The 274276-nt window shown below is 54.3% G+C and overlaps 61 protein-coding genes across 61 annotated transcripts; 36 read left to right on the plus strand and 25 right to left on the minus strand.

Moving 5' to 3' along the window:
- Positions 1 to 799: 799 nt before the first annotated feature.
- CGCA056_v012093 (1-phosphatidylinositol 4,5-bisphosphate phosphodiesterase 1) lies at positions 800 to 3857 on the minus strand (the record flags this gene model as incomplete). Its single annotated transcript, XM_037327337.1, has 4 exons — positions 800 to 971; positions 1527 to 2995; positions 3051 to 3689; positions 3846 to 3857. 4 exons carry the CDS (start codon positions 3855 to 3857, stop codon positions 800 to 802), a joined length of 2292 nt encoding a protein of 763 aa, XP_037174031.1.
- A 2179-nt stretch (positions 3858 to 6036) lies between these two features.
- Positions 6037 to 7110, plus strand: CGCA056_v012094 (uncharacterized protein; the record flags this gene model as incomplete). Its single annotated transcript, XM_037327338.1, has 1 exon — positions 6037 to 7110. The coding sequence occupies one exon, from the start codon at positions 6037 to 6039 to the stop codon at positions 7108 to 7110; it is 1074 nt and encodes a 357-aa protein (XP_037174041.1).
- Positions 7111 to 7311: 201 nt separating this feature from the next.
- Positions 7312 to 9486, minus strand: CGCA056_v012095 (Signal recognition particle receptor subunit alpha-like protein; the record flags this gene model as incomplete). The annotated part of the gene is made up of 4 exons (XM_037327339.1): positions 7312 to 7557; positions 7615 to 8849; positions 8915 to 9200; positions 9262 to 9486. 4 exons carry the CDS (start codon positions 9484 to 9486, stop codon positions 7312 to 7314), a joined length of 1992 nt encoding a protein of 663 aa, XP_037174796.1.
- Positions 9487 to 10034: 548 nt separating this feature from the next.
- hrf1 (Protein transport protein yif1) lies at positions 10035 to 11142 on the plus strand (the record flags this gene model as incomplete). Its single annotated transcript, XM_037327340.1, has 3 exons — positions 10035 to 10307; positions 10397 to 10924; positions 10978 to 11142. 3 exons carry the CDS (start codon positions 10035 to 10037, stop codon positions 11140 to 11142), a joined length of 966 nt encoding a protein of 321 aa, XP_037173987.1.
- Positions 11143 to 12119: 977 nt separating this feature from the next.
- On the plus strand, positions 12120 to 12967 carry CGCA056_v012097 (PXMP2/4 family protein 3; the record flags this gene model as incomplete). The annotated part of the gene is made up of 3 exons (XM_037327341.1): positions 12120 to 12218; positions 12322 to 12401; positions 12457 to 12967. 3 exons carry the CDS (start codon positions 12120 to 12122, stop codon positions 12965 to 12967), a joined length of 690 nt encoding a protein of 229 aa, XP_037173979.1.
- A 7644-nt stretch (positions 12968 to 20611) lies between these two features.
- Positions 20612 to 21769, plus strand: dhkK-1 (Hybrid signal transduction histidine kinase K; the record flags this gene model as incomplete). Its single annotated transcript, XM_037327342.1, has 1 exon — positions 20612 to 21769. The coding sequence occupies one exon, from the start codon at positions 20612 to 20614 to the stop codon at positions 21767 to 21769; it is 1158 nt and encodes a 385-aa protein (XP_037173754.1).
- Positions 21770 to 24065: 2296 nt separating this feature from the next.
- On the plus strand, positions 24066 to 24581 carry CGCA056_v012099 (uncharacterized protein; the record flags this gene model as incomplete). Its single annotated transcript, XM_037327343.1, has 2 exons — positions 24066 to 24170; positions 24351 to 24581. The coding sequence occupies 2 exons, from the start codon at positions 24066 to 24068 to the stop codon at positions 24579 to 24581; spliced, it is 336 nt and encodes a 111-aa protein (XP_037174055.1).
- Positions 24582 to 24919: 338 nt separating this feature from the next.
- CGCA056_v012100 (uncharacterized protein) lies at positions 24920 to 25771 on the minus strand (the record flags this gene model as incomplete). The annotated part of the gene is made up of 1 exon (XM_037327344.1): positions 24920 to 25771. The coding sequence occupies one exon, from the start codon at positions 25769 to 25771 to the stop codon at positions 24920 to 24922; it is 852 nt and encodes a 283-aa protein (XP_037174641.1).
- Positions 25772 to 27170: 1399 nt separating this feature from the next.
- Positions 27171 to 30729, minus strand: smc5 (Structural maintenance of chromosomes protein 5; the record flags this gene model as incomplete). Its single annotated transcript, XM_037327345.1, has 5 exons — positions 27171 to 27540; positions 27591 to 28326; positions 28380 to 28452; positions 28502 to 29392; positions 29452 to 30729. 5 exons carry the CDS (start codon positions 30727 to 30729, stop codon positions 27171 to 27173), a joined length of 3348 nt encoding a protein of 1115 aa, XP_037174785.1.
- A 1474-nt stretch (positions 30730 to 32203) lies between these two features.
- HSL1 (putative serine/threonine-protein kinase HSL1) lies at positions 32204 to 36057 on the plus strand (the record flags this gene model as incomplete). Its single annotated transcript, XM_037327346.1, has 5 exons — positions 32204 to 32835; positions 32888 to 33607; positions 33660 to 35425; positions 35479 to 35787; positions 35837 to 36057. 5 exons carry the CDS (start codon positions 32204 to 32206, stop codon positions 36055 to 36057), a joined length of 3648 nt encoding a protein of 1215 aa, XP_037174501.1.
- A 2181-nt stretch (positions 36058 to 38238) lies between these two features.
- Positions 38239 to 40252, plus strand: acu-9 (Malate synthase, glyoxysomal; the record flags this gene model as incomplete). Its single annotated transcript, XM_037327347.1, has 6 exons — positions 38239 to 38599; positions 38668 to 39245; positions 39300 to 39457; positions 39517 to 39759; positions 39821 to 40051; positions 40195 to 40252. The coding sequence occupies 6 exons, from the start codon at positions 38239 to 38241 to the stop codon at positions 40250 to 40252; spliced, it is 1629 nt and encodes a 542-aa protein (XP_037174638.1).
- Positions 40253 to 53263: 13011 nt separating this feature from the next.
- On the plus strand, positions 53264 to 53794 carry CGCA056_v012104 (uncharacterized protein; the record flags this gene model as incomplete). The annotated part of the gene is made up of 3 exons (XM_037327348.1): positions 53264 to 53424; positions 53508 to 53634; positions 53690 to 53794. 3 exons carry the CDS (start codon positions 53264 to 53266, stop codon positions 53792 to 53794), a joined length of 393 nt encoding a protein of 130 aa, XP_037174504.1.
- A 1646-nt stretch (positions 53795 to 55440) lies between these two features.
- On the plus strand, positions 55441 to 56825 carry ZNF808 (Zinc finger protein 808; the record flags this gene model as incomplete). Its single annotated transcript, XM_037327349.1, has 3 exons — positions 55441 to 55537; positions 55703 to 56634; positions 56700 to 56825. 3 exons carry the CDS (start codon positions 55441 to 55443, stop codon positions 56823 to 56825), a joined length of 1155 nt encoding a protein of 384 aa, XP_037174502.1.
- Positions 56826 to 60912: 4087 nt separating this feature from the next.
- Positions 60913 to 61247, plus strand: CGCA056_v012106 (uncharacterized protein; the record flags this gene model as incomplete). Its single annotated transcript, XM_037327350.1, has 2 exons — positions 60913 to 60948; positions 61107 to 61247. 2 exons carry the CDS (start codon positions 60913 to 60915, stop codon positions 61245 to 61247), a joined length of 177 nt encoding a protein of 58 aa, XP_037174640.1.
- Positions 61248 to 64607: 3360 nt separating this feature from the next.
- CGCA056_v012107 (uncharacterized protein) lies at positions 64608 to 65312 on the plus strand (the record flags this gene model as incomplete). Its single annotated transcript, XM_037327351.1, has 2 exons — positions 64608 to 65149; positions 65204 to 65312. The coding sequence occupies 2 exons, from the start codon at positions 64608 to 64610 to the stop codon at positions 65310 to 65312; spliced, it is 651 nt and encodes a 216-aa protein (XP_037174786.1).
- Positions 65313 to 67004: 1692 nt separating this feature from the next.
- On the plus strand, positions 67005 to 67368 carry CGCA056_v012108 (uncharacterized protein; the record flags this gene model as incomplete). Its single annotated transcript, XM_037327352.1, has 2 exons — positions 67005 to 67232; positions 67288 to 67368. The coding sequence occupies 2 exons, from the start codon at positions 67005 to 67007 to the stop codon at positions 67366 to 67368; spliced, it is 309 nt and encodes a 102-aa protein (XP_037174507.1).
- A 2891-nt stretch (positions 67369 to 70259) lies between these two features.
- MCM1 (Transcription factor of morphogenesis MCM1) lies at positions 70260 to 71099 on the minus strand (the record flags this gene model as incomplete). Its single annotated transcript, XM_037327353.1, has 3 exons — positions 70260 to 70541; positions 70603 to 70682; positions 70868 to 71099. 3 exons carry the CDS (start codon positions 71097 to 71099, stop codon positions 70260 to 70262), a joined length of 594 nt encoding a protein of 197 aa, XP_037174352.1.
- A 3557-nt stretch (positions 71100 to 74656) lies between these two features.
- Positions 74657 to 74782, minus strand: CGCA056_v012110 (uncharacterized protein; the record flags this gene model as incomplete). The annotated part of the gene is made up of 1 exon (XM_037327354.1): positions 74657 to 74782. One exon carries the CDS (start codon positions 74780 to 74782, stop codon positions 74657 to 74659), a length of 126 nt encoding a protein of 41 aa, XP_037174227.1.
- A 2849-nt stretch (positions 74783 to 77631) lies between these two features.
- CGCA056_v012111 (uncharacterized protein) lies at positions 77632 to 78179 on the minus strand (the record flags this gene model as incomplete). Its single annotated transcript, XM_037327355.1, has 2 exons — positions 77632 to 77836; positions 77956 to 78179. The coding sequence occupies 2 exons, from the start codon at positions 78177 to 78179 to the stop codon at positions 77632 to 77634; spliced, it is 429 nt and encodes a 142-aa protein (XP_037174764.1).
- A 2223-nt stretch (positions 78180 to 80402) lies between these two features.
- Positions 80403 to 80732, plus strand: CGCA056_v012112 (uncharacterized protein; the record flags this gene model as incomplete). Its single annotated transcript, XM_037327356.1, has 2 exons — positions 80403 to 80419; positions 80510 to 80732. 2 exons carry the CDS (start codon positions 80403 to 80405, stop codon positions 80730 to 80732), a joined length of 240 nt encoding a protein of 79 aa, XP_037174226.1.
- Positions 80733 to 83924: 3192 nt separating this feature from the next.
- On the minus strand, positions 83925 to 85989 carry CGCA056_v012113 (putative transporter; the record flags this gene model as incomplete). The annotated part of the gene is made up of 8 exons (XM_037327357.1): positions 83925 to 84444; positions 84493 to 84503; positions 84571 to 85044; positions 85171 to 85236; positions 85302 to 85314; positions 85370 to 85591; positions 85645 to 85844; positions 85903 to 85989. The coding sequence occupies 8 exons, from the start codon at positions 85987 to 85989 to the stop codon at positions 83925 to 83927; spliced, it is 1593 nt and encodes a 530-aa protein (XP_037174763.1).
- Positions 85990 to 87019: 1030 nt separating this feature from the next.
- On the plus strand, positions 87020 to 89742 carry ctnR-2 (Citrinin biosynthesis transcriptional activator ctnR; the record flags this gene model as incomplete). Its single annotated transcript, XM_037327358.1, has 6 exons — positions 87020 to 87101; positions 87332 to 87412; positions 87479 to 88086; positions 88142 to 88171; positions 88217 to 88743; positions 88794 to 89742. The coding sequence occupies 6 exons, from the start codon at positions 87020 to 87022 to the stop codon at positions 89740 to 89742; spliced, it is 2277 nt and encodes a 758-aa protein (XP_037174224.1).
- A 123-nt stretch (positions 89743 to 89865) lies between these two features.
- CGCA056_v012115 (Unsaturated chondroitin disaccharide hydrolase) lies at positions 89866 to 91570 on the minus strand (the record flags this gene model as incomplete). Its single annotated transcript, XM_037327359.1, has 5 exons — positions 89866 to 90645; positions 90701 to 90965; positions 91018 to 91214; positions 91275 to 91436; positions 91490 to 91570. 5 exons carry the CDS (start codon positions 91568 to 91570, stop codon positions 89866 to 89868), a joined length of 1485 nt encoding a protein of 494 aa, XP_037174225.1.
- Positions 91571 to 92562: 992 nt separating this feature from the next.
- Positions 92563 to 93914, minus strand: mel1 (Alpha-galactosidase mel1; the record flags this gene model as incomplete). The annotated part of the gene is made up of 3 exons (XM_037327360.1): positions 92563 to 93472; positions 93531 to 93777; positions 93830 to 93914. The coding sequence occupies 3 exons, from the start codon at positions 93912 to 93914 to the stop codon at positions 92563 to 92565; spliced, it is 1242 nt and encodes a 413-aa protein (XP_037174223.1).
- Positions 93915 to 94309: 395 nt separating this feature from the next.
- Positions 94310 to 95067, plus strand: CGCA056_v012117 (Uncharacterized protein; the record flags this gene model as incomplete). The annotated part of the gene is made up of 3 exons (XM_037327361.1): positions 94310 to 94514; positions 94575 to 94888; positions 94942 to 95067. The coding sequence occupies 3 exons, from the start codon at positions 94310 to 94312 to the stop codon at positions 95065 to 95067; spliced, it is 645 nt and encodes a 214-aa protein (XP_037174762.1).
- Positions 95068 to 98320: 3253 nt separating this feature from the next.
- Positions 98321 to 99123, plus strand: CGCA056_v012118 (uncharacterized protein; the record flags this gene model as incomplete). The annotated part of the gene is made up of 3 exons (XM_037327362.1): positions 98321 to 98489; positions 98565 to 98797; positions 98851 to 99123. The coding sequence occupies 3 exons, from the start codon at positions 98321 to 98323 to the stop codon at positions 99121 to 99123; spliced, it is 675 nt and encodes a 224-aa protein (XP_037174222.1).
- A 3288-nt stretch (positions 99124 to 102411) lies between these two features.
- On the minus strand, positions 102412 to 104190 carry CGCA056_v012119 (putative magnesium transporter NIPA8; the record flags this gene model as incomplete). Its single annotated transcript, XM_037327363.1, has 2 exons — positions 102412 to 104073; positions 104149 to 104190. 2 exons carry the CDS (start codon positions 104188 to 104190, stop codon positions 102412 to 102414), a joined length of 1704 nt encoding a protein of 567 aa, XP_037174761.1.
- Positions 104191 to 105652: 1462 nt separating this feature from the next.
- Positions 105653 to 106512, plus strand: vma-4 (V-type proton ATPase subunit E; the record flags this gene model as incomplete). The annotated part of the gene is made up of 3 exons (XM_037327364.1): positions 105653 to 105682; positions 105787 to 106295; positions 106362 to 106512. 3 exons carry the CDS (start codon positions 105653 to 105655, stop codon positions 106510 to 106512), a joined length of 690 nt encoding a protein of 229 aa, XP_037174387.1.
- Positions 106513 to 106710: 198 nt separating this feature from the next.
- Positions 106711 to 109251, minus strand: CGCA056_v012121 (uncharacterized protein; the record flags this gene model as incomplete). The annotated part of the gene is made up of 2 exons (XM_037327365.1): positions 106711 to 107361; positions 107410 to 109251. 2 exons carry the CDS (start codon positions 109249 to 109251, stop codon positions 106711 to 106713), a joined length of 2493 nt encoding a protein of 830 aa, XP_037174753.1.
- Positions 109252 to 116784: 7533 nt separating this feature from the next.
- On the plus strand, positions 116785 to 121443 carry DNF1 (Phospholipid-transporting ATPase DNF1; the record flags this gene model as incomplete). Its single annotated transcript, XM_037327366.1, has 3 exons — positions 116785 to 117210; positions 117274 to 120449; positions 120501 to 121443. 3 exons carry the CDS (start codon positions 116785 to 116787, stop codon positions 121441 to 121443), a joined length of 4545 nt encoding a protein of 1514 aa, XP_037174752.1.
- A 3732-nt stretch (positions 121444 to 125175) lies between these two features.
- DED1 (ATP-dependent RNA helicase DED1) lies at positions 125176 to 127155 on the minus strand (the record flags this gene model as incomplete). Its single annotated transcript, XM_037327367.1, has 5 exons — positions 125176 to 125540; positions 125593 to 126087; positions 126141 to 126578; positions 126632 to 126825; positions 126872 to 127155. 5 exons carry the CDS (start codon positions 127153 to 127155, stop codon positions 125176 to 125178), a joined length of 1776 nt encoding a protein of 591 aa, XP_037174751.1.
- Positions 127156 to 128799: 1644 nt separating this feature from the next.
- IPI1 (Pre-rRNA-processing protein IPI1) lies at positions 128800 to 129908 on the minus strand (the record flags this gene model as incomplete). Its single annotated transcript, XM_037327368.1, has 2 exons — positions 128800 to 129780; positions 129861 to 129908. 2 exons carry the CDS (start codon positions 129906 to 129908, stop codon positions 128800 to 128802), a joined length of 1029 nt encoding a protein of 342 aa, XP_037174750.1.
- A 451-nt stretch (positions 129909 to 130359) lies between these two features.
- Positions 130360 to 130942, plus strand: DYNLRB1 (Dynein light chain roadblock-type 1; the record flags this gene model as incomplete). Its single annotated transcript, XM_037327369.1, has 3 exons — positions 130360 to 130377; positions 130457 to 130756; positions 130838 to 130942. The coding sequence occupies 3 exons, from the start codon at positions 130360 to 130362 to the stop codon at positions 130940 to 130942; spliced, it is 423 nt and encodes a 140-aa protein (XP_037174749.1).
- Positions 130943 to 137832: 6890 nt separating this feature from the next.
- On the plus strand, positions 137833 to 140591 carry CGCA056_v012126 (uncharacterized protein; the record flags this gene model as incomplete). Its single annotated transcript, XM_037327370.1, has 3 exons — positions 137833 to 139552; positions 139605 to 140099; positions 140152 to 140591. 3 exons carry the CDS (start codon positions 137833 to 137835, stop codon positions 140589 to 140591), a joined length of 2655 nt encoding a protein of 884 aa, XP_037174381.1.
- A 643-nt stretch (positions 140592 to 141234) lies between these two features.
- Positions 141235 to 142059, minus strand: CGCA056_v012127 (uncharacterized protein; the record flags this gene model as incomplete). The annotated part of the gene is made up of 1 exon (XM_037327371.1): positions 141235 to 142059. One exon carries the CDS (start codon positions 142057 to 142059, stop codon positions 141235 to 141237), a length of 825 nt encoding a protein of 274 aa, XP_037174780.1.
- Positions 142060 to 143702: 1643 nt separating this feature from the next.
- On the plus strand, positions 143703 to 145366 carry CGCA056_v012128 (uncharacterized protein; the record flags this gene model as incomplete). The annotated part of the gene is made up of 2 exons (XM_037327372.1): positions 143703 to 144447; positions 144498 to 145366. The coding sequence occupies 2 exons, from the start codon at positions 143703 to 143705 to the stop codon at positions 145364 to 145366; spliced, it is 1614 nt and encodes a 537-aa protein (XP_037174388.1).
- Positions 145367 to 148188: 2822 nt separating this feature from the next.
- Positions 148189 to 149129, plus strand: CGCA056_v012129 (uncharacterized protein; the record flags this gene model as incomplete). Its single annotated transcript, XM_037327373.1, has 2 exons — positions 148189 to 148469; positions 148541 to 149129. 2 exons carry the CDS (start codon positions 148189 to 148191, stop codon positions 149127 to 149129), a joined length of 870 nt encoding a protein of 289 aa, XP_037174756.1.
- A 6073-nt stretch (positions 149130 to 155202) lies between these two features.
- AREA (Nitrogen regulatory protein areA) lies at positions 155203 to 158347 on the minus strand (the record flags this gene model as incomplete). Its single annotated transcript, XM_037327374.1, has 3 exons — positions 155203 to 157230; positions 157419 to 157803; positions 157944 to 158347. 3 exons carry the CDS (start codon positions 158345 to 158347, stop codon positions 155203 to 155205), a joined length of 2817 nt encoding a protein of 938 aa, XP_037174184.1.
- Positions 158348 to 171019: 12672 nt separating this feature from the next.
- Positions 171020 to 171988, minus strand: CGCA056_v012131 (uncharacterized protein; the record flags this gene model as incomplete). Its single annotated transcript, XM_037327375.1, has 3 exons — positions 171020 to 171261; positions 171317 to 171638; positions 171812 to 171988. 3 exons carry the CDS (start codon positions 171986 to 171988, stop codon positions 171020 to 171022), a joined length of 741 nt encoding a protein of 246 aa, XP_037174554.1.
- Positions 171989 to 174093: 2105 nt separating this feature from the next.
- On the minus strand, positions 174094 to 176160 carry sid2 (Serine/threonine-protein kinase sid2; the record flags this gene model as incomplete). The annotated part of the gene is made up of 3 exons (XM_037327376.1): positions 174094 to 174457; positions 174509 to 175547; positions 175596 to 176160. 3 exons carry the CDS (start codon positions 176158 to 176160, stop codon positions 174094 to 174096), a joined length of 1968 nt encoding a protein of 655 aa, XP_037173914.1.
- Positions 176161 to 176718: 558 nt separating this feature from the next.
- saf1 lies at positions 176719 to 177584 on the plus strand (the record flags this gene model as incomplete). The annotated part of the gene is made up of 2 exons (XM_037327377.1): positions 176719 to 176791; positions 176857 to 177584. The coding sequence occupies 2 exons, from the start codon at positions 176719 to 176721 to the stop codon at positions 177582 to 177584; spliced, it is 801 nt and encodes a 266-aa protein (XP_037173916.1).
- Positions 177585 to 179450: 1866 nt separating this feature from the next.
- CGCA056_v012134 (uncharacterized protein) lies at positions 179451 to 180730 on the plus strand (the record flags this gene model as incomplete). Its single annotated transcript, XM_037327378.1, has 2 exons — positions 179451 to 180293; positions 180344 to 180730. 2 exons carry the CDS (start codon positions 179451 to 179453, stop codon positions 180728 to 180730), a joined length of 1230 nt encoding a protein of 409 aa, XP_037174180.1.
- Positions 180731 to 181136: 406 nt separating this feature from the next.
- CGCA056_v012135 (uncharacterized protein) lies at positions 181137 to 181610 on the plus strand (the record flags this gene model as incomplete). The annotated part of the gene is made up of 1 exon (XM_037327379.1): positions 181137 to 181610. One exon carries the CDS (start codon positions 181137 to 181139, stop codon positions 181608 to 181610), a length of 474 nt encoding a protein of 157 aa, XP_037174181.1.
- Positions 181611 to 182017: 407 nt separating this feature from the next.
- CGCA056_v012136 (putative pyrophosphatase/phosphodiesterase) lies at positions 182018 to 184340 on the minus strand (the record flags this gene model as incomplete). Its single annotated transcript, XM_037327380.1, has 2 exons — positions 182018 to 182451; positions 182501 to 184340. The coding sequence occupies 2 exons, from the start codon at positions 184338 to 184340 to the stop codon at positions 182018 to 182020; spliced, it is 2274 nt and encodes a 757-aa protein (XP_037174182.1).
- A 1378-nt stretch (positions 184341 to 185718) lies between these two features.
- Positions 185719 to 188338, plus strand: CGCA056_v012137 (uncharacterized protein; the record flags this gene model as incomplete). The annotated part of the gene is made up of 6 exons (XM_037327381.1): positions 185719 to 185903; positions 186072 to 186345; positions 186395 to 186590; positions 186640 to 186744; positions 186803 to 186846; positions 186893 to 188338. 6 exons carry the CDS (start codon positions 185719 to 185721, stop codon positions 188336 to 188338), a joined length of 2250 nt encoding a protein of 749 aa, XP_037174183.1.
- Positions 188339 to 189150: 812 nt separating this feature from the next.
- CGCA056_v012138 (Lysine acetyltransferase) lies at positions 189151 to 190218 on the plus strand (the record flags this gene model as incomplete). Its single annotated transcript, XM_037327382.1, has 1 exon — positions 189151 to 190218. One exon carries the CDS (start codon positions 189151 to 189153, stop codon positions 190216 to 190218), a length of 1068 nt encoding a protein of 355 aa, XP_037173922.1.
- Positions 190219 to 196027: 5809 nt separating this feature from the next.
- TEF (translation elongation factor EF-1 alpha) lies at positions 196028 to 197697 on the plus strand (the record flags this gene model as incomplete). The annotated part of the gene is made up of 5 exons (XM_037327383.1): positions 196028 to 196176; positions 196234 to 196260; positions 196314 to 196411; positions 196528 to 197600; positions 197662 to 197697. The coding sequence occupies 5 exons, from the start codon at positions 196028 to 196030 to the stop codon at positions 197695 to 197697; spliced, it is 1383 nt and encodes a 460-aa protein (XP_037174556.1).
- A 634-nt stretch (positions 197698 to 198331) lies between these two features.
- CGCA056_v012140 (uncharacterized protein) lies at positions 198332 to 200970 on the minus strand (the record flags this gene model as incomplete). The annotated part of the gene is made up of 3 exons (XM_037327384.1): positions 198332 to 199633; positions 199686 to 199954; positions 200010 to 200970. 3 exons carry the CDS (start codon positions 200968 to 200970, stop codon positions 198332 to 198334), a joined length of 2532 nt encoding a protein of 843 aa, XP_037173693.1.
- A 325-nt stretch (positions 200971 to 201295) lies between these two features.
- Positions 201296 to 202383, plus strand: CGCA056_v012141 (uncharacterized protein; the record flags this gene model as incomplete). The annotated part of the gene is made up of 4 exons (XM_037327385.1): positions 201296 to 201325; positions 201381 to 201588; positions 201644 to 201775; positions 201857 to 202383. The coding sequence occupies 4 exons, from the start codon at positions 201296 to 201298 to the stop codon at positions 202381 to 202383; spliced, it is 897 nt and encodes a 298-aa protein (XP_037173692.1).
- Positions 202384 to 202604: 221 nt separating this feature from the next.
- Positions 202605 to 202980, minus strand: CGCA056_v012142 (Uncharacterized protein; the record flags this gene model as incomplete). Its single annotated transcript, XM_037327386.1, has 3 exons — positions 202605 to 202649; positions 202716 to 202922; positions 202978 to 202980. 3 exons carry the CDS (start codon positions 202978 to 202980, stop codon positions 202605 to 202607), a joined length of 255 nt encoding a protein of 84 aa, XP_037173695.1.
- A 366-nt stretch (positions 202981 to 203346) lies between these two features.
- CGCA056_v012143 (uncharacterized protein) lies at positions 203347 to 204727 on the plus strand (the record flags this gene model as incomplete). The annotated part of the gene is made up of 2 exons (XM_037327387.1): positions 203347 to 204294; positions 204347 to 204727. 2 exons carry the CDS (start codon positions 203347 to 203349, stop codon positions 204725 to 204727), a joined length of 1329 nt encoding a protein of 442 aa, XP_037173694.1.
- A 1235-nt stretch (positions 204728 to 205962) lies between these two features.
- CGCA056_v012144 (uncharacterized protein) lies at positions 205963 to 208076 on the plus strand (the record flags this gene model as incomplete). The annotated part of the gene is made up of 4 exons (XM_037327388.1): positions 205963 to 206013; positions 206120 to 206670; positions 206720 to 207231; positions 207280 to 208076. The coding sequence occupies 4 exons, from the start codon at positions 205963 to 205965 to the stop codon at positions 208074 to 208076; spliced, it is 1911 nt and encodes a 636-aa protein (XP_037173689.1).
- Positions 208077 to 208907: 831 nt separating this feature from the next.
- On the plus strand, positions 208908 to 209218 carry CGCA056_v012145 (uncharacterized protein; the record flags this gene model as incomplete). Its single annotated transcript, XM_037327389.1, has 2 exons — positions 208908 to 209070; positions 209169 to 209218. 2 exons carry the CDS (start codon positions 208908 to 208910, stop codon positions 209216 to 209218), a joined length of 213 nt encoding a protein of 70 aa, XP_037173688.1.
- A 4302-nt stretch (positions 209219 to 213520) lies between these two features.
- LAE1-9 (Secondary metabolism regulator LAE1) lies at positions 213521 to 214961 on the minus strand (the record flags this gene model as incomplete). Its single annotated transcript, XM_037327390.1, has 9 exons — positions 213521 to 213557; positions 213607 to 214026; positions 214090 to 214227; positions 214281 to 214318; positions 214377 to 214531; positions 214584 to 214625; positions 214683 to 214770; positions 214828 to 214863; positions 214926 to 214961. The coding sequence occupies 9 exons, from the start codon at positions 214959 to 214961 to the stop codon at positions 213521 to 213523; spliced, it is 990 nt and encodes a 329-aa protein (XP_037173691.1).
- A 3605-nt stretch (positions 214962 to 218566) lies between these two features.
- Positions 218567 to 220123, minus strand: scw1 (Cell wall integrity protein scw1; the record flags this gene model as incomplete). Its single annotated transcript, XM_037327391.1, has 1 exon — positions 218567 to 220123. One exon carries the CDS (start codon positions 220121 to 220123, stop codon positions 218567 to 218569), a length of 1557 nt encoding a protein of 518 aa, XP_037173690.1.
- An 11151-nt stretch (positions 220124 to 231274) lies between these two features.
- On the plus strand, positions 231275 to 232330 carry aflH (5'-hydroxyaverantin dehydrogenase; the record flags this gene model as incomplete). The annotated part of the gene is made up of 1 exon (XM_037327392.1): positions 231275 to 232330. The coding sequence occupies one exon, from the start codon at positions 231275 to 231277 to the stop codon at positions 232328 to 232330; it is 1056 nt and encodes a 351-aa protein (XP_037173697.1).
- Positions 232331 to 236129: 3799 nt separating this feature from the next.
- CGCA056_v012149 (uncharacterized protein) lies at positions 236130 to 236627 on the plus strand (the record flags this gene model as incomplete). The annotated part of the gene is made up of 1 exon (XM_037327393.1): positions 236130 to 236627. The coding sequence occupies one exon, from the start codon at positions 236130 to 236132 to the stop codon at positions 236625 to 236627; it is 498 nt and encodes a 165-aa protein (XP_037173696.1).
- Positions 236628 to 245471: 8844 nt separating this feature from the next.
- Positions 245472 to 246529, plus strand: Rap1 (Ras-related protein Rap1; the record flags this gene model as incomplete). Its single annotated transcript, XM_037327394.1, has 8 exons — positions 245472 to 245503; positions 245568 to 245599; positions 245658 to 245684; positions 245746 to 245825; positions 245880 to 245902; positions 245953 to 245981; positions 246031 to 246288; positions 246342 to 246529. 8 exons carry the CDS (start codon positions 245472 to 245474, stop codon positions 246527 to 246529), a joined length of 669 nt encoding a protein of 222 aa, XP_037174309.1.
- Positions 246530 to 254788: 8259 nt separating this feature from the next.
- On the minus strand, positions 254789 to 255760 carry CGCA056_v012151 (uncharacterized protein; the record flags this gene model as incomplete). Its single annotated transcript, XM_037327395.1, has 1 exon — positions 254789 to 255760. The coding sequence occupies one exon, from the start codon at positions 255758 to 255760 to the stop codon at positions 254789 to 254791; it is 972 nt and encodes a 323-aa protein (XP_037174310.1).
- A 3454-nt stretch (positions 255761 to 259214) lies between these two features.
- Positions 259215 to 262177, minus strand: CGCA056_v012152 (uncharacterized protein; the record flags this gene model as incomplete). The annotated part of the gene is made up of 2 exons (XM_037327396.1): positions 259215 to 260668; positions 260722 to 262177. 2 exons carry the CDS (start codon positions 262175 to 262177, stop codon positions 259215 to 259217), a joined length of 2910 nt encoding a protein of 969 aa, XP_037174308.1.
- A 9912-nt stretch (positions 262178 to 272089) lies between these two features.
- CGCA056_v012153 (uncharacterized protein) lies at positions 272090 to 273307 on the plus strand (the record flags this gene model as incomplete). Its single annotated transcript, XM_037327397.1, has 2 exons — positions 272090 to 272988; positions 273082 to 273307. The coding sequence occupies 2 exons, from the start codon at positions 272090 to 272092 to the stop codon at positions 273305 to 273307; spliced, it is 1125 nt and encodes a 374-aa protein (XP_037174071.1).
- Between the last annotated feature and the right edge of the window lie 969 nt (positions 273308 to 274276).

A 274276-nucleotide genomic window follows, 5' to 3' on the forward strand; every position in this document is an offset into this window, starting at 1 on the left:
ATTTCTGTTTCAAACGCCCTCCGCCTCCTCGTTGATGTGTCCTGTTGTTCCTTTGCAGCCATGATGTTTCTGTCTCTTCCCGGACCCCATCTCCAGTTCCTTCTCCAGCAAGCCACCGGCCCCCAAACGATGTTTTCCATGATTCCATCTGAAGCGTCTCTGTGTCTCGTCCCGCCAATACCCCTGGTCCATCCAAAACATGATTAAAGGGGAAGGGATAAAAAAAATAAAAAAAAAGGTATAATGAGGCCATCTGCCTGTCAATCTCGCTCGCTAAGCGTCATGCCATATCCAGAGTAAAGGAAAAAGATGTGGACTAAGAAATAATCCCCGAGAGCCCCATGTACAAGGTAAGTCTCACAAAAGGAATGGGAAAAAAACAAAAAGAAGAAACGAGTTCCTGGCCCCCATGAGGAAATGCGCTGAACAAGGACGGTGTCAGACACCAAAAGAAAAGGTCTAGGGGTTGCGGTAAACAGGTATCGACCAGAAACAAAAACGCCCCCACAAACGCCCATGCCCCCGAGAACTTTTTTCTCTGTGCCCCAGGTATCGAATAAAAAAATAAAAATAAAAGGTAGACCAAGGAAAAGAAGAGGCGAGATGAGACAAAAGAAACGTTCCCCCATGACCTTTTCGTCTCCTGAAAAGGAAGTTGCTCTGCTGCAAGATGGGCTCATCTGATCGGATCTCAGACCTGCCAACTTCTGAGACACTGCACTCATGATTGCTGACAAAAACATGAGCCGAGGACGGGTCTTATTGCAAATCATGAAGAAGGGAGCTCTTGTTGATTTGCTCATCGCACGTCCTTGTCGATCCTGACCAGGAGCTTGCCGCCTTCAATCGGGCGGCCCTTGGTATCCATGAGCTTGATGAAACGGTACCCAGGTTGAAGACGGTCGAGTCGGATACACGCCCATGACAGCAATTCGTCGCCGCCGAGGAGTGGATCGTTCTCGATCTTGAATCTGTGATTGGGAACCGAGGTCAGCCAGGAAACTTTGTTCACAACTCGAATACGAAAGAACGGAAAGACGGATCCCGTCGGATGTCAGATGTCATGAACATGTGTCATGCCGTCAACGGTGCGGTGTGCAGCGGCCCGACCTGTCAACACGGGCCGCCACAGCTGCTTGACGCTTCCTTGGCGAGCGAGTATTGGCGGCTGGCGGCTCGCGACGGGAGCTTGACGGTCGCGGTGACACGACGCAGGAAAAGAGGCTCGGCAACTGCGGTCGCACGGCATCTTCCACCTTTGCGTGTGCTTATGACGCGAGCGCGACGGGCCACTGCATCTCGTCCGAGGATGGATCAGACCATCAGGTCTGTGTTCATCGTCTCTCAGAGGGTACACCATCCGCAAGAGCACACCACCTGACGGTCGGACACACTGCAGGTGCGGAAGGATAGGCGCGGAGCCGCGCGACAGAGACTCTCCTCGGGTCGTGTATCGTGAAGAGTGGGTGTGACAACGACGTGGCGGTGAAGGGAAAGTGAAAGTGACTAAAGAAAGAGAATCTTACCTGACGAAACTGAGCTCCTGCACGACTCTCGAGACCTTCGGGAACTTCAGTCGCGCTCCACCTTCCCACTCAGGGTGGTCCGTCTTCTTCGAACTGGTCTTGAGTTTGAAGTCGTCTTCATCGGCTGCTTTTCCATTGACTGCCCCAATCTCGACGTGGAGTTCGCACTTGACAAAAGGGCGTAGGTTCTTGCCGTTGCGGCTACTGTCGCTGTCCGATGAGCTAGGCACCCAGATATGCTGACCCGCGATGATTGTGACGACGAGATCTAGGTCACCCTGCGGCGCGGCATCGACCTCGGTCTCAGTGCTCTTGTCAGTGCTGCGGTATCCGACGGGCTTGAGAACCCAGCCCAGCTCGTCTGCGAACATGCCCTCATTCAGCATCATGCCTTCGTCCAGGTACTGCCAGTTGAGGGCGACCATCTGCACACCCTTCCGCCAGAATGGGCTGGGGTCGGGATTTGAGCTGTCAACGCGGGTGCCGTTGGGGAAAGCTCGCATGAAGAAGTTTTTGTTGTGAGCGAACATCTCGCGGGCTTTGGTCGTGTGAAGCTCGAGAATCTTGCTCTCACTTATCGAGAAGATGTGTCCAGGCTTCTTAGCGGCAGGCGTCTCAAAACTCTTAAAGTGCTCACTATGCGTGTAGATCGCCAAGTTGCTCAGTGCCGTGGCGATGTCGGACTTGGGGTTATGTTGGACCGGGGCCGCCGCCGGTGCGATGGTCCGTTCGTCTTCAGAGCTTGAGGCATCCTCATCATTGGCGTGGACCATTGATAAAGCCGTAGTGCTGGGAGGCACCTCGATCTTGTGAGGTGCCTTCTTGACCTTGATCATGATCTTCCTCTTCATCTCCTCAAGTTTTGGAAGACGGAAGCGTGGGTCGATGCCTTCGCACGACTTGTCGACTAGCATCTCACCCCACTCTTCCTTCATGATCTTGACCATGACATTCTGTTGCTCAATATCCGCGTGAACCTCGAGACTAATAATAAGTGGTAGTTCATTGGTCTCAAATGCGGACTCGCGGACGGCCTGGCAGACTTCCCGGAACCCACAAGGAGTTGTCAAGGTCCAACCATGGGTGACGATGGGTTCATCTTTCGGGTACGGTGGGCGATATTTGCTTGGCGTGGGTGATGTAGGTCGCAGAGTTTCATTCAGAGATTCGACCGAGGCACTCGGGCCAAGAACAGTGGTGCTGTCGGATGGTCCCAAGGACCTGCTGGCAGTGGCTGCGCTGGCTGCACTGGCATTCCTCCTGTGACTATGCTCGTGTATGCTTCGCTCGCTGCCGATCAGCTCTTCGACATGCTCCTTCAGGCTAGCTGCAACATTGGGGAACGATGAGCCAGAAAGGTTTCGGGAATGCTCAGGCTTGGGCGACCGGCTTCGCTCCTGACCCGTCGTGATCGGAGTGTCTCCATTCCACACATCAATCTCGATACATCGGCAACCTTTGCGGAGGACCTTGAATCAAATGTGAGCATGGTCAACTTTTGCATCAATGCCAAGCAGTACATACTGTTTTGTAAGCCTCTGGGTCGCTCGTGGAAGCTAATTGGTTTCCGACCAGGTAAGTATTGTGACTGCTGCTGATGAAATAGTTCGATAGCGGTCGGCTGATGTCTTTGTCGTCCGGATTCAACGGTCGGGTAGCTTCCAGGCCGTACTTCTTCCACCAAAACTCGAAGAACTCGGGCCATGTGTATCTCTCCTTATCTTCGGGCAGGACATCGTCGGCATCGGTTTCGCCCTGCACAGAATCGAGGAATGCGACGAATTGCTCGCGAGTGACGAAGGGCGAGCGTGATATCGAGGAGCGGCGGGATCGGATGTCGTCGAAGACCTTCTTGAGGCGGTTCTGGATGGCAAGACTGCCGTCGAACGCGGGAGGGTCCGAGGAAGTGGTGTGGAGGTCTTTGGGGTCGACGGAGGAGAATGAGGGCTCGGTAGCACCGTCGACATTGGTAATGTTGATTCGGGGTGTTTGCGGCGTCATTCGGAAGTGGGAGCCCTTGTCTGTAGGTGCAAGCAAAGTTGTGAAGCCGACCATCTTCCTAAGGGCGCCTTCTGAGGCCTTGTTGGTGTTGTTGAAGAGGGGCATCGTGAAGGTGCGCTTCTTGGGCGCCCTTTCGTCACCAGGAGCCTTTCGGCGTCGGAGCTGCAAGAGGCGTCAGTTGGAATTTGCACTTCGTGCATTGAAGAAGTGTAGGTTGGCAAAGTCCCAAGCCACTGGGGAAAGGGTGCGATTGAAGGCAGGGTCTGGGCGGGAGCCTCGAAACAGGGCGCGGAACATCAGACGGAGTGGCAGACGTACGTAGAGACACATGATGAACTAGCTTCGGCGGCTATACAGCACACCCCTCGCTTTGTGATCTTTCTCTGGTGTTTTTGCTTTTCGAAGGATCGGGTTATTCGCGTGTCAATTGGCGAAGGAGGGGCGTTTTTAGGGTCCTGCTCGGCAGCCTTCTCTGGTGCTAGAGGCAGAGGTTGTGGCTTCGCAGTCGTGAGTAGGGAGGTCAAGCCATTGGAGAGTTAACGGGAGCCCATTAGGAGGAGGTAAAGACGCAGGAATAAGCTGAAGCTGAGATAAAACTGCAGTTTCTAGGTAAGAGAAGTTCGAGGATTGAAAGTAAAGGCAAAGTGAGGTAAGGCATGGTGGAGGAACAGCGGGAGCAATTTGAACGGGGAGAGTGGAAGCGTGGTTATGCATGTCAGCAACAGCTGAAGACATGGGGAGGGGGGACAGCCTCGTCCGGTGGTGTAGCCAGTGGCCAATGGGATCCAGCCAGCACTGCCCCGATGGTCTGGATCCCTGCCGAGGGTGGTCCCCTCTGCCCTGCCAGTGGTCCCAGTGATCCCAGCGCTGCTGTTTAGCGTCGCGCTCCCTACCTCTCCAGTGAGACCGTGACTCTCGGTTACGCACATAGGGCAGTCCAAGGCAAGCAATTTTGGGCGGGCCATGACGGAACCACCCCATTTCTCCCCTGAATCCATAAGTTCTGTTTCGTTCTCCATGTTTTCCTTATGCTGGAGCCTGGTGCGCTGTTGTTGACCTTCCTGTGCAGACACGGCAGAGTCGAGTCCTCTGAATTGTGTGAGGAATTTCGCCTGCTTCATCAACGCGTGCCGTCGCATATTTCTGCCATTGGGAGCTGATGCTGCCGTTGTCAGACGAGTGTGCCACCGAGAATGCCCTGTCGCTGCACGAGGCATCATTGGCCAGCGACCTGAAATGTTTACTGTTTGTGTCCTGCATGCACAGTGACAAGGCAGCGCTGTTTTGGGGGCGGAGTCTGCTGTGATGTCCATCGCGACGTGGAGCGTCACACTCGATGCCTAGAATCGAAGGGAGACCAAGACAGCCGAACCTCCACAGCAGAGGAGGCAGGGCTTGGGTTTAGACCCCAAATCGCAGCTTGCTCTGTTCTGTCATGCCAGAGCCCTGTTCCCGCGTCATTGGGTGTTGGGACCAAGCTGTCCGTAACTCACGGAGCCCGAGAGGGCGGCCGGCGGCGAGCGTTAGCCTCACGGATTGGCCGAGGACCCGCGAAAGTCATTTCCAAACTAGTGGTCTTGCCGTCCTAAATTTGTCGTCTTGGGGGTGGCCAGGCAGGCATAACGGTTCGGCCCCACCATCCATACGAGGTTACATAACTTACTTATGAACCGTTCACTTGTTTGAGCTTCTGTGTTGACTACCTTATGCACGGTAGCCAAGTGCCGATCAATATACTGGCAGAAAGGGGCCTCGTCAAAGGCGCAAACCCTCGCCAAAACTCCTCATGAAAAGCAGCCGGGTGGTAAACGCTCTGTAGCAACCTACACGAAGCATCCTGTAGCTTCTGTGTTCAGCCGTGCTTGGTCTTCAATAGACCACGACGCTAGGTTGCTCCGCCCGGTCCGGGCCGCTGCTCGGCTCCGGCGTTCGTCCGGTGGTTCGGCGCCAAGCGACTGTGGGTCAACGGTCTAGTCGCGGTCCGGGATACCTGCAGTAGCGCTCCGGACCCCACGAGCTTCTTCGACGTCTCATATCCACGCATAGATGTAACGGACAATGGTGTCACTACGCAGTATGGTAACTAAGGAATTAAGGTAGATGACACCCGAGAGCTGTTCGGGGAATTTTGACACTATCAAATTAAGACATTGTTGCTCTCCAGCTATATTGTACGGAGAAAACTATCCGTGGCTCCGCTGTCTGCGGAGCCAAATTTCCTGTACAATTGACTATAAGAACGACTCGAAGAGAAACCAAAAAAGAGACGATGCAAAACATCTCATCGTGTATCACGAAGGCCTATTAGCTCGGGGCACTTTTTTTCACGCTGGACACCTTTACGGCTCAAGCCCTCCAAAAGTTTGTACACACCTTCGTGTCCCGAATACACTCTGAGATTTCTCAAAGTCATCTTTCTCTTTCTTATTTCATGTTTGCATATCCATATCCCGTGCTTGACCCTGTTGAAAGTAGCAACACATACGAGTTTCACTCGGCGTACATAGACATGTCGACACAATCATTCCCTCTATTCCCCAAACTCCCCCAGGAGCTTCGAGACCAGATCTGGAGCGACGCCGTCCGCCCCATCAACCCAGGCCACGGCGGCGTTCACTTCTTCACCGTCTTCAACCCCACACATGCCGACGAAAAGTTCAGGAAACATCTCGTCGTCCAGCAGACGGGTTACGATTCGTATCGCGGCGAGTTCGCCCCTATACTTGGCGCACCGACATCGCAAGACAACAGATCGCTGCCGTCGTGGACCATTGGCAACTCGTCGACATACGCAACCGACTTTGGCCTCTGGACCGCCTGTAGAGACTCCTACAAGGCTATCTACAGGGGATACGACCGGCCCGGACGGGACTTGATTCAGAGAATCAGCCCCCTTGGAGGCTTTTATAGCTGGATCTCACAGGGAGAAGACGCCAAGGACTTGCCTGTGACATTCTCTGCGGCAAATGGTGACAGCAGCCCTGTGCACCTGACGGTGCTCCCGTTGCGCGACCTCTTTGTGCTCCGACGTTTCGAGGACGTAGGCAGTATTTCCTACACTCTGCGGAATGCGCCCTTCGCCTCCCCGGTATTTGGATACGACGGGGTCACTCACGTTGCGGTCGAGTTCGATCCACAGTGGAGTGTGGAAGGAGTTACACAGTACAGGAACAACGCCGAAATTACGAACGTGAGATACTGGGCGTATCAGGCACTCTCCCAGGCCATCTGGAGCCAAATAAGGTGGTTCCAGTACCTGTGGGTGGTGGACTACAGGTTACGCTTGAAGGCTGGTGTTTTTGACCCGGAGAAGCGAGCCGCACTTTGGGAGTCGGATTTCGAAGAGCAATTCGTCTTCGAGGGCCAAGGGTGCAGGTATTACGCTGTGCCGAGGGAAAATCCCCAAGACTTTTGTGAATATCGCGACGGCCTTGAACCGTCAAACCCCGTGTGGCGAGTCAATGGTGCATTGGACGGGTCAGCTATCATGTCCGGTGTTTGTCTTCGTTATCCACATCTATACGGCGAAAGATCTCTGCGGCCTCACGAGACGATCGGGACGTTGGTTTGCGAATATAACTGATGACAACTGGGGTTAAGTTTAGAGTTAGCGCATGTATTTTTGGTGACCTCACTGCGGGATTTCACAAATGCATAAATCGCAAGACGCAAAGGCTCAGTTGTTCGGGGTATCATTAGGTCTCCGCCAGAAGAACCCGTGTTGGTCTTATTGAATTCGTATTAGAAAGACGTAAAAAATTATATCTCATTACCACTTCTTGAATCAAGAGCTGCTTAAGAGCTTCTCGACAGCCCATTTCACAGAGAAATTCCTCAAGTCGGAGTAGTGCTGACCAACGCCGACAAATAGGACAGGGACGTTAGTTGCGTGAACAAGACTGACCAGCGTGCCAACCATGTTGCCCACGGTATCGCACTTTGAGATGATGAATCCATCGAGAGAGCGAACGGCGCCAAAGGCGGCGTTGAAGTTGCGCGCTTGCGCTACGGAGTCGGTTCCGACAAGGGCCTTTTCACATTGTCAGTTATACGATTGCAAGTATTTCTAGTGGCAAAGAGCTCTCACCTCTCCAACCATGAGAATCTTATCGGGTTGAGCGAATTTGGCAAACTTCTCCAGAGAAGACATAAGACGCTGGTCATTGTGTCTGCGTCCAGCGGTATCGATGAGGACGACATCGAAACCTTCCTGACCTGCAAAAGAGACAGCGTCGCGAGCGACAGTGGCGGCGTCCTTGCCGTAACCCTTCTGGTACAGCTCAACGCGGCCTCCCTCACGGGAAGTGAGCTCCTTCAGGTTGCGGACGTGGACTGCCAGTTGCTCGACGGCGCCAGAACGGAAGGTATCTCCAGCAGCAATGAGGACCTTGTACTTATTCTGGAGGAGGAAGAAACAGATCTTCGACAGGTTGGTGGACTTTCCAACACCGTTGACGCCAACGATAGAGATGACATAGGGGCGAGCCTTGCGCAGGGTGGTCGCGGGCGGGGCGGTGATGGCATCAATCTCGCGGAGCAGGTCGAGAGAAGAAGTAGGGGTGAGCATCTTGGTCAAGGAAGCCTCCATTGCGGACTGGATCTTGGTGTTAATGCTCTCGAAGCTGCCTGTCTTCACACCAAGGAGTTCCTTTTCGACGCCCTCACACAGGCGGATTGCGGCCTCGCGCGCAACATTCTTCTTGAGAAGGTGCTCCTCCATGCCCTTCATTGCCTTGTCGAGGTCGGCCTTCGTAAGGGTCTTGCCTCCCACAACATTGCGGAACAGGCCTCCAATCGTGCTGAGTCCGGACCCGATAAGTCCGCTCGAAGCTTCGGTCGAAGAGTCCGTCTTGGACTGCGCGGATGCGAGAATATTGTGGACTTCGTCGTCGAGGTCCTTAAGGATGAACTGGCCCTTGGAAGTCTTGTTGCCCCATGTCGAGGCGTCGACACGCTCAAGAGCGGAGGAGCGCGCGGCGGGCCCTTCGGCCTCGGAGTCACTGGTTGCCGATCTCGGAGCAGCCGAGTAGTCAAGCTGGACATCGTCTTCCTCATCCGCCAAACCATCAGCATCCCACTTGCGGCCTTTCTTCGTCGAAGACCGAGTCGCTGGCCGGGGCCTCCTGCCAGAGGATTCGTCACCGGAGGAAGCAGCGACAGCTCCTGGGTTTTGCGCCTTGCGGGCACGGCGGGACATTTTTGCGGCAGGGCCAGGCTTGCCGACGACGACGCCAGGAGTCGAGGGTCGGGACGTGTTCGGCGTAATAATCGGGGTCGATTCGTTCGTGGAAGCGCCGCCGTTTGCGCCGTTGATACCACGTCCTAGAGTATGTAATTAGCTTTGTGTTGCCCCGCGGGAAATAGGGGTATGTAGGCCAGTTGCTTACCCCTGTAATGAAGACCAGAGGGAAGTGGAGGCTCATCGCCGAGGTTTCCAGACAGTGTCTCGTCCTCCTTAGCAAAGTCGGCGTCCGAGATGTTGGAGTCACCCTTGGGGCCTGTCGTTTCCAGCTCGCGCATCTGCTGGTCGAAGTATTCGTCGAACTTATTACACTCCACTAGTGTTGTGTGAGGCTTCGTCAGTTGTTCGCCGTAAAGATCCACGAAAATCGTCTTGATGTTGTCGACCAGCTTGTCAATCCACGACAGGTGAAGTAGAGATCTGTAGACGGCCTGCCCGCGCGCGGTTCTGTCAGCATGTCGTTCGTCGCCTGGGGACATCAAGAGTTCTGACCACAAAGATGACACCTAGTTCCTTGACGAAGGTATACCGAAGGGTGTGCTGGTCGCGCTTGTACGGTGGGTTGCTGGCAGCAGACTGGCTCGACGCAGCGCCGGCCTTTTCCTCGATGAAGACATCGGAAATGAAGTTGTTGATGACGGATGGGTTGACCGGCGCATATGTCCTTGACCAAAGGACCACACCTGATGTGGTCAGGATTTCGAAAGTGTCCAACATGATGGTTCGCAAACTTCTGTTCCTGAGATCGCGGCGTAATCTGGCAATTGGGCGACTGGCGACAGGTAGAGGGAGAGGGGGAAGCTGAGTTGGAGGCGAACTTCCTAGACGATCCAGAAAGTTGGCCTGTGGCGCAGACGGGGACCGATAAGACGGGTCGGCCGATAGCTTTCGCAATTGATGGACCCCCAAGGTATCGATAAGCCATCGGATGTTGGGATAATCCGCAACAAGCTTCTGGCACTGTACAGAAGATGAAAACTGCCATGTCAGGACAGTACGAATGACACAGCTTTCAAACGGACCCACGCCGATGACATGCGCTGAAGTAAACACATTTCCATAAGGTACCGCTGCAGCTGCATCCACAACCTTGCCTGCGCCCCCCCCATCACAGACGACTTCCAAAAGGGAGGAATCCCACTTGCAAGCCCGCGACAACGCAACTGCTCGACTCGAATCCGCGGTCCTCACCCCCAAAAGTCGAACGAGTTCTCGCCCGTACACCGAGCATATTATTGCATCGATTGTCCAACAGCTAGCCCATCATGCAGCGCCCTCAAACATACGGCCAGTCGCCTCCTCTGCACCACCCGGTACCCCAGCATGTCTCGACCGTTCCCCAGCTGCGCTCGCCGCCTCCTCCAGTGTCGCAAACGCAATCGCAGCAAAGCTACGGCAGCCCGTACCAGCAGCAGGGTGGCTCAAGCGGAAACGTCTTTGGCGCATACGGACAGTTCATGAATGACCCTACGGCGCAAGTTGCAGCACAATTCGGGCAGACGGCCTTCAAGCATGGCCAGGAATACATGGAACAGAACGTACGCTGAACCTCAACCCTCGGCATCGAGAGTACACGTCGCGAAGCCTCGTGACAGTTGCAACAGACCCCAGAGCTAACCGCTACTAGTTTAACCGATACGTCAACGTAAATGCCCTGAAGCACTACTTCAACGTCTCCAACTCCTATGTCATCAACAAGCTATTCCTCGTCCTCTTCCCCTGGAGGCACAAGCCATGGTCGCGCAAGCAGTCCGTGGGACCCAGCGGCCAGGAGGGGTGGTACCTGCCGCCGCGCGACGACATCAACAGCCCCGACATGTACATCCCCGTCATGGCGGTTGTGACATACATCCTCCTGTCCACCCTCATCGCCGGTCTCCGTGGACAGTTCCAGCCGGAGCTCCTTGGATACACGGCGTCAACGGCTCTTGTCATTGTGGTGGCTGAGATTTTGGGCCTCAAGCTGGGTTGCTATCTGTTGGGCATTTCGAACGATTCGCAGCTCTACGACCTGATCGCGTACTCTGGCTACAAGTTTGTCGGCATTATTGTGACCGTTGCTGTGGCGGAGATCTTTAACGGGGGCCAGGGTACCGGCGGCTGGGTCGGGTGGTCGGTGTTCATTTACACCTTCCTGGCCAACTCCCTGTTCCTGGTGCGTAAACCAAGCTCTCTACTGATGGACATGAGGACTAACAACACCTTCAGATGCGCTCTTTGAAATACGTCCTGCTTCCTGAGAACTCGGCGAATGGCGCCGGTCCTATGCAGACTGGCGATTCCCGGGCGAAGCGAAACCAGAGGACACAGTTTCTGTTTTTCTACTCATACATCGTTCAGCTGCTCTTTATGTGGATCCTGTCTAGACCTTAAATCCACGTCACGCCGTTCTTCCGAAACTCAAAAAGACCGCGTCAAAAAGGTGTCATGGAAAGGAGTCAAGGTGGAAAAGAGGACACATAGAGGAAGGGATTTGCCGGCCACAGGAGGCGCATGGCTGTGGCCGATGCGACCCGACATACCAGGCTGAGCTGTACGATTATGCGACACGTCACTTTGTTGAGCGCGCAGGTGTTTGTTGGGTGTTCTCATAGATGTTCGTCGCGTCGGGGAAGGCCTTGTGCCACGCTGAGGGATGACCAAGAGCTCATTCCCTGCAGCATAAGGGTCGTCATGACCAGGAACATGCCGCGACACAGGTACTTAAAAACAATACTATTCAAAGCCGAAATCTACGTCCAATGCAAGTCTTGGTGATCTGCAGCGCAGGGTCGCATTGTATATCGTGGCCCGAAGGTCATGCAAGTGCCCTGGACAATGGCGTACACCCGACAGGCAGCCGCGCGGTAGGCCAAAGGCGTAGCTTGACACGTCAAGCTTATTCTTCAAGCTGTTTGTTTGCAAGCTTGACTCGGATAGCTGTCACAATCGCCCCGCAATTGGGCGTAGCTCATGCCCCCCATTCGCCAGCCCGAACTTCGGCCGGCCAACTCCACAAACCGGGGCACGTTGTCCTCCCTCACCCCGCCAAATGCTCGACTTCCGGTCCTAGATCCCGTCTTCCCTGTGGTTGGTCCTGCTCGCGCGAGTACATAGACTTCCCACGGGAACCTCTTGACCACAATCTGTCCAACTTCGCCTCGCTTTTTGCTCTTTAAAAACGACTGCCTCACAAGCATTTCGGGTTTACACACTTCTTGTGTCTCGACGCTTATCAACGACGTCATCAGAAACCGAGAAACGTGAACCGGGCCGGCTGCATATTGACACCGGTTCTTATCAACTTCAACCATTCACCAAGAAAGACCACTCTCACAGCCTCGGAATAGCTGCACACTCGCGTCGCGACCATGGCTCTTCCTCCAATTGTGAATGCGACGCTGCAGTCCGCAGTCCTCGCCGGTACCTCAAATTTGTTGGCGCAGGCACTGACGGCCTATCGTACCGATGTATGAAATCCGCATTGGGACTCACCCGCATCGTGCCGCGATGCGAAGCTATCACTTCAAGGGCGTCTGAGCCTGCATTTTCAGTGCTGATTAATGTGACCAGAGCCAACTCGTCATCGACTGGGTTCCCGTCTTCCAGTTCATCATGAACGCGGTGGTGTGCACGCCGCCGAACTTCATGTGGTGAGTTTTCCCATACTACCCACCCCCCCTTCTCAGACTTCTGACAATGTCACAGGCAAGATCTCCTCGAGCAGAGCTTCCCAGCCTACCACGTCTCCCCCACCAAGGACGCCATCGCCTCCGCGGCCGCCAACGACGAGAAGGAACTCGACCGCGAGGCCCGCGACAACAAGCTCGTCGAGCCCAAGCTCAACATCCGCAACACCGTCGTCAAGCTCCTCCTAGACCAGACCGTCGGCGCCGCCCTCAACACCCTGGCCTTCAGCATGTTCGTCGGCAGCATCCAGGCCGCCATGGCGCGCCCGGAGCACCTCGCCCACGCGTCCGCCTCGGCCAAGTTTCTCGTCTCGCGCGGCGCCGTCGACTACAGCAAGGTCGACTGGCACTCCGTCGTGGCCAGGGCCAAGGACGACTTCTGGCCCATCTTCGTTGCCGGGCTGAAGCTTTGGCCGATGGTCAGCTTTATCAACTTTGTGTTTATTAAGAGCATTGAGGGGAGAAACTTGGTTGGTGCGCTGGCTGGTGTCGTGTGGGGTATCTACATGAGTTTGGTGGCGGCGCAATGAAGGGGGTTGAATTCCGGGGAGAGAACACGCACATCCTCTTATCGGAGCTCAAGTTTGTCAGCTCAGCACGCCTGTAACGGCAGCATGTAGCGTCGAGAAGGTACTCGTGTCATTCTAGAGCGTTGCCAGGGTAGGATGAGGCGTTTAAGGGGACGGGGACCGAAACCTGCGATTATACTTGTTTTACGGATATGCTGGGGGATTGAGACGTTGGGAAGTGCAAGATGTAGAACAGCCTTCTATACCTTGGTTCTTAGATGATAGACCGAAGACATGCTCGAGCTGAGCTCACACCCAAACGCCTCACAGTGAGTCAGTTGCGGGCGATGGCTTGCGTTTCAGGTCGGAGCTATACCCGTGACCTGGTGTATCTCATTACAGACGCGAGACAGTCGTACGTGAAACCAACGAAAACTTCCCTTCGAAGGCCTGAGATATGCTCGAGGCTTGGTCATGCGAGGTCTCCCGAGGCTGTCTTGTGACTAAGAAGGCTGCGATTGTAACTATAGCAACAACGTAAGACTTGGAAACTCAGTAGGTCACGAGATGGACAATTTATAATATGGGGTGGCATACAGTGAACCCGAGTGTGAAGAACACAGATACATGCGTCTCATTTTGGATGAAAAATCGATTCATCTCGGATAAACGGGATAAATCAACTCACATATTGAGTACCAGGCACCGAATAAACATCACATCTTGCAGACAATCTCTGGGTTGTGATAATGAACGACTTCAGCGACGAAGACATCGTGCGATATAATCCATGGTACCGGAGCCGGGCCCCAAATCCGATGGTTCTCGATGCTGCCATTTTTTGGGTGAGACACTCTGGTACGATACGCACTACAAACCGGGACGGTTCTGATGTGCAGGTGAGACTTGAAAATTCTGGCGACGAGAAAAACCCACGCCAGCATCTGTCTCATTTATGTAGACGCGAATTCCCATCCCCCGAGTCATGATGCTTTCAATCTGCATGTGGTCGCATCCAGGTTTATGAAAATGCCGATACACTGGGGGAAAGAAGCACATGGTCAAAATGCTGTCCTGAGAAGCCATGTGGCTGGCTGAAGGGGGCTTGGTCATCTCTTGAAATGAGACTCATTATTCCTCGTCAGGCCCTTTGTGAGACGTCAAGTGGTTCCCCGGCTTGGATGACGTTCAATGCCTTGCAGAAGTAAGACATCCCAACTGGCATTCTGTGTAACGTCATTTTGGGGACACGGTATTTCACAGCTTGTGATTGGGCCGTTGAACGAAATAGTCAGGATATGGTGCCCTCCTCACACCTGCGACATTTCGGTTGAAATGTTCCTGACATGGAGAACTCGAGTCGTGTTCATATCGCGGGAAACACACCATCAACGGGCCACATGAGATGGATAGTGGAGATGGGAAGGGTGTTTCTTGGCCGACTGGGCGGATTCTGCCGATCGATTCGATGCTAGTTTCATATGATTTAGATGGATGGGGAGTGTGTGGTCCCTTTTGCGGCCAAGTTTTGCGAGGGGAGCAAAACCAACAATAACAAGTCGGTTGGGCGGTCGTAGGATGTTAGCGTCGAGTGCGATCTTTGACCTTCCGGAGCTTGCTCCCGGCCGGTGTGCGATTGGCCATGGAAGTCGTGTCGGTGAGCAGCCGGGCTCGAGGCTCCGATTGGCTAAAGAGACGAATGCAGCCGGCACCTCAACTCTGTTTTTTTCCTTTCCGCTCTGCTTCCACGTTGGGAAACAGGGGGGATGCTGTTTAGGGGGAGGTGACGTCACGAGCGCAGAGGCCACTTGGGGCTTACATCACACGCATTTCGGGAGCGGGAGGCAGATGTGACGACAACGTCCGACCGCATCCCATCAGTGTCTCTCCTATGTTTTCAGCCGCGTGAGGCTGAGGCACAATTACGGACAAGATGAAAATATTGGATGAGGCTTGTTAGTGGTGGAGGAGACGGGAACCGAGCTTAGCCTGGCCCTGGTTTGCCGTAATGAGTTGAGGAGAAGAGGAAGAGAAAAAAAAGACAGGTCGCGGGGACCGGGGAGTGGTGGGAAAAGGTTGGACAAGGGGGGATAACGGAGGACTTATTGCGACTCCACGTGTGAAGTCGGGATGACGTGGGGCAATAACGTCACTGGCAAATGAACGGCGCCGGTGCTACCTAGCTGATGTCCTACTAGAGAACGCTACAGCTTTGTGAAGAGAGATATTGAATAGAAGTAAAGAGAGGGAATGGTCAGAAGAGTCGCGAAGCGATCTATTGAACCCCGCCGGATTCACCCAAAAAGCTCTTTACGGCGCATGGCGTCTTGGTTGATTCCAATGGTGCGCTGGACCCCTCTCATCGAAGCTTTTAGAGACATCCATGATCCAGGGGGTGGACGCCACGATACCACGCTGGGGGAGCATGATTGGCTGCACGATGCGAATTCCTTGCTCGCGGCGGGTGGGACAAGTGCGCTTTTCCCCGTCCACTTTTTTGCCTGCCCCCGTGCCGGGTTGCGGTGCGCACTACATTGCCTAGGTAGCCTCTGGGTCTGCAGTCTGCGGTTCCATTTTCCTGGCAGAGACGCCGGGACACTGGACACATTGGACCAATTTGGAACATTCCCAAACCTCGGGTACCACGCCGAATCCCACATCATCTCACCATTAATGTGCGTTGCGGGGATGCGATGTTGGCAGCGAGCAGACTTGCAGCAGGCAGAAAAAGCAGCAAAAATAGATGGGTACGATGGAGAGAGAGAGACACAGAGACCTGACAGAGTCTGCCTTGCTCACCGAGTCCCGATCCTGGGATTCCGGGAGCCATGTCCCCGTACCGTGTGGGTGTGCCTGCCTACATGGTATTTGTGTGTTGGTGTGTGTGCCCGGCCTGTGTGATATGCGCTTTGTGCTGCGTGGCTTTGGTCCGCTCGATCACCATCTCTCACCTCTTTGCCTGCCTATCACGCTGCCGTCACCGCCGTCCCTGCCATTGGCCCTTAGCATTACCTTAGCAGAGGCAGAGGGAGAGAGAAACGCTGCTGCCGTCGACGAGGGCTGAGACGCGCCATCGAAAAGGGGAAAGCGACGGAAGCACTACAGCAATAGGCCGTTCAAAACCACCTACTACCACCGCAGCCCCTCGCTTATTCAAGTCAAGTCTTGATCGACTAGAGACGTTTCCAGTGCGTTTCCCGAGGCTTTGCGTCCTCTTTTGTAGCTACCTACCTAGGTCGATTACCTTAGCTAAAGCTCCATCTGGTCAGTCACGATAGCAGAGACATGCCTCCCGTTCAGTCTGTTCCTGTCTGTCACTTCCCGTTGTCGTCACCGGTGATCGCTGCGGTCTGCTTCCCGCCCAGCCCGACCACCTCAGTTTCTTCAACCCCAGTCCCATGCCCACCCAACAACCCCGGCTTCCACCTGCCCTAGGACCAGACTCCGTAAGCTACGGCCATCTCTCTGCTTTTTTTATCACCTCCATTGTCACCTTGAGCTTCCAATCTCCCCCGACCCCCGACATCCAACGGAGGTGACCACCGCACAAGTGCGTAGGTACGGTGCCACCAGAAATAAGGTCTGCCCTGGCCGCTCTTGGACGACAAAGCAAAGGGATCGACACGGGGGAGTCAGAGTCACGGTCGCCGTCGTCCCGAAAAAGACCAGAAAACACAAAGATCACCAACCAAAAGGTCGAAATTTATTTTGGACAAGACCGCCATCTGCGTAACAAGCCACATTGCGACGCCGTTCCTTCAGCCCCCAAACCGACCCCGAGAACGGTCGTCCTCCTCCGTCCTGGCCTGTCCGCTCCTCGACCGTCTCCCACGTCTTACCTCTCCCGCTCCCGCCTGGTTGTCATCTCGTCTTTTCTCCCACATACGAGACGGGACGCTTGCATCCTTGGTTATTCCATCATTCCACGCGCAAGCCTTCCCAGACAGAAGGGGGGGAAAAGTTCCCTTCTCGCATTCTTCTTGTCCCCTCCTCTCCATCCTTCTCCGGATTCACTCTGTCGCAACCCAAGGCGACGTCGGCCAAGGTCCGATATCCACATCCAGCACTGCAGATTTCCACAACCACAACAACCACAACTCCAAAAAGACAACAACGCATCTCACGGCGAACATCCCGCGCGTCCAGTTGATCCGACAAGGTTGGCCGGGGATCCTGCAGCCTGCTCAGTACTTTACCTAGTCCTGACCCGCCCTACATTTACCGGCTTTGAAGCTCAACGTCAACCCCCGGCCAGGAAACAACAGGCTGGGTGTGCCGCGGTGCGCGCCCATCTCCACCCGGCAAAGCAGAATCGCAGCTTCCGGACCGACCACATTGGCACCCTCGTCTGCCTCATCCACTTTGCGCCACTTTGCGCACACCACCCCGGCTCGCTTCTGGCGCTTTTTCTCTCGTCCACCTGCCTTGCGCGTCTCCCGCATCTCCTCTCTTGCATCGAGAAACAAAATTCCCCCCAAGGCCGTGACTCGCCCTGCTCGCACATCGCGCCTGCCGACTCGAACTTTACTTACCTTCACCGGCGGGACCGACACCGACTTAGGAGCCAAGCAAAGAAGCACAAGAAACACCCCCAAGAGTGTTATTGGTCTGAGTCCAGGACCCGATCCAAAGACGCCCATTGGTTGAGAATGAGAGAAAACGCAGATACTGACAACAACACTTGCCGATCCCTTGGCTGAGCGGACGACTCACATCCTGCCCGCCGTCATGCATCCTCCCCCGCTCCTCGGTGTGGGCGTTGTTGACCTGCTCGAGTCCGACCCCCGACCGAGCTTTGTTGTTGCCCTTGCTGCTTCGTTCAAGGATCCCTCTCGCGCCGAGGTCGTCTACAACAACCCAGCTTTGACAGGCAAGCCCGCCCTTCTCGAGGTGTTACAGTCCATATCGAGCCTCGACCACACGAGATTTTGGGACTGGATCACCGCACAGGACGTAAACCCACCGCAGTCCTTCTTGTATAACAACCACTTCTGGACTCGCATTGTTGTACAATCCAAATGGGTCGTGGTGAGCTCCAACGACTTCCCGCCCATGACAGAGCCGCCTAGGAAGATACGCCTCGACGGATCGCGAGGACGAGAATCCAGCAGCGGGATCCTGCACCCGCACACCTCTACTGTTCCGTCCATGTCTTCACCAGACTCATCTGAAGAGGATCTCCCGCATCCTCGTATCGTTCGAGCAACTACCGAGCCTCCGTTGGTTTTGCCCGACTTCATGCCGGATCAGGAGCCATTCCTCGATATGGTTGACAGCGTCAACTGGAGCGCAACTCCATTAGGACCCATGGACCGATGGCCTTCCATGCTGCATCAGTCTTACAGCCAGATTTTGTGCAACTCCCAGCCCACGGCCATGTACTGGGGACCCAAGTTTACCACCGTCTACAACGAGGCATACGGAGAGATGATCGGCTCGCGGCACCCCAATCTGCTTGGCCGTCCTGTGACGGAAGCTTTTCCAGAAATCACGGATCAGTTGAGAGGCATGATGGAGAATCCAGGACAGAGTCGCCGGGCAAGCAGCGAGGAGGAGTTCTGCTTTTTCGTCGAACAACGAGACGGCCCTCCTCTGGAAACCTACCTGAAATGGTCCCTCGTCCCCGTCATCCACAACAGCGAATGCCTCGGATTCATCCATCTGATATCCGACACAACCATGTACCACCTTTTCCGCAGGCGAATCCAGATGCTGGTCGACATGGGCGAGGAACTGGTGACCGCCAAGGACGTCAAGTCGTACTGGAGCAAGCTCATCGAAGAGCTTTCAGAATGCGACCCGGCGTACGACATCCCGCTCGCTATGCTGTATTCGATTGAGCGCGAGGGTTCGTCGGAATCTGGCAGCGAGTCGCGACACAACTTCGACTACATCTGCCGTTTGGAGGGGGCTCTCGGCGTTCCAGCCCACCACCCGATCATGCCTGAGTACCTGCGTCTAAGGGCAACAGACGCGGGTCTGGCCCCACAGTACCGTGCAGCGTTGCGCAGCCATGGACCACTGATCATCAGCACCTCCGACGGCAGCTTGCCGAAGGAGCTGCTGACGGGCTTGCAGTGGCGTGGTTTTGGTGACCCGTGCGAAGCAGCCATCGTCTTGCCCATCCGACCGACGAAGGAGGAAGAAGTCATGGGGCTGCTCGTGCTTGGGCTGAATCCTCGACGGCCATATGACGATGCCTACACACTGTATATCCAGCTTCTCGCCCAAAAGCTAACCACATCATTAGCATGCACTGTCCTGTTGGAGGAAGAAAGGCGAAGGGGACGAAATGCAGCTGAACAGGCCGCCTATGACCAGGCTATGCTGAAAGAAAAGCTTGCTTACCAAACAAAGGAGGCCATTGAGTATACAAGGCTGTTCCAAACCGTATCCGACTTCATCCCCAATGGGTTCTCTATCGGAGACCACCAAGGGAACATCACATTCGCCAATGGCCTTTGGTATCGCATCACAGGCTACCCCGACAGCCAGGCTGAGGATGGGGGCGCATTCTCTTATGTTCTTGAAGGAGATCGAGAAAAGATACGCGAGGCATACAAAGAGCTGCGGACAAAAGACGAGGTTGAGTTTGAGTTCCGCGTACGAGGAACTGAGCACACCAACGGACTCCTCTCGCGCCGCTCACCATTTAAGGCCGATTTGTGCAGCGACCTCGATGATGAAATGGAGCGGTATGTCATGGCCCAAGCAAAGGCGGAACGCTCCATGGATGGAACCATTATTCGAACTTTCACCTGCCTGACGGACGTCACAGCACACAAGAGAACGGCTGACGAAGCAACCAGGAGGACTCAGCAGGCAGAGAACCTGAAGAGAATGGCGGAGCTGGCAACAGTGGGAATGTTTGACATGGATACCGCAGGACGTTTGGTTGGTGCAAACAATGCTTTCTTCGAGCTGTGTGGCATCGAGAAGGTTGATCCAATGCAACGCGAAGTGAGGCCGTGGCAAGTGTCTGTGGTCCAGGAGGACCTCCCGATCCTGACCGAGAGCTTAAACCGCCTCATATCCGTGAAGAAGCCGCAGACCGCTGAAATCCGATTGAAAACCACTTGGACAGCTGACGATGCCGGAGGAAACCAGATCACGGCACCGCGATGGGTAAATGCCACCTTCATGCCAGTCGGCAACTCGGATGGCATCGTCCAATCGTTTACTGGCTGCATCAGCGATGTTTCCCTGCAAAAATGGCAGCTTGAGCTGGAAACGCAACGTACCGAAGAAGCCATCGACTCGAAGCGGCAGCAGGACAACTTCATCGACATGACATCTCACGAAATGCGCAACCCTCTCAGTGCCATTGTCCACTGTTCTGACGCCATCATTGCTTCCCTCGCGAGATGCGAAGAGCTTGTTGGACGCCCGCGTACCCCCGTGACAAAATACAAGCCATCAACGGAGGAGAATGGAGACAGGCACTTAGACGTGAAGCAGCTGCTTTCCGACAGCATTGAAAACGCCGAGACGATTGTTGCCTGTGCTCAGCACCAGAAGCGGATTGTGGACGACATTCTGACTATGTCGAAGCTGGACTCGAAGCTGCTGGCTGTCACGCCCTGCACGGTCGACCCGGTACAAATTGGAGAGGAAGCTATTAAGATGTTTGATGTGGAAGCACGTCGCGTGGATATCGACCTCAATATGAAGGTTGATAAGTCTTACCGAGAGCTCGGCTACAACTTTCTCGACCTCGACCCGTCTCGCGTCAAGCAAGTTCTCATCAATCTACTCACCAACGCCCTCAAGTTTACCAAGTCAGGCTCCATTCGGAATGTATCAGTCAGCATCAAAGCCTCCCGAACACGGCCCACGGACGAAGATTCTGCGGTCACTTTCATCCCGCGGTCATGCAAAGAGGAATCGGAATATGAACAGCCCGCCCTTGACGACCGCAAGGACCCGGTGTATCTCATATTTGAGGTGAAGGATACCGGCCAGGGTCTCTCGGAAGATGAGAAGGCGAACCTCTTCAACAGGTTTGTGCAGGCAAGCTCGCGTACACATGTGAAATACGGCGGTTCCGGTCTGGGCTTGTTCATATCAAGGCGCCTGACGGAGCTGCAAAGGGGCGCGATTGGCGTATCAAGCCTGCCAGGTGTTGGATCGACGTTTGCCTTCTTCATCGAGGCGTACGTCCCGTCGGAAGCATCGAGGAGAGAGGCCGAGTCTGTGGCCGCGGCTGTAAGAATGACAACAGCGGCCACTGCAACCAGCACTCCACTCTCGGCACCGAGGACCAAATCCAACGCAAACGACCAGAGGACACATGGCTCACGACCAAAGCCAAACATCCCCGATCCTCGCCTCGATGGCATTCTGGTTGTGGAGGATAACCTAATCAATCAGCAGATCACCAGGAGAGGCCTCTGCGACCGAGGCTTCCAGGTTGATGTGGCCAATCACGGCGTCGAAGCTTTGGAAAGGCTCATGCAGTCCACGTCGCTGCAGCATCAGGAGGAACAGGAGTACTTTAGCCGCAGCGTCTCGAGCATTCAGGGCCCCCCTGTGCCTATCAACATGATCCTGATGGACATAGAGATGCCAATCCAGGACGGCTTGACATGCACAAGACGCATTCGAGAGCTGGAAGGCGAAGGGCAGGTGTTCTGCGCCAGTGGCGGCCGAATTCCCATCATCGCCGTCAGCGCCAACGCCAGGCCGGAGCAGATGCAACAAGCCAAGAGCGCGGGGTGTGACGACGTGCTCGTCAAGCCCTATCGGATGCCGGAGCTGATTGAGAAGATGCAGGTGGTCGTCCGTCGGATGGGGGGACTGTCTCCAGCGTCGCCCGTACTATAATGGCTGGTCAAGGATGATGTAGACAAAGGGGGGGGGGTAATGGCGGGATTGATCACATGGACCACCAAGAGCTGGCGGTCTATGCAAAGACGGATATGGCGTTTTGGGGAATTTCAAGGGGGGCCGCAGCAGGACTGGGCTCGGGAACTTGGGAGTGCTTCCGGATACTGATACGGTTGCACCTTTTTCATGTCATGCGGTGACCGTTGGTGGGAAGAACGAAAGATACCAGGCTTGGCCGCCAAACAGGGGTGACTTGTAGCATTTGGATGCCACACGCGAGAGCTTGGCCAGGAACCTTGGCATTGACGATTTGGTTCAATCTGGCCACGTCTATAGGTGTTAGGGCAGTTGGCGTAGATGAGAGATGATGTTCTCCCGGGAATGCTTTCAGGGAAAGGCGCATTTGAGCGTTCTCTATGAGCATATGGGCATCAACGGCCTAGATGATGAGACGGAATAATACCACGGCCTAATAAGAAATGCCCGCAATTAGAAGATGTGAACCACACAACGCACGGGATTTTGCGTCCCCTACCCCAGGGACGATGTATGAGTCTCGTGGCTTGGCCGAGGCTTTTCAGGGGTCGTCGGGTCCGCCGCAGTGTCCCTTTGGCGGGTTGCAAGCCGCACTCTGGGAAGGCTTGTCTGCTTCTTGTGAGGAGGCGTTGGGAAATTTTCCCGTCTCGTCACGGGTGTGCCTGCTTGGCAAATGATGTTTGTCCAGTCCAGTCCACAAACCAAGACAATCCATTACATACAAGCGCATCAGGTGAGGTTCGTGTAAGTCAGCTGTAAGTCAGTGTAGTGTAAGTGGATGAGGTGAAGTCGTCTGGCGTAGGAGGGAAGGAAGGAGGTCGAGGAGAGAGAGTGTGAGACGAGACGGAGAAATTCGTGATTGGTTGGCGGGAAGGGGGTTTCTTCTTCCTGAGTCTTGGCTTTGAAGGAGGGGAGGGGTGAGGGGGACTGCAGCTGCACCTTACAGTACAAGTGCGGGTGCGGGTGCAGGTGCAGATTGCAGATTGCAACGAAGAAGCTACCGGCCCCACCACCGCGGACGTTCGCGGGGCTTGGGTGCGGGGGCCAGAGCCGATGTAAGCCCCGATGGTGGTTTTTCTTATTGAGACATGTGGACCTTCAAGATGCGTTGAAGCTCTGAGGTCATGGTAGGATGAAGGTGATGTTTTGAGCGAGCGTATGCTGTCAATGGTTCCGCCCTACCTACACGGGGAAACCTGGGGACGGGCAGGAAGACACGGGTGATGTGGGCTGTCTGATAGGGAGTGGAGTCTGTAGGTGAGAGGGAAATGCAGCCCTCGGCACTGCTGATGGGACGATCTGAAGTCGACAGAAAGGCACCGCCGATAACCACCTCAGTCCAATCTTAGCGCCAAGGCATGCTGAGGTAGGGACCTTAGGTAGGTGTATGGCAGTATGTAATGGAAGTGTCGGCCTGTGGGTTGAAGCTTCGTGGGGCGGTCCGGGTATCCGCATCTGAAGCTTCAACCCACCCGTAGGATTGGGGTCTTCTGCTGACACAAACACACAGTACCTATTTCACATGAATAAGAATCTGAAGAGGACTTGGCTTTCACTTATGTAAACTGCCGGCGAAGATGTCCTAGGTATCCTGCGAAGCGACAGGCACAGGTGGAGCAGAGGTACCCTGTCCCCAAACATAAGCAAGGTCCCACGATAGGTACACAGGTAGCTCGGGGAGCTTAGCTTCTGCATGGACCACCCTCAATGCACACTCACTGCACCTCTTCCACCCGACTCCGTCCCAGCGCGCCGCCGCGCCTTCTTCAACCGACAAACCCGCACGCACGCATCCATCCATCCATCCATCCATCCTCATTGCTGTGTGAGCCGGCCGCCGCCACGCCCCCTGCCGCCCGTACCTTACGCAGTAGCAATTGGGGATGATCCGAGAGCCTCTTTCTGCTGCACACTCCCCTCCTCCCCGCTAGAGACCTCTTCCGCCGCCTCTTTCCGTCTCCTTAGACTCTCTTTTTTTAAAAGGAAAGCCATGCCCCCCGTCTCCCCGGCCTTCACCTTCCGCCATACCTGTATCCATCGGCTTCGGAACATCAACGGAACCCCGCTACGAACCTCCGCTTCCGGCTTCGGCTACCACCACTTCTCGACGACAACGACGACCAGGACAGAGACAGGTCCCTTCAAAACACAAAAGACATCTTCTTTCGTACCGCCTGCCTTTCGACGGATAGGAGCGCCCTTGAGGAGTCCGAAGACCTTTTCTACACTCAGACAGCTTGACGGAGAGACGATCAAAATGGCGGACCGGGTTCATCGCGTCACCATGTTCAAGATTGCCGACGAGGGGCAGAAGAAGCAGTTGATTGAGCAGTACAAGAAGCTCGGAGACTCCCAGAAGAAGGTAGCTTGACTTGCATCCTGACGCCCTTCCATTGGCTTTTCTCAGACAACCTGTCTCTCTCGGAGCAAGATATTGGGCAAGGGCATCATTAGAATTCAAGCAAATTATGAGAGATGGTGACCAAAGCAGACGAGCGAGGCAATTAGAACCTGAGTCACTAAGCTAACAAATAACACCCAGGACGGCAAGCCGTACATCCTCTCCATGGTCGTCGGCCCCGCCGTCGACGACCCCCGCGCCCAGGGCTTCACCATCGTCGCCAAGACCGAGTTCGCCTCGCTCGAAGACATGAAGTACTACGACGACGAGTGCGCCGCCCACGGCGCCCTCAAGTCTTTCGTCAAGGAGAACCTCACCGTCGGCGGCGTCATGTCGGTTTACTTCAAGCCCGAGGCTGTTGCGTCGTTGTAGATGGGGACCAACCAGTGCATCGTGGAGGTGTAGGTCATGGAGACGGATTTCTTTCACTGCGACAATGCCGGCCTCCCCGAGGGCATAAATAGGAAAGTGGCTCATAACACACCTGTAACCCCTTGTTCATACATGTCAAAAGAACTCCTTGTTGCCGGTTATGGACAGGTATCAAGCTACTAGCATACATATAAACACGCACCTTCAGATCCGACTCTCAACTCTCCTCCAACAGGTATAATTTCTGTCCACCCCATTTTCGTATGTGCGAGCCGTCAAAATTCTCAAAGCAAAGCCAGTCGCAACATGGTCTCCCAAAGATCAAGGGTCACCACGCTTCACGAGGCAGCGGTAGCAGCGGCCGCGGCAGCAGAAGCGGGGGCAGCTGCGGCATCAGTCGCGCCATCAGTGTTGTTGGCGGCCGCCACGTTCCCCCCGGCCTCGACGAACCGCTTCAGCCCGTCCATCCACGCGGCGAAGGCAGACTCGAGCTGCCCGACCATGGTGAGCTTGACGACGTGCGCCAGCGGGCCGAAGAAGGTCTCGTACTGGCGGTACTCGGTGCCGGTGCCGTCCTCGCTCTCGAGGAACTCGTGCACGCGCTCCGCCTTGAACAGGAACGTCGGCGGCGTGTACCCCGTCGTCTTCCACACCACGCGGTACCCCTTGCGGCCCTTGTGCTCCTCGCCGGCCGACGAGGTCGTCACCTTGTGGAAGTCCTCGATCTTTGTGATGATGCACGGCGAGTTGGACGTCACGCGAGCCGGGTCCAGCGTCAGGTGCACCTCGAACGCGACCTGGGCGCCCTGGAGCATGAGGTCGGCCGGGTTGTGCTTGGCGACGGTGGACTCGGCGAGCAGGGGCGGGACGGGCCCGGTGGCGGGCTTGGTGACGGTGACCTTGGGGAACATGGGGTTCCAGGAGGGGTAGGTGGACGGGTCGATGAAGGTGGCGAGGACGGCCAGGGGCGGTTTGGCGATCGGGGTCGCGTAGGCGATTGTGAAGACGGCGCCCTCGTGGCCGATGCTGGGCGTGGGCAGCGTCGGGGACACGACGGTGGGCGCGAGCGAGGCGGGGATGGACTCCGCGCCGTTCTCGAGGTGCGTGGGCGGCTTTGGCTTGAAGGTTGAGGGGAGCTGCTTGATGTTTTCCGGGATCTGGGCCTGGATCTTTGAGCGGAGGGCTTCCATGGCGGCGGTGGTGGTTCAACTGAACGTAATGGTGGTTGATTATGAACTGGTATTTGATGAGGGGGTATCACTGAGTTGATGTTGGATGAAAGAAACAATCGAGACAGGAAGTAAGAGCTATTGGGGTTTGTAGAAGGATGGGAGGAAGTAGTGTAATAGAGACTGATTCAGGGATTTGTAGCAGATGGACGGAATCGGGGTGCGGGCAGGTCAGTTAGAGATGGGATGTTACAGCCTTTTCCGCCATAACAGATTGTCCAATAGCACGGCCGTCTTGTCAAGAATACACTTCTCACGTCAGCTCATTTATTCTACATCAGGCAACATGAGCCGTTCCGGGACTTTGGTCTAGCGGCCGATGTTCAAACCAGCCCCACAGCGTCAGATTTGCTGAAGGATTCCGAGCAGGCAAATTGGCGACGTATTTCGACTGACAGGAGATATTTCTTGAGTGACCTCGAGGCCGTCTCACTAGAAAGGCGTCCCACACTCTGGAAGCCCGGATCACCGACACGATCTGGGTTTTGGCGGAGAATCTGTGACGAAAGCAGGTCGTTGGGCTTTAGACTTTGGGGTCTCGTGAGGAGATGGTGAGGGGATTGAGCGTCATGGGATGGAGAAGCTGAGGTACGGGGTTGGCCCGGGCCCTCGAGAGGGCCAGACGGCGAGGCGGACGAGATGAGGAGGCGATGTAAGAAGAAGAGTGCCGCGGTCCGGGCTGAGTGGCCGGGACCTTTAGAATACACTCCTTGTCCCGGCATTTGTGTCATCGTAGACGTCGGCCGAGAAGACCATGACCGTCCCCACTCGCCGCTCGCCTCAAGACAAGCGAGTTTCTTCCGGCATCGAATCATCCATGTCCACGAAGCGACGTCTTGCGCAATGCCCTCGTGTCTAGCGCCTTCGCTAGTCTGTGGGCTCTTGAAACCCCCCGGCAAATGAGTTGTAGAACATAGGTATCGATCTCGACGGGAGAGCCAAGCATGCTTCGCCGATATGCTGCTTGGGTTATCCCTGTTGCCAAAAACGCTCCGAAGCGAATCGCCGTCCAGGTGGATGTGTAGACGCGACAAAGGCGGGAGTTTGACAAAGGCGGGAAAACTCTTAGATGTCTTCATGTAAGCCCTGAAGGCTTCTCCCTTTAGCATTGTTCCTCTACATGCAGCACTGTCGCTCTAAAAGATGGAATGATACACCAGCATGAGTGATGCAAAGATCACCACCAAGCCCCAGCATCATGAACGAGCTTGAACCCTCTGCTCTTCCTGTGCCGTCTAAAACCTACCGGACGCAACCCAGGGTATCGTGACCTCTTGACACTTGCCCTCACCAACGCCCAAAAACTCCGGCCAAATGACTATAATTCGATAGGTCCCCACAGAGCCGAGCTCCGCCGAGATTAGGCGCTGGCTGTCACCTGCTTGTGGATCTGCAAGCAGCGGCCAAAGTCCAGCTTTTTACCGTCCTCAGGCATATGCGTTCCGCTTACGATGCAGAGAACACGCATACGTGGGTCGTAGCGCAATCCTGTGAGAAGCTTGGGTGTGATGAGGAAGTATTGTGATGTGTGCTCGCGACACGCAATCTCGACCATGCGCTCGTGTACCATGCGCTCGTTGCGAGGGTCCATACCCTGGTTGATTTCATCCACAACACGGAACGGAGACTGCGCCATGGACTGGAGGGCCATGAGGTAGAAAATAGTAGACACGGCACGCTCTCCTCCGGATTGACGATGCTGGTTGAGCTGTTGGAGTGTCTCGTTTTCTCTGCTTGCTGTCAGCTGATCCGTTATATTTCAACGCGGGTTAAAACATACCTGAACTTGACCATGATATCCAAGGCCCACTGATCAAAGTCCTCATCTTTATGAACACGAACCTCGCCGGCGCAGTTGATTTGCTCAAAGTTGTAGCTGAACGCGTCGTTGATCTTGCTGATAAGTTCGTCAAGCTTTGGCTCCCACTTGTCGCGGATCCGCGATATCCTGAGGTTCAGCTCATCCAGCTTGTTCGTCGAGCTCTCCATTCTCTGGCGCAGCTTCTCAATTTCTCGAGCGCGCTTCTCAAATTCGCGCAGGGCGCCGGGGTTGGTGACATGTATGAGCTCGAGTTTGCCTTCTTCAGCGGCGATCTCGTTGTCGACGTCCTCGACAGTTTTTTCCTTGGCCAGCTCTTCAAGGAGCTCTCTCCTGCTTGGGTCGTCATGGAATAAGTCAGCCACTTTGCTTCTGGCTGCTTCAGCGCGGGCTCTGCATCGCGCAGATTCTTCCGCGATGGCACCGATATGTCGCTTCTCATCTTCAAGCTGCTGCATCAGGTCGGTGTTCCTAGCCTTGAGACCCGTGACATCAGACTTGGCCTCGATCTCACGAATCTGAGCCTCAAGCACTTCCTCCTGGGCATCCCGAATCGCGGCGATTGCCGCATGATGGCGGAGGACAGCTTTGAGCTTTTTCACTGTAGCATTGTCTCTGTCGACATCCAGCTTGGAACTGGCTGATCTCGCCTCTTCGACCTCTGCCCTCTTCTGTTCCAGTGACTTCTTTTCAGACTCTGCAAAGATGCGTCAGTGGTGGAAACTACTTAGTACCATGTAGGCTCCTTACCAAGTTTGATGGGAATAGCTTGGTAGGCATTGTGTGCTTTCTGCAGTTCGTTCTTTCGATCTCTGAGTAATTTCTGGCGCCTTGTTAACTTTTGCTCCGTAGATCTCCTTCATCAGACTTACGAGATCTTCCTGTGTCTCCTTCTTCCTCCCGTTTATCGCGGTAAGCTGTTCCTTGAGTTCCGTGTTCTGCGTCTTCAACTCCCCGAACTCCGCCTCGACTTCCCTCAGGCGGCGCAGGATGTCATTCTTCTCTGCCTCATCAATAGGTTGATCCGTCCAGAACACGCCTTTGGAGATGCCTCGGGTCATTGTGGAGACCGCCTGGGGGCCAAGATCCCTGCGCCGAGACACTCTGTATAGATGCCGGCCAGCTGACCAACTGTTGATAACAGCATCTTGAACCAGACGCTCGTACTGAGCATCGCTGATTTCTCCCGCTGCAATGCCAGATACGTCCAACTTCTTTTCATTACAAAGCATCGCAAGAACTGGCTCCGGACCCGACAGCATCTCGATTGCGAAACCATCGAAACCGAAAGATCTGACTTGTTCCCGTGACATCCTAGGTTTAAAATCATCCAGGGGCTTCAAGATGGAGCGTGTGTTGACGGAGAGACTGAGTTGCTTGTAGAAGACATCACTCAGCTTCTTGTGGTCCTCTCTGGTTTGCGCGGTGAAACAAAGGAAGTCGTCCATGTGCAGCAGTGCCTGGACCTGGTCCGAATACCGCTCATCTTTGACGGAGCAGCACAAAGCAGGTGGTCCAAAGACTTCTTTTTCAAACTGATCGCCGTTCTCTTGCAGCCAGGCCCAGCCCTTGGCAACATCGGGGAACTTCTTCTGCAGAAAGTTGAGAAGCTGCCCCTGCTGGGAATCGAGATTCTCGAGATCTTGTTTGAGCTTGGTTCTGATGTGGCTCTTTGCTTGGCCCTGTTCTTTGATATCTCTCAGTTTTCCGTCGATTTGACGCGTCTCGGCCTCCATTTCGCGAAGCTGATGCTCTTTTTCCCGCTACGTTCAAGTTAGCTTCAGCCTCCAGGATCATGATTCAGGACCAGGATTGAACGTACAATTTGGGTGTTGTGTTCTTGAGGGTTGAACTCCGCGGGCTTGTTCTTCTGCTGGTTTTCCAGTACACCAATCCTGTTGCGAATCTTGCCCAGTTCCTGCCTCTTGGCATCATACCCACGCTTGTTGGTCTCCAGATTGGCGGTAATTGATCTTATTTGCTCATCGGCGTCCTCGACCCGATTGAGCAATGTGTCTGCCTCAGCTTCTGCACGCCGTACCAGACCCTTGCGGGAATGAACGGCTGCGGAGACCTTCTCGAGGTAAACCTGCTTCTGATTCACAGCTTGCAGAGACGGAGCTGCCTCGTCTTCCAACCTTCTCAAATTCCTCTTCGCCTCCTTTTCCTCGGCTTTCTTCGTTTGGTAAAGTGACCTTGCCTCGAGGTAGTCGGCAACATGCCGGGCGTCTTTCAGGTCGGCAATGCGCTGTTGGGCCTCCTGCTGCTCGCGGAGCTTGTCAACATCGTTTTGCATATCATGCTGTCTGTCCTCGAGACTTTTGAGGTGCTCAGCGTAATTTGCCGAGCCGCGCTGGATTTCCTTGTGTTCTTTGTGCAGCCCCTGCAGTTGTTTCTGCCAGTCGAGCATTTCCTCTGGCGCCGCCGCGCGCAGAGTCTCGTGTAGCAAGTCAACGGGGGTGGCAGATGCGAATTCGACAACGCGATCCTGAGGAAGAAACTGGCAGAGGTTGTCGACCTGGATCTTAAGGTCCCTCATAAGATGCTGGATGGTCTTATGTGTGGCTTCTTTGCCATTCAGCCACCACTTCTGGCTGTTCCTCTCGCGATCGATCTGAACTTTGATAACAGGGTTTCGTCTATCCTCCGGTCGACCTTGTAGCTCGATCTCTATGGTGGCCGACGGCTTTCCGTGCTTGACAAACTCCTTGACGTTGCCAGCTCTGCCAAGATGTTTTGGACTGAATCCCAGACCCAAGCAGATGGCGCAGACGAGCGAGCTCTTTCCCGTTCCGTTCGGTCCAATGACCATGTTGAGATTCGGGCCAGGGAAAAACTCCGCCATCTCGTACGTCACGAAGTTCTTGACTGTAACGCGGCGAATAGCGCCAGCCTGAAATCCATCCAAGTCATGCTGGACCTTGACACCGTTGACGCCGTTCGTTCTGGATCTTCTCTGCACATCTCCATCGTCATCGTCGGAATCGTCAGCACGCCGGCTGAGGCGGGGGCGTTTGGGTGCATCGGAGGCATCGGACGCAGAGTCGCTCTCGTCTTCCGGTTCGCGACGGCGGCGACGACTCGCCGGGAAGGACGACATCACGACGGGGTCGATTGTAACTTCGAGGTCACAGCCAGTTTTTCGCGTGGTTCAGATCGGAGTGGTGACAGATGTGGAAGGCGTGGTCGATTTGGGCGTAATTTTGGCAGGTGGCGCGCAATGAGGCAGTTGGTGAAGTTGAGTGCGACGCGAGACCTAATTTAGACGCGTCTCTGTCCACCCCGCGTGCCCCTTGCAAGCCTCAAGGGTGCGCCAAGTTTGATGGAGGGTATCCCGGCGGATTATGTAAGTGAGATCGGATCAGTGCGGCGTGCAGATGCTGAGTTGAGATGCAGCTGTGCGTCAACCGAAGTGGGGGCTGCTACGGAGCTCTGGTGGGGCCAATGCCGCACGGATTTTGGTCGGATGTGCCTTGGGGAAGGCAGTTTGGCCCAACTGCAACTGCGACTTCATCCCTCGCGAGTCGACCGTTGATCTGTCATCCGATGTGTTTGACTTTGCCCTGTCCCTCGATCTCTACCAAGAGCGCCCTTGTGATGTCTCTGCCTCGTAGTCTTGCTGACCAAGTGGCTCATCATGTCTTTCTCGGACTTTATTTTAAGGTAACTCAGCCCTTGACAGGCGAAGAAAGAGCTGCCCACCGTCTCAATGAGAAAGGAAGGCTGAGTCGACGATGGCTGCCAGGAATTCACTAATCAACACAGTCTGCCCCTCTTTCTACTTCCTTCTTTCTCCATCTATCGTAGAAAAGATATCTTCAGGGACCGCGCTATCCGCGCTCGGGCAGGCAAGATAAGGTCAGAAGCAGCCGCAGTGACGTCGAGGTCGTCCTCCACCTCATGCCTGGGGAATTTTGGACCAAGGTCACGCATCACCCGACTGGCTCCCTCTTTCCACCAGGTGAGAAGTCAGCCCGGATCAGGCTGTCGGCTGCATTCTAGAGCTTGGACCTCATTCCAGACGGTCTTGCCTGTCGAGTCGTGAAACCCGGTGAGACCTCTGCCGTTAGCTGTACTTGTGCTTTCAACGGGGTCGCTAGTGGGAAGGGGGCAACGTTCGTCCATCAACCTCCCTTCGAACCTTCTATTTCCGCCGGCCGATTGCTTCAACTTCCTCGCTTGCCCCGGCACCAAGGCGGTCCACCTGCATTCCAATCTACACAATACTGGACTCGCCTCAGCTTGTCTCTGCGCGTCCCAGTCGTCACTCGTCCCCGAGACTTCGCGCTGCCTCTCCTTTTTCCATCTTCACTACCAAAATCCCAACTCATCCACACCCTCACTGTATCGTCTGGCTTTTTTTGGCAACCAGTCTATCAAATCCATCCATTCGTTCAGGTCTCTGGTCTTCCTCTCCTTCCTCTCCCTCACTCGTTTTACTTGACCGAGACTTTTTTTATCTTCCAATCTCTCTACCCTCCCTTGTTCAACACCTTACAACCAGAAGGGGGAAAAAAAAGACCAATTGGGGCCGCGAACCGACCATGTTCTGATCGCAAAACAAATTCGCCATCATGTCGGAGACTGGCCGCGGAAGGGCTTCCAATGCCCGGCCGCCTCTCGCAGATGCTACCCAGCGCGTCAACAACACTTCATCCAAAGTCCCCGTCGTCAAATCATCAAAGTCACGCGATAAATCTTCGAGCAGAGCCCATCACAACATCACATCCGAAGAGCTCCCCATAACCCATGCGCGAGCAGCAGCTTCCGCCGCCAGCTCTCGTAACCCTGTGGCAAGAGCGAGAGCGTCGCAAGACACCGACCCAACGAAGCGACACTCGCAGGTATCGCAGGCCTCTACCGCTGCTTCTAGCAAACGAAGCAGCGGCTACTCTTACAAGACACACATCGGACCATGGCTACTCGGCAAGACCCTTGGAAAGGGTTCTTCGGCTCGTGTTAGGCTTTGCAAGCACCGCATTTCTGGCGAATTGGCCGCCGTCAAGATTGTTCCCAAGAAAACCGCCTACCTGATTCAGGCCGGTAGCCTCGCAGAGCTACACGACTATGACGACAGTCTGCCTGAGAGAATCAATGGCGAGATGCGCGTGCCCTTGTCCATCGAGCGCGAAGTGGCCATCTTGAAGCTGGTCGACCACCCCAACGTTATGAAGGTGTATGATATCTGGGAGAATCGCTCAGAAATGTTTGTCTTCCATGTTCTTGTCGCTCAATGTGTAAGACTAATGATATTTTAGTTATCTGGTACTCGAGTATGTCGAACAGGGTGACTTATTCGACTACATCAATACCCATGGTCGCTTCTCGGAGGAAGGCGCCATGTTCGTTTTTCGGCAGATGATGAGCGCACTGCAATACTGTCATTCCTTCAACATTTGTCATCGTGACCTCAAGCCCGAGAACATCCTCTTGACGGCCGACAACAAGGTTAAGATTGCCGACTTTGGCATGGCTGCCCTGCATCAATCCGCGGATCATCGCCTGGTTACTGCCTGTGGAAGTCCTCACTATGCTGCCCCGGAACTTCTGAAGCACAAGCATTATCGAGGAGACAAGGCCGACATTTGGTCCTTGGGGATCATTCTATATGCCTTGCTGGCTGCATGTCTTCCATTCGACGACCCGGACATCGGAGCTCTGTTACAGAAAACCAAGAGGGGAACATACGAGATTCCAGAGTTCTTGAGTCCGGAGGCCAAGGATCTCATTCGGCGTATGCTCATCGCCAATCCTGACACAAGAATCTCCATCAAGGACATGTGGCAGCATCCTCTGATCCGTAAATATGACTACCTCGACAACCTCAGCACCAACGGACAATCAACGGACCTCCGGAAGAGCTTCCACTACACCCCGTTGAAGCCCCACGAAGTTGACCCCCACCTGGTCAGACAACTTCGGTCCATGTGGCACATGCTCACAGAACACCAGATCAAGTTGAAGCTTATGGATTCCGCGTATGCCATCCCATCACTCATCTCGTCTGAACATTGAACTGACTTCCTTTAGGAAAAACGACCAAAAGCTTTTCTATTGGCTCCTGTATGATTATCGGAAGAAGCAACTGGAGAACTTTCTTCCAGAACTCACTCAATCTCCGAGCGATTACCATCATCTTCATGAGCCTGTCTGGAAGAAGAGGGTGTCGACGGTCGAGTTCAATCAGCCTCGTGCAGACGGCACTGGCAGAAGTGTTTCTCGTTTCACCGTCATCTCTCATGTCGCAGAGACAGATGACGGAACGGTTCAAAGCTACGATCCCTACAACTCTAGCAAACCGATGCGTGGCCACTCTCAGGCCAGTCATGCCAAGATTGTAGTACACCGCACTCGTCGTGGATCCATGAAACGAGAGAACACCCACACAAGCCAGCTGTCGCGCATTAAAACTGGCTCAACGGTTCGTCATTCTCGCGTCAACTCTCAGCGTACGGTTGCCTCCCGCTTCCAATCTCCTCGCAACTCCATGAATTCCCTGCACAGCAGCAGACAGGGAACGCCTTACGCACGGCCAGCTTCTCGCCACAAGCGCGGTATCGACTTTTCTCACATAAGAAGAAAGTCCAACGAGCACGGCGAAAAGCGGCGTCGGGGAACTCCCCTCACGATTCCCACCGAGGGCGAGGTGAGGGCCAAGTCTCCAACTAGTCCTACGAGTCCCGTCAGTCCCGTCAGTCCCGTAAGCCCCCCGAAGCAGGTTTCGGTCATGGACAGGCCCAGACCAAAGCTCAAGATTATTAAACCTCGGGATCCTGTTCACGTGGTCAACGAAGAAGTGCGAAACTTCAGTCACAGCATTGCCAAAGACTGCGACGAAATCTTCGGGAACTCGATGATCGCCGACGAACCTAGCGAGTTGGGTACGGACGATGGTTCAGATGGAAAGCGAGACTCCAGACTTTCGTTCACCATTCCGACTCCAACCTCCGCGCAAGCGAATACTCCCTTCCATCCGTGGGATACGCGCCCTCTGCCCCCTCTGCCTCCCAAGAAGCAAGCTCCGTCTATACCTGTGACGGCGAAGACCGAAAAGGTTAATGATAAGACGAGAGATGGACATCAGACTGGCCGAGTCGGAAAGTTTGTCGATCAAGTCAACCGCCTGGGCTTTCCCTCTTTGATGGCCAAGCAGGACCGGCGTACTGTTTCTGCACCTCCACCCAGTCAAAACGGCATGACATCTGCCCGTCTTCCAGCAATCAATGAGAATGGCCGAGAGTCGGAGTCTTCATACTATCCAGGGGACAATGACAGAAACCGCATCGTCTCTGCCCCGCCTAAGACCCCAAGTGGCCGGGCCAACGCAGATGGGTTGGAGTATCTTGTCGGACGAGGCGACACGATACGGGTGGTCAACTCTCCTAGTGCGACGAGCCCCGTTCCCAAGCCGCTCAACGTGCGGAAGAAGACGGCCGACCGCCCAGCTCAAGGTGACCCAGTTGACGAGCGATATGTATACATGCACGGAGCTTCCGGCACAGACGAGCCGCCAACGCCATCGACGGGAACTTACAGCAGCGGGCCCGGCAAGCAGAAGAAGTCATTGTGGTTCAAGCGATCCTCGAAGGACAGCACCTCCCAAGAGGGCAGTATCCATACTGTTGCGACCCAAGAGACACAGGCGTACAGCATGACAAGCCAGTCCACCGACCCTGCTCGATCAGAGATCCAGCCTCATGTTGTACCCCCACCGGTGCCGGCAAAGAAGAAAGGTTTTGGTCTTCTGTTTTGGAAGAGCAACAAGGGTAAATCAGAGAACACGATGGCTATTGCAGGTAATGTTTTTGCTCCAGTTGACTTTGTTTTACTGACACAGCTGTTTTTGTAGGCCCGGAATATGACGATTCTCACTCTCCTGAGCCCACCCGAAGTATTGGACAAAAGCCGAGCCGAAATTCCGCTAGAAGCTGGAATGGCTCTGAGAGCGGGGTGCGCAACATTGAGGTGCAGCAGAATTGGCTGGCTCGGCTTTTTGGTGTGAAGCCCGCCACGAGCTACGTGTGCCTGGCCATATCGCGGAAGCGAGCTCGCCAAGAAATTGCGATTCTCCTTAAAGACTGGCGACGTTATGGTATGAGAGATATCCAAGTCGACAAGGAGAGAAACATTGTGTTCGCCCGCGTAGGGGCTAAGAATTGTAAGTCCAACAGTCGACCCGAGACGCTATCATGGCTGACAAGGAGTAGACTTAAGCATCAAGGAGGTTGCATTTGCCGCGGAGATTATGACAGTGATTGAGCATGGAAAGAAAGGACACCTATGCATTGTACGATTTACGCAAGAGCGTGGAGCGGCCAGCAGTTTCCACCGAGTGGTGGACACGGTCCGAACGGTTTTCGGATCGCGATCGCTGCTTGTTGCCGACAAACGCAAGGAGAAGATGATGATCAAGACGCTCAATTCCTGAGAGTGGACGACATTGCATTTTGGCGTCAGAGAAACGGAAGCGCCATTCTTTCATGGCCGGTTTGGGCGGGTTGCTTGATTATCGGGCAGCGATGATGCCCGGAGTTTCTACTTTTCTTTCATTTTCACGTTGGGACATACGTCCAGATCCAGGAATGGCCAGGACTTCATATGGGCGGCAAGGGCTTGATTCACCAGAGCATGAGGATTGCGGCTCGACAGAGATTTCAGGTTGGTTTGGCAGGAGGAAGGTAATGGTGTTGGATGACTTGCCCAGTGGTATATAGCTGTGGCTTGTATACACAGAAGTTTGGAGGATTGGGTGATTGGAGACCGCCTTGCCAAGGGCGGTAATGGTTACTCAGCTTCCTTGTACGGTTGGCAGACCACAGTCCATAGATTCGAGCTGCACATTAAAAGTTGATTGTTACGATAGAAGCCTTGGACTCAAAGCACAGTGATATGTTCAGGAGTCGAGTCAGCAGGATGAAGCTACAAAACGCACTTACAATCGATGTCGGAAAGGCCCGGAAACAGTCGGCTTTGGTGGGGAAGCTGATTGGGCCTAGGAGAAGCTGGGGTAACGAGAGCAAACCTCGGCATCTCGGTGAATCGGATCGACATAGCTCTGTGGCAGAGCTCGGATGTTCTTGACTCTGCGTCACGAGCATACAGATGGTGGGGAAGTTGGAATGGACTCGTGGTTCAGTGGTGGTGTGGAATATGGTAATTATCATAGCATCGCGGTTGATGCTGAGTTGACGGCCAAGGTAGGAATTCCACAGCTGCACCCCAGCAGAAGAGCTTCAATTGCGGGCCTTGGCCGTGGCTCCAATTTGGGCGCCGGCGGCGACATGTGCCTGTTCTTATCGCGGCGGATCCGACTTCGGCCCTGACCTGGAGCAAAAAAGTCTCCAGGACCCTGGATTTACATGAAGACGCAAGCCTCGACCGGAAAATATTTTTCAGAGTTGCTCGATAGGATCGAGTAACAGAATTGAAGCAGCCAAAGATGCTCGAGTCAGGACGTCAGTGCACACTCACGATGCATGCTCCCAAATCAAAGACGGAATTATTAATGAAGGGTTTCTTTCACAGAAGGTCTTATCGGTGTTTGACCCCACCCCTCCGTCTGCCCGTCCAGTGGAGGTGTCAGAAGAAGGATGAGGTCACTGTTGCTCGGCCAGTGGTCAATCCCTGCCCAGTTCTGATTTTGGTTTTGCCATTTCGCTGCAGCGGAATGCACCGACGCTTTGGAGAAGAAGGCAGAGCACCTCCGCAGGAGGAAGGATGGGATGAGGTACATTCCAGCGGGCGAGGCGGGCAAGCACATGCAAAGTCACAGACTGGCATCTTGTCTGCAGTTCGGCTCTGCGGTTTCACACCTTTCCCTTTTCCCCACACTTTCACAAGCGTCACTCGAGGCGCGTCTTTGATGAACCCTCCGTGCTTCATGGATGGCTGTCCAACACCACAAGGCGCATGGACGTCTCCTCCTCTTCTCCCCGCGGTCCGGCTCTGAAGCTCTCCATCCACCCGAACCAGCCCGATCACTGCCGACCAAGGTTGGATGCTGGCTGCTCGTCCCTAGGCACTCTACCGTCGAGCAGGGCGGACGCTATTGGACGGGTACCTTGAATGGAAGGTCATGATACATCCCCCGCCGGCGTCCATGGGGTCCGTTTGCGTGTACCTCAAGTGGAGCCGGTGAGGTTCCTGGGGTCTTTGCGTCTTGCCTCTTCTGCTCCTCGCATGCATCATTCCCCAGGCCGGGGGGCATGTCATGGATGGGAGATGGGCGCCGGCCAACCCCTCGCTCGAGGCGACTGTGCCGAGCTTGCGACAGCGGCACTCGTTCCTCGAACCAGACCCGTCCAAAAGCTCTCGACTACCACAATTACATACCATTTTCCCGTCATCTGTAGCCGGCAAACTTCCGTTCTGTCGCCTACTTCTTCCAGAACGTCAACCCTTTTCTTCCTGTCCCAAACCTTTTGTGATCAATTGCTCTTCAACTTCGACCTCTAAAGATACCCCTCCATACAAACGCTTACCACAACTGTCGTCCTGTCTCACAACTTAGCTGCGCATTCTTCTAACACGTGAAACCCGTACCTACGAGCCAGCCATCCGACCACAACCGACGACGACACAGTAAACACCATCACCAAACATCGCAAACATGGCGACTACCGAAACGATTCTCCAGGGCGTCAATGTGTTGGGTTCCATTCAGGAATCCCAGCGCAAGATTTTGACCCCCGATGCCCTCGCTTTCCTCGCCCTGCTGCACCGCTCCTTCAATGCCACTCGCAAGCAGCTGCTTGAGCGCCGCAAGCTCCGTCAGGCCGAGCTTGACCGCGGCGCCCTGCCCGACTTCCTCCCCGAGACCAGGCACATCAGAGAGAACTCCACATGGAAGGGCGCCCCTCCGGCTCCCGGTCTGGTCGACCGTAGAGTCGAGATCACCGGCCCGACCGACCGCAAGATGGTCGTCAACGCCCTGAACTCAGATGTCTGGACTTACATGGCCGATTTTGAGGGTGAGTCTCCAAACGTCGTGATCCGGTGTGACTGTCCCCTTCAAGAGCTGACGGATTTCCTTGCGTAGACTCCAGCGCGCCCACATGGGAGAACATGGTCAACGGCCAGGTCAACCTCTACGACGCCAACCGCCGCCAGGTCGACTTCAAGCAGGGCTCCAAGGAATACAAGCTGCGCACCGACCGCACCCTTCCCACGCTCATCGTCCGCCCCCGCGGCTGGCACCTCGAAGAGAAGCACGTCACTGTCGACGGCGAGCCCATCTCCGGCTCCCTCTTCGACTTTGGCCTCTACTTCTACCACAATGCCCACCAGACCCAAAAGATTGGCATCGGCCCATACTTCTACCTCCCCAAGATGGAGTCTCACCTCGAGGCCCGTCTGTGGAACGACGCCTTTAACCTCGCCCAGGACTACGTCGGCGTCCCCCGCGGCACCATTCGCGGTACCGTCCTGATCGAGACCATTCTCGCTGCTTTTGAGATGGACGAGATTATCTACGAGCTAAGAGATCACTCCTCCGGCCTCAACTGCGGTCGCTGGGATTACATCTTCAGCACCATCAAGAAGTTCAGAAACAACTCCAACTTTGTTCTGCCCGACCGCAGCGCCGTCACTATGACCGTTCCATTCATGGACGCATACGTCAGTGGATTGTCCCTTTACGATTGATACGCAGGATACTTACTTTGCAAACAGGTCAAGCTCCTCATCCAGACGTGCCACAAGAGAGGCGTCCACGCCATGGGTGGCATGGCGGCTCAGATCCCCATCAAGGATGACAAGGCCGCCAACGACAAGGCCATGGAGGGTGTGCGCGCCGACAAGCTGCGCGAAGCGCGTGCCGGCCACGATGGGTTCGTTCTTACTACTGCCTCAACTCGCCGTCGAGTCAGCCACTAACACGGAGTTGCAGAACTTGGGTTGCTCACCCTGCCCTGGCCGCCATTGCTTCTGAGATCTTCAACAAGCACATGCCCACGCCGAACCAGCTCTTCATCCGCCGTGAGGATGTTAAGATTGGCCAGAACGACCTGCTCAACATGAACGTCCCCGGCAGCATCACTGAGGAGGGCATCAAAAAGAACCTCAACATCGGCCTCGGTTACATGGAGGCTTGGATCCGTGGGGTCGGCTGCGTTCCCATCAACTACCTCATGTAAGTGAATACCCGCTCAACTACAGATCATGAGAGGAACCGAGGAACTCACAAGACGCAGGGAGGACGCCGCCACCGCCGAGGTTTCCCGCTCCCAGCTCTGGCAGTGGGTGAAGCACGGCGTCTCGACCGACAAGGGCAAGAAGGTCGATAAGGCCTACGCCCTCAAGCTCCTCGAGGAGTCTGCCGACGAGCTCGCCAGGAAGGCGCCCAAGGGCAACAAGTACCACCTCGCGGCGCAGTATTTTGCCGGACAGGTCACAGGCGAGGATTACGCCGACTTTCTCACCACGTACGTTTTACCCCCCCTTTGCTACACCCACCGTTTCTCGATCATCGCCCCAAAGTTCTGAGTTTTCTTCCCTGTCGGCGATGACTCTTCATTGTGGCTTCCGGTGATTACATCTACTATCGCATGTACTAACGACATGGCAGGTTGCTCTACGACGAGATCACGGCTGTGGGCAGCGCGCGCCCCGCTTCCAAGTTGTAATTGCCTCGACACCCATCGCTTGATCGATGTCTGATTTGAAACGGGGGAGGCGAGAATGTACGCGTGATGGATTTTGAAATGATCTGATAGCTGAGAACCACCCGACTCCGGAAAGGCAATTGGATAGTCGGGGCAAAGGATGTCTCTCGGTTGAACGGAAAGGTCTCGGGGTGAAAGCTTCGTTGGAGAATACTGGGAAAAGCTATTGAAATGGGAATTTGGGGAGAAGCTACTTTTGGTTGTATTGGTTCACGATTGTAAGAATGAATGAGATTGCCAGAAACCGTTTCTTTTCTTTGGCAACATGCCGTTCCTATCTGGTGGACGTAAGCCACCGCCCTCCATCGCCTACGCGGGCCAAGGTTTCCCGTCTCGAAGTTGCTCATCACCGGAATGGTCGGGGCACACCATAATTTTGGGTCGCGGTTGGATATGGCACTTCACCGGTTGTCTTGCTTCTCAAAGAGTTTCCGGGCTCAAAGGCCTGTGAGGCGTAGATGTGGCCATCGTGGCGGAGGACGATGAGCCCGAGGGACTGGTGGGCGTTGCGGCACGGTGGTTCAAAAAAAAAACCCGGCGGAACAAGAAACGAACACACGATGAAAGACACACCCCCGAGCCGATATGTTTGCTTGGCCGGTGATGAAACCCCTATCTATACACATGTGCGTTTGTGTGCGTCCTCAGACATACTGTCGGCGTCGACGCTCGTCTCGGCGTTGACTCCGGCCGGAGGGGTAGAGTGGTGACGTCTTGGACTCTTTCGGGGGCCGCTTGAGATGGGAACCCCCTCTCAAAAGATGAGGTTCAGAAAAATCGTGGTTCGATGGCTATGCAGGAGGACGGTCTCACGATACGTCGCCCACCCACAGAGAAGCGCGGGCCGCCGCCCGCATGTGCGACATACATAAGGGGTGGTGGTGGTGGTGGTGGTGGTGGTGGCTGTCGTTCACGCACGCGTGATGGGTTTGGTAAGAGACGAAGTGAAAGCGACAGCTATTGGTCGGGAATCACATCGTCATGGTTTCTGCTTAATTGACCTGTCACAATTCTTGCGTTCCAGAGACTCTGCAAAGTTCAGGTTCCAAGGCCAGAGAGAGTAAGACCCTCGAGCGCGGAGGAGGGTGTCGAGGGTTCATGTCGTCGGGAAAAGGTTGGAGGCCCCGTGACCAGGACGGAGCGGGCCGTCGGCAGTGAACGATGGAAGGTGGGATTGGATCGGTTTGGCCTCCGGTAGACAAATAGATGCACGACACCGAAGCCATCACCGAAGGCTGAGTTGGAGAGGGGGAGGGGAGTGGACTCGCCACCGCCGGAACGACTGGAGCGTTTTCTTTTTCCCAACGCCCACGATTGCCTCATGTACGTTACTATCGCCATTGGTTCAAAGACGGAGATGATCTTTGCAATCCCCATCGGACTGGGCAGGTGATAGGTGGGGGGGGGGGGGGGGCATGGGTTGCCATATCTTGGATCGTTGTTTTGACCACTTTGGGATTGGCAAGTGTCCCCTCCGTACGGGGTCAAACTGTTGATCGGGTGACTTTGGTTCTTTCTTTCTCGGTGTTCAGTTTCTCCTACATTCACTGGCTTTGCCGCAAGTCATAGCAATGTGATGCGTCATATTGAGCGAAAGTGAGGGCAAAGGGAGTGTTTCCAGATGTCTGTGTCAAGATTCAAAATATGTTAAACATGGTTCAACTATAACTCGTCACTCTACGACGGCAACAAACGTTTCTTTTCGATTGCCTCGCTTATTAGTCTGATCAGATATGATAGAAGTGATAAGCCCCCCCCCCCCCAAAAGAGGGCGCGAGACGGTTTGACGAGCCGCGACGGCGTTGGACGGCCGGGCGGAGGTTGTGTCATGATCCACGGATTGGGAATAAACCCCTCCGACTATGGTTGCACAAAGCAAGCGTTTAGCCTTTGCGGTGTTTAGATCTCGGTGTCTTTGATCTTGACGGCACAACTTGGCAAGGACAAGAAGGAAAAGTACGCCGAGAAAAAAGAAATAAGGAAAGAAGCTACTGCGTTTTGCTTTGGTCTCACCCGAGTGATGTTGTTTCTGGGCCGCGACTCTCATCTTCCGTGTCGCTGGAAAAGCCTCATAGCTCAAAAGAAAGGTCAAGAGAGACCGGCACGATGTTTGTTTCCTCTTGCCTCCTCGGTGCTCTTCGGTGATTGATAGGCAGATATGCCAGAGCCACCCCTCAATGAGCCTCAACAGAACAAATGCTTCGAGGCGGCCATGTTTCTCCTCCAAAAAGGCAAGTTGCCATATCTGTCTGGATGGTCCAGGTGTCGCCTCAGCGTCGCCCTCGCCGAGACAATTTTGAAGGCCCAATCTCGATTTCCCGCCAGCTGGCGAATGAGCCATGTAGTCTTGGACCTGTAGGCTATGATGGCCCGGGTAAAAGAGCGGACAAATGCGGAAAATCAGGTGGGGAATATCTCGTCCTCTACGTGTGTTTCTCTCACCTGGCTGTTGCGCCTATTGAAGGACAAAACAAAGCAAGAGAGAGCGATCAAGTTCTCTCAACAACGGAGGCAATGTAAACGGCATCATATTCCAATAGGCGTGAAGAATTCGGAGGGTTCCAAAGCCCGGAACAAGTGTGTCGTGTGGAGGGCTGAAATTGACTGATGAGCACTGAACCGCGGCTGCAAGTAGGATCGCGTCGACCCCATCTGGAAAACAAGTTTCACCGGATTTGATACGGGCATGACCGGGACGGTCGACAGGAGGGAGATGAGCCTTCTGGACACCAGGAAAATATGGTGAGCCCGAGTATGAAAGACGTGAGACTAGCGGTCTTTCTCTGCCCCAAGAATGTCATGTTAGTGTGATTGTGTTTCCCAAAAGCAATTGGGGCGTCTCAGACCTCATTTTAGCGCATTGTGCTGCACTCCCCCCCCCCCCCCCCCCCCCGAAAATGACCGCAGGTGTGTGTATCAACACTGAGGCAGTGAAGGTCGCGGTGCAGCTGTGATGCAGGGGTATCATAGCTACTTTTGCTAGCCGACTGTCGTGTTCAGAAGAACGGGATCCAGAGCTTAGTGAAAAGAAGGGATGCATCTAATGCAATTCTTCGATACTTGTTGGAGTATGTTGAGGAAGTCTCTAGCCAACCCAGTTGGACTCGTTGGAATAGCAGCAATATTTGCAATAAGCTTTCAAGACCTCAATCCGCTCGCTCTAACGTGACGAACCATCGACCTTGTCATTGCTCGTTACTGGTATTGAATAGTCAAGACCACCTGATAGGTGATCATTCGGCGAGATCGTGGTCCGTTTTTGTTGTCGGTCATATTGCGTGAAAGGACGCGGTGGACTCTTTACTCCTATGCGCCCCCGATAAACTGTCCAGACTATCGTTGCTATTGATGTTGAGCGGAGCATGACGAGCCGCGAGGCTGCGAGAACGATTCGTATACTCAACATGCTCCGTGCTTGAAGCGAGATACAAATGCGCCCTGGTGTTCATTTACAGGACGATTATGCCCGGCCTTGGTGAATCGAGGTTCTGTCTCGCATACGCAGGGCTGACACAAAACAAGAGCATCGTCTCAGGAGACCACGGCTCGCAGGATCCATTGACAGCGCCACTTCTTTCATTCAGCGCGAGTGCCAATGACCACCTCACATTGCTGCGAATGCGTCGGTCCGGAGCCAGAGAGAAGCATCGTTGATTTCTTTTGAGCGTGCCAAAAGCATCTCGTGTATTTGCTCATGACATACATTGGCTGTGACATCCAAAATGGGAGGTGAAGGAAGATGTCATGGAGAACACATCTTCTTGGCTAATGATGCCTCTTTCCACTTACGAGAAGACTGATTCAGGGCGAACGCGCCTGAGGGTGTCGAACTCAAAACGGCCATGTCTTTTGTAGAACGTCGTAGTGACCATGAACAATGGATGGCGGCCCAGGACGAGAAATCGCCGACTTGGTTCTCGCTCGGGATAGCTAGCTGATGCCTGCAAGCGTATGCATACTTACAATCTCGCCGAACGTCGTGGTTTCAAGGCCATTCAGCCAGACAATCGGGAAATCCTGCAACCTGAGCCCAAGGTCTAAGACATTCTGGTTAGTGCAACAGAACCACGAGAAATTTACATTGGAGTGACCCGAACGAGCACACTTACCGAGCCTACGGAGCCTCGAAACCTTCGATTTTCGTATTGGCGGTTCGCACAAAAGACGTCGGTGTAGCGTCAGCGGGAGTGTCATGTGCTGTTCATTCGTACAGCTCGCCAGATACGCAGCCAAACAAAACCGGGGTTTTGTCGTAGAGAAAACGTAGCACAGTAGTTATGACCGACAAAGCAAGCAATTGCTAACAGTCGAATGACTATGGGAGGTAAGCCACTTGCTCTCTGACTAGGCAGCCCCTCTGAGCACATGTAGCTGGGGTCTAGTGTGCGTTACAGAGCAGTATTTCTGACCAAAGTCGTCGTCGGTGTCGAAATCGCACTCTCTGTGCCCTAGGGCCGCCAGTGTACTAGTAGGCTTTTCCAGTCATTGCACAATATCGCCGGAACGATGATCTGGGATCGATCGACACAGAGGTAACAAAGATGATGTCGACCAAGGCACCGAGGACGTTGGAAGTCCGTTCCAAGTATCGTGTTGTACGAGCTCCAGGCTCCTAGACAGGGCCAGAGGCTTGGTTTATTGAGAAAAACTGATGTCGTATGTGGACAAGTGCGGGCGCGGGTGAGACGGTACAGGAAAGGATGGTGTGATATGAGCGTAACAAGGATGATGTCTTTGAAAGTGCCACTTCGCTGTCCAGCTAAACCTTGGAGATCAACTAGATGGAAGGCGGTTGGGACAAGCTTCGTGGGAGAGATGGCAAGAGAGGATGGTTCAAAGGGAAATTAGAATAAAGGGAGGGCTGTCGAATGGTGGTGACGAGAGAGAGGCATATTGGGAGGTGGTTCGCGTGGGAGATGATGCTAGCAGGAGAGATGGTGAAGAGTGAACTCCAGATCGACAAGGCTGAAAGGAGACAGGCAACTTTGGTGGTGGCGTAGCTCTTTCTGGACAGGTTAGGCTTGAGGCGTGAACACGCTGTGCTGCTTCAGGGCAGGTGTGGGCTGCAGAGGTTGGCGGCTGGCAAAGGGAAGGAACACATCTTGACGGCTGCCGCGATGATGGCTCAGAGACCGTTGGAGGGTGGCGCTGGCGGTGACGGAGGAGTCGACGTGGGACGGGAGCTTGGAGGGGTTGAAGGTGTTTGAGCGGTAAGAAGAGGCTCTCTAACAGTACCTAGGTACCTTGCGTAATAGGTAGCACGGGTAGGTAAGGTGAGGTGGCAGGAGAGGAACAGATCGACGATGACGGGAAGCAGCAAATCCGACGATGTGATGTGACCAAGAGAGAGAGAGGGTGGAGAGGCTATGATTCGGAGATGGGGAAGGATGGCTAAGGTGCAGTGCTTTGGGATAGTTTGATTGCGATTGTCGAAACCTGAAGAGCGAACAGGAGGCCTGTGTGTCGTGGTCCGTCTCTGAAGCGTGCCACCAAGACCCTCACTCAAACCTAACCAGACAGCCGGGACGGGCGTCGCTAGGGGGCTGAGGCAGTCGTCCCCCGGGAACTTACCTGCCTTACCTAAGGCGCTTCAGGTAAGGTAAGGTATCTTGGACCAAGGTAAGTCCCATTACTTGGCTTTGCTTGGACTTGGACTCGGGCTGGGATGGCAGGCGGCCGCTGCGAGCCATGAAGCACGAATCAACAAGCAAACACGCACAGGCCGTCAGGGGGCGCTCACTGGGAGCCTCGAGAGAGGAAGGGACCAGCTTCCTGGGTTGAGTGGCTTTGGCGCTTACATTGTGCCGCTGTGCTGTGTGTGGAGTTCAGATGTCTTGCCTCTTTGGGAAGTGGAGAGGGATACAGAGTACATCAGACTAATACTATGTACATCGTCAGGTAGGTAAGCTAGTTGAGGTACCCGTAGGTGAGGTAGCACAAGGCGAAAGTAAGAAACAAAGTACAGGAGTCCAGACGCGACTGGCCTGCCTTGCTGGAGGGAGTCCTGAAATCCTGAAGCGCGGGGGGTGGTGCCGGGCTGGACCCTGAGACTCCAGTGTCATAGGTGCAGTCATGGCAGCTTACGGGGTGCCTGTCATTGCGGGTGGCTCGTTCCTTCCCAAAGGTAGGTATTCGTCGTACCGGACCTCACCTTAGGTAGGTACGAATAGTATCCAATGCGTAAGGTAAGGTAGGTCGAGACGGGAGTGAGGGAGGCAGGTACGACTGCCATGGGGCGACTGCCATCTGCCATGGGGCTGCTGCCACCTCCACCTTCCACCTCCACCCGTGGGCCTACCTCCCTCCATCTCCACCCAACTTACACCACCCGCCGATGAACACGTTCTTTTTCTTCTCCCTGCCCGTGCCTCATTGTCGGGGCCAGAACGCCTCCTGTGTTGAGTCGCCTCCGTCTTGATCGCAGATTGCCATTCATGGCTTGCCAGCCGTTGCAGCCCCGACCGAGCTCTCGGATTCAAACCATTCGCTTGGATACAGTACCCCAAGCCAAGCCAAACCAACAGACCCCAAAGCTTCTTCACCTCGATCCTCGAAACTGGGTCCCACGACGTATCGTCACCTCAATCAAGACCCTTTCTTTCTCTTACTCATCACCCTTTCAACCCACCCGATCCTCTCGCATCATGTGCCAAGATCCGAGAACATGACCGCCCCTCTCTCTCTGTCGACCAGAACCCCGTACCGGAACTGGCCAAGCGCCGCAGTAATAGCTGAAAGCTGTCACCGCCGGACCGGACCAACATCACAGCTCGCCAACCCACCGTCCTGATCAGTCGTACTCGCCGACAACTCGCAGCAAATATTGCATTTGCCCCTTCCTAGCACCACGAGAGCCCGCCCCTCGACAGACAGACAAACCAGTCGCCCGTCACCCCCAACTTGCGGAGACTCCCAACCTATCACACGCCGCCCGCCCATCTAATTTTCATCTCGGTCCCGATGCCACCCTGCCCGCGTTGCACTGGTCTGACTTGGTCTGGCCCGGCCTGCCCTTGGCCCGTCTACGGTCTTGCTAGCTCTGAAAGCCTTCCCGCTCGACCCCTGACAAGGCCTGCCCTCTAACCACCATGGTTTGTTGCCCGCCCAAGGTGGCGCTGATCCTCCGCCTGCGAAGCCGATACGCCTCCCATGCGCCGCATCTTATTGTGCGTCTGCCGCCTGCCTGCCACCACGCCGGGTACCAATGCCTGCAACAGCAACTGACGATAGCCTCAACTTCCACCATTTCGTTCATTCATTCTCCCTGCCTTCGCTGGCGGGATGGGGATCCATCCTGCCGATGGCCCTTCCTCACCCTTGTTCTTGTCACCATCCGCCGTCACTCGTTATCCGTGTCAGGTGTCTATCCGACGCGATGGATGCCCGGATGAGGTCCCTAACATGCACATACAAACACCAAACAGGAACCATCCGGGGGGCTCGCCCGACAGGTCGGAAACGCTCCCTCAGCAATCGACACTATCCCCTGTCCGTGACAGGGCTCGGAACCACACTACGTCCGTATCGCTGGCTGCCTACAGCTCAATGGCACCCTCCGACAGGGCCTTCCCTACCCCCTACCTTGCCTTACATGCTGCGTGTGGCGGATATCGACACCCCCGACGACGCGCCTCTGCCACGCCTCGCCCGCCCGCCTCTGCTCAACCAAGACTCCTCAAACATAGGCTTCTGTGAATACACTACTACGAGTGCTGACCTTGGGACCATGGCTTCAGAAAGACGTTTCGAAATGTCCAGATCGTCGCTATCACCAGAGGATGCTTCTCACACAATCTTTCAGCGGTCTTTAGATCTCTGTCACCTCTCGCAACGCCTGCGGTCTCAGCTCTTTCTTCCCTCTCGATTCCCCGTGACAGAACACGAGTTCCGCAATCTCCCACGCCATTCTCTTGAGGGTACGTCGACTCAAGGTCGCAACGGAGGATAAACCACCCGTCTGAACAAAACAGCATGCAATTCTGTTTGCGTCCCAATCTCACTAGGTCCGCGTGTCATCCTTTCTCACACGTATCCTCTCAAAAGGACGATACACGCATCTGGTCGACCTGGCCCGGCATTGGCACCATATATGATGTTTTGTTTCACAAGCACCATCTATGCCCTCGCAAAGCCCCATCTTGTCTCGAGGCACCGACGGCCCAGGATACGGATCGGACAATGAGGCTTGATTATGTCGTCTGTTCTGAGAAGGACGGCTCATTCTTTGGCCCATTTCCAACCGTATGTGTACCCCCAGCTTCCATCGTTGGATTCCGCAGGCGTGTTACATGCTGGGAAGAGCCACGGAGACATTCTAGCCTCACTAATCAAGCATGATCAGCATGGGACCTGCTGCTGTGGCTGTCTGACGAGAAACAAACCCCTGCCGCTTATGGCAAAATGGCGGGAAAGTTTTCACTGCCGTTTTGCAACCTCGATCTGCACTACGTAGCCATATGTAATGGTGGGCAGTGGTGGCTTTTTTCCTGGCTCTTGCCATGGGTGCGACGATCCCAGCACCAGCTTTTCACTTCAAGGAGCACGTCCTGTCCTTCTCACGCATACATGACGGCCTGTGAAAAGCCACGATCTTGCCCCCACGTTTCAATCTCCAACGGTGTGCATGGCCAAACACATGCATCCGTGGTCAAACCCATCTTCTCGCAGAATTTCTACCACCATCAACAAAAGGTCCAACTTTAAGTAAAATAAAAAGGGTGTAACGGCGAAGCAGCGCAGCCGTGCCGGGAACTTGACTGACACTACATACGCGTCGTTGTTTGCCCGACGTGAGCCCAAAATGGGTTACACAAGACGTGACGCCAATCCGCAATCGCGGAAAAAGACCTACTCCAGGTAACCAATTTACATGGGTAGGTCAGTCAATTTCGCAAAGCACTAAAATTGGAAACAATATAGACATATCGAGTTCATTATCGGCTGGTGATGCAGTAGCCATACTCTCCAAGCTTGAGAAGCTCGACACCATTCAATCTTGAGGTCATGTCTCCTTTACGCGACCTTAAAGGAGGGTGCCCAGAACACGCTCCCTAATGCTCGTCAAAAATTCCCAGAAGGAGGTAAGCCCATCGTCCAGTTCAGGCTTTAGGACGAGTCCGGACTAGACTATTCTGGCGGTAGTCGGGGAGGGGAGCTGGAACAAACCTGGGGAGACAGGAGTTGAGGGAGGCATGAAGAGGCACGCGGTGTCGGGGCAGCCAAGAGCGGAACGACACCACGCACATGGAACCCCGGCGTCCCTCCCGTCTGGGAGAGGAGTGCGACGTGGGAGTGGGCCCGTGGATGGGTGCATGGGACTCGCACAAGGCACAAGCAGCGCCGGCACAATTTTGATGACAACGACGCGAACCCACTCCGCCGCAAAGCACTTACAACGTCGCTTAGGTCTAATACCGATGGTCGAACAGGCTCATGCAGCATGATGGTACGCAGGAGACATAAAGTGCACAAGGACAAGACCAACTTCAACCGTTGCGGTGAGGGATGGGACAACCAACCCATGTGAGGCACGCTTACGGGTGTTTACAATGTCAAAAGGCCCCTCGTCGACATGAGGAACAGCCCCTGCATGATCAATAGGAAGCTGCAGGCTTATGGTGAGGACATTGCATTTGCTGTCACTTGTCGAGTCACCACAGTTCCCGTCGCAATGTGGACTAGCAATGGGTGCAGGGCCGAGGCATACATCGAGTGCACCGCTTACCCAACTTCTTCCCTTTTTCCTCGCAGGGAAAAAGAAGCCACGTCAAACGTGGTCTTCTGCTGCTCAATGCCGACTTTCTCGCTGGCTCGGAACGGAAGCATCCTTGTGGCGTCCCAGCTCGGTTCGCTCGTGGGAACGGAATCTAGCCATGTCATGATCAACAGAACAAACCCGATCAAACGTGCAGATGGTCTCCCCTCCCCGCCGGCTCCGTGGCACCGTGGCACCTCGACAATGCTAAGCCGTATGCATTCCCACGCAGCTGGACCATGCAGTAGTGGCGCTCTTAGCTGGCGGCTAGCGCATGCACCTGGCGGAATGGCCAGTAGAGCGAGACACGGCTGGGCCAAGTCCAAGGAGAATCCCTGGTCCCAGCGAATGGAGCAAGTCCCTGCCTCGAAATGCTGCAATGAATTGGTTCAGCTGAGGGCGTGGCGGTCTGCAGAGGAATCGGCGGTCACGTTTGGCGTACCTTGGCTCAGGAAACCGATGGCCAGGACTAGACGGAATTGCAGGGAAAAGCAAGAAGACGGCCTGCCGGCCAAGCGACGACACCCACGTTGGACGTTGGGGCGGCATTCTACATGGCCGAGGCAGGCAAGGAGACAACACACACACACACACACACACACTTTGAAAGACCAGTGGACATCGAATGATATCGGGACTAACGCAACTGGAAAAAGAGCAAAGAAAGTAAGCCGGGTCGAAGGCGGCAGTGAACCGACCTCTCTGGGGAGTTCCAGGTGTTGAAGTTGAAAACGGACGTGCTTTGAGGCATCCCAGACTCTGCTTTGCATATGCAATTTCTCTAGTCCGGATGGCAAAGACTTCGTCTGAAGTATTGAAGCAGCCGTCACGTCAAGCTTATGAAGGTATTGGACCGGGCCGCCGCATAGTCGCGCGGCTTGGGCTTGACGATGGGATGGATGCATGACGGAGGGCGTTGTGCAAAAGCTCGAGCAGCCGCAGCGGGCTGCCATGTATGTACATGCGCCTGTGACAGCCTGTCAAGCCAGCCCACGAGCCATCTCATCATTCATCAGATCAGATGGCACTGGGGCGCAAAATTGTCCGAGCTTCAATTGGGGAGCGCGCAACGACGGGTCAACCAAACCAGCAACGATAGCGTTTCTCGCTTTACCTCGTCTGTGAACAAGCTGAACCCTGGCGGGCGTCTTTGGGGTACTTGACACAGAGCCAGGGGCCCGTGGAGACAGCAAAGAGATACCCGGCTCGACCCCTGCGGGCTGAAGCGCGAGCTGAGCGCCGCCGCTGGGGGAGAGAACCAACCCAACCCATATCTCAGATTTCCCGATGCACCCCAACGTCGACAACTGAAGTGTCAGTCCGCTTCTCTCTGCTCGTTCCGCGATGACAGACATTGGCATGACCTGTGCCGACATGGGATCTCGGCCATCGGCCACGGACGCCAAACGGGTGATTAAGATGTGCCGCCGGGTCAAGCGGGACATCATCCAACGGTATCATGTGCCCCGATCTGCCGAGGAAACAAGCATCAATCAATCCTCTCAAGCCAACAAGAAAGGAAGGCCTCGTCTGATAATAAATGGGTACGACACTGCGAAGGGAACCGCTGGCGCGTGCCCGTTCCCATCACTCTCTTTCACCCACGGGCAAACCTACTTGACCGGATTCCGCCCCTGGTATCCGTCACTACCTTCTGCGTGGGACACAAAACAGCCACTGCACTTTGGCGCGCTGAAACTCCAGGAACGCTAGATATGACGAAAATCCAAAAGCGCATCAGGTCTCGCTTCTTGAATGCAACCTCCCAAACGATGATCCTTTTTGGCCCTTGATCGCACGGGCGGTCTTCAGCACTGGTCTTCATACCGCGTCCCAGCGCCGTCATTCCCCGGTATCCGCTCGAGCTCATGGCTATGCACGAGCCCAGGTGTCATCTAAGATGTGGCGAGACGCTCCCATGCCAAGCAGGACCTGGCTTCTGTCAGCTATTGCTTTCCCCATCACGACGAGTGGACGGCCACACGCCGATTTTCGTGCCCAAAAACACCAAGGAGTCTGTGACGGTATCTGCTCTTGGTAGAGCCTCCCCCCGTTGGCCTATCATCTGTACCCAGATGGTTGAGGCAGGCTGCACACTGTACGGCAGCATTAGACACCGCAACCACGTTGGCCATCCAGTTAGCACCCGCCAGCATCACATCGCTTCAGGAGGTGGGATGTGATGAGATGAGATGGGATAACGGGAGAGCAACACCGCAGCAGACCAGACTGCGTGTTGGACCCAGATGGTGACCTCGGGTCTGTGGTAAAGGGTTGAGCAGCTGCAGGGCCTAACCCAGAACATGGAGGCAGCGTCAATGTCGCTTGTCCCGGGGATACCCCCGGGTGCGTGTAGTCGATCCTAGAGACACACACCCAAACCCAACAGAGCCCACCGCCCAGGGCAAGATGATTGACAGTGCCAGTCCAGTCCAGTCCATCACAGCAAAGAGTCCAGCACAGCGAAGCAGAGCAGAGCAGAGCAAAGAACAGGACTGTCAGCACCCTCTGTACCTGACGGTGGGCAACTACCTACGCAAGCAATCACTTCACTGTCTCTGGGATGAGGAGGTCGCGCCCGAGGACAATGGCCTAGGGTGGGCCCAGCAATAATACGGGTCAAAGTGCGAATAAGCTGAGGTTCCGGGACAGGGGTTGTGCTGGCCCTAGCTGATGGGATCCCAGCTCTCCAACCCGAGATGGAGGTACAGGACTCTTTCTCATTGCCTGCCAGCGCTCGTGCTTGCACTCGCGGGCACGGTACCTCGAGCCGGTCTGCTTGGTCACTGCCTTGCCTTACTTACAGGCAGCCGCCCATATGTGCACCCGCAGGATAGCCGTCCCTCTTCGTCTCCCGGTATATTACCCACACGGTCATTTTCCCTCCCGATCATCAGGCTGGCGGCGTTGTTACATTGGCTCATTCGTTCCGAAAAGCCAATTCCAATCTCGTACTCGACGTCGTCCAAAGTCTGCCAGTTCGGGGAAAAGAAAAAGAAGGTTGAATGGAGCACCACAACAAACACGCTTCGAGCATGATACCATGTAGCTTATTACGTCGCTCCGCCGCAAAAAGCTACCTCGCTATTCTTCTTCTGGCCCGCTACGAGTGGGCAAAGACCTGACCCAGACCCCAAACCAGATGCCAGCGGGCGAGCAGCCAAGCACATGCGTCCTGCTGCTCGACTGGGAAAGGTCAAACTCAGGGGATAAGGGAGATGGGAATCCGGCGGCCTGGTGCTGGCGTTGGTGCATGGAGGGGGATTTGGGGAGTCTCGCCTGAACAAGAAAGCAAAGCCAGGTATCCGTCCTCTGTACAGAGTACCTCTGCCTTGCAGCCAGTCTCGAGGTCAGGGTTTTGGCCTCGACATTTTGGACTGTCCGTTTTTCTGTCCGTTTTTCTTTCTTTCCAGCATGTTACTACTGCCTGTCTCTCTATTTCCCGTCTAAGACTCCAAGTAGGGCCCGTCGTCGACTACCTACCCATCTTCCTTACCGTGTCTACCATTCAGACGACACCCCATCCTTCTCTCTTTCACTCGCACACGCCGCCTATTGCTTCTTTCATCGTTTCTTTTCCGGCTGGCAGGTTGGCCCCTCCCCCCTACTTTTCTTCCTCAGCAATGGCTACTGACTGATGACAGACCTGGCAGGAACACGGCCTTTGCTCTCTGCAGAAACGACACTTGCCTCACTCCCATCCACTCTCGCACTCCCTCTTCCACTTCCATTTCCAACCCAATCACTGAAGCCAATCCACAGATACATGCGTCTTCTTACTGTGCATCCACACCCTTGAGCCCCCCTTGCCCAGGTCACTTTGGCTGCCAATCGCTCCTCACCCCCTCCCCTCCCTCCTTGTACTCACCCTCCTCGTCCGTGTGTTTCCCCAAGGCAAGGAGCCTCGCGCACTCCTGATGCCTACCTTTGGTTGTGTACTTAGCACACACCAGACAGAGGCTGACTACCTCGTCCGTCAATGAAATACTAACCTTTAATCTCCAGAGACTGGCGCCTACTTTTTGAGAAGCCCACCCCCTTCTTCAAACCCACCGTCCCGGCAGCCTGCTTGTATTCCGTCTTCGACCTGTAACGCCCAGACTCTGCTGCCCCAAGCTAAGGGACATTCAATACGCCACTGTCGCCCGTCTTCCAGGTAAGGTACCAGCAGTGCGGAGGTCAGTAGGTGTCTCGAGTGTCGAGAGCTACCTGAACTTGATTTACTCTCACCCACTGAGCTGCGTGGTGCTAGGCCTCGGTACCTCTTCCCGCTGGACCTCGATGAATGATAAGCCCGGACGACACATAGCAGAGAAGAGAGAGAGGGAAAGTCAGAGACAGAATTGCTGGAGAGACACTGAACGAGAGAGAAAAGCATACTTTTGATCACATCTCTCTTCCATCCTCTCCCCGCTTCACCTACCTCAGACATTCCAACAACTCCCGCTGTCGCCTCCGCCAGCGGAGCAAAGAATCCAATCGCGAGGTTCTATACTACTCTTTTCGTTCCGTAGGGCAGAAGCTACCCTCCTCATTATTCCATCCAGTGTCAGACAGTACACCCCCGGTACTTGGAGCTGAGGCGCCAGGGTCTTCTCAGTTTTTGGTGTCCGACTACCCATTCTCAAGCCCCCCTTCAGCCCTCCCGGACTAAAGCCTGGCTGGCTTTTGGCCTAACAAATCCTGGGTTAGCCCCCAAGACGAAGTCCCGCACCATTGCGAAGCTACATATATTCGACAGCCGCCTCCACAGTGGATGGAGGGACGGACTGGACTGGCGCCCTAAGGTGATCGACGCACGATAACTCCTTTCGACATCCCAACCAGGATAGCTTTTAAAACCTGCACAAAGCCTCCTTCGATCTTTCCATTGGCAGACATACTTTACCCCGAGGGACATCTTCTCTTTCTCATCATCATCTCCTGCATACCATCGATCTAGTTTCCTCCACTCCGCCAAGTACTTCTGAACTTTGTTTTGGACACCCTTAAACTCAGTCGTCTTTGGACATACATCTACCTGCAATAATCCCTGGTCTTTCTCTGGACACGTCGGCAGCAGCAGACTCACGATCGTGTTTGGCACGGGGTAACTGAAGTCAATCGACACCGACAGATCAGCAGCCAGGAGCGAGAAGAAGCATAAGAGTTACCGCTCCCGCTCCTTCATTCCTCAGTGCCTGCGCCTGAGTGCCAACTCTTTTCAGCCGTCGGCCCCATTTTTTCGACCATCAGCATTTTCCGGGAGGATCAACCCTTTCGACGAAGCTACACCATCAGGCAACGCCCAGCTCAAGGTAGCGGGTCACACGGAGACTACAAACCTTCTCCGTAGAGGTTGACAATCGACCTTCCCGGTTTTTTTTTTCAAAGAAAGGAGAATATTCTTTACAAAATGGCAATGGAAACCTCCCAGAGCTTTACGGCTCGCCGACAGGCGACCCAAGCCTTGCCTCCTTTCCAGCTACCATCGACAAACCAAGATATCCCTAGTATGAGGAACTATTTCAATTACTCAAATCAGATTACACACACTCCTTCACCATGGCCGGCGACGTGCACGAATCCGTCGTCGGCTCCTCCCTCCTCCTCCTCCGCAGCCTCCAACGCGCACCACTCTCCAAATACCGCCAGCTCAGGTCTAACATCGCCTTCAGGAGTGACGGGCGAAGGGCTCAGCCCCCTCTCCTCTGGTGTCAACACCACCAGCTCCCAAAGCTCACACTACTATTCGCAGCACGGAGCATGGCCAACCCCTCAGAGCTCTTCCTACGCGCTTAGCTCTGGGACACCGCAAGCCATCCAGCAATCGCCGTACGGTTCCTCACGAGCGAGCACTTACGAACAGCAATCCCCCTTGCCATACTCCCGCACTTCTCAGTCTCCAGCAACCGGCGGAGAGGGTCTCCCGGGCCCCTCCTACGGCCAGGGTCACCAGTTTTCCCAAGCGGCTTATTCCCAAGCAGGATCTACTCCAGTTAGTTTGCCTTCCCAGGCCTCTCAAACTGCGCAAACAGCCATTCTCGGTTCTCAGACTCCAGTTTCGACGCAGCCTCCCACGCCTGGTGCTCTATCTTCGAATGTTGACTCATATGCGCAGTCCCGACCATCCATTGCACCATCCTACTACGCATCCTCAGCTCCTCAGCAGTCTGGATTCCCCGGCTTCCAATCGCACACATCCCCGACCGCGCCGTCTCCCACGACTTCTGCCGGACCGGGAAGGGGGTTGGCCTCTATGCCCCACCCTTCCGGAATGGCACCTCCTCAGCCATATGGTCGATACGCTTATGGCGTTCCTCCAATGGGAGGGCCTATCATGTCGAACCTCAACACCCCAGGGCATCAAATGTCTCTCGTGTCTGGTATGGGCGTTGGTTACCCGCACCACATGGGTCCCTCGATGTATGGTCACGGCCACGGCAGCCAAGCAAACGCCCAAACGGAGCGCCCTTTCAAGTGCGACCAGTGCCCACAATCATTCAACAGGAACCACGATCTGAAGAGACACAAGCGAATCCATCTGGCCGTCAAGCCCTTCCCCTGCAACTTTTGCGATAAGAGCTTTTCGAGGAAGGATGCCTTGAAGGTATGGCTCCCCATTCTCATATTTCAATCTTTGACACTGAGAAACATCGCTAACGAACATTGTAGAGACACCGCCTCGTCAAGGGCTGCGGAAACAAGGATGGCGAGAATGCTTCAACCGACAACAACCGACGTTCGCCGGGAGATCACTCCGATGACGGGACACCCACCTCGGTCAAGCGTGAGGCATGAACTGATGCCTATCCCGGTGGCGCACGAGGGACGTAGCTGTCAAGGTTGTGCCTCTCAAGCAAGCCACCTTCAACGTTCATCCACCTCCAAGGTGGAATGGCTGCCTTGGTTACGAAACTGAATCACGTTGGCGTCAATGGCGTTCGGAAAATGGGTCGACAAATGCTACATGCAAGATCACGATTCCATCAAATCGAGTTGGTCTTTTTCTATACGACACTTTGCTATTTCTCGGGTTTAATAATACGGGGTGAGGCTATAAGGGTCGTTTCACCGGTGATACCAAAACCTTATTATAAGGCTTCACTTTCTGGGTCAGAAATCACGACAATGGGCAACGGAACCGGTGGCGAAGGAACGGATTGCGACATCTACTTTGGGTGCTCAGGAAGGGCGACACACGCAACATACCATCATAAACGGGAATAATGGGATCGGACACGGAACTCGGCGCAAGGGGTAGGGTCTTGGAGATTGCAGCGGGCGGAAATGCTATGTGGTGTTTGGAAATCACAGCTTGTTGTTATTTTGGATTCAAAGATACCAGTACAATGTACCATACGGGGTGGGGAAGGCTGTCTGGGACATCTAGTGCTATGGGGATCTATTCAGAAAATTGGACAGGTGAATAAGAAGTCATTTGTGTACAAAAGAAACTTTGAAAACCGGGGTTGTTTACCTTGATCGATTAAACTTCAGGAACATATCTCAGACCCATCTTTCGCAAGCTCTGTAGGCCAGTGACCGCGCGTCGTGGATAGTCATGATCGATGATGTCAAAACATGCGGTTCGTGACCAACCTCTTCCATCAGCTGGCCCGAGACAACCCTTCTGCCCTAGAAATCATGACCGACATGCTGCCGGACGTGAAAGTCAATCACGCAAGGGCAGCATCCGTATGACTGGTACGAGCTGCGCGTCATGGGTGAACAAGGTCGTGGGAGAATCCAGCAACCCAGGTTCGCAGACACGGTCGTCACGATGGCCTGTGGTCCGCGGTCGAGATAGCCTCGTCGTATCAGGCAGAGACAAGAAACCATAGACGTGGGAAGGAGGACACTCGGGTCTCCTTGCTGACGTGCCCGAAAATCTCCTAGACCACTGCTCCACTTGGGGCGACTTAAACCATGGAGCTATATCGTGACGCGCAGTAGCAGCAGAGCGGAAGCAAGCAAGCAAACGGGCAAGGTGAGGTTGAGGAAGGTTTGCGGGTAACGTGAAGCCTCACGCCCCACCCCCTTCCCCCCCGCGCCCGGGCCCCCCCTTTCATCTGATCTAGCTTCGCAGACTAAAAAAGAACGACATTTTTAGCTTCCCAAGTCAGGACGGCGCGGGCGTGCTGACAGGACCGGAGGCATAGGGAGAGAAACAAAAGAGGCGTATAGACGAGATGAGATGAGATTTGGGGGGCGCGGCGACAAGCACGGTTGCATGGGCAGCAATTGGAGAACTGTATCTCTAGTCCAGCCATGGTTTCGCCTCTCCGTTTTCTGCCATTCAACCACCAACGGGTAAAGGGGCGGGCCAGAGAGCGAGTGGGAGGCAGAGAGCGAACCGGAGATACAAGGCCAGAGAGGGCCGGGACCATGCAGACGCAGAGCCTAGATTCTGAGTGCTTGTCGGAAGATCGGATGATGGGACGCGGAAAGCACAAGTCTACCGACAAAGCGCGCAGTAGATCAGCTTCTTCTCCCCCGCGCATGTCCCTTGCCATAACCGATAATAAAACCCATATTTTTACTCGTTCTGTGATACTCGATAGATTAGTACGCGCGGCGGTCGTGGAGCTTCGCCCATTCCGGTCGGGAGAGATTGTTTCTTTCTGCAGCTCAGGAGCAGCAAGTCCAGCAAGTCCAGATGAACTGGAGAATCTGGAAGTTTATCGACCAATATTGGTACTCCATACATCAAGCTTTATGAGGCGTCGAGGCGTCGAGGCGTCGAAGGTTTGAAAAGAACTGCAGCTCACCTGGTGCCTCCTCCCCGCGTTGAGAAAAACGCCCATCACAGCCAGCCGCTAAGGTGTGGTGTTGGTGATGGTGGCAGCAGAAGCATGTGGTTGGTGAGTCGCCTTTGGTGCAGGCTGCAGTTAACTTTCCTCATACTGTTACGACAGGTGATGCAGTGTTAGTGAACCCCTTGCGTCGTCGTAGATGCGGCAGCGAGTCATCATTGACAGGTGACTTTGCGGTTTGTTTTTTCCCGTTCCAATGCTAAAATCCCTCACCAAGTGTTGATCCAAAAGGGTTATCGCATCGGAGCTGGACGCGTTCAATTCTGGAGGAGATGGCCCGAGTATCGCGGTGAACAAAGCCAGTCCCAAATGCCTTTCGTAGGGCAGGAAGGGGTGAAGGGGCGTGGCTGAAGAGGCGAGACGGCTGGCTGGAAGCTGAACCAAACCTGAGGTGAGCTGAGACATGCTCACGCGGAGGAATAGAAGAATAGCGGCGCTTTAGGGGATCAGTCCAAGAACAACCATCCTACTCTCTCTCGCCTCCCACTCAGCGCTCTCTGGCGGAAAGACGCCTCCTACCCGGGAGGACGAGGGGGCTTCTAACCTTCCCCTCCTCCGCTCTCCTGTCCCCCTTTACCTGGGTTTCGGTGGCATGCTGGTGGCATCGCTAGTTGACGAGCTAGAAGGAGCCACGCCATTTTTGCACGAGGGGGCTCTCAGTGTTTGTCTCCATGATTGCATCCGAACGAATTGGCATTATAGCCCTTGGTGTCCAACGGGTCCCTCACATCCCATGTTGGTGTGGTGCTACTTCGTACTCTGAAGGTGCGAGTGGGGGACCACTTGACGACCATGGGCCAACCGCGTCGACTCCTGATCGTCCTTTGTACTACCCAGAGCACATCGTAGGGTGGGTAGACACGGCAGGCAGAAGGACCTTGCTTCCTCTCCCCCCAAGCGGCCGGTCGACTTTGCGATGTCGCATATGCGCGTATCCTTGGCGAGCAGGACGCATGCCTTTCCCTATCCCAGTCGCAATAAGCATTGCCATCGGAGGCGGTGGCCACTTCCTTCACTCCTCCGTTTTGGAGAGGCATGCCACGCCGTCCTTCAGCGCCGTGGCTGCCGGTTTTGGCGGATGTTCCTGGTGTTCTTTCGCATTGCCTCTTCTCTTTCTTCGAGTCGGCGTGGTATGGCACAAGCCCTGCTCGCCACGTCGTTCCTGAGAGACGCCGTTTTGAAGGGATGTCCACGATGCCGTACGCCCCAAAGGCGGTTCCCGAAGCCGGGTGAACGCTGTGTCCACGAGGAGGAATGAAGGGGTGGAGGACCGCCGGCTGTCGGCAGGGGCATTGCCAAATGTGCCGCCGCTGACAAGGCGGAGCACACTCTGGCAAGGTATCTCGTACAGATCAGCACACTCGGAGGGAAGATAAGTCGTCATGCTGCTCGATATTCCACTTTAAGGCTAGTGGCTACCTTCCGGCGGCAGCGGCTGAACGTCCGGATGCGGGATTGGGGAATTCCATCGATATCCTGCGCTACAGCTCCGCCGCATTCCTTCCCACCAATCTCACCTCTGCGTCCGAACCAAACGAACACGGTGAATTTTGGTCCAGCGGAGGTGGGTTTCTTGGAGATTTGACTGGCTGAACCTTGAGCATCTGGGCGCCTCGGACGACACACGCGTCGCTCCGGCAATTCGTCGGCGAGATCCCGCAAAACGAGGGCGCAAACGGGAGCGGAAGAAGCATTTTGCGGCTCTATATCTTGTCTTCAAACAGTATTCGAATCCAGACAGCCACAGTAATGGCCATCGCATCGTTCGAGGTCATGGTACTCAATTGCCTGCAGTAAGCTGACGGTGACTTTATCGACCCCGGCCGTATGTCCTCTTTGCGATCAAGTTCTTTCAATGACGAAAAGCACAAGCTCAATTCAAGAGCGACGTCTTCTTGATTATTCTTTGGTCAGATGAACGGCGTGGTGTTTGTTTCAGTAACACCGCTGATGCTGTACGGCTTCCTGCTTCAATTGGGACGACCCATCTTCGTTCAAACAGAGGACAGTATTTGATACCCGAGTAGAATTCAAACCCTAGTTGATTGGAACGGGAATGATTCGTGGAAGAGATGGCGTCCGCGTCAATTTTGCCGCTCGTGTTATCTGTAAGCCAGTCATTTCCTCCCACCCATCATCGGCCTCACCTCTTCGGTAGAACGTTTTAGCACAGAGTACAGCATTTAATGTCAATGAGTGGTGGGCGCAGTTGCGTACGTTGGCTTGTCGTTCGGTTTGACAACGACTGACTTGAAATAGTGCGCAGGCTCGCGCAATTGTAAGAGCCTGTTCTAAGCAGCAAAGTCTCGCACATGCAGCCGAGGACAACGGTCACCAGGCCAGGCATGTGCCCAATGTCATCGTCGCGGACAGCTCCTCACATTCGGATATTTCCTTCCTTGTCTAAGGAAAACGGCATCGCACTTGTCGATCACTTCAAGGATGGTGACTGACAGTTGCTTGAGGTCGACCGAATCCATCCGTCGATACTGAAGAGCGACACCTTGAGTCTTTTAGATGAAGACTTCATCCTGGTCGAGAGTGTAAGAAAATTATTGGGTAGAACGGAACGCCGTTCGCCGTGATTCGGGCTGATCCCACCAAATGGGCATTCATCGGGAAAGAAGCCAGGGCATCCGTTGCAAGTCGTCGAAATAGACTCGGCAACCTGCTTCACCCGCCCCTTGATCCCGGCTCCGCGGTTTGGGTTGGATGCAGATGGGAATGTGATAGCCTGTGTTCCCCGCCTGTGACCAACCATGGCTCCAACCCACCCAATTTCTGTGGACGCTTGGTGCAGATCATTCCCCATGTCTGACGGAGACAGGTCATCAAGAGTACCAAACAAAGGAATTCAACGGCCGGAGCGGGAAAACCACTTACTTGACGTCGCCGAACTTTATTGCAGGCTGCGCCGGCGTCAGAAGCGGGTGAGTTCTGGATGGCCGGGTTGACGGGAAGCTGCATGGGGCTTTGGGATTACAATAATCCTTTTCGGCAGCAGTCATAACGAATGAGATGTTGACTGCACATGCGCTATCCAGGTGGTCAATACGACCTTGGTGTTCGAGTCGATTCACTACCCCATGGCACCATTGGTCAGGTGTTCCAACACCATTGACGGTTCCATGTCCCATCCTAGCCAGCAAGCCAAGGATGCGTTCAATCAGCAGTGTAGCGGCTCGGGCATCGGACAATTCATCTTCAAGCATTCCCGAAGCACTGTTAATCGTTGCTAGGATAGGTTGTTTTCCGGCATGGCTCATCCGGAGAGTTCGTCGATCGCAACCCACAGGAAACCCGGTGGCCGGCTCAGGGGCGGGACAAGCACGAATAGCACAGTCCATTTGCCGGCGTGATTCAAGTACCGCCGTATTCGAGCGGTTCAGAAGTGGAAATTCACTCGACAGGGAAAAGCTTCCCTGCGTTGATGGAAAGATTTGAAGGAAGATACCGCTTATCGTCATCGGAGTCGGCAGGCTGCGAAATGCCAAACTGCCATGGAATCGATCGAGTATTGCATACCCTCAACAAACTGGCTCTTCGTTGCCGTGGAAATGTTGGGAGCAATTGTTACTATAGCCGCTGATGACGAACAGGGGGTACACGGCTCTTTTTCCATGTCTGAGTTTGATGGTCTTTTGTTTGGCAGGTTTTGTCTGGATTGAGCAAACCAAACGTCTTGATTCGTCAGGACAAGCATACGCCCGCAATTGAACTCAACTAGAAGCAGCTCCAATAGAGAGTTTGGATGAGGCTGGTGGTTTGAGATGGGAGCTGATGATTCCGACTTTAGCTGAGACTCGTGCCGCCTCAAGCCACATTAGTCCTTGTGAATGCCATACTGCTTGCATCAGCTCCAAGCTGGCAACAAAGGCGCAGAGGCAAGATTGTGGATTCGTTTCTTGCTGCGCCGAGGAGCCGCTGCTGACGACAACTTCAAAAGCCGCTGGTGGGTCAGACACGGGTAGGTGTTTTCTAGGACGTTTCCGAGAACTGAAAACGGGTCACCGTTGTTTGACCATCTGAAAACACATGGACTACTCGTGGTTGAATATTTTCATCATCTGTCCGTCTTGTGGTCCTTCGATACGGCCGTTCATCGTGAAACTGTAGCTGATTGCTGTTTTGGGTAGATGAAGTGAAGTTCTTGATTCGGCCGAAGAAGTGTCAACCCGAACTTCGCGCCATCGCCACGTTCAATAGGAACAGAATCATGGTAACACGCGAGAAGTGGGGCGGTATCAAACTATCGGGGCAGATGCGCAGGCAGATCGCCAATCACGTCTCTCGGACGAAGAACTGAACGGCAATCCCAGCAAAGACCGAGTTCCAACGGATGCGATTGGCGGGTTTGGATCAGACTGCCAGGATGAGTATTGTTTTCCAAAGGGGAGACCGGCCGAGAATAGGTTGGGTTTTGTCTTGATTTTGGACGAATGCTCAGATTGGCCTGAACATCATGCTTTGGTGACGACACATGAGACAGTCTAGCTGCATCTCTGAGCCCCATGGTAGCAGCCGCAAGTGCACCCTGAGCTTGTGTCGAATAAGCGTGATATTGACTCAAACGAGGGCCCCTTGATATTGCCAAGCTCCCTGACCAGACCGCCGGCGGGCACATTCCACCTCGCACGCAATCTCAAGTTCGAGGGTGCGTATTTGAGTTCTGTCACGCCTGGGCTTGGCTGGACTGATCTGCTTCGGCGGCCCATGTTCGTGTCTCCAAATGGTTCAGAAATCCGGGGGAGTGTTCTATTCTGGGAATTCAGAGGCGTTCGAGTCATCCACGGTGTCTTCCGCCGGAGGATAAGGCATACCACGGCGCATATAATGGGGTCTGTTGATCGTGTTTTTGGGTAGTCGGGCAGCTAAGTGCAGTGTATCGTGATTAGCTGCAGCTCTGCATCTTTTCGTCTCGTCATTCGTTCGAAGTCTGTGTGGATAGCGAGAGACTACGGCGTAAGGCAAAGTAGAGAAAAGGCTGATGTCGGCATCCCAGATGAGCAGGTTGTTTGAGCGCAGAGTGGATGGACGTTAGAGTTCGCGTGTCACTCGTGGTAAAAATTGTTAGCAGGGCCAGGTAGCAGTACTTTCTTCTGCCCCGGGCGGGGCGAGCACTAAACCGAGATCGGCCAATCAGAAAGAGCTTCTCGGGGGCCTCCGCTTATTATCCGTCCTTGGCGCTGTCGCAAACTCCACATCTGCGCAAGTTTGGCAGGGGGTCGTCCCACGAGGCCAGTAACTTCCTTCACGGGACTCCTTATCTGCATCTCGGCATCACTGCTACGGCGAGCTGCTAACGGCATCTTAGGACCATCTGCGTCCAGCCGTCCGTCTCACCTAGGACCATCCAAGCTCCATGGCCGGTCGGCAGGAACGACAAAAAGTCACGTCTGCCCATCTCCAACATCTTGGCACGAGCCAAGTCACCTCGCGTTAATGCACAACATGCTCTTGTTTCGCCGTCGCCTTGCGAGTCACCATTCGTAACGCCCTCCCTGCTTGAAGCGTCTGAAGATCCCTCGCAAACCTTCTCGCCGCCAATCTATATCACCGTCTTCGCCGCCTGACCCTTCTCCTCCACGCTCCGTCCGAAGAAGATCACGTCGCTCTCTTTCACATACGTCGCTTCGAGATCTAATATCTAAATACACGGCCGGGACTGGAGCCTGGTTGGAATTTCTATCCCTCGTCACTCTCTAATATCAAGCGCTTTGTTTCTTTCACGACAGCGTCGACCGCTTCGCACGTTCGAACCGCCACCATGGACGCTCTTATGGCAAGGCATGGGGGAGATGAGCATACGACGACGGGAACGGCCACCGCCTCCGATGCCATGCCCGGCATGGATATGGGATCCGGATCGATGAACATGAACGGCTCGACCAGCAGCGGCTCAAGCATGAGCATGATGATGATGACCATCTTCCAAACCAACCTCCGGACCCCACTCTACACTGAGACCTGGACTCCGAACAGTGTTGGAACCTACGCCGCCACCTGTATCTTCCTGATTTTCCTCGCTTTCGCCATGCGCAGTATGGTTGCCCTCAAGTCCATTCAAGAGAAGCGGTGGTTGGACAAGGATTTCAAACGCCGATACGTCAGTGTGAACGGCAGACTGGGAATGGCCGACAAGATGTCATCCGACAGCATGGCTCAGAAAATGGTCCTCTCCGAGAATGGCGTCGAAGAAAATGTCACCGTCGTTCAGAAGCAGCACGGTATTTGGCGACCATGGAGATTTTCGGTTGATCCCGTCCGGGCACTGATTGACACGGCCATCGCTGGTGTTGGATACCTGCTGTGAGCAATCATCACCCGCATTCGATTTCAAACGTGGTACTAATGGGCATATAGTATGCTGGCTGTCATGACAATGAATGTCGGCTACCTTCTCTCGGTTCTCGGCGGTGTCTTCATGGGCAGTCTCGCTGTAGGCCGGTTTGCCACCATGGGCGAGCACTAGGCTATCCCAATTTGCGACGACTTTGCGGCGGACATGACCGGCTGCAGTCTGGTTGACAGGCTGACGAGGTCTTCTTCCGCGGTAATCGACCAGCGGTCGTGGACGCTGAAAAGATGGAAACGAGTTATGCGACCACGAGTACGGACAGTTACCAACCAGCTTAACCTTCAACAACAAACCTTCAGACTTTTGGGATTTTTTTTTCTTTTGGGTCCCTGTCAAGGGAGCCTCCAGGCATCCAGTGGCTAGTATATGACACTCGTTCAGAGGTGCTGTAAATAGCACGATTACATACTGCTGTGACGGTGATACTGCCAACCTGGCAGCTATGACAAGAAGCCGTCGCGAGTTTTGGTCCCCAAATGCCTGGCGTGGTGTTCCTGCCCTCCTGCAAGTGATAGTGACGAATGTAGAAAGTACAAATCCGCTGGGGCTAGCAACTGGTCCGTGCAGAAACCTTCTCAAACCCCCTCAGCCCTTTCCCAATTGCGCTTCCTCACTAACCGAGACACTATCATGGACCCTACCAGTGCCATCTCGCCAGGCCATCCATTCTTCATGTGATACATTTCCACTGTGGCCGAACCGGACAATAAGTGAGCCGCTCGCTCAACGGGATAGACATGTAAACACCACCAGTGCTGGCAAACAAACACGGATTATTAGGTAAGCTGTCGATTGCATCAGCCAGGACCCTGCCCAGCGCCCACTCACTGCTGCAGGTTGCACAGACGACGACCAGAAGCTAGTGCTCTTGGGGAAATCTGCCCATCGTCCACGATAAGATCCACGCTAGGCATTTGGATAAACACTTGCTCTGCTCCTGGATCACGTTACTCGGGCGCCCTGGGTACGATATTTCGATATCGTCGATTCTTTCACATGTTCACATCCTCACGAGTACGGATACGTTGTGATTGTCGACAAGCAAGCATCCTCCCTCCACAACTTCCGAACCTCCGAGTCGTGGGGCCTGAGGGCAACGTCACCCGGACCAGGCGCAACCCCCGATCACTCCGTGGGAGGTCTTGATTGCCGCACTTTCAGAGGGCCCGTCTGTCCAGAGAGCTTGTTTCTGCCCGTTTCATCTGAACCACTTGTGCGAATAGCACTTCGAAGTTTCACTGCCCCGACGCTGGCTGCCACTCAAACCACGCGGTTGGCCAATCCACGAACGAGGTCGGAAAGTTCCACGTGGCGTACAGCAAGCATGCGAATGATGCTGTCCCAAGATCCCCTCTCCATGCTAGAGCTATGAATGGCTGAGCTACGAGAGTGTACCGCAGGAGACGTCGTCGCCGCCTGTGTCGGTGTCAGAAAAACCGAAAGGCAACTCATGAGAATATTGTTGGCGCAGTTCTGAAGAAGCTTCTCAGCCAGCTTCGCTGCTATTTGCGGTGTAATTTGGGTCTGACTGGTGACTTGGAGGTTGGCTGAACCTTGCCTGTTCAGAATCATCCGCGTTGCCGCTCGTCGACTAGCTTCACGGGTCTTGGGATAGAACACCGGACGATGGAAATGTCGACGTCGACTAGACCTTAATGTTTCTGACGGCTGTATGACAGGTCCCCAAACCCGACGGATTTGTCCATGTCAAAAAAACACAAAAGCGAGGGGATGACACGGCAACTCCGAGCACTGTGTGGTACATATCTCCCATCAACGGACCTCGGGCGAATGTGGGCCTCCACGATGCTGTCCGACTCCAGCGGCTGTCGTTGGGATGATGCAGAGTTCGTGGTTGTCCGGAAAGGACAAGGACCCAGGCGTGAGGCTGAATTGCCAGACAAACGTCGGTGGAGAATGCAGCCCAACCATCCGGAGGGCAGCGCGCGGACGCCGTTATTTCAAACGTCGGAAGGGCGGCGCATGATACGCAGAGTCCGACGGGCTCCGGGGAGCGTTAAAGCGACTTCCGTTGTTCGTTCCTACTGGCTCATGATCGCAGTATGACAGGTGAACTGAGCATGGGAAGTGTTTGGAGTTGTCAACAGTCAAAACAGAGAACGAACCATCCATTGTTAGTCTTGATTACTTACTGAAGGCCACTCAGTGAGGGCGATACGACGACCCCGGGAGCAGTATCCGATCAAGGAGATATGTCCTTGGAACTCGGCAAGATAGCCTTTGCGTAGGCCCGAAAAGTCGCAAAAACCGCAACTCAAAACCAACCTCGCTCTTGGTCATCCTTGCTCACGGGGACTGTCTGCTGGCCGGTGCTTCCTCCTGAGCGGTGCTGCTGCCAATGGCATCTCCCATAACCACAGCTGTAGCCTCGTCGAAAGACATCACGACATACAACCTGCGCTACAGATTTTGCGCAAAGGTCAGCCAGGCAAGACGCAAAAAGAATATGACTGCTGCGTCTTTTTAAATACACCAACCAAATTATGCTCAAGGCTGCCGTCACAAGCGGCTGCGAATGTTATCAAGCCCACCAGGCCCAAAAAGGCAACGAGCTGTCCCTGCATCCTGTCCCAATCCAGGCAGGACCTTCCCCACCATCGACAGCTTCACCGAAATGGAAACGCGTTTTCTACCCCGCTAAAGAGACGCGACGAGCAAGGGAAAAAAAAAATGAAAGCGCAAAATGAAGCTTCGGATAAAACACATGTGATTTTTCTTGACACGATCCACGCCAAGTCATCGTCGCAGCCGCAGTCGATTTAGCAGCCGTATCCATACACACAAAAAGACGATTGATCACCACCACCTCAGCTGAAAGACAGTCAGCCCGCCAAAAGGCACCTGGAAGCATGCGTACCCAGGCGCTACCAGTTACCCCGCTGCCCGCCGTGCGGACACTCATTGCAGACACTGGCGGCAGCACCAGCAAGCACCACGGGCAGCAGTGCGCCCCGGATAGTAGCCGCTGATATTAGGCCCCCCCCAGGGTTGTCGGGTCCACAGCCAAACCGCTGAGTCTAACCTTTCCTACCACTGACAGCGGTCGCAGCGCAAGGCCGGCGCGGCGGGCGGGACTCCCAGCCGCCGAATCACAATCCGCCAGACAGCCAAAAGCAGCATTCGACTTTCTCAGCTGTAGCTGCCCTTGCATTCGACCCGATCAGCCCAAGCCCGAGCGAGGATCACTTCTTTTTAATACTTGGGCGCGAAAGACGTCGCCTTGCCTGCTGAGGAAATCCCGGTGGCTTGCAATGTTGTTTATTTCCTTCCCAATCCGACGACCTCAGCCCGTCCGCCCGCCCGCTGGCTGCGATTGTTCAAATACCGACCGTACTCGCTCAGAGCGGGTTCGCATGTGGATGCTGCGTTCTCTCCGTGAGGTAAGTCCGGCCCAACCCCCGATGTTTGGATAAATACGGTATTTCCAGGGAGAGAAAAAAAACAACATACAATGACAAAGGGACATCGACGCAACATGGATTTTGAGTAGATACGTCCACACTACACAAAGAATCATCCCAAGAAAAAAAAATCTTAATTGCAGCGAACCCGCCCTTGAGGAAGCTCACAGTGTCTCGCATCACTCCGTTAGAGTTCAGTCACTTGTCATGTCACCATGACGGCCACCACCACCACCAGCGCTCGCCACACCTACCTGCCTACCTCCCCTTCCGCAAACGGCAAGGTTCCTAAGACGACGAATGATTGGCGGTGCTGATTTGTAAGGATACCGCCGACTTGTTTCACGGGCCGTTTCCTCGTTTACTCGCAAACTGGGGGGTTAAACACTGTGGACAAAATGCTTGGTAGACGGTAGAGAGAGAGAAAGAGGGGAAATAGGCAACATCGTGAAGACGTGAAAGTGATTAGCAGTTTTGTCAGGTTAGGCCCTGACTTTCTAGTAATAGAAAAACAGCCGCGCAAAAGGTCAAGGAAGTACAGTGCTATCATACAATTCAACTGATTCCACCCCCTCTCCCGTGGCCCGGTCCTCCCCTCCCTCTTGTCCGCATAGTGATTCGTTTTCCATTTTCCGAAGCAGCTCGTCTCTCTCGTCTTGTTCCCCTGGGCATATCTCATCTGACTCCAAAAGCAATTCGGGCGCGGAAGGACGATAGAGGCAAGGTCTTTTCTCTCAAGACAGAGAGCAATAATACAGACAAAGTGTGTGTATGTGAATGTATAGTTGTTTTGTTGATTTGCCCAGGGCCGGGGTATCGAAGCCGAGTCCTACGAAAATCCTCAGGGGAGGTTTTGTGGAAGAATAACAAGAAAATAAAAAGAGGAGGTCGCGCGCGTCTTGGCTCATGATCCACGACAGAAATCATCAGAGTCCCATTCCAGGAAAACGTGCCTGCCCCAGCCGTGAGATATCATGCTCTCATGCTGAAAAAACCTAATCCACCCGCGCCGGAATCTCCTTCCATTCCCCTTCTCAAGGGCAGACCACGCGAACATCCTCCCCCGCATAAACGAAAGAGAGAAAAACTTGGCTAGCACCGCCATACAAACTAACGCGCCACGCTTCCAACCTCCCGTCTGGAGCCAGCATCAGAAAGAAAAGGCCCGCGGCACAAAATGTTGTGTTCAACGAGACCGCCTGCGCAATGCCTGTCCGTCCGTCATGACTTCTCTCTCATCGAGTGTGATCCATGTTGCCGTGTTCTCGTCACATCCTCCCAGGTGTCCACCACAAGATAGCATTAGGTCTCGCTCCGTAATAAGGGCAGTGCGCAGAAGTCTTTGATCCTCGTTTAATGCCAAAGCCTACGACTGTGGTCATTGGCCAAGGACTTCAGACCACCGCGCACTGGCGACGGAATCGAAGAAGGGGAAATCGGGAGCAAGGGAAATAAAAGAAACGTAGTGGAACGAGATGCAGCAAGTGGTAACACCGAACTTTAACGCCAAACCGCCAGAGCCTCGGGTTTGAGTAAAAGAATGCCGACCATGTCCGGTGCCGACGAGCGAGGTCTCCAGAATGCAGAGGATGTCAGGTATCAACGAGAAATGCATTGGTCATGGAGTTGTTGTTGGCTATCATGACTGGTGCGACGTGTGCTGGGGGAGACCAGACGGAGGCATCGCGTAGCCACCACCCCGTTGTTGTTGCTGAACATAGCTCTGGTAGGCGAGCGCTTGCGAAGGGTCCATGCCACCGACGGGCATGCCGTAGTTGGGGGGCATGTGAGGGTTATGGGGCATGCCCTGGCGTTGGGGAGGGAGTTGTTGCTGAGGAGGCTCTTCGGGAGAGTCGACCTGGTTCGAGTCGTCGACGCCGTTCTCACCACCCTGAGAGGGTTCGGGAGCGTTCAGGCATGCCTGTATCGCGAGTTAGCCCCCAAGGTCCACACCCCGAATGGAAAACGGGGAGAAGCCATACCTGGATCAAGTTCTTGCCCTCAGCCTTGGTGACGAGAGGCTGCAGCTTTGGTGTCGTGAAAGTGTAAACCAGACCAGTCTCTGAGACGACGAGAAGCAGGACCTGAGTACCGGTGAGGACAGAGAGTTCGTAGGCCTGGAGAACGCGTCAAGTCAGCAATTGATGCGTCGAGTACGATGGTTTGCATGCGGCCAGGCGAAGTGTGATGATGATGACAAGCAGGCGTGTGGAGGAATGCGACGGGTACTTGCCTTCTTCATAATACCTGCTTTGCGCTTGGAGAAGGTGATGTGACGACGAGACTTGTCGTTGATGAACTTGATCTCAATCTTGCGACGCTCGCGACCGCCCTTGTCGTCATCATCATCTTCATCGTCAGCGGTGCTGGGACGCTGGCGCTTGACGCCTCTGTTCTCGGCAGCGTTGCCGTTGCCAACCTGGGACTCATCGAGGTCGGTGGGCGAGGTCTGGTCGTGTTGATCGGTGATGTCGGCCATTGTGGACTTTGTGATTGTGGGATGGTATCACGAGGCAGTAAAAAGTAAAATAACGGTGGAGATGCTGCTTTGAGCGTGGTGCCGATTGATCTATACTTGATCAGGAGGCAAGGGCTGTTGTTGTGTGTAGCTTGATTCTGTCGCAGAAGAAACCAGGTCGGGACGGGACGTAACCTGTATCGAGTCTGGTGCAGAGCGGTTGCGGTTGCGGTGGCCTTGTGGTGGTTGGTGCCTTGCGAGTGGTGGAGGGTGGTGGCAGGTGGAAGGATGGTAGGTAGAGAGGAGGGACAGGAAGGAAGTAGGGCGAAGAGCCAAAACCACAACCGGGAAAGGCAGGTGTAGGTTGCTCGGGTAGTGGTGGCAGCAGGTGGGTAGTGCGTGTAGTGCGTTTTTTGCCGACCAACGGAAGCGAGGAATTTGCTGATTTAATTTTTTTATTTGCTTTGTTTGACTTTTGGGGCTGCCGTGCCTGGCATGCGCTTGTGCTTGTCGGGGCAGCGAAGGAACAGAAGTTGTCTAGGTTGGCGGTAGTCGAAATCGACTTTCTTTTTTGACAGGCGCGCCGTGTGGTTGAAGGATGGGGTGGTGGTGTTTAAAAAGGGTAAGTGGTGGTCGCCGTTCTGGTTCGCGGGTACGAAGCAAGGCAAGGAGGTAAGGTGGGAGAGAGGCTTGGCCCTGCGAAACGAACTGGGCTGCGGTGCGGGTTATGAGCCGAGCGGGTTTGGTTTGTGTGGTGTTGGTCTGCGGTTCTGCGGGTGCGCTCGAGTGGATTGGAGCGCGCAGAAAAAAGGAAAAACGCGACTCGAGGAACCTGGGACTGGGGACTGGCTCTTCGGGTCGGAGTTTGGGTTGGGGGGCCCACGGGTGAGTGAGCTGAGATCGAGGGTGATGATGTGCCTGGGAGCCTGGCAAACTGAGATGGGTACAACACGTCCGGGAATGTGCTGCAATGGTCCTTCTTTTTTTTTTTTTGTGATTGCCTTTGCACTAAACCGATAAACGGGTTTGGCTTGACGCAGAATAAAGGGTCAAAATCGAGAAATGCCGCTGATACTGGCGCCTCTTTTTCTTCCTCTCTTCGGTGGTCGATGCGTATCGGTAGACGCTTCTGGCTGTCAAGTAGTTTCCCCTGCTGTTCAAGAAACAAGCAACAAGTGTCAGTTGGGGAAGAAGCTCGATTGAGAATAAGGCGAAGGGGACTGCGGAGTGAATGAAAAGAGGATAGTGAGGTGGTAGCACGGGCTGCGGCCACGACCAGACAGTTTAAGGAAAAACGAAAGGCGGGGGGGGTGGCGGTCTTGGGCTCTGGGACTCTACGGAGACCTCAGAGACGCGACGGGGGCCTTGGGGGAGAGACCAGGGTGTCGAGTGCTAGCTAGGTTGTAGCGTACAGTGCGCGATACAAGATACCTGGCCTCGAAGGGGGTGGGTGTGGGAGGGGTGGTTGTGATGGATGTTGAATGGGTGGGTGGATGAAGAGACTGAGATGATGATGGTTATGGTGAGGGTGCCTGGGGTCAGGTACCTTTGGCTAGGCAAGAGGTGGTGGGATGGGATGGGCGGATGGGATGTGCGTATCCGTTTTTTTCGTTCTTTCTTTTTTTCCTTCCTTCTCTTTTGCTTCCCTCTCGCTCCTGCTTTTCTGGTGCATTTCTTCCGGGATGCTGCCGTGGCCTCCTTCCTCGCATATGTCACTCTATCTCCAGCTTATCTAATCACATTTCAATCAACGGATACAATAAGCTGATGGGAGAAGCAGTGGGCATCTGTGATCCAAAAACCGCAAGAGCGAATAGACAATTGAGTCCGGAACAGGACAGCATCGACGGAAGGGCTACACCACGGACGCAGACAACGGCGGCGGGGAGATGTCCAGGGAAGCGCGTGTACGAATACTAAGTACATAGGGTACCTTCCTTCCCAGCAGGACCAGACGAGCGAACGGGGTTGGTCGAGAAGGTGAGGTGGTGTCGAAAGAGGAGAGTGGGTCCTGCCACAAAGTGACGACCTCCCAAGTACCTTACACTGTTCCCTTCTCTCGTTCACATCACACGCTCCATCCCGAGTTTCTCTCCGCTGTCCTGAGATACCCCGTCCCTCTCAGGTCTCAGCTCTGAATTTCTTCAGCCCTTTCCTTCCTCCATCACCTGCTCCCAGTTAGGCTCGTTCATCCGGCAGGCGTCTTCTCTCGCCCACTTCGCCATGCATGCGTTGACGGAATACTAGCAAAGTCTCGATAACGGTCGCGTTTAATCTTCACTGACCATCAACAAAGCACAGAGTATCTGTACTCCCTCCTCTTGTCTTTCCAGGGACCCCCAGCAGCCTGCTGAGGGACGAGAGATGAGGAGAGATACTAGCCCACACCCACCTGCAGCTAAGAAGGTTTTCTCCCAGCTCAAGCCCAAGTACGCAGTACAGGCATTCGCACAAGATACAGAGAGCACTGCGAATCAGCATCAGTAGGAATCGCTATCAGTCAGTATCTCGACTACCCGGCATCTGCATCCGCACGTATCAGTACCGGCAGCGCGGCAGCACCACCCGCATCCAATATGTATTTTGCCTTGCCTTACCCATCATGTACCGCCCGCCGTGCCAAAAAACTTGACCTCCTCTTTCTTGCCTCGTTCTCTTCCACACTTTATTATAAACACATCATGGTCTTTCCTGTCATGTATTGGTCATTCAGCGCCTCCAAAACGGCATTGAGGTGCCTTGAGCAACACTAGGCCCAACCCTTGCGCCTCGCATCTGTATCCTCAGCACATAGGTACAAGTAGATAACTCAACTTCTGAGCAATACGATGCCAGAGAAACCCCCAGCACCAGCCCCAGTTGTAGTCCCCGTTCCCGATAGACGCCAAGCGATGGCATGCCCTGCCAATTGACACTGTTAGGTTGCGTCCCGCCATGGCTGTGGGGCATGTCGGTCAGGTCGCGGCCGACCGGACCAGACTCGCGCGGTCCTACTATGTAGGCTGGCTGGATTTCTGGACGCGGATTTTGGGGAGTTTCCCACGCCCATGGTCTTTGGCCCGTGGACGTCGAAGGTTAGGTTGTTTCCGCACTCATTCATGACTTGCGGCGTGCGCAGCATTCGTACCTGCTGCAGCTTGACTCTCCCATGTCTCGCCGATGCGCGCACAGGTAGGGCAGTTGGCTGCGGTACGTACACCTGTAAATAGGTACGGCACTGAGCAATATTGCTTGTCTATCTGTACGGTTAGATTCAGAGGCATTTACAGGGTCATCTATGTCATGTAGAATTTTCCTGAAAAGGGGGCGGGCGGGCAAACGCGGTGCAACCGTCGCGATGAACAAGGGGTCGTCGATTTGACGCGTCGAATCTTGTCCTTTCTTTCTTTTCCCTTTTCCTCAACCTTCCTGTCTCCTGGTTCGTCCGAGCAGCTCGAGCTCTCAAGGATCGTGTGGAGGAAACGTACCTGACTTGTCCGGTTTGGGATCTGCTCCCTGTGTCTCGAAACTGCTCTCCTCGAGTATCGGGCTAACGCAAGGCAGAGGGTTGACGGCACAGGTCGACGTCCTGTCAGAACCTAGAACATTCGCACTGGCGCTGTCAACGCCTTCTTTTTGGCTTCTCTCGATTGCGGTCGCGTTCGTGGCTTTGCCTTTCCAATGGCTTTGGCCGCCATGCGCTGAACCATGACGGCGCCGCCCATCTGTCGTCGACTTGGTTCCGGGGACAGTCCCTGTCTCTGCCGGCGAGCACGTCAGTCACGTCAGCAGAAGAAAGACACCCACGACGGCTCCAACTCCAACCACCGGTTCTCTACTGCGTATGTGTCGCACTCACTGTTGCCCCTCATTTTTAGCTCCTCAATCCCAGGGCCAGACTACCAGTGGCATCCATGGGAAATAAGCGATCGTGGTATGGGTACAGTGTAACACAGTATGCACCATGGCGACTCGTAAACGGTGGTCATAGCAGCGACTGTCCCCGAGTGGTTCCATTGGCGTTGTGGCTTCAATGGCAGCGCGATAGACCAAAAGGCCTGCTCCCGTAATGAGGGGACCAACGACGATGGGAGAAAAAAATGTCCAGCCGAACAAAATGACCGAACCACTCTAGAGAGGAGCCCCTATGGCCTCGACCTCGAGAGACACGAGGAGGCACCGCACAATATTGAACGAACGCGCCAACGAATAATTAATGATTCCTGGGCCAGGTGGGTCTGTTGCCGGCCTGTTGATTGGGATCATGGGGGAATGAATGATCGGGAAAGCGCCCAGTGCGACCAGTGTGTAAGGCACAAAATTGCGCCCCTGCTGCTTACCGCGACTAGCGGTATCGAGGACCTCGGCTTGTCTTTGTCTGCTTTCCGTTCTCTTCACGTCCGCCAATCGCCCTTCGGGTTGGCTGCTTTCAGCTGGATGATGCTCAAGTCGAGAGAGGGCTGCTTTCCAACGTCAACTTGTCACGCCCCCGCTGGCCTGGTTGGAGCAAGGTCTGCGCGTAAGGCTTCCGGTCCTTGGTGAGCAAGCACTACCCACAGCGCAACGGCTTGGACGTCGGCTCGTTGGACACCTTTGCATTGCGCATTGCATCGCAGCGCTTCTAATTAGGAGTGTGCGGGTACGTAGTCGGTATCCTGCACTGCATTCTGGAGACGGGAGTGCGTGGAACCCTACGACGCTATTTGGTTGGTGTCTGGCATCTGGACAGTGAACAGTCTGCTTGGTAACTCGAGGGATTCGAAAAGGGTGTAGGGGTAGTCCCAGGTGCCGCTAGGAAGCTGATTTCCTGGTTTGGAGAGCTCTTGTTCCATTAGGCTCATTTGCGCCCATACTCGGCACAGAGCTCTAGAAACCTGCCTCAATCAGCGGCCAGCCGTGGCATGTCATCCGCATGGGGCAATTTGCTCACCGTAGCGTGCGGCGCGACAGGCTGGCTGGCGAAGGATTGACGCTCAGCGACGTCCGCAAGCAACCCAAAGTGCGAGTTGCATCGGCCGAGAGAAGTGACGGATGGCCCGCTGCGCATCATGGCCTGCTCAGAAGCGCATGACATGCTCCCCCAGCAATCATTATCACACATCACTCCATTGATTTGCAGAGACTATCGATGTCAAGCTGCATCAGAAAATGACAGAACAAGGGCCACAAAGACGTTGGACGCACGATCATGCCGCGCCGTAGCGTATTATGGCACTATGTAGACGACTCTCATCATCTGGCAGAGGTGGCAGTTGCAGGGCCAACCTGACCAATCAGTGATTGGCGGAAATTGGCAATGGATTAGTTTGTGTGTCCCTCGACGGCGGGATCCAAGAGAGCAGAATCGATAGCGCTGGCCAGACCCAGCTCGGAGGGGTGACTTTGATGTGTCTCTGGCTGTGGGCGGGTCGATGTTCGTTCGTTCGTTCGCTCGGTCGAGATAGATGCCCCACGCCGTCGCTGACCGAAATCAAACGACACGACACGGCGCGGGCATGGGAGTGTCGTCGAACCAGGGTCTGGTTGGTGGTTTGATGGGGATGGGGGATGGGAGTCGCCTGTCGGTGCCGTCGCGTTGCGGCACAGCACACAGTGCTCGCTGGCGGCGCTGGCTGCTGGTGCTCAACATGGGACGTGCTGTCGAGAACGTGGCCCCAGAGCGGGGGCAGCCAGGGCGAGCTAAGGATTGGTAGCGTGTGATTGCAGCGGCCACGGGCACGGAGCAAATGTCGTGAGCGTGGAGTCGAGGGCCCGGTCTCCAGGGATTCTCTGATGGATGCAACTCAGTGGCCAACCTGAGTGCTCAACGGCGTCGAGTAGACTGGGTCGATGCTGGGAGAGGATTCGGAGCTTCGGGGCGGATCATGGAGGAGCACATGTTTGATGGGCAGACGGAGCTGTCAGGGCTCAGGGCAGGCAAACTTCGGGTCGCGGAGGTGTTTCCTCGCAGCGCGGTGAGCATCAGTCTCGATTGGACGGAAGCAATATACGCTTTGCGCCCTGAGCCCTTGGGGGGCCAGATGCTTTCTGACTTGTGCAGGTCAGCACTCTGTCGAAGACGGGAAAACCGCAGTATGCGTCCCGAGGACGGGAGGTGCGGTTCGGTGCGTCGGGTCGAGCGAAAGCTGCAGACTTGAGAATGCCAGTCGAAACAAGTGTCGAGGCAAGTTCCGCGATTGCATGTTGCCGGAGCGTGCCTTGGACCCGTCCACAGGTACGTAGGATATGTGGAAAAGGTAAAATTACAAGGCAGGCGTTTGCCCGCACGTGGAGAGTGAGTTGGAAAAAGCAATGTGTTTCCAAGGACCACGGCAGAGTGGTGGGAAAAAGAAAGCAAGATCTGAGATCAGCCACCGGTGAGTGGGAGAGCAGCCCGTTGAAGCTGAATCGGTCAAGGAGGTTTGGGCAGAGAAGCCTTGGCTTGTTTGGCAATGTCTCTGGGTGTTGGAAGCAACTTGGGAACTGATCAAACTGGGGTTGGCGGACGGCAGAGAAGAAAGAACGAAAGTCGCATGAGGTTGTGGTAAGCTCGTGTGAGGTTGAAGAGGCTGAGGCGGGAAGGGATAGATGAAGCCTAAACAAGGTGGGATGTCAAGCCTGACAAGGTAAGGCGTGTCGATTTTGACTTTTGTGCTCCCGAATAAGAGATCTGGACGTTGCTCGATTCGTCGTTGACAGCTTTCAGGACAGCGTTTGAAGGACCACGGACCCGGGACATTGCTGGGCTTGCCATGCTGGGCCTGGGCGGCGCGTGCTGTCGAAAGCGTGGAGGCAGTTGGCTGCTTGCTTGATCAGTGATCACAAAGAGCACTCTGTCAAGTACGGGTACCCAGGGCGGGCAGGGAAACTGGACCGAGCTCAGTGAGTCCGAGAGCCAACAGCGGTCCAGTGTTCGTACCTTAGGGTCGGGAGAGTGACGACGAGCGACGAGCAACCAACTGCGAGTTTTGGTCGTCTAGTGCTGGTGCTGGATCTGCTGTCGGGTCGGAGCTGGGTGGAATGAGATTGAGAGTGCCCATGAGGTTGTGGTGTGGGACAGTGGAACGAAGCGGGGAGCAAGGGGGCCGAGATTGGTCCAAACCGTCCAGGAAGAGAAAGAAAGCGATACGGATGGGGGGACATGGAGACGCGAACGTGCTGCGGGACAGGGGGTGAGCAGGGAAGGTACGTACCTTCACCTACCTGACTGGGCAGGCAACAGTGGGCTGGTGCCCCCGAAGGAAGGGGAAGGCCTCCACGACGGGCAAGAGGTGCAGGCGCATGGTACACTGCATGGGTATATGAGCATCCGCTCCGGAGTGAACGTCCAGCGGACTGTGGGCTGGCTATCTATCTCCAGGGCCCAGCCGAGATCCATCAGACGGGCGGCGCACCGATGGCGATGGACGGCGATGATGTTGTGTTGGACCAGGCTTGCGTATGAGGTGGATGGCGCCCGGCGTCTGGAACCACGCGATGGCAGGCATATTGGAGAGATGATGGCTGCTGCCACAGCTGCCAGTGCCAGTGCCAATGCCAATGCCAGTGCTGGTGCTACTGCTACTGCTGTGAGGCAAGAGCGAGAAAAGGACAGCCGACCATTCCTCATCAGGCGGGAGTTGAAGACCCCACACAGTGTGCGTCCTTCGCAGGGTTGTCGGGGTACATGATCCGCTCGCCGTAGGCAAAGCCCGAGTCGAGGATAATGAAAAGAATGCAGGGTAAATGAAAGGATGGACTGTGCGCACGGCAAGGCAAGGCAAGGCAAGCAAGCACAGCAAGCAGCATGGCCGTGGAGGCAGGCAAGGCAAGCAAGCAAGCAGGCAGACAGACAGACAGGCAGGCAGGCAAGCGTCTGTCTTGTTGACCTGCTGCTCGGGCTCATGAGGGGGGCTAATTACCTTTTGCGAATCGCCAGTGACCGTCTTTGCTAACTGGAAGCTAATAGGTTGCGGATGCCTCACTTACACATACCTACCTGACATATGAACATCAACATCAATATCAATCTTATCCACGACCCCATACCGCTCCATCTCCCGGGACCAGGGCCGGATGTGCAGCACGCTATTTCTCCTCTAGCGCGCGAGCCACCTGAGATTGGGAAGGAGACAGATTGAGGGCATGCGGTCCAGCCTCGATCAACCATCAAACGAACTCGGACTTCGGGCGCGCAAAGAACCTGCCCTGCCCTGCCCTGCCCTGCGGTCAGCGCTGCCCTGCGCGTTTGGTGTCAAGTCGCGGCAAGGTCTGCTCTGTGGTCCGTTCGTCTCCTCAGTACCGGCCGCGGTGAACCGCTGACCATACCCTGTCGCCAATGGAATCACCCTGCTTACTCTCGGGCGAGCTGAGGGCTGAGGTTAGGACAACCGTTGGAACAGGAAGCATTCTGCAGCGGCGTTGGCGTTGGAAACATGTTGCGGCAGTGCGTAGCGTTCACTCACTGCCTCTCTCTTCCTACCTTGTGCATGTCCTCAACACCCTCAACAGCTTACAGCTTCACAGTGTGTTTTCGCTCCAGACGTCCCGAGACATCCAAAGATGAGATGAGATGGGCTGGGGGAGCAGCGCGTGGGTAGGTAGCATGCGGCAGGCTGCAGGCCTCAGGCGCAAGTCGGAGTCGGCGTCGGCGACAGCGACAACGACCAGCGTCCCGTCAGTCCATGTTAGATCCATCCCAGGTCCCGGAAAGCTGGCGAGCTGTTGCCCATCGAGAGGAGCCTACCTAGGAGCCTAGAGGAGGAGATGGGAAGGAAAGAAAGAAAGAATACCTTAAGGCTCGGGGCCCTTCTCCTCCAAGCTCCTCCTCCCAGGAGGCCTAGGAGGCCCACGAGTCCCCAAGGGCAAGGGACGGAGAAGTACATAGTGCAGTACGTCGCCCAGTGCCAGCCCGTAGGTAGGATGCATGTATTGCGGCACCTACCCTACCGTTACCGCGCCTTCCCCACCTTCCCCAGTCAAACCCAGTCTTACCGGGCCTTTTCCGTGCACGTGACTCCATATCCCCGGGCGGCTAGCTAGGGGTCCTGCGTCAGAGATTCCGGTGAAGCACCTCGCGCCTGATTCACTCACCACCATATACCCTGCTCGCTGCTCCTCTCTGCCTGCACGTTCCTGCAAGACCTCACAGCAGCTCCTCGCCCCTTCACAGTGCCTTTTTCTTTGCTGCCGCCAACCCAACATCCAGGGCATCGCATCCATCTTTACTCCCCACTCCCCGGGAGGACGCCGTCCATCACATCCGCCCGCTTCCTTGCACGTCCCCGGTGAACTTCGGACTGCAACTCACTCTGCGTTTTGTTTCGTTGGATGACCCCGAGCTCAGCACATTTGTCGATTTATCGACCCTCAGTCTCTCCCTAGGTCATGCATGCGAAAAGCATGTACGCAGTATTCGTTCGCGGGATGCCATCATGCCCGTTTCGCTTGCGTCGAACACGGCGCTGGTTGGGTTCAAAGCTCACATCTCGCAACGCCTTCTCCCGCCTTCACACCCTCTCCGTCTTCACGCACCAGCGCCCGCCTACGTGCCCCCATGTCTTACGTCCATCCCCGCGGCAGAAAGAGACTCCTTCGGCGCAGACACGCTCAACGCCACGGCCTGTAAGCTCCCGCATCGAGGCCTCGACTCGGCTTGGGGCTAGTCACTGGCACTCGATAGTGCTTCGCGGGAATCATCGCAATCTCGCTCCCTAAGTTGTCCATTTGCGCTTGCCGAATTCTCCTCAGAACCCGGCTCATGCTACAAGTTGAGCGAGGTGCATGAACTCAATCTTGTGGGATCTGAGCCCGTTAACGACCGTCTGGTGTCTATTGTCATATTCCCCCCCAGGGATGGCCTCACTTATCAGCTGGGGGCTGGACCACCACAGCACAACACGCACCCAGGCCTAGAACAGGTAGCAAACTGTGACAGACGTGGCATCTCATCATCAACCTCTTCGCACCTTCCATGCGCCATCTCAGCGGCTCTCAGGCCTATCTCGGGAGCTCTGGGGTCCTTGAGATTCGCAGCCCTGCTCATCGGGCACCTGCGGTGTGCGCACAGGTCAACTTGCATGCTCTAGCTTGGTATACGCACTTGCAGCGAGCAAGTTTTCACGCAACCTTTGAACCTATGAAGCGTAGTTCCGAGGGGCTATGTCCCTTTGCTGATGTCTTGAATTATCATACGAACTCGGCCCGGATCAATCTTATCATTACTGTCACGAAGGAGCTGTCTTGATTTACGAACGTCATCTTAGCAACTGAACAAACAGCATCTCGCCGCGGATGTGGCACGGCTGACTGCGCTGACTTCAGCTCAGAAGATTAAGCCATTACCCATCCAAGAGACGAGGCCCGTGTGGCTATTGCTTCTGCGAAGTACTTTCCAAAAAAGGAATGTTGCAGGGCAGGTTTGGGGGCTTCAAATTGCCTACCAACCGACAGGACTGATAGGCCTCGCCGCCACTGAGGAGAATCTGCATCTTTCAAACCCTCGATGGGCGCGTGTAGTCAACGATAATTCGATTCCCGCTCTTCCATGAAATTCACGGCCCCGGTTGTCCAAGTCTATCGGCCGAGTTCGATCACGCTATGCTCTCTATGGACAACGAATCCAGCTTGGCGGGCTGCCTTGTTCAACGGCCTTGAACCATACGTTTCTGGGACGATCGCATGGCCAACTAGCCCCAGTCCAGTACGCGTCGCATGTGCACTGTCGTCAAAAAGACCGTGCTGCTAGCGGTGCCTTAGGGATCCAGAGAGGATGCCCCTTGAGCTGTCAATCCCGCGAACGCTTCACTTCCAGACGGACCCCTCGCCATCGATGAATTCGGATTGGCGAGAACTGTGCAGAAGCATGCATCTTCTCGAACAGCTGCTCATTCGAGGGGTCGGCGACCTCAAACTGTTCAGACACTGTTGCTGCAGCTGTTGGCCCCGTGTGTCACCCCGCCTGGTGCCATCTCCACAGCTCCGGGTCCAACCTCACTCCGCAGCCCCAGTCTTGCTTAAAGATTCCTCGACAGATCCTAAGCCTTGGCTCGGCTGCCTCTTCCGCCTTTGACGGATGTAAAAAGCATCTCCGAAGACGACGGTGCTGACAAACGTTTCTTGCTCTCGGACCCATTTCATGCGGCTAACGTCTTCCAAAATAGCGATTGTCGCATGTTGCCACTTCGCCGGAATGCCTCTAAACACTTTGCATGTAATTACACACAGTGGCGAGTCTCTCGCTTCACGTTCAAACTCGAAATCTGACCTCATCTCATGCCATAATTTCCCAGGCTTTCAGCGCATCGCTAGGAACATAGAGAGATGATGCCGATTAGAGTCTCGGTTTCGGTATCAGCCCGAGTCCCTGAGCGAGAGCTTTGTCCGAGCATGTGTCGCAACCTACAGACTGTGTTCAACCGTCTTCATCCGGTCAATGTGACGGTCCATCAAGTGCGCGCCGGCGCGCAAACGCCTTTAACCTCTTTGGGGCATTCTTCGCCAGCTGGCTCGTGACAATTGCGAGAGGGTTGCCTCTTTCGTGGACGTTTCCGAAGGAGGTCGTACAGCCAGCAATTGCCCTAGACTTTCTCTCATCTCAAGACCTCCGAAAATTGAGTTGACGGCGCAGAGGCAGAGACCACACGCTCCCAAGAACGTCATTCCTCACTGAAGCCCCCCTCCCTGGCTCCCGCCCGAGCCTGCCTAAATTTCCCTCTGACAGCGGTGTCATTGCTTTGAGTTTGACTGGGAAAGTAAGCAACTCAGAGTTGTCCCAGGTCTCTGGTTCTGAACTCTCTTTGGTGATTTGCTGTGGGCTGTTTGGCATGTTGCGTCAAGTTTCATGCCTCGGCCCTCTCGTAGAGGAAGAGACCGAGAAACCTCGGCGGCTGATAAGGGTGTCGCGCTGAAAAACGACAGCATTGGCATGGCAGCTGCCAAATCTTTCGGTCTGTAATGACGATGGTTCCTGTCACTGTATCAAGTTTCTGTTTGGTGGCTTTGCATTGTCTTTTAACCCCAGACGGCCCAGGTCTCTGGCGTTTGGGAAACGAAGTGCATGATATCTTCGCGAAATCATCTTGAATCGGGCAAGCGTCTTCTTCTAGGGAAGGTGTTATGCTACGGTCTATTCCACATGCCGAATGTCACGTTCACGCTGTGCTTGGTTGCATGTGTTCGTTGATATAATTCAAGGCTGAGTGGCATCTTTGGCCATCTGTTGCCGACTTTCCGAGGTTGTCTCGTCTTGCATGGTATATAAGCAATGAGATAACACAGTCTGAAGCAAAGAAGTGTTCCGGAGTGAAATGCCGAAAGAGAGGATGTCAAACAGAGGGACAGCAGAGAGCAGGACAGCGACGAGGATAAGTAATCGGCGAGAACTTGATGGTAACCTTGGCCGGGATAATTGAAAAAACACAGCATCAAAAGGCAGTTGAGAGACAATCTAAAGAAGAACGATGCCGTGTAGACGAGGGGCAATTCAAAGACAGAATCCTACTCCAATGTCGAGCAAGACAAAGGAAGGTCAGCTCGCTGTCTACAAAGGCATTCATGACAACTACCAATATTTGGATTCAGACGGCCACGAAGACCAAGTTGAAGATCAGGAGCCAAGCAGGGACAATAGATCCCATACTTGAACACTAGCGAGGGTTGATACAACCGAGCAGTTGTGGGGGAATATGCTCATTATTGGGACGAGAAGTTGATGCTGCATAGAAGTAAACTTGCTAATCCTCGCAGACTGAATGATTGTCTTCTACTTTCAGTCCATCTGCGGGTTATGATTGAAAGAAACCACATAGTTTCGTTTCTTCATACATGCTGCCCCGGAAACACTCACCATCGTCCTACTGCCCTCTCTATTTGTTGACACCTACTTGCCAATGCTGAAGACATGTCACCTTAAAAGTCGTATCTGAAATCGGGATTCTCCTTATCCGTCAAGTCCGCAAAGGCGTTCGAATGCTCAATCTTCTCGTCCTCGCCCCCGTGCCCCTTGACACCAGCCTTGCCATCCTCGGAGATCTCCTCACCGGCCATGCTCGCAGGGTCTGCAGCGGCTGCGGCAGCCGTGCGCTTGGCCTTGTTGCGGCGGACAAGCAGGAACCGCATCAGAACGAGGAAAAGGTTGAAGAGGACATAGAGGCAGAAGTGGGCCGTAAAGCCCTTGCGGTAGCGCGGCGCGTCGCTGTCCTGGAAGATCTGGGGCGCCGTCATGTTGCCCGCGGCCCAGCCGATGAAGGTCATGGCCAAGGTGGTGGATTTCTTGGTCTGGCCGGCGATGTTGCGGGAGATGAGGGAGAAGATGAGGTTGCCCTCGGCGAGGTAGAATTGAGTGCAGTAGAAGGCGATCAGGAGGCCGACGCGATTGGACGCGGAGGGCGGAATGCTGTAGATTACCGCTGTGCCGATGATCGCGGGGCTGGATGCGAGTTAGTTTTCTGCTTGAAGGGAGAGAACTGGGACTTACATTGTCCAAGCCTGTGGGAAGCGGTGTCAGTACAAGAGGTCATGATGGGGGAGAGATGGTATGTTGACGCCGACTTACATGCATAACCCAAGCAGTCTGTTTCGACCAGGTCGCCAGCGTTGCGCTACCGAGCATGACGATGATCGTGACCGCTCCCTGGGCGATATTCAGAAGCTGTGTCTGGAGATACGTGAAGCCGAACGAGGAGATGATCAAGTTGGAGAAGACGCCCAGCCCGCCGATGATCAAGGTCGAAGTGACCTGGAGCAACACGTAGCACCAGACCACAGGGTCGGTCACGGCTTCTACCATCTGGTAGCGCTTGTACGTCTTGTTCTGGATGCCGGTCTCGTTGGCGCGGACACGCTCGATCATGAGACGCTTCTGGTCCTCGTTGAAGCACTTCGCGGCCATGGGCGAGTCGGGGAGCCACCACCCGATGAACAAGCCCCAGACGCAGGTTGCGACGCCCAGGACGAGGAAAAGGAGCTGCCATGACTTGATGTCGTGGCCGTTGTAGTGCGATGCGCCGTATGCGATGAGGCCACCGACCTGTGGTTGTGTCAGCTGACTTCGTAATCCTGAAGGGCATCGTGTTTGTCTGCGGATATCCCGATCAAGTCCAGATACTGGTGAACTTAATCTCGAGTAGCCGTCAGAGCATATCGTCATACATACCATCAACTGAACACCAGTCATGCAATACCAAAGCGAAGTGAGAATGGACTGTTCTCTCTTGGTGTACTTGCAAACGCGAATTAGATTAGCTGAACTTGGGTGCTCAGGGGGTGAATGGGTTAGTAGCTTACCCACATGGAAGTCCTGTAATGTATGTTAGCACATCCAACAAAAGTTTCGAGGATCAAGAGCCACGTACATGATGATGAAGGCAGGTTGGACACAGCTTTCAAAGACTCCGAGCAGAAACCGAACAACCATCAGACCGGCAAAGTTCTTGGCGGCGGCAGAGCAGGCAATGACCACGCCCCAGCAGAAGACGTTGACGGAGAGATACTTGGCGACCGGGAACTTCTGCAGCAACATGTTGGTCGGATACTCTCCGACCAAGACGCCCATGTAGAGGATGGTGCCGAGCCAGCTGCGGTAATGTCAGAACACTTGACTTTGGCTTTCCTTGCAGGTTGAAATCACCTGAATTGGTTGTTGTGCGTAAGACCAGCATCTTGTCTAATGTTCATCACAGAAGCAAAGCCAAGAGTGCCCTTGTCGAGAGATTGACAGAAGTAGGTGCCCAGCATACAGGCCAGAATGCGGCGGTTGATGATCCAAAACAACTCTCTGCTTTTCTTCTCATCGACATAGGTTGCCGTCATGCCGGCATATTCATGGGTCTAGCAAAATGTTGTTAGTGGTGTTGTCCGGGTGTCCTTCGGAGTACACTAGGCTGACCTCCTTGTCTCCCTCCCGATGCTCGACGGGAACTTCAGAGACAGGCGTAATGGCGCTGCCTCCCTGAGCCGGTGTACCTTGCTTCATGATGTCTTGTGAGTGGGTTCCGTGGATCTGGTGAGGTCTCTAGTGATTAGATATCGAAATGGCTTGGTCGTGTGTCTCCATGCCCCCTTTTACCCCGGATTTGACCTGGTTAGTGAGCCTCCTATATGCAGACGATGCTAGACTTTCTGGGGACCCCAACTTTTGCAAATCCGGAGCGTCGGAGTCAGAGAAGCTCCTCGCGCTAGAAAGGTGAGCTGATGGCGATGCTGGGGGTGGGAGGCGGGCGGAATGGCTGTTCGGGCACGTCTCCGGTACCTACCCCGGTGCCCGGAGACGGGGGGTTGGTGGAAGGTGGGCGGATCGTCGTTCGGGTGTTGGTTTGCATTGGACCTGCTACCTCGGCCATCAGAGCTTTCAGAATGGGGAACTTGGCTGCCGCTAAATTGTTTGCTGTCCCCTCGGCTGGTGAACCTTTTCCTATACTAAACCTTTATGGCCTGGTGGTATGTGTTGATGATTTCTGGTTGGGGCGGTTGATGAAGCAGCACTTGAACCGAGGTCTTGACCCCCGACGTCGAAGAACCTCTCGTGTGTCTTGCTACTGACCCCCTGGCAGAGGGCAGACTAGCTGTACAAAAGAATCAGGTTTCTATTTACTCATGTTTCTGGCCAAGTCTTCTGCTTCTTGAACAAAGACTGTTGTCAGAATTCTAATACGGAAATTCAACGTGGACTTTGTTCGTCCGCTGAAGGAAGCTATCATGTAGGCTATCGGCACAGCTACAGCGAGTGCACGAGCGGAAATCACAGGACGCGTAGCAAGGATCCAACCCGCTGTGGCTTTCTCTCAGCGGCCCATCAGTGTGGCACGTCATTTGTGACAGGCCTGCATTCCCCGCACATCTTCCCCACGTTCGAGTTTCGATCCCCAACTTAGCTTGGATCGAACGGCACCCTTTTCTGAACTTGGATAGCTCGCCCGATCACGTCTTTGTTATCAAAATGTTGACTCCTACAAACTCCATTTACCAGCCTCAAGTGCTTTGTGATTTCCGTGGTCTCGGGTTCAATGGCGTTCGATGACGATGACGAGGCCATGTCTGGTCGCTCCGGCGGTGAAGAAGATGGCCAGCCGCGGTCCAAGAAGAGACGTACAAACTCGAACACGAATGGCTGCGATACGGAAGGCCCAGCGTAAGAATTTCTCGCGCAACGAACTCTGGTTCGCTTGTGATTTGGCTCACGAAGAATCTCAGCTGTCAATCGTGTCGGAAAAAGAAAGCGCGCTGTTCCAGACGACAACCCTGCTCTGCCTGCGTGCGATACAGTTGGTTCACATCTCCAGGATCTATGGGAGCAATTCTCTGATATCAAACCCCAGATGTCGAATGCGTGTACGACGACAGGAGGTCCAAGCCAGGACTTCGAACTGGGGCTGTCGAGAATCTCAGCCAGCGAGTCGGTGAGTATCCACCAAACATTTCCGATCATTCGCCAAAGCCTTCACTTGATGACTGACGTTTCACAGCAACTCTTGAGAACATGTTTCTAGGCCAAGGAGTCCTATGGCAGCAAGTATTCAATGCGTTGAGCACCGCAACCCACCTCAACTCTTCCAGTCCTAGTCAAGAGGAGTCATTAAACCCGTCGCTCAACGAAACGGCTGCTTCGCTGAAGAACACCCTCGCGACCCTTGCTGAAGGTGGGGAGCCGGCGATGGCAACTCTCGCAGCTTGGCGCCCCAAGAATCCGGAAACACAGACGACAGCGTCCAAAGAAAATACACGCGCAAACGCCAAGCTGGACTCCGTGTTTGATGATTCTCTACTTCCTGAGGCGGACCTCGTGGACAATCTTGTTGAAATTTACTTTGCGAATATCCACCCCTGGATCCCGATGCTGCATGTCCGCCAATTTCGCGAGCGCATGCTGGATCCCGAACAACGACCGCAACTGAGTACGATATTCCATGCCATTGTGAGCCTCTGCGCGAGATTCTCCCAGGATGCCCGTCTTGGTTCTCCCGAGGAAAAGACTCGTTACGCAAAACGATGTCGGCAGTTCGTTATCTTGAACAGCATGGAATCTTTCTCCGTGGAAAATTTACAGGCGTTGACGATTATTGCGTTTGATACTGTTAGTCCATCAGCTCACCCTAAATATGTCACACGTTCTGACAGCGGCTTGACAGATTGGAAGCGGCCGAGGGCCCTCTGCATGGGTAAGACATCCTGCCAGTTTCCCCGTCACAAAGCTGATGTTGTAGTCAATCGTTGGAAGCATGACGAGAACTGTGGAGCAACTGCAACTCAGCGTGGAAGACGAAGACCAATCACCGGCTTCGAAACGTCTCATAAAGAGAATGGAGTTCCTGAAACCCTGTCGATTTTGGAGTGAAAGAGAAGAGAGGCGGCGAGTGTTCTGGAACATCTTCCTAATGGACCGGTTCTGCAGCATTGCGACTGGATGGAACTTCTCATTGACCAGTGCAGATGTCAAGAGACGCCTTCCATGCGAAGGTGCTCTCTGGGAGACCGGCAAGCCGCTCCAGACACCGACTCCGTATTTCGGTGTCGCTGATCAGTCAAGCGGTGCCACCGGAACACTCCCGTCCGCGAGACCAGAGGAAGCGGCCCAAGACTCGCTGGGAGGGTTTGCGTACTGCATAGAGGCCACTGAAAGCCTGAGTCTGGTCACCTCATTCTTCCTCCAGCAAGCGATTGATGTCTCAAAGCCCCATGAGATACAGGTCTGGCTGATGAAGTTCAAGCAACTGGACTTGCGTCTAGTGCAGTAAGTCTGTTTCGATGCGCCAAAGTACGTGCTGTTTCTGACATCAGCAGATGGAAGATATTCCTGCCCGAACAATGGCGTGAAGCATGCGTCCTCAACAACGATGGAATCATGGACCCCAATCTGTCCTTGGCCCACGTAACGCACAATACCGCTGTTGTTCTCCTCCACCAGGGCATCGCCTACCCATTGCCCGAATGGCAATCCACCCGTATCCGATTACCATCCGCCTCTAGCTCAGAAACATGTCTCGCAGCTGCTACAGAGGTCGCGATCATAGCCGAGAAGTTTCTCCAGGACTCGCAGCACGTCGTTAGTCCTCAATTCGCTTTCTGTCTATTCATCTGCGGACGCATGTTCCTGGCGCATTCACTCTACTACAGCGTGACGCTGCCAGGTGGCTTTGATTCGCTGGTGGGGAGCTTGCGGACGATAGCAAAGAGGTGGAACGGCCCTGGCGACACGTCGGAGAACCTGGCTTCGAAGTTTGCAGGGAGGCTTGTCCAAGCTCGTCAACAAGGCCATGGCATGTTGGACATCAGGCAGGCTGTATACTCGGATGACAGGCACGAAACATCCTCTCCGCTGTCCGGCAACAGTCTAGGGCCGCCCGGCGCCGTCCGTTCCGGGGCGGGTCATCCCAACAATGGCTTCTCTCCGAGGCCTGGCGGTGCGTATGTGGACGGATTCGGCGCCTCTGCTGTGGATTTTGATCAAGAAGCGTCTCCTGACAGCATTTCCATGGCCTTCCCCCCGCTTCCTCTGGCTTTCCATGCTCAGAACCCCAGCAGAGGGCCTACCGCAATGCCATCACCTGTGCCGGCGAACCTGCAACCTCATTTGGGCGCTTACGATCACTACGATATGGGGGTCCCGAATGGTCATAATGGAGGACAAAGCATGGTTGGAGAATTTGAGGACCTCAATGCTTACCTTGACTACTCTTTCCTGCCGAATCAACGGGTGAGCATGTTTTCTGGGGCGGCGGAGAAGGAATAAGATGCAACGACACCCTTCAACCACTAGGAGGAGACTTGTTTGCCCCCAACGTAGTATAATCTCATATGAAAAGTATATACATATGGTCACAATCCATTGAATCTATGCACTTGCTTTGTATACTCAAGCACGCTCCTCGAACAATTCTGGAACCCCCATCTCCAGAAGCTTGTTCCCTGCCAGCAAGAAGAAGTAGTCGGCGTACACCAGCCCGTGGTTTGCCCATCTTCTCGGTGCGAATTCATAGTTGTTGATGGTCGCGCCGTTCAAGATCGTTTCAGGCTCACCTTCCCCGTCCACGTCCCAGCCGATATCTTCCTCCATGGTCCCATGCTCAACGGTGTCGATCGTCCTCTTCGACTTCAGATACCGACCGCCACCATTCATATGGGCACTGCATGTGGCTCGAATGAGCTTGATCGCATGCTTCAGGTACGCCGACTCTCTTCCGAGAGAAGACAAGGCCTCGTGGATCAACAGCATGCCGTAGGCAGTGATCATCGCGGCACTGATATCCGGAGGCTGCGGTTCGTCCTTCGGAGCCGTGAAATCCCACGGAGGGATCCAAGTGGATGGAAGCTGGGCGATGAAGTACTCGGCGCAAGAAATGGCGGTCTCGAGGAAGGAGACGTCACGAGTCCAACTATATGTCTGCGCAAAGCCAGCAATGGCCCAAGCCTGGCCTCTCGACCAGGAGGAAGTGTCGGAGTAGCCTTGGTTGGTGATCTTCTCCTTCGGCACGCCGGTCTTCTGTTCGAAATTCACCACGTGAAATGTTGAGAAGTCTTCGCGGATGTGATGGGTCCGGGTCGTTTCGGCATGCTTGACAGCGGCATTGTACATGTCCTGGTCTCCGAGCTGGGCAGCAGCCCAGAAGACCATGTCGAGGTTCATCATGTTATCCTAGAGGGGCCATTAGTACTCCTGATGATGACTGGATGTGTTGGGGATCCCTTACGATGATGACAAGAAAGTCTTTACTTGGATCCAGAAACTTGTACCGCTTGGTAACGCAGACGTCCCAGGACCGAATCGATCCGACAGTGTCGTCGAATCGACTATAGAGAGACTTCGCGGCCGTGATGGCGGACTCGAACGCCCGCCGGTCATGGTTCAGCTCCCACGCCGGGCGAGCCCATGGGAAAATCATGAAACCGAGGTCATGGGTCGTCGTGAGATGTGCGTTGGGATGGAGGTTTTCCGTCCACCATGTACAGGCAAACCTGCAGTTTGGGTCAGATTAAGGAATCGGATTTTGAGAAATTGCAATCTTACTCCAGATGCATCTGGTGGGGTTCTTGTCCGCCGCGTTGTCCCAGATGCCTCAGCAGGTGGGTATGCTTCCGTCGTCGCTCTAGAAGGAGGTACAGACATCCTGGGAAGAATCCCGACGTCCAGAAGTCCAGCTCCCTATAGACGTACTTCGTACCACCTGGCTTGGTGTACTCCGGAAACAAAGTTGGCGGTGCGGGCTAGGAATAGTCGGTCAGCCTGCCACTTCCAGCCTGCGGAGGGCGGTTGCATCTGCTCACTGAGGAAAAGCTCTGCTGGGCAACACCCCATATTTTGGCGGCTGCTTTTGTAGAAAAGAGCATGTACGAAAAGGGTATCTCGCTGCTGTTCGTTGACAGAGGAGGAGTCGTTAGACCGTCTGTCTCTGCATGCTCATGGTAGACCTTGTTGCGCTTCTGTATCTGATGTCATGTAAGTCCTACCTCTTTTCTCTAGACGAATTCTCTTATCTTACCGAAGCAGTCCCGTTCATCGTCGATTCAAAGCCAGCACGGCCTCTCTTGACGCCAGTAGTTGTACCTGTGTCGGGTGCCATGGTCTTGGATATCAAATCGAAAGAGGCCAAGTCCGCCACAAAACGTGAAAGAGATCTTCGGTCGAAGATTTGACCAAGCTGGAATTTTTCGGAATTCAGGAGACTCTCATATTTGGGGCAAGCCTTTCAAGTAGGCGGTCCTCCCAAACGGACTTAGTCACGAGAAAGCGCTCTCTTAGGCGCGACTTGCCTTGTTGCCCTCCGCAGAGCATGCCAAGAAGACTGATTCGTTCTCGGCAGAGATTTCGGGCCGTCAGACCATTAGAAAGATCGTCAATGATGATAATGTGCTAGGGTAGTGTGTTCATCGGTGCCGTCGGAGAATGCTCCGGTATATGCCCCGGCTCCGGTCGGTGGAGGCCATGCCGTATTCCATCTAGCATCATCTTTCCGCAATTCGGATCCCCCGCGTTAAGGCGCGACAGGAAACCTTTGAATAATAAGCGGATAGTGCTCGATTAAGTTTCCTGGTGTGGTTGTTAGATATGAGGTAGGCTCTCGAGTAAGGAAGCATGTACTGGAATGAACGTGCAGGTTACTTTTGTAGGAAGGATTAAAAACGAAGTGGCGAGAAAATAAAGAACCAAAGAGAACCAAAAAGCAGTACTGTGTTCTTCATAGATGACGGTTACATTCCTGATAGCGTGAAGCATTGAACCCGTTGCTTGCTTTGGAAGTGATTGGGCGTTTCTTCCCAGATACTAATTCGAGACGATATAGGTAGCTGCGAAGATAACCATACCGATTTTACAGTCAACAGTATAATCTATCACTGAGTAATCTCGATCTTGTATTTGGAGCGTATTTCTAGACCTTATTACCAGCTTCTTTTGTGGATTTCTTGTATCGTACTTCGCACCATTTCGGGCTCAACGCCTGGCATCCTAAGAGTAAAGCCGTGTCAAAACGAGTCCATGCAAAACTGTAACACAATACTCGAGTGGTGTAATCGACGCAAAAGACAGAGATCTCTCATGATCAAACCTTTGAGATCAACAAGATATCAAGAGCACCTTGGTCTGCCCAACCTCCACGTTCTTTAACAAAACCTTGCCCTCCAAAACTTCCACATCCTCCGCCGCCCAAACCTCCCTCACCTTCACCCCATCAGTACACCCTTTTTCCAGCCCGATGCCATCAAGCGGCACATTGATATTTGCCAGATCGTTCCCATAATTCAACGCCAGCACCACGTGTCTATACTCTCCAGTGTCGACAGGCCCTGCCCAGACTTGCACCTTGTCCTCTGTCGACAACTCCGGCAAATACTTCACCGCCTCGCCCCTCTGGTCCTGAGATATGGCAATAATGTCCCGGTTCAGAAGAACCTTCAACGACTGCTCTCGAATCCCGGTCACATCAGCACCAATAATAAGCGGCGACTTCAACGCCGCCCAGAACGAAAAGTGCGTCTGCTCCTCGACCTCGCTCATGACATTCCCAACGCCAATCTCAAGCATGTCCATATCCGCCCACGACATCCGCACCTTCTCCTGAAACGGCGAGATCTCTCTCATCTTCCGGATCATCGTCAGCACACTCACCCCCGCATATCCTGTGTTCAGGCAGTACGCAGTCGGGCAGACGCCGGCCTTGTCCTGCGCGAACGAGGCGTGGATGTCCCCAGACATGCGGTACGACCCCGCACCGACCTGGTCGGCCCAGTACCACGGGAACTGGTGTCCCCACTGGCACAGCGAGTAGAATATGTCGCGGCCGGTGTTGCGGAGGGCGTTGGACATGGTCTGGAAGCGCTCCTGCTGCGTGTGCGTGCCCGCGTGGAAGCCGCCGCAGTTGTCGTACTTGAGGTAATCGATGCCCCAGTCCGCGTAGGTCTGGGCGTCGAGGTCCTCGTAGCCCCAGCTTCCGGGGGCGAAGCCGCAGGTGAAGATTCCGGAATCGCTGTGGAGGCAAGATGTCAGCTGATCTGCCGAATGCGAAGAAAGAGGGCCCTATGCACCTGTATATCCCGACCTTGAGGCCCATGTCGTGAATGTGGTTGACGAGGGCTGAGCCTCCCGAGGGGAAACGCGTGGAGTTGAACTCTTGGCGCCCGTCCGTGGCACGTTCGTCAGCTTGCCAGCCTTCGTCCATGATCAGGTACTTGTAGCCTGCTGCTGCAAGCCCCGTGTCAACAAGGGCTTTGGCCGTGGTTTCGATGATGGACTGGTTGATGTTTGCCTTGAATGTATTCCAGGAGTTCCATCCTGATGCAACATCAGTTTGCCATGCTGCTCGCGTGTTGCGCTATAGGCTTACCCATCTGCGGCCGGGAAGCCATGCCCCCAGGAGCTCCCAGGATTGGAGCAGCAGCTGTGACGAGAAAGCAGAGCAAGAAAATCATGGTGCCGGCGACAGGGACAAGATTAGACAGACCCAATGTCCAATATCCGCCAGCTCATCTTGATATTTACATTCATATACCAGCATGTAGCCACAAATATCAAGAAATATGGCACGTAGCAAATTCGTCACTCCCCTGAATCGTCCGGTGAATCCTCCGATGCGGGTTGTCCCGATTCGCCGATGATCTGCGGGGGATGTCGGGGTAAAGCTGTACCCCGCAACTCCGGGATGATTATCGGGGCTCGGCGCCGGCCAGGGAGACTGTGATCCGGTTTTCATGTGCCTCAATCTTCTCTTCATGATGGAGGACTACAGGAATGCAAAAACATAAATAGACATTCCCGCCCAACCTTCATCCCGGGCTGGGAGGCTTTGCCTTCAAGAAATCTCGTCATGAAGTTATCTACGGTCTTGGGCTTTATCGTCTTTGGGGTTGTCTGTGCTGGGGGCTCTTCCGATAGACGGCCGCTATCATATGCCCCGAAGCCAGACGGCACATATGTGCCCGCGAAAGCTGACGGAGGTACCACACTCTTGGATTTCGTCAAGTCTAGAAGCGACTTGACTGAATTGGCCAAAGTCCTGAATGGATCAGCAGGTAACAAAACCTCTGAGAGCACATCGCGGCTACCCAAGGAATGAAGCTAATGTACGGCAGGTTTCCTTGAGGCATTCGACACAACCCCCACATGGGACTTCACCTTCTTCGCCCCTTCCAATGAGGCCTTTGCAAAGCACACGGGCCAGTACTTCAACACTTTCACACCGACACCCAAGGGCAAGTGGTGGCTAGGCAATCTCATACAGCACCACTACATTCCCAACACGCAGCTCAACATCAGCGTCTTCAACGAGACAGCGTCGCGGATACAGGCCGGGTCGTATCTGTACATCGGGACGCAGATCAAAGACGGCACGCTGTGGCTTAACGACGTAGCAACAGTCACAGAGGGGGACTTGAGGGTAACCAAGGTACGCGCTGCTGTCACCCCTCGCGGCATGACTGACCAACGGATTAAAACCAGGGTACTGTTCACATCACCGACCGGATCCTAGACCCTTCGGCGCAGCTTTTCGAAGCCGACCGGCCGAAGGCGGGCCAGAAGTTCATCCCTGGGAGCTGCTCTGATACTTCACTGCCATACTGCTAGCGTGGACGCGCAGTTGTTGGGGGTGCAATTGCCGATAGATAGGAACTGCTAGGGCAGGGAAGTGAGCGCGGCCATGAAGTTCGATAGTAGACCGAGATGATCGACAATTCTCCGACATGCCAGAACGTGGCGCAGGGTGGTGAACGGGCAGAAGCGGGTTGCTCACTCCATTGGAGCCGTTGCAGTTGTCTCAGGCCGTTCCAAAATTCCGTCCTTCGGGCCCATCCCTGTCGCGTCTTCGTTGCCCTTAGTCGTGCGAATCCACCGCATCGCACCACACGCGCCCGACATGAGTGAATTTTTTACCCGGCCGTCCACAACAAGCAACGAGCTTGATTGAGTTCAATCAGCCCTGATGGTCTAGCGGTATGATTCTCCCTTAGGGTTGTCCATTCGACAATTCGATCTGGGAGAGGTCCCAGGTTCGATCCCTGGTTAGGGCCCATTCCTTTTTGCGTGTTGTGCAGATGTGGCGGTGAGCGTCAGACCGACGCCGTTGGGTGGCTTTTTTAGTAACTCAACTCAACGGTCGCAAGGAACATCTCGTCCATTTTAGCGTACGATAAAAATTTCGACTGAAAGCAAATACAACTCGTTAATAGTTTCTCCCGGATATGTGAATGAAATCAGACCTCGCTGTTTCATCGAGTCAGCCTGGTCTTGTTTGTGAGGACTGAGCAGACAACGTGCAATTGTGCAGCTCCAGGGAAAAAAAGGTGCAAATCGAAACGAATTGCCCCTCAGCAATCAGCAGTCGATCTTGGTAGCGAACCATGAAATTGTCAGACGTGGGAACAGCCACAGACCAAGAGTCGAAGAAGACGAGCCGCAAGATGCAATGTAGCCCTATCCGCGCACGGCATTGAGTTGCCGGTGGAGTTGGGTGTTTCCCGAGGATCCCATGAATCGACACACGCAACGGAACGGGAACGGGAGCGCAAGTTGGGCGAAACGTGATGCAGGGCCTTCAGGCGCGTCAACGGCTGTGCATTTAATGCCCACTTGGAGGGTTTCCTGCGGCTGCGAGGAGACGACAACGCGATGAGATGCAAGGAGCAGAAGCGAGAAGCGAGAATGACAGGTCTGGGCGTCCAAACAAACCTGGAAGCAATTCGTGTATGAAAATCACATTGCTCATGTTGAGGCTCTGGACCTTCAGCGGCGCAGTCGGGGCAGCGGACGTACGAAATGAAGAGAGAAAGCAGAAAAAGAGAAGAGGGCCCGAGATGGCACTAACAGCCCTGATCCCTGGCGTCGTTCCCGAGCACCACCGCAACCGCAGCCCACAGGCTCAGCCCACAGGCTGAGCCCACAGCGCCTTTTTTTAGTCGCCCATCTCCGGCACACACCTTGATCAGAGTAAGGTAGTGGAGACGGCCTGCAGCAAGTGTCCAGCATTTTAAGCATGGTTCGCCAGGGGAGCCAAGAGTATGGAAATTGGACGTAGGCGGGCGGTAATGTCGTGCCACCGCCGCTGAAGAACAGCGACATGGTTGGGCGAGATGGTGCCATGAGGGGCAAATCAATTAACAACCTCGCCTCAATCCGTAGAGTTGCTCCGGGGTCATTCGTACGAGAGAGAGGCAGCGGGCGCTAGAGCTCGGAGGAAGCCGTAGTTTTGTGAAGTGTGAAGCGGGAAAAATTGACCGATGAACGATGGACGCGCGTGTAGAGTGGTATTTTGGCGAGCGGTTGCGACATGTCTCGCTGGCTGATGTCGCGTACGGCTCCTCTGTAAGTGCCGTAATGCCGTGCAGCGCATATTCAACGTGCTAAGGGTCCACGGCTTCGAGGAGAGAAGAGAGAGGCTCTGCTGGCTGGTCGTCTCCTGTTTCTCTTTTGCTCCAGAGACGATGATGTAAGTCCGTCGTCCGCTCAGACTCAGCAGTGCAGTTCGCGTTTGGTTCCCTTGTAGTCGTCCCTCCCGCTGAAGTAAGCCCCGGTGCAGCAGGCATCAGCCATGCTTTACCACGTGAAGTGGGAAGGAGACCTTACATAAGGCACTGCTTCGGTCGAGGGGATGTATCGTTTGTGCTGATTTGCATAGAAAAATGACTTTCATGGCCTTAGGTCAGCGGGCTCCTTGCGGCAGGCCCAAGCCAGCCCGCAGCAGCCCTAAGCAACGGGGCCAAACGGACGACCACCCCAATCAGGCGACTCTTGGACATTTTGAGCGGCATGATTGGCCACAAGCCCCGGATCGGTGGCTGCACGGCTCTTGCACTGGCGCGTGCCTGTACCGCCTGCATGAAGGCGCCCCTCGGCCCTGAAACACGTCTCGTCAGGGAATTCGAATCATCACGGCCTCCCTTTCCTCGTCCACAGTCTGTCCTCCCCCTCTGGTAGTCTCTTTTCGCACTATCCTTTCCTCCCTTTCTTCCCCTTTTCCAGTGCGCTAGACACAGTGTGACACCGGTGGGCTGGTCCCCAGCTGTTTCTGGTGCGTTTCTCATTCTCCCATCTGCTGTTCGAGCCACCGAAAAGTCGAGAGGGGTCCCTGCCGCCGCGCCCCAATACGTAACCCACCGGACGCTGCCACCATTGACCAAGACCACCACCAAGACAACCCAAGAGCCGCCCACCCCTGGTCGCCCACTCACTGGCTCTCGTCCACTCTCTTGACTTCCCTTCTCGATACGGGCCCCTCTCCTGCCACCAAGAATCTGGCGATTTTCCTCTGGGGTCTCCCTGGCCAGCTCAAGTCTCTCAGGTCTCAGTCTCGTCCGAGACAGCACTGTGGATACCGGCCGCTCTCCCGTTCCACCTCCTCAGACTTCCAGTTGCGCCTCTATTCCTTCACCTCCCTTCTTCTCCTCCCAGTCCTACGCGAAGCCGGGTTCCTTTTGGAGAGCGACCTTTGGCCATACTCATCTTCTTGTACAATCGTTCAATCCGACCTTATTCACTTCTTTGGCGATACCTTCGGTTCGTCACCTTCTCTCTTTCTATACCTTTTTATTTTACCGTTGCGATCGTCCCCCGCTGGGTCGTGGAGGTTCCGTGTATTTTTGCTGGTCGAAGACAGTCCTTACCCACGACACCGACCCCGACGAACCCGCATACGATTTTTGCGTCCGTAAACAAAGACGCCGGTCGTCAACCAAAAAACCTCGAAAAATCTTAAATCTATTCGAAAGAGGAGGACAATCTCAGAGGAGGATTATCTGGAACGGTTGAGGGGCAGCCAAGTCTCTCCGGGCGACAACTCTCTCTCGGGTCTCGTGGCTGCTCATTATCACGACAGCAAACCGCCATGGCGAACAAGGTGCTGCTGGCCTACGTGGCCGCCGACGCAGTCTTCGTCATCACCGGAGCCATTCTCCTCGGTTACTCCCTCATCAACCAAAACACCGTGAACGAAGCACCGAAAGAGGGCGTCGAGGCCGCCACCAAGTTGCTCACGAAGCAATTCCCTCTGACCGGTACGTACTCGAGCGCCAATGCGATGGTTCGGCGATGGGGGTATCGTGGGAACATGAAGCACTAACAATAAACAGCTGGTGTCGTCAACGCCGTCTTCATCTTCGTCACCTTCCTCATGACCATACCGGGTATGATCACTCCCGCCCGTGGATGGCTCAAGCTCTCGGGCTATCTCGTTACCTTCTGCGGCCTCTTCAGTCTGGTCCTCGGAACCTACCTTTGGGTCACGACTCTCACCACCAAGGCCGACTTTGGCAAGCTCTGGATTGCCGCCGACCCTAGCGTTCAAGAACTCATGCAGACTGCTGTAAGTGCCCTCGTCGAATGCATAGCAAAAGAATGCGGACTAACACAGGCTAGTTCCAATGCTGCGGATACTTCAACAGCACGTCTCCTGCCTTCGTCACCGATGTTCAGTGCCCTAGCCCTGCCGCCGCCGCACTCCAGAAGGGCTGCGCCGCCCCGATCACGAGTTTCGCCAACGTCTTCGTCGACAACATTTTCACCGCCGTGTTCGGTATGGTCGGCATCGACGCCCTCCTCGTCGTCTGCACCGCCATGCTCCTCAAGGACCGCAAGGAGCGCGAGCGCTATCGCCATATCGACGAGAAGGCAGGCTACCGTGGGTTCTAAGGGGCGCCTTCCATGGGTCCCCCTTCTTCTGCCTTTGGGGCACAGCCGCAGGCCAAATGAATCGGAACCGAATTTCTTGTCTCTCCTTGGACGACTTTTTTGCTGTGGAAACTTGGAAGCAGAGCAAAAACGCGACCCCCTTTTTTTCTGTCTTTTTCGGATGGGGAAGATTGAAATCGCCTTACCGCTCCGCGCCCGCGGCCATTGATTGGTCTTAATGTTCAACCCGCCTTCTTAGACAACGTGGACAGGCAAAAAGAAATCAAACCTTCTCCCCCCTTTTTGGCATCCTCTGAGCCAGTCCCTAATCCGAGGGACACGGCTACGACTGTTGACGTATGGAACGAAACCTGGACGGAGATATTCGAGCGAAAGTCTGTTTTGTGTGACGGCCACTTGTCTCTTCCTCTCTCCAAACCTACCTCTCTCAGACCCCTTTTTTTGTGTGGACATCATATATAGATTTTTAGTGTTGATTATCTCTGTTCTGTAAGAAGGGGGGAACTTGCCCTGGAAGTCAATCCTGTTTCTATACATTGCGTTCCCATGCGCCGTGATGTGAATATGTGTGTGATTCGATGCAATTTGCGCCATGAGCGACTCGGTCAGAGTCGAGTGTGTTCAGGAGCTCTTTACACAGAATCCTCGCAGGGGAGAAATGTGCATATATACACAATCTCCGATCCATTTGGGTCACTCTACAGCATGTCTACTTGCGACGACGTTGACGTGAATAGCTGAGAGAGCCAAGAAGCCCCCAATCAATTTCCACAGACCCCTAAAGCCCAGATAAACGAATCAAGACCAAAATCCAAGAGGTCGTTGGCAAGATGTAAACTGATAGGCGCTCGAAATAGAACGAACGGCGTCTGGGGTAGACGTGCCAAGTGAACCTAAGCGGGTTCGCGATGAGGAGCCTGGCCAATGGAAGCCGGCGGAGGGCCCTGTCGTCGGTGCGTGAGATATAAACGATCTGGGCCACCTCCACCCCCCGCATAAACAACGACGACGGGAGATTGACGAGTTGGATGGTTCGGGTAGATTGGATGACGATCTCGAGGATGATGTGGAAGAAGAGGGACGTTGTATTTTGATGAATTGTTGTGGTCTGCGAAGTTGGCCAGTTGCCGTTCTCCGTCGAGGTGACAGTATTTTCTTCCATCGGCATTAAGGGCGCTGTCGACTGGACTCCTCTACGCATACTCTTCTTCATAATGACGGAATCGCGTTGTTACTCTCCGCCAGGCACATGTTAAACATGTCAAGTATCTCCATTGCCTCATAACAGCCAGTGTCAAAGGATGAGAAAAGCGACGTAACCTTCAGCCCGCTGCGTCTGCGGCGCCACCGACTATGGGCAACCCACCACCACCCGAAATATATGTACGTACACGCACGAACCCCCGATGACTTCAGCACTTCCGTGTCACCGTGTTGACGCTAACGAGTCAGCCCGATGGTCGCCGTTGTGCCGAACTTACCGTACTTGGCATGCCGTCACATACACTTTCCGCGTGACGTTGTCATGTCTTTAGCTAGTGCGAACTATGTTATTGATAGATTGAGAGCCGCACGTAGAATGATGATGGGCTGTGAACCTCTCTTGGAGTCCGGTATAGGTAGTGAAGGCTTGGAACTTTCTCGACTTCTGGCGGTGTTTGATCCCACTTTTGAATTGTAAATTCGTCGATTATTTGTCGTGGAGTAAAATTGTATCGCGTTGAGATTCGACTTTGTCAACCATTCTACCTGTAAGTGAACATTTCTGTGCACAGAACCACCTCTCGACCACCCTCGTGCTAAAAGCGAACTTCGTAAATTGCGAGAAAGAAGTTTGCCTTGTGTTTAGTTATAGCAATCAGAATGGATGGATGGCGAATCGTCCTCCACAGAACCATAACCACCGAAACCTGTCGGCAGAAGAAGGGACCTCGACGAGTTCCATATCCAGGCTCCAGTGATGGATCCTTTTGTCAACGGCGAATTTCCCCTGCCCAGAAGCACCCTGTCCTCGAGTGATCCGAGCCATGATCATAAAAGGGAAGCCGGTCTGACGCCACAAGATGTCATCGTCAAAGCCCTTGCCAAGCTCGCCAATTTGACCACGGTCGAGATCCAGATAGCATGCTTTCACGCAGATCTTAGAGAAAAGGCGCCAAGGAAGCCAAGAGGCCAAGCGAGCTCATCTGCCTTGCTGCATGGTTTCATTCAAGAACAACTCACAGGTTGTAGCCTGAGCAATCGTATGTAAGAACCTGGACAACGAGAAGGATGAGAAGACATCCCTTGGGAATTACTAGCAAGCGGCTGAATGTCCTGGGTAGTGAAGTGACCCTAAGATCAAGCGGGACTGGGAATGTCGCGCTGGGGATTGGAAGGCTGCGTCCGGGTGGGTCATCTTGGCGGAAGGATTTGCCTGGCTGAACTACAAGCTCTTTAGGAAGAGGAAGTCCTGGCCGCAGAGACAGCCATACCGGTTCATCCACGACGAAGGCCTCCTCTCCGAGTGGCATGTGCCAGCAGCACCCAATGCGCCATGTTGATATTCTCCGGACTATCTCATGTACTGCCAGGCAGCATATCCTTCCCGTTTTCCCTACGAGTACCTTTAATCGAGGACGTCTATTATTGCAATAACGAAATTAACCACAGGGATTTGTCTCTTAGATCCTGAAAGAAACAGAGATCCCACGGGGTCTTTGGTGCAGAGATAAACGTTGCTCATAGGCTTGAATCGAAAATGGCGAAGAATGGCTAGCGTGCGAGAGACTTCGAATGATGAGCTCTACAGCAACCACATACATCGCACAGTTCACAGACAAAAAGTCCTCGCCAAAGCTTTGCATTTCTTTCTTCTTTTGAAAAGAATGGTCAATAAATATCATACTGTCAAAAAGTCCGTCTCGCCAAGGGAACTCGGAACGTGGGTCAGGTATCCTATCCTACGATATACCCCAGGGAGCTCGGAACGTGGGTCAGGTATCCTATCCTACGATATACCCCGAAACCCACGTGTATATATACTCTAGATGAAACAACTGAGGGACAAACGCCCACCCGTCACCCAATCTCATCATGCCAGCCTCACGCTCACACACACACCAAAATGTACACATGGGAATTACGCCTGAGAGAGGCATGCGATGAAAAAAAAAAGGGGGCAACCTGCCGAGGAGGAGAAATAGGAGGAGGCAGCCAACATTTCGCATGAAGCATGAAGAAAAGAAAATGAAGGAGGTAAAAAAAGGATAAAGTGAATAATGACCTGACAAAGTGGCTTTCCAATACTCATACAGGCGAATCATCACTAGTCCGGCCGCCGCCGCCGCCCCGCCCCCTATCATGCTGTTGGGCCCGGTCGTCACCGCCGCCTCCGTTTCCCCTCCGTGGTCCGTGAGCACTACTACTGCTCTCTGGCCTCGCCTCGTCGCGGAAGAACACGGGCCAGCTCCCGCTGCTGCTCGGCGGCGCACCCTCGTCGCCTCCGCCGGACCCCCGCCACCACTTGAGTTTCCAGATACCCCCAAGCGCCTCCTGCAGGGACGGTTGGCTGCTCTGGCTCTTGCGGCGGCGGCGAGCCGTGAAGCCCGGGAACCCGGTCGACTTGCGCCGCCTGCGGCCTGCGGGTCGACGCTGCGAAGGGGACTCGCTACTGGGGCCCGCCTCTGCTGAAGAGGATGTTTGGGGTTGGGTGCCGCTTGTGCGGCGGTGGCCGAGGAGGGAAGTCGACTCGGTGATGTCGGGCATCGTGCTTGATCGCCTGCGCGAGATGGGCGGGCTTGACGTATCGCGATCCTCGAGCTCGCCCCAGATCTCGGCACGTTCTTGCCATCTCCTGCCCTTCTTTGGACGGCTAGGCGTAAGGGGGGTTGTCTCCCCGCTCGCTACGTTAAATGTTGAGTATGTTACGGGTAGAGGGTCGTCCTCTTCGTGAAGGCTGTACAAGTCGTCGCCGCCAAGGAGGGACTCCTCCTCGTCTTCGGTGTCCTCCACGAGACCCAAGCCGGGCGCCAGGGAAGACTGGCCTACTCCCGGTGTATGTTGTTCGTCGCTAAGGCGCCATGATAGCGCCAGCACGCCTGATAGTAGGATGGCGGTGCCTAGAGCAATGAGTCCGCCGCGGAGGGGGCTGATAAGGTCGGTCTGGTTGAAGTAGATCAAACCATCCAAAATGGCAATGATGTTATAGATGCAAAAGACCATTGGATATAAGACCGACGTCGACACAAGCTTCAGGCCGCGGTGGAGGTAGTAGAGCTGGCTCAGGGCTAGGGTGACCAGCGCGAGAACCAGCACCCAGGCCTGCCAGTGAATAAACTGGTTGTCGCCGTCGGCAATCGTCTTAATGATGAGCTCGACCGCAGACTTGGCGACCAGCAGAGAGTGCGCGGACACGATGCCGCTTATACAGCCGTACGACAGGCCGCGTACGAAGCGGAATCGCGAATTGGTCGAGAGGCTCGTGAAGGCGTCGAGGCAGTCGATGGTGATGGCGATGGAGAGGACAAGCAAAGCCTGCATGATCATCCATATTACAAAGGATCGGCGGCCGAGCAGGCCAAGCAACTCCTGGAGGTTGTGCGCAGGAGAGGGGATGGCTCCAAAGACGGCGATGAGCACGGCACCGGCGCAGACGAGCATGGTGCCCCAGAGGGACCAGCGCGTGAAGGGCTCGTTGAGTATCAGGGTGGCGCATATCGAGTTGAAGACGAGGCCGGAGGCCTGAAGGGTCGACAGCACGGGGAGAGGGAGGGTCGAGATCTGGACGGAGCTACCGAGCAGGTTTGCGGCGATGAACATTCCCATTCCCAGCTGCCACCTGCCCCTCCGGTAGGGCGGCCTGCGTATTTCATGCGGGCCCTTTTCGTCCTCGAGGATGTGCGATTTTCGCTGTAGCGTCAGGCCGAGGCTCTGGACGCTGGTAGATAAGAGACCGACGATGATTCCGATCTGGAGAGAGGCTCAAGTGTTAGCGTCGCCTGTCACGAATGCAGGCTAGGTGAGATGAAGAGGAGGTGGACGTACGGCGATTGTCCCCCCGGGGGAGATGCCGCCAAGGGACCCCATTGCGCGCGCAAGAGCTAGCTGTCGGTCATCTGGCAGCGGTGGTCGAGAATGAAGCAGCGGCGTAAGGCCGTCGGTCTCATGGATTTATCTCGTGCTGTCCCTTGTATCTGCGCAACCGTTTGCCCTCCCTGTTGTGCTAGCGCTTTCGTGCCGTGTCTCTCTTCGCTGGATCCGGGGCCGGATGGCAATCGACGTCGGGGGGTTCGGGCGGTCGGACGCTTCTGCGGATGGAGGAGGGTAGTTGAGAAATGCTCAGGAAAACGGGACAAAAGTATGAGCCGTTGCGGGACGCAGAGGTGGTTGCAAAGTTGCCCAATAGCCCGCCACTTCTAAAAGGTCACTCCCGGCCGAATGATGATCTTTAGCCACCAAGACCAAGCTTGCAGCGAGATTGTACGTAGTGCTGGGGCGGATCGCGTTGCTCGGTTTCGGTCGGTCAGTGACGCAGAAACGCCAGACGGGGTAGGATTGTTGAAGATGTTTGCGTGGACTTTTAATGCGCGTTATAAAATACGGAGCTTCCACATGGCCGGAGTCGGTGAACACTTTGTTAGATCATGGCTCAGCTCGAAACACCAGACAGACGTACGTTGGCAATGCACGACGCAATGGCCGCCCGCTGTCCCGTCGGTCAGGTCTGGCCCAAATAGTGCTGGGCATGCCGGCTCTCCATTGATTTGCTTGCTGGCTTGTTGCGAATCGAATGGGGGGAAAGGCACCCACACCCCCAGTGAGCGCCCCAAGGAACACTAACGCCGCAACGCAGCGCAGAACGCACCACGCAGTCGGGGACCCTCCCGCCTCCCGCCTTGCATTATTCAGGTCAGGACCCAAGGTCACTGAGGTCCATGATGGCGCATGTGGCGGTGCGGATGCTTCTCGGCCCGGCCTCAGCTGACTGCCGGCTGTCGGCTAATCTTATCGCTGGTCATGCTGGGGCATCCTTGGGGGCTGCTTCAGAGAGGTGTCCAGTCAAGAAGGCCCTGCGTGATGTCACTGGCCCAGACTGATGAGAAGTGAGGCTGGTGCAGCAGAGCGAGCACCTCGCGCACAGACCAGTTCGGTCTGTGGCATCCAAAGTGGAGCAACTGTTCCACTGGTGCAGCAGCAGCTGTGAGCCAGTCAGACAGGTGCACCGTGGTGTCCGCCAGCTGTGGCTGTTCCCTACTGCCTGCCTGCTGTAGCGGTAGCGGTTCCTGTCCTGGGCTTGGAGCTGGGCCGGCGCCGAACGTCCAGTGATGCTTGCTTGCTGCTGCGGCTTGGAGCATCGACACTCGTCAACAACAGCTTCATCCAACCCACGACCCTTCTCCATCCCGCACCCCATCCGCCCTCCCCCCACGACCTCGACGGCTTCTTCAGCTTCATCCCGACCTTCCCGCGATCCCGAATCGCATCCTCTCCTCCTCGTTCCCGATAACCTAATCGAAGAAAGTCGCTCAACACCCCCCAAACCGCCAACATGTCGCACGCACCGTTGACCGACGACCAAGTAAGCTCCCCTCGTCCTCTCTCTATGGCCCAACGACAGCGCCTCCTCTGAACGCATCCGTCAATCAAGGTCAAATACTGATGCAATGGCTCACCTCCAAATAGGTCGGTCAGGAGCTCCGCAAGATGACGGCCTTCATCAAGCAGGAGGCGATGGAAAAGGCCCGCGAGATCGAGATCAAGGCCAACGAGGAGTTCGCAATCGAAAAGTCCAAGCTCGTCCGCCAGGAGACGGACGCCATCGACACCCAGTACGAGAAGAAGTTCAAGCAGGCCCAGATGTCGCTGCAGATCACCCGCTCCACCGTCACCAACAAGACCCGTCTCAAGGTCCTCGGCGCCCGCCAGGAGCTCCTCGACGACATCTTTGAGGATGCCCGTAAGAAGCTCGCCGCCGCCACTAAGGACAAGGCCAAGTACCAGGGCATCCTCAAGAACCTTGTCCTCGAGGGCCTCTACGCCCTCAACGAGCCCGAGGTCCAGATCCGCGCGCGGAAAGCCGACTATGACGCCGTCAAGAAGGCCATCGAGGAGGCGACCAAGGAGTACAAGAAGGAGGTTGGCAAGGACACCGCGGCCAAGATTGACGAGTCCGAGCCCCTGCCTGCGGAAAGGTATGTCACATACGCACGCGATTATGGTGGAATCTTATCTGACAGCATCACTAACGCTATCAACAGCGCCGGAGGAATCTTCATCATTGGTGGACAAGGAAAGATCGAAATCAACAACACATTCGAGGAGCGTCTAAACCTTCTCCAGGACACCTCTTTGCCCGCCGTGCGACAGACTCTGTTTGGAAAGAACCCCAACCGCAGATTCACCGACTAAAGTAACCAAACCCTTTTCCGAAATGCGCCCTGCAACCCTCCCTTCAGCCCCTCCTTGGGCTGGATAAACCATTGCTGCATGAAGGACTCCTGACGCCTCCTGTTTGAAACCTTCCTGTGGTGTATCTTAGATGCTGTATGATCGTGGCCAACCATTGGCGTATTAGGTAGTTGTCGTTATACTACAATTGCATTATCATTACCCTAATGCACTCACGAACGTCTCGTCGGCGTCCGAAGATTCTTCTTTCGTGACCTCTTTGTTCTTACGACCGTGCACAAACTTCTTCATAAAGTCTTGCTGTCTCCTCTTCTTGGCTGAAGATGGCCCCTGATCCCCAAAGATGCTCTGTGTTGGTGGGGGCCTAGTGCGAACAGAGTATGACAGGCGTTGTCCGACCCATTCAAGTACGCTCTTCGCCTCCGTACGAGTCAAGTTAGCCGCGCCCGTGTCATTGATGCCGCGCCAAATAGCTTTAAGACGCTGAGCCAGGTCATCTATCTCGGCGTTGAAGTTCTTCTCATGTTCTCGGTCATCCTTGTTCGAAGTGAAGGAGCCGTTGTCCACCGCCATGTCCAGGAGCAAGACCTGCGCCTTGAGGTCGGCGTAGTCGGTCTTGCGGCTGAGTTGGAAATCGCTGTCCTTGACCCGGGCGATGACGAGGCGGAGGGACATGGTAGTGTCTGGGTGCTGGTCGGCAAGCGCGGCGTCCCGGAGGAAGAACGAGACAGCCAAGCGTCTTCGAAGCTCATGTAGCTTTGACGAGGTGACCGGCATGCATGTGAGCGGGAGAATCCGCAGTGAAGCCTTGTCAAATCCATGATAGAGACTCGAGCAAATCTCAGTGCACTAGGCAATGTTAGCATGGGAAATCCCGTGTTCAGCAGGCTCACTTACGAATTCGTTCCAGACGCCATCTTGAACATTGTCCACCAGTTCGGCCAAGGCAAGTTGATGTGCCATCAGCACGTCCGGGTTCTCGATGACCATCTTATCAGCCGCCATACGTAGAAGCATATTGACTGCGTACGCGATGGTATCATGCCGAAGATATCGAGCTATGTTATGAAGCCACTCCAGGCATGACTGGAGAGGTTTCCAGTCTCGCTCTTCGTATATGTCTCGGATTTCGCGAACTGGCTGCAGCGTTTCATCTCCTATATGATCCGCAGCACCCAGTTGACGAAAAACCTCTGACAATTGTTTAGGCGTGATCAGACGTCTAACTTGTTTCTTGTTGGCAGCGGCAAGCCTGCAGTATTCCTCTCTCAGGACGCCAACCTTTTCGACATTCACCATGTTCAGAGCCCAGAGGTAGAGCTGATCAGGAAGGCCGATAGACGCTGCCAGACTGGTAGGCATCCCAGACATAATGTGTCGATCTCGTGTTCCTGCCTTTTCGAGGAACGACCAGGACCCCTTCGCGCTCTTTTTTGGGAAGGGCAGAGGAGTCTGAGCATCAACCTCCTTGAAGAAGTACCATCTGGTCTTGGAGCCCGATGTGTTGGTTCGCTCCATCGCCTTCATCGCTTTGTCTGCGTCTTCCTCGGTCTTGACGCCGGCGATCTCAATCAGCTTCTGGCGAGACTTGCTAGGGCTCGCGTCCACCATGATCTCGTCCTTGACCTCAACCTTTGGCGCCCGCTTGGGGCTGTCGAACTTGACGTCGTGTCTTCTTGAGTGTGCATCCAACGTCTTGAAGTCAAACTTATGCTTCGGCTGAATTGTCAAAGGCGACTTGTGAACCATAATCGCCCTCCTTTTGGCGCGCGGCGTGCCGCATGGGTCTGCCCCTGGTTTCCTCGGGCCCAACATATCGAGATCTGGCAGAGAACAGTCCGAGAACGAGTCATCGTCATCCTCGTCATCTGAGCCCTTGATCACTGCGTCCCTGTCCAGGGCAGTACGCTTTCTTGCTGTCGACGGGGAAACTGGCTCACTTGGAGAGCTGGGAAGGTCAGGCAACGATGGGAGGCTGCTAGGAGTGTCGTTGCCTGCCGCCTGTCCTGTTTGGCCGCGTTTGGGCGTGCCGAGCAGGTCGTTCCTCTTCAAAGATGATAACGAAGGTAGGTCTGCAGCAAGTGCCTCAGGTGGGCTCACGCTTGCAGGCTTTTTGCTTCCCGAAAATAATAGTCGTTTTGGTGTCGTCGCCTCAACGTCAGAAGACTGACCTGGCGTGGAGGGCGCAGAACTGAACCGGACCTTCCGCGCCGAGCCAGTGGCCCGCCCGGAGGGCGGCATATTCGAGTCCTTTGTTCCCGAACTCCTACGTCCGGGTGTGCGAAGCGAGGACTTCTGCGGTGAGAAGAGCGAGGATGTGGTGCGAATTTCAGATAATGAAGTCGAAGTGTGAAGACTGGCTGCTGCTGACGCTTTTGGAGCAGGCTGGGGCGGTGACACGCTGACCGTGATTGAATCGCCCGACTGATCAGCTGGCGGCTTCGACTTCTCGTCCCGGACCATGGACGCCCGTTTGCGTTTGCCTTGCGTCTGCCTTGGCGATGGCGCCTTCTTCACATCTCGGACTTGAGTGCTGGATAATGCGGTCGGCGGAAGTTCAGCGCCTGGGGACGAGGCCGGAGATGCAGAAGAAGCACCGGTGGCCCCGGTCTCTTGTGACGAAGTCAAGGTGTTTTGTGTCTTCTTGACAGCTGGTCTCGCACCGAAGAAACTCCTAATATCTCGGTTACTGTTTGTTGCGCCGGCAGCCTGGCCGCTGCTTCCCTTGGGACGTGCCATATCGGAGGTTACACCGACAGACAGATAAGCACAACGCTGCAGAAACCACCGATGATTTCAGAACGAGACAGACGAGGTGTACGGTGTATAATGCGACGATGTTGATGAGCTCAGTCACATGATTGCGCATGAAGCCGGTGCAGATGGAATAGGACGTCGGTGTAAGGTCCGACGCGTAGGAGGCCGTTTTCGCGTCGGTCGCCAAATGGCGGACCATTTTAGTGGGGAACCACTTAAGCCCGCACGCTTTCCCATCTTCTCACCCTTGCTTATGTCATCACACTGTTACGAGCAGGAGCCTTTCTTTGATATGGCGCAAATAGAATTCCGATGGGCATTGGGTTTCTGGGGAGAACTCGGTGGCGTAGTAATTGATTGAAAGCATGACAGGTCGTTGAATGACGAAGAGAAACATTCCTATGGAATTCGCAGGTGGTCCCTTTGTGGCAGCCTCAGCGCGTTTCAACATGTGGTGAGATGCGACATGGATGCTCCTCCAAAAGGCGATTACAACATTCCCCCAAATGAACGGCAACTGCGACTGACACCTGCCAGCAGGCATCAAGCCGTTGTAAGAAGGCAAGCGCCGCCTGCTCCATGCACGCTGGCTTGATATATGTCTACCGGTAAGGAAATTTGCCAACGGTGACGACTCGACTCGGCATGTCGTTGTCAGACGAACAGATTTGGCTGGCCCTTTCGGTGTCCGCAACGGCGGAGTCATCTCGGCATGCGAAATGCGACTACGGAACCACCGGCGACGGATGCCAAAATCTCGGAGACCTGATACAAATCGAGGATCATGACCGCAGAGAAAGGACGGCACGAACGGAAGCGGGCTGCTGAGCTTTCCATACTCCCGGCCCCCCTCCAAAAGGAACGCGGCCAAGAGAAGATGCCCGACGATTGCCAGCAGCCGCGAACCGTTGGAGACCGATGCTCTTCAGATTTTCGGTTTCAGGGGTCGGAAGGAGTCCGGAATAGGGGACATCGTGGTCACGGTGGTCGCAGTGCATGACGGCGCAGTTTGGGACTTTCCTGGGCGGCTCTGGGAAAGTATGGATGGCCTGGGAGTTTGTCTACGGCGTAGTTCTCGTCCCTTGTCTCCGCCCTCTTGCTGCACATGATGATGGAAGGTCACGGCCTGGAGACTGCGCTGGCCCAGACTTGCCCAGGCGCTCGGGACACTCCCAAAGCCACGCCGAGTTTGTCATCGGACCAAAATTTTGCTCAAGGAACCCTTTCGCAGAAACGGCGGTCCGGGTCAGAGGTGCATCGATGAACCTGTTCCAGGACCTTGGGCCGCGATCAAAGCGATCATCCCAGAAGGTTAATTCGACCCGTGTGTCCCGTGTAAGCCGCCCAGCCCAACCTCCTGCTACTTCGACGACCTCAGGTTTGGGGATGGGCATACTTCTCTCTCTGCACCACCGGCGAGCGTAGGGCAAGCCAGTGGCGTGGGCTCCCCAACTCAAGGCCACATCCTGCCTTCCCGCCTCCCATCCGGTGTCCTCCGTCTGTTTCTTGCGGGAGGGGCATGGCTAAGTTCGAGTTGCCCTCTGGATTGGATGAGACCAACCAATCTGGCGGGCGTGGAGGAATGTGAGCGTTGGGTCAGATTGGTTCCGCGTTTGAGTCTGAGTCGCACGAAATCCCCGGCGCAAATTTCGTGTAACAAGACGCGACTTGGAAGAATTCCAGAGCGAGAGCCCAGGAAGCAGAGCAGACAAGCAGAGCAACCGCCATCAGTAAGAGCCACCTGTCATATGTTTGGCATCTGGTCTGTCGCGTGCCGTCCGTTTTGTGCGTCGTTCCTCATGGATCTCATGGAAGGCCTGCAGCGATGAAGGGCTCGGCGTGTGAGGTCTAATCTCTCCTCATCCCCCACCCTCCTCTTCGTCCTCGGCGCGCAATGAGCTCCGTATGCGCCGTGGAAGCATGCCGCAAACTCGCCAGAAGAGCTGCAAGAAAAGCTGGCTGCATCCCCTGCAAAGGCCCGCCATTCCCCGTCCTACCTCCGAATGGGCATGTCGTAAGCCCCGAATGCCCGTCCGCATTTCCCTCCACTATTCCTCCATAGTCCAATTGCGATGTAGTAGCACGCTGATTGCCAGTGGGCGCCCCTTGACTCGGAGGCTTGACAACTCCTACGGTGGAGCCACCCTCGCAGATGGACTCGACTGAATGGCCAGACTGCGTGTTGATGGGCAGAGGGGAGATTTGGAGCTAACCTGCTGGCAATGCTGGCCGGCCCGGGTTTGGCATGACCCTGGGCCTGGGGGCAACAAGGTCGGGTGGTTTTTTACGGCGCAGTGACCGTACCTACGCCCCAGTGATTGGAAAGGAAGAAAAGAAGAACGCAGGGGACACCCCTAGACGATGACAACCGTTGCCGAGGCCGACGACGACGGTGTCCCCTGGTTGCGGTGAGCAGTTCATTCAAGCATTACTCTTCTTTTCCCGTCGCAAAAGGAGAACACGGACAGATCTGTGAGCAAAGGTCATCCCGGAAGTCGCTGCCAAGAGCAAGCGTGAGGAGGGAGGGTTGGCCCTGCCGAGGTGCGCTGAGTGACTGACTGAGTGCCCTCTACTGTGTATTGTACAGAGTAGCGGCTGTAGATTTGTTTCAAGCTGCCCTTCCCGTGTGGCTAGGACGGTTGTGTGGAGGGGGGGGGGGGGGGGGGGGAGGAGGGGATCTGGATAGGATCGCCTCATCGCGGGTCGCTTTGCCATCTCTTTCAGCCTCAGAATCAGATTGCTCAGATTGCGCCAACGGAGGATTACAAGCAGATGTTGCAATGCGATTGTGTGTCTGACTTTTTATGTCTTGTTATGCTATTATGCTGCAGCCTCACACGGCCCCAAGCTGTTTCCCCCCTCCCATTGCGCCGGTAGAGGAGGTGGTCTGGCCGTGAGCGTTGCTTCTGTAACTTGACACAGCAGACCAAAGAAAGCTTGGCTCAGGTGAGGAACCGGCTTGGTCGACCGCGCATCTCAATCCCGCACGCCCAACAGGCCCTAGTGGCACAGGCGCAAAGATTCGCGATCTTGTCCGGGCGCCGTGGGTACGATGCAACCCTGAGACCCGTTTCTCTTTCCCACTTGGAACCATCAAGGGCCAACGGATGGAGCCTCTTGGTCGCTTGCTATTTGAGGTTCAATCGAATTTCAAGAAACGGAGCGGAGTCCACAGCGAGAAGTTGCGAAGAGAGAGGCTGGAGTTGGCCATCGGCCATCGGTGGCTCATCAAAAGGCGCCGGGTTTCGTGCTCCGCCGGTCATCAAGACAAGACTTGGGTGCCACTTTGCGACTCTGGGGTGGGAAAAGACTCGCTCACCTCTCGCGGGTTCCCCTGGCTGACACAGGCTTGGCCAATTTCTCCTTTGGGGGGGCAAGTATGGGTCGTTATTTAACACCAGCTTCTCCAATGTTTGGCGAGGCCCAGCGAGGGCCCGCGTGTGCGCCTGCGTCTTGCGTCTGGAACCGTTCCTCCCCCCCTTTCCTGCGTGTGTAAGGGCCACATGGGTTGGGACGGACGATGGATGGGCATTGGAAGGGGGTCAGGATGACGACGATTGCTTCCCGTAATAAACACGGTTCGAGGCTCAGCCTCAATCTTCAGATCAGCAAGCAGCACGGCGTGCAACGCAGGAGTGGACAACTGTAACGCAACAGCTGGGTTTGGGTGTATCCCGGACCGCTGGCTCACCGCGGGCCACTGCGACGGTCAGGTTCGACAAGTTGCCGCCCAGAGGTCGGGATTCGCCTGGGACGAGGAGGAATGAAGAGGGAACCCCGTTCCAAGGTGCCAGTCGGCAGTGTTGTAGTTGTCGCTCTGGTTTGCAGCAGTACGGCGTACTACTAAGTAGAGGAGAGATCTGCCTCGTGGTGGGCAGCATGTAATGTTGTTGCTAGGTAGCACACGGTTGGGCTGGGTCAGTAAGCAGAGGTTAGGCTATGCTAATCCATCCGCCAATTGATCGCGTGCATGCATACTCTTGTGCTCTCCGTGCCTAAAAGGCTCCTGCATCCATGTTTGTTTTATTCGGCGGCCGGAAAGGGAGAAGGATAGGTAAAGGTTGTGCAATGCAGACCACGGCAGCCGAGACCCAGGAGCAGGATGCAGGGCAACGCATCGCCGCTTGCAGAAACGCATTCAGACACCTACGATGCGAGGGCGGCTTCGGTGCGCTTAGTAGAAATCCGCTCCTGCACCTTGGTCCTGAGTCCTCGGGGCGGTCTTGTCGCAGATATTTGAATTGGTTTTTGGTTCGGATCCGGATCGGCTGGATTAGCGCGATAATGATGTTCTCCGGAGATAGCAGTAAGCACATAGGATGTACCAGGCTTGTCGCAACGAGCAGGAACATGGAAAAGTGCTGATGTGAGCAACCACTGGTCCAACAACGGTAGTTGGGCAGAATGTCGCTCAACCGTTAGGTAAAACGGAGGAGGCAGTGATTGTTCCATGTCATGTTCCTCTCCTCATCGTCGGCTTGCGATACGTCGGGGGTGGGTATTGACTGACGAGACGATGCGCCGGACTGCGTTGATTGGTTTTAACAGTAAGACCTTGCATTGCAAGCTCGGGGCCACGGCCACGGTCCGCTCAGTGCTGGTTTGGTCCGGTGTTGCTTCGCTCCTAGCGTTTTGCTTGAAGCTGCCGATGAGCCATTGTCCGTCATCAGCTCAACAAGCAGAGGCAGAGGCAGAGGCAGAAATCCGTGGTGCTTGATTGTAAAGCAGCTGAGTAGCAAGGTTGTAGGCGACCGACAGGGATCGTTGCGGCGAGATGAAGAAGCCGGAGATTTGGCGGCGGTGATTGGTCGGGACAGCTCGAAATGGAATGACGACTGGGGTGCAGAGGGTAAGGTACTGTACTGTACGTACACACTGCGCGGTACAGACGAAGACCACCGGATGTCGCTTTGCCTTTCTTTTCTTGTTTCTCATGCACAACTCACATTATCAAGTGGCTGCGACAGTTTGAAAGGCAAGGGATCTAGGCGTGAATCCAGGGAAAGGCAAGAGAAGGGTCGTGGAAAGTAAGGTAAGGTAGCATGAGAATCTCTGGAGCCCGATGCTAGTTTATTGCGACTAGAAAAGACAGATATACTCCCGTCGGTATCCATAGCATTATCGAAATCAAGGCGTCCCGTCCCCCCCCCCAAGCGATACGATGTTGTAGACGAGCACATCCAGTTGCCACCTCGAGCCAGACTAGAACAAAAAGTCTTGGGATCTCCAGCGACTCAAGCGACCTCAGAAGGGTCCAGCCATAGCAAGATCCTGGTTTGACTTGGTGGTGTTCTGCTGTCACCGTGGTAGCGAAAATGAGGCACTTCTCACGGCGCAATCGCATCCCTCCCCTCCCCCCGGCGCCCCCATGACAGGACAGGGTCGTGGGTTGATTACCAATTGCGCACATCCGTCATCCACCTCAGACCGCACTGCAGACTCAGAGCGGTGACTTGGGGACTCTGGGAGCGACCGCCAGTCCGACTACCCTAGACGCTAGCGCTCTGCAAGCTGCGTGCTGCAGGCGATTTGCCAGCGTTCATGGCGGTTTCTGGGCGGGTTGGCGGGCACGTCGTGCTTGTCAAGTCAAATTTGATCTGTTCGGCGAGACAACTAAGGGATGGGCGGGATGGATCATGGGGATGGGATGCGCACTTCACCTACCTGCCCTCAGTATTAGCGCTGTACAACCACCTCCCCTAAAAGTCCAAGGTCGGACGTGGAGTCTTGCTAGTCCCCGGGCCATCCGGGCGGGCGGCCACTCCACGACCGTCGTCGCTGCGTATCCCCGATGTACCTGGCATGACCATCTTGCAGCGCGGAGGCGGGTTGATCGCGAACGAGTGACAGCCAGTGACTTTCGCGTTGCATCATCCTCCGTCCCATCTGGGATATTTTCCCTCCCGGAGCAGCAGGAACGCTACTGCTTGCTGCGATGGATTCCATCCATTGTTACCGTGACCACTTAGCACCTCACCACCACCAGCTGTTTCTCTCACACTCTGCTCTTCCTGAGGTGCATCTACAACACTCCATCTGCGGGACTGCAAAGCAGGACGAGGGGAAAAAAAAGGTGTGAGAGAGGTGGGAACTCGCCCGGCCGACGCGGCACTGCGGGCTTTGCGGACACTACGGGCACGCGCTTCGGTTGCATCTCGCGCTCCTTTCTCCAGTCTTTCTCTCGCCCATCGTCCTCTCATCGGCTCTGATTGACTGGTTCTACCCTACCTGCGTTGCGTACAGCACGCAGGACGGAAGCCGCTGCTCGGCCTCGCCCTTGTCAGACGCCCGTCCCCCGATGAACCTATTCCTATTCCCTCGTCGGTCATCCTCCTCCCTTTCTCCATCCCGTGCCGGCCTCCCTCTCTCCGGACTTAGTGAGCGAGATGTGGTCCCCTCCCTACGAATCTTCCATGATACACTGTCTCTCCGTAACTCGTAAGACTCTGCTGGAAACGTGGACGGTGGACCTCAGCTGTCTGCCACGAGTCCACGATGAGCCGGACAGCCTCGCAGAGAGGGATGGGAAGAAAAAGCACCGCCGAGCCAGACGACAGTTCATAGGTAGGCAGACAGGAACCAATTTACAAGACAGGTACCTGATCTGAGGTGCTCAAGGACCGTACCTGGTTAGGGTGTTTCTGCTACAGACTGCCACCTAACGGTAGGGCGAGATACTTCCACCGCCACACTCCTTCCAAGTACCCTGCTTTTCTCCTAGGTAGGTAGCTGCACGATACGTACCGCTTGCCAACTACCTAAGGTACCGCACCTCCCGTCCCGCTTCCTTCCCCCTTGCCAAGTGTACTGCGTGTGTGCGTGGGTGTCTAAAAAGTAGTGTGTGTAGGTACCTTATGTATGCCTGCGCCTTAAGTAAGAGCGAGATGCCCATATGTATCTCCTTGGCGCATTTTATCCAGCCTTGGATAACTTTCATCCTCTCACCCCAAGCACCGCCCAACCGCTGCACACTGCAGCTCCTCCTCTGTACTTATACGCCGTTCTGTAAAGGGTGACTCGGGGTACATACCTCATCCCCCCCTCCCCTCTCCCCCCCAGCATAACACCGCTCCCAGTCCCTCCCCCCAGTACCCAGCACACACCCCCTCTCAGCGGGTTTTTGGGTAACGCTGTCATCAAACACCGCGACAGCGCCTCCCGGCCCCTTCTGCCAAAATAATTCTTGCCCCCTTCCGACCACTCCCTTCCAATTCTGCTACTCCCTCGCACGAACCACGCTCTCTTCAACCAACACCACAACACCCAACCTCGGACGGACAACGACGACGACGTTACGCTGAACATCCACGGTCACTCGTTTTCCTCTCACAACGTCCTAGGCATCATCAACCGTATTTAATTTCACCCTTCGAACTGCAGTCAACCCGATCTGGACTGCCGCACCATCACCGAGTCCCCCCTCCCCAATCGGGACCAACATTGCCGCCGGACGAGGCCATCCTGGAGGACAACTCGGGTTGATCGGGCTTCTCGCCCGCACACAACGAGGCCACGATGGCATCCGTCAACGGCGAAGCCGGTCCTCCTCCGCCCGATCCCGAGAATCCCACCCTGCGTACGAGATGGGCTACTCGCAAAATGACGATCAAGAGCAGTAGCAAGAAGAGGCTCTCTCTAATGAACCGCGCCCACCACAAGAAGAAGAACAGTGAAAAGAGTCGCAGCTCAGGCGGCGGCGACTCGCTACAGACAGATCACACGGCTGCCGAGCAGGACGACGGCCATGGCGGTCGTAAATTATTCTTCAACCTCCCTTTGCCCCCGGAACTCAAGGATGAGGAGGGCCATCCCTCACAGCACTTCACGAGGAACAAGATTCGCACCGCAAAGTATACACCCCTAAGCTTTGTTCCGAAAAACTTGTGGTTCCAGTTCCAAAACATTGCCAACGTGTTTTTCCTTTTCCTCGTTATCTTGGTGGTAAGTCAGATTCGAGGCTCTCTCCTCTTTTGTGTCCGCTGAACCGTTTCCAACCTCTTCTAGTTCTTCCCCATCTTCGGAGGTGAAAACCCAGGCCTCAGCGCGGTGCCCTTGATTTTCATCGTCACCGTTACTGCAATCAAAGATGCAATTGAAGACTACCGTCGAACCGCACTCGATATCGAGCTCAACAACGCTCCCGTCCACCGTCTGCGAGGATGGGACAACGTCAACGTGGAGGAGGACAACATTTCTCTGTGGCGACGCATCAAGAAGGCCAATTCTCGTTTCTTCGGCATGATCTGGCACACTATCGAGAGTCTCTGGTCCAAGAAGGCGAGGGAGGAAATGGCGAGACGGAGAGCTCCGCAAGCATCAGCAGACGCGCCACGACCATCGATCGAAACCCACGCACCACGCGATTCCTACCACTCACCCAGATCCGCCCGGGATTCCTTCGTTTCTGCTAGGGAGGACATCCAAATGACGCCTGTTCCTTCTCCTCAGCCGCGCCAAAATCTCGACGTACCGAAGCCCGAGGACCATCTTCGAGCGAGGGAGATGATGCAACGCAAGGGCGATGTTTTGAACCGTAATCTGCCCACCAAGGGCGAAGCTCGATTCCACAAGGACGCTTGGAAGGACCTCAGGGTCGGAGATTTCGTGAGAATTTACAACGATGATGAACTTCCCGCCGACATCATCGTTTTGTCAACCTCGGACCCCGACGGAGCCTGTTACGTAGAGACCAAAAACCTCGATGGAGAGACCAACCTCAAGGTTCGACAGGCACTTCGCTGCGGCAAGTCGCTCAAGCACGCGCGCGACTGTGAACGGGCCCAATTCTGGATCGAGAGCGAGCCTCCTCAACCTAACCTTTACAAGTACAATGGTGCTATCAGATGGCATCAGACCTTCGATGGTGACTCGGAACCCGAGCTCATGACCGAGCCCATGACCATTGACAACATGCTTCTTCGCGGTTGCAATCTGAGGAACACCGAATGGGCCCTCGGCGTCGTCGTTTTCACGGGACACGACACCAAGATTATGATCAATTCTGGCATTACGCCCAGTAAGCGCCCCAGAATTGCGCGCGAGATGAACTTCAACGTCATTTGCAACTTCGGCATCTTGTTCCTCTTGTGTTTGTTGTCGGCCCTTATCAATGGTGCCGCTTGGGCAAAGACCGACGCTTCTTTGTACTTCTTCGACTTCGGATCCATTGGAGGCAGTGCGCCCATGTCTGGCTTCATTACCTTCTTCGCCGCCATCATTGTGTTCCAGAACTTGATTCCTATAGCTCTCTACATCACCCTCGAAATCGTCCGACTACTCCAGGCTATCTTTATCTACAGCGACATCGAGATGTATTATGAGAAGCTCGACCAACCTTGCATTCCGAAGTCTTGGAATATTTCCGACGATGTTGGCCAGATCGAATACATCTTCTCGGACAAGACCGGCACGCTGACCCAGAATGTCATGGAATTCAAGAAGGCAACTATCAATGGCCAGCCATACGGAGAGGCGTACACGGAGGCACAGGCTGGAATGCAAAAACGATTGGGCGTGGATGTGGAAAAGCAGGCTGCTGAAGCTCGAGCCGAGATCGCGGACGCCAAAATCCGAGCTGTCGACGGTCTCCGGAACCTGCACGACAACCCGTACTTGCACGACGACGATGTTACGTTCATCGCTCCTGATTATGTTTCCGACCTGGCCGGCGACTCGGGAGAAGAGCAACAGATCGCCAACGAACACTTTATGCTCTGCCTCGCCCTTTGCCACACTGTCATCGCCGAAAAGGTACCCGGTTCACCCCCCAAGATGATTTTCAAGGCTCAGTCTCCCGATGAGGCCGCTCTGGTCGCCACGGCTCGCGACATGGGTTTCACCGTTTTGGGCAGCACCTCCGAGGGCATCAATCTCAATGTGATGGGCGTCGACCGTCACTACCCTATCCTTAACACCATCGAATTCAACTCGAGCAGAAAGCGAATGAGTGCCATTGTGCGCATGCCCGACGATCGCATTCTTCTCATCTGCAAGGGCGCGGACAGTATCATCTACTCGCGCCTCAAGCGAGGTGAGCAGCAAGAATTGCGCAAGATTACCGCTGAGCACCTTGAAATGTTCGCCCGCGAGGGTTTGCGGACGCTTTGCATTGCTCAGCGTGAGCTCACCGAGGATCAATATCAAAAGTGGCAAAAGGAGTACAACGCTGCGGCATCCGCTTTGGAGAACCGTGAAGAGAAGATGGAGGAGGTTGCCGACCAGCTTGAGCGCGATCTGACTTTGCTTGGAGGCACGGCTATCGAGGACAGATTACAAGACGGTGTTCCTGACACCATTGAACTGCTCGGCGATGCTGGTATCAAGCTGTGGGTTCTCACTGGCGACAAGGTCGAGACCGCTATCAACATCGGCTTCTCATGCAACCTCTTGAGCAACGACATGGAATTGATTCATCTCAAGGTTGAGGAGGATGAGACCGGCGAGACACCTGATCACCATTTCCTCGGTCAACTTGAACAGGAGCTCGACAAGTACCTGGAAGTCTTTGGCATGAAGGGCGATGACGACGATCTTGCCAAGGCGAAGAAGAACCACGAACCACCTGGCCCGACCCACGGTCTCGTCATCGACGGCTTCACGCTGAAGTGGGTTCTCCATGATGCCTTGAAGCAGAAATTCTTGCTTCTCTGCAAGCAATGCAGATCAGTCCTCTGCTGCCGTGTGAGTCCTGCCCAGAAGGCCGCCGTCGTCTCTATGGTGAAGCACGGCCTCAACGTCATGACACTGTCCATTGGAGACGGAGCCAACGACGTCGCCATGATCCAAGAGGCCGACGTGGGTGTTGGTATTGCTGGTGAAGAAGGTCGACAAGCCGTCATGTCATCCGACTACGCCATTGCCCAGTTCCGCTTCCTTCAACGCTTGGTTCTCGTCCACGGCCGTTGGTCGTACCGCCGCCTTGGAGAAACTGTCGCCAACTTCTTCTACAAGAACGTCGTGTGGGTTTTGGGTATCTTCTGGTACCAGATCTACTGCGACTTCGATGTTACGTACATCTACGAGTACACTTACATCCTCACCTTTAACCTTCTCTTCACCTCAGTTCCGGTCGTCATTATGGGTGTGTTGGATCAGGACGTTTCAGACAAGGTCTCTCTGGCAGTGCCTCAGCTCTACCGCCGAGGCATTGAGCGTTTGGAATGGACGCAGACCAAATTCTGGTAAGTCAAACCATGAGCGAGATAATTAATATGGTGCTAATAGGTTTGCAGGATGTACATGCTTGACGGCGTTTACCAATCTGTCATGGTTTTCTACATTCCGTACCTCACGGTGGTAGGCACCAGCTTTGTCACCAAGAACGGCTTGAACATCGAGGACCGGACAAGACTCGGCGCATATATCGCACACCCTGCCGTCGTCACAATCAACGCATACACCATCATGAATACTTACCGTTGGGATTGGGTTATGATCCTTATCGTCGTCCTCAGTGACTTGATGATCTTCATCGTCACTGGTATCTACACCGCGACGGAGTCATCAATGTTCTTCTACCAGGCTGCCCCCCAGATCTATGCTCAGGCGTCCTTCTGGGCAGTCTTCTTCATCGTTCCCGTCATCTGCCTATTCCCCCGATTCGCGATCAAGGCGATTCAGAAGGTCTACTTCCCTTACGACGTCGACATCATCCGTGAGCAAGAGCGGCAAGGCAAGTTCTCCCGTCTCACACAGGGAGACGAGGCAACGGTTGTTGGAGAAGAAGCGGCGAGCAAGACGCCGTCAAACTCGTCAGTTAGCTCGCGTAAGGGTAAGCACATACACTACGCCAGTGTGGATGAAGACAGAAGGCCAATCTATCCACCTTCAGTTGCGACACACACGACGCACAACCCACGGAGTCAAAACGGAAGCGACGGGACCAACTACACGGGTCATCGGCAGTCCATGGACATGGTGCAAACGCAATCGCTCGATATGACACCACCGATGCGGCCCTCATTCGATCGAGTACGCCCCTCCTACGATCGAGCCCGACCGTCCTACGACCGAATGCGATCTTCGATGGATCGCACCCGGGCGAGCTTCGAGGCGAGCAGCGACTTCACCTCGGCGGCTCGTCTCTCACGAATAGAGTCTAGCCAATCATACAGCGACCGATTCCATCCGAGACGGCTCAGAGGTCTGTCGTTGACCAAGAGCAACAACATATAGACACCTCGACTTGACAACCACCGACCGAAGTTACTCCTTGTATTATAACATCCACCATGCCCTTCCGAATAGGGCCTTGTTTCTTTGCTGTTTTGTTGATATCCCCCGATGCATCACGATCTGCATGAGCGATCTACGACGTTCCCACCGTCGCGTACCAGCGACACCCGATGCTTTCACCCCCACCCCAGCCTCTGCTCTTTCATTGGTTTCGCGGAATTCGTTTTCGGCTTTCTTTTTCTCATTCTATAGGGTTTTCCTATGGCGACGGCGTTCAAAGGAGGGCAAAGGAAAGGAAGACTCGGATGGCATTGTTTTGTACGAGTTTGGTGGGCATCCTAGATTTGAGAGGGGGCGCCAGGAACCAGTCCGTTTGAAGGTGCTGGGATCTCTCCTTAGGCCGGCCCCATGGCGTTTTGTCTGGGCGGGCCAAAGAAAGTGATGGCGCGCAGCTCCAGCTGCTGACGCCTTTTGTACATACGCACGCAAACTGGAGGAGGAGGAGGAGGAGGAGGAGGAAAAAGAAGCGAAAAACACATAATATTTCAGGGGTAGCTTGGAGATGAGCAGCGGACAGAAGCCAGCCATTATTTGAATCGTTAAAACAGGATATTTCCAAAGATGCCTATTCCCATGTGACGACCTCAAACACAGCCGCTTTGACTTGGTCTCGGCCTCGAATAAGGGTATAAAATCATTTTCGGGCCAATTTCGGAAGCAGCCATAACATCAATACAACACCCATTACAGATCGTAATCAAATGCAGCCTTGTTGTAGGTGGCGATATTTGTTTTCTCTGCCTCCTGCAGGCCTTATCTTCCCCGTAGTTATCTCCGCCCTGCCTGCTTCGGTGCGCGAAGAGCATTTACACTTCAGGGCTCTCCAGCAACTTGGAAAAACGCTCCCTCCCTATTATCTATCCAGTCTCGTGTTTCTTCTTTCCTACTCGTGGTGTTACAAACCGCCAGTAAACGTGGTTCCCCCGCACACCGCACGCAGGTACGATGCTGAGATGCGGTACCCCTGCACCGAACGCCATGCCCCTGCCAAATCATATCCACATCAGCGGGGGCCCTGGACCGGGGCAAGCTCCCCCGAGCTCTGCTGATTTTTGGCCGAGGACATCCGATGCGGCGGCGTTCATTCAGGGTCCGCTAGTACCACCAATATTTTGGCTGTCTGCTACGGAGTAGCTACCTGAGCCAACCGCGACTTCAACACCGCGCAGGCTACTTTCACAAGCATCGTCGACAAGAGTCCAATTGGTGACCATTGGCACAGTTCAACGCCAATATGGACCCGGAGGTTTGGGACGAGGTCGCTGAGAAGCTCAACTCTTTCGTCGAAGCTATCCCGTACGCTACCGCCCGCCAAATGGCGCCACTTTCTGCTCAAAGCACCCGCTGACTTGAACATTTGTTTGCAGACCCGGCGCGCCTCAATATGCCTTCGCGGCACTCGCAATTGCCTTGAGCATTTGGCTCCTACAGCTGGCTAAGTCCTGGAACGAGGACGAGGCAATCGTCTACAGTGTCGATCCACCCAAGCTTCCCGAGAAGCATACAATCGTCGAGGAGACGAACATCAAGGTACGCGGGTACTCCACGCTTTGAGCGCGCCTGAACGTGGCTGATATGGATTTTTACAGGTCTCCGGAACCACTGCAATTCAATGTTACGCCCCGGCCACTGGCCAGTTCCTCGGCTTCGTCAACCCCTCGACACCTGCTGCGATAGACCGCGCCGTCGATGCCGCCCATACGGCCCAGGCCAAATGGAAGCACACCTCCTTCCGCGAGCGCCGCCGCGTTCTGCGTTCCATGCTCCGGCACGTCCTCGATAACCAGGAGGCCATTTGCCGCGCCGCCTGCCTTGATTCTGGCAAGACCATGGTTGACGCCCAGTTGGGCGAGATTCTGGTCACTGTCGAGAAGCTTACATGGACGCTGAACCACGGTGAGAAGGCGCTCACCCCTGAGCGGAGGCCTACAAACCTCTTGATGGCGTACAAGCGCAACGAGGTGCGGTATGAGCCTCTCGGTGTTGTCGGTGCGCTTGTGAGCTGGAACTACCCTTTTCATAACCTCATCGGACCCATCATCTCTAGCATATTTGCAGGCAACGGCGTTTTGGTCAAAGTCTCTGAGCAGACGGCATGGAGCTCGCAGTACTTCACCAGCATTGCCAGAGGTGCCCTCGTTGCCCATGGACATGATCCTGCCCTGATTCAGACCGTGGCGTGCTGGCCCAACAACGCGGATCACATTACATCCCACCCCAAGATCTCGCACATCACCTTCATCGGCTCTCGTCCCGTGTGCCTCAAGGTTGCCGCCTCTGCCGCCAAGTCTCTCACACCGGTCATCGCAGAGCTGGGTGGCAAAGATCCGTCGATCGTTCTCGACTCCGCTGCAAAGGACTTGAAGCGTATTGTTGAGATTCTTATGCGCGGCACCTTCCAGGCCTCTGGGCAGAACTGCATTGGCATCGAACGTATCATTGCTACACCTAAACTCTATGAACAACTCGTCGCTACTCTCGCCCCCAAAGTCCAAGCCCTCCGCCTCGGCCCCACAGCGGATGTCGGCGCCATGATCTCGGATGCTTCCTTCACCCGGCTAGAGTCCCTGGTCGACAACGCCGTTAAGCAAGGCGCTCGTCTCCTCGCCGGCGGCAAACGACACGTCCATCCCGAACACCCCAAGGGCCATTACTTCACCCCTACTCTCCTCGTCGACGTCACTCCCGACATGGAAATTGCCAACGAGGAGTGCTTCGGTCCCGTCATGACAATTATGCGCACGCCTGGTCCTGACGCGGAGTCCATTCTCTCGGTTGCCAATGCTCCCGACTTCGGCCTTGGTGCCTCGATCTTTGGCGGTGACAACGACCCCGTCCTCCGCACCGTTGTCGACGGCCTGAAGACGGGCATGGTGGCTATCAACGACTTTGGCGCGACCTATGCCGTCCAGCTTCCTTTTGGTGGCGTCGGCGGTTCCGGTTACGGACGTTTCGCCGGTGAAGAGGGCCTGCGGGGTCTCTGCAACGTCAAGAGTATCTGCGCAGACCGCTTCGGCTGGATGGGTGTCCGCACCGCCATCCCGCCCCCCGTCAAGTATCCAGTGCCGGACCAGGAGCGGAGCTGGAGGTTCACGAGGGGCGTCGTCGGCGTGGGATACGCTATCGGTCTTGTTGGCAAGATCAAGGGTCTGTTGGACATTATGAAGAATGCTTGATTTACAGCACAGGAGTGGAGACGTATGATTCACGATTCTTAGAGCATCCTAGACAGACGGTAGATGGACACATATTAATATGGCGAGAGGCGGCGAAAAGCATATTCTACTACCTGGTAATTAAAAGCTGTTTGGTCTGTATTCGAATCCTCGCTCTGTCTCATCTTGCGTGACTGTGCCTTTCCAGGTGGTGTCCTCACAAATTCCTGTCGTGGATCTAGGTATACGGTCGCATCACAGGTGTGGCGTAGACGTCAGTTCAATAGGATCTAGGAGCCGTAGCTGTTCTCAAGCTTGGACAACTTGTAACAGGACCATCATTGCAGACATATCACCAAAGCCAACAGTCAAAACATGCGCGAGAGAATTATGATTAGTTGCCTCCAGACCCTATTCCTTTTGGCCGTCTAAAAATCCACCAAAGCATTCCGAATAGTCTGTGGGCAAGCTACCTTCAAATCCTCTAAACTTCCGAACCGAAATGTCCAAACACCAATCACCAGCCATCGCCACCGGCACCGGCAGACGCACCCCAGGCGGGAGCCTCGGTTGTCTGGTTACCGCCAGCATCATCGCCAGCATCACCACCCCAGTCACCGCCAGCGTCACCACCAGCGTCGTCACCACCCCAGTCACCGCCACCGAGGTGAGCAATGCCAGCCTCCTCAGGGTCAAAGTCCGACTCGGTCTCGAACTTCAGGTTCTCAAGACCCTTGCCAGTGGGCTTGAAAGGCTCCAGGAACTCGGGAATATCCTGCTTGGTCTCCATGAGGGTACGGACCAGAACGCTGGCAATGGGCTCATCACGCTCAGTGTAGAAGGATGTAGCAATGCCACGCTGACCCATGCGACCAGTGCGACCTGGATGTTTTGTCAGTATGCAAAAGGTCATACTAGTCAGGGTGCGTCTTACCGATGCGGTGGGTATACTCCTCGATACCACCATGGTCCATGCTAGGCAGGTCGTAGTTGATGACATGCTTGACATTCTTCACGTCGATTCCACGAGCGCTGATGCCAGTGGCGATGAGAATGGGAGCCTTTCCCGCGCGGAAAGCACGCATGGAAGCCTCACGCTCCAGCTGGGTACGGTCGCTGTGCATGGAGGTGCACGGAAAGCCCATGTTGAAGAGGTAGTCGTCAAGCTCGTCAGCGGTACGCTTGCTGTTCACGAAGATGATGGTGCGGCAGGCAGCGAGAGACTCAATCTGCTCCTTCAACTTCGATTTTTTGTCGAAAGGAGCGACCTCGATCACGCGCTGAAGAATGTTGGTGTGAGTGCTGCCGATACGACCAACGCTGATGCGGACACTGGAGGAGGTGCTGAGATGCTCCTTCGCAAGGTCACGAAGAGCCTTGGGGAAGGTGGCGGAGAACAGCATGTACTTGATGTTCCCCTCCTGCTGCTCTGTGGAAGGGGTCAAACTTTGGTCCGTAGAATAAGATCAGGGCGAGACTTACCACCACCGGTCATGATGACGTCGAACTCCTCACGCCAGTCATCTTGAAGCATCTCATCAGCCTCGTCGAACACCATGTAGCGCAGGCGGCGCAGAGACAGGACGTCCGGACGCTGGATGAAGTCGCAAAGGCGACCAGGAGACGCGATGAGGACGTCGCAGCCCTTTCCAAGCTGCTGAATCTGGTCACGAATGGGGCCACCACCGTAAGCGACGCAAGGACGAAGCATGGTGCGGTAGCACAGCTTGCGCGCCTCGTTGAAGATCTGAATGGCAAGCTCACGAGTAGGGCAGACCACGACAACCAAGGGCTCGGCGCGAACGGAAGCCTCGCCCAGCTGAATCGAGGCAGGGTTGGGGCGCGGAGCGGCCAACTTCTTCGCCTTGCCCATGAGCTTGTTGAGGATAGGGACCAGGTAGGCGGCGGTCTTGCCAGAGCCTGAGTAGGGAGTCAGTGTGTGGAAGACACCATCATTAGGATAGAAGACTGACCAGTCTGCGCGACGGCAACGACATCGAGGCCCTTGTGGATGGCCGGGATCGTGTACTTCTGAATTGGAGTGGGGGCGTCGTAGCCACACAGGTTAATGTTCTCGAGCATGACCGGGTGAAGACCGCCATTCTTGTAAGAATCGATGGGGTTGACGCGAATTTCGCCCTCCTGGTGAACCTCAACTTCGGAGATGCTAGGAATGTCAGCTTCAATCTATGACTTTTTGGAAGAATATTTACGCTGTGAAGTCAAGACCGGAGTGGTCACGGCGAGTGGCCGGGTCACCAAAGAGCATGAGCTCAAGCTCGGGGTGCTGAGGACCGACCTCACCGTACTCCTCGTCCCACTCGTAGATGGCAGCATTGCCCTCCCAGTTGCCGTTCTCGATCGGGCCTGACTGGGCCGTCTCCTCGTAGTTGTACTTCTCGGGCTTAGACCACTCCTTACCCTCGGCGTCAAGGGCGACAGGCTTCTCAGAGGCGGCAGGCAGCGCCGCCTCCATCTCACCGACGGAGAACGACATGGCGATGGAGTTGCTGGAAAGAAGTAGAATTTAGCAGTGGGAAGCAAAGCAAAAGTGTCTGGGTTTTGAACCTACCAAGGTTGAGTGATGGTCAAGAACGCGGTGAAGGGCGACTGATCTGATGACCGCAGGCAAGACTGGACGAGATCCTTCCGGCTGACTTTTTTTAGCCGAGGAAGGATAGAACGCGCACAGAACACGTTGAGGATGGAATTGTTGAGGAGAAAACCGAAAAGGCTGGATGAGAAAGGGAAAAAGGATTGAAGCAGCTTCGGCGGGCAAGTAAGCGGGAAGGAAAGGGGCAGTGCAGAGAGCTGTCGGATGGAAGCGAGACGAAAATTTCCAGGACCCAACTCGAGACTGTATTTTTGGAGGAAAGACTGCAACGCCCTAATGAAGCGCAAGGAAAGTGAGGTGTGCTTGGGTCTGGGAAGGAGGGATGCGGGGGTTTGAGGGAAGCCAGGAAAGGTCTGCAGGAGGAAAGAGGCATGGCCTGCGAAACGAGAAGCACCCAAGCCAAGGATCACGAAGTGGCGCTTTTGATCTGATGAAGACAAGATGGACGAAGACGTGATGATGGCGATGGTGATGGTGATCTGAAGAAATGGGGGTAACCTACCTCTCGTGATGCTTGACGATGTTGTTGAAGACAGGCAAATCTCCTGATGTGAACCTCCCGTCTCGAAAGGCTGTGTTGTGTGGAGAGAAGAAAAGAGAAAGAAGTCTGAATCTTGGAGGAGGGAAGAAATTAAATATCGGAGGGAGGAAGGGCGCGCGGCAAGGCGGGTGGCCCGAGGGTCGTCGCGTCGAGACAGGCAGGCAGGTAGACAGGCAGGCGGCAATCAACAGGGCAAGAGTGAAAGAGGGCAGAAGGGCAGTCGTCATGGGCGTCATGTGGAAGGAAGGGGGACCCAGGGCATAGGCACGACGTGGTCCTGCCTGAGGTAGGTGGTCTTGGTCGAGACCTGGCGTGAGAACTCGAGATCCAATGTCATCGGCTAGTTAGCCTCCTGAATCTGTACCACTGGATACGATCAGTCTACAAGCCAATCTCACATCTCTTGATAGCCTACGTCTTGGTCCACAACTACTGGGCTTGACGAGATCTTCTCGAACTCCTGAGGCTTGGAACTTTTCTAGAAGAGGGCTCAGATCAAACCGAACTGCAAGATGCATCTTGCCGTACCCAGCATGCAGCCTGCATGCCACCACAGCAGAAAGAGACGAGAGGCTCTGTTTGACGACCAAAAAGAAAGACATTTAGTAGGGGTGGGCTGCTTCACTTTCAACAAAGCCCAGGGCAGACACATAGAAACATAGAAACGGAATTCTCACCGAGGTGAGCGGGTATCATTGATGTATCCATCCACATCTATCAAACGCTGTCTGTTCATAGGCGTATCTATGGGGTATCTTGTGGAAGCTTAGGTTAAGTCTCCAGCCTTCATCTTGGACCGCATGTGCGATAACACAGACTCCAACGTATGCGTATATACCTGCTTCGGACCACACGCTGCTTGACACCTGGGGCCAAAGTGTCGCTCTAAGGAGTTGCTGAATGGCTGGTGGTATTCCGCAATGACGACGGAATCTCTTCTGTTTGTGATCCTGACTTTAGGGAAGCCTTTCATCGGTCGAATGCTCCTATGCCCCTTGCCATAAATCCAACAAATCCTGAGGGTCAACGGCGGAAGTAGGCTCATATCCCTCCATATCCTCCTTCAATGATTTCTCTAAAGTGATGGCAGATCGACCACTCGCACCGCCCTCCTTCTTTGCCTGCTCAATACCGCGGCTGAAGGATTCCGAGAACCTCTTATGAAAAACACGCTGTCGAGACTCGCGATCGTTGTACATCTCCGCCTCTTCGTCTCTACGAGTCCCGAATAGGTTGAGATACGCAAATGGATTTGGTGCCCGTGGGATGCGGTACATGTTGTCGTAGAGGGCGTTCGGGTTACTCGGCGCCGCAACCTCTGGCTTGAGCCCTGCCTTGAGAAACCTCGCTAGCACTCCAACCTGCCTTGCGTGCGATTGCGAGTCTTTAGATCTCAGGCCGGTCTTTGGTGCACTCGTCCACCCCGTACTCGACTTTACGGACCATCCCATCAGCGCGCAGAAGCTGTTGAGCGTCTTGACCCAGCCGCCGGGACAGCTGACGGTCTCGTCCTCCGCAACATCAAGAAGCCACTCCAATACTGACAGGGAATCGTTACTGATGTCGGCAGAAAGATGCGTCATGCCGGCGCGAATGTACATGATGCACTTTTCGGCGTGATGTCTGACTTCGGTTTCTGGGAGTTCACGGAAGAGCTTGAGTAGTTGACTGCGGACGGGACCTGAGGCGTCAGAGATGAGGGGCAGGAGTTTGCCGAGGATGGTGGCGGTGCCGACGGGGTTGTTGCCAAAGCCCACCTGGCTCGTGAGATGTGCCAGCGCTTCTTTTCGCACCTTGTCTGATCTTGAGGTAGATGCGAGGGAGAGGTGGTGTTTGAATTGTGTTCCGACATCAGGGGCTTCTTCTGCGAGGGACTGCTGGCCCATCACAATGGACTTGGCCTTGAAGCTGGTGTCTGTGAAGTTGGCCGGCTTGGCCTTGGTCTTGCCAACCTTGAACTTTGGTTTCTATACCATGCTGTCAGTAACGCTTCAGAGCCATGATGGGGTTGAAGGTGGTCCATCCACGCCTCATTGGATTCTCATACCGCAAAGTCCTTGGCCTTTTGGTTCTTTTTCCTCGTGCTGGAACCCATGGTGGCTGTGTATGTAAGTAATTAAAGACTATTGAAATATTTCGGTGATGATGTCGCCTTCGGTCAAGCGCAAGAACTCCCAACACGGTGTCTGATATCTTTTCACTGAGATTTTCACATGAGAGCAGCATGTCACAGCAATCAGACCCCTGCCAGAACGGGTGCCAGAAAATTTCAGCGGTCAGAAACGGCAGAATCTGAGCGGCGCTCGGCCCCACCAAGGCGTTGGTACGCTGTTACCCAGTGAATCCTAGCAGCAGAAGGTACAACAGCACCGACCGAGCTTAAGCTGATCCAGCCTTACGGACCAAACACCCGAGCTCTACGGAACCGGCCGTCCACGATAGAACGAGTCACACACTCACTTTGAACCTCTCTTCCTCAAGTACGGCGGGCTGACGAGCACCACCACCTTGGCCACCTACCCCGCCTCCGTCGCAGCACACACATAATGGCCGAATCAGTACCCGTGAGCGACCTCGAGACCCCTCTGCCAATGTCGTCATAGCTGACATCCAGCGCGCCCTTCGCGCGCGTGCAACACGAAGACCAACGGCCCCGATGCCCTCGACGAGACTCTCAGCCGACTCTCCAAGAAGCCCGGCGTCAAGGCCGTCGTCATCCTCGACCGAGCCACCGGCGCGATCCTCCGCACGACGGGACAGCTGTCCTTCAACGCCTCAGCGCTGCCGAGCGGCGGCTCCTTCTCAGGGGAGGGTGCGGCTGCGCAGCAGCAGCAGAACGGCGAAGGCGAAGGCGATCAGCCGCAAGGTCTGGAAGACTTCGCGGCCAAGGTATGGAACTGGGTTAATGCGTCGGGCACGCTGGTGTTGGACCTGGATACAGAGGTGAGGACGCCCATCCACCAACACTCGGAGCGCAACCTTGAAAAATCGTTGGGAGAGCTGGCGCTGACGTATCGGGGGTAGGACGAGCTGAAGCTGTTGAGACTACGGACGAAGAAGCAGGAGCTGGTCATCGTGCCGGATCCAAAGTACCTCCTCATCGTTGTCCACGACACACCGCCTGCTTGAGAGGCACACTCAGTCATCACGAACGACCTCAGCTGGCGTTTCACGAGGCCCCTTCCTCTTGACCACATCGAACGAAGTGCGCTTCATGCATGCATGTATATTAGCGGGCAGGGGAGCCCATTGGGCAGGCCGGAAGATGAGGGCATCTCCAAGATTACCTACGGTGCAGAAGGTCGGCGAAGACTAAGACGGAAAGCTCTGCGGCACGCACAAACACACATGCATATAAGATTGCTGCAGGCAGACGAATCGACATGGGCTGTCGATGGGCGGCGCGGAGGCACGAATGATACCCTGAAATTACAAATTCATGACCATGGCATTTAGGCCCGGAAATCCAGCCGGGTCGGCGAGGCGGGTGCGGTCACGACGTCCGGGCCGCTTGCTTGGCTAGGTTAGCTTTTCGACGCTGTTGGACGAATATGAATATAAGATGAATTGCAAACCTAAGCCCAAAGTCAAACGAGGTCGAGAAAACGAGAAAACGAGGTCCGGACTGGCCGGCTTGAAATAGCGCGTAAACAAAGCCACCGGCTTCTCTCCCCGAGATCTTCTGGGCCAGTCCTTGCTTCGAGGCGGACTCGTCCATCAAAAACATCAAACTGGTCCGTTCGCCTCCTGTCGTTCACTCCCCGAAGGCACGAACGACATCTCTTCACCGAACACCACGTTTTGGCACCAAGAACCGTGGCGCGACAGACCGTCGACGGGAAGTGGGTTGGCTTAAGCGTCCAGCCGCACGCAGGACCACCAATCCACACACCACACCAGACGCACCTCAGAGCAACAACTCCCTCGTTCGTTTTGGGGGCTTATAACAAGCCTAGGATTAGATTAAAGGCCTGTCCCTCTGGAAGCCGCCGCGGTCATCCCCTGGTTTCGACCAGTCGGCAGTCGAGGTTTCGTAACCTCGCGTCAGAGAAATCTTTCCACGGACAACTTTTTGGAACGTGAAGAAAGTGGTCCAACATGCAGAGGCGGGAAATGGGAATCTCGTTTCAGCAAGCTATGGGAAATCCTTGCCGGGCACTCCGTTGCGCCGGCCTGCCCCCCGTCCCCCCCTTTCGTCATCGTGTCGAGTTGCTCTTTCGTAACGAGAGATTGTGGGCAAAGAAGTTTTTTAAACTTTTTTAACCTATTCGTGCATTTTTCTGGGCGTGGTTCGCTGCGAGGCGTGTTTAACTTTGGTGCTGCCCTGTGGTAGGGTGCCCTTGTAGTGTAACCTTCCGTTTTGGAGTGACACGACCTATTTGAACTCTGTTCGGGGTTTTGTTTACATATTCCTTCGCCAAGTGTCGCAATCAGTTGCTAGACTTGAACAGTTTTCGCGATGTCGAGTGCCATCTCATGCAACTTGATGGATGAAGCCGGCCCTCTTCCCGGTGTCCTCCCTTCCTTCCCTTCGGCCCCGTTCCCGATGGCTTTGAGACAACCACGTTCGAGAACACTGGAGAGAGCAGAGAGTACGCAGACGACCACTCGTGAATTGACGTTCTCACCCATGGCACTGTCGTCTCATGTCAAGGAAGATCAGGGCCCTCAGCTGCCCAATGCTTCTGCGGATACCTCTCTGGAGCTTTGGGGGAGCTAAGCTAGGGGGTGTGGTTTGATTTCCGCCGTGGCTGAGGGAGGCAGCAGAAGAAAGTCTGCCGCGACGAAAGCCTTGCGGTCAAGAGCTCCCGTCGTCGACGTTTCAAAAGTCTCGAAAATAGTTCCAGATACAGCATAGGGAAGGGGGGATCTTCAAAGTGCTGGGCCGCACCGGTTCCACCACGGACCCCGAACCTGGTCGGCAAACGATTTTCTTTACCCCATATCGAATGTTAGAAGATGTTCGAGAAAGAAAGAAAATTGAAGGACTCCTTGCATTCTCTATGTTTGGAAACTCTGAAGCAAGCAGCATGGGAAGGGGGGGCCCGGCAAGGAAGGCTGAAGCCACATCCGCACGCATTGCAGAGGAACAATGTATCTCGGCGTTATCCACTGGTGGCACACGGCATGCTTCACCAGGATACGCGACGGGCCGACAGAGTCTTGACGATGGTGGCGTTTTTATTTTCTTCGTCTGCTCCCTCAATTCTGCAAGGCCACGGCACAGGCAATGCCAATTTGCTTCGATCCCGCACGGCGTTGCCAGGGTTGCGAGCTTCGCCGAGCTTCTAGTCTGCGCCATGATACGTGGTTTCTTGCTTTTTCCCCTTCCCTGGTGCTTCTTTTTTGCACAGCCCGTATTACAAATTGAAGGCCAACCCAAATCCGACTAAGCCGGTGAGTCTTGAATTTGAACCAAGGCAGTTGAGGGATCAACAGCGCGACAACTCAGCATACGAAAGAGCCCACTGCTACGTAAAATCTCCGTACAGGTCGTCATCTCTTGGAGGACGGGGACCGATGACACCTGTTGGGCAACGCTGGACTCGCCTCACACCCTCTCCTGCACAAGTGGAGAGTGATGTTGCGGATCCCGAAACCACCTAATCAGAGATCTGCTGGAGACCCCGGTCGTGTACTTCATTCACATGCGCGCCTGGTGGCTGTTCGTTCTTGTTCTGGCCTCTCGCAGGAACTTCATCTTCAGCTGGAGCTCCATTTTCCACCGAACATTTCTTTAGCTCTGCATTCTCCGCCATTGATATTCCCAGCTGGTTCTCCAGAAGGAAAGAAGAGATCAAAATCTACAGACGTCAAGCAGCTGGGGTGGATTTCCCAAAGTGATGTGTTGTTGCGGCCGTGGCCATGGATCCCTTACCCACTTACGGCCTCCGTGCTCTGGCGCCGTCTGTGTCTTGTCTTTGCTGTCTGCTACCTGTCACCGGCCTCGATGTCTCTGTCCCTGGATGTTTGTCTTCCATTCCGGCACTGGCACTGGCCTGACACGTTCCCGGGAGGCGGCCTCGGCAGGACGCAGCGCGTTATCATGCAGTCTAACACGTCAAAAAGGAAAGGGGAGAGGGGACATACATACAACGCGTCCGGCGGCGGTGCTATAGCTCTCGCACTTTTTTGCCTGTGCGACGAAGAGTGCCGTACCGCGAAATGAGAAGATGGGAGATGGGATAGGCCTGCAAATCAGAGTGACAGCCCGTGCCATGGAACCGTCGCTTTCTTGTGACCCTCCATGCTAGCTTAGCTTCCCACGGTAAGGCAGCACGACGCAAGGCGGGACAGGGGACATGGTCCTGGGCTCTATCACTCTGGTACATCTTGCAGCAGCACCAGGTCAGGATCAAATCCGGCGGATGAGAGCACGGAAGGCAGGCTGTGAAGGCGAAGTCGAAGAGAGAGGGAAAATGGTACATGCTCTGTTGTCTGCAAGATACGGATCACCCACACCCCCCCAACTCGCATAGCGGAGATGACGAGCGATCTAGCAGAGGTCCTGATGGTTTTGTTTTGCATGTTTTTTTTTCATTATTTTATTTAACTATTCTTTTTTCTTCAGCCCTCGCGTCGCTGATTGTCGCCTCGAGTTGCTCGAGAAAGACGAGCCTTAGCCCGTTTAAATCGCACAATCTGGGATCTGAGACTGCCGGGCTCCGTCGCTTGTCCTTGCCCAGATCCCTGAACGTCTCCATCTCTGCCCATCTCCAGTCTGGACGCCCCTCCTCAATCGTCCCGCCGGCGCTGATGCTGCTGCCGTTCTCCTCGTCCTCCTCCTCCCCCAGCTCCGGGGGTGCTATATTCAGATACGTGAATAATAATTCAAGGACTCCCGTAGCCTGCGTGACAGGACAGAACACAGACCAGCCAGCCAGGCCCATGTTGCCCTTGCGCGTGCGCGTGCGGCTAGGACGAGGGGTGCACCAACAAAGTGGACATCTCGCAGCGCGGGCTGTCCTATCCAGTGCCTGTCTTATCCTGTGCCATCTGTCACCATCCAGTCATGGGAGGGTCGTTGCGGGAAAACGCAGCCCAGGCCCAGCCCAGCCAGACAGACACCAGCGCAGCAGATGCTGCCCAAAGAGGTGAAGGAAGAGAGGATAAGGTAGACGTGGAGAGTGGACGATAACAGGAACATGTCCTCCCCCTGCCTTGGCAGCCCGTGGTGCATGTATGCTGCGTGTGTGTATGTATGCGTGTGTCTCTCTATCTGTCTCTCGCTCTCACTTGATTCGCATTTCTTGTTTTAACATCCCGTCGCCTTGCTTCCCTCTCCTCTCTTCCTCTCTTCTCGCAGTCACACACTATTATTCTCTTCACTTACCGTCATCCATTCCCCCTCCATCTCCATTCTGCTCTTCCCGTTTCCCGTTTCTCGTCCCCCCACCATCATTGTTGTCTTATTGCAGCAGTCAGTACTTGGTTCGACCATTTTGTCCCGCGGTGCCCCCCTCTCCGTTGCAACTCCAAGGTCGCCTTGCAGAAAAGTTGGAGTCGGCTTTTTGCCTTGCACGTCGGGATAGGACCTCAGCCCCCCTCCCCCCCTCTCATACGCCACCTTGAACCAGCCACGGCCAGGCGAGACAGCAAGAGAAGCTTGGAAGACCACGACGACAACCAGGAAGGAGGGAAATATTCCAAGACTCGGAGGGAATTCACTTGGAAAGAAAAAGAAGGACGGTCCAGGAAGACAGGGCCCAGAAGAGGTCAAAGTTGGAAACCCCGAGGAAAAGTCGAGACGAATGAGACGAACACGGCAGCCTCCTTCATCTCATCCCAGAAGAGACGACTTAGACGACGAGAAACAAAGATGCCGTCGCTATCGCTCCTAAGACGGGGGACGACCAAGAGACACGAGCAGCAGCAGCAACCGTTCACACCACAGACGAGTCCGCGAAGAGAAGATGAGAGATTGCAGCGAACGGGTACTGGCTTCGGATCGGTGGTAGGAGGCGGAGGTGCAGGCGCAGGCGCAGGCGCAGGCGCAGGAACGTTGGCAGGATCAGGGACGGGCGAACGGGAGCGCAAGTCGTCCAAACGGGACTTCTTTGGCGGGCTCTTGGGTCGCAGCAGGAGTCGAACGCCGACAACATCGATGTCGTCGCCGGCCAGCTCTGCGCGGGGGACCGGTGCCGAATCACCAACCAAGCTTCCTGTAAGTCGGCATTCGCACGTTTACTCATGTCATTCTTTTCTTTGGTGTCTTTTCCGTTCCTTTCCCCTCCCCTCCTTCGATATTCAGAGATCATCCACACACACCCGTGGTTCTATTTTCCACCTTTTTAGTGGCCCGCTGTGGTTCTGGCTGTCCGGTGCCCCTCAAGCAAGGTCCCTGAAGGGTGCATTTTCGCTGGGGCGGCGGGCGAGTGCCCGTCTCCAGTTTCCCGATGCTCCGATGCTCCGATCGCGCCGGCGAGAGGACGGGAGGGGGAAGGGTCTGGAAGTGGGAAATGAGGGAGTCCTCGGAATAGAAGCAGGTGTGCTGGGAAGTCCCAGATGGGTGCAGGCAGGCAGGCAGAAGATGCATAGACATTACGCAGTGCGAATACCTACCTGCTGCTGCTCCTACTTGCAGAGGACGGCAGATTGGCGCAGCATGATGATGTATGTACGCGGCAAAGCAGCGCGCAGCAAGAAATCACAGCAGCACGCCAAAGCAAGTGGACGCATCTCAGTGTCACCCACCCCTCAGCTCACCCCGCTTCCTCCCTGTTGAGTGAGTCTGAGAGACTGAGGTGCCATCTCACAGTGACCCGACTTCACCTCAGGTCAGGTCAGCGGCGTCAGTGGGTTCGCCTTACCTAAGGCTGGCTGCTGGGCTCCGTCACCCGTGCGCTAAGCCTACGCTTGCCGTTGGCCATGCCTCAATGGACGTGGGCAGTCACCACCTCAGTGTGTGGACGTGGAACCGAACGTGCGACGTGGGGACGCCCAGTGGGTCTTGCCTTCCAGCCCCTGGGCCTGGGTCTGGGCGGGCTGAAGCTGCACCCTGCAAAAAACGCCCTGCTGATGCTCCAGTGTCAGTGGTGTCCCCGTCGTCGGTCGTCGGCGCTCGCCCTCCCCACCGGGGCCTGCCCGGGTCCAGTCCACGTCTGGGTCTGGGTCCTGCACCTGAGGTGAGGTGCCTGCCCTGGGTCCCGCTGCCGCTGCAGACAGTCCCCTCCTCGGAGCTAAGAATACCTACCTACTGCGGTAATGGCAACCAAACCACAGTCGTCACTGCCAATTCCCCTCCGTCATGGCACTTCCCCGCCATCATCTCATCCAATCCATTCATGGGAGCTGCATCAGGCCACTTTCAATGCCCTGTCTTTCTTTTCTTGCCCACCTCATATACCACGCTGGTGCAATTACCGTCCTCGACAGTCCACTGGATGGATGCGGCTGGTGTTAAAAAAAAAACTCGTTCTTGCTGTGACGTCCTCCGAGATGTTTCGCTTGCTGAACCTGCACCTCCGATGCTCCTCTCCCCTGGTCTGAGATGCGAGATGCTCTGACGATCTGTACCCGTTGCTCCCTTGCATGTTGCTCTACCGCGTGACCACCATCCGGGACCCAGCTCCAATCGCCCACCTGCACCCCTTTTGTCTTTGTAAAACGCAACTTCCTCCTTTTCTTTTTTGTCTTCTTGTGTCAGAGACGTCAGAGAAGCTGCTTGTCAACCGACATACAACACCTTTCAAGACAGGCCACGAGCGTGGCCAAGCCGTTGAGAACAAAGACTTCACTTCCACCTCCTCAGAGAAGCCTACCCGGTCTTGCCAACCGCCATTCTACTTCAGTTTCGTCCAATTAGATCATCCTCGCTTCAGCCGTTGCAAAAAAAATATAAGCCGTTGTGTCTCACCAGCAAACCCCAGGTTTCCCCTCCGCAAAGCAGTGCCGAATCCCGCTCCTCTCGATCGCCGCCCCCTCTTAACCCCAACAAGCCACTTCCTTCCCCGCCTCCTGCCGACAGCGAGCAAGCCAATGGCCTTTTGGCCAAACCAGTCTTGAAGCTGACCAAAATCATGGCGACCCTCAGCGACGACGACATTGAGAAGCTCTTCTCCGGAGCTCCTCAGTACTTTGCCCGCTCCGAGGGCCATTACACCGGTGCCCCGCATCCTTCTGTTGCCTTTCCCTGGGACGAGTCTCTCGAGATCCGCGACTTGACCGACCATGTCCAGATCGAAGACGCCGCCTGGAGCTGCATCACAGCATGGCCTCATATCACGAGAGACATGAATAGCAATCCCGCTGCCATCAAGTGCGCCAGAGAGAGGAAGCGCGCCCACTTCTACCCCCGATGTCGAGAACGGCCTAATATGCTGAGCATGCAGGGGTTGGAGAAGGGCACCATGGGTTACCAGGCCGCTCTCGAGGTTCCCGTTGGAGATGCCCTTCAGGAAGAACAGTTCGGTTTTGGCACTCTCGGATCCAAGGCCAACGCCATCATCGATGCGCGCCAGAAGCTGCTTGCTTCCAAGGACGGCCTTCGCCGCCAGGAGGAGTCGGCTATACTGGACCAGCTTATTAAGAATGGCGCGAGGTACAAGGAAAACCGGATTCACAGGAAGATATCCCATACCTTGTACAACGAGCTGTTCCTTGGCATCTTGCACCCGCCTACCCGGGTGATCGATCACCATGACCCCTACAGCCTCTCGGTCCAGATACAGGCTCTCGTTAAGGTGCTTGCAGCGCCCAACGTCTGGATCGACTTTGCGCATGTGGAATGGAGAATTCGTCTAGGCCAGATTCTCTGGGGCTCGTTTGAGGGCGACGAGATTGAAACCGATCCTGAAGTCGACGACGCCGAAACCAACGAAGAACGTAAAGAAGAGAGATATTGGTTGCTGCTTCAGATTCTCCTGTCGTGCGAGCTTCTAATAAGATTAGACGCAATTACCGAGGGCGAAGAGCTGGGGATTGAGAGCATTAGACCCGCCGAGATTCACCGTTTCGAAAAGGACGCGAACCAGTCCGTCAAGTGGTCGCTACACCTTGCGCGTGCTTGGCTAGAGAACATCGAGATTGTAGAGGCCAAGATCGACCCAGCCAATGTTGGCCAGAAACGCAACTCTGGCGGCTGGCTGGCTTCGTTAACTGGCAAGATGAGCCTACACCATCACAACAATCATGCCAACTCAGGAGAGAGCATGTCCATTTACACTATCCAGGGTCGTTACAGCGAGAGACAAGTCAACGGCCTCACACACTTTGCGCGGAAACTGCGATGGCCTGATATCGAATCGGACATTTACGCCGAGCAGATCGAAGAAACCGTGGGGAAGGTGTCGGAGGCAACCCCTATTCATACGCCCGCGGAAACCCCATTGAGTATTGACACCCGGAGGTCGTCCTACTTTGGTGGCGGCAGGGCAGAAGCCAGCGTCACGAAGCATTCGTCAGGCAAGCGTGGCGTTTCTGCGGCTCTACACCCGTCTGGTTGGCTTTCCAAGTCCTATGTGTCGGGACTCATGCTTCCTGGCGAGGGACTGTACCACTTGATCATGTCCACTCTGTTGGAAAACGATAAAGAAGCAATGGCAAAGCTGGGGCCAATGGCCAACCTCTGTGGCGGTTTTGTCTACCGGGGCAAAAGCTTTTGGAGCACAGCTTGCATCGTTGGCCGTGTTTTGGCAGCTGGTAAGGGCTCTGCTCAATGCATGGGCTGGATTTCAAGCGACATCACGCCTCAAGGCCACGGCGAAGGCTGGATCAACGTTGACGTTGCCGATGTTTCCGGTAAGTGAACAGATAGTTCTGATTCGTGCGTGATTGCTGATTCTTGTGACAGCCGATATGAAGAAGACGGGTAGACAAGCTCGGCTTTGGGGCAAGACACACGTTGAGCGGGACTCATGCGTCCTGGGGGATGCTGATCCCAGCTCTGTCTTGCCTGCGGACTTCATCATTCCGTACGAGAACAACTACTCTGAACCGCCGCCCAGTCTGACCATTGATTTCCTCTCTCTGAATCTCTCTGCGCCTGTGGATTCGGTTGACACAACACCCACCGAGGAATTCGTGACTCCGCTCTCTGATGTGACTCGGAGCTCAGAGATCCACACCTATCCGTCCTCCATCTCGTTTTCCGTCGGCTCTCTCGGCGGCGAGTCCAAAGAGCACAATTTTGCGCTGTCCAACGATATCCATTTCGTTACGGCGCATCCGTGTGCTCCATCATCTCATGTCAAGGTGATGAGGTCGCCTTCAAGCCCCACAATCCAGCAAATCGATGTGGACGGAACCGGCATCGGCGGCAAGAGCTCTAGCCCTGCCACCATCACCGGTAAGCTGCCTACTTCTCTCGCCGCGCAGCCACGTATACTTACCCTTTCCAGGACATCCCCTGCACAAAATGTTCACTTACACGGTGATCCACCTTTCCGAGCTGCTCGAGAAGTCGACCGCCTCGCTGGACGACCTGCTGCTCAACACGGCCTCAGTTCGGCGCCCCTCTCTCACGCCAACCATTAATACGACACCCCGGGTCCTGGTCATTGACTGCATCACGGGTATCACGCGTCAGCCGCCGACGCAAGAGACTCCGACGTCGCCTATCCTGGAGCGGACCGCTAACGGCGCCAGCCTTGCGGCGGCCAAGATGCACCTCGAGTCGCGGCGCCGTCAGTTTGGTAGCGACATGGAGATCCTCGTCCGTGCCTTTTGCGCCGAGAAGGGCTGGAACGCCATCATCTCGCGACGTCGACGAGGCTGCCTTGCCTGTGCCATCAGAGAGGCCGGGGCACTGGCGTGGAAGGTCATCATTCGCGTCGAGTAGAAGGCCACCCTTTTAATTCATTTGTACATGTAAAAGCTTGACAGCAGACGGTTTCAGTGTTTCAATATTGGGCGTACGGGGGACTGGGACGGAACTACATGGAGTACAAGACGTACACATGCACACACGAGAGGCATATAAAGCGTTTTCAAGGAATGACTGAAGAAAGACGGAACGAGGTGTCTGCATAGTTACGTAAAAGCGGCAGTGCGAGATACCCCCTAATATACACATACGCTGTAAAGAAGATAATCAACTCTCCTCAGCCCATCGGTTGTGTAACATTTGAAGGTAACGTGGGTGTCAGACGCTGCTGCACCGAATAGGGAAAGCGGCGCCCGTTCGTGGCTTGCCCGTTGCAAAAAAGTAAAACAATTCATATGCATGTTTCAACGAAGGTGTGCTATGTCGCGTGGCACTGCAGGCCAAGTAAGGTAGGTACGGATACGTAAACCAAGAATGCTCGAAAGACTCATCATCGCAAGTAGTGCACACGACGCAGACCACCCATCGTCTCAATCTGGAAGCTTTACATTGGTATCATGCCAAATCACACGCACACGCACACAATCAAATAGCCTCCTCTGTTTCGTTTGCGCATCACAAAAACGTTTTCCTCACCCCCATCCCAGCCCACTCCAGCTTAGAGGTCGCTGCCGTCGAACCAGCTGTCGACGCTCCACTCCTTCCAGCCGCGCTCCTCGCCGGGAAGCTTGATGGCCTCGTACTCGTCGCGGGTGACCTTTTGCCACTCGTCGAGGGGGATCCAGCCGATGTAGGCGCGGTCGCCGAAGCCGCCGATCCAGTAGACGGAGGTGACGACGAAACGGACCCACTCGGACTCGTGGACGGGGCTGCCGGGGAGCCAGTACTTGCTGTCGGGGTGCATCTTGACGAAGCAGCCGGCGAGCTTGAGGGAGGTGACAGGGTCGACGGGAATCTTTTCGAGGTAGCCCATGAGGGAGAAGCGGGGGAGGTTCGCGGCGGAGTAGGGAACGGTATCGGGGCCGTCCATGATTTGTTGGTCGCCGCCAAAGATCTTCTGCTTCAGAGAGGACAGGAGAGAGATGCGCTTGGCCGGGGGGAAGGGCGGCACCCAGTGCATGGAAAGGGAGATGTTTGAGCCGGCGCGGACGTTCTTGAACGAAGTGGCGATGGTGATTGCGAGGATAGTGGGGTTTCCCTCGTCCTCGCAATCGGCGACGTAGTCCATGAGGCCGATGGGCATGCCGGAGATATCTGAGCCGGAGGCGGAGTGGGCGCCGGCCGGGAAGACCGTAGAGAGCTCCGCGAGCTTCGTGTGGGCGAGGATGCGGCGGGCCATAACGGCGGACTCGTACGAGGACGGGATGCGGGTGAGGGCGTCGGCGGCATCGTCTGGGTTTTGGAGTATGTGGGAGGGGGTTCCCGCTGGGAGGAGGGCGGAGGCGGAGGCCGCGAGGGCGAGGAGGGAGGCGATGGACTTCATTTTCAGAGAGCCGGTCGGTGGTTGTCCTAGAGGGGAAAAAGAAAAGAAGATAACTGGTGTTGTGCGAGGGGGTAAGCAGCCGGTTTATGTAGTCCCTCACTTGAGGCTTCCTTTATTCGGTCGGTCGGTCGGGGAGGACGGGATCGGATCGTACGAGGTTGGGCTGGCGGGTCGGAAAGGCTAGGAGGGCCAAGAGTTTGTCTTGGGAAGTCGCCTAGGTGAGGGCGAGAGGCTATTGAAGTGCAGATGCGGCGCGGGGACGATGCCTGCTTTTGGAGGTTCTTTTGAGACGGAGGTCTTGGTCTTGTTCGGTCGGGGTCCGCGCTGGGCGGCAATATACGGGGTACGTAATAAAGAAGTCGCAATAGAGCCCTGGATCGAGCGAAGCACGGCGTGTTGGACGAGTCGGGTTCTGTAGCGGGCGTGATGGGGACGGAGGTTGGCTAGGTAGGGGTTGGTCAGTAGGTTACCTCAGGTCTTGGTTTAGCAAGCAGACTCCGCAGCGGCCATGAGGAGGAAGAGTGGACATGTGATGTCTGGGATGAGACGCTTGGCCGGGGTGGTTTAGATCTGATAAGCCAAACGTCGCCTAGCGCCAAATTGTCAGAAGGTTTTTGCTGGGTCTCCCACTGGGAAGGCTCATCATGCGGGCATGGGTAGGGGCATCGGCCGCTGTATGCGAGCCTGCAGGTTGGTTGATTTTTCCTTCTCTCTATCGCTTGTTGAGCGTCGGTCTCCCACTTGGCCTTGGGCCGAGAAGGTTAGACCAGTTTGTGTGTACGTGTGCGTGTATGTGTGTGTGCCTTGCAGGGAAGATGTTGCATGATCATTTGCGATGTATGGTGGGAGCTAGTGGTTCGATACGGGAGCATGTGTGGTGTTGATGGGTTGGTTGGGAGGGCGAAAGGACGAACAGCCTGCCAGAACATGGTTTGCTCTGCGTGCCGTCAGTGAATCATTCTTGCGCGGAAATCGCAGCGTGTTCCACTCCGGTTCTTGCCCTCAGCGCCAGCCACATGCAGAGCAAACCGGGAATGCACCATCTGGAATGAGCACGAGGAGCGGCTGCGTCAGACAAATAGCGTTGAACGGGAATTTTCCAAAATGTCACACAAAGTTCTTCGAAGCAAACTGACGTCTGGTCATTTATGCATACCACATGGCATTACGTAGATACTTGATTAGATGTAAAAGGGTCTGATTTGCCTGGGACCCAGAGAGGTACCTAACGTCCTAGGAGGGGAAGGAGGGCTTTGTCGCTAGCGAGCTTTGATTGGTGGAGCAGTGTTTTCTCAGCGGGGCATCTGAAAGGCGCGCTCTGCCAACAAAGACACCACCACGACGTAGTAGGGGGGGCAACACTGTACAAACTGAGCCCTTCTTTTGACGACGCGCCGACATTGAACCGCTATAGAAGGCGCGCCTTGGTCACCGGGGGAGATTCTCGAGTTTGATCTTCATTTGGCGCCCTCTGTGGTACGAAGGAGGGCATTCGGCAGCACCCGTTGTCTCACTCTCAATCAACCCCACTGAAAAACTGCATCTCATCTCAGTCGACCTCGTCCGCCACGGACTTAAAGGAGTGGACAAGAGCCCTCGCAGACACCAAAAAGTCCCAGATTGAGATGGAAACACAGACCGAGATGGCAACATGGAACGGTCTCCCTGTAGAGCTCAGAGGCCTCATCCTCGGCCACCTGGCCAACAGCGCCGTCGCCGAGCGTCGCTCCAAAATCTGGCGGAGTAAGGCCAACCGCCACGACATGGGCAGCTACGCCGTCGTATGTCGCCAGTGGCAGGGCTTCATCGAGGAGATCAACTTTAGCTCGCTCGAGATCAACTCCGCCAAGGATCTCTCGCGCTTCGACGAGCTGACCCAGGACCCCCGTCGCCGCTCGCTGCTTCGCCGGTTGGCCCTGCGTATCGAGCTACCCCGCTATGCCCTCAAGCTCGCCAAGGTCCCCGAGACCGACGAAGAGCAGAACGCCAACGAGATCGCCTTTACGCAGGCCATCTGGACCTTTTTCGACATCCTCAGCAAGTGGGAGCCGACGGGCAAAGGTAGCATCGAGCTCGAGTTGAGCGCTGCTTCACCGAGCGACAAGAATAAGTACTTTGGGGAAGCGGGCCTCGACCAAGACGGCAATTCGAGATTCTTCGATCATGATCTGGACTTTTCATTCATCACTGCGGCATGCGAGCAGATTGGACGACACGGGTTGCCGGAGGTCTCCGTGGTGTCAAGCTGTCAGGTGCTTAGACAGAATCATCGCAACTTTTCATCCCGGTCGCTTCTCACCATCTACTCGAGTCTGCCCAATCTCAGGGAGGTTCGATATGAGCCATGGCATCAAGTGGATATGGAGGCGCAACTGGAGGTCGACTCAGGTACTTGCCCCCCTTTTATAGTTGCTCGCATGTGATGCTAACTTTCAAAGACCACGCGCGAAGTCTACCATTTTGGCCGTCGTATATCAAGCGCTTCAGCATCTTCGAGCACTTCGACGCTTTCAACGACGGTGCCGGTGGCGAAGAATGGGAAGACGCAGATTCCGACAGTGATGATGATGCTGCGGCAGGGGCAAATGGAGGCGGCAATGCAGACACCAACGACGCCGAGGACCAGGGCGACGTACCAAGAACAGCCTGTCCAAGCTTGGGTCAGAATCTCGGATATCTCAGTTTACAGGCTGAAGAGATGGCCGTATCTAATGTTGCCGACGCCTTGGACTTCTTTGGTGGTGTCCTCGGCCGCAAAACCACAACTCCAGTCTGGCAAAATCTGCGCTTGCTGACTCTGACCTCCCACACAATGATCTCTGGCGTGCAACCCGAGAACATCAACGCCGTCCTCTTCCTCACAGCTACAGCGGCAAAACATATGCCGGCACTCAAAATGCTGGAGCTCTACAAGGTGGACCAGTTCGGCGCCGCCGTCTTCCGCTATACTGTACACGACAGGTCGACAACTCTCAGCTGGGAAGGCACATGGGAGTTCCGCGTAGAGAAGCGCGTTAGGGACGCTTTTGCGAGTGTCGCCCGCAAGAACACCCCAAACGAGCTGACATTCCTGCCAGAGACCTTGCTGGGCGACTACCGCGGACCATTCATCTTCATCAACGAGAACCTTAAGTCCAAGGAGCTGGTGTTACATTCTACGTCGTTAGAGGACATGCTGTCCAAGAAGATGGACAAATGCAAAGCTTGCAACGGCTTCTGCGCCCACCCCAAGACGGGCGTTCAGGTTGAATGGGAGTCGCTGGCCATGATCCCTGGCCCGGAGGAAACTGAGGACGGGGATGTGTGAGATCGATGCTCTAGTACATTATGGATGAGTACATGATTAGATACCCGGCGCGCGCCTGGAAACGACGTAATGGCATAGACAAAACAACATGAGTGAAAGGTTACAATATATGTCAAAATATTCATGAACCTCTTCCAATCAGTCAAGCGAAGTCTAGTATCACCCCTAATTCTCGCCGATGATTCATTCGGCGTTGCAACGGACGCTTTGGGAAGGTCCTAACTCCTAAGTCCGAACTTTTGCCGGGCCATTCTCTCCGCCAAAGCCAAACAATCGCTGGGAGAGGGAAAAAAAACAAAGGATGCACTGCTCGCCAAAGCCCGATTCGCCCCACCCCCACGTGACCAGGGTCCACGCACACAAACGGACAATTCGCCCTCGCTCCAAGCCTGCCCTCACCCCATCGCAAGCAACCCGACGCCCATCGCCCGCGAGTATTCTCGACAACCCTACTCACCGAAAAATCAATCACAGCAACACCACCCCAAGCCGACAACATGGGAAAGGTTCACGGATCGTTGGCGCGTGCCGGAAAGGTCAAGTCTCAGACGTAAGTCTTGTCCCGGCCGTTTTTCTGCTTGTTTTTGGGAGGAGGAGGCGACGCTTGGGTCATCGCGGCAAACGATGAGGGGGAAAAGACACCGGTCGGTCGGAAAGAGGAGGAATCATTTCGGTGCACCGCACAACGCGTGCAGGCTATTCCATCGCAAGACGACAGAAGATTTATGGACGATGAGAAAACGAATGACCGACCGGGCTTCTTTTTTGCTGGGACATTTGATCGATGAAACACGATGAGATGCTGACATTCTCGATAGCCCCAAGGTTGAGCCCCAGGAGAAGAAGAAGACCCCCAAGGGCCGCGCAAAGAAGCGTCTCACATACACCCGCCGCTTCGTGAACGTCACCCTCACCGGTGGCAAGCGCAAGGTACGATTCCCTCGATGAAGACTCGCTCCGTCTCCAGAAACCCTCGACGATGAACACAGATTTGACTAACGCCACCGACTCACAGATGAACCCCAACCCCGGCTCTTAAGCACCCTGCCCTCTTTCTGTTTCCCACAATGCATTCGATACGACTCTAGGAACGTTTGGGCCCACACCGACATGAGGGTGGAATCGACGGGACGTTGTTAAAAAGGGTGGTGGTTGGCGAACAATGGAGAAATCTTTTTTATGGGAAAAATGCCCCCGTTCGGCGTCGGAGGAAGTGCCCACGCACTGCAAACGTGGAGGAAGTCTCCCCGCCCCTTTCGGCTCGACGATTGGCATTAAAGAGAAACACGAATGCGTACTGCAGAAATACGTAAAAAATCATTTCGGTTTTCTGGCATTCAAATCGGAAATGGGGAAATTCATTTTACATGCTGCTTCATTGTCTTTACTTCCGTCATGCCCGCATGCGCAATGTTTGACTGCCTGACGTTCCGGAATGTCCTGGGCCAGCTGGTCCCTCGCTCGAGGAGAAATATATGACTGTTTTCTCCTGCTATACGAACAGTTTTACTGTTCCCTGCCGTGACGAGATAACTGACCGTGGTGGCGAATGTCAGACACCGCAACCAGCTTTGTCGAATCCACACCTCCGTTGTGTCCAGTTGGTTATGTTTGTCTGCGACGGACACCCGTTCGAACGCTATTGCGCTTCGAAGCATACTTAGCTGGTCCAGAAGGAGACAGCGAAACACTGCAAAGACTGATTTACCAAAGGACTATAACCCGGATCAACCCCACCCTCAATTTTGAGTCACGACTTCATCAAGAACTTACTTGACCACGGCGTGAGCTGGTGTAACAAAAGCGAATCGTTGGAAAAAGTCTGCCTAGTACTCGACGCCACGCCATTTCGGAGCGTGACTTGCTGGACCAAGACCTTGAGTGCGAGGACAGTTGCGGTTGATATTGCCACTCCATTGGTCTATGTTTTGGTGACTGAGAACACCTGTGAGGGCTCTGGCATCATGCTGATTCTCGGTGAGGGTTTGGTGGCTGCTGACGGACGAACAGGTTGCAGTCAGAGACATCGCCACATCGAGATACTAGAGGTCACAAGACAGCCTGTCGGGATACTGGATCGTTCCTAGCGAATCCAACACAGAGGGAATCAGGTTACCAATGGTTTCGCTCATGGCCATCAACGGGTCCTGTTGCACACACTGGTTATACGTGGCTCCTTTTGGCCTATGAGCTTCTTCCCTTGATAAGACTATCCAAGAGCTCCAGGCAGGAGAAGCCAAGAAAAGGGGGAAGGAGAAAGTGCCTGGATGGGCTACCGAGGGAACCCAAGATGGCACACATAGACCCAGATAATTGGAGCCATCAACAACATGCCTGGTGATTTTTGCCACCCCCTTATGTCCAGGTCATTTGTTTGAAGGATACTATTCACTTGCGGCCATCTTCCTACGTCGTGCAGCGCAAGCTTGGCACGACGAACTCCAGGTAAGTTGGGCCAGAAATTCAAGTTTTCACATGACAAGAAATCGAACGGTTCAGAACGACTCTCGCTGCCATGACTTAATAAGACGTTGCCAAGCTGCCTTTTGACGAGACTGTCCATGGCCCTGGATAGTCAACCTCTGCGAGTTTCTCGCGCCCCAGATTAAAGTATGATAGCCCGAGGCACCACACGGTAGATTGCAAGAAGCTTCAGCTACCTTGACATCTCATGCCAAGAACGTATATAAACATATGCTCGCCGCCAAACCCTTCACTTGCTCTCTGAACAACTTCTTCCTCCAATACAACTTTCACCCCAACATTACCTGCATTTCAACGACAACAACAACTACTAGTACTACTACAACTACAACACTACAATGAAGTTCGCCTTCGCAGCCACGCTGTTGCTGACCGCAATTTCGGGCGTTGCGGCCGTTGGGTGGCCGTCAAACGCTGGTTACTATCACGGATCAGAAGGCATCGTGCCCCCGGGACCCTGGGATGAGCCCGACGCCCGATCCAAGTGCAAGTATAGCAGGGGGAGACAAGTCGGTGGTGGACGGCGGTCGCGTTTCCATATCCGGATCAAGGACTTCAAAGGCGACGCCGGCTCCTTCTGCCATAGATTTTGGGAGAACCTGAGAAGATGGGGTCTTATGTAAGTCTTTCGTTTCCATCACAAGCCCCATCCCGTCCTTTGGATGGACATAGCTAACACGGATGACGCAGCTGCACGCCCAACTCGTTTGAGACCTGGAAGCCTTTCTGCGGCATGGAGGAGGGCGACCTCGCCTGGAGGTTCGAGAACAGCGTTAGATGTAACGAGGGCATGGTCGCATCCACCTTTTGGGAGGTGACCAAGAACGAGTGGGGAGGCATCCTCTGCAGAGACTACGCCGTCGATGAACAAGACGGCGCTTGTGCACACTGCCCCCTCATGAGCGAGCCTTTCTGGGCCCACACCATCTACGACAAGTTCAAGGATGACAAGAAGGATGTCAAGAAGGATGTCAAGAAGAGTGACGTGAAGGATGCCAAGAAGGATGTCGAGACGGATGTCAAGAAGGATGTCGAGACGGATGTCAAGGAGGATGTCGAGACGGATGTCAAGAAGGATGACGCCTCCGCCGACGACCTCGACGACCTCCTTAACGAAGACGTCTTTGACGACAAAGATATCTCTGACGACGACTTCTTTGAAGAAGACCCCTTTGACGACGACTTCTTTGACGAGGACCTCTCTGACGCCTTCGTCAACCTTGACGAGGATGACGAGAAGGAACACGAGGGCCTTATTGGCAAGGAATTCGAAGCCTAATGATCGCCCAAGTGGCTCACGGAGAAGCAAGTTTGACAATTCTGCATCTATTTCAAGTCGGTAACAGTCAGTGAGGTGAAAGGGGTATGCTTTTTGGGCACAGTTCTGGGAGTTTTGCTAGCTAGGTAGTATTGGTTAGCCATCCAGGCAGTGTCAGTTAACTATCTAGGAAATATCTACACATATCTATAATCTGTTTATCCTCCACTAAAGCAAATATATTCCTTATGTGCTCGCTATGTCGTCGCTATCGTTATCGTCGTTACTTATCGTCGTTACTTCTTATTCCTATGTTATCCTCATCTATTATCATCTATTATCGTATATCTTCGTTATTGTTATTACCATTCCTGTTGTTGTCTCTACTGCTGTCGTCCTTGCGCAAGTATGACGTGTCTACGATTCTGCCCGGCTAGCAAGACTCTGCTTGAAACCATCAAGTTCCCGTTGCTAAGCACAATAACACTTTTTTGGTAGCGCAGGCTTTTCAGACGAGAGCCTTGCTCAGAGTGTCCGCACCTTCATACACAAGAGCAATAGTTATTAGATGAATTCGAAGTAGTCCTCCTACAGTTTGTCCACGTCAATTACCACATACACCACGCATCGCCCATCACACGCGCACCTTGAGATCCCAGCCCGATCCAGATAACCCTACGCCCTTCCCTTCCACCACCTCTTCGTCGCTACACAGCGCTCCCAAACAAACCGCCCCTGACAAGAATCTGCCAAACCTTCAAGCCCGGGGGCCCGTCTGCCTCATCGCCTCCGCGCACTTTTCCAAATCGTCCGTTCCGAACTGAGACTTGCAGACCCTGATAACCTCTGCTTTCTGCACACCCGGCGGCGGCGTTAGATAAACCGCGGGTGGCAGCGCGACGCTGACGAACATTGGCTTGGGTAGCCCAGCGGCGATTTTTCGCTGCTCTTCCCGATGCTTATCATGCCCTGAGGGCTGCGCGAAGACGCCACCTAGCGCGAAGCAGGCGAGGAGAGTAGACAGTCGCATTGTCGAATGAGCCGTGGGGTGCTGTTTCGTTTTGTTTTCTTTAGATGAGGCGGCGTTTGGCGGGCTATGACGAGGAATTTCTCTATGGCGGTGTTTCAAGGATTGGGAGATGAGAACTTTCGTGAAAGCCTGGCGCCAGGATGTATTGGAGAAGATCGGCACGCAGGTCATACCATGAGAGACGTGATCCAAAGACACACGAGTGCGGTCTTCTTATACTTGGCATACACACGCGGGACCCCTCTTCTCGAGGACGAAGCCAACGACCACAGGGCTGAGCCGAGAAGGGCTGCGGTAGACACGAACACCGTCTGCGTCTGTCCGGACAAAGTAGCAGACTTTGGGATTATCGAAAGACTAAAAGCCGAGAGACGTCGGCACATTTCTTCTTCCCCAGCGTGGTCTGCTCGCGATGCTCGAGGGCTATTGGATCGTGGCGGAGATGCATCACGCAGGCGTAGATAGTTCCCTCTTCCCCGTTTTCCTCGAATTTTCCCATCGTTGGATCAAGATATAATTGAGTGTCGCTTCCGAGTCTTGCTCATGCAGTATCGGAAACACAAACAGCATTGTTGATGACACTGCCATTCCCGTCCGCAAATCCCCTCTTTCAACATGAAATATGTAACGGAGAGAAGATCCAACTGATAATCTCGTCTACAGCTGATAGCAGCGAAAAACACAGACACATCAATGGGAAGAAATCACTATCTAATCGCATTCCATACATTGAACGCGTACTTGAACAATGGCCCCCGGTATTCGCCAAGCCACGGCGAACTCAAATAAGCAACCTTGTCGACTGCAGTCGGGCCCCATGACCAAAGCCACCAAGCCAGAGCGACGGGCAGCAGTCTTTTTAGGGCTGGCCTCGCCATTTCCACATCATCAACCTCTCTGTTGTCTGTCAGGGTTCCAACCATTGCAACTCGACGTGAAAACAGGCGCATAAGAGATAACTCGCCGCATACCTAGTTCGAAAAAGGAGGATGAAAACAAGAACGCCTACAACTCTGAAAGGACCTATCTTGAGAAGAAGGACAAGACAAAACAGAGGCCTTAAGCGATGAAATTGGCATTCATCTTGGCCCTCGCCGTCGCTCTTGGAGGAGAAGCCGCCGCAAAGCCTTCGAAACGCCCTCCCCTCTCACCCGATTCACCCTACTTGACGGGAAAGGGATGTCCGCACGGTTGGAGAAATTACGGTGTGAGTACAGCCCGCAGATTCCCGCCAAGCTGTATAAATGCTTCTAACATGGCCGGAAACATGTAGCTTTGCAATGGAGATTCGTGCCAGTGGGCAAACGGGCGGAATTACAGGTGCAGTCACGGATCCTGTGTAAGCCTTGTCTCTCTTCCTCACCTCGTTATAAATTAGTCATTTGCTTCCAAAGAAACCAAAGGGGAACCCTTCACTGATATCAATACGTTGGTTTAGGTTGGCAAGGGAGGTGGTGACGGCGCTTGTTGTGGGTGGCCGGAAATAACCTGGGAGGGTGGAGCAACATGCCCCAATGGAGGTTGGTGATCCGTCTGCCAGGGTGTGTTCCAGACCAGCCTATCAAGCCGAGGTACAATATACAGCAAGGTACAGATATAGAAAAGGACTAAGCAACCCTAATAGATATAACCTAAAGTGTGAACATAGAAGTATTATACTTAGTACTAGAAGATATAGAGGTCTTAAGAAAAATAAAAACAAAGTAAATAAAATATAATAACTTTCTTTTATAGTAATTTTAGTTACTAAAGTTATAAGAATTTTATTTTATACAAAGAACATAGTAATAAGATAAATAGCTAATACTTTATACTTATTAAATAATATAATAATAGATTAATAACTTAATAACTTTAATGATAACTTTAATATAAAGAGTATTATATATATTAACTTTTTAGTAGTTACTAAAAATACATAAAAACTATAGTTAAAAAGAGTATAAAAGTTTTTTATAAATATTACTAAGTTTAATATTAAGGATATTACTACTATATTTATTTTTAGTATTTATTTCTAGAAATAAACTAAACTATAATTAATAAGTTTATAAATAAAAGCTTTATATTATATTTATAAGAAGTATTAATAAAAAGTAATAAATTAAATAGAGTAAGATCTTATTATAGCTTTTTAGAGTAATAAATAACGTGGTTCATCAGTCAGCCGGCCGGACCAGTCAGCCGGACGCTTTTTCCCATGTACACAACAACATCTAGTATTTCTCAACCACAACGCATTAAATCAACTATTAGTTGTCGCTATCAGAATCTCCTGAGGGTTCGACATCTTTGGAACAGGTTCGCGCGTTATGCCCAGTCTCACCACACATACCACAGCGTCTCCGAGCTGGCTGGGCTCTCTTTGATGGACCCCCCTCGTCGTCCTCTTGAGGTGCTGGACGTTTCCCTTTTTGTTTCCCTTCAAGCAAAACCTGAGATTCCTCTATACTAAGTGCCCCTCCAAGCTGGACCCACGTTCTTTTAGCCCTCCGGCGCTTAGCAAGTGCTACATTCGCATCCTTAAGGGTACGAAGCCGATCAGTCAAAATAGTGATTAAGTGCGCTATTGCCTGCGCACCCTTTGACAATTGCTCAACTGCAGCAATAATTAGTGTCAGTAAGCTTTCTTGAAGAGCAGAGATGCAACTTTTGATAAAGTTAGACTGCGAGACGGTTTGTTGTGGGTTAGAGGGCGTTTGCAACTGCTAAGGTGGAGGTGTTGAAGGGTTGGCTATAGGAGGTGTAGGCGTCTGTAAATGCACATCAAGCTTTTTGATGATATGGTCTAGGTCCTATGGTGAAATTCCAGCGCCTTGGAAAGCAGACCTGATGTTTTCCTCATTAAAAACCTTATTATGGGCCTAGTGGAAGGCAATAAAGAACTCAGACTTAGTGATATGATTTATGGAGGCTCTGATAAATTAGTTGATTTCATCACTATATATGCGTTTTAAAGGCGAATAAAGGGTAATATCTAATAGCTGTAGTAGATGCAATAAATATGCAGGCATACTGATAGTTATAATATTGTTCTGCTTGCAGTAATTATCAAACTCAGCTGATAAATAGCTCTTATAGCTGTCGATAATAAGCATCTAGTAGACGCCCTTCGTTTAGTTCTTAGTGTGTTTATTAAAGTGTTTAATCTAGTTAAGACCTATCTGATTATCTGTCTATCTATTAGCAGTAGGTTTAATCACCTAGTTGCCTGGAAAACCTGATTCCATAGTCCAACTGGCAAGGTGATATACACCCTTGACGATCACAAACAGAGGGATACACCACCCGCCCAAATTGACACATTTAATAACTATAGCCTATTCACGATTGCTAGGCTGGACAGACTTTGCTTTGCTGCGTCGATCGGCGCGTATAACCACTATTAACGCAGTGATCATGCCTATTATAAAGCCAGTTTCGTTAAAATTATATAGGTCCCCCTCTTAGATGCCATACTTAGCTATCATGTTACATAATAGCATAAACCACTTTAATATAACCTCAGGATCTTCTTGAAGAGCCCTTTGATAATCGTATGGACGATTAAACTTAGTTTTCAGAGCAGGCTGTAAGTCCACAAACCGCCTGGCCTATCGCTTGCTAACAGGCTTGCTATTACAGGCTCGCAGCAGGAGATTGGCCATATCTTCCACACCGCTGAGGCGGAAAGGAAATCCTCTGGAATCCTGTTTAATAACGTATTGGAGAAGTGTTTTCTCTTCGATCGGATCGAGTTTATATTGTTAGGGTTAAGCTTGTTCGCGTCGCAGTCGGTTGTTCATTCTATCGGCTAAGGTGCTCTTTGGGATACCGTAGGTCTTTGCAGCACGCGAAATGCTTAAGTTATTACCTGCAGCGCGTGTCGATCGGATCGCTTCAATCGCGAGAATGACTTTGTCTTCTTAGGTGTAGATTGGCATTATGGTTGTTGAGATTTTACGCGTCAAAGGTTTAAGTGATTTGGACGTAAGAGTGTTTAGAAAAAAACGTCCGGCTGACTGATGAACCACGTTATACTATTTATAGAGCTACTCTATTACAAGCTTTATTAATCGCTTAGATTACGTAAGAAGGGCAGGATAACTGTAAGAGTTAAGGGATAAAGTAGTGTACTAAGACTAATATAAGAGAAATTCAAATAAATAATAGGCCACTCACACCCCAGGGTAGGGGGAGGGTCCGGCCTATCAAGCGTACCTTGGGAACCGGCGACGGAGCGAAGTATATCCCCGCAATGCTCCGGGGGTGGGGCGAAAACGCCGAAGCCTCAGTATATAGTCCTTCCAGGTCGCACGACCTCGGCATCGGCTAAGTCATGCATGACCATCACCAGCGTCCACATTGACACATCGCAGGGTCTAACTTAGCAGTACAAGTTTAAGGCATAAAAGAGGTATCTCAGTTTATATCATCCGATGCGTGGCTCTAGGTATAAAAACATGAAATTGACCAATCCGTGAAACCCTCTCACCCTCTGCGTACAAGGGGGACCAGTATATCCGGCGCTCACCCAGGTCTTTCAAAGACGCCGCTCTAGAACGCTTGGAAGCAGAAAGCTCGTCCCTCCCAACGTATCTGGAGAAGATCCAGATGGTGGCCGCGCGCTCGGGTAAAATAAAACAAACCCAGGTCATGTTCGTAATTCGAGAACCGTTGCTCCTCCGTAAAAACATCATCATCTTCGGCGTCTACAGCCTGACGCATAAGCCACCATTACTCAGCGCATTAGCTGGGATATCGCTCGCAGATCAGGCATCCCGAGGGTGCCTCTGATCCAAGAGAACAGACTTGCGCAATACAGCCGTTCAACCCTATTATGTTCCCTGTTCAACTGGCCAAAAAGACAGACAACCGCCACGTTAGGACCGATATCAAGGTCTGGTATCAAGCAAAATTCGTAAACAGCGCAGAAAGCATGGCCCGATCCTCAAATCGAACTCCGACCCGAGAGTGGGGAGAGAGTGTGTACCCCACCGCTGATTCTATAAGTCGCAAGAAAACGCTGAAATTCAAATATGGCGCATTCCGTGTGATGCCGTGCGAGTGGTCCGTCGCAGGGCCTTACAAACTCATCGTGAGCCACTCCCATTCTTGAGGACCGGATGCCGTACCGCCAGGGTTCATCATCGGCCCATTTTGTCCACCGGGCATTCCCATCATGCCCGCGCCCATCATGGGACGCTGGGTCATGCCAAGACCGTTGGCCAAACCCAGGGAGCCTGTTGTTGGCATAGGCGTAAAACCAGTGGACCCGAGAGATTTCGCAGCCTCGTTTGAACCCGTCGAGTTTTCGGGGCTGTCGACTTCCATGCCAGAGAGCACATCGCTGCCAGCACTCTTGCTGTGGCGGCGCTGGCGCTTGGATGATCCGGAGGAAGACGAAGTGCCACTGTTCCGGGGTAGGGAGGCGGCGCCAGGACCCGGTGTGTTCTTTGGCGGCGCGGCGGCGATCGGCACAACGCCCTTGCCACCAGCAGCCGCGCCGGTAGACGAGCCCGTTCCGTAGCTGGTAGGCGTGCTACCAGCAGTGTTGCCTCCGGATGCAGCTCCACTTGCGGGACTCTCGCCTTCGTTCGCACTGCCAGCACGGACAGCAGCAGGTGGTGTAGTAGCGGTGTTGACGGGGGTAGAGGAGATGGCCAGGGTCGAGTTCTTTCGTGAGCCAACGCCCGAATTAGCGGCGTTCTTCTTCGACCGCGTGCTCGTGCCGCCGACCGGCAGGCTTGCTCCCGAGCCACGGTTCCTCTTCTTGATAACATCCGTCTTCAAACTCAGAGGTCGCACCACACCGTGGAGTTTCAAGAACAGACCGCAAGCATTGCAAAGGGGCTGGCCTTCAGGGTTTCGTCTCCACAAGGGCGTTGTTTGAGTGAAGCAGTTCGTGCAAGTCGTCGGCGTGTTTCCCTCTCCCTGGTTGCCCGCTGCAGCCTGCAAGTTCGTTGTCGAGCCAGACTTGGAGCCAGGCGGCGACGAAGGTCGGCTCGGAGCCACGGATGAATAGCCAGAGGCGGTGCCGTTGTTTTCGGGGGGTGAGTTCGGTGTCGACTGTGCCATGCGGTCGAAAGGGTTTCCATTCCTTCCCAAGTGACCTGCTGGAGTTGATGCAGTGCGCGGAACTTTGCTGCCTCTTCTATCTGACCCTTGACGGAAAGACTGCGACTGAGATCGCGGCAAGTTGCCGCCTTCCCAGTCATTGTTGTCGACGTAGTCTGTAGTGGTGCCGCCGATGGTGACTTGTTTGCGAGGCGGCCCGCCCGGGTAGCGTGCAGCCTGCGTGCTGTACTGCCCTGGCAGAGAAGGATCCCAGCCCAGCGAGCTGCCGTCGTCCATGGGTCCGGGAGAGAAGTCTTGGTTCATGACCATGTTGCGATCGGCGAATGCACCACCATCCTCCTCGTCCGAGTCGGCACCAAAACTGAACATGCCCTCATTCGGCAGGGACATGCCAGGTGAGCGGACCGAATGATCTTGCTGAAAGACTTGCGTCGGATCAATGTGCCCAAAAGGACTGGTCGCACTGCTGAAGGCGGATACAGACTCGGTAGTAGGAGCAGATGCAGGGAACATGGGGTTCCCGTTCGCATTGTTGTACATGAACTGCTGGTTCATTTGGCTTCCCATATTCTGAGAGCCCGGGCGGAAGTTTTGCGACCTCTGGCCGCGCATATCCATCGATCCAAAGTAGAAGTTGTCGTTATCGGGCATGGGGTGCGGCGTCGATACAGTGGAATGATAAGCCGATCCCGGGGGCGAATAGAAATCTGACGGGTTCAACGAAGAGGGCTGGGCTCCAGAACCATTGTAGACACTGGAAAAGGGGCCATGGGACACCATGGGCGAGGTGGAGGGGGAGAATGAGAAGTTCTGCTGGAAAGGGCCAGCTGAGGTGATGATAGGGTCGTTCTCGATGTAGGTATCGAGAGGGAAGGGAACTCCCGACTGATGCGGGTTCTGCGTCATGTTGGCTTGATTGGCGTTGTCGAGTGAATATTCATGAAGTTCCGAGTCTGCATCCAAGTCATTGGAGTTTGTTGTGTTGCTGTTGACGGCGGGCACATGGGGAGAGAAGTCGGCCGGACGTTTACGGGTCTAAGTGCGGACGGGTCAGCGAAGCCCAAAAAAAGGCACTAACAGTGATATCGGGGGGTGTGGCGATGGGCGCTGGGGGGTGCGCCAGATAGGAAAATGAGATAAAAAAAAAGTGATGGATGGGCGGGAAAAAAAACATGTGCGTCGCTGAATTGGGTTGCAGCTTTGAGAAGGGAAAAGCGGCTCACCCGTCTCTCGTCAATACTCGTTTTACGGTGATGGCGAGTAATGTAGTTGAATTCATCTTGGGTCTTTTGGTGGTGAGGAGGAAACGGAACCGACTGCGGGACAAAGTGCTGCTGAGCGACCGAGTCTTTGCGCGATTTGATGGGAATGGCGGAGGTGAAGGACGAGTGCATCTGATTCCTCTCGTCGCTTTGCTTCTGTGGTTGAGGGGAAGGGTTCGTCACTGGCGTGGCAATGTTCTCGGAGAAGATGAAGTCGTCGAGATTCATGGAATCCGGGTGGTTGACGTTTTGCTCTGAAGACTTACGCAATTGAGCAATGCCACTGGGTGCATTCAAGCCGAACGAAGCGGATGCAGCTGGCGGTGCCGGCGCAGATCGAGCGAGTCTGCATCATCCCACACAGGTTAGCCAGGTCTGTCAGCTACGGCCGGCCGTAGTAGTCCTCGTGGCCACGGCATACAACGCAGCAATAGCAGAGCACCACAACAATTAAAAATTGTGAAGGCGGAAAGGGATATTTCTCACCTCGCCTTCTCCTCCTCCATTTGCTTCTTGCGCAAGTTGAGAGCCATCATTCTCCAGGTCAGGTTCTCCATGCGCTGCTGGTTAGGCAGCATCTGTTTCGTCTTGCTGAAGAACTTCCACACCTGAGTCGCCAGCGGATCCTCCCTCTGCATGTCCTCGGGGCTCTGGTAAGATTCCATGGCTGATGCCTTCTGAAATGGCGGAAAGGCCGAGTTTCGCAAAAAGTCGTCCTGCGCATTCGGATACAGCGCAGCGGAAAGGTCGAGTCTGAGGTCCCTCAGGCCGGCGGGCAGCTCGCTGGGACTGGCTTTGGAATGCGCCTGGGGTTGCGACGTAATGGCAGCAAACGGGTCGTCAGGCCTTCGCGGGAAGCGATAGTCGTGTTCTGTTGATGTGGGATTCATTGAGGTGAATGGACTTGACGCCGAGATTGGTGACGATATAATGGCAGCCATGTGAATAGGTTCTGTATCTCGTGCTCTCTCTCAAGTGAAGCAGAGGGAAAGGAAAAAAAGCTTCCTTGGGGAGAGGGTAAAGGTTTCGGTTTCCGCGATTCAAGGGTCACAAGAAAGGAATTTCCCCACGTTCGCTTGGCTGCAACTCTCACTCCCACACTGGTAGTGGTCGTCTGTGACTGGGTGGCTTGCTTGTCTCCGACTCGCTCTCTCGCTGGGGCTGGTCGGCAGCAAGAGGTACTCTGTCAAGGTACCTTACCTTACCAATTACCTAGGTAGGTTGGCTGTGGTGTAAGGCACACGCAGAAGAGGCACGCAGAGGTTTGGACAGAACAAAACCCGTATTCTGACGGCAGATGGTGTCTCTGGTGCTGTCGGAAAGGTCTCGAAAGGGTTGAGAAACGAGTTTAGATCAGGAGGAAGGTTTCGATGACTGGGCCGTCTCTTCGATGGCGCTGGGTTTTTGGTTCGGTGCAGCAAGCGTCGAGGGGGAGAACGGGAAGAGACGTTTGTTTGTACTATGACCATGACCCTACAGGTCGGCGGCGGGAGGGATCTCTTGTCGCAGCGAGGGCCGGCGGAATAGTGGGCGGTATTGCGTAGGTAGCGCAGCGCGCGAGAGAGAAAGAGACAGAGACGACCTCCACTGAGAGAAGGAGCGCGCGACCAACAGCCGTGAGTGGTGTCGCTTGCTGGGATGCGATGGGACCAGCATCAGTGACCACCCACGGTACGTACTCATTCTCTTAGCGCAGCGCAGGTAGCGTAGTGGGTGCCGTGCCTCGTGCAGGGTGTGTGCTAGGTGCCAGGTGCTGGGGGGGCAGGAGGGGAAGGGGGAGGGGGGCAGCGTGGTGGGTGAGTGGGAGTTGGAGTTGGAGTGGGAGTCGAAGTGGGCGGGTCGGCGTGGGACGGACGTCGTCGTGGTCGCTCTCTACCTTACAGCAGTGGCTACCTTACCGGACGTGACCCTGGCCTTGCAAATGCGGGAGGTGGGTGTGGAGCCCAATCGACCTCTCACCTACCGCGGTAGTACCTACTTTGGCACGAATCCAAGCCCCCCGTGCCTCTCGCTGCACTCATCTGTCTGTCTCCCCCCCTCCTTCTCGCACAGAGAGAGAGAGAGTTCGGCTCCTGCACCTCTGAAAGACCAGCCGTTTTACTGGCCAATCTTGCGCTGCTTGTAATGCACCGAAGCAATAGGTGGATCTTGCACCGAAATTATTAAGGTGCTGTTGTAACTATCAGCAAGGTGGTGGGGGAGAACGAGAACTCCCAAGGCCCAAGAGGGGGGCCGCCGCTACACATACGCCCCGGCTTTACATTCTCCTCTTTCTCTCTCTGCGCCTGGAATACCGCAGTACTATAACCCACACTCAAAGCCGCCGTCCGTCTGTCTGTCATTCGAGATGCCCTCGCAGAATGCCCAATCTCGTCTTCCGTGCCGCTCTGGAGCCTGTCTGCTGCACTCTGTACACGACCTTACCTCGAGCTGGGTAGAGCGTGCAGCGGTCCAGTTGGGCCCCTCCTCCTCTCTAGGGACCACAGGCATCGCTGCATCCCAAGGTCTGTCGCTCCGCCAGGGGGCAAGGCCACAGGCAGATCCCAGCGAGAACCGACAGCGGCGGACTGCTCTTCCCGGCTTTCCACCACCACCGGAGGGAAGATTGCTTAGCCTCACGATTCGTTGGTGGAAGTAGTTTACTTCACCGTTGTCGCTCCACGAGCTGGGAATACCCCTCTTTGAACCCAAATCCCCAATACCGCTTCTTTCACCCTGATACTCGCCCTCTGTCGAACCCCTCTACCGAGACGAGACGTTAACATGGCCCATCATCGACATCCTTCCTTTCAGGGGAACATTCTCCATGGGGACACCGAGGGGACTGACATCTGATCCGAATACACGCCGCGCCCGGCCCTACATCGCATGCTTACTTGTCCCTGACAGCTTACTAGCAGTTGGCAGCACGAGCTTCATCCACTCCATCGGACACCATCTCAAGCCACGGCGTCTTCGAACGTCGCGAAGAACAAATCAGACGCATTTGTCAGGCTGACCATCGCACGCCGTAGGCCGACGGGGAACACGTAAAAAATACCGCTCAACCGTACGATGCCCTTTCTGAGAGGGTAGGTAGCACCGAGCCGAACTGCTCCAGCGTGGCAGAAACCAGTGCGCCGGGCAGCGGACGTTGAACTGAATTAGAAGAGGTGGAGGCCACTAGAGACCAGAGGCGGCAGCGGCAGACGAATCGTACGCACTCGTCTGTACCGCAGTACTGCCGTTCGGAGTCTGCCCGGCCGGCAGTCCAGCTCGCCGCTACCTTGTCTTCAGTGCAGTGCCTTGTCTCGTTGCTCCCTCTCCTGCGTCGTCTGCCTCTCCTCCTGGCAGGTCAGCCACCCAAGACAGACAAGCGTCATCACCAGCACTGCCCGCCGTGTTGGTCGATTTCTGAGCATCAGCTAACATTTGCCGTCGCTTCGGCCGTTCCTTCTGATCAGAGTCGAACAACACACGACTTTCATCACTTCCCCGTGTGTCTGGCCCGCTCTGCGTGATCGAGACTCCAGACCAGCGTGACGACGTCCGAATCTACGTCTGGCGATGCGACCGTCTGTAGTCCAAGGACATCGACTCCGCGCCGCTGGTCCAGAATCCATGGCAGCTAGCTTACATGATCCCGCCCGTCAGGTCAGATTTCAGGGTCCTGTCGGGGCATGGGAGGAAACTTGCAACAAGCAAGGCACGGGCAAAAACCCGCCCCTCAAGTCCCATCTCGGCAGAACTCCACTCCAAAGCACTTCGACTGTGCGCTAATGAAGCATGGGTGAGGAGTAAATCGAGGCACCACTGCAGCAGTTGCGCGCCGGGCGGCGGTCCCTGGTGGCGGTATAACAATGCGTAGCAGTCCTGGCCTTCTGGCACCGGCCTGGCAGCGCCTGCCCGCGTGTCCAACGACGTCGCTGGTGGGACTGGTTCTGACTCCAGGGCCAGAGCCAAGCCGTCGCTCTAGAGAGTTTTGGTTGACCGAAGCCGTTCATTCGATAGATCATGGACGGCATCTCAGTCAAGAGACACAGACCTGGCATCTGAATCCGTCGTCGGTTCATCAGATCTTTCCCCATCCGTTTGCCTCCCTGGGCCCCTCTCCAATACCCGCATCCATCATCCACATTGATATCGGAAATACGTGGTTATTCCTGTTGCTTGCGCATGTTGAACGCGCATTCCAAACACGGGGCAATTTCTCGTCAATGAGATCTGCTGTATTCTTAGACTGTCGTACCCGTCAGGCGGAGCCCCATGGAGACGACCGACTGGGCCACATGTTGCTGGGAGCAATTGGTCCAGGCCCCTGGTGCGCCACTGCCTGGCCTTCTTCAGTGCAGACCAAGCAGGGGGGGGGGGGGCGGAGAGCTTGTATTCGTACGCGGCTCGCTGCTGCCGCGGTACATTTTGCGCTTCCGGCTGCCATTGGGGGCCTTCTTCATGACAGTGTGCGGCAGGCCCTTAATAAAGTAGCAGTTCGTGGCCAGGTTTGGACAAGCTAATCCCAGAGTGTCGGTGGCTAGTGAAGAGAGTTGCGCCCGCTGAGGCGGGTTGCTTTGCTGATGGTAATGAGCAGGCATGACGGCTTCAAGGAACTGCAGGCTGGAGGCTTCGTGCTCATCACGGATCTGTTGCTTGATTGATCCATGGGCATCCACCCAGAAGCAAGCGAGAATTCGGGCGCTTTTGGCCGTGGGAAGCGTGGCTTGAGACCGGCTCGAACCCCACCAACTTTCACCTGCTTCTTCCCTGGCCGGTGCGCCTGTATGATGCCGCCAATCAGGGGTGCCGCATGCAATAGTCTCGAACAGGTTGGGGTCCAATGTACTGCGGCTGTACAAGATTGGAGACGCCAGTTGGGTAGGTGAAACTCTGGAACATGGCATCTCGCCATGAGATGTGCGTGTATTGGCGACAATGACCCCGGACAACCATCCCACGTTGCAGGTCTGGCCAGTAGCTTCCGTTAAATGAAATGAGTAATTTGTCCACGCCTGGTTGTCAAGGTCTGAACTAAGTGAGGTCGATCTTGGGGAGCGTATTCGCAGAGCACTGCAAATAGTCGACAGTGGCCATATGACGAAGCTTGAGTGGAGTGCGCATGTGCCAGCCTCTTCTTCCCCTCACTCCGGGCTTGAGCGGAAAGACGGGATGGAGACGTTGTTGATGGGGCTGGTCAGCCTTAGGCTTGGAGATTTGGAGATGGCGGGATATATTTCAGCCTGTCGCTGGCTCTGCTTCATGGTGTACTCGTAAACCCGCACGGCTATCGACCCAGCTTCCAGCCGGGTTTGGTCCCCCACGCGGCAACGTCTGAGGGTTGTGGTGTCGTCGTCCGATGGTAGGCTGGTGTAAGGAGTCGCCCAAATGCACGGACGAGACATGAGAGAGTGCAATACTGAGGTGAGAGGTGAATGGTCAGCTCGCGGTGCGTAGTAATTTTAGGCTAAAGGGAGCCGCGCGAGCTGTGTGGGATATCGATGCACCGTTGGGCGCACCCTTCCCGCCCGAACATGGTTTCGACATGGCTGCGTCGACTTTTCGGCTCACCAAGAAGAAGGCAGGCTGGCAGGTGCAAAGCCGCAGTGCGTCAAGAAGCGACGGAAGAACACCGAGGACTCCTCTTCTGAAGGCTGGAGGAAGGTGCCTCGAAGCTCAAGCTTCGAAGCTGTGCTGTGTGTTGTGGTTTGTTGTTTTCTGGTGCGCTGTGCTGTGACGGAGCATCGATGGCAATCGGATGCAGGTCGATGCAGCTCGCGAGACTCGGCCGGCATTAAGGGACGAGGGAAAGCGTCAGCATGCAGCAGACGGAACGAGATGCAGCAACCAAGCCTGCAGACTCACCAGAGGTCTGCAGAAGAGTGCAGCCAGCGTTGCAAAGAGGCCCGGCTGGAAGGTGAGTTGACAGCCGTTGGACGAGTTAGAGATGTTCCCGCCAGGCAGGTATGGAATACCGCGAAATGGGGTGGATGCACATGTAACGGGCAGGTACCCGAGACCGAACAGGCAGGGGAAGTTGAGCACTTGCAGGAAAGAGCACAGGGAAGCGACAGGGAAGCCATGTTGGAGACCCCCACACGACAACCACAAATGGCAGCGACGGACGCGGCGACAAATGGAAGGGAAAGAGCAGGGCAGCGGCAGCAGCAGCAGGCAGGAGCAGGGCACCTCAGCCGGGCGCGCGCGGGCAGGAACGGGAACGGGCAGGCACCACAGAGGAAGTAACGGCCCTGCCCAAGCTGGCCAGCCCATCGCCATTGCCATCGACATCGACACATCGACAGCGACCTGACATGATACTAGGTGCGGATACAGAGTACACCTACGTAGTTATCGACGGTGAGGTCGTCGGGGCAAGTTCCTCCACTGCCACCACCACCACCTACAACAACAGCAACACCGGTCAGGTCGTGACCCTCTTTTTCCCTCTGCAACGATGGACATGAACATCACCGGCAGTGGGTCTCGGCGCTCCTTCGCGGCATTCTCCAGACTCGAACTCCATTCACTCACACAACGATGCTCTTCTCCAGTCTCCAGTCTCCAGTGCGGCGGCCCCGTTTCTCCTCTCCAGCGCCTCACTTCGCTCCCCTACTCCTCCTCCTCCACCAACGAGACAAGCCTGTTTACTCCAGCAACCTGCCGCAGATACTCACTTCATCCGAAACCTGCTTCCCCTCCACGGCCTTCCTTGTCTCTTTTACCGAAAGCTATCCTGTCATCCAGACGCATTTCCCGCTATTTCCCCTTGGCCACCAGTACACTTCCCACGATATCGATATCGATATCGAGCTTTCTGCCTGCCTACCTACCTCCATCACTACGGAGCATCTCCACTTCCAACCAAACACGACGTTGGATCTCGCTCGGATGAGGCACCCTGCCTCAGACACACAAACAACTTTCCGCGGTTCGTCTCGAACACGGCCGCCGCTATTCTGCCCGTCTAAAAGCCGTCCGGAGCATCTCCGCGACCCAAGCATTCGACTTCGAAGCCCTCTTCGGATTTCTACAGTACGACCTTGAATCGTGGAATGACGAGTGTCAAAGGTTGCTCCGCACGTTATTTGGTTCATCCCTGCCACCGTTAAGTCAATTCTGAATAAATCACCAAAAATCACGGCCCAACCGGTCCTTTTCTCCAATTGCGAGTCATTTTAGAGGCACCCATGACTCCCTTCACAGGGCAGACAGGGCGGGCCAGCCACTGGCAGCCAGCACTCACTCGTTTCCTCGTGGCAGAGGATCCTTAAACGGGCATCTTCCTGGCCTTCAGCTTTCGCCTGGCGGGCGTTTTGCGACAAGGGTGGCCATCGGAGAATTGTCGTGTTACGACTCAAGTTGCTGGGTCTTGCCGAACCAAAATAAACTCAACACACAACGACTTTGCGGTCGGTGTAGGACCTGATTTCTGCGCTTCGGTCGCTTTCCCAACCTCAGACTCTCTTAATTCGGTAAGCCGGAACACACGCAAACCAACAATGGGACATGTCACCTCCAGGAGCCACAGCGCCTGCTTACGTTCATGGATTGTGACACAGAGCAGAGCTCTTCACCTGCTGCTACCCTGTCTGTCTTGTTGTTGATGTACAGGCATCTCGCAACTGCTGGGCTAGTCGGATGGATCTCCATTTCGCATCAACCTCGGCAGCGAGCCAGGTCCCATTCAAAGGCTTCAATGCCTACCGAGTATGACGCTAACACGTCAAGGATGAGAGAGACGTCAGCCGCCAGCGACATCGAGGGGCCTTGTCAAATTGATCCCGCCGGGCATCAAGCTCCGTGGTAGGCTCGCATCAGCTCGGACTTGCAACTCACAGCTCTCGGTACATGCACTCCTCTGCGATGCAAGTTGCATCATGTGTGGAAGTGTTTCACTAGAGACGAATGTCCATTTTTACAGCCTCCAACTTCGCGATACTGCGATCAAGCAAACTCATGACGAAATTCTGTTTGTCCGCCGTCGGGTTGAAGACACCCCAGCCGGACTGAACCAGTCAGGGACCCTGGTTCTTGACGCAGGGTGCGCAATTCGGCCCCGTCTCCCATGGACCGATCCACGACTGCGGCAGCGGCGCACAGGGCTTTTGCATCCGACTGCGCAGACTATTCTGGACTCGGTTCAACTCGCATCACAGTGGAACTACCTAGGCCTTCAGCCTGCCGACTGAGAGAGCTCACGAACAGAATATCGACGCTGCAACAGGATATCACGGAACCATGAACCGGAGGCTAAGATGAATCTACACCTCTTCCCGAGTCCCGGTGCCCCGGCTGCAGCGTGAATTATCGACATCTGGATGGAGACCCCGTTCCATGCGTGCACGTCCAGCCGCTGCGGCCGACCTACCGCACGTTTTTGGAGAGTCCAGGGTCCGACGAAAATGGAGCGGAACGAAAGACGCCTCCCAACCTCCATGATCGGAGACTGCAAGACATGCCCAGCGTCTGGCTTCACCAGAGCCCTAGATGGCTTACGGAGCCAGAGCACCCTTCCGGAAACACTTCTTGACATCCAGAGCCTTGTTGGTCCTGGCATGGTTTCGAAGGCCCCAGTGAGCTTTGTCCACCGCTAATCTCAATCTACTGCACAGCACGTAACTACGACGGGAGCCAGCATCACATGTGATCCATTTGGAGTAGCATGGAGCCCTCGATCGAAGCATTCGACATGTCAACGGTGCTATGGCTGACGTCGTGGTCTAGAACGTTCCCGGTGTCTGTGTGATAGTCTCATTACACCAGCGCCCGTTTCTACCGATGGGGATTTGGAGGTTGATGATGTGCATGAACAGCTTCAATGAGTTATGTCGGCTTGGGGCCCCACGGATACCACACGACAACAGTGCATGGCAGCCGCATGGCAGGCATTACGCTGTCGGATACCAGATCAATGTTGTTGAGTTCTACATCTGCCGTTGCCTTTTCTGCCTACTTGCCATATGCGACACCAACAACGCCTTGTTGTTGCTGAAGAGAGTCGGTAGAAGTGCATCCTGCCGCTCAACTGAGGACAGATACGGAAGCTGAGAGTGCGCCCCTGCCTGAATGCTTCTGCATCTGGCCGGTATCGCAGTGAAACTGGCGGGTTTGAAAAAAAACCGCAGACTCACCAGCAAGCGCTTGTATGCAAGTACGAATCCAGAGCCATCGAGCCTTGTCAGCCTTCTTGAGTAGATGTCGGAGCTGGGCCGGTACCCCTCTACTGACACTGGCGGCGTCTACTTCGCGAGTTTATTGTGGATGGCGGTGAGTCGGGAGTGGGCCCCAAGTCCCCGGCAACGCCACCGTTGTTCGTCAAGGAACATCGGCCATCCTGGAGAATCGGCATGAGTCGCTGCGCTAGGATGACAAGTGGTCCATGACTTGCTTCCCTGGCTACCTGCACGAATACCTCCCAATCGAGAGTGCAGACTTGGTCGTTTCGGACGAGAACAAGTCCACCGCCGCCCATTGGCTTGGACCGGTGTCTCTTATCGAGTCCCCCCCCCCCACCTGGATATTTTAGGGCCCGGCAATCTCGGTCAAATTGCGTTGCCCCCCACCGTCATCCAGCTCATCCAGCTGCGGGACTTTGTCGTGTGCCCTCCGGCGTCGTCGCTGATCCAAGAAACCAACCAAATGCTGCTGAATGGTCATCTAAAAGGCTCAAAGGCTCGCGGTTTTCGGCCGACAACCGCCTGTGATGCTTTTGCGGGTTATTTCGTGCCCTGGCCCATGAGCCTTTCATATATCCACCTCTTGTCCTACCGACGATGTCACCGTTTTTCAGGGTCCGTCGGGGCGAGGTCGGCCGACGTGCAAAACGGCCGCTGATCCAACGTCGGATATAAACCACTATGGTTTTCGGAGCAACGCAAAGCGAGGGCGTACGTGGTCGATCACACCTGAAAAGGGGTGCTTCCGCCGTGAAACCCTCAACTGTGGTCAGGCATGAACTTGCCCCGCGTGGGGGTCCGGATCAATTCTGTGTTCACTCTGGCTGCGCCTGCCCAGGCAGGGAGCATGCCAGCATGCCACTCAACGCCTTTGCCATGGCGGGTGGTTGGATGATCAAAACCACATCACCAGTTCGCTATGGCCGGGTGAAGTCATGTCCTCCATCTGTTGTAGCCACGAGCCCATCCACCATGACGCTTCCCGGGTCGCTCTCGGGAAGATGGACGGCAGTGGTCTCGTGGCATATGCCGATGCCTCAGGAAATATTACCAGTCTGGTGTCCAAGAAAAGCTGTCTGGAAAGTGTTGCGTCGTCGAAACCTCCGAGGTCATCCTAGCACCGGTCGTCGACACAAAATTGTGTCGAGCATATTGAAATTGTCGAAATCGTCGTCGAATGGTCCGCTACCTCACACGTCTGGAGAGAAAGGGAAGACGGCTTGACTTATAAGCTGCTCTTATCTTTGGTGCCGATTCTCCCAAGACGAAGGCTGAGCCAACGACTTGCTCGAATAGGGCAGCTGATTCTTTGCACCATTTTTCCAGCAAATTAGCAATGTGATGCCGCCAGAGATCGGCTCCCGTGCGCAATCGTGTCCCTGTCGGTATCGGTGCTATCTCTCTCTATCTTGGCTCTATCTTTCCCTCGGACCTGCCCTATCGGCCGGTGAACGCACACCACAAGGTCAGGAGAGGCACCAGGAAATCACTGATTCGAGCGTTGTTGTATTTTGCGTTGCTATCATCCCATGTACTTGGAACACCTGCAGCAACTCTCGCTGCCTCCTCTTATCTGTGCCATGCCGCCTGTGGCAGCTGCTCTCGTGACACCCTTGTCGTTTGTCGACCGTTTCCTGCAAGGAGGTTCAGCCGTAAGGCCTGTAGCAACGACCTGCCTCGAAAATCTCTGCGCGCTGCTGCGATGCGGACATGCAGGTTGGCCCTATACTGCAGGTCACAGCTCTTTATCTTTGCTGCCCGTCGCGTGGGATTTGTGCGTGTGTTTGTTTCAAAAGACGACCTTCTTATCTAGAAGATGGGCGGTCTGGGCGGGAACGAGGGGGCCCGTTATCTACGATTCCCCCCTTTCTCCAGACTTTCCCCGGAATTCGATGCCGCCAGTCGGAATGGTACCTTCTAGATAAAGATAGCACCGTCCTGTTGGAATCTGAGTCGTCGAGTTCGTCCCTTCTTTCTTTGCCCGGTGATATGATTGTTCACTCCCGGTCTTGGCCGATGCGCGAGCTACTATGTACTTGTGAACCCTCTCGAAAAATGTGGCTCTTCGGAAGCACCCAATGCCATGCCATATAACTTCCGAAACGATGAACGATAACCGAGCGACGAGAACCCAGGCCGATGCTTCATACGGTGATGATGAGAATGTAGAGGGAGGGAAGACGACAGGGCAGCAAAGGCTTATGAGCTACACGAGACATATCCCGGTTGTCGAGACAAAGCATCGTCATCCCACCGAGAGCTGCTCGGGCTAAGCTGCGCGAGACATGGTCGGAACTTCCGTTCCGAGTCCTTTCCGCGGCATGCTCTATAAGTCTACGGACCTACCCAGTTCAGCGCTTCAGGGTGGTTGGGCTACGAGAAGCTCAGGTCATCGACGACATTGGATTTGTGTAACGAAGGGCACTTTTGCTGTCCCATGTTGCACCCCAACGTCTCCAGGTGCGACGTCAGCCTCAACGGCGCATCTTTGTGTCATCGGGACCGAGTATCTTCCACGCTCCGGCATACAGCCGGCGGTTCTGGTGGGTGTGGTATTGGCGAACTTCTTTCCCATGCGATATTCGATTCGAAGAAAAGACCGACGAAAACGAGGAGGAAGAAGTGTAGTCGTGGCACTTCGTCGACGAATGTTCTGTTCCATGGACCAACTCTGGCTGGCTTCCCACCCTGATATGGCCCATCTATGTCGAACGACGAAAACCGCAAACGAAGCGACGATATGCCGGCCTATACGAGAAAGGAAAATACGGTTCGAATTTGTGGTCGGGGTTTGCTATGTGTTGGGATACAAGCTAACACCGGCCATATTCGACGTTGAAAGGCTGTTAGAGCCCGGCAGGTTTTGTCTACAAGACCTTGTCCTGGCACACGCCTACTTGGATGCGGCTCTGGTAACGACAGACGGCTTGGAGTGGTGTGTGATCATGTCTGAACTTACGTAGACAACCCCCATAATGTCCCCATGTGCATCAGCCAGTGGTATTTGGGCAACATGTTCGTGACGAAAGCTTTGCTGGGGCATAGCCAACATGACTGCATTTCTTGGTCACTCGTGTTCAAGAACAAGAAGAGCTTGCCGTCCAAGCCTTGTCATCCAACCCTTCATTCTGCGTGAAAAGACTATCAATATCAGTCAGGGACAGACAACTAGACTAGCAGTGGGAAAACGGATCATGGAAAGAGTAAATGACCCAAGTCATGTTCAATCGCCCATCGAGGTCCGAACATCGCTTCAGCGCAAAGTGGCGAATAGAACAAAGGCGTCGCGACTGTAGAAGACAAGTCAGTTGAGACCATGTGAGAAACCGGTAGGAGCATTAAACCTCCTTTGCACTCTTCACCGCTATGTTCCATACTCAGGGTACACATGTGATACTCCTCGTGGCGACAAAAAGACATTGTTATCGGTGAGTTTCTTCGTAGACCATAACATCCAAGTAATTACCGAAAGCGGGCGTCGGAGAGCCTCAAGTTCGGATGCACATCCAGTGTTGGATCAGAGGGCCATTCGGTATGAGATCGATTTCCAGTGTCAGGCAGCGGCATCATTATCCCCTCTTCCCAAGTTCGCGTCGTGTTAATTAGTGTCTTTGCATAATACACTTAGCTTTGAACTTTCCTCATCGATGAATCTGTGTTGTTCAGTGTGCCATCCCAAACGAACGCCGGCGGTTGGTGGACGCCGGATTCGACCATGGACCATCGCGTGTCACTCCGAATATCTTTCTCGGAGTACCTCAACCCTAACGATGTGCTGTTTGATTTGGTTATTACTGGTCCTCGGCCATAATAGCGTCAGCATATGTCTACAAGAGGGAGGACTTCTATTAATGTCCAGCTTGCAACCCGAAACATCTCAATGCCATATAGGATACTGCCCGTAATGCATCCCTTGGCACCATTGACAATGGTGAAATGAGAGGAGAGATGGTGCGCCTATAGAGGCAAGAACCCACACTTTATAACCCTCATAAGCATGGTTTTAATCGTCACATATACCAATTCACGTAAGAATCTAGCAGCTTAAGTAGAAACATCTCTGTTCCATCATCGTAACCGTCCGTGACTATTCTACAGGTATTGTAAGGACTGTCATCGTCTCCGTCCATGGAGAACCTTCATCAACTAATCGTTACACAAGGTATCCAGCCTTATTAATTTCCGCCATGCCCAAAACCAACTCCGGGTCATTACAAAGGAATGAAGTAGAAAGTAAAAGATATAAACCTAATCCCCCAAAAGCCGGATCCCTTATTTGCTCCGAGACATTTTTTTCATGTACCCCAGTTCCCAATTCTTATCATGCGTCCATGCCAAAAAGAGGGAGAAAGAGGATGGGTAAGGTATACAGAGGAGCTGTGTTCAGCTTGGCGTTGCTGGCGGAAAGGTTTCTTACAACAGACCGACGACGGCGACGGCAGCACCGAGGCAGGCACCGGCGACCTTGACGCTACGGTCAATACCAGCAGCGGCGTTGGTAGAGCCGGTCTCCTGGGCGGCGAAGGCGCCGGTGAAGGTCGTCATGAGCGTGCTACTGCCGGAGACGGCCTGGGCGACGGTCTGGGGGCCAACAGTGGTGATGACCCGGCCACCCTGGCTGAAGGTCCTGGTGACGGTGTCGGTGTGAGTCTTGTCTGAATGGAGTGTCAGTCTTAATATGGAAGGCAACGATGAGCGGGAGTGACTTACAAGCCCAGCCGGGGCCCATACCGCCCCAGGCACCACCCTGAGCCCACCAACCGTCAACGGGGCATCCGGTCATGGTAACGGCGGCGGCATCGCCAGTCTTGGTGGCGGGACCCCACCAGCCGCCGGTGTAGGTGAAGGTGCTCTTGGTGGCACAGTCGGTGAAGGCGTGGCAAGCGGACGAGGAGACGGAAGACCAGGCAGAGAGGGCAGCGGTCTGGGTAGCGCAGGCGGAGCTGACGCAAGACTTCAGATCAGAGTTCTCCGTGCAGAAGGCAGCGGGAGTGGGGGTAGCGGTTTGCCAGTGGGAAGCGAAGCAAGAAGCCTATTGGACGTTCGTGTCAGCCAATTGTACGGTTGAGTTAGAGTTAATCGAAGATGGGATAACATGTGGGAGCAGATGGCCCGGGTGCTGTTCATCCGCTCTTTGCACACCAACCACCACATAGTTTGATATAAAAGACGGAACAGAAGAGGAATCGACAGACAAAGACTTACAGCGCAGATAGCGGCAGGAGATCCGCCGAATCCTCCGAAGCCACCGGCGCCCCAGCCGCCTCCAGCTCCGTAACCGCCAAAGTTGCTCTCGTTAGAACCGCCCCAGCCTCCGGGTCCGGGGGCAGCGATGGTGACGGCGCTCTGGGCGAGGGCAGCGGCGACAATGGAAGCCTTCATCTTGACTGATTTTCTGGAGTTTTTTTTTTTTTGGGATGGGTTTTGTATGTTTTGTGATTCGAATTATGCTTTGCAGCAAATAGACTCTTTGACTTTTGGTTATTGCTCCTTGGCTTAATGAATAGGAAGGAAGAAAAGGTGACCGAATGTTGCGACGAAAGGATGCGTCCCGAGATGATGGTTCAAAACAAAACCAAACCCGAGATGACCGAAGATTGAACAAGACCTTTATATCAAAATCTCACCCTCTGTCAAAACGGCAAGGCTCTCTGTGTCTCTCCTCTGGCGCACGCCGCCGCCTCCTCCGCCCCCTTCGATGGTCCACCCGTTGTGTGTACACTATTTTCGGTCCCGAGAAGTCGAATACCCATAGAGAAGGGGGGGAAAGCAATGACATCGATACCTACTCACCCCCCTTCGTCCCTGTGGTGTTACCGGTCACGGACACCGCGTGGACGTCTTTGGACTTCCGCAGATCCTACCACGCAGCTGGTTCCCTCTCCCCTTGCCCCCTTCAACGGCAATCCTCCGCAGCCGCATCCGCGCGTACATCCAATCCCGCTGAAAGTGTCCCAAGCTCACTCTGCCATCGGCGCACTACGCAGGATGACTAGATGGGACACACGCAGAGAGAGAGAGAGAGCGGAAGGGCTGGCCCAACACCGCGCGGCCCTCTCTTGCATGGCAGGCTTGGCGCTCACCACCGGGCGCGGTGTCACAGGAGAAAGCGCGATGCTTCCCCAACGCACATGGCTGCTTGTAGTAAGCAGGCCACTGCAGCATTCGGACGGCTCCTCACTGGCTCATCGGCGGTTTTGCTTGGCCGGGGGATGGTGGGTTCGCACAGGTTTGCTGAGGTTTGATGGAGGTAGGTAGGTTGTTGTGTTAGTGTCCGGGATGAGGATTGGGGAACACCGGACAAAGCGGCCCCTAGTGTCGGTCAAGAGCCGGCCTTAGTCTCTAGGAAACGAACGACCAACCAACCACCATCTTTGAAGCAAGCATGTTGGCTCGGTTCCCCGGAGAGCGGTCAAATCCTTCTTTTCTTCTGTCTCTTAAGCTTGTGTCGCATTAGCTCCAAATTCTCATCCAGTCTCGAGGTAGAGGCAGGCTGACGTCGTTGTGCCGATTCGTCCGAATTGGTCAGTTGCTTTGCCATTTGCCTACTGCTTCTTGCGCCTGCTTCTGCGTCTGCGTCTGCCGCGCAAGACTGCCGTCGTAACCGCGATCCCACTGCTTCCACGAGGGCGAGCCACAGTCTTGTGCAGGCGCCGAGATGGTGACCACCGACAGCCCGACCGAAGACTTGTGTGTGTGTGTAAACAGCCATGTTTCAGAATATGTGCTTATGCTGCTGCTCGGTTCGGGCTGATCGTGTCCACCTCCACTACGAAAGCCCAGCCGCCAGTCAGATTTAGCAGCAGATCGTTGGCTAGCTGCCGTCGCGCCGAGAGGCGAGGCTGGCATTTGGTGCTCACTCCGGTTTACACTAAGGCAGGAACTCTCACGGTGTCTTGCGCCAGCCTCAACGGATGACGCGGAAGATCGACTTACATCGGGGATGTCGGGGGATACCTCACCGATCTGAAGTAACAAGGCCAATTTTCTGCGTGTGTGTATCGTCTCTAGTACAACATGATATCGGATGTCGGCTGTCTGCAACGCCGTTTTCCATCCCTTGTAATTAATCCCGACCCAAGAAAAAAGTCCCTGCTTAATGCCATGCAGCAGGCCTGTCGTCCCGATCCTGTCCTTCTGCAAACTCCAACGTTAAAAAAGAAAAGAGCCCGATGTTTCGTCTCAAGCAAGCCGTTGCTGCAGCTGTCCAAACTCATACAAGAAGTCCGTTGCCTCCCAACACCGCCTCAACCTGCTTTCTAATCTCATGACGTCTACCTCATCATCATCATCACAGGCACTCGCCAAATTCAGGTTCAACGAAGACCTCTCAGAGTTACCGAGGGCCCCTGAGCGTTCCACCGTGGACGCGGAGCTTGGTATCGTGCCCGCGTCTGCGCATACCACTGAGCTTGCGTTCGATACTTCGCTCGACACTGAGCCTCATATCGCGCGTGGTACCGTGCCATTCGCCACATTGGTTGGCTCTACAGCATTGTGCCGAAGGCATCGTCGTTGTTGTTGTTGAACGGAAGGGGCTTGCGCGGACTTCCCTCCTCCGTGGTCTTGCGGTGTCGGAAGGTGAAGCCGACAAAGAGGCTCTTGCCCATTTCGTCATCACGGTCCGCCATGCTCTCCAACGCCTGCTGCTTATCATGCACCTCCTTGTACTTGGCCATATCGGCCTCGTTGGTGAAGTCATCGAAGTAACCAGCATCAGTCTCGGAATCCAGCTCGGGTACGAAAGGCGCCTTAGTCGTTCGCAGCTGCTCCCAGTCAACCTCGGCGAAGTATTGGTGAGTAAAAATTTCCTTGATGTTGGAGAATCGCTTGGACCGAGAGTTGATGCAACTAAGCTGGGGTTAGAAACCTTTAGAAACAGTGGCGTTGTGGGTCACTTACGTCGTGATAAAGTTCCATGTGCGGTTGCTGAGGAAATAATTGGGATCCTCCCAAACAGGTCGCTTGAGCACCTCCCTCCAATGCTTCAGGTTTCTCCAAGTCTCATCAGGAGTAGATCCGGCGAAGGGTGGGAAACCGGTCAAAGCCTCGAAAAGCATGCATCCCAAACTCCAGTAGTCCACCGTGTAATCGTACTCGTCACCTCGGAGCACTTCAGGCGCCATGTAGTCAGGCGAGCCCACAATGGACTTGGCGTAGTTGGTGTCCTTTGCGCGCATCGTTTGGTATCCCTCTCGTCGCTCGGCGACACTTCGTTGATCCATTGGCTTGCCAAATGGCACTGAGGTCTCGGAAGCCTTCTCAAGGCGGATTCGCATGGACTCGATCTTCGCAGGAGCAAGGAAGCCGGCAGCCAGGCCGAAGTCGGTGAGCTTGACGTGACCTGTGGAGTCGACGAGGAAGTTCTCAGGCTTCAGATCTCTGTGGATGTAGCCGAGCTGATGGAGGGCATCAACAGAGCAGAACATCTCTGCGATGTAGAAGCGGGCATGGCGATTGCTCAAGACTCCAGTGTTGTTGAGCAGAGTGCGGAAATCGCCACCAGGCACGTACTCCATGGCAAGATAAATGCTCCTATCATCTTGGAAAGAGTAAAGCAGTCGAACAAGCCATTCACTCTTGGCGGTGGTGAGAATGTCACGCTCCGTCAAGACATGACGAACCTCATCCAACTTGAACAGCAACTTCTTGCTCATCACTTTCAAAGCGCACACTTCACGAGTATCCTTCTTCTGAGCCAAGAACACCTGGCCGTAGCCTCCCTGGCCAACCTGGGTAAGGATCTGGAAATCACCCTGGCGAAGCCTGACACGCCTCTTTCGCAGATTGGCGCGCTCTCGGCCCGCGTACTTGGACCACATTTGCTTGTATGCTGCCTCATCGGTTTCGGGTGGGGGAGGAATCTCGGAGTTGAATGCCACCAATCGGTTCTGTCTGGAGCCAACGTAGGTCAACAGGTCGAAGTAGTAGTCGAGGAAATCTATCGTAGGTTAGCAAGCATCAGTAGAACCTGTGGGAGAGGACATACAGAGCTGGGTGACATTGACCAATCTGCGGACGTTTGGGCGTTGCAGGATCTCGAGCTCCTCAGGAGTAAGCGGTTTTTGGGTGTTGAACTTGTTTCTGGGCGTCAATGGCTTCTCCTTGGTTTGGTATAGCTCGTGCCGAGAGATAGCAGCGTGACTTTGCTGGTACGGTGAATCGGTGCCTCCCAGGCGCGTGATCGGAGGAGTGTTCTCCTGGCCATTTGACTTCTTTAAAGGGCTGCCCGTGGATGCGACGCCCTTGTGCAGCACGCTATCTTCGACATTGGGGCTCGCCTCACTCAAGTTGCCCTTTCCTGGTGACTGCGGGGTATTGATGACGCTCAGCGGGCGCTCAAGCCTGGGTCTTTCGAGGACGGGGGTGTTCAACTTGAGTGCGCTGTCGAATGCATCGGGAAGCTCGTTGGCGCCAGGAGGGACAGTCCGTTTGCTTGGGCTCCCTTGAGGCGTGCTGGCGGGGTTGATGAAGCTGTTTCTGGTGGGCGTCTCGGGCCTGGCAGAAGCATCCTTTGCTCCTCCAGGGAGGAAATTGGACATGAAGCCCGACATTGTGGCGGCGTTGACGATGCTCGTAAATGCGATTGGGGGAGGGCGGTTAAAGGGAGTAAATAAGAGTGATCAACCCGTAAGGAGGGGTCGGTTAAGAGAAGATGGGAGGGATGGTCGATACCGCTGCAAGGTACAGATAAAGTTCAGGACTCCGACTCGCGATAGAGGATGCTGGCAAGCGAGGAGTGTGTTGTTATCTTCTCCGCCGTGGGGTTGATGTTGGGTCGGAGTCCAGGGTGATGGATGGAGTCGGCCCAAGATCTGCCCAAGAGAGAGTGACCACTGCACAGTCGATCGCTGGGTGGACACCAGAATGTTTTAGGGGGGCAGCGGGAACAAAGCAATAGTGTTATTGGGCGTTGCGGGGTCCTAAGTCAACAATGTTGCAGGGGCAACTATCGGGCCCCTGTTGATTGGACGCCTCATCAGACGCGATAAGATAGACGATAATGTTCCGTAGCTCCTTATCGGTCTTGGCGACGACGGAAGCTTTCGACGTCAACGCCAACCCGTCTACTGCACATCATCAACCTTGTTTCACACAACAGAACCACAACCATGCCCAAGGAACGCAACTACAACCCGGTGCAAGCCCAGCGCAAAGCTGACAAGGCCAAGGCGATCAAGAAGGGTACGTGGGGACCAATTTCGCGCGCATACAGTTATATCCAGACGGTCACTGACTTTTGCATCCAGGAAAGGCTTCAATACAATCACAACGAAACGAAAAGCTCGCGCGCCGCAATCCCGAACGAATCCAAAAGCAGATTGATGACTTGAAAGCAATTACAACAGGAGGCGGCAAACTTTCACGACATGAAGAGCAGGTTTTGGATGGACTCGAGAAGGAGCTACGCGCCGTAAAGAAGGCGCGTGAGGCACTCGGCGACAAGGCTCCGTCATTCAGTCGAGGCTACCACCGCGATGGCGATTCCTCAGGAGGCGTGCTAGGAAAGCGCAGACGAAATGACGATGAGTTGACGAGCGATGAGGACGTACCCGATGAAGTGAAGCGCATCCCGATGCCTCGCGACACGCCACCGCCGATACCGAAGGAAGTGCTGGACAAGTGGTACGCGAAGAGACGCGCTCGCAGGCAAGCCGAGCAGGCTGAGAGAAATGAGAACGAAAAATCAGACGAGAAGGAAAAGAAGACGCCAACCCCAGCACCGGAAGCCAAGACCGTGTACGAGGCCAAACCTATGGTGCGCAACTTGCAAAAGGAGGCAGTGGCCGCATTTGTACCAACTGCGGTTCGGATGAAACTGGACAAGGGCAAGGGACAAGGTGGCTTGATGGAGCCCGAGGAGGCAGACAGACTGGAGCGAGAGGGCTACTTGAAAACGGATACCGCTACAGAGGAGACAGAGCCGTCTGGACCCAGGAAGGTCATGATGGAGGAGGTCGACGACGATGATGCCTGAAGAGGGCGACTGACATATCAAACGCCAAGAGAGAAGTGATTGATCCGGCAATGCCAACAGCAAATTCGGCCGCTTACCGTTCACCCGGCCTTTTCTCCATACGATTGTATGCCGAGGAAGTTTATAGCCCACTCAGTTAAAGGATCAACAGTACCCCTTCCAATACATACTGCCTCGGGTTTCACGGCGGTCAGGAAAACTCCGCTTGGTTCTACATTTATGGGAGATGAGTTGCATCACGAAGGCACCATGTGCTCAGACTTCTTGGACGAGCAGACCCTGCACAAGGCAGCATGCCAGAACGTGGCGTGCATCGAGACATTTATTCTCACCCCGGATTTGTTCGGCCTACCCACGTCATTCTTATATCCGGCCACGTTACTCGCCAAAGTGCTTCTAAAGGGTCTCTAGTGGGTTCAAGGGCACCCAAGCAAGTATAGGCGAAGTAGGAGGCTACCAGTAGGTGAGGGAGACTCTCTGGAAAGAATTCATCCTTTCTTGCGCATACAGGCTTGAAATCACCAGTTTAGCAGCGCAGATACCCTATAAATTGCAAGACTTCTTCCGCTTCAGGTTTTTGCATTACTATGAAACAGGTTCCCCGAAAAGTGATACCCCTTGGAGACAGCAGCAAACTACAGCAACTGAACGTCGTCCGTATCTTTTGACAGTGATGTCACCCGTGGTAATGGGTACTCGAACCGACGGTCTACAGGGATGTCATCACGAAAAGATGTAATACGGCCGGTCTTCCTGTAGAGTCAAAAGCTAAAGCCCGAAGCATTGGCTAAACCGCCCTTGTGTCCTGGCAAAGCCGTCAAGTCAGAATCAACATCTGGTATTTTAACTGTCTTCAGAGGCCTGGATATACGCTCTCGACCTCATCTTTTGCAAGGTTCTGAAGCCCTGTACTCATATTGTGAAATGATATGGACTCCGCAAGCAAGTGAAGAATCTGACCCTGATGTTGCGGTGGTGTCAGATCGACCAAATACGCTGTTTATGGAGGCTCTGCTTTTCAAAATAGCAACATATGGTTTAGTGTCATTGTTTGAACAAACTAGGCTTCCTATTGATTCTTCAAGTAACTCGAATAGGTGCTGCTTTGGGCCCCAATCCTGTACTTTTCTGGCTTTCGTAATGTCCTACTCAGAGGCTGAACTCTGGCCGCATTGTTCAAAGACACCACTTGAGGTCTCAAACGCTGCACAATCTGGCCATGCGAAGGGAAGGTAATAACGTGTGTCAATGTCATGGTAGGCGCTGCCATTTCTTTCTCTTGTAATCCTTAGCCTCCAAGAGTGAAATACAGATCCTGCATAAGACTGCAGTTGCTAATTTGCTTTGATATCTAGGCTGCTGAAACAGCGCCTCACAACTTGAAAGATAGCTCTTTCATTATTTACCGATCGATCTAATGTCTTGGTCATGGCTCTTGTTGTGGACGCATAGAATTTCACATCCCTCTGTCGTGTCCATCGAAGCGATGCTTTGCAAGGTGAGACGACCCCAAATCATTTGACAGGTGATTCTTATTCTCCCGATTACAGCATATCTTCGCGAGTAAAAAGTCGACCAGAAAACATTACGTTCTATTTTCCCCGTTGCTGCCTTTAGCAGGCTACCTTCACCCGTCGTCGAGATTGAAAAAGGGAAAAATTGCCCTCCTCTCCTCTTCATCCCAAGAGAAGACCACCGTCGGTTTTCCCCCCATATCATTTTCGTTCGTACTTCGTCTCCCAAAATATCCCACCACTGTTCAGCGAGACTCCCACCGTCACGAGGCCCTACTACCACCACCAGACTCCTCCCATCTTGGGGGAGCTTTTCCTACGGCCCATAACCTCTCACAACCACTTCGACACAATGCATCCCGACATCCCCGTCGAGTGGGACGACAACATGGGCACCCTCATGTACGATATTCTCATCAAATACAATTTCGGTCAGTCCAATCTCTGGGTCAAAACCACGACCTCAAGTAGCCAAACAGGAACGGTCGACATGTTCACCTTCACCGGGCAACCGCGGAAGGTCTACCGAAACCTTGAGCGCGGATTCAAGTACTGCTTCCTCGGAGCACGTATGTTTCCTTCTGGTTGGCAAGACGAGTTTCGGTGCATCCTTCCCCTCGGCGACTTTTACGATGTCGATTACGTTATCCCAACTTTTGAGATAACCCGGAACCCTAGCGACTCACACCCGACGCCGTATGCTAACGTCCCTGAGATCGGACCCTGGGACAACTGGAAGCAAGCCCGTCGCCTGGCGCTCAGAATCGATCACATCAAGGATGGCAAAGTTATCGGACAATACCAACACTCTCACGACCACACCTTCCCGTACACGAAGCACGGTCTTGGTTCCGAGCATACCAACTTCCTCGCTGGAGCGTGGTCTCGCGTAATGGCTTGGATCGCGGCCTTGACGAACGTTAAGTGGGCCAATAGAAGTTGGTTCCGGCACTGGGCCATTCAACCCTACGACGTTATCGTCGAAGAAATCACGCCATGCTTCGCGTCCCAGCAGATGATCATCTCCCAGTCCGATCCCAAAGAGATCCAAGAGCCGCCCAAGCGTATTCATGTGGAGAACAACATGAGAATGATGTACGAGCTGTACGCAAGAGAACATCCGGAGATGTCTATCGGCGCTTGGTCTCGGAAACTACTACCTAGCGGTAGGGAGACATGCGATGCCTGCCACATGGTAAGTAAATCAGACATGCCCTCCAGGACCAACTTGACTAATATGCCCAGGCCACGTCGAACCCCGCCGCTATGCACTGCCCACTCACCTGCTTGGATTGCTCTCCGCAGCAGGTCAATCTTCCCAACAGCCGCAAGACAGTATGGGCTTGCGACTTCTGCGTGTCTGTCGGACGCGTGTGCACCTTCACCCAAGAACGGCACCTCGACCAGCATTTCGATGACTTCAAATCCCTCGGATATGCTAGAGTGCTTGGAGGACATCGACAGTTGTCCGACAGCGAGAAGCGAACTGCTAGACTACTGCTCAACGGAGCTTGCATACCAGAGTATCGAAAGGAAGTCAACCCTGTGACTCCGGAACATGTGTACGACAAGGAGGACATTGATTACGACGGCGATACGGAAGAAGATGGGATGTACCGCGGATGGAGATGAGAAAACATGTCAAAAAGGCCATGATTGTGTGTATAGACTCGTGGAGGTTTGGTAATAAGCGTGGCCTTTGTCGAATTCTGGGTCATTTGCTGGGACAGATATCAGAAAGATCACTGAAACCCCCTTACTTGATGTTGATGTGCCCCAGAGGCACTTTCCGCCTGTCCACGCCTTCCATTTTACGTTTAGATAAGTAGGTCAGGCACCACGCGGAGCAGACGAATATGGTGGTAGCACCTTTGGTAGGCTACCTTCCCTTTTTGTGAATATTTGGAAAGGAAGTCTGGCCTGTCTTCGCGTCTCTGAAGACCTCGTCCAAGAAGTTGCCTGTCACATCAACAAGAAATACGACATCCAACATTCGCTTGAATCATAATCAATTAGTACCATCCTCAGTTTGATAAAAATGGACCACCGTATTGTCCAGGATCCTCGAATCGAACAGCCCTTTGCTGTCAGCCTCAAGCGTCAAGTCGATTTCCCAAACGGCTTCTCCCTTCCCAAGTTCACAAGAGCTTGTGTCTATTTCAGCCGGTTGGCGGGCCGCAACCCCAACGACCTGATACCCATCCACCCAGTCATCCAGCGCCGGTTCAGCATCGATCTAAACGACGTCATTGCGCAGCCCGTGGTCTATGTCCCGGCTGATGCTCTCGAGATCGGTGTCCGCTTCCGACGCAGCTTCCACCCCGGCATAAGGGATTATAGTCGAATGCGTGCCAAGGACAATGGTCTCAGACTCTACATGTTCAAGTTGAACCATAGTGCAGATACTCAATATGGACCGGCAGAGGTTTTTGCAGACTTTTATCCTGACGGGCCTCCTGTAACATTTTTCGTTCGGAAGGACGCTGGCGCATACATGCTGCCGGGGTTTTAGTGCCATTCCGATTATGTCGACTACGGCGTCAGGCTCCAGAATGTGTGGTGGTGGTAGCTCTTGAATTGTGGAGGCCGACGCTTCGTTGAATAACGCATGACAGGTTCGGGGATCAAGATCAACTGTCATTTGGCAAAACCTGACCTGACTGTGAACAGAAGGGGGCAATATCACGGGCATACTGCCATTGGCATGTAGACAACACTATACGATCCGAGTCAGGCCAGCGAGTGTGTATAGACAAGCGGGAGCCGATTTCCAAAGAAGACAGACTATATTGGTATAGAATAATGGCCAGCGAGATAGAAAATGCAATTGGAGTATCAGCCAGTATAAACAAAGGAGCCGCCCAGTCCACCAACGCCAAATCATGAGTCTCGACCGTCTATAATATTACAAGCAGCACATCATTCTGAGTTCTCCGAATCCTCATCACCCTTGTTTCCTGTAATCTTGTCCCAGATTTTATCAAACTTGTCTGTAAGCCAGTCCCAGAATCCCTTCATGGTTTCTTTACCCTTTTCGATGGCGTCCTCGTCTGCGCCGTTGCTCTCCTCCGCGGCGTCCGTCGGTGACGGCTGAGGAGGGTCAATCTGGATGGTCTTAACCGACTCGACTGGCGGCGTGGATGACTGAGTCGCCTGTGATACGCTCATCGGTGTGGCAACAGAGGCGGGCGCCTGCGAGATAGTGTATGCGGGAACGGGGTCTTGTGGCTCCGCAGGAGTGTCCTCGGACTTGTGGGTGCCCAACGGTGACAGCGGGAGGCGCAAGGTTCCATTGTTGGGCTTCGGGACAAGACCAACGGAGTCGCAAAGTATGTTGTAGACGTTGATGTTTTCTGTCTCTGTCAGTTCACGTTCTAAAGGCTGGATAAGAGGTAAGCTTACGGAAGTTGTCGATCTGGCTGTTGGGCGGATGAGGGAACGCAGGGCCGCGAGCGATGAAAATGGCGCGCATCAGCGGGTGTTCGTGGTCGTATCCGTGCAGTCCGCGAGGGTTGTAGACCGAGCCGTCCTTCAAAGCCTTGGCGACGTCCATCTCCTCCTTGGTCACGATTGCCCAGCCGGTCTTGGGGACGATCCACAGTGGCGCAATGCGCTTGTTGTTGGAGAAGTGGTAGCGCTCGGGCATGTTGACGTCGCGGAGGTAGACGTCAAAGTTGGGATTGGTCTTGGCCTTCTCAGCCAGACCGTCGTACAGTCCCTGGAGGTCGTCGGGGTTCTTCGGCCTGAGACCATACAGAGGCCAGCCATCGGTGTGCGCGATCTTGGAGGTATCGACGAGATCTTCGAGCTGCATCAGGCGGGTAGTGTCGGTGGTGGCCATGCCATGATCGGAAACGACAATAACGTTGACGATGCCGGTGAGGTTGCGCTGCTCAAGCCCCTGGAATAGCTGGTCCATCATGGTATCGGCATCCTGGATGGTGGAGCGGATCTCCGTGCTATTGGGGCCGTATCTATGGCCATCCGCATCGACATTGGGAACGTAGGCCGCAATGAGCTGCGGTCGCATGTCCTCCACCTTGGCCGTCTCATTCTCCATACCGGGCTTGTCGAGGAACTCCAGAATCCTACTGACCTTGTTCTCGAGGGGCTCGTTGCCGTTGAACTTGTCCATGAAAGTAGGCTCAACGCCCAGGATGTGCGCCTCACTGCCAGGCCACATGTGAACTGCAGAGCGGATACCCTGGTTCTCGGCAGTGACCCAGAACGGCTCGCCATCCCACCACTTAGCGTCGAGGCTTCGCGCCGGATCGGTGTAGTAGAATTCGGCGAGCATTTCGGGATCCCAGAAGGTATTGCCGACAACTCCGTGGCTTTCGGGGTAGAGGCCGGTCGCAAGGGTGTAGTGGTTCGGGAATGTGACGGAGGGAAACGACGGGTTCATGTATTTTGGCGAGACACCCTCCTTGACGAAGGCGTTCAATCTCGGAGTGAGCCCGCGCTGCAGGAAGTCGGCGCGGAAGCCGTCCAGACTGATGATGATTGTCGTCGGCGCAAAGAGCGCGGTTCCGTTAGTGACGAACTCGGCCTGCCGCGCTGAATTCCTGTTCATCGACAGCTTCCACGCCACCAGCACCAGTATCGCGAAGCCGACCGAAATCATGCCGTAGATGAACAGCGACCTGCGCCAGCTCCTCCTCTTCTCGGTCTTTGTCTTCTCGTTCATCTTCAATCGTTGCCGGTCGATCTCATCGCTGTCGTCTCGTTCACTGCTCTCGCCGGTAGAGCTCCCTTCCTTCATGGCCCCCTCTTCCATCTCGTACATCAGCTCACCGTCCTCGCCGTACGATGCCTTTTCCATCAACCTCTGCTTCTTCTGCTCCCGCCTCGTCCGCCTCTGCTGCCTCTTGTCTTTCTCGCTCAACAAGTCCTCCGAGGACCCGTTGCTGGACCCCGGCCGGGCGCCATCGGCGTCGGCACGTCCGAACATCCTCAACGGGTTCGGAACAGCGAGCCCCGACCCTCGGCGATGCAGGTCCTGCTTCTTGCGCGTATCGGTGACGAGCTTGTCGACCTCGTCCTCCTCCATGAACACGATGCTGTCGGCGGCGCGCAGCTCGCGGCTGTTGCGGGCGCGCTGCTGCAGCTGGTCATCGTCGCTGTCGCTCTCCTGATCGCTCCGGTTGCTGTGCAGGGATGAGGCGTCGTCGTCGTAGTTCCCAGGGGCGAGGAGGCTCGCTGTGTCGCGGTCCCCGCGGGACCTTGCGTTGAGGCCTCGCATCGGTATCGGGTGGCGGGACTCAGTCGCGGTGGCTGCGGATGCCGGTTGGGAAAGAGGGCTTTCGTTCGGCTTTCCTAGATCATGAACGAGAGCGTCATGAGACGTGTGCAGAACCGGAGACCTTTTTTTTTTCGAGTTGGGATATGTTTCTCTTACAACAGAAGGTGCCCCTGTAAATGGACCTGGATGGCTCGCGGTGATTAGGATGCTCCATTCCGCCGCGTTGGCGCAGGGTCCTCGAGTGTCATTGGTTCCAATAAAGTTGTCCCGCTTTCCGGGCTGACCTGTTTGGGAAAGTTGCTAAAGGGGGTTCCACATCGGCCCCGTTACGTTCGCTCGGTCTCCGGTCCTGTCATTCGCGCAGCTCCCGTTCCCTGTCGGCAGCTCGGGCATTGGTGTGTTCATCCCGAGTGCGACGACAACATGGCACCGATGGCGGAAAGTTGGAATGTCATTCTGAAAGCGACGTTCAGATTGAGATGTGTGCTAGTTGAAGCCGTGAATAGCGCTTGTGCTCCCGCATCACGGACTCGACCCGGTCCTGACTGCAGAGAGGAACGGCGCTAGACCTCACATGCATCAATAAATGCCTTGCTGCCCCCAATGACAAGCAAGTGATCTGTCCGCGAGCTGAGGCACCCCTGCTCGGTAACGACGGCATCCATGGTGATAGTGGCGTTCCGCATTGCATTCCTCCCATCGGACTGTCTATCTGAGAATGATACAGCACGAAAGTATCATGAGAGTCAATAATGGTAGGCTCTTGGGATGATGTCGAGGATACAGGGTCGAGGGTGCCTGTCTCCTGTTTTATTAAAATTCAGCCGCCTCTCGAGTGGCATTGTACCATTCTGCTCCCGAGATCCAGACCGCCGAGTTGGTGGCCGAAATCAACCCCAAGCAGAAAAGAGCTTGTTTCCTTTTCGTGTCACGAGCTGAGGCTTCCATTTGTATCATGAGACCTTACTGCGTAGCTGATTGGCAGGTTCGAATAGAATAAGCAATATTCGCTACACTCGCCCTTCTCCCCTGTCTCACGCACCCCTCCTTACGGTTCCCCTGCCCTGCGAAAGAATCATGGGAAGGTCGGGTCTGCAGTCTGGCCTGGTCAGGGTCTTTGAGGGCCGCTCCCTCTTGTTGGGATTGCGCTTCTTTAGCTAGTGCCCCCCGAGGCTCATGAACAAGGTGCCATCACCGCCGAACTTCCCGTCGTAGCCTGTTTGGAGACCTGTAACTTGGAGTCCTTCAAGATGCGATTTTCTTGATAAAGATACGATTTAGAGTCTTTCGCTCACCGTCAAAGACTGCTTGTTCTCTTAGTCTCCGCTTCCGAGACACCAAGCTTTTGCGCCAAGCCTCGCCGGCATGCAGCGGCGCCATGCACCAGAGGCCCTCTTTGAACACGGCTGTCGTGTTTCGTACGCCTTCTTGGGACCGCGTCGATGGGAGCCCCACGACGGTCGCTAGCCCAACTACGATCTGGAATCCTTATGATGAAGTGATTCGGCGCTTTTCCGATCCAGCCAAGGACGGTGATGTCAGAGCTAGTGGGGCGAAGTACGAGTGAGTGACCCTGAGCGTAGTTCTATTCACATAGACGCTCCAAAATGTGTTGGTACACATATTGCAGAGGCAGCAACAGGCTTTTCCAGAGTTTTTGTCAGGAAAACCAGCCTCCTTAGACGAAGCGCAAAGTTCAGCACTGCAACGGACTACTGACGATTGTTCTAGAAAGGCCGAAGCATCATACACGGCGGCTGTCCTGTCACTCCAGAAGCTCCTCAAGGACGAAGGTGGTATCGCAGCCACAAGCCAAGATGGGAAACAGGAGTTGTCTATGATTGCCAAGCAGCTTCAACAAGCAAAAGAGGGTACTCTAGACAAGAAGAAAATGTCCAGATTCGTCAAATCGCTGGATCACTACCAAGGTGTCTTTGACATCCTTTCCCAGGCCGACTTCTCGGGCTTGCCCTTGATATGGGGCGGCATAAAGCTCGTCTTGCTTGTAAGGGGACCATATCATGTATTCAGAGATAGTTGCTAACATGCCGCAGATGTCCAAAACCAGTTCCGACACTCTTTCCAAGGTTTTCGAGGTCATTATCGACATCGGTCGAAGTTTAGAACGGATCAGGGGGTATGCGATGCTCTACGCAACCCCACGGATAACAGAGTTTACTGTCGAGCTCTACGAGGCAGTCGCAGAGTTCCTGGAGAAGGTCATCGCCGATTTCAAAAAGAGCCCCTTCAGTAAGTAGAAAGAACAATGAATTCGAGACAACGGCTAACGTATGAATAGGAAGAGCGATGGTCGACCTTCTGCAGCCTTTTGAGGTGCGATACGGCGATCTTTTGACGAAGATGAGAAAGGTGCAACAAGAGATCAAAGACGACGCGGATCTTTGTATGCACGTTAGACACATGCAAGTGTGGTCGAGTCACTCGATGGCTCATTACCGAAGGGATCTTCCGATGCAAAGACATGAGATGTACCAAGGCTTTAAAGGTTTGCCACTCAAGGTTTCTCATTTAAAGACACAGGCTAACAGCAGGAAGCCATGGCCGAGGACCCGAACGCCGCGATTTTCGAGGCAATCAGGAAGAACCTTTTCCGGGGATTCGAGCTTGAGGCCGGGTACCACCAAGAGCTAGAGTCCACATACAAGACGACAACTTCAAAAGCGTGGATAGAGTGGTTCAAGTTGGAGCAGAAATATGTTCCATCAGGCTATTCCCACGAGACCAAGATCATCCAGGCTGAGTGCGATGCCCCGGATCCCCAGCATGCCTTGATTTGGAAGAAGCAGCAGCGCACGTTCGCCTCACATGTCCCCTCCGCATATCTCATATGGACCCGCGGCATGACCGCGCAGTCGGCTATAGCCTCCCTGGTTCACCAGATACTCTTCCAGAAAACGGAGGTGATGGCCCAGGCGGGCCTGGACTTGGACCAGTTCAAAGAAGCCAACAACTCCCCACGTGCTCTCTGGAAGTTCTTCACACACCTAGTGACAACCCTCGGTGGGTGCATGGTGTATATCACCATTGGATCGGTCGGCAAACACGAATCTGCTATCGTGAAGAAGTTTGTTGCCATGGCCAAGACTTGGGACGGGCCGGCCATCAACGTCACGCTGATCCATCCGTTCAGCGACGACTTTGCAAAGACAGAGGATGTCATCAATCTGGACGACAAGTATGATGTACATCCATCTCTTACGACGACTGATGCCATGCATCACGTCCTGGTCCTGGAGCTCAACGAAGGCAAAAAGGTGTCTGAAACCATCCAAAGTCTGCTTTGGGAGACTGTTTGGAGAGAAGTCCGTTATGCCGTGATTGGTATTGCTTTTAATCAGGTGGTGGAGCACATCCAGATCGCGGCCAAGAAAGTCGCAGACGTAGCGAGAGAAAACGGTGCCGTAAGCAACGAGCAAGATAGCTCTCAAGAACGGCAGGACAGAGGGGCGGAGGAAACATTCACTAACACTGACACAAAACACTGGATTGCTGCTGTCTCAACGTGGACGGGAAACAAGTGGTCTATGGATGCGCTTCGGGAGCAAATCCAAAGACACATCGATATTGTCGACATACATCTGCCGGCAGACATCAAGGCGGGCTTGAAGGAGAAGCTGGATTTGCTCCTTTTCGATGATGAGACGGAGCTTGAGCCGCGGCCGCTTACAGAAAGTCAAAGGATGTCGATATGGGATGAACTGCAAAACGCTATTAGGCCTGGTACCCAGGTCATGTTTTGCAGCCAGATCGAGGAATTACTGTCCGCAGTCCTGGACGATTATCGGATGGAGGGTCCCGAAAGAGAGGGCGAGGCCAAGACCCTTTTTGTGTATCTCGCCAAGACGTATTTTGCGAAGAGCGGTCGGTGGAAGGACACCTTCTCAGAGGATAAGGATCTAGTAGCGAACGGGATTACGAAGGCGATCGAAATTGGGTTCCAACATCTTGTCGAGGCTTTTGCTTCAGGCGGATCCTGAGATGAGGGGAAATACGGGATGTAATCAAGTGATGAGGTTATAATCATGCTGCAAAGAAAGTTTCTCGAAGGGTCTTCGCAAGACTTGACACAGGAGGAAAGAAACACCTGATGGCCTGAAGATATTGGGGATAAGAGTGTCGAGGACAGACCTTAGAAAGCAATCGGCTATGTGTGACTAGTAATGAGCTTGGCCAACGTGAAGCTGGTTCCATCCCTTTTGAGCATCACCCCGGTCACACTCTCAGTTCTGTATGGCCCAAAGCACACTCAAAATGAGGCTGCAACAAGCCACAGCTATGCAATCAACGGGGGAATGTGCGTTTTTTCTCTCTCTCTCATCTCCTCTGGTTTGCTGCACCTCGTGGGACAGGTCTCCCGATTTCGCGCAGTCGTATTGGTGGTGGTGAAGTGTGGGATCGCAGCTCGACTGCAGGGTGTGGTTCTAGGATACCCCAGCTCCCGAGTTGCTGCCACAGTGGGGTACACGCCCCCTAACCCCGCCGTGGGAGGTCCCCTGGCTCTTACAAAGCCCGCTAGAGAGCCCGCGATCTGCCATCCTTGGAACTGCTGCCAGGTTGACTTCACCTCAGCTTTACTACATACGCATTGTCTACATTGAAAGCGGTTTGGTTTTTTGCGACTCTGAGTTCGCATCTTCAGGAAATTCTCATCAGGTCTGAGAGTCGGTTGTCCTAGCTGAAACGCAGCCACCGAAGCGTACCTGCAACCTCACCTTTACCCCACGGCCATAAACCTCTCACCAAACCGTCTCACGACCGACCCTCATCTACAGCCTCAAGCATTCTCAACATGGCCGACCTCGTCACGACCCAGGCCAGCTCCGAGAAGAACGTACAGTTCGGCTCCGCGACCCCGACACAGCGTGACGCCGCATGGCGCCTCAATGGCGTCTCATGGGCCCCGCCCATGTCCCTCGAGGCGTATATCACCCGTGAGACCGCGCTCTCCAAGACGAAGCTCTCGGAAAACTGCACCTACTATGTCCTCTTCGACCCCGCCGACCCGCAGCACATCATCTCCTCCTGCGAAGCAACCGCCAAGACTCTCTTCGTCCGCGACGCCTCTGGAGCCTTCCGCGAAGAGAAGGCCTACGCTATCGCTTCCGTGTACACGAACCCGTCTCACCGAGGTCACGGCATGGCTACGCTTCTCCTGAACAAGCTCAAGGAAGCTATGGATACCGACTCCAAGGCGAGCGTGCTCTACAGCGACATCGGAACGGTGTATTACGCGCAGTTGGGCTGGACGGTCTATCCCTCACTCCAGGTGTCGTTGATCCCGGATGATGCGTCGGCGTTGCAGCCCACGCCGCCAGAGGGCGTGCGATATCTCGCCGCGGACGAGGTCCCCGCCTTCTGCGACAAGGACGTCGCCCTGCTCAGGAAGAAGTTTGAGAACCTGCCCGCGGACGGCAAGCCTCACATCGCGTTTGCGCCGTCGGCGGCGCAGATCACCTGGCACTTCACCAGGGACGGCTTCATGGCGAATGAGCTCGCCAAGCGGGAAGTGGTCAACCGCGGGGCCGTCACGGCGGATGGCAAGGCGTGGGTCTACTGGGACCACGACTTCCGCGAGAAGAAGCTCAAGGTGCTACGCGTTGCCGGAGATCCGCAGGCTGATGTGACTGCGCTGCTGCATGCTGCGGTGCTGGAAGCGTCAAACTGGGGGCTGGTCAAGGTGCTGGTGTGGAACCCCGATGATGGCGTCGCGGCGTCGGCGAAGAAGGTGAGTGATCGCACTGATGGCGCTGTGAGGGTTGTATTCGATGAGAGGTTGGACGGGAGTATCCCTAGCTTGCGGTGGAAGGGCGAGGGGGAGGCTGTATGGGAGGATAATGAGTACTATGCATGGTGCTAGACTGGGCATTTGGACAATGATCATGAATGAGTAAGGATGATTCTCCGCCCTTCCATAAGAGGCAAATGAGACTGACCACACACGATCAAGGAAGCACAATAACCCTGCATAGCGGATTTGTATTGAACTGATTGTTCTCAGTTGGTTCTCATGCAGCAGAGCAAGTTTCGATTAATGCACCTACCGCCATTTACCCTGTTTGCTGGCCCTCAGAGCTTGCGCGATCTGTGTTACTGCAGGGGCGAGTTCAAATACAAGCGTATCTTTGAGCCCTTATCGACTGCTGCCAAGTACGTTTTTGAAGCGGAGAACGAGGGCGAGACTCAGGGAGAGACTTGGCCAAGACCGGAGACAATAAGAAGGATCAGGGAGAACAAAACGGCAAAGATGAGGACGAGGATGAGGACAAGGATAGGGACGAGGATAGGGACGAGGATAGGGAAGAGGGTGAGGTTGAAGGCGAGGTCTGGGAAGGTGAGGTGAGGGCGAGGCCTGATATGCCTGCCGCAGCTGCCGCTTGAAAAGAACGATGCCAAGCCTTGTCACCGGGCCAGAGTTACTTTCTCTATTCTACCTTGTCTTCCTTTGTTTACGTTTTCACCACATCACCACTATACTGTCTTGTCCAAAAGAGAATCCCAATGAAAGGAATCAAAGAGAAAGGCACATATATCGGTTACCCACACCTGGTACAGTCCAACATAGACTCCGTGAAACCCTTTTACTATCTTATCGAGTGTGGTAGATTGCATTATTGCGACAATTTGTTCTGTTGTCTTGCTGACCAGACCCCGAGATGTCAATATCAAGAAGAATCGCGCTCTGCCAGAACGGAGTGGCGAAAACGAAGTTTCCGCAGCGTAGCTCCTGAGGCGCAGCGACGCAGAAGCAGCGGGGCGAAGGAGTTACTGTTGTGAATCGCAGTAAAGGTTGGACGCGAAATCAACACAAGGAATCTCTTCATGGATTGGTCGACCCGTTGATGCCCTTCGCGGATTAGTCGGCCGAGTGGTGCTGATGTGGGATTATTCTGAGAGGGCTGGAGCTTCAGAGGGCAGGCGTGAGGGCTATGCTCCGGGAGTTTCGCGGGACGCTGGCTTCAGCGTCCACAGTATCTGGTATCTAAGACATGTACACAGAAGACTGGAACGTAGTTTGGTCGAGGTCACTATGATTTCTGAACGTGCCTCTTCAAAGGTAGACTATTCGTATTCTCTTAATTTTTCCCTGGCTTGGTGATTGATTCTTACAGAGAGGAGCTGAGTAAGTTGGAGAGGTTTCCGGAAAAAGGAATCCGAAAGATTCTCAGCTCCCTCATACGGATACAGGTTATGCGAAGCCGACATGGCGGGAGCGAGGCCCTGGAGTTACATAGATGATCTTCCTAGGTAGACGCGTGTGCGAAAGAAAGAAAAAAAAAAGGGAAAGAAAGAAAAGAAAAACAAACATGGAGGCCACAGATTGGTCGTGTTCGCAGTCTTGAGGTCCTTTGCTGGTTAGCCAAGGAGAATCTGAGCCAACGTGAGGTTATTCTGCACGAAAAAGGGGCCTCGGAGGGCAGGAGGGCAGCTGATGGAAGGGCTAGCGTCGAAGGTCTGGCGAAACTCAAGAGGAAGGAGCTGCTTCGGGTGGATTCCTGCTTGGGGTGATTTACTGCTTTGGGTGAATTCCTGGTAGGGTGAATTGCTGATTCGCAGAGCTCCCCCTTCCCCTTCCTCCGGAGGAAAATAAACCCTTGTTTGCTCCCAAATCGATCGCGACTCACATCGTGAGTCTACTGTCCGGCTTAACCTTCACCAGCAGCCATGGCTCCCAAACCGAAGGTACAGCCGAAGGTCGACTGGAACTCGGGTAAGCCATTTGCGTGAAAGGCCTTCTCTTGCGGTTCGTTCTTGGTGATTTTTAGTTGCTGACGGAATTGCAGTCTTCGCCAAGACGGACTCATGGGAGGACATGACCTTTCAGCAGCAAGAAGAAAAGCGTCAGTATATCCGTTGCCTGAGTCTGAGTGTTGAATTTACTAACTTATATCGTAGTTGACGAATGGGGTTCGTGGTATCTATGCGTTTGCCGTTCATATTGACTGACAAAAGGTATTGCAGAGGCGATAGCTGCCCAAGCTTTCATCAATCCCGAGATAAGAAGAAGAAAGGCCGAGGCCGAGGAGAAAGCTAAAGCGGAGGGAACAGCGTCAGTAGCGCTCAAAGTACTGTGGATGCCTCCATTGACATCGAGTAGCCACGCAAAGCCCGAGCTTTCGAAGGAGGAGCTCAACAGGAAGCTGCTTGTAAGTCTCGAGTTGCGCCTCTTGTCGTCACCTATGGAACAAGCCCAGCATTTGTTATTACCTGACATGGCACGTCGGAGAGCTTACGAGCTTATCGTGTTTCTGAAGATCAATCGCGCTTGCCTGGTTGCCCCAAGTGGGAAGACCAATACCCTAAAAGGGGTTCTTGAGCCAGTCGTCGTGGACGCAGCAAAATCTTTGCCCTGCCGGCAATTATGTTACACTTGCGTCCACAACAAACACATACAGATCTACCAGCCGACCATTTTGCCGTCACGCACATGACACTAATAGCCAGAAATAGGATTACCACTCCAAAATGACACAAAAGTTCGCAAAGTCCGTTGAAGAGGGCAAGCAGAAGGTCCTGACCGAACCAAGCCGAGAGCACGTGTCAAGAATGGACATAAGTCAGGGCGCAAGCCGGGCAAGCCCCTCAACGGACATGAAGGGCCGTCGTCGTCAGAGGCCGAGTACGAACTAGCCATGGCGGCTCGAAAGGCGCCGTTCGAGGACCGGAAGGAACGCTGTAAGCGGGAAAAGCGAAAAGGCCGTGAAAGAAAGAAGCTAGCCGATTACGATGCTCCAATGCCGGTCCCTCCCCCGGCATTCAGACGGACAGCTGCTCCGACAGTACAGACTACAACAGCCGCAGCTGTGCCTACAGCAAAGACACCAGCGCATTCTAGGGCTTTGCGGCCTTTGAAAAGGAAACTCGAAGGCGAGGCCGAAGGAACCGCAACGTTGAGGACCTCAAAGAAGGGGAAGGTGGACCGAGATATCCCGGGAACTAGTCAGCAGAGGGTAGCCTAATTAACAACTCCGTAAGCCAGAACAACTCCGCCTCAGGATTTCCTACATGATAGAGATTATTAGCAAGATTTCTAGTGACGCAGAATTATTCGCTGGGAATACAGAAATCAAAACTACCCGTCGCCACAGCTAAGCTCGGGGGAGGTGGTTGCAGGCAGGTATGTTCACCTGGTCGGCGGGTGTGGTCGAAAAATATCACGTGGTGTAATCGGGACGGTCTCGATGTGGGGCCGTCCCCGACGTCACTCATTGAGGTCGACTGTCACTCCAGGCCATATACTGCGTGAACTTTCATGTTATTTCGGTCCCTTAACATACATACCATGAAAACGCCATGTAAACACTAGTCACAAATTGCAATGATGCCTATAACACCAGCTCTAGATAAACAAGACGAAGGAAGCTGGGCAGATTTTGTTTGGTATTCAAGATCACGTAGCTGCAGCAGATGTCTCACATTCTTATCTTATCGTAGAAAGGAATTACCCCTCACTCGTTGCTTTGTCCCACGACGGCTTGGACTCGAAGAAAGCGGTCAGCTTCAAGTAGACGCCAACAATCTGGGCGATCCTACAACCCGCGTCGGGAATTCGCCTCCCATCGAATTGTTATTTGGTTTCATGAGATTGGGACAGAGTAGGAAAAAAATAGTCCTGGAGGTCCGGCGCCATGGCAACGTGCATCATGCAATGCTACGGCCCCTCTAAAAGGGAAAAATTCATGTCCCCTGGTCGGGCGGCGCAGGCGCTTAATGTGCTGCACGTCACCCTGGCCTGGACCTCTATTCTGCTTGCTTCTTGCCACCCCCCGGTCTGCCCTTCTCGCGAGTGAAAGAGCATCGACCAGATTTTTTTTTTTTGGCTGTCCCTTTCGCTTCTGCGAGGAACCCCGCATTGCCAGCTGCCCGCCAAACCCACCACCGACCGCGCCCATCAGCCACATTTTCGGACTTATGCGTCTTCGGTGTGAGCCAGGGTGTGGTCGGCGTGCGGTCATAAGGGGGCGAGGCGCTAGGGGGTTCTGGTCTTGCAGGACGTCGTCACAAGCATTTGTGTACTGCATAGTATCTCGAGGCCGTGCAGTCTGTCACTAGGAAGACGATCTCTAGTTTTCCATGGTATTTAGGCCGAAGGATAGCAGACACAGGGGCCCCAGGCAAGGACAGGCCTCACGGAGCAGCCTTGGAGATTTGGGAGGATGGACCATGATGTCTGTCGCACTCTGCCGCAGACCGCAGCGGTGCCAGCGCCAGAGAGCCAGCCGTAGCAGTGCCAGAGGTGCCAAAGCAGCGCCAAAATACCTACGTGACTCATGCCGAAGAAGAGTTGGGCTCAGACCTGGGACGCACTGCCAACGGGGGGTTCCAGGTTGGGCTGGGCGGCAACCTTGCTGACTGACAGGGATTAGGAGGGGTGGAGGGGCAGAACTGGCGGCCATGGGAGCCTTATCGCCGCACAAGTACATCCAAAGTCTCTCAAACGTAGCAGCTGGCATATGGGACAAAGCACGAGAGGAAAAAAAAGTTGTGTGTGTGTGTGTGTGTGTGTGTGTGTGCTGCGTGTCTGGAGCGCGCGCGGTCTGAGACGGCAAACGGGGACGGAGAAGGTCAAGGACCACAAACGGCTGGACGAGGTCGATCGGAAGGACTGTGAGGTGAGGTGGCCAAACTGCAGGACGACCCTAGTCGCCCCTCCTTCCCGTAAGACGACACGGGCAACTAGCTCCCGACCTGAAAATTCATCGTGATGGATTTGTTTTTGGCCAGAGAGGAGCCGGTCAATTGACATCACCTCTTGGATCTGCGGCGGAAAGTCTGGAGCTCCCTGGAGTGGGGGCTGAGAAGGGAAGGTGAGGCCACTGAAAAGCTGCGGCAACACGCTTCCGTAGCTGCCCGTTTGCAAGGTGTTGCCCCGCGAACAGCGGTCGAGAAATTGCCCCTCCAACTTTTTTTTTTCTGGTGCCCCTCGTCTGTGATATCATGGGCTATGAAGGTCCTCGCGCGACTCACAATTAAACACCAGGATCGGGCAGGAGCGGCCGTACACACATAGAAGTCGAAAGAGAAGTACCAGACCTGCCATATTCTCTATTCACAAGTTGCCAGGGGAAGGCGCGCTTCAATACCGCTCTTTCGTAGATGGCCTTCTCAAGGTGAGGGAGGAGGTTGCCTTGGTAGGGTCGGTCGAGTGGCGGGGTGGTACGTGAGAGGGACAACCCAGCTACGCCTCAGAGGTACCTCTTCGAGAACTCACACAAAAAGGACGCAAACAGCCAATCAGAACTCGCAATTTCATCTGAAAAAAAATAAAAAAAAATCGCTGGCGTGTGGTACAATTCTAGGGCATTCATCTGCGAGCGGTACTGGACCCACTCTGCCCCGCCGCAAGACTTTTCAACCCCTCCTAGAGCGCCCACCTCACCCTCGTCCACCTCAGACACAAACTTTTCCCCTCCTCTATCCACCACAACCATCCATCTCCATCCCACCCATCCTTTAAAAACTCTTCCACCCCTCACAACTTCTCGTCGTCTTCTTTCTTTCTCTCTTCGTCTAGCATACCACACGGAAAGTGTACCTGCAAAGTGAGTTTCCCTCCCCAGTATCTTGGATCGCGACATCATCGCGGGGTCAACAGCTACTGACATTTCCTTTCTCTCAACAGCTTTTTCACATACCACACATAACTTCTTCGATCCAATACCATCAAAATGGGTAAGGAGGACAAGACTCACATCAACGTCGTCGTCATCGGCCACGTCGACTCTGGCAAGTCGACCACCACTGGTCACTTGATCTACCAGTGCGGTGGTATCGACAAGCGTACCATCGAGAAGTTCGAGAAGGAGGCTGCGGAATTGTACTTTCACCCCGTCTCATCACATCATGGTTCGTTCAAATATTAACAAGAAGATAGGGGCAAGGGCTCGTTCAAGTATGCCTGGTGGGTATTCCCGTTTATTCGCGACCCTGAGAATATTTTCTAACTTTTCCCAGGGTTCTTGACAAGCTCAAGGCCGAGCGTGAGCGCGGTATCACCATCGACATTGCCCTCTGGAAGTTCGAGACTCCCAAGTACTATGTCACCGTCATTGGTAAGTCTGGCTTCCTTGCGCTGAAAATTGGCTGCCCGAATACCTCATTTTTGGATGAGCGCGATTTTGCAGTGTGGAAATCCCTCATAAGGACCACGCACTGACATGTCACTCAGACGCTCCCGGTCACCGTGACTTCATCAAGAACATGATCACTGGTACTTCCCAGGCCGACTGCGCTATCCTCATTATCGCTGCCGGTACTGGTGAGTTCGAGGCTGGTATCTCCAAGGATGGCCAGACCCGTGAGCACGCTCTGCTCGCCTACACCCTGGGTGTCAAGCAGCTCATCGTCGCCATCAACAAGATGGACACCACCAAGTGGTCTGAGGACCGTTACCAGGAGATCATCAAGGAGACCTCCAACTTCATCAAGAAGGTCGGCTACAACCCCAAGACCGTTGCCTTCGTCCCCATCTCCGGCTTCCACGGCGACAACATGCTTGCCCCCACCACCAACGCTTCTTGGTACAAGGGCTGGGAGAAGGAGGGCAAGGGTGGCAAGGTCACTGGCAAGACCCTCCTCGAGGCCATTGACTCCATCGAGCCCCCCAAGCGTCCCACCGACAAGCCCCTCCGTCTTCCCCTCCAGGATGTCTACAAGATCGGTGGTATTGGCACTGTGCCCGTCGGCCGTATCGAGACCGGTATCCTCAAGCCCGGCATGGTCGTCACCTTCGCTCCTGCCAACGTCACCACTGAAGTCAAGTCCGTCGAGATGCACCACGAGCAGCTTACTGAGGGTGTCCCCGGTGACAACGTTGGTTTCAACGTGAAGAACGTCTCCGTCAAGGACATTCGCCGTGGCAACGTCGCCGGTGACTCCAAGAACGACCCCCCTGCCGGCGCTGCTTCCTTCAACGCCCAGGTTATCGTCCTCAACCACCCCGGTCAGGTCGGTGCTGGCTACGCCCCCGTCCTCGACTGCCACACTGCCCACATTGCCTGCAAGTTCTCCGAGATCCTCGAGAAGATTGACAGACGTACCGGCAAGTCCGTTGAGAACAACCCCAAGTTCATCAAGTCCGGTGACGCCGCCATCGTCAAGATGGTTCCCTCCAAGCCCATGTGCGTCGAGCCCTTCACCGACTACCCCCCTCTGGGCCGTTTCGCCGTCCGTGACATGCGTCAGACCGTCGCTGTCGGTGTCATCAAGTCCGTCGACAAGTCTGCTGGCGGTTCCGGCAAGGTATGTTCTCAACTCCTACTCCTTCTCACCGCATGTCATCATCTAACACTCTAATCAACAGGTCACCAAGTCCGCTGCCAAGGCTGCCAAGAAATAAGTTACTTGACTCACCAGGGTTGGGTTCTGAGTTCTTCCGTGGCACACCAGCTATGGACACTCACTTCTACGGCTTTACGAATTCCCTTTGCGTGGCATGAGGACACATGATATGGCTCGGAGCACGAATATCGGGAGGAAGGATGGATGATTATTACGTCAAAAAACTTCTCATGATACGTGCTTAGTTAGCACAAAAATAGAGTCCTAGAAGTGATTCCCAAGTTAAAACTGCTGTGCCTCCTCGCTTGTGACCTGACGTCGTGATGCTTCTGTCGATGTTGTTTGACTGTGACGATTTCCAACGCGGTGAATCTCCGGTCGTGGCACTGTTGTCTTGACATGCTGATCGTTTTTGCCTCCTAACTCTTTCCAGCCTTGGGGAATCTTTGTTGAGACGCCTGTTACAGCTGTGTATGGCCCACTCCTGGTAAATTGAGCTGGTATTGGCGCTGTCTGAATGAGTGATCAAGGCAGGCTTTTTCTGGGTTGGGGTCTCCTTAATCCCTCGAAAGATCAGGTACACATTGTTGCGAGAAAGACGAATCATAAACTCTTGATGTTTTCTATAAGGCTTGTTTGTATGTTATACATAGAATACAAATTACAGCTTGACTTTTACCATCCACTTCATCTTACATGCTGGTGTCCGAAACCTCTGGCTCTGCCACAGGCTTGGCGGCAGCTAACCTCCTTTGGCTCTCCGCCTCAGCATCGACCTCTCCCACCCACTTCACCACCTTGCCCTGAGCCAGGTCCTTGGCCAGGCTCAGGAAGCTCGCAGCATGGAGCTCTTGCTCCTCTGGGGGCAGAGATGGATCAGCAGGCTGCGCCTCGAGAACCATCTCTGCGCGCCGACCGCCGTGGTGACCGGCCTGGACACTCGTGTACAGAAGCTTATGCCCCTGGTAGTCTGCCTCCAGCGTGCGGCGCATCTCCAGACCCGTGAACATGTAGTCCGTCGGTTCTGAGGGGTTCTTGATTGGCGGATTGAAGGGCGTGTCCGCGATGCGTATCATTGGGGGAGGGCCGAGCCGTCCCGCGAGGAGGTCGAGTTCGGCGGTGTCGATGTACTCGCGGAAGGGGGAGTCGTCGAGAGCAGAGGCGGACATGACCCTCAGATCGGACTGGGAGATGCGCAGATCGACGGGCTGATCCGGTATGGAGACGTCGGTGTGGTTTTGATCCGCGACCAAGACGAGGCGCTTCGGGCATGAGTCCCACATGAGAGGCCCTTCTGGTAGGTCGTCGGGTATCGTGAGTTGCAGCTCGAGCAGGTCCGGACGACGAACAGGTCCGGACGAAGGCTTGACGGCATCGCTGGGCTTTTCGAGCTTTTGGACCCGGGTGAAGTGTTGGGTCTTTATGGAATATTCAGGTTTTGACTCATGGATTGAAGGGAGGGCACGGAAGGTGAGGACGAGTGAGGTGGTGACGGGTTTGGACGAGTTGAGTCTTTCGGACAGGGCAGCGAGGCTGGCGGGAGGAGGGGAGATGGGAGAGAAGATGTGTGGACTGGGATCCGCGGCAGCGGCCACGTTCACGGCGTCCGCGTTCTTGTGCAGAATGTGACCGAAGCTGGCGGTGGTTGCGGTGTATGATTTGCTCCTCCTCTCGCGGAATTCCGACTCCGTCGGCGGTGCCTCGATGGGCTTGCTTAGGACGCCGCGCTGTTTCACTGAAATGTGGGGTTTAGGACGGGAGTTGCGGCCGACGGGTTTCGCCCAGCGAGACCAGTGGGTCAACTTGTCCACCCACGAAAGCCTCTCGCGCCCAATCACCATGGGAATGGTTCGGCATTCAGTTTCTTTCGGACCCTTGAGGTGTACAGTTTCTTCTTTGGGCCAGAGCGCGGTGAGCAGGAGACGTCGAACGACGTCGGCACGGCGTTCTTGGCCTCTTTGTTCGGGCCCGTCGCGGAACCATGCCACTTCGATCTGATTCTTCTAGTCAGTACAGTCGCCTTGACGGTTGGCAATGATAACCCACAATCTTTTCTTGGGGCCTGTGAGTGATCAAGGTGCTCGTGAGCTGACCTAGATGCTCCAAAAGCGTGACGGTCTCGTCATCATTGGGGACCCAAAAGACGTCGTCGATGGTTTGAACAACCGTATCCTTGGCCGCCTGTTCTAATTCCTTCATGATGGTGTCTGTCTTCGCCTTTGTGGCGATGACCTTGATGCTTGATTGCCCGATAAGAATCTTCTCTTCGGCATCGAGATACGTCCTTCTGATGGCGTCGAGGCGCTTCTTTTCTCCTGTGATGGGTCAGTCGATGATCTGCCAGGCATGTGTCAGATAACCGTCACTTACTTGAAAGCATACGCAGGAATCTCGTGGCAATTCTGGGACTGAATACACCTTTACCATCGACGTACTCTCTGATCTGGAGGCCCCAGGCCTCCGTCAACAGAGTCAATCCTATTCTTTCCTTGGGTGACCCAGTAATCTTGAGCTTTCGTAACGGCGCCCAAGGCTCGCATTTGGTGCCTCTTATAATGCTGTACATCGGCTGTTCCTTGCGTTCAGAGCTCTTCAGAGCAGTCTTGCTCGCAACCAGAAGATAAGCCTTCAGCTGAGAGACTGTGAAGCCCTTCAGCAGGTTCTGTAGCAGCTCATCAAACTCGTGCTTGTAGAGGATGGGGTCGCTGGGACGCAGCTCCTCAATGTTGGCCAGCGATTGCTCCTCTGTAAGCTCTTGCGCCTGTCTCTCCAAGTCTGCAGCAAGATTCACTTGCTCCTCTGCGGCCATGTGCTCGACGGGCAGCTTGCGGACGGCCCTATTCGAATCGCGCATGATGACCGCTCTGGCAACCTTGCCTAGCGCGTTGCCAGGAAGCACAGCATGCTTGAGTTTCACCACGCGGCCGCTCATTCTTCTGATGTCCCCTTTATCCTGCCATGTTTTCTTGAATAACAGAGGCCCATCTAGTTTCGCCGCGGGAGGCTCGTTCTCGTCCTTGCTACTCGACGCGATGTTGTCTTCTACAGGTGCGGGGTCTTGACGTCGTCCAATATGCTCGTCGAAACCACTTTTGACCTTGGATTGCTCTCGATTCCTTCCTAGTTTCTCTCCATCCTTCTCTCCTTTCTGTGTTTGCGAGTCCGCCTCGAGGCGATCCCATGCAGAATCGGGACTACTATAATGCCGTCGCTGGAGGAACTCGGATCGTAAAGGTGCCACTCGGTGGGAGCTGAGAGCCCTGGGGCGGTCGAGGAGTCGCAACTGGCATCGCAGGCATATGCTTCGAGCAAGAACTGCTCGAGAAATCATTTGGAAGAAAGGCGCCCGCCAATGAAGGTTAGGGACAAGTGATTCGAGCCTTTGACGATTGTTCGGACATGACGAGCCAAAGCTCCCAAATTTTGCGACTGCAGCGGGCACCTGATAAGATAAGAGATTAGATAAGTGGATCGCGAAGTAAAGTGCGCCCTGCCAAAATCGCGTCCCAACGCGTCTAGATCACCATTTCGTGGCTAAACCTTGCGCAACGAATCGGATCTTGTTCGATTGCATTCTTGAAACGATATATACCTCCTGGGTGGGCTTGTGCGGATATACATAAATCTCATTCGGCTACATTATTCACGCAGACAGGATGCCTCCTACACAACGACGCAGAAGACAGGTATGCCCCGCGGCACGCACTGATGGCCAAAGAAGGCAAAGCTGACAATCAGCAGGTCGAAGACGAGTCTGAAGAAGAGGCCCCGGCACGTAGACAACGCCGCGCGCACGACGATTCCGAAGATGCAGAAGAATATGGGGACGAGGAGAACGGTGAGGCCGACGCCACCCCGGAGGATCAGCTTGCCAAGAAGTTGGTGCGCTATGTGCTTGCGTGCGAATTTTCACGAACTCCGATCCGCCGTGAGGGCATCAAGGAACGAGGTAAAGAAAACAATCGTTTGGGCACGGCATGGATGGCAACTGACAGTTCTGCCAGTTCTTGGAGACCAGGGAAGATCATTCAGGAAAGTCTTCGACTTGGCGCAATCGCAGCTCCGCACAGTCTGGGGTATGGAGCTGCGAGAGCTGGCGGTCAAGGAAAAGTTTACAATGGCAGAGAAGCGCCAGGGTATGCCTACAGAATGCTCTCCAATCGTCTCTAGATCTGGCGAAAGCTAACGACTTGCGGCATTAAAATCCGGCTCCCAAGCCAAGACCACCTCCGGCGTCTTCGTCCTCTCCACGACACTCCCTGCCAAATACCGCACCTCCACGATTATCACACCTACAAAGGCACCCAGCGCCGAGAACGAGTCTTCGTATGTTGGCTTCTACACCCTCATCATATCCATAATCATGCTGTCCAGCGGCGAGCTATCCGACCAAAAGCTGCGACGCTACCTCAACCGCGTCAACGCCGAAGCCAATGTCGCTGCGGAAAAGACAGAGGATATTCTTAAGCGGATGCAGGCCCAGGGCTATGTTGTTCGCAAGGTGCAGAAGAATCCGGCGTCACAGGCGAACGACGGTAGCGAGGATATCACCTGGCTCGTCGGGCCGCGGGGACAGGAGGAGATGGGTATCGATGGCGTCGCTGGTTTGGTGCGTACGGTATACGGGGAGCAGGCAGACGAATCGCTTGAGAGAAAGATAGGCGCCAGTTTGGGCATCCAAGGAGAGGATGGAGAGGGTGACGTGGACATGTCGGAGGCTCCAGAGCCGGGGCCGTCGCGATGATGGACATGGGCACGAGTGGTGTAAGGACGTCTGTCGAAGAGGTTGTAAAGAATACCCAGTGGAACGCAGCATTCCAAGCTTACGCGTTTATGAATAGCCTTTGTTCGCAATGATTAATCAAGGGTATCTGTGCCCTCCGTTATGATCCCAATGAGCATGTCCCCAACGCCGTTCTGTCGTCTCCCAATTGTAAAACCCAGACATGATGGTACGGTGGATGGTTAATCTTCGCGTACTGGTGGCGGGCCAGCTGGTTGCATCATTTTCTGGCAACACGTTAGCAAGACTGTACTTTGTATTTCGGACGAGCTATCCCGAGAAGGTGAACGCACCCGAATCAGTCTGGCTCTAAGGAGCTGCGTGGGCTCGTTCTCTGCCAAAGCCATGTAGGAGAGCATGGGTGGGTGGCCGGCAATAGAGGAGTAGGTGTCGCGGTAGATGTTGGTCTTCCATTCCCAACTCGTCGTGTCGGGGTGTCCTGTGCCAATATACTTGGCTTGCAGGCGCTCGAGTTCTTGCTGGTTGCGGAGCTTGTCGGCCTATCAAACGCGTCGTTAGCGCAACATTGCGATATCAGGGAAGAAATTAACTAACCATGTTGTCCTGTGCTGATAAGTGTGGTGTTTGTGTTGACTCTGTAAAGTTCAGATTGAGGCAGATGAAAGGGCCGGACCTGCCTGCAATGGAAGCGCCGGCTGAAGCTCGGCTGACATTCACCGAAATAGCAGGGAAGCACCGTGCACCAGACCTTGGTTGCTCTGAGGATCCACTTCACCTCGACCACGGTTCTCAAAGAAACAGACTTCATCCATAAACCCGAGCTTCCCCCCGTTTATATCATCGCACTCATTCTTATAAACTTGCGGTGGTCGTAATCCACAGTTGTTCAAGAGCCGGTCAGGGCATACACCTCAGCATCAACACATTCAGATCGCCATTGTCGCCCCAGCAACGGCAGTCGCTATGAGCAAGATCAAGGCGTTGCAAGACAAGCGGAGGAGAGACAAGGAAACGGTCGAATCAGCCGAAAGCATCAAGTCGAAATGTGCCGACCAGCATGGAAAGGCCCACGTTGCGCACTGCAAAGACTGTTATGGGGAAGTGGTGCAGACGATGAGAAGCAGATACCTCGACTCCAAGGACGAGTGGTTCTCCAATAACGCCGCATTCTTGAACGACCTCGACAATCTGTTCGCCAAACTGAAGGACTTCACAGCAGATCTCAAGGCGATTGAGGGGCGCATCGACAAGGAGAAGGCAAAACAGTACCGCGAGACCCTGCCTAGAACCGCAGCAGGCCGCACCGCCGAGGGCGCGATGAGCAGGGCCAACTTTCAGGCGGCATTGGAGGACGAAGAGAAGCCAACCGCTACTCTTGTCGAGGACGTCCGTAGGGCTGTCAACAGGGGCGTTGACGACGCGCCGAAACTCGAGGATTTGGCTTCAAAGTTCGACAATCTTCCCTCGGAGAAGGAGAACGACGTCCTCATCGACGTTTTCTTTCGCGATCCAAAGACGGGCGAAGTTCCGCCGTCCTGTACGAAATATGTGGAGAAGCTACGATCTGGTTCAGATATTGAAGAAGTAATGGCTCAAATCGAGGCCGACAGGCCAGCAAGGTCACAGGCGTCCGGCAACATGGACAGACACAAACGGACACTTAACGAGCTCAAGAGGGCGCAGGCGGCACATGAGCAGGATAAGATCTTAAAAGCTCAGAAGCGGCAGCAGCCTCTTCCTCAAGGTCCGCAGGTCAATAAAGAACTCTATGACCTTCCCCCATGCCATGTGTGCTCGGGCAAGGTGCCTCCAGAGGACGTTTTGGCATGCCCGATGTGTCTCATCTTTGCCGAGTTGAGCCTGACTAAGAGGACGGTCTTTGACTCGGAGAAGTGTTACGAGGAGGGATACGTAAGTTATGCTCCCTACAAGGCAGAAGAACAAGGAGCTGACTGGCAGAAAGGACGAGCACCTCAACAGCGCTCATAGCTGCGCTGCCGGCGAAGGCTGCATCCAACTTAAGGACGAGGATGAGGAGATGGGCGGCAGCGGAGAAGAAGCTGTTATCTGCGAGGAGTGCGCGGAGCAGCTAGGCCAAAGCACGGTTTACTGCTCGTCACGATGCGCGAGCTCGGATTTCCAAGCGCATCGTGAAGGTGTGCATATTCCCAACTGGAAGGGCCTGGGGATCGATCTCGATACACAGGGCGAGCACTTGGTTTTTGACAACGATGAGAAGACCAAGTACCATGTCAACGACATTTCCAAATTTGTATGGGGACTGGATGATGCGTACGAGCGCATCTTCAAGGGCAACAACCCTGACATCAAGGACATGCAGTAGTAGTAATGATGCATCCTTCGTTAAGCCCAGTCACGTCAGCGGCTGAAGTCGAATAGCATGCCATAATGTAGGATCCCGATTACAAGACTTTGTTTTTATTGTCATCTTCGGTGGGTTTCGAATTGCCGTTCCGTGGTGAGGATTTTGTCCACATGGAAATGAGAGTAAACATGAAGCTATTCGGATGCAAACTGAGGAATAGTGGATTCCGGCTGTTGCGACTAAGTGAATGACTCGAGCCTCAAACAACCAAGGGACCAAGTCAAGCTGGGTCGTATTTCAGGGGATATGATTGTCTTTGGCTGTGCCTGTGCGACCCAACACTCCGAAGTGGTTCGGAACTTATCCTCAGACGTCGTTGCAGATGAAAGGCGCACGGCGTGCACCGCACCACCTCAGGGTCCAGAGTCGGCCTGCAAGCGGTCGAGGCCCCTGGCCGTCGCCCTAATAGCGGAGTCGAATTAGCGCGACGTACGTCTCTTCCCCAGAGGACGTTTGTTGCGGCCAGCCAATCGCCAACATCCGACGGTCACCGGAACATCATTGGTCGCTCTAATCCCATTGTCCTTCGCTGACCTCCCGTCACCGCGATGTCTCACTAGACGGATGCCTGCTGCGTACCCCTAGACGCGTGGAGCTTTGAAAGCAATCGTTCATTCGCCGCTGCGACGCTCAGGTCATTGACCAGCGTCGACGAGAACCCGGCCGACAAGGAATACCCTCAAAACCACTCGTGCCATCGCCTCGTCAATCGGGGCAGACCCGGCTGTCCAAGCGTTCAACGGCTTTAACTCCCTCTTCGTCCGGACCCGGCGACTCAATTGATATCGTCCCTCGTCCTTTCTTCCCGTCCTGCTGGCTGGAACCCGAGTACCAGAACCGCTGTCGGTCCTGCTCCCCACGCTGTCATCCGGCTCGTCCACCCTTCACCCCGCCGGTTCCTTCTGGACCCTCCTTCATTCCTCATCCATCGCGATGGAATCCAATGTCGACCCTGAAGGCACAGGAGGCAGCAGTGCACCCCCGCGACAGAGGGTCACGAACGCCTGCGAGGCCTGTAGAGCAGCCAAGGTGAAGTGCCAGCCTAGTGTGCAGACTGGAATATGTCGAAGGTGTGTGAGTCCACTCCGTCTTAGCTAGACGAGATGCTATCTTCCGATCTGCTTCGGCGTATAAGTCCATGTGCATACTGACCCGTTGGCCGATCGAATTAGGTGTCTGGAATTCAAGCGAGAATGCGTCTTTCGTACCGGCCCCAGGACACGCCGGCCACGTCAATCCAAACTGTGAGTATCCCGTTCCCCTTGTCGGATCCTTCAATCGCGGTCGTATCCCGTCATCCTGGCACTATCGGAACCTTTGTCCCCATGCTCATTCTTTGACAGGAACCAGGACGCTCCGCGGCCCCCTCCTCCGCCGGGCCCTTCCAAGACTTTTAGCATCGACTTTGAGATGCCCCAGTTGGAAGAGCCCGATGATGTTGACGGTCTTGCCGCGCGTCACGAGCGGTATATGGAGGAACTCTTGCCGTTGGACTCCGATCAGGACTCGATTGACATGATGATTGGCCTCAGCGGCTCTGGCAGCGGCTCGCATTCCACTATTTCTTCGCCGCCCTCGTCAGGACCCTCCGTCTCGGTATCGAGCTTCGGTTTGAAGCCTCAGTTCAACCTAGACTCGGCCGAGAAACTATTGCAGACCTTCCGGACCATGCTCAAGAACTTTCCATGTGTCGCCCTACCACCCGATGCCACCGTCACATCACTATCAAAGACGAAACCGTTCCTTCTTCTCGCCATCCTAGCGACAGCATCAGGTTCCAGTGCATTACAAGGGCACACGCTGTACGATGAAGAGTTCCGCAAGATTCTTGGCCTCAAGTTCGTTGCTGGCGGCGAGCGGACCTTGGAGCTCCTTCAAGGCCTCCTCATCTACACAGCATGGTAGGCCACCTCCATCTGGCTGACTTTGGATATACACTTACAGACCCAGGTACCCATTTCATCTTCGCCCAAAGAGCAAGCAGGCATTTCAATACGTCCGCATGGCCGCCGAGATACTGCACGATCTCGAGCTCGTCGACCCGCCGTCAGGCGTCACCGCCGCGTCGCCCGTCACCCCAGATCGGCTCGACGGCATCCGCGCTTACCTCGCCTGTTTCTACCTCATCTCAGCGCACGTCTTGCCTTTCTTACAGTACTTCCGCAAAACCTCTCTGACCGATGCTAGGTTTGCAACCGGCTGGGCAAACACGTCGGCGCTCCAGTACACCTCCTGGACCGGCGCATGCTGTGACATACTCGAGCACTCCTCCGCACTCAAGGGCGATCATATGCTCGCTTGGTTGGCTCGCCTGCAACATATCGTTGAGGAGGCGACAGAGCTGGCAAAAGTCAGGCCGAACTCTGAGCAGGTCAAGCAGCAAGTCCACTTTATGCACTTGGGTCTTGAAAGCCAGTTTAGGGAGTGGCAGGGCAACATACCCAGTAGTCTCAACGATCAACGTAAGCTTCCTGCTCCTTTTGATACAGACATGTGTTAACCGCGAAAAGATTCAATGACCATCGCAAATTTCTTCACAGAGATCTATCTCCTCTCAGCCCCAATCTTCCAGCTCCGTTCGACATCAAAAATAGGCGATAGCGATCTCGGACCTCCCATGCCCGTCAGCCGCCTCCAAAAGATCCTCACCCTGCTCCGCAGCTTCTTCGACTACATTCTGACCCTGGACAAATTGGACTTCATTTACTTCGCCTCAATAGACTGGGGCCGCTTCATTCAAGGTGTCATCGTCGCGATCCGCGTCTCCTTTCCTCTGCCACTATGTCCGGAATGGGACCATGCACGCGCTCGCGAGCAGCTGCAGTTCGACTCCTACCTGACGAGGCTATCGGCAAATCACGAGGAGCTCACCCCTGCGACGAAGACAATGGATGTCTTGTCTGCGAGCAAAGTCATCTTCGCGGTGATCAAGCGCAAGTACGAGGCCCGCGTGGCGAATATCGAAACGCCGGTGAACAAGCTACCGAGGACCATTCGAGGGTGTCCGATGTTTGATGGGACTTTGGACCCGTATTTCCCGATTTGGGATCAAGATTTCAACCGGAATGGTCCGCATGGTTTGGCGCAGCAGATGCCGAACGGAGCTTCCACCATGGTGAATGGTCAGCCGGTGTATCACGACCTCTGGGCTACGATGACGATGAACTGGTCGGATGGGTCTGCCGGGGACCCAAACCAGGCGCAAGATGGGTTCGATCTTGGGTCAGGGCAAGATCCATCTCTGCAGCTGGACCCGTCTTTTCAGGCGACTATGAATCTTGGCCCTTCGCCCAGTGGGAGTGGTTGACGGGTGCTCGTGTCGCTGGGACACTGAGCAGTTCACTCTTGGATTTGGTAAAGAGCTTGGATACTTTGGCTTTGGGCAGGGGAATTTTTGCAGCAAGGATATTTGAGGCGGGATCATCATCTTTTAGGATTTCATCTCAAGACACTCGAGAGAGGCTCTAGGCAGGCGCACAGTGAAGCGTAAATTGGAGAAAATCAACACCAACACTCTTCTTGACAATGAACATAAGAAACCATGCTCTTGGCAATATATTTTAAGCGTTATTAGCATTGGAGGTTGTATTTGAGGACTCTTATTTGTTATGGGGCTTCCCTTTGTCTTTGCAAACCCCCTTGTTCCATGAGTGAAGGGCTCTGTCTTCCTTCACATTATATCATGCCTTGATGACATTAAGGCATCAGATCACCGATGAACAATAAGGGGGGGGCAGTAGTACCAGCCTTGAATGGCTTGGAATAAACCGGTGGTATTCTTGATATTCTCGACCCGCAGCCAAGCTTGACTGCTTCCCGTCGCCCGTCATCTTCCCCAAAGCCGCTCGAGTATCAACTGCCTCCCATCCCGAGTCCCCTCAAACCCATCTCTCGACGGGTGCCGCCTTGTGCATCTCCCCTCGGCGAGTGCACCCGCCATCAACCCCGACCAAGCACCTTCCTGTCTTTCCGTGTTTTGTTTCCAAAACAAAATCTGCAAATCCTGCTTTACCTGAGGCTGTTTTCAAACCTTCCACCAAAAAACTCCCAAGCCAAACAACCCACCAGCAAATATTCACATCACCAAGCCCAAAACACAACCACCCACCAGAACAAACCCCCCATAACACAAGCAAAAATGGACGACGAGCTCAAGCACTTCTTTACCCGCGCCACCGTCATCCAGAAGGATGTCCAGGAGATCCTAGCCAAGCACGGCAAGGACGTCGAGATCATCGTCGCCGAGGATGACGGCACGAACCGCATCCGTCTGCTGTACCGCGACGACAAGGTCTACGCCAGTAAGTCTTTTTCCTTTTTTCCGCGATGATCCATGAGAGGCCCCGAGTCGAGAGCAACAGGCACAGACAGAATGAAGAAACTGACGTGGTGGGTTTAGTGGTCGTTCCCTGGGTCTACTCTCCCAAGAAGGACATCCCGAAGATGTGATTAAGACGAGAAGGGGGACGGCGACGGTGCCAAGAGAATGGCCTGAGCTAGAGACATGGGGACCAAGATTTACTTGGACTCTTGTTCTCGTTCAGCTGGAATTTTTGGCGGTGTGCTGTGATCTCGCTTCGGATCGGTATCGGATTCAGGGGCCAACTGCGGTCGAGGTTGTGAAGCCTGTGACAACATGATAGGATCACCAGAATACTGAGCACCATTGAGACTGATCAAAGAAGCTTCCATTGCTTAGATGGCGTGTTGCCAATAGATCCCATCTCTTACCTCGAGCAGTCGTTACGTGGTTTCGTGACTCCGTTTCTTGCCACAAACGCCTAAACCGAACCAGTATCCAAGGACTTGTTTTGGGTCTATCCATGTCTACCAGATTTTCTATTTGTTTATGAATCTCAGACGTGGATATGTGGACAGGGAATCAATGGTCAGTCGTCAAAGAGTGAAACCATATTGGCTTGGGGCAGGAAAGGCCTCGGGTGAAAGGCGCTACTCACAATATTGCAGATGCTAAAGCACAACTCAGCCCGGCTTGAACGCACATGATGGATTCAAAAGAACGATTCGAGCGAAAAGAGAAGTAGCGAACAATGAACGCATAGGTGGCTTCCTTCTCTGCCAAAGAACTTGTCGCCGATCGTTGATGGAGTGCAATTGGTATGCTAGTTGGAATCTAGGCCAAGTCGAGTCCAAAGTCGCGTCCACGCCGTCACTCAGATCACCAAATGGTTTAATCACGTTGAAAACCACTTGAATGAACATGGAAACAGCTAGGCGTACTGGTCCTGGCTGTCCTGGCAGCCCTGAAGCTCTGTTATGTGCTAAGGATCAAACCCATTCTGAACAAAGACATGGAGCATTTTACATGAGTTTTGCTAGTCGGGCAGTGTTAGTTAGCTGTCCTGGAAATGTCCCCTATGATTCGTGATTATAGAGAGAACGATAGAAGTAGTAATAAGGATAATAACGACAAAGACGACGGAGACGACGACGGAGACGACGATAGTAATATAGATAATAATAATAGATAATAAGGACGACGAAAGCGAGAATAGGAAATACAGTCGCTTTAGAAATAGGCTACGGATCATATACGTGTGTGTGGACACTGTCCGACTAGCAAAACTCTTGTACATAACCATAACTCAGCAGACACAAGAGTCAGTTGCATTTAATCCTCAGAAACGACTATTTTATTGCTCTTCACAGAACCGTCGATTGGAATGCCAGCTTGCTTCTCTGACGAGAACTTCTCATTTCCTGCGCACCCCCTCTTCTCATATATCTGTATCTTATTTTCTGTTAACTTGAGGAATTCCCTAAAGGTTCGCTTGCAGTGACCATCAGAAAACCGTAGATTATGAGGGGGGAAATCATCCTTCACTCTCAGGGAGACTTCATACATCTCATCTCGTCATCTGAGTGACTTATTCTAAGCCACCTTTGGTATGGACGCAAGTGAGAAACATCACGTCATTCATGAACACATTCAAAGAGGCTTGAAAATTCTCGCACAACTCAAAAATCGGATCACATTTGCAGACAGGGCTCATCAACCCACGCGTTGAAGTAATCGCATGAGATTCATGAGCCGGTCATCCACCGGATTCTAGTCTGGTAAAACTTTCAAGCTTCATCGTCCTTCGTCTCTCGATAGGACGTTGCAATAAGCAATTTTTAAGGTTATCTCCGTGAAAATAAAATCAGCGGTTCCTCTCTTAGACGCCAAGCTGCCGAGTCATCAGGCTCGCAAGTCAGAACACGTCTGCGTCTTCGAAACCACTTGACTGACCTGACGTTACTTTTCGAGGCGCTAACATTCACGAAACCGACAATCTAGAGTGAACTGATTGGGCATAGAGCCTCAACACCCTGTTGTGACGGAGCAAGTCTATAATACCTCCCCTCATGACAACCACGCCGTTCGTATCCGTATCACGCACCCGAGTCAAGCGCCTGCCGTGCCTCGTTTCCTCATCCCAAGCGCCGTATACCGGGAAATGCAAGTCAGCTCACATCGTCTCACCCCTCGCGCTTGGCAAATGATCTCTCGACGAACCCATCCACGTTCAGCCTCAAGGGTCAGCCGGTGGCCAGAACCTTGCCTTGTTTCCCCCTCCCAGCTCCTCCAAATGACAGCTCACACCGGGCGGGTTACACGGCGGCGAAAATCATGTCCGCTTACAACCGCCGTTGCACGAGATGCACCGTCCTCGAACGAAATGGGGTCGCACGACCGCAGCCCCGGACCACCGGTGGAAGCAGATCCACATTAATCATCACCGGACCCGCCCGTCGGGCCCGGGGCCGGATCCCGCTCCTTCCTGGTCGAGGTGATGTGCACTGCAGAACAGAAGGCCCAGACCGCCGCCACCTCCGCGTTTCCTCTGCTCACACACCAACGACACCACCATCGCCAACGGAAATCGACAATCTCCATATGCAGGCGTCATCACATTTCTTCAACGTTTCGAATAGGTCTGTTTCAAGCTTCTTGCAGCATGCGGAATGCGCATTTCGCACTTTTCGCTAATCAATGGCTACTAAGAGCACTTTCCGATGTGGATTCGATTCCCAGCGTGACAGTTTTCTCCTCGCGCCCCAGAACCCCTGCCACAACCACCCTCCATCTCTTAGCGGCTTGCCTCGGTTCCAACTTTTCTCACACACACTATTGCTGTGCCTCACATACATCCCACCTCGAAAATCAACCGCGTACCAAGTCTCACTCACCTCCCTTCACCGGTCCCGTCCCGTCCCTAGGGCCCCTCACCGGTGAAGCGAATCCCACCAGCCACGTCCGCCCACCTGCTCCAAGACCAGCGATACAGAACGCGGCCACACTCACGAGACACACCTCAAGTCACTCCCCGCCCACCCAGTGTGTACATGTCTACACCAAGACGATGGCCAAGGACCCCTTTCGGGAGGCTTAGGGGACAACAAGAGCCGTCCCATACCGCCCGTCCGTCCGTTTGCCAGACGAAACTGACAATGTCGCTGTCACGCTGCCATTCGTCGGCGCCCGCGCACACGCGGCGCAAGCCAGCAACCGTCACTCCTGGGCGCCACACCGAGGACAACCCGGCCTAGAACACGTCAGAAAAGGCAGGGCAAATCATGAGGTCGCGCGGGCGCGCCTCTTCTGCGCGTCTTTTTCCTGCGGCGTAGATTCGATTTAGCCTGCAGGATCTTGCGGGTGAGAAGCAGCTTCAGGCTGCCTGCAGTTCTCATCTCTTGTCTTGAGATGTTCATCTCATCCCATGGCGCAACTGCACCCCAGCAGCCGGATGTCTCGCGGCCCGTGACGGTTGCCTCGCTCTCGGCACTGACAAATTGCTTACCCTCATCTAGCCTGTGATCTCACATGATGCCGGAAAATGCGGAAAATAAACGGCATTTCACCATGACATTGCTTTTGCTGTTCTCGAGCTTCGCAGTTTTCGGATGGCGCAAGTGCCGACATCCCACCCCATGGCCGAGGCCGAATGTCCCACGCGCCGAGGCAAACGGCGCCCGAAACGGCAGCTTTTTTCCTTCTCCATCGCCGCCGCCCGCGATGCAACCTCAGACTCAGAGGACACCTCCAACATCCCACGCGTGAGGTCGCCTTCACACCATTAGCCCCTGCGGCGGACGAATGAGAACCGGCACCCAAGGTTTTATGTCCAATGGAGATCTTGTCCATCCACCACACCTCTCTAACCCCAAAGGCAACGTGGTTGCCTCCCAAATCTGGTGTACGTGTCTGAGACGCCACGATATCGAAGCCCGTCAGTCGGGGAAATGGGTGTAGCGGCCGTTTCGGTGGCTTTTTTCGACACGCTGCTCTTGCAACCCTCAGAGAAGCTGTCAATCCTAGTTGGGTTTTGGTCGCTAACGCGATACGGCAGTTGTTCCCCAATGTCTCTGATAGCTTGGTCGGTGACTTTGCCAGCGCAGAGCCCATGTCTCAAACAACGCATGTCCATACATGGCTCTAATTCTCGTGGACCTTCCGCATTGGTTACCAAAGGAAGAGAGCTATTGAGACATTCAAAATGCAGTACAACTGATCGATTATGGAGGTGGCCTGATGCCCAACCTTGATCACGTAACTTCTCCGGCCACTTGCACCAGCGCCCATCTTGATCCATTGCCGATGGATGAGGACAAAATGCACAACAGGGAGAGCAGGGATGCTTTGACAGCTGTGTCTATTGAAGTCCAGCTGTTTCCGTTGTACTAGCCACCGCTCAACCAGCTCTTTGGGTTGTTCATGGAGTGCCTCAGCGATGGCCAGAGGTCGGCTCATCTTCCTCCAGGCTTCCGTCCGTATATCGACCATCTATGTGTCAAGTCAGTACCGCCGCCATAACAGTTCAATCACAACTTACATGGAGAAGTACGCATGGATACTCCTGTCCTTCAACTCCTTCCTCACCTCCATCGCAAACACCATCGCCTCCTCTCTAGTCCACTTCAGGCCCCTCGTGAACGGCGCCATGATAATACCTTCCCAATTCCCAGCAAAGTTCTCCTCGCACCAGAAACCGAGCTCTTTGTACTTTGAATGTCTCGCCCACGGATTTGTGGGCCACTTGAAACGGTGGACATGAACGTCCTCGAAACCCACGTCCACCATGACGTCTTTTAACCCCTGCACATCGACAAACGGGCGGCCCAAGATATCCGAGGCCTCTGCCATCATGCACATGCATCTCGACAGAGCGGAGTCGGGCTTGAGGGTGCCGTCGTCGGACAAAGGGTTCACGTCGGCTTCGTTGAGCTCGAGGTAGCCTCCGGGGTTGAGATGGCTATCGGGTTTCGCGTCAGCTGCTGTATGAACGTGACAACGAGCACTTCTATTGGCCACTCACTCGTAGCATTGGGCGAGATATGCCCTCCAGTCGTTAATAGCAGACGTCATCATCCGGCTGTGGATGTAGTCGAAGGGGCGCGACCACGTCCATGGCTCCTCAATGTCGTCGATCTCGAACTTGACATTCGGCGGGACACTGGATGTGTTAAGCTTACATGACTTGAAGGCAATTTGCTTGGGCAGACTTACTACTCTGGGAAGTTCGCAGAGAGGTCCACCCCGAGCACCTGGCACATCGAAATCGTCAGCCACAAGTCAAGTCCGCCGGAGCTGGTCCAAGTATACCTCGGCCTCCGGGTGTTCGTCCCCGAATTCGATCGCCCAGATTCCGCTCCCCGTGCCACAGTCGAGCACACGCCCGATGTGTGAGTTCATATCGTTCGGCGGCGCCGTGCCGAGCTTATTATCAAATGTGAGGAGGTACATGTTATGTTGAAGATCTGAAAAAACTGGTCAGCAGCTGTGGATGTAAGTCACCTGGATAAGGCATACCCAGTCGATCGACTTCCTGCTCATCGTTGGGATACATGTATTCTTCAAGGCAATGTCAGCGCGTATCTGCCGACGGCGGACCATGCGCAGAAGACTCACTGCCCTCCTTATACCTGTGATACGTCCTCCCGTTCTCCGTCCGGTAGTTGAGAATCGACTCATTGACGCTGGTGGTTGACGAGGCGAGCTTCCGACAAGTCAGCCTCTGCTACCGTGCAGTACGAAGAAAGCCCGGCGCTCTTACACTCGCAGTGTCGAAAACACTATCATTATCCGCGGGCTGTAAGTAACAGACACTTAGCCGTGAGAACAAACACAAATCAAGGTAAATGCTTTCCCCACATCTTCCGCGTCAATCTCGACGTCGAGATGCGCCATGATTTGGCCCTCCGTCACCGCTGGCGGGGAGGACGCCGCTGCGGCCGGCGAACCGGCTTTGGAACTGCGCCGAGACGCCGCCTTCTCGGACATCCTCTCGTGTCGGAAATTTCGCTTTTTACAGGTTCTGATGGCTTGTCATTTCGAACAGGAAATCGCTGTCTGTAACGTCCAGTCCTTTCCCAGAAACAATTACGATCGTGCTGTCAGATAGATAGCCCAGGAGAAAATACATACAAGACGAAAAGGAAGAAAGAGAAGAGAATCCCCGTGTCGCGTCACATCCGGCGCGCGCGTGCGGCCCGCTCCATCTCATTGTATCTCCCAGCCGCCCGACACAAACCCCTATCTATAGACGGGGAAGCAGATCTGAGAAATGCAAATCGACCGCGACGGCGAACGGTCCAAGACATACATGGCACCTGGCGGGCAGATCACCGGTGGAGAGTAAGTCGGAACTGCTCCGCGGACGTATTAGAGCACAATCGATGGGGACGAAAAATAACGGGAATAAGATCAATCGTACGATGAACCCAAGAAAAAAAAAAGGCGGCCGGGTGTGCTGCGGCCTTCGGACCGCACGCCTGCGGGATCTAGACGGCAAGGAGATGCGTTTGATGATGCACATCGCTGGATCCGGGTTGCCAAGTCGGGGGGGGGCCCATTCAGTCACAAATCACGTAGATAAAGGCGATGGGTGGTCGTGGGAGGGGAGCTTTTCTGCCAACGAGACAATAATTCCTTCTGTAGTATCCTTTGCGAGATGCGCGCTGCCAGAATGGCACTTTTCTTATTTCTGAGTAGAGGCAGCATGATCCAAAGCGGAAACCTACTCCACCGACGTTCCATCGTCGAAATTCTGCGGTCTTTGAAGACTATGACATGTGATTGCTCACAAAGAACCAAACATGCATCGAGACTACGTGATGTTTCTGCGTGATGTTTGGAATTTCACATGGCTCGACTTGCGCGGGCAGTACTCTTTCACCATCTAAGAAAAGACTACGCAAGGCGGGACAGAGACGAGGGCAGAGACGAAAGGAAATACGGTCGTAAATATATACTAAAACCACAGAGAACATTTTTCTGAATGCTTTTCTTTTCTTTTATTTCTTCACCTCGTCACTTTCGAAGTGGTTGAAATCGGAGCATCTGAGCTGAGGACCTCCGCTTGCCCGCTTTGGTGTGGGTCTTGAGTACCAAACTTGTTGCACCTTGCAACAATAACACCAATCCTCGATAGTCTAGTGGTGAGGATATCGGCTTGTCACGCCGGGGACCGGGGTTCAATTCCCCGTCGAGGAGATTCATTTTGCTTTTTTGAGCATATCCATCCGTACTTGATGAGGCGCAGAAGGCGTCAATGAAGATGATGTAGCCCGTAGTCTTGGTTGTTGAGCGCCATAGTGTTGAGGGGAAGTCAAATTCCAAGGCGTCGTTATGGCTTCACCGCGCCACCTAAAAAACAACCTGGAAGGAAAGCATGTGCAGCAGATAAAGTCCAATACGAACGCCGATGGCGAGTCGATGAACGCAATGCTCAGCTTTTGTCTTCAACGACGTGTCCGCAAGATGCACTCTAGAAAATCACGAGTTCGAAAGACGACGAAAGGGTCGAGCGAGTAAAACGCCAAGACACTGCCGAAAGGAAAAAAAACCCGCGCCCCCATCTTTCCCGCTGGATCATCCGGGGTAGATAGACAGAGATAGCGTAAGGCTCAGGCAATTCAGAAGGGGGCCAAAAAAGTTAGGGGACCACCGATGGTAATGGAACTGGTACAGGGGGGAAATAAAACCCGCGGCAATGCAAACACTGTAACTCGGGGGTCTCAGGGATATCCCTCCTCGGCCCCCCGAAAATACATCGTGGACGCGCGCGCGCGAGCGCGAAAGGGCGGCGACGCGACTAAACCCAAGACGGGGCCCTTCCGACCTTGTGCGACGTGAAGCAAGGTAAGGTAACCCATCATCCACCCGGCCCAGCTTCGGGTTCCTGTCCATCAAGCGGGGCGGTGTGGTGGCGGCGGCGGTTCTCGAGAGGGGGACAGGAAGGTGTTGGCAGTCACTGTTTCCCCCCAACCGAAAAACAGGCCGCGGAACCCACCCAGCCCACCAAAACTTTACCTTCCCACCGGGAACGGGATCGTCACGCGCTGTCACAACCTCAATGGGTCCAGATCATGGGCACAAACTTGAGTCCCGGTTTGTCTAGTCACAACAGAAATCAAACTCCTTTCTTGGCCTAATAGTATCCCATAAGGGGGTATGTTTCGCTCTCAATGGTGAAAAAGAAAATTGGCAAGGAAACAACACAGGAAACACGTCAAAAACCGAAACAATTGGAGAAAACGCCGGGGATGGGCGTCTTCCCGCCAGGACAACCCTTCCAACCCCGCCTCTTCGGTCCCCATGACGCAGCCTGCTCACAGAGTGTCCCAACCATTGTGCTTTGCGCGATGCTGGAGGTCCCCCCTTCCCGTCTTTGATGCCAAACAAGAACCCCAGTTGAATGCGTGCCCATGCCTTTGTGCGTGCCTCACAGAAGAAAAAGATGCAGTCTTGCCTCCCATGCCCAGAATGGAGGACGCGCCGTTGCCAGACTGCCTTCTCTTCCCTTCCGCCTTCTCTCTTTCCGTGTTCGCGTTCTTTAAAAATCCGTGTCCTTTATGACCCAAACGTGTGTGTTGCGCGCGATTAAAACGACGACTTTCGGCCTCCTTGCCTTTTGAGGGGTTTTGCTGTTAGATCAACTTTGAATCCATTCGCTTTCTTCTGTGCTTTTGGGCATTTTCTCTTTTTGGTTGACTCATGCCATGCTCCTGAAAACCCAACACAACGCTCCCCCGTACGCATCAATCGCTAATCGCTGTGCCAGTGGATATCCCATTCCCCCGCGAGTTTCTTTGTCCTTAGTCCCGTTGCCCCAGATCCTGAGAATGCTTCGCAAAACAGCATCGCAAAACGTATCGAACCCAGAAACTCCGTCCTCGAGTCGTTGGCGCAGGGTATAATAGTCCGCAGGGACGTGAGACTAGATTCCCCGAAGCTCGTCTACCGTAGTAAATGTCCGATCCACGCGCCATGCTGAATGAAAGAAAGGAAACCAGACCGGCGCCATTATCGAAAACAAAAAAGGGGGGAATAAGAGAAACGAGAGTTAAACCGAACTACTTCAATCAAAACCTCGACGTTGCCGCGCCCCTGGACCGAGGTGGCCCATAACGAAGCGCCTCCTGATGCACGTCTTCCGTTCCCGAGAAGCTCACGCGATTCCGAGTCATAAAAAGGGCCCAGTCGCTCAAAGCCAAGATGGGAATCGTGTAGAGTTGATGTAAGAAATGAGAAGATGAGTGCCGAGATGAGATGCCAATGTAAATGCGTATGCGCCGTGTGGCAAAGAGTGCCGCAGATCCAGGGTCTGAACCCATTGAAAAGCTTGGGTAGAAAGACAGTGTCCCGAGACGGACTGTCCGTCGATGCCGTCCCCAGTCCGTCTGGTTACCTCAATGTCGTCGTATATTCATCCAGGAACACCGTAACGCCCAATTATTTCGCCACAGTGCGTCCCAATGCCCTAGGGCAGCTTTAGCCCATCCTCTGAACATTTACCTGCCCAGCATGTGAGGTGGCAGGTAGTTGGAGTTGTTTCCGTTCATCAAAGATCCAGGCCCGCCGGCCGTCATGGCGCCGCTGTACCCATTCCATACATTACTGTTGCTGCTAGCGGGGAATCCAGCAACAGTGTACGACTGTGCGGTCGAACTACCGTTGAAGCGGCCAGCGCCGAGGCCTGGGGGAGCTGCGAGGCCTGGAGGGGGTCCATTGGCGGTCTTGAAACCGTTTGTAGAACCCGTCATCATGCCCCCCATGGGTGAAGTGGCCTGGCCGGGAGTTTGACCAGATCGAACGCCAAGAGGGTTCTTGGAGAAGCTCAAGCGAATGCCACCTTTGACGCTGTTGTGCAAGGGCTGGCCGTAGAGATCGTGGAGAGCCTTCGTCGCGAAGGAAACGTCCTCGAACTCAACAAAACACATTGGGCCGTTCTGCTTGGTCCGGAAGCAGAGGCGCTTATATCCTCGCTGCTTGGAGAACATAGCCTTGAGCTCTTCCTCGGAAGTGTCGATGGGAAGGTTACCGACGTACAGAGTATTGCACGGCGGGTTCTGGTCGGCTGGGTTCACCGGGGGGAAGTTATGCCGGGCGTACGGGTGGCCACCTGCCATGTGAAAGGGCATCCCCCCGTGTGAGCCGCTGCCCAAGACGGTTGGCGACATGGTAGCTGGATGAGCTGACATCGGTCCCATCCCTTGCTGACCATATTGCGGCAAAGATGATGGGCCAGAAGACGAGCTGGTGTTGAGGGATAGGTTGGCCAGACGCGAGATAGGTAGCTGTGGGGCGGTGGCCCGTCGCTGGGACGTGGCGCCGTTTTCCGCGTAGGCGACCGGGTCCTTCAGCAACTCACCGGTGTCGTCGTCGTCGCCGGCGTCGTCATTGATCATTGATTTCCCTGTGGCGCGAGTTCGCTCCGACAGATGGTTTCCGATAGGTGACTGCGGGGAGAACAGATTCTGGTAATGCGCGCTGGACTCGGGATTTGGCAATTCGCTGGAGCCGTAGATAGCGTTCAGGGGCGGCGAGATCTTCTCGAGAGGCTGAAACCCCCCATTGAATCGCGATGGCTGTCGCGATGTTGGTGCAGATGATGTCGCGGAGGAAGCGGTGCTCGACGGCCCAGTACCTGCAGGCTCGGCGTATCGCCTCGAGGTGGTCGGACTTCCTCCAAGAATCTCAACAATCATGTTCGCGTCGTTGGAAATGTTGGACTTCCCGTCCAGCATGTTTTTCGCCTCGATTGCGCCGTTCGTGGTCCTGAACTTCAGAATGGCCGACCGGAATCCCTTGTCGTCCGAATGGTCCACGGGAAGAACCTCAACGTCCACCAATTCCTTGGACCACACGACCATGAGGCGGAGCGACTCTTCGGAAGTGTTCAAAGGGAGACGGCGAATGAGGACGGAAGAAGCAGCGGGACCTGCGTTAGCGAACGGGGTGCCTACGGGCTTTGTCGCATCGAAGGGGTTGACGGAGGACAGGAACGCAGGTTGGCCGTTGGACGACCTGAAGGGTTGCGATTGTTGCAGAAAAGCCGGCGCAGCCATGGCAGTCTTCGTTATCGTATTTGTCGGATGGAATGGACTTGCGCGACTCGTTGTCATTTCAAGAAAAGTCGAGGTATCGCCAATGAGGCTGAGAGTGCGCGGCTGGTTCACCTTTACTCGCCGGTCATCCGCCGGTGGTTCGGTGCATGCGCTGGCGCGTGGTTCCCGGGGGGTTGCGTTCTGGTTGCGGGAGATTGCTGGAAACGTGCGACAATCGCGCTGATCACAGGAGTGATTGCCTGAGTAATTGAGAAGGAGGGTGCAGATTGCTGGACGTAAACGCGCTCCAAAATATCGTGCGTCGACGACAGTCTCTGAGGGGCGGCGAGACAGAGGGCGATGAAAGAATGCAGCCTGCTACAAGGGCGATGTGGAAAAGTTGGGGGGGGGGGGGGGGGGGGCTGGACTCGGTTTTGGTGGAGAGGGAAGGGAGAGGGAGCGTGCGAGTAGTGCGAGATGAGCTGTCGCAAGGTTATATCGTGCCTTAAAGTTCGGGGACGACGAGAGAAAAGGATACGGTGCCAATGTACCGCGAGGTGGTGGTAGTGTTGACGGCAGACGGGGACGTAAAGACAAGGTGTGTTGGTGGGAAGTGTGCGAGGGTGAGGGAAGAGCAGGAGGAATGGCGTATGGTGTGGTGTGCGCGCCTTGATGGGTTGGGTTGGGTGCGCCGCGGTGCGGTGCGGTGCGTCAGGACAGGAGAGGACGGGCGGCTGGCCTGCTTCGTTCAAGGAGCATGGGGGAAGGAAGCAACAGCACGCATCTGCGGGTGTGGATGCTACTGGGCTGCTGGTTGCGTTCGAGAGTCGGGTCGCTTCTGGGACTGGACGGAGACCAGGACTGGGACTTGGGTACCGGCGCGCGGTAGGTATGCAGTAGATGACAGGCTAGAGCAGGTCGACTTGCCGGGGCCCCTCGAAGCTTGATGGTGACAGGCACCCAATGGGGCTACGGCCACGGGTGGGTGACTCGAGGACGGAGGCCAGGAGACGGCTAAAGCAAGGTCGACAGAACGACTACCGTGACGGGGGCTTTTGGGCCCAGGACGAAGGGTACCTGAAGGTTGTGAGAGAACCGGGGGTGGGGGGGGATATCGAATTGTACTGCTGCTGTGCGATTGCAGACGGCAAAGAGAGGGGAGGGGGGATTAGAGCGGGCGGAAGCGCGGAAGGATGTTGCAGGACAACGTCGACTTGTAGGGTTTTTTCGTGCGTGAAAGTATCGAAAAAGGCACGGTTGCCTGTGTAGCCAAAGGTAAGCCGGGCTGAGTACCGCAACAGGTACTTTGGGGAAACGGAAGCCCAGGGTTGTTGCAGGACGATGGACGATGAGAGAGATGGGGGATATCGAGGAAGATCCCACGCCAACGTACCCAAGGTACCTTATCCCGCAGCAGGCCAGTTAATTGAACGCTCGCTGAGAGAGAGGGTGTGTGGAAACGAGAGTCGGTCGTACTATGGACGTAGTGGCCACTGGATGCTGGGCCCGGGGGCGTCGACGGTGTTTCCCTTGGGGTGGTGGCCCTTGTTCGAGCGTTGAGTCTGGTCCAGGCCGCAGCCCAGTCACGGTTGGACTTGGGCCTTGGGTTGGGGGGAGGGACAAGGGAGGAAGTTGTTGTGGAGTATCAATTGCGCGCCGCCGCTGGAGTATTCGGGAATTCGGGAGCGACGTATCGTACCAATCAGATGCTGATCGCGTAGAGTTGGGAAGGGTTCGGTGTGGGCTAAGGCAATGCTAAGGCATATGTAGAAATGTATACTTTCTGTGTACCTTGCCCGGTGGGGAGCGACGCGACCACTCCAAGAAGTTTCCCGGCGCCTGTAAGTGACTAGCTCGTAGCGGTCCCTGACAATGACAATTGCGTTATCTTTGGCTTCGAGGACAGCAGGGCCTTGGGAGGGGTTGTCGCTGAATGGTCGTCAAAGTCGTTTCTTTGAAAGTGTTTGATATGGACAAATTGGCGAATAATGTCGACGACCTCCTTGTCAGTGGCGCCCGCCTGGGTCGAGGGGATGTGGGTGGGATGGAGTTATTGCGTGCGTCTGTATGTACTTAGTATCCCCCAAGGGAGAGAGAGAGAGAGAGAGAGATGGGAGGGCGGGCAGGGAGACAGCGCTCACAGCAAGAGTGTGGGCAGCAGCAGTAGTGTTGTAGCGCCAGCAGCCGGGTGTGGAGGAAGTACCGTGCTTCGTATGAGCGAGGTTATGAGCATCAAGGTACCGTCGTTGTGTGTAGGTTGGTGGTGGTGTTGGTGGTGCTGGGCTGTGTGTGGTTGTGGTGGTGGTATCGGCGGTGGTGGAGGAGGTTTCTGGTCGAAATGGACGGATGGGAATTGCAAGACAAAACAACCTGAAGGGCGGGACGTAGGCCAGCGGGCGAGCGAAGCAGGAGAGACAAGAGAAGGGGAAGGAAGGCCCCTGCCAGCACTCTTGGTGCTAGACCGGATTCCCTGGTGGCACAGCCTCTGGAGGGGACAACGGCGTCAGGAGAGAGCGTGGATTGGTTGGAGATGGTGGTAGCAGTGCGACCGGGCTCAGGGGTCTTGTAGACTTTCGGCGATCGTTGGCACCGTTTGAGGGCTGGTGCTTGCCAGGAGGCGCGTGTGTCTGTCTGGCTGGCAGTCTGTAAGGTGGTGCGGTAGATGAGCTGGTCTGCTTGAGGGCTTGAAAAGTGTGTGTGTGTGTGTGTGTTTGTGCGTCTATGTGTGGGAGAGAGAGAGAGAGAGTGTGTGTGTGTGTGTGTGAGCGAGCAGCGAGTGTGTGAGGACGTGCAGAAAGTGAGAGGCTCCTTCGGTTTCTCTTTGTGCGAGCGCAGATGATGCATGTACCAGGTATGATATGCAAGCTACTTGGTGTTTGCTGTGTGTTGGGGGGAGAATGACGCAGAGTAGGATTGTCTGTTCTCCAGCGGCTTTAAACCACACAGGATGAAGGCCTCGCGTTCCAAGAGGAGGACGGAGGAGAGGAGAGGAGGCAGCGGCAGCGGAACGTGTCCCGGGGAAGCTCGCAAGATCCAAGCTCGGCTTGTGAGTGGTTGCAGCAGATGGGGTTTGGAAGACATGGAAGGCAGGGGTGGGCATGGATGGGCAGAAGAAGGAAGAGCTGGAGAAGGGCACCGCAACTCCTACCTATGCTGAGGTGTAGCACCTCATCAGTGTCGCACTTTCGCAGTCTGCCGTGCCGTGCTACGACGGCGTCTCTCGCCTATCTGAGTTCTGGGCGTCGACTGGGAGTGGAGACGATGATTCGAAACAGGAAAAGAAGGAACGACACCGAGATAGCACCTGCCACTTCCGCTTGCAAACCAAATTCAGCCCTTCCTTCCCTCCCTGACATTCAGCAGCAGTATCATGTATGTTAAGCAAGCAAGGCGAGGCGCTCGGGGGCCAGGAGGGAAGGAAGAGACTGCGGTGCGGTGTTTCCAACCGGGAGGTCTCAAAAACCCATGAACGGGAAGGCAGGACCGGGGATAGGAGGCAGGTATGGGGCCGCCTACCTTACCTATCGGCAGGGCAGCACTGTCCCTGGATGTCCTCCTGTGCTCCTGTGATCTTTCCTTGCTTTTTGGCATGTTGCAGCACGCACGCATCGGGGAAAGAGCGCACGTGGATGGAAAATCATTTGATAAGGCAAGAGCGTCGCGAACTCAAAGCAGGCTCGCTGCGCTGCATCCACGCCGTTATCGCCTTCGGGGTTCCAGAGTTGAGCTGCGCTGCGCTGCGCTGTTGGATGCAATGCGATGCCGGCACACACCTAACCTAACTCGAGGGGCAGTTGAGATCATATGGGAGATTGTATAGGTAGGGTGACGCAGAAAACCAAATACCTCTTCCCAAAGAAAGAATTGAAAATAATAATAATAATTAAAATTGCAAAAGTCTTCAGTCTGTTGCGACTACCCTGCTTGCTTGACGCCTACTTACCTACTGCCTGCAGCGTAAGCTGCCGCTGAAACTTGGGAGGATTGGGACGGGGTCATTGCATGGAGCTAGAGAAGTGTGCCTCGTGCCTCTCTATGGCATCTTGAAGCCAATAGGTAGGCTTCTTGGTATCCGTCGAGACAGGCCACAGAGAAGCTCACCACCGCACGGGAGTGTGGAGTGTGGCCTCAGATGTTGTACGAATAATCCGTGCGGATTTAGCCAGACCCAAAGCCAGGCCAGTCGGTCTACGAATGCCTTTCCTTACAAAGTACAGTGTGTTTCCTGGGAACCCCTCGACAGATCTGTCGGCCCTGATCTACCACGCGAGACCACAGACCAGACGAAGCCATGTGCCCGTCACGCCAGACCCGGTACGTATCGACGCACACACGAGCAATGGCAGCCAGAGACCCCCCCCCCCACCCGGTGCTCCACCTCTAGGCAAGGAACACCACGTCCGCGAAGCAAGGGACCTGAAGAGAGACCAAGACCAGACAAGAAGACCCTTTGCCCGTGCTTGCTGGCTGCGAGCACACCGGCCGAATGCTCCGTAGCCACGGTACTTCACAAAGCTGGTTACTATTGCAGATCGGCATCGACAATCGTCCAGAAAGAAGAAAACCACAGGGTTCATGGTCGAGAACCAGCCACTGCCAGCCTTGCAAAAATCCACGTCCATCAACGACGCAGTGGCTTTCTAGCCCACTGCAACATACATCATGGATCGTCATTGTGCAGTTCGCCGTGACGGGGACATGGGAAGTTGTGTGGTGCGTACTTGGTAAGAGCCAGAGATCTCGGAGTGCGGTGTGCCGTGGTGCCCCTCGTTCGACCGCCAAGATCCCTGAGGTTTCTGGAGTGGCATCTACGGCGGCACGCCAGACAGTCTGCCATCTGCCGCAGCGAGAGCCTGAACCTGAACCCTTATTTGAGTTCGTGCGGGCCAGTCTGTGCCTCGCCTGCGGTCAAGTTCAGAAAGGCACATCCCTAGCTGTCGAGTCTATTCCGACACTTCTGGTAAGCTTTTCTGCCAGTATCAGACTCGCATCATTTCCAGTCCGCTTCACCTCCTGCATAATCCGGCTGCCAATGTTGCTCTTCAACGGCTCGACGGGACCTTTTAATCATACTACCTCATGAGACTTGAAACCCATGATAAGCCGCATCGTATGCAGGCGAGCAGCGCACCCGCACCCATGACATGGTAATATGAGGTAGGATTTAGACTTCCTGTCTTAATAATCGCCAATTTCAGCTTTCTCTCCTTCTATCCCCCGACGCGTATGATTGCGTGATCAAGAATTCTGTTGATGTGAGGGAGGACGCGGCTCTGCGAGGTACCTGCCTAGGGAAGTACTCTCACACTAGAATGTTGGCCTAGTAGGTGGTCCTGGAAGGCGAAAGCCTGCGACGGGAGACGGAGGAATTTGAGCTTGCTGTTCAGCAGGACGAAAGAAACAAGTCTGCCTGCCTTCCCAGACAGGGATGGCACTCGCGCCCCCTTCTTTCTCCTGCCTGTGAAATACGCAGTGTGCGCGGGCTGGTAGTATCTGTACTCTGTACGAAGTATGCAGCAAGAGCGGGCAAGCGGTAGCAAGCTCCTTCAGCCAGTCGCGGAACGACTGGTTTCCCATCGTGCAGGCATTCCCTCCCGTCTGTGCTGACGGGACTTACATCCCACGGGTCCCACGGTGGCCGACCTGCCCGCAAAAACAACATACACAGCACCTTCACCAAGACAAGAGAAGTACCCTAAGAAAAAAGGGACTGCCAGTGATCTGCCGGTCTCCGATTGCCCGGCTCCCGCTACGAGGGCTCGGAGTCTCCAATCTCTCTCGCTTTCACCTTCGTCCCGGATCGGCTGCTCGGGCATCGACACCACCCACCTGGACCCGAACCAGACGCAGGCAGGCACTGAGAAACAAGGTGAGGCAAGCCTCTCTCGCTTATTCAACGTCACGTTAGACGCCGATGAACCTCGGTAGTAGTCCGCCTAATTAAGAAACATATCTCCACGCATGATTCTTCAGCAAAGACTGTTCTTGTTCTGACTTATTCCCAGGCCCATGTGATGTGTCAACCCCGAGAAGAAGGGCGATGCCACGCAGCGGCGGCGGGGAAGGTGGAAGGTGGGCCGTAGCTACCTCCAAGAGGCGTGGGACGCTGGAACCTCCCATCCTTGGGGGAGAGGGTGGCCAAGAGACCTCAACCACAGCCCGAACTTCGACCTCGACCTGCTGGGCTTGACCTTGTCACCTTGCACCTTGACCTCGACTTCGACCTCGTCGACGCTTGCGAGAATGCGGCACATCTGCACGCCAGCAGAACCTTCCCTTGCCCAATGCAGCCCTAGCGCCTTGCTTCCCTGTCCGCTAGCTCACAAGCCGCCTTCCGGTTTGCGCCTTTCCGAAACAGGATATCTTGGTGGGTCCTGCCTCTTTGAAGATGGGTGCGCGCCGTTCGACGCACCCTGCCATCCCTGCCGAGCGAACTCTCTTGCTGCTCGTCATACGTACCTTTCTCCCTCACGCCTACGCACAGTCGACGGAGGCTGATATGAGCTGCCCACACGACCTCGACGTACCTCATCAACATTGTTCGACTGCTTTTGCTGACTTTGACCTCCAGGAGCACCACAACAATACAGAATCATCTGAAATGAACGTCCAATCGTCCGCAAACAAGCCTTCTATTACCGTAAACTCCCGCTACCTTCGAGCCTAAGCCTTCGGCAAAACGTCCGTTCTGCAAAACCCGGAACTTTTCGTAAGCAAATCTTTCGAACAGCAACTCTGAAAAGATGCAAGATGCGAGACACGGGACAAAGCATCGTTGACTGTGGCTGCGCAACGGTACCGCTGGCTGGTTCTTTCCATTGCCGATATCATACACCCGCAATTGCCACTGGCTACGAGCTCCATGCTGTAGTGTTGTTCCAAAGTTGTTCCAACACCAGCCTCTCTTGGTACGCAGCCATCACTGTGCTGGCTTGGCTTGGTTACTTGCAAGTGATTCCTCAGCTTCAGTTTTGCCTTCACTGATTTAGATCAAATCTTCAACGCAACAGCTCTCGGACTTAAGATCAATGCTGTCGGAGACAAGCCTAAAGCGCTTCAGCTGCTCTGGGGAAAAACTTTCGAGGTATGTTGCATACACCTCGTCGTTCACATGCTTTTTGTGACGAATATCTACTAGTAGATCTATGTATGGCGATACATGCCTCCAATTCTTTCGCCCCTGGACGTCGTTTTGCACATGACGGGGGCCTAGTCATCTCCAAGCAAACTAAGAGATTTTGGGTTTCCCTCCAGGCGCGGCCCGGTAGTCAACACTGTTTTCTGCGGCTCATTGGTGACACCTGGTTTGTCCTGCCATCCGCTCCTCATCGCATATCTGGGTCAACACAACTCTTTTGTCAACGTGTGAACAGCCACACCGTCCACACCAAGTTTTATCCGGACCCAGTCTGCAAGGGTCCCGTCATAATGCTCCCAAGTGTACTCTGTTGCCTTTCCAAAGCACGAGGATGTAGGACTGCGGACGATACTCGTCGATGCAGGCCAATCGTCAGTCTTGCTCTGTGCGGAGGAGAATGCCTGTCATTTGGACCGAAACAACTCCTACCCTCGTGTAACGACAGCTGGAGGTACGCGGCCGGTATGCCGACTTATCTTTCGCGGGGAAATGGCACACGCGGAGGTTGGGTAGTATTGGAACAACGGACGACATCCATGTCCGACTTAGGCTGACTCCCCTTGAGATGTCCACGCAGGGCCGACAAAGACAGGAAAAGAACACTGAAATCTTATCCAGCTCTGTCGCCGCGTGTCTCTCTCTCTTTCTCTCTCTCTCCAGACTCACACTATCATGGGCATTTTAAGTCACACCACGGTGACGTACAACCATTCTACCGAGGGGCACCATTCTCACCACCCCTCACCTTCTGGGCAACTATTGAGGGTACCCGAGGTACTGAACAGTGTCGCGGCTGGTAATTTCCAAGGATTGGCCTTGCTGAACTGCAGGATACGCGAGACGTTGCTGGAAGGGAATTCACAACACCGCAGAGGCAAGGAACTCTCGAGGAACCACAGCCTTGCACAAGTTCACCTTGTGCTGTTTCCTCTCAACTTAGAGTTTGAAGGCCGTGAGTTTTGACCTTGCCCGCGACCAAAATAACCTTCATCGCTTCGGCAGCGATTTTCTGACATCCGTCGTTACTTTGAGTTATCGCCTTCACTTGTTTCGACATACCAAGGCGTTTAACTGCTGTTCAGATTACAAATCGCCTCCTCGCGGTAGAGAACAACCAGCAGCCTGGCGGAAGGAGTCGCACATGTTGCAACTCCATGGACTCGATACGCAGCTGTTTTGAGACCGCAACGGGCAAAGCTCTCGACTGAGACTTTGACGAGTGTTATTTCATTGGCCCATAACCCCTGGCAGCGCCGTAGCGCATGGCGCTACTGTACGGATGCCATGGCCAGTCACCTCCGGATGCAGAGCCCTGAAACCAGTGGAGGAGCGTGTTTTCATGGGATGGGTAGCAACGCAGAGCGTTGGAGGAGATGGGCTTTAATTTTGCTTTTGAACTGGCCGAGAATTGGCGCAGCCCACAGCATCTTGAACATCAACAGACTTTGGAGTTCGACTCAGTGCGCACAAGGATCGAAAGACGACAGGGTCTAGCTTCGGAGCTTTTCGGCCAAGCGACGCTGCTTGGTTACCACGACGAGTTAGTGGATGCATGTGCGGGTAGGCAGATCTGCCACCGAGACAAGGCCTGCCAGAGACAAACGGCGGTGGCTATCGTCATGTATCCCACTAATATTGTACCGTGCAGGCGCAACGCTCCACTGGAACTGTCGTCGGGTCTGTACCTTGCGGCCTGCTTCTGACATCTGTCAAGTTGCTGGCGATCCGTAATGGCGCATCGCCTCATCATCCAGAAACCCGGCATGATTGGTCTTTGAACACCAATTGTTTCGCGCTTATCTACACCTTTTTTAAGAGAGATTGACTGCGGCGGACGGTTGCCTAAGTGGTCGTCTACGGCTTCATTCTCGGCTTTGTTGCATACTCTCCGCGTGTCTCTTTGGCGGTCGACAGAAACTCTGTTTCTGCGGTATCAGAAGCATCTGAGTGAGTCAACAGCGGAGCCAGAGCAGAAGCCGATGGACAAATGCACCCTGAGACCTGCAGTCAGTCCTCAGAAATACGAACGCCCTGTGGCCTGAAGAATGCACCACGCGATGACGAGTTATGAGCACATGCTTCGGTGGAAGCTGCATGATTTGAATTGCGAACATCGTCAAGAATGAACGGCAGCGGGGGCGGCTACTGAAAACGGCCCTAGACAGTTGAGGGTGCGTACCTGGGCGGAAGGGTGTCCCACTGGAAGACTTCCGATACGACAACGAACACAGCGTCCCACCGTTCACTAAAGTAGCCTGCGGGGCTTTCGACTGGTTCTTGGGAAAGCTTGGCGTTGGAGACGGAGTACGATACGGCTCTGTCTCTGCAGCATGCCATTGTTGGTGCTCATGTACACGAGAAACTCGGCGAGTGGGGTTGCCTTGTGAGGCTTGCAAAAACATGGCAAACATGACCTTTCACTATCAGCAAGCGTTCGTGGCCGTCTTGGCTGCTATGCAGTTCCGAGCCCGACGTCCCGAGGGCCAGGTCTGTCGAAGCGAAGCACTTGGAGGGGAGGGTCACAGCGACAATTGCTAACCGATGGCTAGCTGGCAGAAAATCTGAACACATTTGTCCATGTTCATGAGTTCGGAGCCATGTCTAAGCAAACTTCAGCTTTGACATTGATATTGAGCTTACTGGCCAGACTCCGCGAAGGCGTATTCGGCTTGACCCGGTTGCAATGAGCAACGCGATAACGCGACTGCCAGCAGGTCGACGACACAAGCCTCATTCTCGCCCTACCTGCATCTTCCTCGTTGAAATTTAGCATGCGCAGGTGTCGCCAGCATAGAACCCGCGATGCTGGTCCGGCTTTCCTCACGGCTCCTTGACCCCAGCGGTCAAACAGAGGTAGCTCTGGGATACGGCCATGATTCCGAGACAAAGCGCCATTCTCCCCGCTTCATTCCTTCTATTTGATATTTCGCAGTAATTATGTTCTCCTCTGCAGAAATTCTAGCATCAAACCCATATCGGAAAGGGTTGAAGTTTCTTGTATTCGTCAAAGCAAGGAAGGGTTCCCGCCCTTGTCCCAAGCAGCGGCCAACAGCAGCAGCCTCCATCCATCCCCAAGCTCTGTCTGTCACCAAGCATGCAAGCTGCAGCACATAAAACAGTCTTCGTCCGAAAACCGCCGTAAACCCCAGAACCTAATTTTGGATCACACCCGGAAGAGCACCAGCCAGCCCTGCGACGCCGAGACAACCGAAACAGATACGGGCAGGCACTCCCTAGACTGTTTGTGGTGGCACATGCCTGGCACGGAGCCTGGAGAGCCCCAAGCTCTGCTAATGCATTCCCCCGTCTCTTTTGACTCTGCTCTGGTGCAGTGTACACGACGCCTGTTTCTGCTCTAGGTACCAAACGGTCCATTCCGTCCGTCGGCCACGAGTCTAACGCCGCGGCCTGGCGGGTTGCGCCTTCAGGAGCAAGCAGGGCCGTTGATGGTTCTTCAACCGACCCGCTAACTCGGCTCGTCAAAAAGTTTCTCCAGTGGCAGAGTCCGAGATGGGTGAATTGAGATATCCCTGTCCTCCGTTCCGTTCGGTCTGTCGAGTCCGTGTTCGTCGTCCTCCGCGCCGGACTGATCCTCCCGCCGACGATGGGTGTCGGGGGTGGAAACAACGCAACGCAGGAACGGCTCTCATCAGCCGAGCTGACACATGCTAGTTGCTTCAGCCGCAATTGCACTACAACATACAGTGCTTACTCTGGGGCGTCTCCGCCAAGGGTCCAGCACCGCCGTCATCAGCCACCGAACAGATGGAGGTCCCTCACTGATTCCCTCGCATCGCATGGCTTGTTGAGGATGCCGTCCAATCTCGAAAACTAGACATTCTGTCGTCTTTGCGTATCTCTTCATACTCTCCGTCTTCTGCAATATATTTACAGACAAAGCCGGGGCCCATCCTCTTCAAATACTGGCTCGCGCGTATCAAGTACTGCTCTGCAGCTTCATCCTGCATCAAATCCACTAGGTGCCTTCCTGCGTCTCAACAAGGTCCATATCTTCTGCAGCCTGACCGCCCAACATGACGGTCGCACAAGGATACCACAACCTCATTCCCACAACCGGCTTGTCGGAGCCGGTCGACACCACGAAACCATATGACCCATCCACACTATCATCCAAAACAGTTCTCATCACCGGAGGAGCCCTCGGCATCGGTGCCGCCTTCGCCCGGGAATGGGCCTCCCACGGAGCCAACATCATCATCGGGGACATCAATGCCTCGGATGGCGAGGCCCTGATTGCCTCACTCCGTACGAGTCACCCCAATGCCTCTCACCACTTCGTCAACTGTGACGTCACCTCCTGGGAATCGCAAGTGAACTTCTTCAAGGAAGCCGCGCGCCTCTCTCCAAACGGCGCCATCGACATTGTCGTCGCCAACGCAGGCGTCAACCACGTCGGCCATAACAGCACCTTTGACAAGCCCGTCGCCTCCAAGTCGGACCCCGACGCCCCCAGCGAGCCATCCACCAAGACCATCGCCGTCAACATCACAGGGGTAAGCTACACGACGAACCTCGGCATGTTCTGGCTTCCCCGCAACGGCAAGCGCGCAAACGACTCGTCCAAGCCGAAGGACCGGTGTCTCCTGCTCATCGGCTCCATTGCCGGCGTCGTCCACCTCCCCGGCCAGACGCCGTACTGCATGTCAAAGCACGCGGTGACGGGACTCTTCCGCGCCATGCGCGCAACGGCGTACATGTCGCACGGCGTGCGGCTGAACATGCTCTGCCCGTACTTCATCAGCGACAGCAACATGTTTCCCCGCGCCGGTGAGGCTGCGCTGCTCGGCGGCGGTGCAGGCGGAGCGCGGTTCGGGGACGTGGTCGATGCTGCCACGAGGCTTGTCGCGGACGAGGGGGTCATCGGGAGGGCTCTGCTTGTTGGGCCGAAGATTAAGGATGAGGAAAACGGGGTTGAGGATGAGGTCGCGGCATGGGATGTTTATGCGGAGGATTACAAGGATTGTGAGGCTTTTGTTTGGAGGTGGGTTAGGCTTATGAACACGGTTGAGATGGCCAAGGGGTGGGTTGGTTGGGTGAGGGATTGTTTTGGGATCTTGACGAGGAGGTGAGAGGGGAAGGGAGGTTGTTGCTGACTGTGGGACACTGAGAAAGTCTTTTGTGCAAGCTCGCTGCGTCCAACCGTGGCGAGGCACACAAGTGGTTTGGTAATGTCTACAAGAAGACGAACATGGCAATATTACCAATTTGAGCAAGATGAGATGTTGCATTGTGAGATCTGATACGCGAGAGATCTGTAGTGGTCGATCGATCCGGCTGACGGGAAATAAGGTCAAGCTTTTTGATCCTTGTGGTCCAGTCAGCATCTTGGTTTATATGAAGACTATCCGCGCTGTCACAGCGTTGGGGGCCAACCTATGAGTCGGAAAAGAACTGAAGGTTTTCAACCTACTTTCGTGTCGTGTTCACGTCGACCTTCATGGGTTGGTGTTCTCAAAGCTTCGAGATGTATAAATAGACACAGGTTTTGCGACAACTGCGTTCGACACCAAATCAGGCCAGAGGATCTTGGCCTCACTAAGAGGTCCAGAATATCGATGTTCCCGGTATGGCCTTCGTCATGTATGGGCTCATCTGCTTGCCCCGATAGGTTGAGAAGTGTTTATCCGACGAAGTGTCTGGCGGGAACGTGAGAACAGGGGGTATTACTACACGTATAGATTCGAGGCAATGAAGAGGGCGGATTCTGTCGGACGGGCAATTATGGTCTGAGAGAGTCGAAACTGCCGGGACTCAATCTATCAAGCTCTGCAGCGGAAACTTGTCGGGTGAGCAGTTCTGATGGATTAAAAGCTTGTGAATCCCGACATTTGCTTGGGGTGTGAGTGAGAGGTGGGTGGGTGTTTGGTTTATATAGTCTTGGACAGATGAGCGTGTCGCCGAACAGCTTCATTTACGAGTTGATATAAGCTGCCCTGTTATGAATGATGTGTTTTCTTCAGCAATGAGATGAGAGAAAGATGCAACTTCAGCTGTGTTAGTCTAAGCCGTGTCAGCTCCGTGCCCAGCTTTATGGCTATGCTAGAGATTGCTAAGACAAATCGTGAGTATGCTTGGAGGAATATATTGGGGAAGCCGACGAAGCCATCGGAGGACTGACAAGAAGGTACGTCAGTTGATCGAGAGGTGCTGGTTGATGTTGAAGCGCCAAGGCGAATTGGGTTATATTCAATTCAAGTTCCCCATGATGTCTCACGCAAATGCTCCGAGTAAGCCCAATGATACACGATCGAGACGGCATATGGTTCTCAAACCTGTGAAATAGGGCATGACTACTTGGAAGCAGCACACTAGCTCTGGTGCAGGAACTGCAAGGCATCAGTACACCCGGATAATGCTGAGGTCATTGGAGACGGCGATGCGGGCGAGAGGCATGATTCATCTTCGAAGACAGCTTGCTGTATTGAGCTTCTTACCTGGCCTGAGCGACGCTGACGAGTGATCGAAGTAAGGCAAGGTGCAGTACCACCACCATCTTTGCGGTCGAGTGAACACAACTGCAGCAAGCAGCAGTGTTATAGACATGAGCTTCGCAAAGTATACGCCTCAGGCTCATGGCCTCGCTGTATCTGCATATAAGTCTAATTATCCCAGAGAGTCTCGTTTTCTTGAGCCAGGATCGCCGCTAATTTTGCCGCCGCCGAAAGATTCCAGAGTATCGATGATAGCAACAGAACCCCAGGTCAAGCTAAAATAAACCTTTGGTTCCCCAACCCCTTTGATCGTCAATACGTTATTGTCATCCGCTCATGTTGCCCGTTGTCTATTCCAAAGGTTTGCCTCCGAGCTGATATTCACATCGAGCCTACTAACCCCTGGTTCTGAAGATCGACATGTCTTTCATGTACTGACGCGTGATAACAACCAAGTAGGGAGACAAGATTGACATAGTCTCGCTAATTTGTTGAACTCAGAAATGAACATCATAAGTGTGTAATACACTTTTAAGCGTTAGGCGTTTTCAGATCATCGGAATGACGAGAAACCTTCGCATGTTCCGAACATGTACATAAGCAGGGAGCCGTAGACTATTTTTCTCTGCGATCATCTATCCGTCCCGATGTGTCCTGGAGGGATCTTCATGTCTGGCAGAGGTTGCATGCTCGTCGCCAGCTCATTGATGTTGACGCTTCGTCCGTGGATGTGGGTTATGCGATCTGGGAAATGAAGGGTTGTAGAAGGGAGAAAGAGGAGGTAAGTTAACCCTGGGGAGAGGCATTGAGACAATCTTGATGTTTGGTATGAGTTCCTTGATGACCCATCAGGTATTAGGTAAAACTTGAGGTGATGTCTATACTTTTGCAGAACGTAGTAGCGTCAGCGTGAAGCATCGGGCTTCATGCAAGCGTCAGTATTATGGTATCTGTTTGTTTGGGGACGTTAAACAGACGCAGATGATAGGACTATAAGGTCTTCTAGACAGAACCGGAAAATTGAACTCTTCACCGCGAATGGTCATTGCGATGTCTTTTGAAGAGAGTGTGACCAGCAGAAGCAATGCGATGGGGGATGGAATCTCTGGCATGGAGAACCCAATACATTACAGCATGTTTATGGATGCAAACATCCGAATACGTATGAAGAGGTGGTGGACGCCAGCGTGGATGCAAGATATCCCCTTGTCTGGACCCGGTTTCCAAGGGACGCGTATGAAAGACTTCAGGCCCCATACTCTGCTATGACAGGCTTTTAAAGTCATTGTACAGCGCTCTGGACGAGTCTTTTATCCGTGATGAGCAAAAGCCTATGAAGCCTACGTCATTTAAATACATGCACGTGTATACGATGTTCCAATGACAGGCATGGTCTAGCATACTTCCGGCAGGGTTTCCCGGAGGTAGCCGAGACTAAGAACATTGTCTTTCAGATAGTCTATTGTAGTACATATATACTATGAATTAAGATCACTTGGGCTACGAAGAGACAAGGGGAAATCATAGACTTCAGCCTACTCCAGCCAAGTATGAACACGCTGTGTCAGTGGCGCACTCGCATTGTTCTACGATTAGACTCGTGTTTTCGGCAGAAAGGGATCTGTAGAAGACGGTCGATTTGGCTCATATGATACACTTATGAATAATCCACAGAGCTTGGGGAACTATGAAGGATGGCGAGGTTGGTGGTGAGATGGTCACCGAGTATGCAAACGCAGACCGCTCGGGTTCTTGTCTTGTAAGCTTCAGTTTCTCTTTTACTACTTAATCAGAAGGATATCTTCAACAAATTCTTGGGAGCTGTACTCAGACCGGCCAAACGATTCAGTAACTAGTTTTTTGCTCTTACGTGGACGGTCTACACTTCTCACAGGGAAAGAGCCGACGTCTCGAGTAGCTCAGCTCGGAAATCAGATCATGAAAACAGCCACACGATATGGCTTTAGAGGCCTTTGTTTGTAAGATGGCGAGCCCACTGAAAAATCTGCAGAGCTACAGCAATGCTTGAACCTGATTCTATATATGTGGCTGATTTTGCTTCACACATTCACCTAGACAGACCAGGCAGCTGCTACCCGGTTGTTGGTCTCACCAAGTGCCACAGGCAGTCCGGAAGCCGTCACCAGCACCAGCTTTGACCAACCAACCAGAGCGAGCTGAACAACAAACGACCACGAATACTGGGACGAGAAGTTCCACCTAACGGCCTTTCTTCTCGTCTGCCCTTGCCTCCCTCGCTCTTTCTCAACCAGAGTCCTCTTTCTCCCCCATCAAATCCAAGTCTAGCTGATACCAACACCCTCTCCAGACCACACTCCTCGCCCTGCTTATCTGTCGAGTTCGTCCTCATAGGTCCTTTCACCATACGGCCGTTGCATGAAGATTCAACTAACAACCGGCGCAGGATCCTCCCATCATGCCTGAGCGCCCGAGCGAATTCCGCCAGCGCGGCGAGACCATCGACGACTGGCGGGACAGATTGCGACGTGTCGACCCTGATGCTGGCGATGATGTTGACGGCTTCTCCAAGCTGATGGCGGAGAGAGAGAGTCGGAAGAAGCTGCTGGCTTTCGCCGGCATTCGCATGAAACCCAGCAGCGACAGGACGCCATTCTGGCGCACTTTCAGGACTTCGTCAAAAAACTCGAGAGGCTTCCAGACGATGTCACTGATGGCCAGATTGAGGAGGCATGCTTCCCTCCTCCCAAGGCGGGCGACTCAGGTCGCTCCAAATGGAAACCCCCTCCGGCGCAACCTGAAGTTATTCATGGGATTCGTCGTGCGCTTTGGTGTGCCCCCCGGTTCCCACGACGCTGCTGTCTCTGACAGCTGCCTCGCCCAGTACCGCGATGTCCTCATGTTCTGGGTTTCGAGGAGCTACCGTCTGTTTTTTGAAACCGATATGACTAAGTAGTCGCAGTATCTCAGACATACCTGGGCTCTTGAGACAGAGAATCTTGAAGTGCTGGTGCCCTCCAGTATTTACCAAACCGTTGTCAAAAGGCCCAGGGGACCCATATCCCAAGGCGTCGAACCTGAATTATCAAGGCCACTGAAAGCATGCTCCTCTATCAGGTCTCACTGACTTGGTTCTTGGCTCCTACAGACTGCCACATTTAAACAGCTTTTCCTGTCGGGGCTTGCGTGTCTCGACGGAGCATAACACAACATTCATGCGTGAAGCAGATGCCGCTCCCCGGTGTCTAGCTTCAAAGAGAGGAACAAGTAGGGAAGGGTGACCAACCTTTCAAACTCAGTAGCCACTTCCCCAGTACCTCAAGTCACGTAAGATATCTAAGCAGGAAGCAAGACGATCTACGTCTTAGACACGTTGTCCCTCTTTTATATCAGTACGTCACACGCCTATCTAACATAGAAACTTTAGAGTTGTCTTCACATGCCGCTGTAGCTCTATTACCCCGCCAGTCTACACGAATACTATCAAAACTACACCCTAAAGCTCTGAAAAGCTCACAGGAACCCTCAAAAGCAATATCGGCCCCTAAAACAGAGCCAAATAGCAAAAGACTGGACGAACAGGGAATCGAACCCTGGACCACTCACATATTGGACGATAGAATCATCCGGTGCTAAGCGAGTATTATACCACTAAACCATTCGCCCACGATGATTTCGCCCGGACTTGAACCGGAGACCTTCAGTGTGTTAGACTGACGTGATAACCAACTACACCACGAAACCATTTGAATTGTTGAAAGGCGTAGCGAAATGTGCATATGTTTCGGTCGGCGACGAGGCCAGAAGTTGTCGTCGAGCGAGGATTGGGTGGTGGGCGCGACGTGGTGGGGTGCATTCCGGCGCGGTGGGTCGGCGAGATGAGAGACCAATCAATCTCGGGCTCACATCACGTTAAGAGAAGGTCGGTTGCGATTCAACTCTAAAACCAAGGTTGTGTCTCCCTCGGTTGCGCTGTGTCGGGCAGTGATGTTCTCTCGCTGCCTGTGGCCGTTATCTCGTCCGGTCATGCCAGTGTGGGGGCACTCGACGGTATCAAGCCGACGGTATCAAGCAGTCTCCCAAACGAATGGCAGGTTGACAGGGACGCGGACAAGGGTGAGACGGCTGGTCGTTGTCGGAGCCCACGGCATCTTGACCCGATGCTGTGATTGTGTCAGCCTCGTATTTACGCCGCCTTTGAGCTCACACGATGGCCGGGGCGGAGTCGAGTCCGGTATATGGCAGTCGATGTGCGGATGATCCCATCACCTGCCTGAAGATCTTGGCTCTATCCGCATTCAGCCAGCCATGGAGTTGAACATACCAAATGACCTGTGGATCTATAGTACGAGATCGGCACAGCCCCAGCCTTGAGCCGCATCCCGCTCGTGGACGTCCAGCTCGGTCGGGTACTCCTGGAACGGCGGTGGCAGCGGAGACACACTGGCTGGTCATTACGAAGCACGTGGCGTACGTGGTGGTACACGACAAGCGGCAGCCTGCCTCCCCGGAATGATTATCCAATAGTCAGGCAATGACAAGCGACTTGGAGGATGAGTCCGGAACCATGGTGATACGCAGAAACCCGTGCCTCATGGGAAAGCGTCTTTCAATCCAGTCCTGGATTGCAAGGCGCGGCGCGATGGGATCACTCAACGAGACCGCGCGGCCGACCCGGCAGTTTCTTGAGTGGCGGTAGCAGGCTCAATCGCTTTCGGGTATCAACTTGACCGCGCGCTTCGGGAACTCAGGTCCCTGATGATTCCGGGCGACTCGGGCCCGACCTTCGCGCGAAAGGAACATCGAGCTCAGACTTTGGAGTGCTCAATATAGCAGCACGGGCCAGTGCGTTCTCTCCAAGGCAGATCAGTTTGTTGGCCGTCCTCAAGTACGCAGGCAAGGCGAAGGCCTGTGATGCGTGCACAGAGCCTGGGGATAAGTCTGCACAATTTAGCGCAAGGTCGATATTGACCACTGGGGATTGCGAGATGAACTAGAGACTAGCTCGTGCGATTGCAGATCCTCCGCATAGAAGCACTGGGAAACCCATGGCAATGCGGCGCAGGCTACACCAGGTTTGGCTCAAAGGACAACGTCGACAGCATAAACACCGAAAGACTCGATATTGGGTGGCACTTGCGGCAATTGCGTTGGCAAAATTTGACCGCGGCAGAATGGTAGAACCGGAGTTTCGACCAAGGACGACAATGACAGCTGTCTGTAGAAGAATGGACGGTTGAAAATCGCATCGACAGATGTTTGCTACGATGAAGCAGAAGTCATCAATAGTCGAAATGAGGTGACCCGGATTTTGGGACCGAGTATTGGGGGCCGAGCATTTAGGGGATCGACGACGAATTGGCGCATTGACTTGGTCAGGGTGGTCAGAGGATTTAGACTTCCTGCCTGAAACTCTGTGGTGCTAATGGTTCAGTCCGTCTCATCTCCGCCACGTGGAAAAGTGAGACGGCGGAGAATTGGCCTGGGCGCCTGTCTCGCAGTAGACATCTCGGCTCTTTGGCGAGTATGGTGTCAGTTTCCACATGGCTGTTCGAGAATAAACGACATCAGCCATGTCGATGGAGATCATATCGAACGAACCAGGGGCGAACCGCTGTCGAAAATCTCTGCCGCTGCAACGACCGAGGCATCAGAGACGGACCAGGGCTCCAGGTGGAGGAACGTTGACAGGCCGTCGCTGGCACTTGAATGGGCCGGGGTCTAGACGCCGTTTGCCAAGTCTGCAACCCGGCAGACCGGTTCCTCGGTTCAAGCAGAAGTTGTTCCTTCGAGGGTAAAGCCAGCAGGCCGGACATGGAGAGCGGGTCAAGGAACAGCAATCTCAGAATCGAGATGTCTTGTTTGGTTGGCAACGGGGTCGATATGCGGGTGATGAGGAGTAAACGAAACCACCTCATCTCAGTAATCCAAAAGCATGGAGAACAATGTCATCCAGCAGCACAGACAGGAGCTCATACCGAGTTGGGGGCCAGAATCCGGCCTGGGTTCCTGGACAAGCCATGGACTTGCAACGTCATGGTGATGGTGATAGGAGGGTTGAAGTTAGGATCTTGCCCAGAAAGGACGCCCAGGCCGAGGAATGGAGTGTCGCAGGCGTCATGGCCTCGGTATCGGGCCGTAGTGATGTGACAGAAAGTTGAAGGGAGTGGACTTTGCGAGAAGCGAGAAGACTGCAGTCGCATCTGCGGCTAGCATTCTGGGGACCCCGGAATCCCACCAGTCGGTTCACAGGTGTAAGGCGCAAGGGAGCCTGTTGTTGAGATGTTGATATCAGGCTATTTGGGAAGGAGAGAAAATTTTCATGACGAGCGCGGGTTGGAGGCAGAAAATGACGAGTTGCGATTGGCGAATTAACGGCGAGTTCAAAGTCTTGGCTTGTTGGTTTGCTCTGGACTGGCCGATTGCTCACCGGGGATAAGGCGGGAGGCGGCTGACCCTCGTCTAGCCGGAAATTTGCGAGTCTTTGCAAGCTGCCTACTTGCTAGAGGTTGAAAGTGACAGGCGGACAGTGACGTACGTGTCTTAGTCTTCGGCTCCGAGTGTCCGCGACAAACTTGGTTCGGTTGCGGGTTATTCGTGGATATACGGGTATCCGCGGTGATGATTCTGACAATTGATTGAGTGTAGATGAAGGATTTGTGGTTGATAGGGGTGGACCTCTTGGCAAACCCCTCATAGAGCGCGTGCGTGTTCGGCAGTGTCCAAGGTGACTTTGGTCGATGAAGTGCATGGAAGCATGCCCCGGGCTGGCATGGACAGGCTGTGTTGGGATACGGTGGTGCATGTGGATCAGAGGCGAGAGAGCATCTCGCAGACTCGCAGGATGGAATAGCTGCAGCACCTTGGTCAGTCCCGTCTGCTGTCGGTGGCTTCCATCCTTACCTAGCTACCTCAGGTAAGGTAGATAGGTACCTCAAGGTTCAGAGCTCGGGGTAGAAAGGAGCGCGAGTTGTTGCATTGTCGGCTGCGAGGCGGTGGTGGAGGAGACGGAGACGGAGAAGGAGGAACAGGTAGCAAGGCCTTAGGTAAGGTACGAATGCATGGCCGATTCCCTGTGCATTGGCCCTGCATCTGCATTCAAGGTGCATTGGCTGGAGTGCGGCTGTGCATTTAGTCCCTGGGAAAGGGATGCAGGAAGCAGGAGAAAATGCGAGCTAAAATGTTTGGTAGACGCAGGATGGAAACTCTGATACGGAGATGCTGGAAGCTGCCGTCAGAGGGAGTCCGTCATGCTCTTGCCAGTGGTTGGACTACCCCGAGTGCGTAGGTGATGCGGGCAGCGGACAGGAAGAAGGTGGAGAGGAGTGTCGTGGAGTGGAGACTTTCACACCCTGCCATGTGCCGATAGCTAGGTACCTTGCCTTAGGTAAGATTCAAGGGCTAGTGGGAAAGAGCAGCCGGGATGCTGTGTCCTCGGCCGAGTGTCAAGTCAGAGACTGAAGAAGGAGCGAATGTGTCCATGGAAGGTGAAGGTATATGGATCCGTAATGTAATCAATCGCCTAGGTAGGGAAGGCACGATTTGACGGGAGGCGTTGATTGCAGGAAGGAGGGAGCTCCCCACTTGGTCAATGACGCAGGGCAGGCGCACTCTGCATCGACCTCGAGTATCTTCGCCGGGAAATAGCTTGCAACGGAATACACGGCTTTGGTCTCTACCTCTTACCTTACGGACGAAAGTGTAGCTTGGGTAGGCAGGTTGCACGAGAGGAAAATGGCCGATGGGACGGCATGGAAAAGAACTGGAAGACTGGGGGGCAGCGTGGCCTGCCGCGGCAAGGGCTTTCAATGGCTGGAAGCCATCGGGACGAACCACGAGGTGAGGCAGTCGTTGGGGTCCACTGTCCACTGCGTCCCATCGCCGCTCCTGCCCTGTCCTGTCTCTCCTGCCCTGTCCATTCTGCCCTGCACCTGCACTTGCACCTGCAGCTGCCACACGCGGAGCCATTATAAAAAAAATAAAAAAAAAAGGCAGGAAAGACTGAGAAACAGAAACACCAGGAGCGCGCTAAAACACAACTCGTCTGCATCCACTGCGACCTGAACTCCACTTTCTCTCCTGTCAAAAGGCTCGAGAGCCAGCACCCCAACACATGAGAGGTCAACCAACTCACTCGTGAGCCCACCGTCCCCTTGGCCGGAGGCACCTTACCACATGGGACGGTTGAGCACCGCTGGAGCTGGTCCACCGGCCATGCAGGAGCGGTGCTCGTGCGTCGCAGCTCTCTGGGTCTCTGGGTAGACGGCAGCCTGACTCGCTGGAAGAGGAGAAGACGCGCCGCGCCGTTCGACAACTCCTCTACATCTCTCCTCCTCAGGGCATCCATAGATTGCACCTCAGACTCATCCAGCGGTTCTTGCGGCTTGCCTTCTCTGGCCATTGACCGTCGCGGCCGAAAGCGACGGGACCGCCCAGGCCGGAGTGCAGAGCACCTCATCCGTTGAACCTGCCCCAAAGACACCAAAACCCCGTCTAAGCGGCATGAGACTCGCCCGGTCAAACGACACTCGCCAGTGACGAGATGCCAGGGTATCTGCACATACACTAGGCCACCTTGACTGGCCAATTGGAACCCAACCTGTCCATCGGGGAGATATCACTGCATCTTGGCTCAACTATCGGACATATAGCGAGGGCAGCATGCCATTTTGGGAAAGAAGGAAGGAAAGAAGCGTGGAGATGGACCCCCGGATCAACATCGACACTACGCACCAACGACGGGACCACATCACCACCTCACCATACCTACCTTATGGTAGGGTAGGCGCACTAGGCAACGGCAGAAACGGGGAACCACCTCACTCTCAAACACCGCCGCCGTCTTCGCAAACCGCCAATCCCCAAATCTCACGTTGTTCCTTTGTGCACACGACAAAGCCCGCTGCCCCAAATAGCTTGGGGCCATTGACGACGTTGGACCTACCGCGCAAGCGTCCGACAGTAGCGTCAGCCTCTCCGTTATGTCAGACAGTCCAGCATCCAAGCTGCGAGACACCTTTCCACTCCTGGTCGCCTCCTGCTTCTGATGATTCTCTCATCGCATCATCTCATCATCCGCCTTCTCCGGCGGACACTGTGCCTTGGGTTTGCTTTGTGAGGTACGGATACCATACACTGTAGAGCGCATCTGTATCCATCGGGCAAGGTACGGACCAGGCTTCCGTGGACCGTGGACCGCCCGGGGATTCTTACATGCCCCTCCCGCCGTCGCTTCCTCGTCTCATGTACTGCGTAGTCTCGTCTCCATCTCGTCCGTCGTCAGCAATAAGATTTTCTCTTCTCGTCTCTTCGTCCAATCCCTCGGCCTGTCACCCGTCGTCGCCCGCCAGTCACATCACCCACATTGCATCACATCGCATCCCATCCCGTCACCTACGCGTACCTACATAGAGACTGCGTATATCGCGTGCATCGCGTGCATCGCACCGCACCCGCACCCGCCCCTCGCCATCTGTTGCCGCCACACGTCGCCTCTCGCCTCTCAGCCCTGACGAGTCGTTTGTTCTTTGGGCTCCTTCCACCAAACAGAACAGCCATTCCTTGCCTTGGCCCTTGTTGCGGTATGTCACCTGGCGGCTGTGTCTTGTAATGCGTGCAACCATCAACACATGCTCTGCCATCAATCAACTCGATGCCTTTTGCTTCATCCCTCCGGCTCGCCTTGCCTGTCCAGAGCCTGAATCCTGGCGCTCCGGCATTGGCATTGAGCTTTCTTTCTTCTCCGTGTTGCTGCTGACTTCATCACTTGATCGTTTTACCTTTACTTTCTCTCTTCCTCCTCCCCCCTCCGCCTGGCCTGCTATCTGTTGCTTTTGCTTTTTCCTACAGTGTCTATTTCGGTCAGCCAATGCAGTCGAGCCCGGCAGCCGGCAAGCGGAAATAACCTTAGCTGACCTCAAGTAAGGTATCGGACCAGATCAACCTCAATCGTCCTGTCTTGTCCCGGGCCTCCAGGACGACAGCCACAGCACCAGCCAACCAACCAACGCATCACTTGCTGGCTTTCTCCGGGATCACCAGTTACTTACATGGACACACCATCGTCTTTGACGACCCCATTGGCGACACTGCACCGCACTGCAGCACTGCAAGCACAAGAAGAAAAAGCACAACCAGGTCCGATCACCTTACAGCAAGACAGAAGTGACGACTGCATTTGACAATCACTGACCTCCCTGCTTCTGCTACCTGACTTCTGCTCGTGACGCCCCCACCCTCCCAGATCCTTCCTTCAGCTGGGTTTATCTTTTGCATTATCCTGACCGTTCAGCCTGGTCGGCGAATATTTTGCCTCTCTCTCACACGCCCCTCCGCCTCCCGTCACCTTACACATACCTACCTACGCAGTAGTAGTGTAGTGTACTTGGACCACGACCTGGGGCAGACCCAGTACGTACCCGTTCAGGCCCGCAAGGTAGGTGCCTTAACTTAGGTACCTTTCCACCTCATGCTTGAGCTGACAGCCCGCCCAGCAGCGGCACGCACCACATCCAAGGCAACCTGCTGCGGCAAAGTCTCTCACCTGCGGTAACCTCACCGGGCAGCCGCTACATTAACCTCTACCTGCTACCGCCAGGCACTCTGGCTACCACCATCAACGTCTCAACTTCAACAGCTCACCCTCACTCACCACAGGGCACCTCGCCTCGCCTATTCACTCGACCCCGACATTGACCTAGCGTCCCCTGCCTACCTGGTACCTGCTTCAGGTACCTACCTTACCTTACGAGAGGCCCTTGCAGACCAGACGACGGGTGGACAAGCCAAACTCGCCTCTTCCTGCTGCACTGTACCAACGGACCTACCGCGCGCTGCCTTAGCCAACTTCCATTGGGTACAGAAGAGGAGAGAGAGCCTTGCCGCGAACTTATGGACTCCATCTCTCTTTTCTGCCTCCCGTCTTCCTCATCTTGACCCTCGATCTTTTCCTCCTCCTCTTCCGTCTTTTCCTCTCTCTTCACGCTACTTACCATCCTGAGCTGCTTGCCTGCCTACCTACCTACCTACCTACCTAGAGACGGTGGTGGTGGTGTTGCTGCTGCTTGGCCGCCCCCATCTTCCATTATTCTTTTTTGGCTTCCACCCAGCTTGCTGCAGCGCTGCACCTTGCACCTTGCACCTGTTCTTGTCCCCCCCGTGCATCTGCATTTGCATCTACATTTTGCTCGTCCCCCGTTCCCCGTCAACCCCCCCTACCCATATCCCAGGCTAACACCCCCCCTCCTTCGTTCCCCACTCTTCCAATCAATTCGGACGGGCCAGACCCAGAACTCCCTGACCCGAGCCCCCGTCCTTCAAACCTCGACCCTCTGCGCTTCAACTACAATTGCATTCGGCCCCCCGCCATCCTCCCTCGTCCACTTCGGGTACCTTGTTGCATCTCCTACTGCTGCCCGCTGCTGTGGTCTGCAAATCGTAAATCGCTCTCCCCCGATTTAGAGAGATTTGCACGGCATTTCCACTTGCTGCCGCCAATTCGTCACCGGCTTCCCTTTCGGACCTCATCAATACTCCGCCAGCCTCTCGCTCTTGCAACTTTTCCCCGCCAATCTATTTAACCTTTGCGACCGCCTTGCCGCATGACGCGCCAATTGCCATTTTGCGAAGGATACCAGCCCGGTGGTCCTTTCTCAACCGAGGCCGACCTGCTGTAAAAGCATCACCAACCGGCGATTTCACTCACTTGCCCAAATCTCGACTGTTTGATCGAACGCACTTCTACCACAAATAGACTTACCCAACCCGCACCGCTGCAAAAAAGCAGTCTCAACCAGCAAACATGTCACGCCACAATAGACACTATCAATCATGGTATGTGATTGATCCCTTTCGAGCTCTCCTCTCGTGGGGAATGCAGACTAATCATCCCATCCAGTCGCGAGCTTCATGTCGTTGTTTTGGGCGCCGGTAAGTTTATGCCAAGAAAACATTCGTCACGTGCTCCTCTCTGACCCTTTTTTTGAAGGAGGTGTTGGCAAGAGTTGTTTAACAGGTGAGCATCCACCCTTCAGCTGGCATTCCTGGTCGAGTTTGATGCTGACAATTCCTCGCAGCCCAATTCGTCCACAATGAGTGGATTGAGAGCTATGATCCTACCATTGAGGACACCTACCGGACACAGCTCCAGGTTGATGTGAGTCGCCGTGTCATTTTAGGCTCGACGAATCACTGACTCGGTCAAACGCAGGGACGGCAGGTTGTCTTGGAAATGTGAGTAGCACTATGCGTCATGAGAGAGCAGCATCTGACAATCCCCGCAGCCTTGACACTGCAGGAACAGAACAGTTTGGTGAGCCAGTCTTCCATCTTACCATATGTCTAATCTAACATGAGAGCAGTGGCCATGAGAGATTTGTACATGAAATCCGGTCAAGGTTTCATCTTGGTCTTCAGCATCACATCATCCTCGTCGATGAATGAGATTGAGATGCTTCGAGAGGAAATCACGCGCATCAAAGACGACGACAACGTGCCTATTGTTATTGTCGGCAACAAGGCTGACTTGGAGGAGCAGCGATCAGTACCCAGACAAAGAGCTTTTGCCTGCTCTCAGATGTGGGATGCCCCATACTATGAGACGAGTGCTAGAACAAGGAGTACGTCACTGTCCCACAATGTGTCGACTGGAAGACTGCTGACCATTTCTCAGCAAACGTTGACGCCGTCTTCATCGACATATGTCGCCAGCTGCTCCTGAAAGACGAGAAGATCCAGGCTCAGGCCATCCACGACGAGGACGACCACGAGAACGAGAAAAACGCCGGCATCATGGGCTTCGCCAAGCGGAAGAATCGCAGACGGAGACGCGCAGATGGCCACCGATGTGTCATCCTCTAAACGAGTGCCGCCTTATCCGAACCGACGCTTTCTAGGCCCGATCAACGGCCATCTTTCCAGCGGGGCCTCTAGCGCGCCAGACTGCTTATCCATGTCACTTTTGATGCATCACGGAGCGCAGCAGCTTCACCACGGTGAACCCGAGGCATTGCTTTTCTATTTTTTGGCGTCAGAAAACACTCGCTTACCACGGCGACTTTTATTTGCGCGCGAGAGAAACGGCTGCCCCTTACTCCCTCGATTTCAAACAGCACACCTTGCACCCATTCCTGTTACATTGAACTATTTCACTTCCGATTTCGACACGGCCTTTTGTACGTTTGACGACTTCATTTCTACACGTCCATTGACTTCATCCAAGCGACGGCATTGGAGGCGGGGCTTTTCCTTTCCAAGCATTGCAGCAGCAAGATTCCAGATCCAGATCCAGAGCGCAGGCGATACTTTTACCACTTGTCGTTTTCATTTCTGGTGCTTTGCATTTGCAAGTTTCTTATTCTTTCATGATGGCACGATTTTTGGACAAAGAACCAGTATCCACATACCTCACTTCTTTTCCTTTTTCTTATTCTGCTTCTTCATCATCATACCTAGGGACAGAGACAAAACAAAACACTGGGGGAACTGGGAGTTTCAAGAACAAACAAAAACAGATTCCAATTGGTACACAGCTCACGGCTGGGCGTTGGGGGGGAAACATTGGTTTTGCGCCGGATACATTTTGTCCTACAGAGAGGTAGTGAGGCCGGCAGCTGTTGCCGGCCACAGCCCTCGGAGGTCTCTGTCGACCTGCCGAGTGCGAGAGCAATTGATGGCATTTCAGGCCTCATTCAAGGTGTAGACTACGAAAAGCGTGGGCTTGACTGTTATACCGAGGAGGCATGTGACTGATGCAACCCTAGCTGGGTGTTGTGGATCGCAAAATGTGACGACGCTCCGGACATCACATCATCTCGGAGCCGAGCGGTGGCCCGGAGGAGATGGACGCATGGGGTAACTAGCGTATCAATCGCCGAAGGGCCCTGGGCCTGGCCAGATTCCGGCATATCCCCATGATGCGCCCTACTTTTTGTTCCTCGATGCTGATCTGACAGCCTTTCGACGTTTCTTTATCCCACATGGGCCGTTCGCCTCCCCCACAACACGGCGCGTCTCGATGCAGAATCGTGTTGTCTAACATGCACACCTTCTGCATTTGGGTTCCTGTTACACTGCATGAAAGCCAAGATGCCAATTGGGAGGTTGGGACGCTGGGTGGACGGGCAGGTTAGGGATGGGGATGTCGTTGGTCGTTGGATCGTAGACTGAGGTGAGGGGCTCTGATGCAAAGGGAAGGAACATCAACGAGATGGATTGATGCGGATATCGAGTTCTATAAAGGTGTGCTGATGCGTGGGAGCCGCGCGAATTGGAGCTGAGGCCGCAGTGAATGCAGACGACCGCACTGCTCAATCTCTGTGGTACGTGATGATGCCTCTGGGGAACTTTGGTCTGATAGAGCGGAGGGTAGGGTGTCTGCGAGTCTCGATTATTAGTGAAGCTGCTGTTGGCCTTTGGGTATTCCAAGTGAATCAGCTGGCAAGAGTGCATGATAGTGAGTGGCCTAGTGACGTTGTGGAGTCTGCGTTTCTCATGGGAGTTGAGTACATGGACTTACACGTACGTTTGCTTGAGTAACTATCGTGCAGCATACATAACAAAACATACCAATTGGCTTCTGTGAGAGTAGGTTTGAAGAGCTCGTTCCTTCCTTATATGCGTGGACCTGCTGCCTTTTCCGTTGCTACGCGCTTGGTGAATACGCATGGCGAGATCGGCTCATGACAGACGACACGGGCCGAGACGAGGGGCATCTGCAAGAGAGTGAGACCACAGTCGCCGGGAATGCGTCATACGCTTTTCAAGTCATCTTCCGTGGCCATTTGTTTGGGCAAGTATAAAGCGGCGCAGATGATGCAAAACCGTTATTTGCATCAAGATGGCAAGCAGTGTGTACACTTAGTCCAGGTTGATCGTTTGGTGGCGGTTGTCAAGAATGCAGTTATGCCATGTTCTGGCACGATCCACGAATGTGGTAAGTTTGCTGGACCATGAGTCGCTGTTCGTCAGTGTCGTCCTGCTTTGTTTCGAGGGTATTCGGGGTTGGTTTGAGAGGAGCCTGGTCGGCGTGACAGGCTTCATATTCTTCTTCTGTTTCGAGCCGAAGAAGAGAATAGAGTTCTCACATTTTGCTGGGATAATAGACTGCAAGGATGCGATCCGTATTTGTCGTCGGTTAAGAAGAGTCAACACGTTGGTTTTAGGGCGGGTTATATGCTGCGTGAGACCAAAGTCTTGACATGTCCGAGGCACATCGAGGCGAAGCGACTGGGAATCTTACTCTGTCTGTAGTTCAGGACATGACAATGAGAGACGGGAACAAAATTCTGGCGATAACAAGTCGGCGTTGAAGTAGCTGAAGTTCCTCGAAAAGCTCGGCTCAAGTTGTCATGTCCTCCAATCTTAGGAAACCTAGCCGCGGTGATAGCACTGTGAACGGTGTGAAGGGGTGGCGAGCTGGCTCGCCTCGGGAGTTGTTGGATTCTCTTTTCTTCGGGCTTCTCTGTTCGTTGACTATTCCAGGTTGTATCCACAATGCAACCGATCGCAGCGAGATGGGAAGCTTGTGATTGAGGTATGGTGGACGGCGACGTCGACGTTCAAGCTGGCTAGTTGCGATGGTGCAAACCATTGCCACATGCATCAAATTGGACTTATTGCAGCCGGGACGACATCCGACTGGATTTGGTTTGGATGATAGATTTTCGAGAAGCGCAACGACATTGGCCTTTTAAGCTTGCCGAGGATGCGTTAGAATACGTGGTCGAGTCGTTATTGAAGCGATATGTGTTAACCGAATCACGAAAGATCGACTTTTCCCAACTAGTTCGGCGGAGACATTTTGTGAATACAGCCCTATTCAGCGTTTTACATAAAACTCAGGGATTTGCTACCAAGTGGGTGTGAAGGACAACGTAACACTACCTACGGTAGAACGCGATGGACACGTCTTTGGACTATCGCCCCACCGGTTATTGATACCATCAGCGCCGGACAAGGACGAAAATTTCCTTCTTGGACTATTTGTTGACCCTTCATAGATGAATCGGTATGCGACGCGTATATCTCAGTCTAACATCCCAGACCGCCGTCGAATGGCACTTGCTCTGACTTCGGAAGGCTTGCGTATTGGGTTGGTGTGGCTTGCGACGATCAACACCAACAGCCATCCTTTTTATGCAACTCTTAGTCTTGAGAAAAGTGTGAGAACTTGTTTGAAGGGAAAATCTACCAGAATGTGTATATAAGTCAAACTCAAGCGTACAGGATGTTGGAGCAGACAGCAACAAGAATGAACGTAGGGCGGGTCGAGTGACTTGGCTGTCTGCAACTTGTTGACTTCATCATGTTGGAAAGACATTTCAACTGTCACGAGTGAAATTCGAAAGATAGCTGCTTCGTCTCTCTTGCCCGTGTATTGGTCATGGTGAATAAACCACGAGCACAATCGTCACAAAGGTCGATCGGCGAGACCAGGCCATCAAGCATGGGCGATGAAGTCTGGATATCTGCCGCAGGCAAGAACCCGAAGAGTGCTGAAATGGTACCCTCGACGATGGATTGGTATGGTCAATTGAAATTTGTGTCAAGGTGCCGCCCGCGATTAAATAAGGCTGGGTGTGTGCTCGGGGGGGCTGGAAACGGAGGTGCCGCGATGAGATGACTCGACGCATCGTATTTAACTACGGGCACTTGCCAGAGAAAGGTCCTGTTTCGGCAGAAAATGAAGTTGTAGTTATCTCCTTTGACGGAGTTGCCCTAGAGATCTACTCTCAATGTGACCATGGATAACACGAGGAGCTCTTAGCACACACAGCGTCGCCCTCTGACCTTCAAGTTAAAGGAGCCTAGTCGCCTTCCAATAACATCTCTATACTTTGGGGATTATACATATGAGTTACCGTTGCTAGCAACTGGAACGTAGTATCTGAATACTAACTATAATGCGGGCGACTAAAGCTTTTATAGCTCCTTCTGGCTGTCTCGCTGAATGCGAGAGAGCAGAGTTCACGATTGCAAAGCCGAGATACCGAACAAAGATTAAAAGGAAGATTCAGGTGAAATCAGAATCTGCGTGCGATGCTAGTTCTTAGAGATGAGACCAGATAGCTAGGACCCCAGTCTCAAGATGACCATAGGGAGGGTATCTTTTCACTATAAAAAGACGTATTATGTGACCTGTAGAATTGTTCCATTTGGCGAGAAATCATTATTAATGAGAACACTGTTGTTATTTTCTTGTCCGTAACGGCTTCCGGCGTATAAATAGAATTATATCTTTTCTTCCAGTGGGATAGCCGAAGCAATGCTCATGTGCTTATTTCAAACGTATGTCTCCAAACCTCCCAACTAAGATTGAAGTTTCTGACCTCTCGATAATGCCAAGCCAAATGGTTCCAAGTCACAGGTGATCTACCTTAGCATTTCTGTCACATCGTGATGAGATTTTTTAGCAACATATGAAGCTGTTTCTAAGTTTTCTGGCTAGGTGCTCATTGTCTTTACGATGGGAAGAACGTCCAACGTTGAGTGGAGATGACCCATAGCAGCAAGCTGGTACGGGTGACTTTCTGAATGCTTGTCAATCTTCTGGATTCTTAACCAGGTAGAAGATAGACATGAATAATGAGGTAGAGACGCAACAGTGTGAAGATTGCCGCTGGTTCAACACAGAGATGTTGAAAGCGTGGTGTTTATGGTCCACGCGGCTCAGCTAGCCAAGTCAGATTGGTGAAGGAAGCATGCCCCCAGAGGATATGAGGATGAAAAGAGTCCATAAGTGCAGATGGATAGATATACGGTCTTCAAGCAACAAAATGGACCATGGCGGTCTGGCAAAGTCGTAGTTGACTCACGGTGTGATCGCGATCCAGCTTCAAGTCCCTGAGGGACTGACGTATTTCACGCGCCAGCTGCTCATCTTATTCATCAACAAGATCCCGAATACTGGTGAGAGAGGTGTGGACAACGAAACTAATGTCGTCTTCCAGGAGCTTCGCTGAGACTGGCATATGTCGAAGATCACTGATGCAGGGGGTCGCACAATTAACTGCTTGTCACAGACACCTCGCGTTGAACTGGGTGTATTTCTCTTGTCGCTCAGTATGGCAACAGGGGCAACTATTACATGTTTATATAAAAATTCAATTCCATTTTGACCAAGGGTTTCGAACAAATTTGCTTAGTTGGCAACCCGGGCTGTAAGTCTGATCGATCCATCTCAAGCCCGAGAGGCCTGCGACAGGCACAGCGGCTAACGTCAGTCCATTTTTTCTAGCTTTGGGACGACAATGAATTTCATGTAATATCCCAGCCAACATCATGTTATTGGGTCCTCACAGACAATCTGACGTTCGGGCTTTGCCTTTGCTTTGTTCTAGCCAACAGCATCAATCTGCCAGGCATTCTGTTCAGATGATGAACCGTAATGGACTACTTCTCCGACGCTTCGAGATGCGCATCCTAGACGCTAGTTTTCACCGTGGTGGATGTATCCTGGGGAAATCCGCAGGAGCCGTGAACCGTTGGCACCCACCCCGAGATGCTATCCAAACAGCACTCTAGGTTACGATGTCATACAGCCTTCAGGCACCATTGCTTCAAACGGGGAGAAATAGATTGACAGAGCTCATTTTACTTCCCAAGATTTCCTCACTTCAGAATGTCGGTTCTTTTCATAGCTATCTTGTTGCTCTCACTGCTGATCCCACACTGAGCACTTACGGCGCCAGGGAACGTATGACCCTCGGCACATTCTGCTTCCGCCAGAGCTCCTCACACAATGCCACCACTAAGCGGTCCCGAGAGTTTCTGGTGTCGAGAAATCTTTCTTGCCTACTATAACTCGTATTTCGCTGGCCACATCGAACCCTGTGGCGCTTTCACGTCGTTGCAGGATACACATCGCCGTCGTCCGGATTCTTCCTCCGCTGCCTGCCACATCACCAATACGTCCAAAATACAATTAACATAACACAGAAGTAATCACAAACAAGATTACATATTTATGTATATTACGTCTACTGTGCACTCATAACTGTGGAATATCAAGATCGAGCTGTAGGGAGGCCGATGGATCATTCAGGTACAGACGAGCACCAGCGTATGACTTCTGTCCTTCCCAACTTTAGTCTAGAGACGGCCGGTCAGCCTGTTTATATAGAATTCATTGACTCACAGCGTGGACTATGCAGTCTCTCCATAGAGATTGCGGCCCTGCCTGCGTAGTCTACTTGCCTCATGTAGCCTCAGCTACGCTAGCTCGTGACTTGATACAAAGTAGGATCCACGTCGCCTCGCTCCCATCTTTGAACACAATCTGGTCTACCTGGTGCTTTGTAGCAGGGCATCATTGATGAATGTACATGAGAAGTCACGCCGGTTCTGTTCTTGAAGCGCTTGCATCGCATCTGTATCTCAGCCCATTCTTGAAATACCCATCGTTGCCAGTTTGCGTCTTCGCTATTCTCATCTTATTTCTCACCAATACTCTGAACCATGTGGTGTCACCAATGGAGAAGGGGAATTGCCATCAACCTTGCCAAGGCCAACCCGACGGAGCAAATTAAAGCACCATGGCACATTCAAGAGGTGAAAGCCACAAAGAACGATCATTGCGGGCAGAAACGTCATGCGTTACTGATGTCTTATAAAGTTACACCAGCACCATGCGTAGACCAAGCCTCATGCTGAAAAGTCCTGACCCGATGTGACCGGTGCTATATTAGACGTTCTAATGCTAATGCGACTTCTCCCACAACGAACAAATCCTCGGGTCGGCTTCTCACTGACCTGACCAAAGACAACCGTTCCGGTATCGAGAACAGCTCCTCAGAGCTTTTGGCCTCTTGTACGACAATTCCTACAGGGCCTCGAGATATCTGTCGGGGTGTATTCATGCCCAACACCAGGACATGGAAGACGATGAATCACGACCGACATGGCCGCCCAAAGCCCACGTTCCTCCGCGCGAGATCACAGCAAAGTCTTTGGACGAGCGTCCAGGAATTGACCCGCACTAGTTGAACGAAGACGCATGTGGCAATGGCATTCCTGAAGATTGTAACATCAAGCTCCAACATGCCATCTTTATACCTTCGAATCATGACGTCCGGACCTCATCTCGTCAGCGCAAGACCCAGCACAGCTAAGCTCAACCCTACCATATGCCTACCGTACTCACCTTTCGAAGGACGACCCCTATTCAAACCTCCGCGATATAAAAGCACAGAGCAGAAGAGCAGCCAGTCCGTCCAAAAACAAGATTGAGTGGTGGGCCACATATTGTGGTGCCCCGATGTTGGGATGGTATCGCTCATCCACCATGACAAGTTGATCCTTCCTAGGTAAAAGTCGAATCGACAACGTCCTCGACAAGAGTAGCTTATCACGGTATTTCCGACAGTCAATCACTTTCTCTGTCAGCCATTGCCGCCTGGCATATATCCTTGGAATATTCCCCGGATGGTCGCAGTTCGGTTGGTAGAACCGTGTGCGCGGGGGAAGATCAGGCATCGCTCCGACGCCCTTGCGAGAAGGCTCGCGTCGCCAGAAATCTCAATACAAGCAGGTGGACAGCTCCAATGCTAACTCCCAAGTGCTTCGCAAAGCGAAGGCTTGAAGTATGTTATCGCAAGTATCACGTATCCCAGAAGGCGCATAGTTCTTGATCAACGTACGCTTTCATTTCATTCCAATCTCATAGCACGCTCTCGCGGCTCTGTCCATCGTCTATAAGCCCACCATCGGCTGCAAAGTCGCCCGTATGCCATGATGTGTATGTATATATATCACCGCTCAATCGCCGTTGCCTCTTCGCACAACACCTTCCATAGTCCGTCCCTAGGTTGATCAAACATTAAACGTCGCTTGCCTCAATGCTCCCCGCCCCATCCGCCGTGCGACGCTCAAATAATGCCAAGAAGAAATAAGGTTGGGTGGTTGGTATGAAAACAAAGAAAAGTTGTCAAAATATGTAAAAACGTAACGGGGTATTGGTTGAAGTAATTGCCCAAACCCGTCAAAATCGACGGGTTCGTCGTAAATAACGCCCTGACTTTCCCTCTCCGGGGAGCGATACGTCGCCACCCAGACATATCGGCCCCGCGGGAACGAGTCTCTCGCTTTTCTCGCCTTCAATTCAGATTGAAATTCTCCGGTTTACATCATCCTGGGCCCGGTCGGTCCTGGTGGGGGTGGCTTGTCATCCTTGCGATTGACGATGCCAACCAACACGCCCACAATCAAACCGATCAGGAGCAGCAATATGGCACAGAGAACTGCGGCGAGGATGGCGAGCTTCTGCTTCTTCTTCTTGCGCGCCTTGGCAACCGGCCCCAGACCGCCCGGGCTGTTACCGTAAGCAGGCATGCCACCCGTCATTGATTGCAAGTACGCCCTCGGCTGCTGTCCATCTTGTCCTTCTGGGTCTGCAATGTGCGGTGCTGCGGGTGCTGGTGCTTGCTGTTGTTGTTGCTGGACTTGCGGCGAAGCTGTGTAAATGCTCTGAGATTGAGCAGGCACCCCACGTTGCTGTCCAACCGCCTGCTGTTGCTGCTGCCCAAGAAGTGCGCTCTCACTCGGGTTTGGCGAAGTTGGGTCCCTCGGCGTACTTGTGCCAGTCGCTCCTGTCCCGGGCCTCGAGGGGTCGTACGGCGGCGGTGGCGGCAGGTTCGGGTTCGCGGCGGACATGCCATCGGGGCTCCACGGGGTCACGGCAGGGGAGTACGGATCGTGCGTCGGGGTCCAGGCCTGCGGTTGTTGTGTGGCGGGCGGGTACTGAGGGTATGCTGTTGTGGGAGCTTGGCGACTGGCAGCCCCGGGCCCTGTCATGGCTGCGGTGTTGTAAGACTGGGAGTAGCGTGCTTGAGGCATGGCGAGCTTGTCGTCTGGGTGGGATGTCGGGGCAGCGGGGCGGTAGGCAGAGTCTTGGGGGTAGGCGGCATTGGCGAGGGAGTCTGATGGGTGGTGATTTTGGCCGCCGGGTGTGTATCCGGAGTCGACGGGATACAGGGCATTGGCGAGGGAGTTTGTGGATTGGCGGTTTTGAGCGCCGCCGCCTGGTGTGTAGGAAGAATCGGCGGGATACATGGCGTTGGAGATGGAGTCTGACTGCTGATGATTGTAGGACATGGTGGGCGAGCTGGGGGTTGGTGATGGTGAGTAAGTGGTGTATGAGAGGTAGCTATGAGATGTCGATTCAGAGATTGAGGTCGAGCTTCTGCGCGGAGAGTTCTCTTTGTCCCAGCTTAGATAGTGCTGGGCGAGCCCCGAAGGCTTAGGCGTGGGATCGCGCCAGACGGAGGCTTTCGATGTGTGCGCGCGTTGAGGTCCTCCCTCAGTAGCCGGCCTTGAGTCAATGCAATGAGTAGCGTAGTTGATGTAGCACAGGAAGCGACCGGAAGTAGGCTCTGATGTATAGTAGAGCAGGTGAGCGATTGGAAGTGTGTAGGAACGCTTCCCCCCTCGGTCGTGTCGCAAATGAGGGAATGAGGTTGAAGGCAGAGGGGAGGAGGAGGTTGAGAAGGAGGGAAAGGTAGCGGTTGAGAATGAGGGACGAGAGAAAGAGGGAAGGAGGCGCAAGGAAGGGGTCACCCGGGCTGCGGCAGCAGCAACGGCAGCGGCAGAGCGAGCCCACACTTCCAGGTTCAGATTGACAGCCCGGGACAGTCCAGTCAGGATGGATGGATGCAACCAGCACCCAAAATGCACCATCAATCAGCTCTTTCCCTTTCCCTCCCAGTCCCGTCCCCTCTAAGGCTAAGGCAGTTCACTGCAACCAAGTGGGCTCTGCTACCTTGCCTTACCACGCTGCTCGGCGGCCTTGCACTTAATTCTCCTCCCGTCCACCATCACCAGCCTGCCGCCCTTCGCCCTTTTCGGCCGTTTCCCCTTCTTTAGACTCTTCTCGTGTGTGCTCGAGCTTCCCAGGACGTGGCAGGGCAGGGCAGGGCACCCGGCATTGATTGACTCTTCAACTCCTCAGTGTGGCATGCAACGACGCCGCCGCTTGCGACACGATGGTTGCGTCGAGCCACTCACGGCTACGATCTGTCTACTGCGGTACTGTACGCGACTGCTTCAGCCATCAGCCTGCCGCTGACATCGTCCTTCTTAACGCCTCTTATTCCCGCACCTCGACCTTGCCTCACCTTCCTACTCGAGAAGTCCCCCCTCCTCACAGACGAACCAACTGTCTGCTCAGGTCGCAGAGACCGGATGATAGGTGGGCGACAGGTTTCAAGACCACCCGATGACACTGATTGACAGCTTCTGGTTCGGCCGTTTTTCCAAGGTCCAATTATTCAACTATTCCTCCCCCTTTCAATAACGACTCCCACACAGCAGACTCTTTTTTCTCTCTTCACTTTCGCTCTCGCCTCCCAAAGTCCCAGTTGCTTGCTTCTCCGTCTTATCCAGACGCCGGAGCAGACAGCGGGCCACCCCTGTCAGAAAACCTGCCCCATTTCTATTGCGAAAGGCGATGGCGAACCGGGGGGGACCACCGATGCAGGTACCCTTGCAATGGAGGGCCACATCTGCGCCTTGAAAGGGGGTGTCGAGGGGCGGAGGGTGACTGGGGACGGCAGACGGAGTCTAGCGACACTGATTTGACCAAAGAAAAAAAGAAGACTCCAACAAGACTGCAAGTCTGGCTCCCGGGGGGCCGCCATCCCCCACGCCACGCTACCGATGCCCTTCTTCATACCACGCGCAGAGAGGGGCTGTGTTCCCACGACCGCGTCCCCTGGCGAGAGCGATTACCCAGGCTGGCACGCCATGCCCGGCAGACCGAAACTGGGCAGCCGAGAAGCGGAAAAGCCAAGAGCGCAGCGCAAAAACCCACGATATCAACAGACTTTGAACAGTGAACACGAAGAGCACGCTGAAGATAAACTACGCCAAGGCATCGGCAACTCAAATTTTCGCCGGTGAAATTGAGAAAGAGCAAACCACCACCTTCCCACCCTTCCGCATCCGTCCTAGCGCCCTCACCATCACCCGCGCATCACAACTTCCCCTCGCCTCGGCCTCATTTACAATCTGCAATCTTGGATCGTCAATCTCTATCCGTAAAAAAGCATAAGCCCACGACTCATTCCATCCTCCACCGGTAAGCAAGGCTACACGGCCTCCCCCCTCAATGACCTCACTTCAATCTAGTCTTTCAGCCTCAATCCTGAAAGGATAAATCAAAACTTACTCGCACTCTCGTACTCTCACCGGCCTGACCGGCTCACCTCTTCCGAGTCATCACCAGAGAACGGCACTCGTTCAATGCCAGCGGGCCGGCCACACATCTTCCCCGGTTTCTATCTTTGTCCAAAAAGGAACCCACAAAACGCACATTCCCTGGATGTTCACTTCTTTTTCTTTGCAAATTTCCTCTAAAACAGCGTAAACAACACTCTAGACACGTGTTGTCCACCCCTTCGCTAACCAACAGCTATCGTCGCATAGAAATTGTGCCTCCAATCAATATGAAATCGACCGCAACGCGCCAATCACCACCAACCAATGCCCCCAAAATACCGCGCACTCAATCCAAACTCACGGCCAAATTCCCTTCCTCGGAGCGCCGAAGCTTCATTTATGGAGATCGGGTGGCTCCCTGCTCCATCTATATCCTTTTCACTAAAACCGCCGCCCTAACGAGGAAGTTTAGAACAGAAAAGCACAAACCCTTAACCCACCCAACGGAGATGTCAAGGAAGTTCCAGACCTGCTGCTGCACCCGTTCATTCTCTCTCTCCATGGATCCGTCCAGTAGTCGAAGAAATCTAGACGGGGGATTGCCGGCCCTGCGACGCTAAAACTTTTTGGTACCGTCCAGTTGCAAGCGAACAATCCATCCTTCCCGAGCGGAGAAAAGAACCAACCTGAACCCACCACGAGGAGTGAACATGCCGTTCGTGCCTTTTTCTCCTTGGTTCCGCGAGATTAAATTCAAAGAAATCGCCTCCGGCGGCGATCCCCGACGACGATCCTGTCTGATGGGGAGCCGTATGGATACCATCCCACCGCTGGGGCCATTTCGTGACCAACATGCACAAACAGCGAGAAAAAATGTCTGATGAGAATGACGTCTGGTCCGAAGTATATCCCTCTGCGCGAACAAACAATGACAATGGGGACCGTATTGCGTGCATTTTGAGAACAATTCATGGCAGCGTCACGGCAAGGTATGGGGAACGAGTCAAAATGTTGTCATCAGACCGGATTATGTCTTGATTGATATCAATGGTATCTGCACAGCTCCTCGACTTCTCCAAAAAGTCTCAACGCCCTCGCTGACTGGCTTCCTACTCGTACACAACGAAGACGCTACGCGTGCTGATATCCTCCTCCTCCTCCTCCACTTCCAAAGCTATAGAAAAATAGAAAAAAAGGGCCACACTACTTCTTTTTTAATACAGGATGATCGGGGGGCGCCGGCGTGCCTACATTCCATCCTTTTGCTGCTCGGGTTTGGCAGCTCATCACCTCATTAAGCGTCACTATGTACATGTTTTGGTTTACCCCTCGGCACGCCGTCGACGACCTTCATCATACTGAACACCGTCCCCCATCCTCACGTGGCGCGAATTCAGCTCCCTTCTGCGGCGACAACACCGGATGAGGTGCTGTTCGTCGCCGTCATCGTCGTTGGCGTCGTGGTGTTTCCGGGGACGTTGACAAGGAAGTGGACAAGGTCTACCGAATTACCTCCGCCGAGCGTCACATTCAATGCCTGGCTGAAGGCGACGCCTCCGTTCGATGTCCGACTGCCTGTGCCTGCCTGCGTGAAGAACCGCTGGAGCACCGTCTGCGCTGTCGTCGCGGCCATCAGGTTCTGCCTCTCGAGAATAAGCAGCACGGCGACTCTCGCAAAGTCAAGAGTCTCTTCCGTGACGCTGAACGTAGGCGTGGGCGACGGCGATGGAGATACAGGTACCGAGGGAACCAGAGGCCCCTGTGTCGATGTTGTCGTCGGTGGCGTTGAAGTTGTCGTCGGCGGCACCGAGGTTGCCGGCGGAATTGTAGGCATCGTGGCTGGAGCCGTCGAGCTCGAGCTGATTGTCGTCGGCGTGGGCATCATAGGGATAGTAGCCCACATGGTCGAGCTGGAGGCGTGGATCGTCGTGACGCGGAATGGGCCTGAGAGGGTCGTGAACCCGCCAACAATGTCGCCAGAGGGACCAATAACGGCACCAGTCTCGATAAAGTTGAAGGTAATCGTCGTCGCCTGCCCAGGAAGAAGCGTGATGATTTGGATCGGTATGTTGTCAGCGTTGACGCCCACGTTGGCAACCACCTCTTGCGAGTTGGTGGTGCCTTGGCGAGTTGAGCGCCCATCAAAGGTAACAAGCGAGTTTTGCGCAATGCAAGAGAGGCTCTCCGTGTTGAACTTTGCCAGAATGTCGGTTCCGTCCAAGGTGACGGTGAAATTGGTCTGAGCCTGCTGAAGGAGGCGGGGTATCGCCTGGCCGAGGGTGACATTATTGAAATTAGATGAGGTGCCGGTGATAGTGGTGGTGGTGCATCCGGTTGCGCCGGCCACGGAACAAGTCTGACCGGTAAATCCATTCGTGCAAATGCATGAGCAGACATTCTGCGAAATGACATTCGTACCGCCGTTCTCACACTTGAGCTGGTTCTGGCATTGACCCAGAGCCGGCTCAGTAGTGGGAGTGCTGCCTGTCCTGTTCTTCCGAAAGACGAAGAACTCGAGAGGAACGATGATGGCAGCGGCGATGATACCCAAAACAATGACAACAATCAAAATAAAGGCCCAGAGTGGTAGGCCGCAACACCTTCTCTTACGTTTGACGGAGCCCTCATCGCTGTTGGACTCTAACCTTGCCAAGGGAGATGATCTGGCTGCCATGGCGCGTGTCATGGGTTGTACTGGCGTACCGCCACGGCTTCCTGGTGCAAGAGGCCATGATCCATGAGAGTTACGCCTGAACCAGCTGCCGCGCTGGGGAGGATTAGGAGTTGTTGCTGGAGGAGGAAACGCAGCCAACATGTCAGAGAGTCCTGACTGATGTTTTTCAGCAGCTGGTTGACGACGTTAGCGGATGACTATGGAAAAAAAACTTCATTTCACTCACCTGACATGTTTGCCATTTGGTGCTCCCCCTCACGCCCAAACGCCTTCTCATCCGGCCATTCTCCGTCCATGTCAAATCTGCTTGCAGGCCGGCGTCCTCGGTCAATAAGCGCGGCTAAGCGAGTTGCGCGTTTGATCAAGTCTGGCAAACTGGTCATACTGCCTCTGGACTCCATCTCTCTGACAGAGTTCATGTCTAGGCCCAACTTTGGCGGGCGACGAATCGCCGATAGGCGGTTGTACGGCCGTGGCTCGGGTGTGACTTTTCTCATTTCCTCCGGGTTTGTTGAACTGGCAGCAGCAAACGCTCCCAGCATGGCATCAGCTGTCACTGAAGGCATGGTTGCCGTAGCTGCCATCGTGGGCACCGTTCCTGAGGAACTGGACCCCTCAAGATAGCCTGTGCCGTTGTCGAAGGGGCTGTGCGGGAGCTGGTTCTGGAGAGGTGATGGTGTTGGTCTGAATGCTTCCTGCGGTAACGGGTCGCCGCCGCTCGGAGCTCGGTTCATTACGATTGATGGTTTTTGCATCTTACCAACACTCGCGCTCCTGACGAGCTTGCTTTCGTCACCTTCGCCATACTGCGCCGTGCTTGCTCTGCTGTTGTCCTCGTCTTCCTCCGTGGAGTACGCATCATCCTCGTAAAATTCATCGGGGTATCCTGGGCTGAATCCTGGCGATTGACTGCCCCAACTCTCTGGCATAGCGGCGCTAGAAGCAAATGAGGTATGCGACCTCGACCTTGGGCTCTCTTCGGGAATCGGAGAAACAAATGAAGCATTGGAATAGAAGGACGAATCACCTCGTCGAGACGACGGAGGAGGTCCGAGGGTGACGCTCCGTCTCGGCAGAGCGGCGGGAGGAGGTGGCGGGATCGGAGCGGGAGGAATGGTCGATGGCAATGGGAAATCCGGAATCGATCCTACGGAAGACATTGACGACTGCGTATGTCTCGATGACGGGGTGAGTGGTGCGGACGAGGGATCTTGGCTCAGCGTCGATTCTCGTCCGATCTGGGGGGTGTACTGAAATACGGGAGTGTGTTCTTGCACTCGGGAGCTGTCCAGAATCGAAGGGACCCTACTTGGGCGAGGTGGGCGTTGCGGTGGTGGTCCCCTTCCTGGGGGAGGTCGGTACGGCTCGGCTTCGGGGGATGGGGACGGGATGGGTCCGGGCAGCGGCCATTGGGGGATTTGCGTAGGCCGCGAGATGGCCATGCCGATGCCGCCATCTTTGTTCTGTAGCGCGGCCGGAGGTAATGGTCTCGGGATTCGTGACGGTGCGGGATCGGGGTTCTGGCGGCTCGGCGGTGGTGAGACATCCGTGGGGCTGTCCAAGTCCTCTTCCATTATCGGGAATCGTGTTGCGGACGGCGGTGCGTACTGGTCCCTCGGAAATCCGGCTTGAGCCCGCTCTCGCGCCCGCTTGACGGATCCTGCAATAGGTGGTCGATCCATATCTTTTCCATATTGGGGTTGACTCATTTAGTACTCGTGAATTCGGTCCAGCGACATCAGAGTCTCCTTTTCCTGCCTCTCTGCTTTTTCTTTTCCGTTTCAAGGTACCTGCGCGTCCAGACACGACAATTAAACCATTCGCCCTGCGGTATCACCTGGGTGCAGATTCTACGACAGTGATTGCTGCGGGTCTCCGATAGTTGGCTGATGCGGCGGCGCTTTCGAAATTGCCCGACGACTAGTTGCTCGTATAAGCTCGAATGACAGCGTGGTTTGCTGTAGGTGCTCGACGCAGTTTCGCGGACAGAAACGACTGGCGGGTGGGTATATCAAACGAAGGTCGCTCAACTCTATTGCGAGGCGGTGTAACTGCGCGAGATTGAAAACAGGAACCAGGCCTATTAAAACGAGAATCGAAGTCTAGACGATGGCGAAATGCGATCGGAGGGGTGGCGAATGAAGAAAGGAAAGGCGGCGAAGGAATGAACTGCGTCCGCGGGTGCGGCAGCAGGGAAAGAGAATGTTAGATGAATTAATTAGGGTAGTAGGGAATGAAAAACGAGGCTCCGACGATCTATCGTGGGAAAGTCCAGGTCAGCACTGGAGAGTGTGAAGGGTTTGAGAGACAGAACAGAACAGAAAGAAGAGGCGAGGAGTGAGGCAAGGCAGGCAAGCAAGGCAGCATGTACTGTCTGTCTGCACAACGCCGCGTGAGAGACTCTGCCACTCTTGCCCAGGTGCAGAAGCAGGAGGTTCCCGGCGGTTCGGGAGGGTCGCTTCAGGTCGGCCACACCCCCCAAAGCAGGGAATACCTGAACAGCCGGGCCACGGGTAGGGGGAGTCCCAAAGGGGATCACGTACAGTTGGTGTTTCGAGACTTTGCTTTTGTCCAACGTGATTCGCCCGCCTGGGAGAATTTGTCGTCGTTGTCGTTGCTCTGAACAGCGATGCTGGACGGCGACAGTCGACAACAGACACAGGATGATGGATGGCTGGAAGATGATGGCATCGACGTCTGAAGCGCGCGCAGGAGTGCTGGCTACGATGGTCGGCGAAGCGGCACGACGTGAGTGTCTGTCTGCACGACTTGACAAGAGAAATCAGGTGGGTGAGACGGGCGCGGATGGGTGCACGACACACACTGGGTCTTGCGGTGCTGGCGGGAGGGACTGAGAGTGTTTCAGACGGGCGGAACGGGCAGGGTGTGTCCGGCGTCGGGGAGGCAGCACCTCTCTGGGGGAACCTTGTGACTGACGTCTGAAGATTTGAAGATCAAGAGACAATCAGGCGAAGAAGAAGGCCCGTGGTGGATTCGATGGGTGATATGATGTGCGAACTGACAGGTGAGGCCGCGTGGGGAGGTCGATGGATTGTTTGGAACCCGTAGAGAACAAGATGAGAGAGCCCGAGGCAGCGGCAGCAAATGAAAATGACGCGGGATCGAGTTGTTTCCTCTTCTTCTCCTGTCCGAGACGGAGGGATGGCAGTTGGGTTAAGAGAAGGGTCGGCTTTGTCTTCAAGACAAGGCGGTAGCGGTTTATTTTTTGCTGAAATTCCCGAGCTGGCAGCGGGAGAAGCAAGCAAAGGCCAAGAGGTGTCGACCGAGGACGACTGAACAGCAAGAAAAAGAAAGTCGAGAAGTGAAAAAAGCTGGGTTCCGGTGTGTGTGAGTGCGTGTGCGTAGGGTGTCCCGGGTCTGTGGGTGTTGTGCGAGAGTGGTATCCGTAGGCGACGACGACACACGGAGATGGGCTATCGGGGATCTGTCGAGGGACTTGGACAGGGCGATCTCACAGTGTTACAGCAACGACAGGTGGGATGTTGGTCGACTCGACGACTGTGCGGACGGGACGACGAGGAGTGTCGTTGGTTGTCTGTCGTTCGTGCTCGTTCGCTCGCAAGCGGCGGCGTGCAAATGTCGAGGAGGAGGGACGGGGAGGTGGCAGAAGAAGACGGGACAGGACTCGACGGGGAGAGGTCGAAAGAGGAGTCGAGACGGGACAAGAGGGGATGAGAGGGATCCCCCGGAGTCAAAAAGAGGAAGGGCTGGCCAGGTGCCAGAGCCAGAAGAGGCTTGGAGTGTTCGGGGGGCTCTGGATTGGATCGAATGGGTCTATCGACGACGGGGGTGCGCTTCAATATTGGGGTGTGGTCTGGCCTGAGTGACAGCCCATTTGTCCGTTGATGGCGAGCAGGACAAGCACACAGCTCCACCGGGGGTAATCAGGGATGCGTAGTTTTGGAGTCAGTCTTGTCCTTTTTGCAGTGCTCCTGTCAGTCTATCTGTACGCCGTACACAGGCAGGTACGAGGAAAAGAATGATACGCCGAGACTTCAAGATGCGCTGCTATCTAAAATCGAGATACGGGTACGTGCCCATGGCCTGGGACGGGATTGCGCAAACGACAACCCCAACTCAATCAAAGAATGGAGCCGCAACAGTGAAATGAAAGACCTGGCCGGTGGGGGGGGGAGGGGTGTTGGTCATGTCACCAACGAGACGGTTCCCGAGAGAGAGTCACGTCAAGATCCAACAAGAGCGCAAACGCAGAGGCCGTTGAGAAGTCTCAGTCATCATCTCTATCTACGAATGCCTAGGTAGACTCTGTCTGGCAATGGCAAGTGTGAGGCGTCGTTCAATTCAATAGTCAGGCACGCTTTTTGCAGGGCACTTGGCAATATGGAGGCGGCTATTTCGAAAGGAGGAAGAGCATGTGTGACGGGTTGCCCCTGGCTGCAATTGCAATTGCGCCTGCTCTCGCTGCAATTTTTAGGAGGTCGAGCACCCAAAGTGGCAGATGGAAGGAAAGCACGGCTCACCAAGGGGACTGTGGCTTCCATTGGCTGCACTTCGCGTGCCAGGGGGCAGGGGGCGCTCCTTCTTAGCTCCAACGCTTCAACGCTCCTGCCCCGCCTGGGGGGTCACTCTCCGTCACGCCCCTGTCTCCCAGAGTCTCGAGGTGGGGCCAGAGAGAGCACAGCGGGCCAATGACGAGCCCAAAACGTTTAAGCGGAAACACTAGCGCAGGCACACACCTTCGCGACCCCTTCAACCCCTGCACTTGCGGTCCAGATGGCCCGATCTGGGGGGTCCTTCTCTGCTCCACTGATTGCTGACGGGACTTGGGTGAGGGTCTGCGATGATTCTGCGAACACTCAACCGCGTCCAACAGAGCAAGGAGTCGTCGTCGACAACGACACCATTTGGCAAAATACCCACTGGTTGCAAAGACCAGGAGCAGAGACGCGACAGGGGATTCGCCCGGATAAGAAACCTCCCCGGCGTCCGCTTCCCACCATTCAACCCATCTGCTACGAGCTTCCGTACGGATGATTCTCTTCCTGCAAGCAAGCTGCGGCATGCCCAGAACCGAAGCCACCAGGAAGTCAGACTGACAGAGTATCCGTACAGCCTGAAGTCTTGGATGCCCTCCTCGCCTGCCGTCGTCGCGTCTTAGGTTTTCTCTTCTCTGTGCTTGCTTAGCGTTCTCTGCACCTGTCAGAGCTGCCGGAGGTGCGTTGGTGTGCAGCGGCCAAAAAAAAAAAGGAAATGCCAGTCTGCAACAACCCAATTTTGGAAAGAGACCAAGAGGAAAAAGGCAAAAGAAAACCATCAGCCAAACTGCGACACCCAAGTTGCCATCATCACCGCGCGCGCTTCCCCAGACTCAGACATTGACCGCACCGTTCATCCTGGATGTCTCTGATCCGTCCGTTGAAGGGACCATGGAGGGGGCCACCGCAGCCAACCAGCCATGCGGCCCGCCAACCAGCACCGGCCGTCCATTGCGTAACGACGACGGCCACTTACAACAGTACCGGAAACAACACCTCACACCAGCACGCACCACCGCAGCAATCACATCCCGACCTCTGCTGTGCCGAATGGCGCCTTCCACGTCAAGACGGGACGAATTGAAACGTCTCGTTCCTTGAGCTGATGTCTGCCACAAAAAAATGAGAGGAAAATACCCCGAAGACATATGCCCCGTCCCTCTCCCGCCTTCAAACTCGACACGCCAGTCGGCAAGCCTCCGAGGCATTTGATCAACTCCGCCCTCAGTTGCAGATAGAGACTGCTGTCTAATTCGCGAGTCTTGGTCGACAATTGGCTGCACGATGCAGGCTCGCTCGCCGCGCAACACGATGACCGGCCAATACGAACATCACCGTCCGGATCCAAGCGAGCGCAAGAGGCGGAAGAATGGGAATTCATTGTTGCATCTCGCCCTGCCATTGTGACTCGTCGCCTCGGATCCCTTCAACCCCAGCGGCAGAACGCTGATCGGCATTACCTTAAAGGCATTTGAGCGGGGGTCTGCCTGCGGTGTGCAGAATCCAGAGTTCCTGTAATCATCCCTCCTGCAGGAACACCATGGAAAACCAGGAACACCTCGACGCGCACCAGTCACTTTGCGACATCTCTGCGCGTCCGTTCAGGGTGCCCAATGTTGCGCTTCCTCCTTGGCCCGAGATGCACAGCAAACTGACGGCCTTGCTCATCACCTGCATTCTTTAACGCAAGCCGGACAAATCGAGATAGCCCTCGTCACTGGGCCGCTCCACCCAACCAGCAACAAGCCCCAAGACGGGCGCAAGCCGTGAGGGGGCACAGCGGGTTGGCAGGCCACGCGGGAACCACTACGAACAAGGTGCCCACCGTCCACCACCACCACCTACTTCCTACATACATCCACCGTCAACTGTCCACCGCAGATGCGGCGGATGCGTTTGCAGATGCGCCTTTTTGTTCTGCAGACTGCTCGCCGAGTTCTAGACGCGTTTCAGCTGCCAGATGCATGCTGCACGCATGGAACAGGGCCAAAGGGGCCACACCCTCTGCAGAAGGCGTCCCGCTACTTCGGCATCTATATCCGTCACAATTGGCTGTGTCAGGCGCAACTCCTACAAGAATGCACCCTGCCACGTGGTCCCTTTTCTTGACCTTCAACAATGACAGTTGTTGAATCCGTGGCTCGCTCGACAATCTGATGGTACAAAGACGCCCTTGGGTAGATCCGTCGATGCCACCGTAGATTGGCCAATTTTCAGCTGGAAGCTCTGACAACTTCATGATCTCCCCTCGAATCCCTCGTGCAATGAATGGCTCTCGGGCGGCTGCTTGATACTGAGGTAAGGCTCCCGCTGCATGGGCAAAGCTTCAGTCTGCTCAGGATGGCATTGTCCAGACAAATCGCTCAGCATGGACTGAGCTCAAGGGTCCATGCCCTGTCCCAGAAGCCACCGCGGCTTCTTCGACTCGACAGATTTTTGCTTTGCATAACCGCAGCAGCAGACAAAACTCAATGACACGAATGACTGTTTTTCGCCTTCTCGTCTCCGCACAATTTGTATTGCCGTCTTCGCCATCCACACGTGGACCTTGGGACGAAACGAAACAATGCGCCGACGGCTACGCGGGTCTGCCGTCTTCCAGAGCAACAAATCTTGAGCGTGCATTCGCCCGGTTTGCAGGCCAAGGTGATCCGTTCACCGATTTTGACCTGATCCTCGGTCGTGTTTATCTGCCCACGGCACGTCATCTCCGAGCCAAAGTGTCAGGGACGAACTACGGCTTGGTTAGTACTACCAAGTACAAGCTATCTGCTGTGGCAATATTGAAGGCGTGCCGCGGCGCCATATGAGGATTTGAGTTTGGCGGTTCATTCTAAGCTAATTTGCGAGCTCTGCTCTCATTGGCAACGCGCTAGCTCCCGCAGACTCTCATCAACGTCAAACCCTCGGCCCCACGGCGCCATCTAGCCTCCGGTGTGGAGGCGTTCACCAAATTTTGGGTCTGGACATTTCGTGGTGGACAAGCATCATCTATCCGTGACGCAACACACAGATCCCAAGAAGTGCTCCGCCTGCCAATCCAATGACTGGCGTGCCTAGGATTGTGACGACAAGGCCCGATTATCTGGGCGACTATGTAGAACACTCAAAGTCGATCATGTTTGCTGTTTCCTTAATTTAGGAGAACCCTTCATTTGACGTAAGGACATTCGCGAAGCCTTGTGCGACGAACATCTATTCCGGTTTCCGGACTAGTGGGCGAGCAGGGCATCCACTTTCCGGCCCGAGATATCGTCAACATCCTCGCCGAACATTCCGGCGGGGCGTCGATCTTGCCAAAGGATCAAGGTACCGGGAGTGGGCTGAAAGTCTGAATATCCAATTGGCTTAAGTTGACTTTGAGCGCAGGTGATCATTTCCAACCACAAAGTCTATCAAAGAAGGTGTCGTGGGTGTCTTGAAAAGCTATCGCTTGTGTCTGCCAACACGCCGCGTGTAAAGCGCGATATCCAGACGCTCTTGATGCGAAACAGTGTACCACTGCAATGAAGGGGTCGTGAGGATCAACCTTCTTGGCGTATGACCTTCCGCATACGACATGCTCGGAAATTGCCTTTAAAAGGGCTTGTTTAAGTCCTTCCCTCGCGTGGGGCTTGCTGTTGAGCTTTATACAACAAGGCAGTCCTTGCACATGTCCGAGAAATATAGTGGAAGAATGCGTACAGCAAATTCACGCAGCTTCAGATAGATACTTTGGAGATGAGCTGGCAAACTATTGTCAATTGACTATCTTTTCTCTATTCGCCGAGAAGACATTTTCAGCGCGGATTTCGACTAGGTTTTATTGGCAATTGGCTTCCCACTTGTCCTGATCATTCAGTCAAGACATTCCTGTGCGACGCTTTGAAGTGGTATGTTCATGACTTGTTCGATCCGACGCTTCGACTCATAGAAACCGCACAGGCTGCTACTTGTCCTTGAAGTTACCTAGTATTGAGAAGTTTTTATATTTTGTTTGGTCGAAGTCCTCATAGCATACCAGCCAGCGTTTAGGATGATACAGTATCGCCGCTTGAGGACGGCCCGGAAGTGTCTGGATATGGCATCAAACACATAGGTTGGTTAAGTCGAGATCACGAATACGGTCACTAGACCTCGACCACCTATGCCACCGCTCTGAGTATATATGCACCAAGTGGTGCTGTGATAGGGGTTGGAGGGAGACGCGAAATCTACGGCCTCCTTCAATATCGAGAGACTCATATCAAGTATGTCGTCGAGGACAACAGCCGTGAAATAGCGGCAGGGACTCAATCTTGCGCGACGCGACAATCACAAGAGCACAGCCGCTCCGGCTGTAAGACCTTGACTACGCCAGCTCGGACGCTCACGCTTGGTTGAAGCATCAACAGACGACCACGGGCTTAGGCCACGCAGGCAACCTGGCTTGAAAGTCTGGGGATGTTTGACGATGCTTGATCCGTCCGCCCGGCTTATCAGACTTCTCTGAACAACTATCTTGGCGTGTAGGTTTTGCGTTGGCAAAAGGTTGACGTGAACTCTGGGGTGCAGAAGGTTCGGCCGGTGCTTGGGATACCAAAGTGGCGGAAGCTTCGTGGAAGCTATCGTCACTATCAATCCTCAGATGCTATACTCTGCCTGCAGAGTCTAGGTTCTGCGGAAGAAGCGTTGGCGGTCATGTCCGGACGAGGCGAGGTCGTCGGACCGAGTCAGTTGCGGGAGCAAACTGTGATTGGATTTTATTGTGTGTCAGAACCATGACGGGGAGCGAACGGGTCTTCTCGACGAGGCAATATGGCAGATGAAAGTCACCAAAAGAGAGTTGCCAGCTCTAGGCTCGGAGGACCATTGCCTTCTATGTGGTTCATTGCGTTTGCTACTCGATGCTGTCTACATATCTGGGTTACTTCCGCCGGGAGGCATAGGTTTTCATCTGGCAAAGACATCCGTGAAAGCTGAGTACCCAGGGGCAGAAAAGAGTGCTAGATACAAGTATATCGCCGCTTCCTGAACAGTATGTCCGATACCTAGGTCTAGAGAAAGGAGAATGATGCCATCGCAGAGTTTGTTTCGTCAACAACAGGATATGAAGTTCAGTGTAGAAAGCTAGGTTAGTGATTTCTGCCTGACAGCTCCAAAGTCAACTGAATCCTACCACATCTTGGCCTTTGTCGCTTGATTTTGATGGAAGTTGGCACTGCCTCCGTCTTGACCAAGGCTGCTGGCAGTTGAGCGCCTTCATCGCCACATTACTGAGGGCCCAGCTCCCCGTATCTCAGCCACGTCCCACCAGCACAACCGCCACAAAAAGAAGCATAAGCATAAAGACGGATAATATCCCACGTGGCGCTGTCCACAGATACTCTTCCCTTCGGTCTTCACCGAGAGAGAGTGCATAAGTGACTGACACGACGTAGGAACGGGTCCTTTGTCCTTTCATTAACAAGACACTCTCATAAAACCGAGCTGGTTTCTCATTATTTTTGTGCATTATTCCAGAAGCCCCCCGCGCCGACGACGACGATGGCGGCGGCCACGAGCGGCACGGGAGACGGGGAAAGGGAAATAACGTGTCCAGACTTCCGGGAATTGCCAAACGTCGCAGAGCGCCCGCTCAGAGTCTCGGGACACGGGACGAGAGGTTGTCAAGATGGATACCTACGCCCGCATGCCATTCGCTTGCGGCTATGCTACGCGGCCATACCTTGTGGTGAGGTACGCCAGCATCGCTGCATCAGAGGATGGACCCTTTTTTCCTCGTCTCTTTCTCTATTTTTCCGTTGTATGGGCAAAGTGGATTCGCTCGTGTGTTATGTGTGTTCTCTGCGTGGCTGTATCACGATGATGATACGGCGACGAGGGTTTCAGACCTGACGAAACCACCCCTTACACGGTGTTGGCCGAGCGGAGCGATTGACAGGACTGCACGGCACTGCGGACTGTAGTTGGGGCTCTCTACTGACTTCTGTGCTGCTTACTCGGAGTCGTTCAGCTGCTCGTCTGTGTACGGTGCTCCTTGCCTCCTTGCCTCCTCGCGCTTCTCGTCGACTCGGTACCGTCGACGCAGTTACACGCCGTCGACGTCATAGCATGTCAAGAGAAGGGCAAGGTTACGCAAGGGAGCTGCGTTTTTGTGCTTAAGCTTTCTGGACTGCGTCGAGAGGAGGACAGAAGGAGAGGGACAGGCAAGAAAGAGTCAACAAGCGCGCGGAAGTTTGCATTTCTGCACAGACACGCTCAATGCCCACGGCCCTGCGATACGTCGTGTCGTCGCGGGCAGCGAGTGGCTGGGCCGGTCCCACGTCATGGGTGAGAGAGAGACGGGACTGAGAGTGGCAGATGCGAAGCTGTGAGTGGTTGGGCTGGGCCACAGGTGAGGCAAGGTGAGCAATGCGCCAGACCGATCGACTCTTCGTGTTGCTTCTGCGGCACTGCGGCAGCGGCAGGGGGGGAAGCGAAGAGAAGGGACCAAAGGGGAAGAGAGGAGGAAGGGATGGGCGAATGACATAATCGGGCTGAGCGATAGGCACTAGGCCTGAGACCTCAGGCAGAAAACCGGCCATCAGCGAGCATCAGCAGTCAAGGATGCGCAGAAAAGTCCCCATCCCTCTCCGCACGTTCCGGGAAAGTCGCTCAATCAGCGGCCCTTTCGGCATGTATCGCTGCCGCCAAACGTGTGAGGGCAGTGACTTCGGTCACTAAAGAGAGGCCTAGCGTGTGCCAGTTTCCCCCTCGCCCTATTCGTAACGCCACTCGACACCTGATCCCCATCTTTTGCCCGGCAGGTACCTGGCTGCGTAGGCCGTGGTGCGTAAGGTACTGGCGTCGTAAGGCAGGCACCTGCTGGTCGTAGTCCCTTTACGCAGCACTCGCCATGTACTGTGCTCCACCCATAGACACAGCACTCATGTCATTGCACCTGCTCTCCTCCCACACCGGCTTCGAAATCCCAAACCTTCACTCTTCTGAAGACTGCCACTCGATACTGTATTTTCTCCTTTGTCGAACACACTTCACCACACTCAGCGATACACCAAATTCTGCATCCTCTGCCATCGATCTACGAGACGTTGAGGAACCACACACACCGCAATCATGTTGCTGAAATCCCTCGCCGCCGCCGGCCTGGCGATCACGGCCACGCAAGCCTTCGTCGTCGTCCCCGAGATCTCCGACGCCGACAACGACATCGTCAACTCCCTCCCCTTCGAGCAGCCTGTCTCCGAGACTGGCATCCAGAACAAGCTCGTCAAGCTTGACTGCCCTGGCTGCCCCCTTACCATGAGGCACCACGATGGCCGCTACCACACCATGACCAACATCGAGAACCACCTCGAGCTGACCTTCTCCGTCGAATCCGACGCCGCCGGCCTCGACCACCTCCTCGTCAACAACTTCGAGCTGTACCCCAAGGCCGCCTCCTGGTACTCTGCCCTCCGCGCTCCTCAGGTTCCCGCCTTCACCGAGGCTGCCACAAAGCACCCTCGTAAGGCCGACCCCAACACTCCTCAGCTGGGCTACAGCCTTGCCGTCCGCCCCGTCGCGATGGACAAGGACCAACAGCTCGAGCTCCTCGAGATTGACCTTCAGATCATCGAGGTTGGCAACAGCTTCGTCAGCGACGTCCCCAATGTCAACGTCAAGCTGATCAAGTCCCCCGACGGCAAGCTCATGATCGCCAACGTCGACATGACCGAGACTACCATCCCCACCCCCAAGGAGGACGAGAAGACTCCCGCTGACTGCACCACCCTGTACTGCAAGTGGCGCGCCGCCATCTTGAGGAACATGCGTGGCAAGCACTGCGGCGGTCGCAAGCACGGCATGCACGGTCAGGGCCGTCACGGCAAGCATGGCCACCACGGCCATCACGCTCACAACGCTGGTCACTTCAGACAGCACCACCACACCTGGGGCCAGCTCGCCAAGAACATCACCTCGCACATCCTCCTGCCCATCCTCATCGGCATTGTTGCTGGCGTTAGTGTTAGCATGTAAGTGTTTCATCCCCTGTCGTGAACCCCCGTTATCTGGGGTCGCGTGACCCCTCTTTATTTGAGATTCAGATCCGCTAACACGAATTCAAGTATTGGCATGATGGTCGGCACATTTGTCGTCTGCCTCTGGCGTGTGGTTGTCCGCCGCCAGTCTCCTTTCGCTCGCAAGCACTGCCGCCGCCGCTCTCGCAAGTCTTCGCACCGCGAGGCTGCTGCCACCGAGGAGAAGGCTGGTCTGATGACCGAGCAGGAGGACCTCCCCGCCTACAAGGACGACGAGGAGGAGGCTCCCAAGACCGAGACCGCCCAGGTCTAAGCAGCTGGAACCGAAACAAGAAATCGTGCGAACTGATGATACCACTTTCTATTTTACTCGTTTTGCTTTTGAAAGGTCGGGACTGAAAAAAATCAAAATACCATATGACAATCAAAGATTGGACAAGAGAGGAAACCACACATCTCATAAAGAAGCGGCGTTATCAGGTTGGAACCAGGACAGGAAAGGGTTGGTCACATGGAGGGGGGTATCTCACAAAGGAAGAAAACACCGCTGCATCTTTGGTTTTGATCGAAGTTGGGGACGACAGTGGCTTGGATGTTATCAGCACAGAAAGCACACTCGCTCCGGCATCCATCACCAGCGGCATAACTCAAGGGTTTGAGATTGTATCCATAGGCTTGAAAATACCCACATTCCTTCACTTGAAATTTCCTGGCGAGACCTGATATGTTCTATTGACTTCGCTGTACTGACTGCAGGCTATTGTCGTTGATTACGTGGAAATGACGTGGTTCCGTCGACATCGTTTTATCAAATACATTCGTCTAACCAGTGTGTGGTGAGAAGACCAACAGAACCGTAGCTGATTGCGTCGGTTGCACATCCCATGTGAGCATCCATTGATATCCTGCTGTTGGTAGGCCACATCAGTAGCATCCTCGACGCAAGTGGAACTATTGCGGATCATGCTCTTGCTTCTGTCCTTCTTCGCCAGTAGAGTGTGCTCTGAATACCATCGCGATGGAGAGTCACGGAGGTTTGTCTTCATCACCCACCGGCTTGTAGGTGCTGCTCTGGCACAGGTCCAGGGTGGTGTGGTCGGAAACTTCGCAACGCCCATCATGGAGTTAACTCATGATTGGTTCGCTGGGGTCGGTGGAAATAAACACCCACGAGGTAGATATGGCTTTTATTTACTCAAGACCCTCATCCTTACTCTGATGCTTCACACCCATCTTTGGGGATCATGGCGAAAAGAGGAAGGTTTCAGTCCAGGTAGGCTTG

This window comes from Colletotrichum aenigma (assembly GCF_013390185.1).
Source record: "Colletotrichum aenigma strain Cg56 chromosome Unknown KSG_Cg56_contig08, whole genome shotgun sequence".
Taxonomy (NCBI): Eukaryota; Fungi; Ascomycota; class Sordariomycetes; order Glomerellales; family Glomerellaceae; genus Colletotrichum; species Colletotrichum aenigma.